The sequence below is a fragment of the Carassius gibelio genome, chromosome A20 (genome assembly GCF_023724105.1).
Source record: "Carassius gibelio isolate Cgi1373 ecotype wild population from Czech Republic chromosome A20, carGib1.2-hapl.c, whole genome shotgun sequence".
Classification (NCBI taxonomy): domain Eukaryota; kingdom Metazoa; phylum Chordata; class Actinopteri; order Cypriniformes; family Cyprinidae; genus Carassius; species Carassius gibelio.
Window position 1 is genome coordinate 11,178,077 of NC_068390.1, and position 248,297 is coordinate 11,426,373.

The 248,297-nt window shown below is 37.2% G+C and overlaps 4 protein-coding genes across 10 annotated transcripts; 3 read left to right on the top strand and 1 right to left on the bottom strand.

Moving 5' to 3' along the window:
• Positions 1-20,649: 20,649 nt before the first annotated feature.
• Positions 20,650-173,130, top strand: LOC127938722 (disabled homolog 1-like). Of its 4 annotated transcripts, XM_052535543.1 has the most exons (16): positions 20,650-20,859; positions 77,515-77,715; positions 114,986-115,125; positions 121,994-122,092; positions 139,634-139,765; positions 141,414-141,533; positions 142,319-142,357; positions 144,363-144,425; positions 147,180-147,233; positions 152,002-152,064; positions 154,071-154,133; positions 154,575-154,671; positions 158,153-158,755; positions 163,094-163,218; positions 164,903-165,008; positions 170,876-173,130. In XM_052535543.1, exons 2-15 carry the CDS (start codon positions 77,649-77,651, stop codon positions 164,990-164,992), a joined length of 1,755 nt encoding a protein of 584 aa, XP_052391503.1. In that variant the 5' UTR covers positions 20,650-20,859; positions 77,515-77,648; the 3' UTR covers positions 164,993-165,008; positions 170,876-173,130. The 4 variants fall into 4 exon arrangements, with proteins under 4 accessions (XP_052391503.1, XP_052391504.1, XP_052391505.1 ...); XM_052535544.1 differs by lacking the exon at positions 152,002-152,064; XM_052535545.1 differs by lacking the exons at positions 144,363-144,425; positions 147,180-147,233.
• Positions 173,131-174,560: 1,430 nt separating this feature from the next.
• On the top strand, positions 174,561-186,470 carry LOC127938720 (uncharacterized). Its single transcript, XM_052535541.1, has 19 exons — positions 174,561-174,760; positions 175,357-177,403; positions 178,586-178,747; positions 178,831-179,140; positions 179,244-179,338; positions 180,638-180,663; positions 180,869-180,903; positions 181,000-181,147; positions 181,293-181,452; positions 181,777-181,909; positions 182,029-182,063; positions 182,508-182,583; positions 182,679-182,713; positions 183,358-183,382; positions 183,519-183,608; positions 183,974-183,993; positions 184,101-184,116; positions 184,333-184,437; positions 185,698-186,470. The coding sequence occupies exons 1-19, from the start codon at positions 174,749-174,751 to the stop codon at positions 185,720-185,722; spliced, it is 3,555 nt and encodes a 1,184-aa protein (XP_052391501.1). The 5' UTR covers positions 174,561-174,748; the 3' UTR covers positions 185,723-186,470.
• Positions 186,471-186,967: 497 nt separating this feature from the next.
• On the bottom strand, positions 186,968-211,177 carry LOC127938724 (5'-AMP-activated protein kinase catalytic subunit alpha-2). Of its 3 annotated transcripts, none has more exons than XM_052535548.1 (9): positions 210,263-211,177; positions 200,731-200,872; positions 197,756-197,849; positions 196,688-196,832; positions 196,122-196,209; positions 193,562-193,786; positions 192,949-193,450; positions 192,738-192,864; positions 186,968-190,974 (listed from the first exon to the last, which is right to left on the bottom strand). In XM_052535548.1, the coding sequence occupies exons 3-9, from the start codon at positions 197,813-197,815 to the stop codon at positions 190,733-190,735; spliced, it is 1,389 nt and encodes a 462-aa protein (XP_052391508.1). In that variant the 5' UTR covers positions 197,816-197,849; positions 200,731-200,872; positions 210,263-211,177; the 3' UTR covers positions 186,968-190,732. The 3 variants fall into 3 exon arrangements, with proteins under 3 accessions (XP_052391508.1, XP_052391507.1, XP_052391509.1); XM_052535547.1 differs by lacking the exon at positions 210,263-211,177 and adding an exon at positions 205,252-205,386; XM_052535549.1 differs by lacking the exons at positions 197,756-197,849; positions 200,731-200,872; positions 210,263-211,177 and having other exon boundaries at positions 196,595-196,723.
• Positions 208,600-242,393, top strand: LOC127938725 (phospholipid phosphatase 3). 2 transcript variants are annotated; one of them, XM_052535552.1, is made up of 6 exons: positions 208,600-209,160; positions 224,138-224,292; positions 227,159-227,439; positions 228,974-229,031; positions 234,022-234,198; positions 240,488-242,393. In XM_052535552.1, exons 1-6 carry the CDS (start codon positions 209,025-209,027, stop codon positions 240,614-240,616), a joined length of 936 nt encoding a protein of 311 aa, XP_052391512.1. In that variant the 5' UTR covers positions 208,600-209,024; the 3' UTR covers positions 240,617-242,393. The 2 variants fall into 2 exon arrangements, with proteins under 2 accessions (XP_052391512.1, XP_052391511.1); XM_052535551.1 differs by lacking the exon at positions 224,138-224,292 and adding an exon at positions 224,661-224,818 and having other exon boundaries at positions 208,670-209,160.
• The last annotated feature ends 5,904 nt before the right edge of the window (positions 242,394-248,297 follow it).

The following is a 248,297-nucleotide window of genomic DNA, read 5'->3' on the forward strand; positions in this document are numbered from 1 at the left end:
AGTCTGTGTGCACCTGAATTTATTTAATACATGAGTTTCACAATTTGAAGTGAACTACTGAAATAAATGAACTTTTCCATTACATTCTAATTTATTGAGATGCACCTGAATGTGTGTGTGTGTGTAAATATATATATATATATATATATATATATATATATATATATATATATATATATATATATATAAATATAAATACACACACACAAACACGCGCGCGCGCACACACCCACACACACTTTATTTTAATTAAATGATTTTTTTTTGAGTGTTTTTTTTTTTTTAATCTCTATTTCCATTGGACCACATAGACCTCCAACTCTCAGTCCAGCTGTTTTTTTAGCATAGTTTGGTGTCTAATTTCCTCTCTGCACCAAACATCTCTTTATTTGTCTAAGGCACATCTGTTCATTCCTTGCTTGCAAGCTCTGGTAGAGCCGGTCTGGCAAGTATCCTTATATCTCTCTTCTTTTCATCACAATCTTTCTCACTCTGGCTCCCACAGAAACATGGACACACATACACTCACACACTGTGGTCATGAGGGCACCCTCTCTACGCTGGCATGGCTCAGCTCAATTAGCCTGTAGTGAAATAGAGGGAGAGAGGGGTCGCTTGAGAAAAAAGTGGGAGAGAGAGCTTCCTCATCTGCCAAATCTCCCTCAAGCCTCCGCAGGATCTCTGGAGCCTTCCGTGGGCTGTCTTTGTGCGTCGTCTGCCCAGCCGCTTTGTTTGTAAATAAGCCGTCTGGAAAATTAGCTGGGGCAGCCAGTCATTCATGTTTAGACATCTCAACAGGCCTGTAACCACCACACAATAGTGGAGAGATTAATATAAGAGAAAGAGAAGAACAGGGGATGGAAGCCTTAGACAAGGGTGCTACAATTGATGCTCAAATGAGTAATGATTGACATGCAAGTGATAAGAACAAGATATATATGAAATGTACTGTATTAACAGTACTTCACGTCTTCTTGTGAAACTACCTCTAGCAGTCCTTCTAATCATCACACAGCCTGTTTTATTTAGTTATGAGTTGTTTAGGAAGCTGAATATTAAATTTTTACTGCACTGAAACAAGTTGTTGTGATGATGCCACTCATGCACATTGAATTTTGCTCTTTTTATTAGTAAGAAAAAAAACTATGACAAGCAGTATTAAGTTAGAATCTTTGCAAAGAAAGACGAAGGGAATGGACATTTTTAATAAATATTTTTTTGGAACCAATAATTATATTTGCATTTCCATTTCATGTCACTACTGGAGCAAAAAATATAAAAGTAAAAAAAAAAAAAAACATTTTTACTCAGAAATTGCTAGTAAATTTTACCATTATTTACACTGAATTTGCAACACAATAAATGCTACATTTTGAAGTAGAAAGACTGAAATGCTCCATTAATCTTTGTTTTATTTACTTTTACAATTTTTATAGTGCACATTACCTTTAAAAATGCCATTCCATGACAAAAAGTTTGCCTAATATTGATAATCACAGAATGACGAAAGACGTCATAAAAACTACAGCAAAATAAAATGAAAATACACAAGTTCCAATCCCAAAATCATTGTGAGCTAAAGAACTAGGGATTTAAATTTGTGATTTAGACAGAGAATCAGTTTTATTCTATTTATTGGCATTTATGTATTTTATAATAATGAATTTTGGCAGATACATTTATCCTATAAGTGGTTTACAAGCATTCTCAGGGAATCAAACACATGATTGTGTTGTTAATGCCATTCATATTTTGGGTTACTTTTTTGGCCGAGAACAGAGAGCGAGACATGTGGCGGCCTGCCTTACCCACATTGCAAATGTCTTCTGGCCCAGATCTGGGCCACACAATGACTTTTCCCTCGGCCGAAGTACCACAAAGAATGACGGCCCTGAAGTGGCCCAGAACTGGATTAAAGACCCTGGCCACACATGGGCCATAACCGGCCCGAATATGAGCCAGTATCTGCTCAGATCCAGCCCGAATGGATTTCACGCGGGCCAGATCTGGGCTGGATCTGGGCCAACACTACATTGATGTCTGGGAATGTTAATAATATATTCATATTATTACCTTGTATATTACTATGATCACAATTATTCATTTTGAGACATGCTTTAATGTAGACACAAACTATGCCAATAAAGTAAATTAAACTGAATAGAAAATCAGACTTAAAACCCACAACATGTAACTGTGCAATAAAAAACTTAAATATTCTGGCAGAATATAATAGTAGTGTGAGGAGCAGGGCATAATTTAAGTTGTTAAACGCTGAAAATACTATCCCGATCCACTCCCTCAAGGCGCGCATTTCTCATTCAAAACACGCATCACCGGAAACACGGCATGTCGCAATTTCTGACGAAACTGGTGAGAGCCAGTGAGCATTTGATATCGCTGCCATAAAACTTATTGTAAAACTTCTTAACAGCATATTTTTAAATAGTTACTATAGCTACAGAGGAAGGAGATACATATTGCCAATGAATGCGGTTTGAATTTGGATCTGTTCCACACACCAAGCATCACATGGATACAGGATTTAAATAAAAATAAAATACTTTCATGATCATTTTATTTAATGCTTGTGCATGACAGCATACTAATAAAATAATAATATAAAATGCAATAAAATCATAATGAAGTAGTTTAATGCACTTGACTGATTTGCTTAATTTTGAAATGATAATGTTTTGACTTGCCAGTTCAAAGACTACATTTTAACAATGCTACACTTCATTAAATTGTATGTGATCATTTAACTATCATCATGCAATATTGTATTTATCTTGTTTATCATGGGTCACATAATATACTGCCAGATCTTAGCCTGATTTGGGCAACATATCACCTGACTGATCTGGGCCACAATCCTCCCACCAACTATCGGCCCTCATGTTGTTTGCCGGATCCCAGCCGTGCCGTCATTGCCACACGTGGCCCAGCTCTGGTTGAAAGGGTACATGCCATTGCCGACAGGAGGCCAGCAGTGTCACCTTGAGGCCACATGTGGGCCAAGTCCGTTTGCTATGTGGGTACTTGATGTGTGGGGTTGAGCTGATTTCAGAGGTCCTGTGGGAAGAAGCGTGTGTCTTGTGGCGGTGGGCCAGGAAGCCTGAAGAGCGGGAGCCGGAGGAAGCAATGCCTAAAGACCTCATAAATTACAGCCCTGCCTGCCTGGCTTTACATTAATGGATCCACAACCCTGTGCTTCTTACTGAGACTCTTCTCACTTGCTCTCGTGCTGTGCATGGACAAGGGTAGGATGGATTGATTGCAGGCAAACAACAGTTTAGCTGCTTACCTATGGGATCATCCTCATATACTATATTCGATAACTTGTTCATTCATTCATAGGCTATAATGATGTTGACCGCCAGTGATTAACTAATTTTTAAAGGCGGAATGTAATTTTTACAATGTTAAAGGAACACGCCACAAGCTTATTTACAGTTGAGTTTTACCATTTTCTTATCCAGTCAGCCGATCTCCGGGTCTGGTGGTAGCACTTTTAGTTGCAGCTTAGCATAGATCATTGAATCTGATTAGACCATTAACATGTCACTCAAAAATGTGCAGCAGTACCATGGGTGCAGCAGGCACAATGATATTAATATCTTAAGGCACTGCCCCTGCTTCACCCATGGTATGGCAGCAAAGTTCCTTGATTATTACGCCGAAATGAGAGTATAGTTCCTAGTTTTAGTACACGATGTAACTACAGAAGAGTCCAATTTTAAATAGGGTGTGTTCCTTTAAAGGTATAGTTCACCTACCTATGAAACGCGGCCATTAATTACTTTTTAGAAGAATCTTCATGTTTTTCTTGAAGTTGAATGTGAACAGAAGCACACACACACACACACACACACACACACAAAATATGTTTGTACATACAATATATGGAATCAAGAACCATAGTGCTATACAGTATTTTTCTGGAGATTTTAAGACATATTGTGTTTGGGTCCATACGGGTTTTGAATGACATGAGAGTGATTAAATAACCTAAATTCTTATCAAAGTATTGTTTCATATCTAAGTTTAATGTGCAGAAACAGCTGCAAGTCTTTCAAATGCTAAGTATTACAAGTTACTAGTTTTCTAGTTATTAATTGAGACCTCACTTGTTTCCATGTTGAGAGAAATTGTGATTAATGTGCAGAGGCGTTGTGTGCCCTATGCAAACATGTTTGTTACTGTAGTTTTAGACTAAATGTGGATATGCATTTCTCATTTACAGAGTCAATATTCTTTGAAATGAATAATCGTTACGCAAATAATTTTGTTATTTATTTGTTTGTAAAATAATAGTGTAATTATCATAAAAAAATAAGTAATATAACAATTACTTTCCATGAAAAGTAAGTAATGCAGTTGTTTAGGAAGTAACGCAATATTGTAATGAATTCCTTTTAAACATAACTTTCCTCAACACTGGTGCAACTAAAACATTGCTTTTTGCTTGATCATCCCAATATGTAAACTTATCAGCCAATAGTGTGGATTTGGTGATATGCTTTTGATATCACATTATCCATAAGTAAAATAATTTGATCAATATAATGCTCCATGTTTACCAAACACCCCCATTGCTGAATCTACAGTGTCGCTACTGAATCTACGTCACCACAGTAAAATAAGTCATATTTTACCTGATCCAAGGTAAGAAAATCAATCTGGTTTAGTTTTCTTCATAGGCTACATACAATAATATTAAGCGTGTCCAATCAGATGACTCTATCTGACTGGTTCTTTTCAGTTATTTAAAAATCCACAGCACAATCCCTGTAGTCCAATTCATGAAGAAATTACTCTTATTAACTGATTCTCCCAGTCAAAAGTGTAAATTTGGGGCAAGTCGGTGTATAATATGCTGTTTTGCAAGGAAACTGAGTAGTTTTGGGCAAAGGTTGGGGCTGTAGGAATTGGGAAACCATCGTTATTTTTTGCAGTTCTGTTTGCTGAAGCTAGTGGAGCAGAAGTGACACACTGCAGCTTTAATGCCCAATATATGCAGTACCTGCTGCAGATGAACATTAATTCTTGATGAAGTGTAACTCTCAGCTGTGGGAAGTTTTAGCCAGTCTATCTTGAGTATTTGAATCGCTCGCTGAGCGGTGTTGAGTCTCAAAGAAGGCCTTGATTATGCAGTTAGCCTATGCTAATAGTGCTCTGGTGGGCTTCTCTGAAGGCCTCTGACTTTAAATACGTAACCATGGACAGGTCACACATACTGTAGGTCATTGTGCTTTCTTCTGCTTAACTAATTAAAGGGAAAGTTGGTAAATTCAGGTGCCCTCTTTTTGAATATGCAAATTGAGAGGCAATTAATAGACAATAGTTAAAATCTTCTGAAATAATAATAAAAAAGCAATTTGTCTGCACCTACTTACCCTCCTGAAACAAAATTGTTGGCTGTGTTAAATGCTATTAAATGGAGCTTGCTCACAGAGCTATAACCAATTTAACACAATAACACAAAAAAAATCTCTTCTTAAAAAGTGCAACACAGCTGGCTGTAGACGTGATAATTCACTACAGCAGGGAAATGGCAAATTCGTTTTTGTGTTTTATGAATCATGGAGGTGTTTTGAGATGGTTTTATTCAGAGATGTGTCTACATCTTTAAAAAGATTTTCTTCGAATTCTGCCACAACGCCACAAGCCCATGTGTCACCAGTCTCCTGCTAGTGTTTTGAGCTAATTAGCCGCAATTATTTCAATTAGACATCAAAGACGAGCACAGACAAATAATCATTACTCTGTAATCAGTTTGTGCAGTAACAGTGCTTGAAACTGCCTCACACTGTCAGGCATCATGAAAGTTTTAGTGCATTTTCTCTCTCTCTCTCTCCATCCCTGGCTCTTTCCCTTTGGCCGGCATCCAGTGTCAAAGCAATCCTGAGAGTTGCTGTTCTCCAAAGCATTCTGAGTAATCCCTTTAACAAACTGTATTCACATATGTGAATGTTTCTGGCTCTGAGCAGATTTTTCAAGAGATAAGAACTCGGATAAAATCCATCCCTGGCAAAAACCCAGAATATATGGGATTTCAAGTTTGAGGGAAATATGGATAATAAAATTTCCTCTCATCTCTGGAGATGTGTTAGCGGTGGCTGCAGTGCTTAGAACTGCTCTGACTTTACGGGTTGCTGTGGCTTCAGAGATTAAAAATGCTTTTACTGGATCAGTTAGCATTTTTTGTAGTTCTCGAATTGGGTTGGAGAAAAATTTTGATTTTCCAATAAATGGCAATATGTTAAAGATTATTAAAATCAATTGATCAATACAATATGCAAGTGTTTCCAGTATACCCCCTCTGCTGAATCTATGCAACAGAATCTACCCCACAGAAACCACCCCACAGTAAAAAAAGTTGTATTTTTATTTTGCAGAGTAATTGACTATTAAGATATACAAATGGCATGTAAATCTTTCCTTTGGGTCTTCATTACAGGCAGCACAGAACAGTTGACTTGCGAACAAACATTGAACTCTATTGAACTTGTTCTGTACAGTTAATCAAAAAAGTGACTGACAGATTAAAGTCTCTATTGAACTGGAGACTGAACTGGAGCAATAACTAGGTCAGCATCAATTTACTTCCAATGAGGGTATATTTGAATAAATTGGATGGATGGATAGATAGATACATATTTTGGCTGATGTTTACACTCTGTTACTAATCTGTCACTAATTGAAACCTTTTGACCCATCCCACCTTCAGTGTTGTGTTTGGGTGGCCTTTTTTTGTCTGTATGTGAGAAATGCCTGTGTGCACACTGTATCTCATTGCGTGTGAAATGGGGACAGGTGAAGGTGAGATGAGACACAGATTGAGGTGTGAGTGTGGGCAAACACCCCAGACTAGCCTCCATGCGTGTGTATGTGTGTGTGAGAGGCCCCTGGCATGGGCCTTGTCAGCAGGAGTCTGATGTCTGTCTACTCATGTGTGGAGCACTCATCATGGGCAATTAGGGCCAAGCAGGGGGCATGGCCTTCCCTCTCATGTCCTTGAAGAAAGAAAGTAAAAGGGGGTAGGGAGAGTGATGGGGTGGAGGATCGCAGAGGGAGGGGTCGGATTTCTCCCAGTAGTTTCTTGAGCCCTTTTCACACTGCACGTCGGACCCGGCAAATTGCCGAACATTGCCGGGGGCACCTTCTGTGTGAAAGCAACCACGTCCCGGGATTGATTCCAGCATTGAACCCGGGTCGGGGACCTAGTAAAATTGCCGGGTTCAACCCGGGATGAGCGCTGTGTGAACAAAAGGCAGATCTAATGCCGTGTCGAAGTGATGACGCGCGTTATCGCATGACTCTTTTACCGGCTGTTTTGAAAGAAGATCAATGTTTGCGACCAAAAAAAGATGTGCGAACTGTAAAGAAGCAGAGATCAGTTAGTTCCTCACTTTCCGCGCTGATGCCGAGATCATTTGCTTGCTTCAGTGAAAGTATAACGTGCCTAATGTTTTCGACTCGTACATTACACGTCACGCTCTGATGTTACGTGTCATTACGGGATCTTTACGGGTTGTGTGTGAAAGCACGTACATATCCCGGACAGTGTAAAAGTGCAAAATCTAGCGACCCAGGAACAATCGCCGGAACACTTTACCTGTGTATTTCCCGGAATGGCAGTGTGAAAGGGGCTTTGGAGAATAGAAAGTTGAGTGATATGGCTCCAACCTGACTGTAGAACCCCTTTCACACTGCACGTTGGACCTTGAAAATTGCCAGAACATTGCCGGGTCGCCTTCTGTGTGAACGCAAACATGTCCCCGGACAACGTGATGCCGGGATAGATCCCGGGTCCGGGCCTAGTAAAATTGCCGGGTTTAGTCCTGGAACAAGTGCTGTGTGAACAAAAGGCAGATCTAATGGCGTCTCGTAGCGATGATGCACGTTATCGCGTGACTCTTTTACCAGGTGTTTTGAAGGCATATCAGTGTTCACAATTGAAAAATATGTGCAAACTGTAATGAAGCAGAGATCAGTTAGTTACCAATTTTCAAGGCTGAAGCTGAGATCGTTCGCTAGCTTCAGTGAAAGTTAAAGTGCCTACCGTTTTCGACTTGTACATTACATGTCACAACCTGATGTTACTACGGGACCTTTACGGGTTGTGTGTGAACGCACGCACATATTCCAGGTAATCACTGGCAGTGTGAAAGCAGCCAAATCTAGTGACCTGGCAACAATTGCCAGGACACATTACCCGTGTATTTTCCGGAATTGCAGTGTGAAAAGGGCTTAGGAAGACAAAAGCCTCTCCAGGATTGGTAATGTCTTTGTTTTTCTCCCCTCTTGTGCTTAAATAGATTCACTCCACAGGGTGATAATCACCATTCATTATTCACACTTCAAATGGCCATTAAAAGTCAATCTTGAAAGCCTTGGAAAATGACCCCAACTATGGGATCACTTGGTGCTGTCTTTGATATTGTGTTCTTATTTTGCACAAATTGATACTTCATTTCAGCGCTACTCGTGTAAGACGAGGGTTTCATGAAATCACAATCCCATTGGCTTGTAATTGATGATTTATTAATTTCATGTTCTGTCGGAGCTGGAATGAAGATCCTCTTAATATTTAATTTGTCATGCATGTGCACATGCCAGAAACATGGAGGAGTGCCATGGATATGTATAAGATGGAGTCTGCAGTAGGAAAGATGATCATGACCCTTCTCTGGAGAATTTGTTAATAATAATACTAATAAGTGTCCTGCAGGTTTTTAAATGATGATTAGTTGGTGTTTTGCTAGTTCCTTTTCTGTCTTCATTGGATGATAACAAGACTTGCTTTTTGGATTAAATTTAATGCACTGTGCTGTACAGATTAAGAATAGAGGATGTTTTTGTTATTTTCTATTTACATGCGAGAAAGTGAGATAGCAGACTCGAGACGGTGCACACTCCGCCTGGAAATAAGCGGAGACTGCTTAGTAGAACCAAAACACTACAAAAAATTTGAACAACACATGAAAGCAAAAAAAGTAATGTTCAAAATAAAGCTTGGGGCAATTCTCTCATGCCTAACTGAAAAACATAGTTTATGACTGTTCAGATCTTTTAACCAGCATTAAAACTTAAATAATGCATGATACTTTGTTTGTGATTGTGTATTTTTATACGCTACTGTTCAAAAGTCTTTTTTAAAATTATTATTTTTTATTTTTTTTTGCAAGGATACTTTAAATTGATTACAATTCAAATGCATTTAATGCTACAAATAAGCTATTTCAAATAAGTGCTTTTCTTTTGAACAAAGAATCAGCGATTATCAAAGAATTTCAAAGAATCCTGATAGTTTCTTCAAAATATTAAGCAACAGACACTGTTTTTAACATTGATAATAAGAATAAATGTTTCTTCATCAGCAAAAATCAGCATATTAGTATGATTTCTGAAAGATCGTTGTGACACTGGAGGCTGATATTCTCATTCATTCATTCATTCATTAGACTTTATCGTCAACCTTAGTCTAAATTTGTCTTCGACTTCTCCGAACAGAAATACATCAATGACACCATATTTAAACTTACATTAAAATACACACAGTTAAGAGTACAAGACTACTACCATCAACATACCACAACAGAAAATGGGAAGCAGCGCAGCTGATTAAAATAAGATAGGTTTCAGTCTGCAATAAACACATTTTTAAAACAATTTCAGTTTAGATTAAGTTCCTGTATGGCAGTGTTAATTTTGACACGAAATTTTAATTTAGTTTTAGTCTTAGTCTTTTGACTATAATTCTTTTTAGTTTTAGTCAAGTTTTAGTCATCTGATTTGTTTTAATTTTAGTCTTATTTTAGTCGACTAAAATTGCTTGGTATTTTAGTCGACTAAAATTGCTTGGTATTTTAGTCGACTAAAATAAGACTAAAATCAATAACAGATTTACTAGACAATTTTTTACAGCTGGTATAGGAAACAAACTCAACCAAAATATATAAAACACAAATTCAACTTTATTTCAACACAACTGTGTCTTTATTTCGATTCAAAAGCTTTTATGCAGCAACAAACACTGTCATGATAATGTAAACAATAACTAGCTGCCAATTGACCATCAATAAAAGAAAAATTTAGATGTTAGGTCCAGGACCTTAAAGCTTACAGCTGAGCTGAACAATAAGTGCATACATTTAAAGTAAATATTTAATAAGTTGGCAGCTAGGTGGATAAAAAAGTAACAAGATTTTATAAGGTATTCATTTGTCTAGCAATATTGTATGTTTTAAATACTACAATATTGCTAGATTTGTATGTATAATGATAGGATGTGAACATTCATGTTTCACATGACTAATATAGAAATATTTGTGATATTGTCAACAAGTAGAACATTATAAAATATACTAAACATTAGTATTAATCAAATGTATTTATCATGATATTACGTATTAGTATTGTGCTCGCATCTAATTGGAAGAAGGGGCTATTTTACAGTACTTTTCAGTTCGTAATATTTAATGCTACAACATCTACGCACTGCACTATTCCAATTTTGCTTAGCTCAATAAACAAAAGAACATCGTTGTGAAATTACATTTGAGAAAATGTCCGGGTGGCTCGTCTGTAAATGTCTTTTCAAATTGGTTGTGTTCTTGCCACGAATGAGCGCTCTGCGTGCTTTACACTTTGTTTTGTTTTGTTCGTCGTTAAACGTGAAGTGAGCTGTGGACATTTTGTCGCTCTTTTAGACAGTAGGGACTTTAAGCAACAGCTGCGAATGGAACGGCTACAGCGACCGGAAGTTTGCCGTCACACCGCTGTAGCCAAGAACGTAAAAGTCACTAAACAACGGTAAAACAGAACAGCGCAACGCAGCATTAATTCATTTATTGAGATCCAAAAAAATATATAATTTAAAAAAGCAAGAGAAGGATTGCTTTTGGCGTTAAATGACAATCTTTTGTCAGAAGAGGAGTTTTTAATATTGTATGATGTAAATAAGTCTAAAAACATAACATTTATTTACCTAACCTCTCACGTTGTAGCGACTCTGGCAAATCAGCTATTCTCCCGTAGTAGACCGTTAAATTAGAACGTCAGAAAGTAGCAGTTAAATTCGCGCAGGCGCCGTTCCACCCAGAGGCTGTTGCTTAAAGTCCCTATCACCTCTTCGAATGCCGACTTCCCGGAAGCTCATAAAAACTGAAAACCTTCGCTTCAATAAGTCAGGCTCTGATTGGTTCTCTTCTCTCATGCAGTCTGTTCTGTTTTGCCGGTTCTTTTGCTCATTCCTCGCATCTCTCCCGTCTGCTGATTTGATTTTCGTCACAGTCTATTTTCGTCTCGTCCTTTATTCGTTGACGATAATGTCAATCAATTTAGTCATAGTTTTAGTCTCCATCAGTGCCTTCTATTTTAGTTTTCGTTTCGTTTTCGTCGGCAAAAATATATTCGTGACGAAAATAATGACGAAAATATTTAGTCAACGAAATTAACACTGCTGTATGGCATGGGGAATAAAAGATCTCTAATAGATGTTCCGGCTCGCCCTTGGGACCCTGAATCTACGGCCAGATGGAAGCAATTCAATCTCTGAGTTTAGTGGGTGTAGGGTGTCTGTTGATATCTGTCGGGCCTTCCTGAGTACCGCCTTATCAAATACATCCCCAAGCTGCCTTTGTGATTTGCCAATCACCTTCCCTGCCATATTAACAATTTTAGAAAGCTTGTTTTTATCTTTCACATTCAGGTTACCATACCAAGCTGTTATATTAAACTGTAAAATACTTGCTACAAGGCCCTTATATGCCATCTCAAGAATATGCTGACTGACCCTGAAAGTTTTCTAATTAAAAACAATAGCTGATTAGCTCTCTTAAAAATACTCTCTGAGTTAACATTAAAACTTAAAGTACGATCAATGATTGTTAGCCTGACTACGTCAGACTTCCTACTTCCGCTCAATTTCATTTCGCTTCTGTACTCAGTCTGATACAGCGTCAGAGCAATTCTGTTTGCCACCGGTCCGGAAACAGCCGGGCCAATCAACGAACAGAGGGTGGGCTGAGAGCCGTGACGTAGATGCTAAGCGCCGAGTTTTACATTGTAGGTTAGAGAAATCGAAAACCGAAACGACCGCGGAAATGGGAAACGAGACACGGGATGCAATTCGCTCTGTTATGGAGAACATTCAACTCTTTTTCAAACTGAAGCCAGAACAAGAAGAGTGTTTAACAACAGGTTTACAGTGGAAGTTCAATCATAGATTTGAGTTCGATGCATGATGTCTGTGCTTCGATGCGGCTGTACAGGCGCATAGCATACGTCATAACTAAACGTATCTGATTGGCTTACGGATAGCCAATGATTCTTTTTCGTGAGCCGGCTCGTTTGACTCAGCTCACTGAAAAGAGCCGGCTCTTTTGGCTCAAAAACGGCTCTTTAAAAAAACAATAATGTTTTGACTATGATTGGTGTGAAAACTATTCTAATTAAATTATTAAATGAAATCATACTCACAATTTCTTTAAAAATGCATTGATTTGTTATGAAAAAAGAATACTATTAAACATTTGCATTTAAATTTCAACTTTTGAATATATAGAAACAACATTACAAAACAAATACAATCTGAATCTGAACAACATAATAGAACCCATATTAAAGACAAATAACAAGAGCTGGCTCTTAGAGTCGGCTCATTCGCGAACGACCCATCACTACTGTCTACGAAGCAAAGTGAAGTAGCAGAGTCTGGTATTACCACGCTAAATGATTGTACCCAGGTACTTACAATTTTCAACTACTTCCACAGGCCGGCTGTTAAGTACAACAGGGTTGATGTTACTGTTATTCTTCTTTGCCATCACACATATAAATGACATTTTAAAATGTATTAACATAGAAAACAGTTACTTTAAATAGCAACAACATTCCAAAGTATTTTTAAAGAGAAAATCTTTCTGACCCCAAACTTTTGTAGATGTCAAATATTGCCTAAATTATTTAGAATTGTATTTATTTATATATATACATTTATGAACAAATACATTTAATTTTCTAATTTTCTACGGAGCAGCTGTAGGTTTCACCCAGCTGATGGATGTGGCCCGGGGAGATTAACCTATATCTGTTAGCACTAACCCTCATCCGCCTCATTGCTGCAATTGTATTTACTCATTAGACGTCATAGAAACAACACTGAAGAGTTAATTAGAGAGCCAGCAGCTTGCATTCTGCCTTCTCTGACCCAGTTCTTTTCTGTTCTCTCTCCGCCTCCCTCCCTCCTTTTCTTCCTCTTCCTCCTCTCTCTCTCTTCACTCTGATGGTTAAAGAGCGTACTTCATGCTATGAAATGGTTGCATTATTATTTTCACATGATTCATTTGTGATGAAAAGGTAATATCTTCCTTTTGTGTGCTCATTCTTTCTTTAAACGTCACAACTCAGGTTTGATTTCTCTGCTTTTCATCCAGAGCTATGTGAAAATGTGTTTATAATAAGGCTTTGCTGCAACCAATGAAGCTCATAATGTAGTGAGAACAATAGCAGTAGTCAACCTAGGTCATAACATTCTCCTTAGATTGCTATACAACTCTATGTGATCTGTCGCAAAGACTTTGGCAGACCAATGAGGTGATGTCCACACCTGCCTCTTCATCCTTAATGACTCCTCTACCAAGCCATACCTCCCTTCTGTCCCATGACTCATGGCTTTGGCTTTATAATGATCTCACAGCAGCAAATGGATGTGATCAGGGCTGATATCACATCCTAATGAAAGGCCAGAAGAATTTCTCAAAGGCTGGAGTAATAGGTGACTTGACAGGCTCTTTATACAGCTCATAGTTGGAGTGTGTAAGGCTAGGGGAAGCTTATTCTTTATATGATGTGATTTGAATATAGGTTCATATGGAGTATGAAATGATAGGGAATTCTGATCACAGCTGTAGATTGTGGGGACATTGTACAGTAAACCTAACCTTTATGAAGTGCTTTGATATGGGTTATGTGTGCCAACCTGTTTGTTAATTTTACAACAATTTATTTTGTCATTTTTTCTTGCAGGTGTTTAACTACCACTGTTGAGCTGTATTATGGAAACCAGATGTGGAGAAGCAGTGGTGAGTTTCAAACCCTTTAAATTCCCTCCTCAGCTCAGTAACCAATCACCATAGGCCCATACTAGCTCTGAAAATCAGTTTTATTATTTTCTTCTTGCATCTCTGAATAGAAACTCAAAAATGCAATCTTTCTTTGAGAGTATGCCTACATTTTGATACTGTCGCCTGCTGTGTCATTTTGTTTGCACTTGCTCAGACTGTATTTGTTCTGTATTACACATGCCAAATAAAACTGAATCTAATTCAGAGCTGGTTGACACCTCAAACCTCTGTGTGTTTGAGATCTCAGATAAAATGTTGGCTCAGTGGTGTGTGCTTTGTCTTAGAGGTTATTTCTGTTTGTGGCCTCTAGAATACAGAAGGTCATGTGAGCTAAATGTTTGTTTCCTCACACAGAGAACGTTTTTTTTTTTTTTTTGGACTCGTTTGAGACAATTTTGGTGGTACTGCAAATCATACCTCAAATATACAGTGGAGTCCACAAGTCTGAGACTTCCAAAGAAGATTGTTCTGATGCCCATTTGTTTTAAATAAAAGAGATTCATTATTTTATTTTATTTTATTTCAGCATGACTGTTTAAGATGTAATGTTTCTTGCCATTATTATATTTTTATTTATTTCATTATTTTTCAATTCTTAACCTTTGTCTATTCCTAATTTTAAATGAAAATAAGTTGACCCAACACTAAATTTAAAATTTTGAGCAAAATGGGCTCTTAAAATGTCTTTGCTGTTTTTTTCTCTTCATCTTTCATTCTATTATTTACAAAAATTGAGGTAAAGATCTAATAAAAATAACTTAATAATAATTAATGATATTATTATTATTATTATTATTATTATTATTATTATTATTATTATTATTATTATTATTATTATTATTATTATTATTATTATTATTATTATGTTGCCCCATGGGTAACACTTTATAATAAGGTTTATTAATCTTAGTTAATGTTAATTTCAACATTTATTAATGGATTAAAATCAAAAGTTGTGCTTGTTAACTTTAGTTAATGCACTATGAATTAACATGAACTAGCAATGAACAACTGTATTGTCATTAACTTACATTAACAAAGATGAATAAATACTGTAATAAATGTATTCCTATTTATTTATTTTTTATTAAATGTATTTATTTTTGAATGGAAAAAGTTTTTTCTGGTGGAACCTTTTTATCAGTTAGATTTTAGTCATGCATTTGTATTCCAGTAGCTTTTGTCTTCATACTTCATACTTTGACTGAAGGAAGGAGGGAATTTAGATTTGGTTCATTTCTCTGATACTTGACTCCTCCAGCATGATCTTTCTCCTGCAGTATACAGTAGTTTTTTTCACCCACACACACCTGTGGCAAGTGACATGCTTGTTATGGCACTTTTCCACTGTGTGGTAGGACTCTGCTCAGTATGGTACAGCACGGCTCGGATCGACATGGTTTGGGTTTCCACTGCAGTTCGGTAGCACTTTAGAGTGGGAGGGATTATTCAAATGCCGTTATAGTTGCCTTGCCTCTACTGCCACGACTCCTAAAAAAACGTTTTCATTCTGCATAGCCCCATCAAGCCCTTGCTTTGGTTGTTAAAAAAAGGTGCGCTTGTTTAAAACAGCTGCATTCAAACCTTCGCTGGATGTGCTGATTTAAAAGCTAGCAGTTATTTTGTGTTCGTGTCGCAAGTTCAGTGACGAAGGTAGTGACGATACTCTCCGGCCAATCCATGATCAGCAGTGTTTTCACGTCACGTTTTGGTAACTGTACGGTTCACTTGGAACCTCAACTGAGGTGGTTCTACAAAAAGTACCAGGTACTGTAGCCAGTGGAAAACCCCCCAAAAGTGAACCGTACCATGCTGTACCAGGACGTGGAAAAGTGGGTCTCAGTGGGTGTTGTGGGACCATAAGACCAAACCTGAGCTCAGCTGTTTATGTTGAGCTGTTTTTACTCTAGATACATATGGAAAAGTTGTTTCCAATTATGGTACATAACTCGATTCTTGAAAAATAAGGTTGTTTATTCAGTGCTATCCCTTGACTTGATCTAAGACATTTTAATAGAGACCCCTGAAATTTAAGAAGATTATGAAAAAAGTATGTCTCAGTCCATTTATCATACTGACACAGAATGTAGACAAGGAAATTTAGAACTAGTTGACAGCATAATGAAAGAGGTGAACTCTTGTGAACCAGTGAGATTAGGTGTGCTTTCTAGATGAGACAATACAACATCTCTGTCTGCTGTAGGAGATGCCTATATTGAAGATGAATATGAAGATGAAAAGTCCCCAAGGTCTTAAAGTTAAATAATAATAATAATTCTAATAAATTAAATAACCTATCAGTGTAGAAAGGTGCTGTTAAACCAGATTCTTCTCCTCCTTCAACACGTAGAAAAGCCTGTCTGCTGCCATGTAATGCTGAGAAGCTTTACTGCACTTTTTCTAGTTGCTGAAGTGATTAAATTTTATGCTGGAAGGAATGAGAATTTATTGCCCACATGTAATGATTCTATTCTGTGGATGTATAGTTGTGTATATTCATGTGGGAGGCATATTTCATATGTGTGTCAGATTGTTTGTGCACATTTTTGTGTACAGCAAACATTGCATAACTTTTTCTTTCTGTACAGATTACTTGTTGGTAAATAAAAAATAAAAAAATATATATACTGAATAACATATTGAAAAATATGTTCACTTGTGTATATTCAAGATGCAAGGGAAATGTTATTTTTCACTAGATGGTTACACGACAATTTAATTGAGTAAAATTGTTAACTGAGAAATTGAGTTTAAACTAGTCTTGAATAGTGGAATAAAAGTTATTAAAGCCCTTATGAAACCAACATGAATAAAAACTTGGCATATGTTGTAGGCTAGATTTTAAAAAGTGCCTTTTCCTTTTCTTTAGCTACCACATAGACAGTTTTATGCCATTGACCCATGTATCACTGACACTTTCTCTCTGTGTGTGTGCGCACACAGCATTGTTCTCCTGTGCTAGAAGTTGCTGATAGGTTTGTCCTCTCTTTCATCTCTATTCAGTAAGGCAGAGAGCCCCTTAGCTGTCAACCGCCTCTCCATTATATCATCCCCTGCACACATACAGCCTGGAAACAAGTGAAAAGTAGTCCAGAAATCATAACTGATCAATGCATAACACATGTAACCTTCAGCATCCCAAGCAGAGCTGAAAACAGAACAAGAGTGGCATAAAAAGTGAAGTGTAGGTGTGGAGAACTATGTGGCATCCTGCATCCTATCGTTCAATTCATCCATCCATCATAGAGAAGCCTCAAAACTCCTCCTTGACCACTGTTCAAAGCTCTCCACGCCTTCACAGACTGATTTACTATGACAAATGAGCTTTCCACCACAGGAAGGTTAGCTCGTACACACATACACACACTTTTAAACAAGCTACTTGCTGGTCAGGGGTAAAATAATCCAACTTGCTTAGAAAATAATGGGTGTATTGGAAAAAATTTACCTCCAGATGCCGGATCGATACGTGTCCTTTGGTGCATTGTACTATAATAAAGCGCAGGGGAGGGGAGCTGGAGGTTCAGACGTGTTTGGCTTCAATCGTCCTTCTCATATCACGTCTGACAGGAACATGCTTCTAAAGATGCATGCATCAGAATGTGCTCATTGACATGCCATCCAACCAAAACTGGATTTTTTTCAAGAGAACGCCATTAAACTAAGAGCTCGCGTTGAGTCTTTTGGAGCAACAATCATATTTTTCTTGAAATGTTCAGTGTGAGGGTGCCAAATAAGATCATTAACCTTGAAAACAAATCCGGTTTGTTTTAAACATGCCAAGTTGTTAAGCAGAAGGAGAGTTGACAGCCCAGTATCGCATGAATTGATATGTATTGCCCGGGTGATCGAATTTTAGGATTGTGCTCATATTGATTCTTTTATTGCCTTTCTGAGCTTAAGCTGTTTTCTTGAAGATGGTCCGGCATATGTATATCTATCACAGCCTCTAGGCACTTCTCTGGTGCTTTTAATCCGATGCCTGATTTTATACTATATCTTTTATAAATTTAGGGAGGGATGGAGGGAAGAAAGTGGGAGGATGGGCTTCTATGTGCTTGGATGGTGGAGAGGGGGAGGGGTGCAGTGGATTAAAATTTTGGATGAAAACATCCGCATTAAAAAAAACGGCAATGAAATAAACATCCCACCAGCAAATGGGAAGAACTGTGGAGATAGCGGAGAAAGAATGCTGTAAATGCTGTAGAAGACATGAATGAAATGGGAAAATGAGAAAAGTGAGTGAGAGTGAAGTGAAATGAACTGAAAACAGGACATGGTGAGAAAACTGGTGATGAGATTCTAGAACAGAATGAGTTCAATACTACAAAAACCTCCACCAAACAACAAAGAAAGATAAAGAGAAAAGGGGTAATAGTAATTATAGTAAATACTGTAGTATGTGACTTATATTAAGACTTCTGAGGGGGATTTTGTTTCCCTTTTTGCAGGTACAGTAGGGAACGTCTGGGTGCTCGTCCAGGATTTGAACCCGGGACCTCTCGCACCCATATGAGAATCATACTCCTAGATAATAAAAAGAAAGATAAAGAGAAAAGTGATAGTAATTATATATATATATATATATATATATATATATATATATATATATATTATATATATAGCGTAGCATGTTAAATATATTGACACTTTAAAAGGGGGTTTGGTTCAACTTATGAAAAGAAACATATCCACAAAAAAAAAAAATTAATAATATATATATATATATATATATATATATATATATATATATATATATATATATATATATATATACATTTTATAGAGATTATGCTCGCAAATGCAGTCTTGTCCATTTTTAAAGCGTAGCATAATGAGAAACATTATGGAAATGCCCATGGTTTATCTATGACTTTTTAAAGATTGTATTCCTTTCTATGACTTTTCTAGGTTTGGAAATCAGAATTTTAAAGTTCACTGATATTTCCATGTTTACTACACTAGAAATATATATATGTATTTGCATATATATATATATATATATATATATATATATATATATATATATATATATATATATATATATATATATATATATATTTGTATTTATTATTATTATTTTTGATAAGTCTATTTTTCTCTATTTCGTTTTTACTCTCACAAATCATTTTGTTTCAAACTCATGTTGTGTACTCACACAACTCATTTTGTTTCTTCTGTTTAACAAAGTAGATTGCTGACAAGACAAAGAGTTCCCATAGACTTCCATGGTGTTTTTCCATATTATGAAGGTGTCTATTAACTGTTTGTTTACCCACATTCTTCACAATGTATTTTTTTTATGTTCAACAGAAGAAAGAAACTCAAACAGGTTTGGATTGACTTCAGGGTGAGTAAATGATGACAGAATTTTTATGTTTGAGTGAACTCTCCTTATAAAATCATGAAAAAATCATTATATTTCAAATTATAATATTTCTATTTCTATATCTAGTATATAAAATCCAATAATTTTACAGATTTAATAAATAAATGAACAAAGATTATAAAATAGTGCAATCAACAATAAAATGCTTCAACTTCCTGAATGGATGGAGGCAAAAGATAGAAAGAACAAGAAAGAGGGGGACAAGACTTAGGAGAGAGAATGAAATTTAACACCATTTTTTTATTGCACTTTCATCTTAACTGTGGACAGTACAGAAGGAATAACCAACATCAGTGGGTGGGACAGTAGAGTAAAAATTCTTCCACTGAGCTTAATTCAGCTTAAACAAAGTGCATGGCATGATTCTAACATTTCCAGCATTCCGAATTCTATTTATACAAGCTACCTGCTACCATGACATGCAATGACCTGCAGTCCTTGGTGATGTAATGGTATGGAGGTTGCAGTAAACATTTCTTCTGAAACAGTGCTGTGAACATTTATAGAGTTTTTTTTTTAATGTCTTGGAATGATCATGGTGGCAATTTGGAGTTTTGTAGTCCACATATGGTAGTTTTGAGTCAGTATGAAGCCGGATGCTGCCTGGTTCCGTTTACAGTGATTAAGAGTGAAAAGGGTGTAGTGCACTTGGCAGCCCCTAACTGGGAAGAGGATGAAATTAAAATCAATACTCTGCATGATGAGGTGACTCAGAAGGTTACAATAGAACTCACAACTCTCTAATGGCCACTGCATAGCTGCTTTAAGATTATTAGCTGTCATAAACCCAACGTCACTGGATCTAGTTCAGTTTCAGTTTTTTTTTTCTTGCCCCCCGTGCACCTGTTCCACACGCATAAATGAAGCGCTCAATATGTTAAGTCTCAGCAAATCAGATGCATCATTCGCATCCATTTCTGTCTTTGTATTCTTTTGCACATCTTAGCTTTTTGGCATAGGAAACTCTTGCTCACCCCTCCCACTTCTTGCGTTCTCCCCTGAAACCGAGAAACCAGGACAGCTCGGCGCGCGACGGGTTAACGCGCACTCGCGCTCGTGATTGGCTGCGGGAGCGGCGCTTTTAGAGAGAGGTAACCAGGCAACTTCAGCTGGAGCAGCGGAGAGAAAGAACAGGGGAAAGCGGAAAAGAAGCGCAGAAATCCCATCAGTTTTGGTGTGCGATAGAAAGGATGTAGCCCAGGTCTGTGGCTGCCTGTCCCCGGAATGGGAAAGTGGATTACGGCTCTTCTACAAGACGGTAGAGACTGGATACGGAGTGATTGCGCGTGGATTTTTATCACGAGAAGTATGGGATCGGAACGCACCAGTTTAAAGGTAAGAGGGTTTGTCTCAAAGATGTGGTTTGTGATGATATATGGAAAGTAAAACGGCGTCGGTGCTGTTGAAATTAAACTTGTCCATGTGGAACGCGAGGATATATCCTTGCGCTTCGGTGATGGAGTTGTGTCGGTTGATTGAATTCCCGCATCTAAAGCAATATGAGAGATATTATTAAACAGTTATCACACATTTGATTTGCGAGGAGATGAGACGAGACAACTGCCACCAGTTGACGGTGATCACGCGTCCACGCGCGTATGGAGAGGAGCGGCGTTTGCTGCATTGACATCCATGTTCTGCCCTGCGCGAGAGCAATTGATCAACTGAGGTTTACTACAACCTTTCGCATTTAACATCTTTTCCATTCACCACCGAGCACAGGTCTAATACACGCTCAATATAAGTACTGTATGCGCGCACTCATTAGAAGCCGCAGTGGAAAGAGGTTTTCGGTATTCCCGCGAGTGTTAAAACCCATGAGTACTGATTCAGGACACGGTACCGTAAGGTTTCCATTTATTGCAACGTGGAGAAACGTGTAGATTTTGTTTGTGTGGTTCAGGCAGGTTGATCGGTCCGCAGGGGCTCGGAAGCCCGCATTAATCGCACTGCCCGTATGTGTGCGCGCGCGCGCGTGCGTTACTGAGTGTGTGACAGGGAACCACCGGGCGGCGAGAATTCCGTTACTCGCACTCTAAGAATCTGACAACTGACTTGGGTCACCGGCGACCGCGTTAAACTTATCTCTACGTGGCGTTTTCTGAACGGTTGCAGTGCAGGAGTATGTTCCCGCAGCGTTTGAAGCGGTAGAGCACGCGATGATGCGGTGCTTTTTACACAGAACATCCTCTTCAGACTACATGTGGACTGAGGAGTAGTTTTGAAACGGGAAACGGACAACTCGGCGTTTCCTAAGGAATAAAAGGCTCGAAAAGACAGCGACTTTCGGTTACCTTCCCGTGCGGTTCCACTGAGAAAAGTGTACCGCGCGCTCCGTCTGAAGGACAAAAGCGCCAGTGACTGGAGTGTCCGGTGAGGAAGACTCTAGTTAAACCTAAAATAACCTACATTATGGTGACCAGCCAACGTCTGTGTGAGGAAGAAAGCTTGGTAAACATGCAATCATGTTTTAATGTGCACGCGGAAAGGTTTGTGTGAGGCTACGCTCTAGGGTTAAAGGGTTGCAAACACCATTGCATTTATATAAAAACAACAGAAGTCATTTGAAAGTACCTAGTATGATAAAAAACAAGTGTTCATGTGACTGTTTCATCATTTATTAAAGACGCATGACAGTGTTTTGTGTGAAAATATAGGAAAACTCACAAATGCAGCTTCTTTGTTGTGTCTGAACTGATCCAGGTGTCAGGTGTTCAATGGTAGCCCCTTGTTTTTAGGTCAGTGGCTAATATGTCACACATCTTTTGTGTGGTTCAGCCATCAGTTCACGATTGTTTTCTAGATGAATGCTATTACAAATTATTTTTTGTGTTTTTAGCCAGCACTTCTGTTGTGAATTATTTTTTTTGGTCAAGCTTTTCATCATTTTAGGTAGGTAGATGATAGATAGATAGATTGATCAAATGAGGATACATAAAAAGGAGCAATTTGTTTTTTGTGCCTTAATCAGGTCAGACTTGTTATGCCAACCTGTGCAAGATGGCACACTCTTCCATCACCTCATATTATGTCACCGTTCTATAGTTACTATAGCTGTGGTAAAGGTGGTCTATTCTGGTCTGTTCTGGACTTTTCTTTGTGTAGTTCGGCCTTCCCCGTCTGTCTGAATGGGCCCAACAGGCAACAGCGCATGAGTGTGGGAACCCTCAAAGCCAAAATTGTTTTGCTCCCTCCACTGTGTTCATTTATTCCTTCTACAAGCTGGGTTTGTTTTGAGGTAATGTAGAGGTAGGGTTCGTATTGAGACCCCTGGGGTGGAAGCATGTTCGAGCGAAATAAATAGTATTGCCTGTTGATTTGACTTGTATGAACTCAATGGCTAGCCAAGCTGTTCTAGATACTTTTCTGTTTGAAACCAGTTCCAGGTATTTGTGAAGGAAAGAATGGCCTGAATTGATTGATATATTTATTTTTATTTTGAGAGCAACTACATTTCAAGTGTTAGTTGCACTTTGCATTGTGAGGTGGTTGTTATAGGAATGTATTGAGATGAGAACCAAGGTCCCCAGAGCAGCATGTCACCCCTAGGGTCTTTCTTTAGAGAAGAAGGTGCTGGGAATTCCTGAAGTAGAGCTGTTCCACGGGGGATGTCGCTTTCCGGAAATCTGTCCGGGATAGAGAGGAGGCATCCACTGCCATTCCTTGTTCTCTGTATTGATCTGTCTGTTCTGTGTGACATTATCTCCTCCTGCTAATTAGAGCTCAGGATTGGCCTCATCCGTTGGATGGCGTCCGGCTGAGGACATGACACCGAGCCTGAGGGCACAGCTGCCACGTTTTGGCCCATCAGAAGCTTTCGATTTAAATCCACTAGTAAAAGTGATAATTTAATTCAAAGAATGGCACTTCTGCTGAATGCTTTGCATATTGGTGTTTTGTGTTGTCATGCTGTGCTATGATAAATGTCTGTAGGGCCCTGTGTCATGTGTGACACTGTTGTTCTATTCCAAAATCCACGCTCTTGAAATAAAAACGATATTATTGGTATTTATGGTTCAATGAACAACCTTTAACATTTCTAATTAACAAAAGGTTTTTAAAAAGTGGAAAAATGTTCTTTAGATTATTCAAACGCTCTTCACACTATGAAACAAATGTTTAAGAACTGTTCACGTAAAGGTACTTTCAGAAACCAAAAATGGTTGTTCTGTGATATTTCTTTGGGAACCTTTATTTGTAAGAGTGTAGTGAGCTGCCTATTCTGATGGTCTTGGAACTTCATAACTGACTGCAGACTAATTGATTTCAAAAGAGTTTGGCACATTGCTCAGCCAGCATCATAAAACAATGAATAAAATTGCATAAATGCGTAAATATTGGGTAAAATAGTTCATTTTTAGGTTATTAGATCAGCACTTTTTGTTATTAAATATATTTGCTTATTGACTTGTATTGATTATTCTAGGTTTGTTTATATATATATATATGTGTATAATATGGATTTTTTTTTTAATCATTACTCATTTTCTTAAAAAAAAAATTAGAGCGAATGGGCACATTTTTGTAGGATTTAAAAGCAGAAATATGAAGCCTATCATTTTGTTAAAGCAACTTACATTAATTCTTCAGTTACAACTTTATTGTAACTTTACTATGGATTTTTTTCAGCTGTATGGTTGTTCTTGGTCATCTTAGGAATGATGTTGCTGATTATTTTAACAGATTGGCTTATTTTATAGAAATTAGGACCAGGTGGAAATACTTTTTTATACTAATCAACATTATGTTGCAAATGCTCTCGATTACTCTTAACATGTACTGAACCCACAATATTCCTTGCAAATGCTGCCTCCATAGGCAGCTCACTAGATTTTAGTCCAGAGCACACGCAGAAAGGTTGTACAAGGTGGAAGCAGTGGTTCTCTTTGTGCCACATGCTGCAATGCCACGCTGACATCTGTTCCATAATCTCCTTATAATTGCCATAAACTGGCTGCAAGTCTATTTGGGTCAAGAAATGGCACTGAATAATCAGTCCACACACAAGCAAGCTCAGCATAGTTTCACAGGTAGACTCATATATTGGTCACACTTTATTTTAAGGTCCAATTCTCACTATTAACTAACCATTAACTATGACTTTTGCCTTAATTAACTCCTAATTTGCTGCTTATTAATAGTTCATAAGGCAGTTGTTAGGTTTAGGGTATTGGGGACGATTATGGATGTCATGCATTATATGTACTTTATAAGCACTAATAAACAGCCAATATGTTAATATTAGGCATGCTAATAAGCAACTAGTTATTAGTTAGAATTGTACCCTATACTAAAGTGTTACCCATATATTTACTTTGTTCTCATATTTTCACATTTTCATTTTCTGGCCTTCTGTTCTAATTGAACCTGCCTTCAAGTGCATAACTAACAATTTGCATAACAGTTGCACAATGACTGCAGAGGACTGCGGTTTCAGGGTCTGAAGTCTTGACCCTATATCTGCTTTTCATTTAGCGCATAGTTTCTGGTTCCTCCTGTGACTATTGCTCCTTGAGCTATGAATAAAGAACCGTGCTTTTTTATTTATTATATTCAAACTGAATCCACCAAATGAACTCGCTTTCAATGGGCATACAGTCCTATCTCTCACTGCGGTATAGAGGTGCGCAACGCTCCACTGACTCCAGCTTACCCGTAGAAACAAAAGGGAGTAAAAAGGCAGACAAAAAGTCGGTGGTTGATAATTTAGTCCCACGGGAGCCACGCTCTAGAGCAATTTGATGTGCTGCATTGCAAACAAAGACTGGGAGAAACTCAGAAATACAGGCCATGCGACAGTCTCAGTACATTAACACTTCAATTAAATCTATTCTTTCAACACTCTCATTTACTTGCCCTCACATTTCGAGGACTACTCACCTGGGACTGATTCTTTATTTGAGGCACTACTTATTTGCCATGTTTTATGCTGTGCATCACCAGAGCCTGGTGGTTTTGCACCTCTTCTCTCCTCTGACATTTAAAGACAGTGAAAGAAACCGATAGATGAGAAGAAAAGAAAGGAAATGAATGATATTTTCAGCCCTGAGTAAGATTTTGTAAATGTTTTTAAAGAAGTCTCTTATGCTCACCATGTCTGCATTTATTTGATCAAAAATATAGGAAAAACAAGTAAAATGGTGAATTATTATTAGTTTTAAAATAACTGTTTTCTATTTCAGCTTCTATTTTAGTTTATTTAATTTGTCTGTTTTAATATATTTTATAGTATATTTATTCCTTTGATGGCAAAGCTGAATTTTTAGCATCATTCATCAAGTCTTCAGTGTCACATGATCCTTCTAATATGCTGAATTGATGCTCAATAATCATCTATTAGCTTAACATTAACATTTATTACCCCCAGAATTCTTAGATGAATTAAACAAAAAATACAGAATTTATTTTAAATAGGAAATTACATATTACAAATGTCTTTACAGTCACTTTTAATTCATTTAATCCATTCTTGATAAATTCAAGTATTACTTTTTCAAAAAAAATCTTACTGACCCCAAATGTTTAAACTAAATAAGGAATGCTACTGATTTTCAGCCGTTTCTTTTCTGTCGACTTAGATGAACAGTTGTTGTCCACATGGCATCAGGAAGACCTTATTTGATCCCTGCTGAGTGCCACTTCTGCTTCCAGAACAAAGAAAAACCATCTCTCTAGTGTTTCTTAAAGGGATAGTTCAACCAAAAATGGTAGTTTTGCCATCGTTTATTCAACCTACATGTTCCAAACTGTCTTTCTTCTGTCAAACACAAAATTAAAATAATGAAATGCGAATCCACTAACTTACATTATATAGACAAAACCAGCTGAACAATGATTTGTATTCTGCAAAATTTTGAACCACGGTAATGTGAGTAATGTTATTATATTTATTTATTTATTAATTTTTTTTTTTTGATAACTGTCCCTTTAAGAGTTAGCTGGAAAATCAAAGGGAACAAAATGGTTCCCTAAGGTCCCTAGACCTAAGGACCCGAATTACTTTTTTCTAGCAACAAATTGTATTTGATTAAATCTGTTCTTACTGTCTTTTCATCTGGTTTAATCTGTTGTCTCTCATCCACTAGAGAGAGGGAGGCAAAGAAAAGATTCAGCGTGACCTGCACAGTGGGGCCCCGGTCTGCTTGTATATTAGAGTGGGCTTCAGCTCTTTAGTATGCGCAGGCCTCCCCGTGCACCATTATCAAGCTGAAATGAAAAGCCTGTATTTCTCCATGGTGAGCTGCACAGAGCTGGAGCGTTGCAGCTGTAATGCGCTCTTGGAGAAAGAGAGTGCAGTTGAATGTTAGGACAGAGGCACACTCAGAATCAAAGACGTGAGGTTTGCTCTACTAATGTCAGTGTAGATTTGTCTGTAATATGACGGTGTGCATATGCTGCCAGCTGGTGGTATTCTCTGTCAGATGTTAGCCCGAGGGCAAGACAAGGCAGGTCTGTAGTCAAACACTAAGGAATAATGACACTTCGCCTGTCTAATAAGACACAAAATGGCTAACTCGGTTTTCTCTCAGTGAACAAATGAATTGCTGAAATCTGTTGTTTAATTTAATCCATGTCATACTTTATCAATATGATGTCAATTAATAGCGAGTCAAGGCCGGGCGTTAATGGAATCTGCACATAGAATTCTGCAGAAACCTCTGAATATTTAGTATTGTAGTTTCACGACACTCAAGGTTGACAAAGTTCTTCACATTCCTGAACTCTGTGTGTTCTTTCATTTAAAACAACCCTTGAAATGGTTTGACAAATTGCATGTTGATGTATTTCCCGTCAAAAGATTAATTCACTGTTGGTTTTACATTTTTTCATTTTTTTTATTAATATTTTCATACTGTTCAGAGTTAGAAGGTTCACTGCATTGTTCTTTAGTTCTCTTTCGCTGTTCAATCTGTAGCGGCACATCAAAATAAGTAATTTGTTAGAATGTAAGTTTGTGATTGGTTTTGAATGTGATGCAGTAAAAACACTGCGTTCCACAAAATAATGGCAATAAATGTCATTCTATTGAGTTGCAGGAGGCACAGAAAACAAACATATGAAATTTGACTAGTGTTGTCCGATTCACAAATTACTCTATGAACCGGTTCCTATGTGAACGAAGTAGCCCAATCCCTGAGACAATTGACTCCATCAATGAATAGTTAAAAAAAGATGTGTTAGAACTTAGAATCAGTCTGAAATCAAACTGCAGTGATTTTTTCAAAGCATTAGCAGAGGGAATATTTAAAAATGGATTATAAAACTAAAATAATGTATAACCAACTGAATATTTTTTTTAATGGATATCAAATTGATTCTGATTTGGAATCAGTCAGACTTAAGTGTGAAAACCTTAAATGGACAGTTGCTTTTGATTGACTTCACAGCCCAACAAAACCAGTTTGCTATTGCTAAACGATGGCAGGTGATCTAACAGGGAGTCTAGAGAACATGTTATTGGACTAAAATTGACACGCTTCTGAAAACAAGATGAGTCAGCAATATTTTTGGACCTTTATTGTCAATATGTATATAATAGTGCACTCTCAGTGGCCTCAACAATAACAGACCCGATGTGCATCCAAAATTTTAGCGCATATCATATCTTAAAAGTAAATATTTTTTTAAACCTGTACTTAGAGATATTATCATATTAATAAAATAAAAGGCTTTTTGACTTTCATGTCTGTCAGTACACCTTGCACTTTGTAATGTAAGCTTAAAAGCACATACTGTACATATAAAATACTTGAGTAGGCTATTTGTTATTATATTTTTCATCATTACATTTTTTTTTTCAGAAAACATTAGATTCAGTTCAAATTTAAGCATAGGCTAGTCTTTTAAAATATATTATTTCTGTAATAAATACTCTTTTTAGACGCATTATAAAGTGTACTACTTTTTTATAATGGGTTGTGCAGTATGTTGTCACAGCGTGATTTTCAGGGGTGTGCAGTATTCATTTCTTTGAGCGACATGGCCACATCTGTGGCGTGAGAGTTTGTCCAAGGTGTGTCAGCTGGATCGCAGCTCATTTGGACCAGAAATATCACACTGGCGCCAGATCCAGATGCGCCAACCATAAGCATCCAACACCTACTATTACAACCTGCCGCCATCTTTCTCTCTCCATGTCTTTGTCAGTATTTCTCACTCTATTCTCCATCCAGGAATGTGTGTAGATGTGTGTATTCAGGAGAATCAACATAAATGCATCTGGACAGACAGAAGACCAGCGTTGAGCTCTGGAGACTGGGTGTTTCCGTAATGATTACATGTCAAAGAGCTATGGCACAACATCTCAGGCGGTCTCCTGGCTTTATTGCCCAGGCCGGGAGAGATTTCGCTCTCATGTTGCTTGCAAAATCTTCTGCCCTTGTACTGCAGGAAACTGATTCTGTTTTTTGAACAGTTGCCTGGGAAATCTACTCACTGGCTTTGCTCGAAATGAACATACATCTCTCAAGAGCGATTGCTTTTCTCTTCTCCTCTGCTGCATGTTCTGCTAGAAATAACTGCACTCCACGTCTCTCCTTTTCAGTCTCTTGCTTGTATGGGGAATTCCTTTTGCAAATCTGTTTTTCCCTTCTCTTATCTCTGTGTGCAGGGAAGGATTCAGAGTTGCATGTACATATCTTTGCCGAAAAAGAGATGAAAAAAGTAGTTTTTCCCTTTTTTGTGTTTGATATAAAAGCAAGGGCTCTTTTGCTTGTGATAACACTCAGCCTCTCCGTCTCTGGAGCGCAGTCAGGGTCTAATGCACAGACACTCTATTGCACCCGTGCGTGTCATTTTAGAGCGCTTGTGTGCATGTGTGCGTGTTTGAGCGGGGCCATATTAAACTGCCATCCTGGCATTGCAGCATGCACCAGAGAAAAGGTGGAGGGATATGTGGAGAAAGAAAGAGGGAGGGATTAGATGGATGAATGTAGAGATTGCAGAATGGCATGAGAGAGAGTTAATTTTAAAATTAAATGAAATTCTTAGTTTACTCAGCCATATGTTTCTCCAAAAATTGCTTAGAAAAAATACATATGGAAACAACGTGCAATTTTTGACATACAGAAACAGTTTAGAACTACTGTGTGTATAATCTAAATCAGCTCATATGATCGTGGAACAATTTGAGGAGAAAAGAGATAATTAACCCCAAAATTTAAAATTCTTTCATTTACTAACACTCTTGCTGTTCCAAACCTGTATGAATTCCTTTATTTTGTGGAAGATGTATTGAACACTGTTGATAACCAGACAATTTTGGTTACTGTTGACTTGAGATATTTCTTAAAATATCTTCTTTTAGGTTCCACCAAAGAAAGAAAGCATGAGAAAGAGAGTAAATTATGACAGAATTTTCATATTTAGGTGGACAATTTCTCACTATTATTTTCTTAAGTCCATACTGAAATCACTGTGATTTGATAGAGATCACATACTCATCACGACCTCGTTATTTCAGTCATTACTGTGTTTAGTTTGTAAAATGTTTCCCTTGTAAACCTGTAGAGTCATTTATTTTTCCCCATTGTTTTCATCAAATCAGTTGCTCTCTTGCTCTCCTTTCCTCTAAAATCTTGAACCCCAAGGTCATTTGTCTCATTGTGGTGTTTCACACTTCACTGATCTCTCTCTAGAACCATTTGATTCTTTTTACTCTAGACTCAGGCAGCATGGTCAGCAGACCGTTGTGTGTGAGTATGTCTCCCAACACCACAAGATCTCCAGCTTTTTCTTTCACAGATCTCCCAAGATTGAAAAACAAAGATTAGACACTCCCTATCCACATTATGTGTGTGTGAAACCATTAAGATAGTAAGTCTTCAATTAACTTGACGTGTTAATGACATTAGACTGTGGCAGATAAGAGCCAGGCAAGATGGCCTTCTCGGAATTGATGGGGTCTTATTAGAAGGTGGTGTCTGATAATCCAGTGTCTTTAAATGAGATACCCTCACACGGAGAAGACTTAGATTTAACTTGTGGACACACACACACACACACACACAGAATCACTTGACAGTGAGATACTTGGATGAGCCCTGGCAGATTTAGCTAAGTCCCTCCCCAGTTTAATGACAGCCACTGAATCGGCACGCTGCTGATAGCAAAGTGGCACAAAGTGGGTTTAATGGAACAAGGCAATTCCAAAGACCATCAGGATTAAATTGGAGTGAAATGATTTGGGGGAATAGAGAGAGAGGAATAAAACACCCTCGCTTTGTTGCATGATGAACAGAAATGGCAGCCCAGGGTGGTGTGATCAGCTAGAGACTAGAAGTGTGTTTGTGTGTGTGTGGCTAGATGAGAAATGGAGTGGAATGGCAAGTGGGGGAGGGAGAGACCAGAATCATGTAAGGTTAACTGTGGCGATAACCCAAATTTTTTATGTGTTGATGTCTGTCTGCTTCAGCGTGTTTGAGTGGAAGAGATGCGCATCAGAATGCAGCTGTAATTATAGTGCGTGTGGGTAGAGTGATTTGCCCTGGCATGGATGCCCAGTGTGGGTATAAGTGGGCTATTTGGCAGACAGCTGCGCCCTCCATGGAGGGAATGTACAGTAGGGGGTCTTTACCCTTCACACGGACTCTGCCCTTCCTGTCTTTTTCCTGTTTCGACACCTCAGCAAACCATCACGGTTTGTAGGAATATTCATGTGACTTTGGCGCTGCATTATTTAAAAATGGTTCAGCCTCAAGGCCCCACAATAATTTTATTAATCTAAAAGGCTATATCTGTTGTGAAGAAGTCTATAACAATAGGGCCTTTCGAACCACTTTAATTCCAGAATTAAATGTAAATTACTAAAGTACTGGTATGATTTTGTGCAAACTTTTCCCCAGTACAATTTAAAGGGTTGCATTCACTAGGATGTGACGTAAGCCGTTCGACAGCGATGTAATTTGTGTGTGGCTGTGTTTTTGTTGTGTCTGATGGGTTTCACAATAATGGACATGGAATGTCGACGTAGATGTAAATCGATTGAAAGAACGGAAGGAGATTAAGAATCTCCAACTATTAACGGCAGTGATATAGAAGGTATGGAGATGTTGGGTGGCCATTGTAGTTGCATTGTTTGTATGTACAGTATGTCCATGATTGTAATTTCTTTGTTGCCATATTGTTCAACAGCAGGTTGAGAAAGTCTTGTGAAGTTGTGAAGTTTGAGAAAGAAGTTGTGAAGAAAAAAACTCTGTTTTTATAATAAACTGCTTCACTGTAAAAACAAGAAATTAACAGTGATAATGTTGCAAAACTGATAAATTATAAAATGGAAGACAATGGTGGCTTTTTTTCAGCTCAAGTCAGTTCATTGTTGATTCAGATCAGTTCAGTGAGATTGCCAGTGTTGCAAACCTCATAAACTAGAAGTCATTAAGTCAATTGTGTAGACACTATTTTGATTGTCACATTCTTATGTGATCAACTTGTAGCAACCCCCCCAAATAAATCATTGTTTTAAATAAATCTGCTAGGATTTTGACGTGAACATCTGAAGTGTTTTAAATTAATTGGTTTAGTGAATGAATTAATGATTTATTGATAATGTCACCTGGTTTAACAAACCAGTTGAGTGAATCATTCAACGATTCATTCATTAACACAGTCACTTGTTTTGTTTATGAATGAATCAGTGTTAAGATTGAATCTGTTTAGTCAATGATTTAGTGACTTACTCATGAAAACAGATTTGTTCCTGGGTGAATCAGTGTTTTAAATGAATCAGTCAATGATTTCATTTATCACTTAAAGACAGTGACACTCAAAGACTAGTTTCATTGCTGAATGATTAAATGCTTTCATTATCAAACAGTCACCAGCTCTGCATTGTGAAGATTAGAATAATTTTACATAATACTTCAGCTTTTACATAATTTGTCAGTTTTTGATATCAGAAGATCAAGATATATCATGATCTGACCTCTTTGAGGGTTTCCAGAGCACCAATTACAACACAAGTTTCAGATATAGAAAAGTGTTTATTTCACAGACAGAGTTCATCTACGTTCTAACTGAGACAATCCAGAGAGAGAGAGAGAAATGAAGTGAAAAATCCATCAACTGCCACATTAGATTCAGCTGAATTACTAGTCAAGCTTACCATGAATGAGGCATTGAATTATTTGACCCTTTGCCCCAGATTCTCATATAAGCTTTATAATTTTCCAGTGATGGAAACAGTTCGGGGTCCATTGCTCCAATATTGCAGAAAGTTTAAGGGAGTTACTGGTTAAGTCACTGCTCTGCTGTTTATCCACTGCTAAATTCAATGCTGTTTCCTCTTTGAAGCTCATTTTACACCCTGTATTTTTTACATTTACTGCATATGTTCATATATGCACTGAAAAAACTTTCTTATTGTGATAAAAAGAACTAGAGGGTCATTCATTCCAGATTTTTGCCAACAGGTACACAGAGAATCTGTATTTAATGAAATTGAAAGAAAATGTTTTCATTATCAAATTCATAACAAATGTGTTGTTGTTTTCTTACCTTATCTTTTAAAGTGCCCCATTATACCGTTTTGAATATGCAGTGTGTTATGTAGCTGTAAGTAAATGATCTGCAAAGTTGTGAAACCGAAAGTGCACAACGAATTAAGTTATTGTCTCCTTAATGAAATAATTGACTCTGAACAGCCTAAACGAGTCCTCGGTAATTCCAATCCCACTTCCGTGACAGCTCACGGGGTAACACGTTTGCATATTGCCTGTCTATGGTCTATGTTGGCAGACTGTGTACAACTTGACCCGCCCACAAAACCACTGTAGCTTGTTCGTGGGGTAATCATCATGTTGGGAAAGCGCTGTGTCCTATGCTGTGAAACATCAATTTTCACTTCTGAAAGATGAGGCTGAAAAAACAATGGTTAAAATAATTTACCAATTAACTGTACCAATGCCAATTTTATTTATTTATTTTCACAATTTTACTGGCAACTACTTCTCTAATCTCAGGGAGTTCAATGGTGGATTCACAAAATGCTTGCTGTTGTCATGAAAGATGGTAACTACTCAGTTATTTTGACCAACTGCCTCCACTGAATCACAGTCTGCTAGTATGATAAATAATAGATGTTTATATTTTCTGTCGAGCATTCAGATTCCTTATATTCATTGTCCCTACATGTTTTAAATATAAACAAACATAAACAAGCACAATTTTAATTGAGTAAAACATTTTATGCCAGTGCAATAACACAAAGCATAACTATATTCAGGAAATAGTCTGTGAAAACAAGCCTTAAATCTTAAGCAGTGTTGCTTCCCAGGTACATTTATTTAGTTTAAATGATACTTCAGTATTTGTACTAGAAAATAAATAAATACGATTTTTTCTCTTAGTGTACAGAGAAAGAACAGAACCGCTGGCACGTAGGCCACCAGGAGCAATAACAGAAGCCACAAAGTGATTTGAGCCTGAAGCAGGTGGCTGGTCAGGGGGTCACCGCTGAGCTTCAGAGAAATCAATAGACACTACAGGCTGAGTGTGGATGGGGAGGGGGAGGGAGCAGGTGATTGTATGTGATCAGGTTTGAGCCCTGCAGGTAGGAATGCTCTTTAAATGAATCTGATTTACCTGACACCATGGAGATGGTGATACATGACACATCTGAGAAAGAAAGAGGTCTGCCCTGCCATTATACAATCCCCTTTCTCTATGGCTCTAAGGGAAATGTATTTTAATGTGGTGATATATTAAAATAACAGTGTGTGGAATACTAATAGTACTGTCCCTGCTGCAGCCGCAGGAGGAATACCATCGCTGTACGGCTGTGTGCATGTTGTTTTTGAAGTGTGTGCTAATCTGTTACAGAAGCATCTGTAATAGATGCCTGTCTTACATTATTTCTGCATTTCTGCACCTGTATTTTTGCTGGTGCTTTACGGCTAGGTTGTTCTTTTGGCATTATTAAGGAAAAACAATGCATTTTTTACATTTTTGTTACTATTATTTATAAGGATGATAAAGAGAGGACAAGAACAGGTCCTAGAAATGACAAAAGCATGATTCAAACTCCTTTTAGCCAGATAAGGACCATCTGCTGAAGGTGAAGTGTAATTTCAGGTGAGGGGGAGTGTTCAAGAAACCTTGTTCGGAAACTGTCATTATTTTAAAAGTTGGATTTGCCCACATTATATACACATATATATATATATTCTAATAACATTTAATTCAGTTTAATTCAATGTGTTATTTGTTGTATCTGTGTAATTATTTGTGAAAATACAGTGCAATCGGTTCGGACATTGCACAGTGCTCATTCAATAAATGCACAGCTAAACAGATGGGATTTTAATCTAGATTTAAATGTGACTAGTGTTTTAGCACATCTGATCTCTTCTGGAAGCTGATTCCAGCTGCAGGCAGCATAACTAAAGGAGGACTCCCCTTGTTTTGTGTGAACCCTTGGTATTTCTAACTGACTCAATCCTAATGATCTGAGTGCTCTGTTAGGTTTATATTCAGTAAAAATAGCTGCAATATATTTCGGTCCTGGGTCATTTAGTGATTTATAGATGAGTAAAAGTACTTTAAAATCAATCCTAAATGTAACTGGAAGCCAGTGTAAGGACCTGAGGACTGGTGTGATATGCTCAGATTTTCTGGTTCTAGTCAGAATCCTGGCAGCAGCATTCTGGATGAGCTGCAGCTGTCTAATGGTCTTTTTGGGAAGGCCGTGAGGAGCCCATTACAATAGTCCTCCCTGCTGGTGATAAAGGCATGAATAAGTTTCTCCTAGTCTTGACTGTTTTTTAGATGATAGTATGCTGATTTAGTCTCCAGAATCACACCAAGATTACTGACTTGATTTTTAGTTGTTGACCCGAAGTCAGTTTTAGTTGTTGACTCAAAGTTTGCATTCACCTTGAAAACATCTTTGTTTCCAAATGCAATAACTTCACTTTTTTCCTTGTTTAACTGAAGAAAGTTCTGGCACATCCAAATATTAATTTCATCAATACATTGGCAGAGGGAGTCAATGAGGCTGTAGTCATTTGGAGATAAGGCTAGGTAAAATCTGGTTATCATCAGCATAGCTGTGATAGGCAATTTGGTTATTTCTCATTATTTGACTTAGTGGGAGCATATACAGGCTAAACAGGAGCGGTGCAAGAATTGACCCTTGTGGGGTCTCCTAGACTCACATAATAGCCTCTCCCTTCTAAGTATGACTCTTTTGTAGTTTTGTTTTCTGCATTATCTATGTGATTAAAATCCCCTGCAATAGCAAAGCAGTCAAAGTCTGAGATAATCATTGATAACATTTCTGTGACCTCTTCAACAAAGGCTGGAGAGCATTTTGGAGGCCTGTAAATAATAATAAACAGAATGCATGGAGCACCTTTCAGCACAATCCCTAGATATTCGAAAGACAAGTACTGACCAAATGACACTTGCTTGCATTGAGAGACATCTTTAAATAGAGGAGCTACACCTCCACCTCTCCTAACAGTCCTGCAGACACTCATGAAAGTAAAGTTAGGAAGGGCTGCCTCATTGAGGACTGTTGCATTTCAGCTGTCTTCTAGCCATGTTTCGTTTAGAAACATAAAATCCAGATTGTGGTTATAAAGTCATTGATTAGAAATGATTTATTTTTTAGTGAGCGAATGTTTAAAAATGCTAACTTGATGGCAGTGCTTTGTGTCTTTACATCGATCTTAGTTTGATGCATAATAGGCCACAGATTAGATGAGTTTGCCCTTGGCTTGAAAAGGCCTTAGACTTTCTATCACGTGATAAAACTGAAATAGAGAAAGCTACAGGCACACTGGGTTCCCGCTTGTTCTGTAAACATTTGTGAATGTTGCTGCTATTATAGCGGGGACCCGACACATATTACTGAGAGCTGCTATCAGTTGTTTTTGGTTCACCTTCAGCAGATAGAGGGTTTGGGCCCTGGCGTTTTACGGTTGTACTGTACGTTTGCTGTGAAAGAATACTGTACTCAATTTTAGGCAGCACAGACCACATTAACTTTTTCATTCCATATGAAGGTATTGTTTTTCTGGAGGTGTTTTGAAAGCATCTGTTAGGGATGTGAAGAGGCCCAGGAGTTTGTGGTTTAGATTGCCTCAAGCTCCTTTGTGCAGCTTTGCTAAACTTTCCTGAATAGAACGGCAGTCAAAGCCATTAATATGAATGAGGATTAATGACTCGCAGCTCCAGTCGAATCACGATTCAGATGTGTCTCAGACTGAAACAAGCAACAACCTCTGTTGACACCACTTAAAATCAACATAGCAAACTAAACAAATAAAATTATAAATAATAAATTAATTCTCTTTCCCCCCCCTGCATTTTCATGTATTTACACTTGAGCTCAAAGGTTAATATACAATTTTTTAAACTGTAAATTTATATTGCTCAGGACTGATGCACAACTGTCACAAAAAACACTGGGTCTTTTTTATTATTATTATTATTATTATTATTATTATTATTATTATTATTATTATTATTATTATTATTCTGGAACACGATAGCCTTAATACCCTTTTCTTTGTGGAAAATTACAGCCTGGGATATTCATAAATTTATTTTCTGTGCGTCAAGAAAGATGAAAGCAATATGGGTTTCACTATAAGCAAAACATTTTGTTTTCTGAGTTAAGTCCCGCTCAACTCCCCGTCTCACAGTCTACATACAGTGAAAAGGAGAGATATCAGTGGAAAGATGGGGCTCAGAAAGAAATGACCATGGAGACAGAACCACTGTTCACACTGAGAGAACAGAGCACAATATATGGAAGTAAGAGGATAAATTACAGAGAAACTGTGAGGGTCCTGTGGAGAGAGAGATGAAAAGAAGAGCAGAGCTTGCCCATTTCATAAAAAGCTAAAGCTGGAGAGACAAAGATTGGATTCATTCTGACTGTTAAATGAGCTCTTGAAGGGCTGGAGTGACAGGACACATCCTCAGAAAATCAGCAAGCGAGGACCTCATCATCACATTTCTCTCGCTTTCACTTTTAAATACATTTGTGAAGAGGATACCACTGCCATGTGTTGTTCTTGCAGGGGTCACTTTTGAGTGTTAAAAAGCTATTTGATTCTCAAGAGAAATGTCGTCCGACATCGGCTGACTGCTAAGTCAGTTTCAAGCTCCTGCCATGTGTCTCAAATGCATCTCCTGTGACCTCTTGTGAAGGGATTTTAGTTTTTGATTTTAAGATTACATAGGACTACATTACTATATCAGTGTGGAGCATTGCATGCTAAAGCTGGGGATAGTCATTTGGAAGGCCCGATTATAGGCATAGAGTGTAGGATAAGCCAGCTTGCTAATCGGCTTGATGTACATTATGCTAAGCTGGCATACTGAGGTACGCTGTAAGCTGGTTCGCTTGTGAAACATAAACTAACTACAAAAACAAAAACAAAAAAATATAATTTTTTTTATTTTAAGTGTTGGTTATATACAATTATGTCACATTAGCATTTAAAAACGTGACTGTGTGTAAGTGTGTGTGTATGTATACAGGCGCATCTCAATAAAATACAATGTCTCGGAAAAGTTCATTTATTTCAGTAATTCAAGTCAAATTGTGAAACTTGTGTATTAAATAAATTTGATGCACAGACGGAAGTTGTTTAAGTTATTTTAATTGTGAGGATTTGGGCTCAAATTTAACAAAAACCCACCAATCCACCAATCTCAACTAATTAGAATACTTCATAAGACCAATAAATAAATAAAAAATTAAAAAGTAAATTGTGGCCTTCAGATTACCTGCATTTTTGGTCTCTTGTTTCTCATTTTCCTCTTGACAATACCCCGTAGATTCTCTATGTATTTCAGGTCTCGTGAGTTTGCTGTCCAGTAAAAACATCAACACCATGGTCATTTAATCAACTTTTGTTGCTTTTGGTGGTGTGGGCAGGTGCTAAATCCTGCTGGAAAATGAAATCAGCATCTTCAAAAACCTGGTCAGCAGTGCTCCAAAATGTCTTGGTAAACAGGTGCAGTGACTTTGGTTTTCAAAAAACACAATGGAACAACACCAGCAGATGACATTGCACCCCAAATCATCACAGATTGTGTAAACTTAACACTGGACTTCAAGTAACTTGGGCTTTGAGCTTCTCCACCCTTCCTTCAGACTCTAGGACCTTGGTTTCCAAATGAAATACTAAACTTGCTCTCATCTGAAAGAGGACTTTGGACCACTGGGCAACAGTCCAGTTCTTCTTCTCCTTAGCCCAGGTAAGATGCCTCTGATGTTGTCTGTGGTTCAGGAGCGGCTTAACAAGAGGAATACGATAACTGTAGCCAAATTCCTTGACAAGTCTGTGTGTGGTGGCTCTTGATGCCTTGACCCCAGCCTCAGTCCATTCATTGGGAATTTCCCTCAAATACTTGAATCGATTTTGCTTGACAATCCTCATAAAGCTGTGGTTCTCTCTGTCAGTTGTGCATCCTTTTCTTCCACACTTTTTCCTTCCACTAAACTTTCTGTTAACATGCTTGGATACAGCACTCTGTGAACAGCCAGCTTCTTCGGCAATTAATGTTTGTGGCTTACCCTCCTTGTGAAGGGTGTCAATGATTGTCTTTCCCATGATTGTGTAGCCTATTGAACCAAACTGAGAGACCATTTTGAAGGCTCAGGAAACCTTTGCAGGTGATTTAAGTTGATCAGTTGATTGGCACGTCACCATATCTAATTAATATCTAAATAATCGGATCTAATTTGTTAAGATTTGATGAGTATTTGTTAAATGTGAGCCAAAATCATCACAATCAAAAGAACCAAAGACTTAAACTACTTCAGTATGTGTGCACTGAATTTATTTAATACATGATTTTCACAATCTGAGTTGAATTGCTGAAATGAACTTTTCCACAACATTCTAATTTATTCAGATGCCCCTGTGTGTGTGTGTGTGTGTACAAAAAAAAAAAAAAAATATATATATATATATATATATATATATATATAGATTTTCTCTCTGACTATATATACATAAAATCAGACTTTTTTTTCAGCAGCAATGCATTAACTGATCACAAGTGACAGTAAAAAAAAAATACTGTCTAATATTACAAATTATTTCTCTTTCAAATAAATGCATTCATGAGAAATGTATCATGGTTGGCAGTTATAACTGAATTTGAAATAATTGTGAGCTTGTTGAGCCTTCTTTCAAAAATACTTTTTCAAAAGCATAATATAGGATATTCAGATACATTTCCATTAAAAAGTTTAGTAAAAAAAAAAAAAAAAAAAAAAAAAAAATATATATATTTTTTTTTTTTTTTTGACTAAACTTTTTAATGGAAATTTATCTGAATATCCTTAAAAAAAAAATAAAAAAAAAATCTCTTAATTGTCTAGTAAACAGGTTATTTTTCTTGTCTTAAGCTTAAACTTGAATAAATAAATAAAAAATGAAACTAATGGAGTAAGAAAAATAATTCTAAATTCAAAATGTATTCTCAGATCAGTCCCAGCAATATTATCTAACACCATCTTGCTCCTAAAGTAAATGTCTTGTTTTAAAGATGCTTACGTATACATATTTTTTTAAGACCAAAAATACTAATTAAAAAAAGTGTTTTGCAGTATGTACAGCCCTCTAGATACACACTTATTTGCAAACTGCAGTGTTCTACAGCATTCTGCATTAGACTCTGCAGTGTTTTCACTCAAAGAGCTGCTGCCACACACACACACACACACATGCTCACACTTTAAACTTCGTCTGGGCCGTTGTACTGTAGTTGCTACAGAAACACAGAGATGCCATCAGGCAAGGATTGGTATAGGTGGAGGGTGAACCAACTCCAGAATAAGGCTAAAAGCAGCCAAATGTATTAAAACCGTCTTTTTAGGCAAGAACCAGACATGGGTGTCATGTAGGCTAATAAAACGTTTAATGTTACTGAATTTGTATTTAAGGAGATTACAATTTAATAAAACAATTAAAAGATAATTAGCCTATTTAACATTTCCTTTCCACGGTCATTGAAACAGTGAATACATTATATATAGAAAGTGACATTATCACTAACTTGATCTACTAACACTCTAAAAAAAAGCTATTTACACTGTTAAATTAATCTCTTGCTTGCAAAGTGTCCAGAATTCTGTCAGAGAACACACTCGCACTCAACAAAACTGAGGAGTTTCAGCAATGAAATGCTGACGAATGCCTCTGATTGGCCGCTACATTGTACAACACTGTCCCCAGCCATAAACACGCTCCACCTATATTTATAGTGTGTGGGTGTGTGTGTGTGTGTGTGTGTGTTTGCCTGCCTTCAGGTGTTACAGTGCATTTAATTACTCTCATGGCAGATTAACAAGACAAACCGATTCCTGCACTCACACACACAAACTTACTGTACACTCATACGGGACTAATTACCTTTCAGCACTGAGATTCTACTGCTAAGCTAGCGTAACGCACACACACACACACACACACACACATACATAGGTGTTGCATTGCGACCACTTGCAATTTATAGTATAAATTCAAATATAATCTGACTCACACTATCAAGTCAAAACAATTTAGAGCCTTATAAGGATAGATAAACAGTCATAATTAATAAAAAAGATGAAGATATTTTATTAACCATCTCTTGCACATCTACATCAGTACTAAAGTGCTACTTCATTACCAGGTAAAGCAGAACACCTGGTCTGCACTTTCATCCAACCAAAACGGTTGTCTTTTTTCAATTTCTTTTTTTTTTTTTCAACGTGGGCGCTCACACGCATGCTGATAGAGATACTCCACATCCCTAGAGCATCTGTCTGCGAGCACCACTACAGGTAACAGCAGCGACAACGTCAGTTTGAGTTCAAAACTCAAATGATTTCATCCATATGGCAGAGTAGGGACTTGGGAATGAGGAGGAGATCTCAGATTCTCGGTGTGTGTTTGAAAAGCCTACGGTAAAGAGTAAAGTGATTCATAAGGTGCAAAGAAAGGCCTCATTAAGTCAAGTATTCTGGCACCTTGCAGGCTTTCTCACGCTGGTCTGAAGCTGGTCTTCCTCTCAACTTCCTCTGGGCTGAGGGCAGCTTACTACTTGACACAGTGGACTGAGAGAAATAAATATTTGTTCCAAAGGCCTCCAGACCTGACCACTGCTCTCCTGTGCCCGAGAGCCAGGAAAACTTCTCCAAAATTCTTACTGTGAAAAAAAAAAAAGTCTTATTCAGTATGTGTCTTTTTTTTCTTAAAGGGGGGGTGAAATGCTTTTTCATGCATACTGAGTTTTTTACACTGTTAAAGAGTTGGGTTCCCATGCTAAACATGGACAAAGTTTCAAAAATTAAGTTGTACGTTTGAAGGAGTATTTCTGTTCCAAAAATACTCCTTCCGGTTTGTCACAAGTTTTGGAAAGTTTTTTTCGAGTATGGCTCTGTGTGACGTTAGATGGAGCGGAATTTCCTTATATGGGTCCTGAGGGCACGTTTGTCGGAAGAGCACGCGCTCCCGTATAGCAGAGCACTGAGAGGCTGAGCACAGACAATCACTGATCAGAGCGAGAGCGTCGCCAAATGTCACAAAAGGAGTGTGTTTTTGGTTGCCAGGGCAAGACAACCCTGCACAGATTACCAAAGAAAAAACAGCATTAAGGGACCAGTGGATGGAGTTTATTTTTACAGAGCATCAACGGAGTTGTGCAAGTGTTTTTGTTTGTTCCCTGCATTTTGAAGATACTTGTTTTACAAACAAGGCCCAGTTTGACGCCAGATTTGCGTATCGTTTATTTCTTAAGGATGATGCAATCCCAACGAAAAAGGGTCACGATTGTTTGTTGGAACCACAGGCGGTGAGTAAAACTGCTTAAAATATCTCTGCCTCCTTGTTAGTGCGTCCGCCTCCCATCGGAGACCCGGGTTCGAGCCCCGCTCGGAGCGAGTCGTTGCTGCTGCTGCTCTCGTTCAGTTTCAGCCTTCACAGCTGTCACAGCTTCCTCATGCTCTCAACGCAACTGGCGCTCGTGATTCTTTAGCTCCGCCCACACGTCACGCCTCCAGGCGCTCGTGTTATTCCGGGAAAAATCGGTACAGACTATCTTTCTCTTATGAATATAATAAAACTAAATACTTTTTGGAGTTATGAAGGATGCAGTACTACTCTATAGGTACTCAAGATTAACATGATATTGAGTGAAAACGAGCATTTCACCCCCCCTTTAAATCAAGGTTGTTTGAAAAGCAAATCTACATAAGGTATAATTATTTTTTATTTATTTAATTATGTTATCTTTATTCATATTGTTCTTTATTGTCTTGTTTTTTTACTGGAAGCAACAACATTTTTTTTAAGTTCTTTATTATTTTCTTTTAAATAAAACTTTTAAATAATTATTATTTTATATTAAAAAAAATCCTTAAAACAAAAATTATTTGAGAAGCAAAATTGCATATGGTAATAGGACTTCAGACTACAATTTATTTATTTAATATTTTTATATTTAAAAACTTGAGATGCATCAGGTAATAAGATTATTCATTTTATTGAAAAAATAAATAAAAGATTTTTCCTTTGTGTTTGTATTTTTTAAACACTATTTATTTGTTTCTTTGTTTATTTAGTTAGTTAGTTGAACCTGCACATGATATTTTAGACCAAAGAGGGAAAGACTGAAAGATGGACATTGGAACTGAGACACAAAAACACACATATCTCTCTCTCTCTCACACACACACACACACACACACACTCTACCATGTTTGAAGTGGGCCATTTTGGTTTGTTAGTGTGGGGAATGAATGGGCTTTTTCAGGGTACTCCCACAAAGCTCTCTGCCATCTCAACAACAGGAAATGTGAACAAAGAGACAGAGCAAAATGAAAAGATAGGTAGTTCAGAACATTTGCTGTCTGTTAAAATGTTTTCTGAATGAGTAAACTACTGAATGGATATCTCACTTTACTAATCGACTTTAATGCTCTGCCATGATGCTTTCAGCTTGATGTCGACTAGTCGCTGGTCCTATAGAGGGTGCAAAAGGATAAGAAATCTTTGAAGTCCACATTTTCGCTCCATTTCCAAACAGTTAAAATTACAAATAAATGCACACTATGACTGCACTGTGTTATATGCTAAAGTTTTGCACAAGATGTTCGAGTCTCAGCTCAAGGTTCAGGCTTATTTGTTCATTAATGACGTCATTAGCGATTAGTCGATGTCGACTCAACTTTCATCACATAAATGTCGATTTTAAAGAAAATCTGAATACGTTCAACCCATACTTTACAGTACTTTCTAGCTTTTGCACCTAAAACCATCTCATAGAATTACAAATCTATTTCAGTTAAAGATTGAAGTGAGCAATCTTGTATATTAAATTAACTTCCTGCATTCTCTAATTTGACTGTAGAACAGCAATAAAGCTTGCCAGAAAACACTTATTTAGTTTGGTCACACAAGTCTTCTTATAAACAAAACTACATTTCCCATCATTCTGTCAGTGTGAGAGTGATAAAATACATTGTTACACACCTAATGTGCATCCTTTGCCATTTATTTAGTTGCATTTGTGCTAAAATGGTTCCTGTGTTAATGCTTCCAGCAAGTCCAATTTATTCGGACTAAAATCCCTTGAAGGCACATAATGTCAAATTGTAATTACGATTTCTAAACTCTAACGTGGAATCTTCCCATGAGGACTTGAACGCAGCATTGGGTTCATTAAATTTCCATTCTCCCACAAAATGCAATTATCATCTTATTGCCTCAAATTGTTCTTATACATTTTTAATTTGTTCTCCATACCAAGGTACCAGAACTAGCATGGTAATTGTGATATGTAGCCAACTCTACTCTATAAGCAGTGTTCCTGTTCAGTGTCTAAACCATTAAAATGTGGGCCTCACTGTCCTCACCCCTACATCTCTTCACTAAACTCCCTTTATTTCTCAAGCCTTGTGACTCTTGGCAGTTTCTGTGTGTACATCTGACACTTAATCAAGCAGCGAGAACAAACAGAAGCACATAGCATGGCAGATGTCAGTGTCTGTGGACAGCATGTGGTGTGAAACTTCATATGCAAAAAAAAAAAAAAAAATAAAATAAAAGAAAAAAACCTATGTGCTGTATATATAAGGGTTACTACTTTAGTCTATTTCATATAGAAATGTTCAAACCATCTTCTCCAGCTGTAGACTCAAAATAGGTCACTTTGGTTAAAAAAACAAAACAAAAAAAAAAAACACACAAAAAAAAAAAAAAACTTAAATTAATGGCTGATACTGTGTTAGAATCTTGAATTTTTTTGGAGAAAAGAAAAGAAAATAATGGTATGGTATGGTATGGTATGGTATGGTATGGAAAGCCAAATGGGCCAAAATAATCTTACTTGATACCTCTACCTTTTTTTTTTTTTTTTTTGCCCCCACTATGGCGTTCCACAAAATAATACCATATTCCATGAAAGAATGTCCCCAGATGCATCAACGGCTCAGATATTCAATCTAGAACCACCCTTAAAAAATTACTTCCTAAGAATGAGAACTTATATCTGAATAAAAGGCAAAAACTGCAGTCAAACTTTAACCTGAGGGTAACACAATGTCTCTACAATCTCTCTCACCAGAAAGAAACCCCTCTGGAGGAGGAGGAGGAGGCAGGGACTGGAATACATTTAACTCTTTAATTAGTCTTAATGCACATGAAGCACCTTATCAGCACATGCCTCCGAGGGCTTCATCTCAAGCTCTCTCTAAAGTTTTACAATCATATCAGAACAAAACGTAATATGGCTGAAAACTTTGATCTGCTATCGAAGCATTTCATTGGACCCTGGGGTCTTTTCTTTTTAGGGTTTACTCTCTAGAAACACTCTCACAGACACATTTGAGGGTAACATTTCATGAGACACTGATGTGATCCCCGTTTTTTTTTTTTTTTTTTATTATTATTCCGGCTCCTAGTGGATCTACTGTAGGATTTTATATTATGGTAATACTTGAGTTATGACTTGGGGTTTCCTTTTTTATTTTTCCTCTGTTTTTTTTTTCTGTTGGCCATAATCAGATGTATTTTACTGTATGATGACTGGAATGGGTAGGATACAGGTGCTTCTCACTAAATTAGTGAATTGTTTAATATTTGATAAATGTGAGCCAAAATCATCAAAATTAAAAGAACCAAAGACTTAAACTACTTCAGTCTGAGTGCACTGAATTTATTTATACTACGGGGCCATTGAATGCTTGAGTCTGATTGGCTGACGAACGTTCTGAGCAGGAACAGCTCTCTTGACCGAATTACAGTTCGATATCACTTTGCATAGTTAACTGTAATAATGGTCACGCAGTTTACACGAATCTGTTGTCAGCTCTGCCCTGACAATTTTATTAGTGTAGCAACTTTAAGGCTACATATGACATTTCTCACTAGCGAGAACCAGGGCTGTTTAGAGATGCACAGAGGTAACGTTAGCCTAATTCACACAAGCTTTCTCTCTCTCTCTTTCTCTCTCTCTGTGTGTGTGTGTGGCTCTGTCTCTCACTCTCTTTCTAATAACTTCATTAACAACTGCATTAAAATGCTATCAATGGCTGAAGCTTTTAAAATTACGTTTTGGAACTAGCAAAACAGGCATTGGATGAGATGTGGAAGAAATAATCCTACTCACAATAGTCAGTGATTTAAGTATATATATAAAAAAAAAACGGACAAATCCCTTTAAATATATCTTCTGTATATTATAAGGAAATAAGGAAACTTACTTTAATCATATACATAAAGTTTGGAGCCATGAGAACCACCTTTTTCTAAGTGTGAATAAATCTTCAGTATTTTTTTTTTCTCCACTATAAAGGTTCCATGGATGTTAAAGGAACCATCAATGTCCATAAAGAACACCTTATTTTTATCTTCATATACTTGGTTCTCTCTATTGAGATCCTACATATAATTACAATATTTAAACAAGTCTGCCTTTCTTCAGTGAGCTGTTACCTTATGGTAAATTATAAAGCAAATCAATATGTGTTTGAATGTGAAAAGCAATCAAAACTTACAGAGAGGGCAGAAACCCCAAAACACTGCAACAGTGCTAAATTTCACCTAGAGAGGCTGTTCCATCAAACCTCATGCACTGGGCTTTCAAAAAAGCACCGGTCGGCTTCTAATCAAACATACTCTCACTCTCACATCCCTGTTTGGCCTTCTGACAACACCGTGTGCGACCTGTTATGTCTTATCCGATATTAACAGGATCTGTGGGTGTGAGCGCCGCATTCCTCTCTGCAGGAAACCACGGCTTTGCTTTCTCCTCGGGCCTTGGTTACTGGTTGCATGAGAGAGGAAATCATGCTGGTCTTTTTGTACCACAGCAGTGAACGACTTATGACCCACGCATTAAATAAGAAATGCGTGGCTTTAATTAAACCTGCATGAAGAGAGATATAAGCCGAATCCTGTTGCTGGCTGGAAATTGGCCACACTTTTATTTGTGGATTCTCATAAGCGCCTGGGTGGCACTGGTGCATGCAGGGAAACGTGGGCGCTGTGCACATCGGTGACAAAAATAACAGGTACAGCTGTGCCACAAAGGGTTGTGCTCTAGTTTATAATATGGAGGAAGAGGTTTGAAAACAACTTGACTCATGTTCAGTGTTTTCTAGAATCATTTATATTTATTATATAATTATTTAATATATTTTGAATTAGTTTTCATTAGTATATTTTCATTTTACTTCAGTTTAAATGCATGTGCTCTTGTCATTTTATTAGTTTTATAAATCAGATTCAGACTGGCCCTCTTCCAGAATCAAATCATTGACCATGCTTTCAAAAATTAGTGAGGGTATTATATAGGGGTTGAAGGACCTCAGATTTTTTAAAGTCGCCTTTATGTGATGAAAGTCGCTGATGACATCATTAATAAACAAATAAGTCTGGAGCTGTGACAAACACTTTGTGCATTAGTGAGAGTGATTGCATTTGTGAATTAATTCTACATGGCAACATCTCTCTCGTAGTAGTGACACTGTGGGATTTAGTTATTAAGAAATATATGCTTGAACTTTTCAGTTTCCTAGCTATTTTATTGAGAAATCACAGAACAGTGTTGACAGTACATTTCCGCGCTGAATGATTCTGTGCATGCATGGTCTGCATGTGACTTACAAGCTACTGTTACGAGTCTTGCGGAGCTTTCGGAATATACATTTATTTGTCATTTTAACTGTTCATAAACGGAGCATAAATGTAGAAGTCATTTTTTCTTATCCTGTTGCTCCCTCTATAGGACCAGCCACTAGTCAAAATCTAATTGACTTTATTTACTTAACTAGCGCACATTGTTAGTCTTAATGTAAACAATAAATCAGTTAATCCGCTGAATTTTTTTTTTTTTTTTTGTCTTTGTAATCTTTAATTATAATCTGAAAATATACTTTTGCTCTGGAATGGCATTACTTTTCTGATGATGTCACCTTGGCCAATGCTGCAAAAACACATTGTAGATCATACCTCTATACAAACAGCTGATTAAATGCAAATAATTAAATATGTAATTACTATACCATTCATATTTTTAGGCATGAATGAATTATCAAGATATTTTAAGAAACTAGCTATATGATCATAAAAATGTATTTGTATATACAAACATTTAAGTATATCAAAAACAAGCTGCATATCCTTTTTTACGTTTTTTAATGAAATAAGAATTTCTGAATAATGAAAATGAGTTTGTGTCTGCTTATTCTATTAATCAGTGTTTTCTGTATTTCATTTCTAGGGTAAGAAGGAAAAATGAATGGATGCAAAAGTACACAGATCTATGATTTTTAGTAGTTTTAGTTTTAGTGAAAAATAACACTGGTTGTGTCCAATTTTATTTTTTAGACAGGTTTATTTTTTCTTTTTCTCCCAGTTTTTAATTTTTACAACAAAAATATCCATAATATTTCATATTTAGTGATTTTACACTGAAATGGGAAATCTAATTTCAGTTTTGATAATATTTTGACTGAAGAGAAAGCCCATCGTTAAATTAATATTTTAAGAGCATTTTATTTTTTAATTATACACTAAAGTGGAATCTAATTTCAGTCAATGAAAATGATATTTCAGTTAAGACTTGTTTTAGTCCATTGTTGCTGAAAGAGCACAAACATAATAATGTTTAAGATAAAGTAAAAAAAAAAAGACCAAAAAAAAAAAAGTTTTTGTTTATTTTGTGCAGATGCAAAATATAAAATTATGTTTATGGAATATATATATATATGTGATTGCCATACATAAAGGAAACATTTGTGTGACTTAATTAACCTGCTAGTAAGTTCCGCTCACTATTGTGTATTGGTGTCATTCCCTGAAATGATTAACTATGATTGTATTGTTTTATTGGATTATCTTTAAAAACACTGTAGTGCGTCTTTCAGTGTTAATTTTTCTTGTCATATTTTCAGTATGTTTGCATTAAAATCATTGAACTATCATCCCGATACTGCCATGTTCCTGTCTATATTGTCCTGTTAAAATGGTGGGAATAACATTTAGATTTACCTTGCACGGTTAAGCAGTAATCCCAAGGTTTTGATCCACTGAACCAAATGTTACATCTTTCAGAGAATGTGGTGTCGGATTCATGTAATGCAAATCTCAAACCTTCGGAGTGCGGCGAACAAACATGGGCCTGAGGGCACATCCCATGGGTGTGTGTGTGTGTGTGTGTGTTACCTGCAGTAAAACACTGTCGGTGTGCATTTACTTGCAGTGAAACTACAGCAGCAACTGTGCATGTACGTGTGTGTTTCTGCCGACAAAACGGGGCAGCTGTTTGTTTATTCCAGTCACATCTCAACCCTGCACCGTGCTGTGGCTGCCAGCGGTAGATTCTCTCCTTTTCATGCCTGCTGCCTCTCATTGCCTGTGCACTGGCTGCTATGTGCGGCACCATCATTAGCACACAAAGCAGGATTGATAACCTAGACTGCAGTGCCACTGGGCAAGAAAGAGAGAGAATGTTCACTCCCTAGCACTCTCATTACAGACCACAGAGGAATATTTTACCACATCTAATACAAGTTTGTGTAGACTGTGTTTACAGTCATGTTTAAAGGGACAATACATCAGAAAAAGGAAAGAAATTCTGTCTTAATTTATTTACCCTATGCAAATCTCCAAATGAATATTTGTTTTTCATACCATACTGTATATTAATGTTGAGAAGTCGTGAGTTGTTGTGTTTATCTGTTTTGTTTTTTTTATTCTTTTTTTTTTATATATTTTCCATTTTATCTGTCATTACATTGAATAACACTATTTTATAATGATGCAAAAACAAACAAACAAATCTAAAGCCATTCGTTTTAGGAAAATAACAAAATTTAAGGCAATAATACATGGAAATTTGTACCTTCGGCCCCTTCAAATTGTGATACAAGCACAATATAGGTTTCATATCTCCCACAATTCTAAGCTTTGTTTATTCAAATGTATTTTTTTTTTTTGCCAACTTATGACTCCATATGTACTATAAAATCTCATTCAATCATTCTTAAAGGCACAGTACACACAATAAGGGTACTTAGCCTCATGTCTTTCCAAAACCTTTTCCATCATCTAATGCTTAATATTTAAAGAAGTAATGTTTTAATAACACTGTTCAATGCAATCTTTGTGCAAAATATTAAGAAAATCTCCAAATTATTTTTTATTTTTTTTTCTACTATAATTTTTAAAAAACTAAATTTTTAATGTCATGTTGTGGTGCCCAACTATAGCTTTTTTATACTTATTTGTAAATAATTGTATATGGAATATTGGCATTATATTTATTATATTTTTATTTTGGTGCATCTCTGCAAAGTCAAACAAACATACAAACACGCAAACAGGCAAATAAATAATGTATTTATATTGATGTATTATTATTATTATTATTATTTAATTATTAAATGCGCATATAGTCTCCTTTTGTGTTCCTCAGAAGAACGAAAAAAAAAAAAAAAACATTCCACATGGTGTGACACTCAGTTGGTTTATTTTATAAATTCTTTCCGTGTTTTTTTTTTTTTTTTCTTTCTTTAAGCGTGTTTCCCCGCAGACAGTGATAATCTGTTTTGGACTTACTGTGAAAAAGAGATGAGGAGAGAGGATCTGACAGGAATCATGTCAGATGCTGCTAATAGGCTCTGCATTCTCTTTCACTACAAGGCAAATTGTGTCTTCATGAAGGAACACATTGTTTCTACCCTACGCCAACACGCATATCCATTTTCCTTGATCAATTCAAAATGTTAAAGCCTGAAAGGAAAACTTTGTGCGTCATGATCAACTTGCGTACGGGACACCCCCGCAGCCCCTAACACTGTTATGATATTATGACTGCATATGGGTCAATGACAAAAAAGAAAAATCCTATTAAAATTTATACGCACTGCAGACGGAGTGTGAACCTTGGCCGATAAATATATTGGGCAAAACATATAACACCTCAGGCACTGCTATAATGAGCTATATGACCGATGCAAGGCAAAAAAAAAATACAAAAAAATATTTTCTTTTTTATTTAAGTCTCCATGTGATTTGAAAGAGAGCAATTCCCAAATGTGGAGTGCATAATGATGCTTCTTTTTCTCTGTGCTGTCACGTTTCTCAGTTTCTCTGTCTGGCTTTGTCTCGGCATTGTGTGACGAGGTGTGTGGCTGTAAAAGTTAATGGAAACAGTGCCAATCACAAACACTTTTGACACTTCACCGGCTGTCTCTATATGTAAACTCTTTAACAGAAAACACTTTTCAAGAACTAAAACAAACAGCTTGTACTGAGTACAGCATGTGGTTTTGGTTCGCCAATCACATTGCACTGGGCCAGCTAACCAATCAGATTACATTTTGTGTTTTGGAAGGAGGGGTTTAATCAAAACAGGAACTAAATAAGCATGTTTGAGACAGACTAGGAAGAGAGGCGCTGCAATAATGTCAAATATATGAAAACATTTGAATAAGCATGAAAATCAAGATTTTGTAAAAGGACATAATAGGACCCATTTAAAACACTATGACTTGACTTGAGTAAATAATCCAACACAGAAGCTCACCCTTGAACAATTCTGGATCATAGTAGAACCATAAACTCTTTCTGCTGCATAGTGTCCAGAGATACCTGTTCACCGGCGATGCCTGTACCTCCAGCTGGCTTTGTTATTTTAGATTTTCTGTGAGATATTTCCAGGTTGAGTTTGGCTGTTGCTCAGATCCGCCTTTGGTTTAGATGCTGTTCCAGTAGTAGCTACTAGATGAAGAATGCTAATCATTTACCATGTTATCGAGAGTAATGTTAAGTGGTCCGAGTGGCTCTTGTGCGGCAAGTGTATTCCTGCGCACAAACACACAGCATCAGATGCCCAGCTGTGGTGATTTGGAGGGCGAAAAGAGGTTGAGATGCTCGGTGGAATATCCTCTTCAGTATAGCTACGACTGGATTTAACGGCGTTCACTCATACACACGTTCCTAATCAGCTCTCTGTTTGTACAAGTAGGATAAGGTCCCACCTTAATGCCTGGCAATCATAATATTTGGTCTAGGTTTTTTACAACTCCTAATAATTCTTTTGAAGAGATGAAAGGGTTATTAAAAGGGCTTTGAAGGTGCAGGATTGTGTGGAGGGGCTTCACTGAAGGTTCCAGGAGTGGAGTCTGGGCTACCTGTCATTACTCCACCCACGGCCGCTGTGCCCTTAAGGAAGATGATTTCTGAATGTGTTGCTCCATGCATGGTGCTGCAAATGCAGCCTTCTCTCCTCAATCACTTACTTGGCAGCTCTGCAAAAGTGTAAAGATGACAGAATATCCTTAATAGTAAACCATATTTTCTCTTATATAAAAAAAAACAAACAGAATTTTAAGTGGTACTGTTGTATTACATATCATGAAAGTAAGAGTTTGGTGACTGGTTTGTACAATTTCCATCTTTGCAGATTATTATTTTATTTTATTTTTTTATTAAGCATTTCTTTTGTTTTCATGATATATACAAGACAAGACAGGCTGAAGTGAAGGATGTGACCTGTTTGCTGCCATCTTTGCTCAAGAGCAGTCCGTTGAAGAAAAAAAGTAATGTATTTTTAATTGACTTGAAATTATACATTAAGATTTTTTTTATTATTATTATTATTTTGAAATTATTTATTTATATGATTATAACATTTTTATACATCTTTAGGTTTATTTTGGAATAATTCTAAAATAATTGTAATACTTTTTTTATTTATTTGAACTTTTATACATTACACATTGATGTTTTTATACAAACTGCATTTAAAATTTATTTCAATATTTTAAATTATTGTAATATTTTTTAAAGAAATTTTGTATTTTTTATTTATTTTTACATTTGTTAAATAAATGTAAATACATTTTTCTATTGATTAGAAATATATACATTGAAATACATATAATTTTAATTTCTTTAAATTTGTAATTTACTTATAATTATTATATAAATGTTTTGTTTTTGAATTTATTTGAATGATTTAATTACTTTTAAAATATTTTTGAAATACAGATTTTTTAAAAACATTTTTGGATTAAGTTTTTTTTTAAATATTATGATAATTTTTACATTTTAGAATTTATTTATAGTTCAAATAATTTTGAAATAAATTTTTTAAATCATTATCAGGAAAGTTGCAATTTTTTTCCTTTCTTTTTTTATCTATTTTTTCAAATACATTTGAAAGTTAAATCACATAAATTTGACTTATGTATCTATATATGTTGACTTAGACTTTGGCTTAATTGGCTTTTCTTTTTTCTTTTTTTTCTTTTTCTTTTTTTACATTATATATAGGTAAAACAAAAACTGATCACAGGTAAGTAATAGACCAAAAATAATTTACTAAATTTGTATGTACAAATACAGATACATTGCATGGATGACTGTTGAAGTGCTTAATATGTTTTGGAGCATTCCTTCACTTGGTTGAGTTTAAATTAAAATTATAAGCCACTCACATATTCAAATACAGCTTGTCTTGATCTTTGAGAGATGCTATGCTTTTAAGTAATTAATTTTAGTAATTGTGTGTCGTTCTCCTCAGCATTACAAATATTCATCAGGCAGCATAATAGAGCTGACCATGTAACAAAACATTTCTCAAAATAATTTTGTCATGCTCTTGCTCATTTTTATATATTCAGCCTATTTCTTGCACTTTATGCTTCACATGGACAGTTTCTCTCTCTGTCTCCGAGTATCGCCTCAAGGTGGGTTAGAGAAGTGTTTGGGAACCTAAATTCAAATTTGACTCTCCATGTAAAGTGTATCTGTCAAAATGGATATGTATTGCATAGAATACCAAGTGCATATATATAAAAAAAGTTTAAATTATTGTTTTCAGGTAACACACAATTTTTTTCTAATCTCTGAAAATGGTAATCTTTGATTTTTTTTTTTTTAAACCTTGAGTGTTGTTTTGCATAACCTCCCTCTGTATCACTTTTCACATAGTTCCTCTACTCCTTTTGTCTTTCTTTCCCTCTAACTCAAGCGAAATCTCTTTGTGAGGGTGAGCATGAAATTTGGAAATGAATGTGAAAGTGGCAGTCAGAGCCGTGTGACTGATCCCAGTCAAAAGTGGATCTTTAATGATTAGCAGCTTGCTCTGAGGCAAAGGTTAAACACTCCACAACTAAGAGTGATAAAGTGCTCTTTAAGCTAACCAATTATCTGCACTCGGCACCCCATAAAATATTCAACCATCTGTTATCGACTTCAGATTAGAGGGCAATGACAGCTTCCTCAGAAGGACACATTTGTCACAGATGCACTTTTTACTCATTTAATGCTTCTTTTTTGATCTGATAGACTGAAGTTTGTCACAGCCCTCTGATTTTGGGCTTTTTCTTTTCTTTTTTTGCTCTTCCACTAGTGTTGGTTTTTCTCTTTTTTTATGGTTTGCTCTGACATTAGGACAAAAAAAAAAATGAATTTATCAAACTGAGGTAAAACTTCCCATGCAATTAAATTACATGTAAAAAAAAAGAAAAAGAAAGAAAGAGAAAAAAAACAAGTTTGAATGCATTTGTTGTAGTCTTACAACACATGTACAAAATTAAATGAATTTATTTTGTAATGCCTTCTAGAAATAACATAAAGAATATTATATTAAAATATTACTACATTATATAATACTATATTATGCTATATTACATTTTTTATAATTAAAGTTTTTTATTTTCTTTTACATATTTTAATACTTTACCATTTTTAATTGTAATACTTTTTTATTAATACTTAACAAGCACTTATTGTGATACAATATATGAGTATTATTAAAATAGAATTAGATATTCATATTGAATAATTCATTTATCATACAACAAGCAATGCAATAACCAAAGAACAGTTTTTGTGAAGTACTATTTAAAATTAAATTATATTGCACAGTAATGGGAATGTTGTATAGTACATGGAGCACATTTCCCGATATCTGTTTTTACTATTATTGTTCACGTAGTTCCATGTCATTGGATCATGCCAACTCCCATTTAACAAATTTGAATGATCTGCAATTAAATCACAGTATACCATCTTAAGTGATAAAACTGAAAGCATTTGCTGATTTTAACTAACTAGATTGAACAGCCAGCATTAAAAATAAACATATAAATGCATCTGAATTTAGTAGATATTTGTTGACATTTGTGGTTGGACATATTATAATTGCTATATAGTGCTAGATAATGCGTTAGAGATCTTCTGAAATTCCACAGGGAGTGAGTGTTTTTGGATTTATTGTCACGGTTGGGTTTAGGAAAACACAAAGAGAGGGTAGATCCAAATGCAGGTAAGGGTTTTTATTTAAACAGAGGGGTAACTACAAAAATAAACAGTCATGAGAGACAAACGTAACCAAAAGAGGGAACCGGATGAAACGGGGAACTCGGAAGAATGAGAAGGTAGAGGAAGTCTCGGGGGAACGAGAGCATGAGACACATAGGGTAAGGACTCCATGAAGACAACAGAGAAAGACAGCTCTATATAGGGAAACTAATGACAGAGTATTGTCAACACCTGTGCGATTCTAATTGGAGTGCAATTACTGTGAAGACACAACCAGACTAGCGGAATTAAAGTGCCTATGGTGAAGTGCCTAAGGGGAAGTGAGCTCATTAGGGAACACCCAGGAAAACAAAGACTGGCAGCGTGACATTACCCCCTCCCTACGGAGCAGCTACCAGATGCTCCACCTAAACCCAGGAAAACCCCAACAGAAAAAGAGGCAGGAGGGAGGTGGAACGGCGGCGGACCAGGGGGAGGGACGGAGGGACAGAAAACAGGGACAGGAGCAACCAGGAGGAATGGAAAGGTGCAACACAAAACAAGGAGTCCAGGAGGGAGGCGGACAGGTGGAGGCTCAGGGGGAGGGAAGGAGGGCCAGACTAAACTAAAAGGAACAGACAGAAACAGAACTCAAAAAACACAAAACATAAGTCCATGAAGGGCATGTTGAGGCGTCCACCAGGACGGAGCAGATGACCACCACATCTTTGTGGTCGAGGCCGGAGCCCACCAGGGCGGAGCGGAAGACCACCACGGCCTTGTGGTCAAAGTCAAAGCCCTCCAGGGCGGAGCGGAAGACCACCACGTCTTTGTGGTCGAGGCCGGAGTCCACCAGGGCGGAGCAGAAGACCACCACGTCCTCATGGTCACCGCCGGAGTCCCCCAGAGCGGAGCGGACGACCACCACGTCCTCGTGGTCACCGCCCGAGTCCCCCAGGGTGGAGCGGACGACCACCACGTCCTCGTGGTCACCGCCAGAGTCCCCCAGGGCGGAGTAGAAGACCACCACGGCCTTGTGGTCACCGCCTCGGGAACTGTATCAGGCACCGCCTCTGGAACAGCCTCGGGCACCGCCTCGGGAACTGTATCGGGCACCGCCTCGGGAACAGCATCGGGCACCGCCTCGGGAACGGCCTCGGCCACCGCCTCGGTCTCCGGAACAGCAGCGGGCACCGCATCGGGAACAGCCTCGGCCACCGCCTCCGGAACAGCAGCGGGCATCGCATCGGGAACGGCTTCGGTCACCGCCTCGGCCTCCGGAACAGCAGCGGGCACCGCCTCGGCCTCCAGAACAGCAACGGGAACCGCATCGGGAACGGCCTCGGCCACCGCCTCGGCCTCCGGAACAGCAGCGGGTACCGCCTCGGCCTCGAGAACCGCAGCGGGCACCACATCGGGAACAGCATCGGGCATTGCCTCGGCCTCTCGAACAGCATCGAGCACCTTCTCGGGAACAGCCTCGGCCTCGGAAACAGCATCGGGCACCGCCTCGGGAACAGCATCGGGCACCGCCTCGGGAACTGCATCGGGCACCGCCTCGGGAACAGCCTCGGGCACCGCCTCGGGAACAGCATCGGGCACCGCCTCGGGAACTGCATCGGGCACCGCCTCGGGAACTGCATCGGGCACCGCCTCGGGAACTGCATCGGGCACCGCCTCGGGAACTGCATCGGGCACCGCCTCGGGAACAGCATCGGGCACCGCCTCGGGAACTGTATCGGGCACCGCCTCGGGAACAGCATCGGGCACCGCCTCGGGAACTGCATCGGGCACCGCCTCGGGAACTGCATCGGGCACCGCCTCGGGAACAGCATCGAGCACCGCCTCGGGAACTGCATCGGGCACCGCCTCGGGAACAGCATCGGGCACCGCCTCGGGAACTGCATCGGGCACCGCCTCGGGAACTGCATCGGGCACCGCCTCGGGAACAACATCGAGCACCGCCTCGGGAACAACATCGGCCACCGCCTCGGGAACTGCATCGGGCACCGCCTCGGGAACTGCATCGGGCACCGCCTCGGGAACAGCATCGGGCACCGCCTCGGGAACTGCATCGGTCACCGCCTCGGGAACAGCATCGGGCACCGCCTCGGGAACTGCATCGGGCACCGCCTCGGGAACTGCATCGGGCACCGCCTCGGGAACTGCATCGGGCACCGCCTCGGAAACAGCATCGGGCACCGCCTCGGGAACAGCATCGGGCACCGCCTCGGGAACTGCATCGGGCACCGCCTCGGGAACTGCCTCGGGCACCGCCTCGGGAACTGCCTCGGGCACCGCCTCGGAAACTGCATCGGGCACCGCCTCGGGAACAGCATCGGGCACCGCCTCGGCCTCCTGAACAGCAACGGGAACCGCATCGGGAACGGCTTCGGTCACCGCCTCGGCCTCCGGAACAGCAGCGGGCACCGCCTCGGCCTCCAGAACAGCAACGGGAACCGCATCGGGAACGGCCTCGGCCACCGCCTCGGCCTCCGGAACAGCAGCGGGTACCGCCTCGGCCTCCAGAACCGCAGCGGGCACCACATCGGGAACAGCATCGGGCATTGCCTCGGCCTCTCGAACAGCATCGAGCACCTTCTCGGGAACAGCCTCGGCCTCGGAAACAGCATCGGGCACCGCCTCGGGAACTGCATCGGGCACCGCCTCGGAGACTGCATCGGGCACCGCCTCGGCCTCCGGAACATTAGCGGGCACCGCCTCGGGAACGGCCTCGGCCACCGCCTCGGTCTCCGGAACAGCAGCGGGCACCGCATCGGGAACAGCCTCGGCCACCGCCTCCGGAACAGCAGCGGGCACCACATCGGGAATGGCCTCATGGACGGCAGCCGCCCGCTCGGGAACGTTCTCCAGGTCCTGAGGAACAGTAGCTGCCTGTCTCCTCCTCCGCCCTCTACGATGGAGAGTCGGTGGCGTTGAGTCGGCCATCTTGTGCTGTGGTGCTGGGCTGGCGGCCATCTTGAGCTGTGGCGCTAGGCTGGCGGCCATCTTGGGCTGTGGGGCTGGGCTGGTGGCCATCTTGGGTTGTGGAGCTGAGCTGGCAGCCTTGTCTGGAAACTCTGGTGTGGTTGTTGCATTCCACTGAGCACGATGGTGCAGGTAATTGGTAAACCCCCAAAAGTCCAGGATCTCTAACCCCTTCATCTCCCATTGAGGTAAAGGATCATCCAGGCAATTATTAAACCAATCCTTTAGTGCTGCATCATTGTAACCTAACCCGACTGCCAAAGTCCAAAACAATTGCGCCAGGCCACCCACCTCCCTTCCCTCTTGATGAAGGGTGGTTAAGTTCTGGACTCTCCCCCTCCGTTCCTCCATGGTGGCTGGGGAACCGATTCGAAATCTCACACCGCTGGATCTAGGCATGATGGAGTCCTTCTGTCACGGTTGGGTTTAGGAAAACACAAAGAGAGGGTAGATCCAAATGCAGGTAAGGGTTTTTATTTAAACAGAGGGGTAACTACAAAAATAAACAGTCATGAGAGACAAACGTAACCAAAAGAGGGAACCGGATGAAACGGGGAACTCGGAAGAATGAGAAGGTAGAGGAAGTCTCGGGGGAACGAGAGCATGAGACACATAGGGTAAGGACTCCATGAAGACAACAGAGAAAGACAGCTCTATATAGGGAAACTAATGACAGAGTATTGTCAACACCTGTGCGATTCTAATTGGAGTGCAATTACTGTGAAGACACAACCAGACTAGCGGAATTAAAGTGCCTATGGTGAAGTGCCTAAGGGGAAGTGAGCTCATTAGGGAACACCCAGGAAAACAAAGACTGGCAGCGTGACATTTATAGAATAATTTGTTGGGCTAACTTCCAAATAGCACTTCATGCTAATGCCATAATCTCTATAAGTGACTGGTGCAGCTGGCTTCCCCCCCCCCCCCCTGCTTTAGACGATTAGCACGTTCTTAACACCTCAAATGATCAGTCGAGTCCCCTCGTGTAGTTTCTTAAGATGTCTTATTTTCCAGAGACTGGTAGACAGTCTGTTGCAGATGTCTCTATTATTTAACGGATTCTCTGATGCAGACGAGATGCAGCCTGACAGAGACGGGCAGCTGTTGTGTTAGTGCACTGCTTCAGTTAGAGCCCAATGTTTAGGAAATGGTGTGGAAACCTGAGGCGCAAAGGACATTGCCTGTGAAGCCACTTGGGACCCGAGCCCTGAAGAACATACTCTGTGAGAGATTTTGTTTATTGGATTTCAGTATGTGACAACAAGATTAAGTGACTGATGAAGCCATCCTCCATTAAATCCACAATTGTTCAGCTTGGAAGGATACAGATGATGGAATCAGGATTCAGTCGTCCATCGCACTGCATTACAAAACATATGTTGGGTGTTGTTGTTTTTTTTCTTGACTCTGTTCTATCCTTCTCTCATTGGTTGTTTTTCTCCTTTCTCAATTGACGTTGACTTGCAGTTCATTTTGGTGGACTGCTAACTCTACAGCCCTTTAGATTTTTATGACCCCATATAACAGGACCCTGTTTATCTCAAGCTCGAGTGTCCTCCTAAGATGACAACTCCACTACCTTGCTGAAAAAGGACAAAGAGGGCTGTCATTTATTGTGTCTTCATTCTGTAGCTCATGTCTTTGCATTAGATTGTATTAGATCATAGATTGTTTCATTTAATGTTGAGTCAGACTTGCGCTTTCAGTTGAGAGACATTAACAATATTTCAGTTTTAAAAGGGTTTCTACTTTAGATGAATTTGGATGAATATAATGTTAAAAAGTATTACATTTATTTGAAATACAAGTCTTTGTAACATCGTAAATGTATTTATTGTCACTTTTGACCAAATTCAATGCAAAGCAATTGCTTTTTTTTTTTAAGTACTAACCCCAACCTTTTTAATTAATACATAAGTATTTATAAATGACATTAACCTAAAATAATAAATTTTTGCTGTAATTATACATTAATTAATTAATTATACAATCTCAAAACCATTTTTTAAATAAAGCCTAAAGAGGTTTTTGTTTGAAATTAAAATCAAATCTTTATTTAGTAACCTTTTAAGACATCTAGCAAATGTATGCACAATTGTGTAATTCATCTGCAGTAGGAAATGTAAATTTAGTCATCAAAAAACATAAATATATAAACATATATAAACACTTGATAAACCAGGCTTAAAGCTGCAGTAGTTAACTTTTGTAAATATATATTTGTTACATATTTGTAAAACCTGTCATTATGTCCTGACAGTAGAATATGAGACAGATAATCTGTGAAGAAAATCCAGCTCCTCTGGCTCCTCCCAGTGGTCCTATTGCCATTTGCAGTTACAGACCGCTCCCAGTAAGAAAACAACCAATCAGAGCTGCGGTCCGTAACTTTGTTTGTGTTCAAAATATAGAAAAATGTATATAATAAGCGAGTACACCATGAAATCCATTTTCCAAACCGTGTTTTTAGCTTGTCCTGAATCACTAGGGTGCACCTATAATAAGTGTTAATATTCTATTAACTATTTTAGATTGCTTCGGGGGTACCGCGGCGGAGTAACCCAGTACCTCTGTGATTCTTCATAGACATAAACAGAGAGAAGTAGTTCCAGCTACGATGTTCTTCCGCAAGACGCAATCAGTTCTGTTTATTAACCGCTAGAGCGTCAAAAGTTCCCTACTGCAGCTTTAATGATCCACCTACACTTCATCACAAAACACCTTTCATTAATTGAGGTGCATGACATGTTTCAGGCATTCTAAACAAAGTAATGAAATATTGAAATACATTTAGTTACCAGCAGTTTATATATCAATAAATTATATTTTTGGACTCTCAAATGTCTCTATTGAATTCACAATACTCATAGTTGACTGTAAAGTGAAACAGGAAAATCTAAAAAAACGAAGGTAATGATAAAATGTGTACAGTGGGACAATAAAAATGTTGTGCCCAAATGACTGATAAAAGTGTTTAAAGTAGGTATCAATATAATATACTGTGATGATACTGAGAGATACTGTACTTCAGGGAAGTGACGAGTGAGAATGATAAAGTCGTACTACTCCAAGATTTGTTAGCAATATCTGATTTGTAAACAAAACATTCTCGTGAGGTAGAAATTCACTAAAACATGCAAAAGCTCAGTTGAGAGATGTACATTTATTTGAATAGCCTATTGAGAACATTAATCTCAATTAGTGTGAACAAGAAACAGAACCAGGACACGGAACCATTACAATAAACACGCTAATTAAGGCACTTTAATTAGGAAAACTGCAGTTTGTGCCTATATATGACTTTATCAGAACATGCCAGAGCATGTTATATGCCACGCTGTGAGCAACACAAGCAACACAAAATTATGAGATTTAGATAGTTGATTCAGTGTTTAAATCAATCCAGTGAAAAGATTCTTAGAAATAAGTCAGACTTCCAATCGATATAAAAAATAAATCACTTAAAGACATTCAAAGAATGAGCTTAATTTGGTGTCAAGTGTTTCTGTTTTCTTACATGAAGGGTTTGTTGGCAGTGCACAAAACCCGCGAGCGAGTGAATGTAATGGAGAACTGAATAAAAGAGAGCAGATAACGCTAATTAAAGCTGGTTGGCTTCCAAAAATGGCCTGTTCGCTGTTTTCCCATTACATGCCAGGGACACGTTTGTGTGAGGAGTGAGAAACTCTGATTTACATCTGAGGAGGCAGCCAAGGCCATCTGACCAGAGAGAGAGAGAGATCCCTCGCTTTCCCTCTTCCCTCATTCCCGTCTTAAACATGAAACGTATGGAATACCCATGAGTCGGATCGGGTAACGTTTGATATCTGCCGCGGCTGTGTCTCTGTAAATAAATCCAGAATGGGGATGAGTGTTATGGTGGGATGTGAAGCTGTATTTCAGGATCGTTTCTCTGCAGATTCGGAATAATGATTTAAGTTTGTTTATTCTGCTTGTTTAATGAACACGCTGTTTATAAGCTGATTTCATCTCTCGTTCACACGCTCTATGTATGTATTCAGCTATTCTGACAGTTCATTGTCAGGTCTAACATTAATTTTGATGCCTTATTTCTTTTGAAACGTTCTAGTGAGAATCCCAGAATAATTACAGGAGAATAAAGTAAAATACAAAACAAGCCCCCTGCTGACTGCACAGAATATGTAATCCCACCCAGGTTCAGTCTGAAAGGACTGGCTCATTGTGGAGATCATTGGAGATTCAAATAAAATGTAAACTTTCATCCCTCATTAGTTTCATTAATATTCATAATTTAACTGCTCTGTAGGCTTTTTACACCATGTTTCTTCAGGATAGGTTAGTCTTTCACACAAACAGACATACTGACACACACACACACACCGCCACACACAGTGCTGTTTCAGACTGCAAAACCGACTGGTGATTAAGAGTTGTTTTTTTCATAAGCTGTGTTATGACATGTTGGCTGTTCTGAATAAGCAGAAGCTTTGCTGTAATCCACGTTACTAGCTGCAGTCTGAGAACCAGACAACAGCAGCAGACAGGAAGAACATCACACTGTCTAGTGTCTACACTCACTCACTCACTCACTCACTCTGATTGATCAGCCAGTGGACCAGTAAATAAATCATTTAGCCAGCCCAGTTACTTAATTACTAATTTTTATTTATTTATGAATTCCTCCAGTCTGATGGATCCAGTGACCGTTTACAATAATTGGAAAGACAGATTTTTCCACCACTGTAGTTACTGCATGCTTCAGTAAGATGACCAGCCTCCTAGCTAGTTTAAATGTAAGTTTACTGAAAAATGGACAGAGAATTTTACTTGCCCAATCAGACGAATTGCCTGATTAAAACTTAAGTGACAAAAAAATTATCAGTGAAGCATCGAAACACGAGAATGATTCTGCTGATTTTAGAACATAATAAACAGCAATTGATAATGGATAGTGTATTTCTGGTATCAATGTCGCGCTGTTTAGGATCTCACTGCTGTCCGTTTATGGGGAAATCAAATCAAATGAGTGCATGGAATGAGCAAAAGAGCTGAACGGGACATATAAAGAAACTCACAGATAAAACAGACTCAGGTACAAATAAAAATGTTGGGATTTTAATTTATAACATGATGTAGTTAAGCAACAAACCATGACAAGGGAGCTAATTTTTGAATATTCTCACAATTGCAAATGTTAAATTGATTTCAGTTAAATAAACAAGTAGTTAAGTAGTCAAATAATTAAAATATTACATTTTAGACACAGTATTGACTGTTTAGTTTCGTTTCAACTAAAAAAGTTCCAACTTCCAAAGAAGGATCACAGCAGACGAATTGCGTATGTATTTCCCACCCAACATTTCTTATTTGTATATTTAAAAAAAATATATTTAAAACCTTAATCTCATAACATCATTTATTGCAGTTGTAATTATGCAAAGTAAATTATTTAATAGAGCCCGACCGATATGGATTTTTGGGGGCCGATGCCGATGCCGATATTAACTTGAAAAGAGCCGATTTATAAGCCAATATTTTGATTTTGAAAATAAACTGGATATTAGACCCATTTCCTATAAGCTGCACTTACATAACATTCAATGGCAAAATATCTGCCTGTTCTATGTATGTGGGCTGTATAAACCATTTTCCAGAAGGGATTTATGTAAAAAAAAGCCTTAGATTACGGTCTCAATCACTAAACAATTGCACATCAAAAGTATATATTTTTTAACGATCAAAAAACAGTCTGATTTTAAACATTTAACACTTTTACTTTCTTCCAGTTGAAGCTGATTTTAACAGTCTGTGTGTGTACTGTAAATAAATTATAATACTAAAGTTAAAGTATTTGCAGAAGTAGTCCCACACTTTTGCTGCTACATCATTCACCTTTTTCAGCCATCTGTAGGGCAGAAAGAGAGACATAGAAAGAATAAGCATGTGTATTAATAATATCACCATGTATCATTACTCATGTCATCATTAGAATTATAATAATAATAAACAGGGATCTCCTACATAGGCAAAAATGAGAAATATATATATTTTTTTTTTATTTGTCAAGCAATAGGTATTAACCTCCTTATATTTAACAATATTATTTCAACATTTTCCTGTTATGTCTGTAAAGCTGCTTTGAAACAATATGTAAGAAAAAAAAAGAAAAGAAAAAAGCGCTTGTTCAGCTCACATTTATTTACATGTCCCCTCTGATTTAATCATTTCTGACGCACCTACTGTAGTTACTGTAACTACACTATATTTGCTCTCACAGACACATTCACAACGGACCCGTATATCTTCTCCTCTTCTCTTTGTGCAGTCTGAATCAAAATGGTTAACGTTAGTGCCATGAACACACCGCTGTCAATTTTGAGAAGAACCACCTTCAAACAAGTTAATAGCAAGCATTTAAGGGGCCTGCTAAAAAGGAAGTTATATTAGCGTTAGAGTAACGTAACCAGCCTGAATTCACCAAATTGTTCCCTGGGCCTGAGGGTAGCCTCTTCTTCCTTGCTTCTCTCTTAATTCTCATCAGCAGGACTAGCGCTATCGCTCGCTTCTTACAACGGGACAGATACATGTTTGCTGCTGACCGAAAAGAGGAACAACAGACTATGAAAGAGCTCCCGCTAAAAGTTTTTAAAACTCCGCCTACGCCATAGCGCAGCGCAGCGCAAATCGCGTTGTATCTGAAGGGCAACGCTAAACCCAGCGGCCAAGCGCTGTGCATACCGCGTCCTGTGTGAAAGGCCCATTACGCGGTCATTATGTGGGAAACGCACCGCAATAGAATAAGAATAAGTTAAATGCTAACGTTATAGTTCGACCTCTTATTAACGTTCGCGCTCTTCCACTGATAAACATGGTATTAGCTTTGTGGCTAATCTAATATAGCAATGCATTAGCTGCTGTAAGTGATGTTACAGAATATTTAGAAGTGATAATGATAGGACCGTTAACTAGAACTACCACACCGTTTTTATATACAGTGTATGAACTAAATCTACAATCATTTCACATGACGAACGACAGACTCCCCTGGGTGGCTTGGCTGATCGCTTTCTTCTTTGTGGATTTCTGGCGCTGTTGCAACTCTGGAGCTGCAGACCGCCCTCTGGTGGGCAAACTATGCAACACTCATAACATGAGTGAAGAATATGAGACTGTTTCTCATGTTTCATCGGCCGTTATAAACGCCGATGCCGATTTAAATGCAATTAGCTAATATCGGCCGATAATATCGGCCGGCCGATATATCGGTCGGGCTCTATTATTTAATTTGTTTTTTATAAAGCCTTAGTGTAAATTGAATCTATTAATCAACTATAAGAATTTGACATGAAATGTGATGCATACGTTTAATAATAATAAAAAATGTTTATGGCATTTATAAAGGTAAATAATAATTATATATATATATATATATATATATATATATATATATATATATATATATATATATATATATATATATATATATAAACAAATTAAATATTACATTATACGTAAAATAATTTGTGTTTTCTATCAGAGGTTTGGTCTTAAATTTCATATCAGGTGGTATTAAATGTCTTAAATTTAACTTATATCTGTAGACACCCTGTTGAAGAGTTTGTCAAATAGCGTGTATATAGTAATATTCAAATAACTTTGACTGGACTTAGATTGGTGCTAACACAGCTCTAAATCAAGATGCCTGACATCTCATTTCCTCAACATGTCCACTTGAGTTGTGTGCTCATGTTTTTAAAGGTTTCTATCCGATAGGGATTTAATTTCCCTTTGCTTTGGATTCACAGTTGAGTTTGATAGCTTGGCACCGGATCTCTCCCACTGGGGAGTGATCCACGAGTGCTTGAGGTAGCCCAGACATCAAAGTCACTTAAGCAGCCTCTTTCTTGTGGCTAATGAAAACGGCCCAGCAACACACACTGACTGGCTTTACTCATCTGGAATATGTTCAGCCAAACACAGATCAATAAGAGCTCCAATGAGGATCGCTCAGGGCACGCCAAGCGCTCTGAACATCATGCTCTGAAATGGAACACATCCACCAGGCCTGGAACAATTAAAGCCAAATGGAAAGCAATAGAGGAAACGAAAGGGCAAGAGAAGCAGGGGAAAACAAAATAGCAGAGGAGGAGTGGGGGGGAAGGTTAAATGGTCTTATCAGTTACTACCCATGATGCCACAGTGATGGGCAGCTCATGATGAGACAGCTGGGATGTGTTTCTGATATCTAAAAGGGCAACCTGAGAGATGATTGGCAGGCCGCGGCATAAGAAAGGAGTGCGTATGTTAAGTGGATTGTCACTCCGGTGGGAAATAATGAGCCTAGAATGATACTTTAGCAGGATGCCTCGGATCAGACAGTGGGAAAACCTGCACATTCCTCAAAAATGAAACAAAAAAGATCTCATGCATTATTCAGGGCAAGGATACCTCTTTTTTTTCTTGCCTCTTCCTTTTCTACTATAAAAGAACGAGTGCTTGTGCCTTGCTGATAAGTGTACAGTGCTAAATACTACCTACTCTGTGCATCCCAAACTTCCCAAATGTTTTCAGATATGTAGCACTTACACAATTTGTGAGTGTTGTGAGGAAATATGGGCAGTCCCCTGCAGTCAGATGCATAATTAAGTGAACCCACTGTAGCCTAATGAAACGCTATATATCTCCTTATCTGTACTCTATTTTTATGAAGAGATTGTGAGATACAAGTGGGTGTGTTAAAGAATGGAAGTGGCTGGAGGACAGGGATGAGATTCCCTGATTCCAAAATACCACTGAGAAAAAAAACAAAAAAGTCTCTAGTAATAGTTTTTATAGTTCACCCAAATTCTGTCATAATTCTGTCAAACATGTTTGCAATTTGTGTTCTTTAGAATGTAATGAAATTACTGACTTATGTTTAGAAAGTGACTTCTAAACAGAAAACTTCTCCAACTGATTAATTAGTGAGATTTACTAACAAGTACTGGCGCATTGGCTCCTGAATTGGACAAAATTGCATTGGTTGCTCTGTATGTAATTCCTTCACTAAAAATAACTTGCTTATAAAAGTCACTCAGACTTCCTGATCACAGTGTTTTTTTGTTTTGTTTTTACCAATAAGAATCATTTTATCAGAGACTTCAGCTTGTGTATCATGCTTCGGTGTTTGTATGTCTTTGATTTACTGTAAAAGAACAATCTTATTAGAGTCATTAGCTCTGGATTCATTCTTCAGTGTTCACATTGTACATTTTTGATTCACTACAAAGAACTGGATCATACACGTCATTAGCTTGGGTATTGTACTTCAGTGTTCACATTGTACATTGTTGATTCACTAAAAAGATGCTTACTTGAAACACTAGCTCTGGTATCAGACTTCAGTGTTTGTGCTGTATGTTTCTGATTCATTAAAAAGAACCAGATCATAAGAGTCATTTGCTTTAGAGTAAGACTAACTGCAGGGAGCACTTTAAGAGTATTTTAGAAAGGTCCCTCATTCACATTGTTTACACATGTGGGAACTGTAAATGGAACCAAACATTTAGCACTTTTATAAAAATGGATGCAGTTCTGGACTGATGTATTTAAACAAAGCATTTTAGACAGCATTGTCGTTTGACAGTACATCTGATTACTTTCTGTATGTGTGTGTGTGAGTGTGTGTGTGTGTGTGTGTGTGTGGGCGCAAACGTCTCTGTTCTTGGCTTGTACCTGTGCTGAGGTGTGTCCCGATGGCAGATGCTCTCATTGGGCTTTAAGACGCCATGTGATCTGACAGTGCCATCTGTGCAATGGGTGCCAGATGCCAACCTGTCCCGATCATGTCATGCCAAGGCCTGTACATACCCTATACAATCATGAATCTAGTGCCCTGTCACTCATTAAACACTCAAACTCTTTGGACACGCAGGGGAACAAAGGATGGTGTTTATTCTGCATTGTGTCACACAGTGGGCCACTGGCATCCTGTGGATGTGGGTCACTTTAGGGTGATTCAGCTATCATTCAAAGGAATAGAAGGATAACTGATATCAGCACCATAAAACAGAGCCAGGTAGATCACATAAGGCCACACAAAACAACATAATATGACTGAGTTCAGTCCAGACCGAACCTTTTAGGCCACTGCAGACACAGCCCAGTGAGTCAAACAGTGTGTGTGTGTGTGTAGAAAGGAGATTTATCAGATGACTTGTTATTCAGGATCTTCAGAGTCATAGTGGAAAATCAGATGTGCTGGAGAACTACTGGAGAATCTACTGTCTGTGAGAAATACAGTGACAGCTAGAAGAATACAACCATCTCTTATAACAGTGTTTCACAAAATGTTGCTGACATCAGGCATAAAACAGTGCTATTTCTTTCCATTTAATCATGCATGTTTGGATAGCAAAAAAGCTCCCATACTGCATCCCATACTGTTATGATATGGGATATACACATATATCATTTAAATGTATTTGTCTGTTTATTGGAAAAGTGAATAATTTTTATTCAGCAAGGATGCATTTAAGAAATCAAAGTGACAGTAAATACATTTATATTGTAACAAAAGATTTATATTTGAATTTATATTGAATTCTCCATTCATCAATAAATACTGATAATAATAAGAAATATTGCATGATTAATGAAGGATCATGATTTCTGAATGATTTCTGAAAGCTTCAGCTTTGCCATCACAGGAACTCTTTGCATTTTAAGTTAACTATTAATTGTATAAAAACAACACTAATATGTATACTGTATTTTTAATCAAACAAATCCAGCATTGGTGAACATAAGAAACTTATATTTAAAAAAAATAAATAAATATAAAAAACTCTTATTGACCCCAAACATTTGAACATTTGAATAGTTTAAATTGCTAATATGCCAGCTTAACATGACCGGTCATGTGCTAATTTGGCTAAAATAATATTTGCCTCAGATCCATGCGCTAAATTATGTTTATGCTGATTTTTAAACTTTTACAAAGTTGTCTATTTTCCTATTGACCCTCTCAGTGGCATACTAATAATTCTGCGTATTGATGGATTTCTGCAGTTCATGAAAACTTTAATGCATTTCAATGATAGATTTTTACATATATGTTGGCTTACTTTTATACAATGAGCAACTTAGTATTGTGTCAAAACTTTGTTTAATGTAAAATCTAAAGTAAATCCAGTTTAGCACTGTTATAATATTTTCTGTCATCATCAGCTTTTCACTGTCTGTTAACATATCATAGCCCTCTTTCACACTCTCAGTCTCTCAGTCCCTCTCTCTCTCTCTCTCTCTCTCTCTCTCTCTCTCTCTCTCTCTCTCTCTCTCTCTCTCTGTCCAGAATGACAGGAACAGACTGAGAGCTACCATGACCCAGATTTTGGTCATTTTTGTGTGCAAGACTTTCATTTTTCACAGCACACACCCCTGTGTGTTTTTGATTGGCAGGTCTGATTCACTGTGATGCGCTTGCTGTTTTGTCAGGTGTTCTGTTGAGTAACATCACATTTAATAGTGTTATCTGCTATATTCAAGTATTCAGAATAGAACTCGTGACAGTTCAGCTTTTTATCTCATTCATTGCAATACAATGAATAAAAAACTAAATATATAAGTGGTAAATGTGCATGCAGTGTGCTGATATAAGTTTTTATTTAGATAGCAGAGAGGGATTTGAATAGTCTTTACATATTCAGGGCACATCCCGAAGTCAGGAAGGTGAACTGGGACTCAGTACAGATGGCAAGGGAAAAGAGAGCAGAGCCTGACATGTCCTGTCATTTAGCCAGACGGTACGTACGCCTGTGTAAGTGAGTGTGGTTATCTGCATTTTATGTCGGAGAATAGCTGTCACATGCTGTCAGCTGTGGAGAGGCTAGTAATGACACACATTTATCTACTCATATGTGTGTGTGAATGGGGGTAACATTGCATTTAAACACTTAGGATTCCATCAAAAGAGAGAGTGGTTGGAAGTGTGGCATACTGGTTAGAACATATTCTCCTGATACAATGAGCCATGGTGCTCGTATGGGTGATACAGGTTCGATTACAGCATATTCTGTTGCATTTGTCCTCACCTATTCACTCCCATTTTGAATAAAGCTAAGGTGTTCTGGTTGCTTTTTTATTTTCAATTTGTCTTTTCAGTTTATTTATTTTAGGGCCGGGACTCGATTAAAAAAAATTAATCTAATTAATTAGAGGCTTTGTAATTAATTAATCGAAATTAATCGCATTTTAATCGCATATAAATATTTGACCTGAGAACAGTGAGAAATAATTTTTTTCACATGGATTTATAGTATACCATTGAATAATGACTGAATACATAAGCTTAAGCAACAAAATATTGTTTATTTTTGTTCAACCAAGTCTAGCAGACCAGTGCAATTTTTGCCATGAAGTGTAGCAATAGAATATTTAGAAACAATTTAGAAATAGTACATTTCAGACATTCAGGAAGCTTATAGGTGCTGGAACCTTCTGTAAAGTGTTTTTTTTTTTTTTTTAAGTAAAACACAATACTGTCAAGTACATTCAGAACATTGGACACACTGACTATTAGAAAACATCTCTGTTGCTTCAGAGGCCATAACATACTCAAGTCCAACTCTCAATAACCTTGGCCAAAACAATAAAGAGTTCAACATAAACTGTTGCACCAACAAAATAATACATAGTTCAACATAATGTGTAAAGTCCACGCTAGCTGCTATATGTTTTGCGTTGAGGTGATACTTGAGGCTCGATGTGCTGCGGTGGTATGCGAACTATGATGCGAACGCTAGTTGGTGCTCCAGTATAATCGGTCCGCCGAAACGCATCCAGTGAGAAACGTTCCGCGGTGCAAAAATAAGTTATAAAAAATGCGGGATTTTTTTTTCTGTAATTAATTAATCTTAGTTAACGCGTTATTTTTTGTGTAATTAATTAATCTCAATTAACGCGTTAAAGTCCCGGCCCTAATTTATTTATTTATTTATTTTGTCATCTTATTCTAGCATTGTTTTAGTTTAGTTTAGTTGTTTAGCTTAGTTTACTTTTCCAGAGTTTTAGTATTTTAGAGCTGCCACAATTAACTATTTAACCACCTAACTTAAAAAATTGTTAAGAATATATTTATTATTTTTCAACACTGTCTGGTGCTATTCTTAATTTATAGCATTTTAATGTTTGAAGCAGGTGGCTTGTAATGTTGTGATTAGGGATGCACCGAATCCAGGATTCGGATTCGGCCGAATAATGTACCACATTTTAAAACCTAAAACTATATTTGGCACATGTAAATATTCTTTACTTGGCCTATATTTCATACTTCTATGTTATATGTTTGGTCTGTGGGATTCTGTATTTGGCACATTTAAACATTGTCACAATCCTTACTTGCAGAAAAAAAAAAAAAAAAATTGTACTATTTATATTTAATTTGTTGCCAGTTGAATGATATTCTAAATAGTTTTTTGAGACATTGAAATATATTAAAATAATTGTCTTTATTAATTTACAGTAGGTAAGCCTCAGTGTTTGTGCTGGCTGTTTGACCCTGGCTGATCTGTAAACTACAGTGTTTGCAGGGTTCCTGTTAGACCGGCCGAGTGTGCACCAGTCCTGACGCCCGCTGCCGGCCGCAGCGCCTGCCACCGCGTGCCTGTTAGTGGTGGGTGATTTATGAGGATTAAGTGGGCTTGTTGGCAGCGTGCTACTTATGGGCATCCAATTGACTGCCTGTTTCGTCCTCCTCCTCTTGCCCTCCTTACTCTTCCATAGCTCCGTGGGTGCTGTAGTCCCTGGCATGGTGGATGATCCTTTAGACGTAGCGGGATACACAGTTCTTTCAGGAGCATTTTATAGAGCATCAATTAGTCTTGGGAAGCATGAAGGAATTTTCCGTATGGTTTTGTATTAGCATCAGTTGTCCCAGTAGAAGTGGGAGGCATGGAATAGTGTTCTGCCAAGTTGATATGCTCTACTAAGCTCAACTCGTTCATCTAGAACCTGAAGTGCTAGATTTGCCATTATTTGCCTTCGATTCAATGAAGTAATGTCCAGCCGAAGTAATGTCAAGAGGACATAGGAGGTTGAATAGTATGACCTTGGTGAAGGAAATCAGTCTTTCCATTTGTGTTATCATTTGGCTATGCGTACCACCGACCTGACTTTGTTTCAATGAAATGCTCCTTGTTCTTCAACCCCCATGAACTTCATCTGTTTTCACATTGGATTTCATTGACTGGTCCAAATCTGAATTTGAGTCCACCCTCTTCCCTCAGCGGGGCTCCTACTCCTTGTAGTATTTAACCAAGATATGGCTGCAGTAAATGCACAGTAACATTGTGAAATATTATAATAAGCAAAATGAATGTATTCAATAGTGATTCACTTTAGCAAATGAGGTTGGATTCATACCAGATGGAATCCATACCGGACAAGTGCAGAATAGATATGACCGAAATGAGGATATGAGTCTAATTCTTGCATCCTTAAAATAGTGAGCTTTGGTTTATTAAGCACATCTACTGTGTGGAGCCCTATAGAGCTGTGTTTTATCTTGCCAAATGTTTCACTACATCTGTGGTCATTTCAGAAATAAACCGATTTAAAAAAAAAAAAAAAAAAAAAAAAAAAAAAAAAAACGAAACATGAAATGCATCCACAAATGATATTCTCCTATGTCTACTGGCTTAGTCAACACATTTCATGTGCAGTGAACTTCTCCAGCTCACCCACTTTCCTTTCATGCTCTGAATGTGTGGCATGTCCCAGAGGAGACCTTAGCCTAGATATTAGAAATATCTCTCACGCCCCAGGAGAAAGATGCGCCAAACCTCGCCTTATGTCTCGTGGAGGAAGAGAGGATAGCAAATAACAGACAAAAAGACTTAGTTTCCACGAGAAGGCTAATGTGTTTCTGAAATAATTTTTTGTTACATGTTTTTTTTTTTTTTTTTTTTGCTTCATCACAATGGTAACTGAGAGAAATGATTAGGGAAAGAACAGTACAAAAATGAGATGTTGCAAGTCAGACTTGAACCTGCTTAGTCCATATGAGCATCATAGCCATGAGTTGACTGCCGTGCCACAATGTTCATTCTATTTTCTCAGTTTTCTTTTTTTTTTCATGTTGGATACAAAAGGTGACACAAACAATGGTATTTTTACCCGAAAGTGACATTATGACATTTAGAGATTTTCATTGCAGGACAGTGAGCCAGCTGGGCTGAATAGTATCAAGGATTACGTGATTCCAGATGTACAGAACGAAGGTAAAGAGAAAGGCTAATGAAAATGGAAAGAAAAAAGGCTGGAATGGGAAAATGCTTAGCAGGGAACTGGCTCTCCCTCTGTCTGTGAGATAATGGCAGTAATTGGACTGACTCACGGCTCCTCTCTGTGTGTTTCTCTCAGATAAAGAGCGCCGTGTGACTCTCCGCTGCTCTGCGACAGGCTCTCTCCATTTGGAATTAAATGTTCTGCATACAATATGTGGCACGTGGCCAGGCAGTGGCTGAAGCTCAGGGCTGGAGCTCAAAATGAAATGGCTGTTTAAATCCCCTTACAGTGGCCCCTACCCCGGCCTGCTGAGCAGAGCCCAGGACTTTAGGGGCTTTTTGCAGACGAGCCTCTCAAAGCGACTGCACTCAGACCTGATGTGTTTGGGCTTTAACTTTGCAATACATTTTGTGTTGTTTTTTGTGGGGCAGACAGATTCTACTGATTTACTGGTTTTAAGGCTTTACATTTTGGATGTGGGCTTGGAACTGACCATCTAAGTCTTAACTAAAATACTCCATATCAGTGCTGCAAGTAAATCTGATACTACCAAATAGGGATAGTTCCCCTTAAAATAGCAATTGTGTCATCAATCTCAACCTTATGACTTCCTAATCATGTATGACCTTTTTTCTACTTTTCACAAAAAAGCAAAAAAAAAAAAAAAAAACAGAAAGAAAAGAAATGTTTTTGTGTATAAAATGAAAGTTAATTCCAGTGTTATTTTAGCAGTATTAATATTGTCACGTTAAGGTGAACTCAGACATGAGGAAGAGAGCAGTAGCTATTTAAATGTTGTAGTTTTAAATAATTAAATTACAAAAGTACCAGAAAGTGAAAAAAAAAAACTAAACAAAAAACAGACAAGACCCGACCATGAACACAGGAAACACAAGGGTTTATATACAAGGGGGTTAATGAGATTAAAAAGATACATACAGTATCACAGAACAATCAGGCGACAGGAACAGGAACTAGACAAAACTACAAAGTACACACACACACACACTCACACACAAAACAAAAGCAAGAGCGACACAGAATACATTTCATATGGTCAATGTGTGGTGCGGGAGAGAAGCACATCAACAAGGCAGAGAATGATACAAAGTCTTTAATAATCCACATAGGGGTAATCCATAAGGCGAAGACAGAAACACATGTACACATCGATGAGACCGGACAAACACTGAACTGAATGCAACTTATAAGGAGAACTGAAAAGAGGGTAATTGACAAGACACACCTGAACATAATGACACAATTAACACGAGACAAAAACTAGGTCACACAGAGAACATGAGGAATGAAAACGCAACATAATGAGTCCAGGGGCGTTACATATACATAATATACTTTTTTTTCCTTATTTTAGTGTATTTTTGGAATTTATATATATATATATATATATATATATATATATATATATATAAATAAATTTAGATATTTAAATATTTAGAATTATTGTACATATTATTATAACATTATTTACATTTAAATATTTATGCATTTTTTTCTTTGTCTTTTTTGTTTTGTTATTTTAGTACTTTTTTATTTTATATATTGTCTTCTCAACTAGATGTTATTTTTTTAAATAAGTTTATTTCAGTATAATATTTATATTGTATTATATTGTTTTATAATAGAATATGTATGTAGTTTTATTTTTCATTTATTTTATTTTTATGATTACCATTATTTCATTTTAGTTTTAATAATTTTAGTACGTCACTTTAAACTCAAATATTTAACCATTGCCTTGACAACTAGCTGAAATAAAATAATATTATTTAAGTTATGGATTTTAATAATCCCGCTCTATATGGACAAAACACACAGAGATCAAATCATACAGGTTCGGAACAACATGAGGGTGATTAAATAATGAAGGAATTTAAATTGTAGATTTGTTGGTTGTTTGTAGATTGTGTCGTGTCAGTCCATAGTCTCATGTCCTACATTTAGGTTGTTCTGCTCCGTTATGTCTTAGAGTCATCGACTCATCCCAGTCGATACATCTCGTGGTGTATCGATTTCTAAGTGATGCCATGTTGTTCGGTCGGCCTGCCTGAGCAGTGAGCGACGGTCCCTGTGGTCTCCTCTCGGTCTGATTGCTGTTGTAGGGCAGAGCGTGCTGAGGTTGAGCAGGTCTGATCTTCTGATGGCTCTGGCACCTGCAGTGATGCTACAATGCCACTGAGGCCAATTAACACATGAAAGGTGCTTGCCACCATCCGACTGGCACTGCCAGAGAAAGAATGCAAAGGAGGGAATAGTGGAGGTGCACAGGAAATGAAGCTTGCACTGTTTCCTCATGCGATGACAAGGTGAGAGGCGAAAGAGAAGCAAGAGAGAGATGATGAAACAATTTAATGCTTCCTCTTGCCTCTTCCCGCTGCGGGGAGAAGAAACACTGCGAGAAAACAAGCCAAAACCTCCTTCAGGAAGAGTGATGTCACACTTTCCAACATTATTAACATCAACAGTATTACATTACATTGCCCTTCTGAAGTTTTGTATTTTAGTTTAATCCAGGCTTTAAAGCTGCAGTAGGTAACTTTTGTAAAAATATATTTTTTACATATTTGTTAAACCTGTCATTATGTCCTGACAGTAGAATATGAGACAGATAATCTGTGAAGAAAATCAAGCTCCTCTGGCTCCTCCCAGTGGTCCTATTGCCATTTGCAGTTACAGACCGCTCCCGGTAAGAAATCAACCAATCAGAGCTGCGGTCCGTAACTTTGTTTGTGTTCAAATTGTAGAAAAATTTATATAATAAGGGTGCATCTATAATAAGTGTTTATATTGGGACTATTTTAGATTGCTTCGGGGGTACCGCGGCGGAGTAACCCAGTACCTTTGTGATTCTTCATAGACATAAACAGAGAGAAGTAGTTCCGGCTACGATGTTCTTCCGCAAGACGCAAGCAGTTCTGTTTATTAACCGCTAGAGCGTCAAAAGTTACCTACCGCAGCTTTAATATGTTCAAGATAAAGAAAGTGAAAAATCTTAAATGAAAGAAAAAATAATATATTTCATTTAATAGAAATAAATGTTTAAATTTTTAGACAAAAACAAAAAAAACATTTAAACATTTTTTAAACATGTTTACATTTTTTTTAAATAGTTATTTTACAGGAATATAAATATAAAATATATAGTTTTATTTTATTGTTTGAATATTTATGTTCTTTTTGTTGTTGTTGTTTAGTTTAGTTTAGTTTGTTGTTTAGTTTCAGTTAGTTTGTTGTTTTAGTATGTCAAATTAAACCAAACAAGAATGAATAATATTTCCTTAGCTGAAGTATTTCATTTTATTGCGTATAATATGTATAGTTTTCATTTTTTATTATAATGGAATATTTATCATTTTTAAAGTTATTATTATTAGTATATTATTATTATTATTATTTTAATATTCCCCCATTCAATATATTGTGCTAGTTTTTCAGAGAGAGAAAAAAAGAGCTTTTTGTTTGTGGTGTAGATTTGTAGCAGTGTTGTTTACAAGTTTTATTAATAACTACATATATGCTTAAAGGTGATGTGTGTGATATTAAAATGCTTTGTTTTAGTAGTCCAGTATAATATACAGAGGAGAAAATGATAATAGAAAGTACTGTGAGTCAAAGATAAAAAAAAGGAAAATCATTTAAAAATGAACAATATTTTCACAATACTAAAAAGTCACAAATTAATTAATCAATTTACTTTTATTATTAATAATAAATATCACTTTTACAACCAGAAATTTTGACCTTGACACAGTCTCGAGTCTCTGCGGGGGTCTTCACTATAATGTCATTTTCTGTTATTTTTTTGTTTGTTTGTTTTATCTATCAGTCTATAGAAATAAAAACAATGCTTATAGAATTGGCATATTCAAGTCATTGTGTATATATTATAAATTATAAAAGACTTACCAATGCTGTGGCTCCTTAATTTGGCTAAACATATTCAAAATGCCTTCTATCTGTTCACTTGCAGCCCTTGCTGGGAGTGAATGAGATGCCGTGTCGAGGCTAGAGGCAGCGGTGGACTGTTCCCGAGTCAGTGGAAAGCCCCTCTAGATGAGCCAGTCACAGCCCCCCAGCTGCACGGTAAAGGAATAAGGATTTAATATGTCAACAGAGGCCGAGCTCCAGCCTGCTGCCAGACCCAGCGTCAGAAAGGACTCCAAGAAGAGAGGTACGAGCCCTCATACAGACAAACACACTCACACCCGGGGGGTTTGTTCAGTCTGCGGGGGTCAGCTTTAAAATCACAGGCATACTGTGCAGATACTACACACACAAATATAAATCCACAGTGCTAGAGCTGAAGTCTTGTTATTTGTAATTTTATTTGTGTGTGTGTTTTCATTTTCATTATAATTTTAGTTAGTATTTTTGGCATTTTAATTAATGTCTTTTTACTTAAATTGATCTATTTCAGTTTCAGTTAAAGGTGCAGTAGGGAACTTTTGTAAAAAAAATATTTTTTACATATTTATTAAACCTGTCATTATGTCCTGACAGTAGAATATGAGACAGATAATCTGTGAAAAAAATCAAGCTCCTCTGGCTCCTCCCAGTGTCCTATTGCCATTTGCAGTTACGGACCGCTCCCGGTAAGAAAACAACCAATCAGAGGTCCGGTCCGTAACTTTGTTTGTGTTCAAAATATAGAAAAATGTATATAATAAGCGAGTACACCATGAATCCATTTTCCAAACCGTGTTTTTAGCTTGTCCTGAATCACTAGGGTGCACCTATAATAAGTGTTTATATTCAGACTATTTTAGATTGCTTCGGGGTACCGCGGCGGAGTAACCCAGTACCTTTGTGATTCTTCATAGACATAAACAGATAGAAGTAGTTCCGGCTACGATGTTCTTCCACAAGACGCAAGCAGTTCTGTTTATTAACCGCTAGAGCGTCAAAAGTTCCCTACCGCAGCTTTAAGTACATCAACTTAAATACAAATGAGAAATGTTGCAACTCAGTGAAATAAATCTAAATACATTTAATATAAATAAATATTTATAGATTTTTCACATGTATATGTCTTTACATGCCCGCTACTTTTGTATTTTTATGCTCATTTACCATATTTTTCCTGTCGGCACCCTCATCTTAGCTGTGGTTCACACTCCTAATGGGGTACTCAGACAGATGTTTGGTGTGGGACCAGTGCCAAGGGTCCGGTCGGTCATTGTATGGCACTGCATAGAGGAGACAGACTGTTGCCTCTCTTGTTATAATGAGTGTTGTTGCACTGCCCTCTCGTGATGCACCACCTGTTCCTTAGTGGCCACACAATGGTGTTTTGTGCCAGGCTATGAGCCCATGAGACCGTAGCAGCACAGATGAGGGGCATAGTGACACCAGATGTCCCACAGCGTTGAGAAATGGAGATCATACAGCGAGAGCGGGTGTCTGCAGGACACAGGAGGATCATCTGATTCCACCCAACCTTTTCGTTGCTTCAAACTGTCTTCAGTTTTTCAAGAACTGTCATGTTTTATGGTCAGAGTCGATCTACAAAGCAACGGTGAAGCCTAGATTGTTAACCTTTCTATTTTAACCGACAGTGTAAAAAAACAAAAACAGGGACACTTATGCCCCTGAGGAGGCACCTACACACAAATATGCTTCTGTCAAAGGTATTGCCTTGAATATTTAAGCGCTAAATGCTTATTCTCAACCGGTCAACAGTAACAAACAACATCCACCTGTCTCTTCAACGTCTTCACAACAAGCCTGACCCGCATCTCTGTTCCCTGTGGATTGGATGTAATTGCATCTGCTGTCTTTTACCCTAGAAACCATTTGAGAGCGACAAACTATCACGATTCCGTCTGTTTATGACCAAAAAAACACCACTAATCTGTTGCTAATGGCAATGACCTTTCACCCCTGTGGGAACCAGTTTATTATGACATACAGCATCAGGTTAATGACAGCTTTCTCCTCGTTCAAAGAAATGATCTGATCCTCCTATGAGCTGCTCTCTCCATACTGTACATGCCTTACCCAGAATGCAGCAGTGGCCAACAGTGGAGAACGTAAAACCATACATGTTTGAAATGACATGAGGATGAATAAATGTTGACCAATTTTCTTTGTTCCTTTTGGGGTAATTGTTCATTATTTTACCTGAAATTCATCTCAAACAGTCAAATCAGGCAAAAACAGTCATAGTCTGGTTGTTTGACATGCTCTAGTCCTCAGAAAAGTACTATGACTATCAAAAATCATTTTCGTACAACTTTTTTTTTTTTTTTACTACACTGTGTTGGGTCTGTCCAGTGTAAAATGTTGTTCATGAAGAAGAACAATCATTTGTAGACCGTAAAGACCACCCACCATCATAATTATTAGAACACTGAAGACAAAGTCTCAGCATAACATCGGCGTAATGATATTGGTACACACACACTGAGGTTTTAAACATGCCGATAAATTAATTTAGGAATAATGAACCAGGGTTTAATGTGCAGCTGGATCCCACAGGTCCAATAAGGGAGAGCATAATAAGAAGGAGTGAAAACACACACACACATCCACAAGCTCACACCCTAATAACTCTCTCTCTCTCTCTCTCTCTCTCTCTCTCTCTCTCTCTCACACACACACATACACACTCACACACACGTAAGAATAAGTGCTCTTGGGGCAAGACATAATTAATATGAATATCATTAGGGCACATTATAACACTGCAACTAATAAATAACGCGTTCAATGCGGTGTTGATGAGCTCATCTCAGCTGCATTAACCCCCTTTCACTACCAGTCTCTCACCCTCTTATTTGTTTTCCTAATTAATAATGAAAATTGGAATTAATAAACCCTTTATTTAACCTCAGCTACTGAGGAAGTGAAAATAGTGAAGTTTTTGTGTGTTTCATGTAGCTGGAAAGTGTATAGTAAAAATCACTATATAAAATACTCTGTTCAGAATTATAATGTGAAATCGAAACAGGCTTGGTCATGTACTGGTTTAACACAACAGACTACTAACCAAAATAATAATAACTATTGACTACTAACAACAACAAAAAATCAGCGAAAACAAAATATATATGTGTGTGCACGCGATATATATAGCATATTTTTTAAAGTTACATAATGCAATATATATTTTTTTGTATTATTTATTTTATTATTATTTATATTTGTATATATTTTTGTTTATTTAATTTAAAATATATTGGATAATCCACACAATAATGACTACCTTACATACTTAAATTTTATATTTAAATGTAATATAAATCTAATTTAACATCAAGATACATTTATGAGCAAGTGAATGGAACATTTAACATTTAATGTGGAAACTACTGTAAAATACAGCATCCAAATATTTGAAAAAATCTGTAAATAGTCACATTCTTCATGAGATCAGCTTTAGTTTATTCACGGTGCAATACATGCTGGAAAATTAGCATGGGTGTGTTACTGTGGACATCACACTATTACAGTTAATCTGTAGATTTACAATAGATTACTGTAATACAGTCAAATAATCAGTTTAATTTCCCAGCACATGGAGCTACATCAGTTTATTTTCTTCTCTTGAAGTCACAGTATACCGTTAATACAAATACATATAAAGTGGAACAAAAAGAAGGGGAAGAAAAGAGGAGGCCGCTTCCCTAACATTATGATTTCTGCTAATGTATTCATGATAGTGTTGTCAAAAAACCCGGTACTTCGGTACCAAGTCAGTACTAAATTTTACATTTAATGTGACGGTACTAGTTTTCTTTAAGTACCGGTACTACCGACGTCCCGTTCAAACCCGGTTCAGCGCAATGATTTCCGCGAAGCAGAAAACGAGGACGGAATCTCAAAATCCAGTCATGAAAATTAAACTTACATTTTGATATGGAAAGTCATGGAATTTGTCAAAGTTAGCATAAATTAATCAAATCAAATCTCCATATGGACCATAAATTGGTACAGAGAACCGTGGATTTTCACTGGTATTGGTACCGAATACTGAAATTTTGGTACCATGACAACACTAATTCATGATCTTGTCGTGATCAAAGCTATATGATTGTATTTAAGCAAACTGCAATTTCTCGCCTGTGTGGACCCTGCCTCCTTAATAAGATGCAACATTGTTATCGAGAACAGGGGGTGGTATGTTGTCAGATTCACACTGCACCTCCTGTCAAACAAACGCTTTAGTGGAAGACATAGACATAAGAGCAGGGATATTAAATATATAGTGTATTGAGTGTTTCATTGAGTGCTGTGGTTTTGTTCGATAGAGATACTGTAATCACCAGAACTGAGTGCTTAATTGATTTGATTCTGAATGGTGCTGTGTTTTCTTGCACTGGTCTTTTGTAGAAGATATGGCTCACTGTCAGAGTTGACGTGCAGGGGATTATTAAGCTCTGATACTGATCATTAAGCTGTCCAGATCTCTGTCTTTCTTCCATATTAACTTCCTTCATTCCATCTTTCCATCTAGACTTCCTTTTTTGCCACAAATCAGTGACTGGCAGCTTTAGAGGGAGGCTCATTGCCAGTGGGAGGGCTATGGCAACACCATTTCATCAAACATATGGAATAAGAATAAACATGGAAAGGATTTTTAAATTAACAGGAACAGAACTGGAAGGAAACCAAAGCATTCTCTGTGCCAAAGCATTCTCTGTGCTCATTGGCTCAATGCATGTGACTGTTCTGTAATCTCCATTGATGTGCATCATTTAGAACTTCATTTGAAAATGCCTTTTAAATTCCGATTTAAATCCTGAATTTGAGTTGAGGTAGGAAACAAGATGCAGTGGAATTTGAATATTAGAAAAGAAAATTAGAAGTCTATTATACTATCCAGGGCTACATTTATTTAATCAAAATATGGTAAAAACATTACATTGTTAAATATCATTATAAAATTGTCTAGTTTTTATTTGAATGTTTTCAAATGTATTCCTTTGATTGCCAGCTGAATTTTCAGCATCATTACTCCAGTCTTTCCTTCAGAAATCATTCTATTATGCTGATTTGCTGCTCAAGAAACATTTATTATTATTATCAAAATATATATGAATATAAAATATAAAATATGAATATATATATATATATATATATATATATAATTTATATATATATATATATATATATTTTTTTTTTTTGTGGAAACGAAAGATTCCAAAAAAAATAGTTGAAAGAAATTGTTTTATTTGAAATAGAAATATTCTTTGAAGTTTAATTTAATATAATTTAAGGGCGCTTTAAAACAATTTAATGAATCATTTCTGAATAAACTATATATATGAAGAGTTTGGCTCTAAAACGCAACAAAAAATTTTTACATTGAGTTTCCAACAAAATCGGTATTGTTTTTGGTCCATATTGAAATGTCAAGTTTTAATTGACACAAATTGCGATATTCGTCGAGTTATTAGGTAATTTCTACCTTTTTTCCAAACCATGACAAATGCCACTCTCCATTTTCTGCAGAATGCGATATATCCGCTCAACCAATCAAAGCGCACCATTCCACACACTCCAGAGTCTAGACAATATTGGTGGCGCTTTGAATACACTCCGCATCTTAGTTTTACTCATCTACTTTGTACTTTGTGATCAACAAACAAGGGCTGTGTGATGAGTGGGGTGGGGCCGAGAGCCGTGCCTCTCACCGGTCTCGAGTCTCACGGAGGAGCTCCAGAAGGATAAAAAGGAGGAGTTACAACAGTGAAGGACGAGAGAGGACCAGGCCTGGATTTTATTTTATTTTATTTTACTTTACTTTACTTTACTTTATTATTTTTTTAACATTCATATCAAACTTAATAAAAACAAAACAGCAAAACAGCCCCTCGCGGATGACTGCTGCGCACAAACAAAAACAAAACCAAAACACAAAATAAAATCCAGGCCTGGTCTTGTCTCATCCTTTTCTGTCATAACTTGTCTGGCATCACCGTTTCTGTTTAAAAAAACGTTGTGCAACGTTTTGTCGGGGCTGAACGCAGCCCTGTTCTTACGGCTCTCGGCCCCGCCCCACTCGTCACAGGCTGCACGATAAATCACATGTGATTGTCATCTGCATATCATCAGTAAAGCTGGTTCTGTGATTAATAGTACAGTAAATCTCCATCACGTGCTTTTAGATGGAGTGACATTTAATACACAGAGCCATAGACCACTGACAAGCTGCACTATATTGCGTTCATTAAATGAATCGCAATCGATTATGAGCATGATATTGCTTAGCTTGCCATTGTCAGGATCTTTATTAATGCCATTTATGTTTTTGTTAATACAGCACATAGTCAACTAAATGAATTTAACATGGCAAAAATGAATGCACTTTTTTTGAAGCTGAAAATAAGCGAAATGTCATTTTGGAATTTCTGTGTTCTAATGTTATATTGTTGTTCATGTTCTTGTTCATAATGAAATGTTAATTTATGGCTGTAATTAATTCATAGCATTAAACAGATGACCCGCTGAATTCATTTTGAAAGTGATGAGTGATGGATGTATTTTTAGTCCAGTGCCCATATATAAGTATTGATTATGATGTAATATAATTAGTATTGACCAAGTTCAGATTCTGATAAATAAATTAAGGATAATTGCATGTTGCTTATATTTGAAATGCCAACTGCTGCATTTGTATTTATGTTTTGGTTCATATTTTATTTTATTAAAAAAAGAAAGAAAGAAAGAAAGAAAGAAAGAAAGAAAGAAAGAAAGAAAAAGAAAGAAAGAAAGAAAGAAGCGTATTTTATGAACCAAAGTGGAAAAAAATTGCTTTAAAGGTTGCTATGGTGTGTGGGTTGGTTGCTTTTCTGGCCTGAATGATCTCACCCACAGTCTCTGATATTCTGCTTTTTTGGTTAGATTCCAATCCCTCCTTTAGTTTAAACTTTGTCACCAATGTCATTATCCACCATTTCAGCATCCATCATGTTTAGCATCCATCAAAAAAAACAAACAAACAAAAAAAAAAAACGTCTGATTAGTGATTTGAAGTTGGGGTATGTTTCATTTTTGAAAGTCAAAAGTGATGGTTTCCCCTTTAAAAAGTTGATTGTCATTTTAAGATTCATCCTTCCTTTTCCCAACTTTAAAATAATCAGATATGCTTGGAAATATTATATTTGTAAAGCAGAAAGGCTGAGGAGAGACGTGAAGTTCTGACAGGTCTCAGTAGGGAGCATATGGTGTGTGGTGATTAACACGATGAGGAGAGATTTTGGGCCTTTTGTCACGGTGACACAGATGAAGATCTAGACCCAAATAAAGATCTTATATTAGTAATTCATACAGATACTCTGTGATATGCTTCAGAGACCGACATCCCTTAGCCTTAGGGCAAAGAGAAAGACACCCGGCTGATGAAACACTAACGAAATAATATATCAAGCCGTCTGTGACCCAGGTGAAGTTTTAAGTCCTTCACGAATTTAGGACGTTTTCAGTTTTAATTTGTGAATTACCATAGCGGTCCTCCATAGGCCTCACACAGAGTGACAGGGGCACAAAAAGTGGGTGTAATTAACTGGGATCATGCTGGGATTTCATCCAACTAGTCTCATGAATTCACATGAATTTGAACTTAGCAAAACATGATTGGAAAAGGTTGATAGGAGACGATGTGTTTTGATTATTTGCTCAGGTGTTTACACTCAGTGTGGGCTATGGATGAACAAGGAGATGACAGGTTTTTTTTTAATTATTATTATTATTTTTTTACAGTTAATAATAGTAATATTAATGCTATGTTAATGCTACAGTATTTTAGATAGAAAACAACCACCAGGTGATGGCAATGCAATAGCCTGCCATCACCTCCAAGGGCAAATGGCTTTTAGCTCACATTAGAGTTATTGTAGTTATTCTGCTGCATCTCCTGGTGGCATTTAGTAACAATATGTATAGTTGCTACTGTACAGTATATTATCAAATTAAACATTTGTTCAGGGCTGTATTAAGACAGTGTGGCACTACCTCTAACTTTAACTTCAATGGTAAACAGGGAGAGTACAGTCAATCACTTCTGTGTCATTGTTGTCCTGAGCTCATTCTTTACTCGTTTAAAAAAAAAAAAACTTTCGATCCCTGGAACATTTTGAATTTTAGCTAAACGTCTTGCGTCCTTGTCTGTCTTTAACTTTCTTTTTGCAAAACCACCCAGTTGACGTCTGTCCATTTTGATTCATTTTCTGTAGCCGTAAAAAAAAAAATTACACATTTGCGCGTACTTGTTGTGGACCAACTGAACTCTGACAGATTGGAGACGGAAGGGGGGGACTGTTAGTGGTCATGAAATCTTTATTTATTTATAATTTATTATTATTATTATTATTGTTGTTAAGTTAGTGTTCATAAACGAGTTATGTATGGTCTTTCCAGAATTTCTAGTTAATAATAAAACAATTTACAAAACAATTAAGAAAAATATTTTTTATGTTTGTGTCATGTGGTGCCCCCATAGTTGTTGTGAATGGTTGGTGCCCCTGGGCACTGGGCCAAGTGCCCTTATGGATAATCCGGCTCTGCATTTGTTTGAAACCTAGCTATAGATCATTTATTTATGTGCTTGTCTGTTTGTTTGTATGTTTATTTTATTGTACAAAAAAAGAGCTTTTCTTTCTTTCTTCTTTTTTTTTTAAGCATCTGATTTATATCAAAATTTTCCACCACTACATGGCCCCTGCTAAGGCCCCTTTTTACCCTGTTGTGTAAGTACAATTATGTGCATTATTGCAGTTATTCTGCTGTGTCTTCTTGCAGCATGTAATATGTATAATTGCTACAGTACTCAAAGCAAGAAGGTCATTTAACTGGAATAACATGGAATATAAGATACCATGGGATATTTCACATTCTTTTCAGTCATTTTTTAGTATGTTTGTGCTTAAAAAAGTGAAAAATTTGTATAAAATTGATATGAAACCCAGCTACAATTATATATATATTTCTTTTAATCGCTTATGAAGGTTGGATTTCTTGCTAACTCACTGTATTTAATGTTCTTTAATTATCCTTCAGAAAGCCTTTTCCCCCTTAAAGCCTCTGATATGTTTTCCCTCTATAAACGGCCGCTGCCGAGGTCACTTTTTGCCCTGTTTTATGTCTCTCTAATCAAAATGCCACTGCATTTATGTTTTTTAATGTTTTATTTCACCCTGATATTTGTTTTGATTGCCTTGATTGTCTTGAACGACCCCTCTGGAGTCAATATACATGGAATGATGTGATTAGAATTTAAAAGTACAGCCAAAATTTCCAGAATGCTTAAAATACGACAACGGCGCTACATTTGCTAAGAGTGATTACCTGATTCTCTCCTCCTGCCTTTGTACAACCTTTGTGCACTAATGTGTAACCATTCGCCACATTTAAATGAAGACCTTTGACACTATGGTTGCATAACTGATATGATGACACAGAAACATGCTTGAATTTTAAGTGACAATATTTCCCTCAGAGGCAGGGAACGAGACAGCGTGCATTTTCTTGTGGGGATCCTCACGCCCCATTTGCTTTCGCCCTCAGGTTTCTCTCTCTCTCGCTGCCTCTCTTTCACCGCTGTAATTAAATGAAAATTTATGTGCGATTTTTCCATCTGATGATCAGGGATAATCACAGCATATTACAACACAGCCTGCTGAGATGGGTAAGCAAACAGCGCGCGGCAGAAAGACTGTGTTTGTGTGTCTTTTAATATGAGCAATTGTTGCATTAGACTGCAGTTATGTGTTTAGGATTTACTTTAAATATTTGTTTTATTTATTTGGATGTGTATATGTATTTATTATTGATTGTGCAAAGCAAAAAGCATTTTATACTCATTACATGCTCAATTTGCCATCTCTCAGACTACAGACCCCAATGATGAGCAGTTTACTTTCCTGTTGATGCATTTCCTGTTGAAACAGCAAGAAGAAGGGCTTGTGATTGGAAAAAAAGGGCTTTACAGGGCATGTGATTGGACAAAAAAAAAAAAAAAAATCGATGTGGTTCAGTATGACTCATCAGTATTTTTGGTCTGTTTACCTGGAAGAGAAATGTAATGCAATTCCTATATAGTTTGGATGGGCTGTTTCCCTTTGTGATTTACTGTACCTCATGGTTCATCCTCACAGAGAAGCTGCTGTGGATGGGTTTTACTGATAGGATCTTTATCAATTGACCAGTGAGCTGCTTTTAGTGTGTGGGGTTTGTAAGATACAGAATGAATGTTGAAGGAGACATTGTGGTTGTTTGTAGAGCAGTGATTACTAGATGAAAACATGGCTTGTGTTAAGTTGGTTTGGATGAGTTCTATAACACTAATCTGGCTGAAGTTGTCCTGGAACAGTCTTGAATACCTTCAAAATCTAGGTCACTCAGACTCTCACATGCAAACACACACACACACACACACACTATAAACCCTGGAGCTGTCCATGACTAGAGGCGAGATGTCCTCTGGGCATTTGTTCATGACACATAATCACACTTAGAAAGAGAGCCAGAAAACAAGAAGATAGTATGCTCACTACCTAGAAAGCATGTTTAAGCATCACACATGCTCCCAACATAACACCCTTCCAAAAAGAAGGTTTCTTCTAAAAACATTTGTCCAAATTCTGAGGCAGCAATGCATGTGCAACATGCTTAGAATTTATTTATTTATTTAAATAAATAAATGGCAGTTTATAATTCAACCCAGACTCATTGGAAAAACACACCTGGAGCGACATTTCTGCAAAATTATATTATGTTATATTTTGCAAAAGTGAATCTTAAAATTGGAACCGATGTGGTGAATCTATCAGCGTTATATGTTGGCTGTTAGGGTTGGGCTGAGAGACGATGGCATCGTGATACCCCCTGCACCCCCATCCCCCCCCCCCCCCCATGGAGCGGAAGTACTTACCACATATTTTACAAGAATATGTGTTTGTCAGTAGTACTGAGGATCTGCAAATCATTCGCCATCATCCTCAGTCCTCTCTCCTTACACAGTGTCTAAACCAGACACAAAAGTTGTCATGTGGTGCCGCATCAGCTAAAGACTTCTACACTGGACGCGACATAGAGACCGTTGAAAATCATTTGAAATTTGTGTCAGTATGTCATAAATATATCAGGGAAGCAGTTTACTGGCAGGAATTTTGGGTGTCATGCTGCGCCGCATTCATGTAGAGAGCATCACTGATTATAATAAGTTCTATTGACTGATCTATATATAATTAATCTCTATACATTACCCCACCCCTCGTCTCGTCCCCGCCAATGCCATCGTCCATTGTGATGTTTCACTGTAGATTTGAAGACATTGTCCAATCTTACTGGCTGTTGTATGTATCATGGCATATCAGAAGTGAAATGTCCAATGAGTGGCACGAAAAGTCAATCTTCTGCCATGTTTTGAAAATAACTTACAACCTAAACCTAACTGATAGTGTTAACCTAAGCTAAAGTGACGCATTTGCTGAAGTAGCAGTACCATTTTAACTTGCATCAATTCTACGTGGACCACAAGCACTGTGATTGGTCTACTAGAATCCCTCTCTCCATCTGTACTTGAGTTTTGTGAGTGTTTATGTGCACTTTAATATATTTTAACATTACACCTTCTTATATAAAATAAAGCAAAGCAAATAAGTCTTATCAAATTAATTATACTACAACAGTATACAGTATGCCATATTTTCCTTTTCCGTCGTTTTTTCTTTTTTTGTAGTTTTAAAGGGGCCATATGATGCTGCTATAAAAAGAACATTATTTTGTGTATTTGGTGTAATAAACCATATGCAGTTTGAGGTTCAAAAAATGTGTTATTTTTCTGTACATTATTGTTTTTCCTCTATGACCCCTGCCTTCTGAAACACATCAGTGACCAGACATAAACATTTAACCCCATCATAAACATGATATAAATATGATTTCTAGTCTTGTCCTCTTTTGGAAGGCCAAACAAAGTAGTTTTGCTTTCTAAATGAAACAGCATCACACACCGCGGCCTTGAATCAGCGGAGTCCTAGAGTGATCCACGGCCTAACTTTTATTAAGAATATCTCTTTGGATTTTAGACTTTAGTCTTTGAAACTTTACAGATCTTCTTCATGCACCAAAAACTTGTATCACTCCGAAGTGAAAGGAAAAATTGAAATCGCATCATATGACCCCTTTAAATAATGATTTAATAATTTGATATATATTTGGTCAATGCGAACAACGGGGCAGAAGTATAAATTAAAACTAATGCATAGCCTACAGTGTGGAGGCTACGGCGTAGGTCTGATGCATAAGTGTAAATCAACCTTAAAAAGGAATAAATGTTGTTGTTGTTTCTTTACCTCCACTAGTGGTAACTTCATCAAGTTGTATGTACTTTATAGGTATATTTTTGGAGTTTTGCTAAAATGTAGATGCATTTTTAATTGAGCTGATGTTCTTAGGCATTTTCTTGTTTAAACTATTTCAGTTTAAATTCAAAATCTTAATCAAATGTGTTATCTTACAATATTTCTGGTTATTAAGAAATACTTTTTAAGCATCAAGCTTAGCGGCATGATAATGTCATGCCTCAACAGGCAGCTGCTTATGTAGACAGTAGAAGGCAAATGCAATTAGGTTTTTCAACAGTTTGTTATAGGCATATAATTTCTGATTCGTGGTACAGACAGTAGCTTCACCCCAGAGAAACTGTTATTCCAACCCTTTTAAAATTCAGCTCATACTGCTTTTATACACTGGTGTGTTGATTCTTTTATAAGGCAAGATGGAAAGGCCAAGGGAGGACACAGAGTTGAAGAACGAGTGTGTGCAAGTTAGATCAAAATTGCATATACTGTATATTCCTCAGAAAGAGCTTGACATACTGCTGCTACATACATCTGAACACAGAACATAAAGAATATCTAATAGCAATATCCATTCATAACCACCCGCCACCTCACAGAGAACAGGAGGTGAATGTGTCATATAAACAGAAGAAAAAAAAAAGAAAAACCTTTGGCTTTCTTCATAATTGTATCCTTCAACCTGCAGCTACAATTGTTTATTTATTCTGATTCTGACTTGGTAACTTCATGTTGCCATGGATACATTGACTGGCCGATAAGAACACGCATTCAGTCAGGAGCTCAGCTTACTTTAGAAGCAAAACATTATTTTTATATTCTCTCTTTTGTGTTTAATTTTAGTGTAGGTTTTATTTATTTTATGTTATTTTGTCTTTTTTTTTTTTTTTTTTTTTTCATTTATTAGTTTTTGTTTTAAAAATTCAATGTAGTCAATTACATGACATGGTTAGTCATGTGATCTCACTACATGAGATAAATGTAGTACATTTGTATTAATCAAATTATTTCAGTATTAATTTAATGTTAGTGTACCTAATTTCAGTGACATTTCTCAGAATAACCCCTGTTAATTTCTGTTTTAATTAACTAACATATTGCATTGTGTACCTTTGACTGTGAGATTCCGAGGTCAACGTAAATGAGAATGAATTTTGATTAATGCTAGTCAAAGATAGTTTTAGTTGTTTTTTTGGCAGTCATTCTCTGACAGGTATGAAAGGCATTTAGAAATCAGCGTTGAAAAGACACATTGAGTTGCCTGTTGCCATCTCTGATTGTACATCTTTCAGATCAGACATTATTCAGTGTCTCTGACTGCTGTCATTTTCTAAACTATTCAGCTCTCTGACAGATTAAACAAAACTGCTGCTGTTCATGATGAAATGATTCTGATTTCTGCTCTGTATTCTCTCATTGGCCCTATTCTCTGATATGTTTTAATAAACTTCGCTGTCATTACAAACCTGTCTGGCTGATATGTTCACATCTATGTGCTTGTGTGTGTATGTATGCCCCTGTGGACATGTTTAATGCAGCTGTGTGTGTGTGTGTGTGTGATGCATTTATTTGGTGGCAGTCTAATCAGATAGCAGTAATTGTGTTTACCCTGCTAAGAGAACATGTGCGCAGTAATTGGTGCCTTGATTAGATCCGCTGTGGCTGCTAGTCTGCTATGCAATCTCCTATTAAAAATGCATTTGAAATAGGACGAGCTGGCTGTGGCTTCACACTATTTGGTGTTCACTAATTCTGCCTTAGTGACGTAGATCTAAGTCAGGTGAGATGGCATATTCAATTGAACGCACTGTACTTCTATCCTTCACAGCCTAGTTTTCATTCCTGTCACAAATTAAATAAGGTGCAAACCTGACTAAGGTCTGTATAGAGCGGGTCGGATGGATACAACATGTCCTAAATGTCACAAAATGATGTGTAAAATGATGAAATGTCCTCAAACATTGTATGTGTAGCACCTTCTACTCTGCACAGTGCGGTCAGATAGACATGTAGACCATTCCAAACTCATGGCATACTTTAAAACAATAAGCATGCTAATTTAATTAGCTAGTTATATGGAAGTATGGAACTACCGTATAATTACAGTACCATTCAAAAGTTTGGATTAAGGTCAAATTTTTTAAGTGTTTTTGAAAGAAAACATTTTAATGCTCACCAAGGCTGCATTTATTTGTCCAAAAAACTAAAACAAACAAAAAAAAAACAGTAAAAACAGTAATACTGTGAAATATTATTACAAATTAAAATAACTGTTTTATTTGAATGTGTTTTAAAATGTCATTTATTCCTATGTTGGCAAATCATTACTCCAGTCTTCAGTGTCACATGCTTCCTCAGAAATCATTCCAATATACTGATTCGCTGCTCAAGAAACATTTATTATTATCATCAATGTTGAAAACAGTTGTTCTGCTTAAAGGGGACTATGGATGCAAAATTCAATTTTACATAGTTTTTACATATAAATGTGTCTAGCAGTGGTTGGACACATCCACCCTACAATGATCTATTCACTTTTCACCTATTCATCTATTCACTACATCCCTCCAAAGCCTAAACAGTCTCAATTATCAAGTCATTTTGACTTTCTGAGCGATATGACAACATACTGATCAAGCCCTGCCCACAGCCGCTGATATATTATGTCACACTTCACTCTAGCAAGTCTCTAGTAAGTTTCTTCTGTGTGTAAAGACGCTGCAGGCCATGATGTTACACGAATCCATGAATTAATGTTCTGAAGTATAGTCAACTTGAACAGATTTCCCATCCCTTTTATAGAGGATGAATAAAGAGGAGACTTGTACGAACTTGAGGAAGAATGCATTTCGTAACAACCAGTGATGGAGGAGAAAACCTGCATAATTTGTGAAATACTACTGTTATTATGTCATTAAATATAGTTTTTAGGTGAATACCAACTTGTGTGTGTGTGTGTATATGTGCATTTTGATCAATTTTATGCACCCTTGCTGAATAAAAGTATTGATTTTCTTTCTTTCTTTCTTTCTTTCTTTCTTTCTTTCTTTCTTTCTTTCTTTCTTTCTTTCTTTCTTTCTTTCTTTCTTTCTTTCTTTTAAATGACTGATTCCAAACACTTGAATAGTGCATATGCATTTGTGATCTATGCTAATGCTAGTAGTAAAATGTGTTTCCATGTGTTACTAAATTACATTTATTTGTGTTACGCATCATATGCGTGGTGTCAAGGAGATTTGGAGGAAGTCTGTGCAGAATGTGAGGAATCTTTCCGCCTCACGGTATGGGTTCTGCTCCACTCTATTTGTGAAACTAATTGCCTTGTAATTAAAATGATGCTAAGATGTGAAGAATAAATCTGCTCATGTTTATCTCTTCTCCCCTCTTTCCTGCTCCTGGCTCTTTCTCGCTCTCGTTCTCCCGTTTGTCTTTCTCCTTCTGGGTTCTGAGGGACAGTTGATGTAGAAGGCTAAAGATATCGGCCCAGTGTGTGTGTGTGTGTGAGAGAGACTGCAGCAGCAGTTGGCTGTAAGTGTAATTAAATGTGAAGGTGGAAGAGAGAGGAGTGAATTGCAGATTCATTTATCTTCTGCCAGTCAGATAGATACGGTGAGTGCATATGAGGATGGCTGGCAGTTATTCGTACAGCGCTGAACTGGAATTTGAGTAATGCTGTTTGCTGATTGAACTTCAGAGTGGGGTAAGAGAAGAGCAGCATGGGTATAGTGTCATGTAGCAGTGTTGAAATCTCTCTCTTTCTCTCTGGTTTCTGCACATGTTGGACACAGTTGGCAGCAGATACATTATTTTCTTTCTCACTCCTCTGGGAAACCATGTGTTTTTGCCAATTCAGAGCCAACAAGACCAGCGTGAGTTAGTAGTGGTTTGGTGCCGGTCTAGTTGACATTTTACTTGCTCTGACAAATTTTTTACTGGTACCACCACAAACTAATTTTTAGCAATGTAATTTCGAGACATTCGAAAACACTGCAAAACCTGGTTTAGTTTGAAAACCTCTGGGTTGCGTTTTAGTGTAAATGGACCAAAATTGCGACTTTTGAAAACGATCTAAACAACATTCACTCTGCATATCCTTGACTACTGTGTAAACAGTAACATCATGCTCATTGTTGTACCTGCATGAATGGTCATGTGGCATGTGTTTTCGGTTGTGTAGTGTAGATGGGGGAACGTTTCTCCAACGCAATGAAAACGGAAGTGTAGACGTGGATTTTTTCATTTTAAAACACCATTTTAAAATAAAAACGCACTAGTGTAAACTGGACCTGAGACTGTAATAGTGGACTAGCGATGAGTTTACCTGTTCGGTGTGATGACGTTTAATGGCCATGTCAACCTCTGGAGTCCCATTTAGCAAGACAAGTAAAAGTAAAGTGTTTTTTTTTTATGTCATTAAGTATTTTATGTTATAGAATAAAACATGAAAATATATTAAACTTGTGTGAAGCATAGACATCCAAAAAATCCAATCAGAATTCCATTGGCTTCAAGACAATGGAATCACATGTGCTAAAGTGCTAACTTGTTTCTAGGTTTTGGCCTGTTTTATGCACTTCCCTCAACAGTCTTGGGGAGAAAAAATAAATAAATTAACAAAATATAAATAAATCAAGAAACCATCTGGTCTGCCACCCAGTGAAACCAGCTAAACACCAGCTTGTCCACTTAAAGACTAACTTCATTAATATCAGAAAACCAGCTTAGGCTTGTTTAAAAAACAATACACACCCTCAATATAAAAACCAACACACTATGGCATACTGTATGTGCTCTGTATTGGTGCATTGTGGGAAATTAGCGTTTTACCTTCTGTCCACTTCTCAGTGAGTCAAACCCAATACACCCACATCTCTGTGTTCTCTTGAGAGCCATGTTTATGAGTGGACCTCAGGACATGCCACACTCCGGTCAAAATGTCAGATCACTGGTGTGATTCAGTGGCTCGCTGCATGGGGAATGACGTTAGAGGACACAAGAAGGCATAAGGAGAGTGAGCGGGGGATAAATACTCCTGACACACACACATACACCCCACGGATGCACAAACTTTGAAAGTTCTGCTCGGCTGACTCATAAGTAGTGGCCATTCTTCACCCCATCTGCTGCTATCTGTCCTTCTCAAGACAGGAAAGGTGGGCACTTCTTTCTCCTTTCTTTCCACTCACCTGTTTTCATCTGTTCACTTCTCTTATTTTTATTTATTTATTTTGGTCATTTCAAACAGGTTCTGGTGGATGAGTGTGATTTTGGCAAGCAGGACAACCTGGATCAGCATCTTTTTGAGCATTTTTTCTTGAAAAGTCTGTTTCGTGTGTCCTAACCAGACTTGACACAATGACCCTTAAAACCATAAATCATGCATTTTCCCTGTTAATCTTCCAAGATTTTCTCCTAAACAGCCACAACAAGTGATGCATTTCACACTGGCCCCAACATTAACGATTTGATAATAATAATTATTATAATTTTCAAATAATGTAAAATGTTTTTTTTTACACTTTTTTTTTCATTTAAACTTTACATACATAAAATATTGTTTATATTGTTTTATATTTTAAAATAGTAATAAAAAGTGTTTTTGAATAGCAAATCAGAATATTAGGCTGATTTCTGATCATTTCACTATATAACTATTTTACAGCATTTTACCAAATAAATGTACTGTAGCGTAGCTGTGCTTAAGAGTCGTCTTTAAAAAACATTAAAGAAATAGTTCAGCCTAAAATGAAAAATCTGTTGTTGTTGTTGTTTTTTCTACTGTGAAAATCAATGGCAACCACCAACTGTTTGATTACTAGCATTCTTCAAAAAATATTATTTTATGTTCCAAATAAGAAAGCAACTGATACAGGTTTGGAATCGACATGTGGGTGAGTAAATGATGACAGAATCTTCATTTCTGGGTGAACTATCCCTTTAATGTTTAAAGACGACTCTTAAGCACACCTAAGCTACAGTACATTTATTTGGTAAAATGCAGTGTTGATGTATTGAATCAATCACAGTAAACCGAATGTTTTAAGTTTGCCAAGGCACAAAAATATATGTCCAAGTTGTACAACACATGTAACTTCACATGCCTAACTGTCTGCAGTTTGTAACATCAAGGCAATATTTAACATTCATTGAGGACATATAATTCACTGATGATTTAAACTCTCTTGTATCAATTAAATAATCTAGCCCTTTTCTCTCCAGTCCTGTTAATCAGCCCATAACCACTTTCCTCATGGTAGCACTGATCTTTCTAATCGACATCCCCAGAGTCACCTCAACTTGTCCCTGTTTCATGGCTCCAGCCTGGAGCTATAGCAGTGTCTCCTTGTTAGGCACCTCATATTGATTGCCTACACTTCCCACAAAGCAATTTGTTCAGTGGCATCTCTTAGGGCACTGTCTGTCTGTAAAGAGTGTTATCTGAAGGCTGTTATCAGAGGTGGTCAGAGCTCCATTCGGTGTCATATGGAGACGTTGAATGTTAATTGTGGGGTCAGGAGTTAATTGGCTAGTGTTGGACTGTGCGTAGACTGTGTCCGCCTGCAGATATAGTCAAGTGTGTGTATACCTGAAAGAAACTAGCTATTAGCATTCCTATTCATTTCAAAGGGTCTAACAGACCAAAAATAGCGGTGTTGAAACTCAGAAACTGATTTGAGCTCTAAAGCTCTCATCGTGCCACACAACGACGGAGTAATTACGTACTGTCAAAGGAATGGCTGAAATCCATTCCATTGTGAAAAGGCATGCAGGCAGACAGGACAGAGGTCAGGTCACGGCCTGTCTAATATCACAGGAAAACACACTCAGATGCAGACAAGGTCAAGACGGGTTATTCATGGTCTGGACAGATGCACGTATTGAACTTAAACCACCACTTGGGTGCAAAATCATTACTGTATTTTCAGAAAATTACCTAAGTCAGATTAAAATATGTATTGGATGTATTGGATTGAGGTATTAAAATCAATTCCCAAAATGTGAATCTGAATTTGGTCTGTGAAACCAAAAATTGAACACAAAAGAACCTTAAAATGCACTTTATTATTGGTTACATGTCCTTTATTGGGTAATAAGTTTATTGAGTGACATTTTAATTTATTTAATTAATTGATGTTTTATATATTATCCGTGCTCATTTCTTACATACATACTATTTATCAAATCTTTCATATTTAAAATACTAACAATTTAATAACACTGTTAATCTTTAGCTAATCTCAAAATGAATATGCATTTTTGTACTGTATAGGTATCTATATTACAACATCTATTACAGAGCCCAGCGTAGGTTCTGATTCTGCCTAACATCTTATTCTGTGTTCCACTGAAGGAAGAAAGTCACATGGGTTATGGGTCATTACAACATAATGTTGAATTTGGGTGAAGTGTTCCTTTAACAGAAGTCTGTCGGTGATGTGAGGTTGTGTGACTCTTGGCAAAGGTTAATGTGCTAACACACCGGCCATGTGGTTTGAGAGATGAGTTGGCAGCAAGTACAAGTAGTAGCCTACAACAGGGAAGACTATGACAATACAGCATGAAGACAGAAATGAAGAATTCTCTTTGACCTGAGCATCTGCTGCTTTCATTGGGAGAGACTGGCATGTTGACAATAGAGTTCACTGTAAAGGTAGTTGTGTAGAAATGACTTAAAAGTTCTTACTACCTCAAAATTAACCATTTGATGGTGAAAACATGACATATCAATAACTGGCACATTTTGGCAAAATTTTGGAGGATGTGTGTAATCATAATGACTACAGCATTTTTTCCAGGAACTTTTCCAAACATTGTTTTGCAAAATAAAAGTGGGTTTTGGAAACATTTATAGTTATAGATCCTTTGTCACTGTGGGATGTAATATAAAAGTTGAATATGTTATTTTAGATGTTACTCTCTGTTTACTTAGTGTTTTTGGCCTGTTTGACACATATTTTTAAACAGTTACAGAGATAAAGAGAAAGGACATTTTAAAAAATAATTTTACCCTATGAGCACCACAGCTATACTGTAACTTTAAGTAGTGTTTTTTTTTTTTCATATTTACAGTGCAGACCAAAAGTTTGGACACACCTTCTCATTTAAAGAGTTTTCTTTATTTTCATGACTATGAAAATTGTAGAGTCACACTGAAAGCCATCAAAACTCTGAATTAACACATGTGGAATTATATATGGAATTATATACATAACAAAAAAGTGTGAAACAACTGAAAATATGTCATATTGTAGGTTCTTCAAAGTAGCCACCTTCTGCTTTATTTACTGCTTTGCACACTCTTGGCATTCTCTTGATGAGCTTCAAGAGGTAGTCACCTGAAATGGTCTTCCAACAGTCTTGAAGGAGTTCCCCGAGAGATGCTTAGCACTTGTTGGCCTTTTTGCCTTCTGTCTGTGGTCCAGCTCACCCCTAAACCATCTGGATTGGGTTCAGGTCCGGTGACTGTGGAGGCCAGGTCATCTGGCGCAGCACCACATCACTCTCCTTCTTGGTCAAATAGCCCTAGATTCCTTCAGTGTGACTCTACAATTTTCATGAAAATAAAGAAAACTCTTTGAATGAGAAGGTGTGTCCAAACTTTTGGTCTGTACTGTACAACAAACATGAACAAAACTGTTTCTCAAAATGATTGCCACCTCTTAGTATGGAAGATTTATTAGCTATAGCTCTGATTAGGCTGTACGTTCATATTTACGAGGAACATGAACAAAATAGTTACTTAAAACTTGAGTGCTGCAGCTTAATGTGGCACATTTGCTAACCGCTGAACTATAGCTCTGACTAGCATGTATTTCAATTTAAAGGAACACAACCGAGTGATGAATTAAATGAATCCCTGAATATTCATTTGAACCAGTTCATTAAAATGAAGTATCTGCTTGGTCCAGCTTTGAACTACATTCAAAGCAGATTGAATAAAAATGAATAATTATTTTCTCTAGTGCTATTTGAGAGAAAGAGCCAGAAAGGTGTTGTTTATTGCCTCGGTTTGCTTAGTTGCACAATATAATGAGACTTAAAATCAGAGATGTAACATTCTGTCATGCTACACCGCTAATCGCTAGAAAAAAAAAATAGCTTGTTACCGGACAAGCTGCACTGTTTTCAAAACAGCTTAGCTACTGAAAAATGTAGTTGTGATAGCATCACTGCTAAGTTGCTTCCCAACATTGCAATCATCCACATCCATGGTATCTGATACTGTCTTTTTTACTACCATTTCTTTTTATGTTAGCAGTGACTAGGAGCTTGTCTTTAGCTTTATGCTCTGCCCCTTTCTGTCTACTGGACATGAGTGCGTCCCTCATTAACAACTCGCCCTTAACCCTCTGTCCTGCACAGTCACATCAGAATGGATAAAAAGTCCTGCCCGTCCTTATCTAAGTTGCTCCAGCTGTCATCATTGTTATTCTAACTTCATGCTTAGTGCTGACCAGAAAAGGTCATTCTCACTCTAATGGGAGTCATTGAGTGTTGTCAAGGGAGTTAGCCTTTATAGACCTTAAAGACCTTTATAGACCTCTATTTTATTTTAATTTTTTTCATTCAGGAAGGTTATGCAATAATTGTTTGGCTTCTTTTAGGATTTACTAAAGCCACGCAGTGTTTACTTTGGTTAATGTAAAAGTTTTTTTTTTTTTTTTTTAACCATTGACAAAATTGTTAAGTATATTATGCCCAGTGTCTTAAAATCTGTTCAGATTTTAAAAGCTGTGTTGAGTTCCAACAGTATTAGTGTATCAAATAACCTCCAACTTGAACAACTATTTGCTTGGGTTTTATGCTTTAAAAACTCTACAACCCACTTCAACTTTCCACCGCAATGAATTTCAGACTAGCCCACTGATTCGGCCCATCAGGTAACATTTAAGTCGCTGTGTTGTCAATAAAAGCTGGGAGCTCTTATTTTTCCAGGCTGAATGCACAGTGAACATCTATTTAGGCCCGGGACAAAAGGCCATTGACTTGTAGACAGCTCGAGCACTGTGGGAAAAGGTCAGTGAGTGGGTGCTAGTCATACCTGGTACACCTGAATAACCTGCCATTGATTTTGCTGCACACTGGATGACAAGCAAATCAAAGGCCCCCTAAAGTGCATTTCTGAGCTGTCTAATACCCGCTGTCACTGTAGCAGGGTAGACCCCCTGCTATGTGAGTCACATGTGCGTTAGCTTTATCCATGTTATTCTTGAGTCGTGTAGTTTGGGATGTCATTATGTGGGAGAAGAAACTATTCTTTAAAGGATTTGCTTATACAGACTTTCTGTCATCATCGTTTACTTTATTTCATATGTGGAACACACCAGAAGATATTTTAAAGAATGTACCGAACATTCTTTTCCATCCAATTACAGTGGATTTCAAATTGGCGCAAAATGTCCATTTTAAGCTTGAACTGTATTGCATGGAACATAGTGACTAGTACAATTCTTCTGTGCAGGAATAAAGTCAATATGGTTTGGAACAACATGATTATGCAGTTTTTATTTTGGAGTTTACTATGCCTTTAAAGAACTCTTTCTTCTTTCCGTCTTTTGACAGAGAGGGAATCAGAATAAAGAGTCTCAGAGTGTGTGAGCGAGTAAAAGAGACAGACAGAGAGAGATTGATGGCTATGTCTTGTGAGAGTTTTACGGACGTGTACAGGGTCAGGAATTGAGCAGACGAGCAGAAGCTACATCGAAACATGGCTGCCGAAGGCTGAGGGAGTTCATGGAAGCGAAGAAGCTTCACGCACATTTCAATATCACTCTACGAAATGTGATGTGAGACGGTGAACTCGCTTAACCTACACAAGGTTCATAGCAAAGCATACACGAGGTTAAAAATAGGCTACCCATTTGCAAATAACATTTTTAATCACATCATAACATATATCTATCGTTCGTCTGTCTTTTTGCTTTTTGTCTGGCTACTTTGTGAATTTTTAAATATGGGTATTATACAGTATAGTTATTGTAGCTTGTTGATTTCTAGCTGTGTGATATATGTGGGGTTTCTTTAAGGTTTTATTTTTGCATTTTATGTTTATTTTTATTAATTTTGTTTATTTTTGAAAGTTTATTTCTTTATTTCTTCATTAATTATTATTTTATTTATTCTGTCTGGTTACTTTGCCCTGTGAATTTCTAGCTGTGTGAAATATGCATTTTCTTTTTACTTGCACAGTTAGTCACAGTTAGTACCTGCATGTGCTGCAGCTTGTGTGTGTGACAAAATGCTTTTGAAAGTGACGAACAAGGACAAGAAATGCAAATAAAGCAGAACGATCCTAAAAGTTTCCCACAAACCACCCAGTTGGCTGCATCTTTACGAATCGCCTATTCCCTGTGGAACTTGACTAAGAAGACACACTCCTGCAGAAGCATGCATGTAATGTGCCTTTTTTTCTCTGGTCAAATTTTAGCTCCTTGCCTCAATATAGTCACATCTCCCCTTTTGGACTTTCTCTGACAGACAGCAAAACTTTTTAAACGGCAGCTCTCTGGTAACTCTGCAGACTGACCTTGACGGTGAGAAAGTGTTTCCTCTTAGCCCCTTCAGTGCTTAAACACACTAATTTGCTGTGTAGTCTGTCAGGACTAAATGACCTCAGCTCAGCCTCAGGTTAGACCTGCACCACGCTGATAGTCAGGAGGTCATGATGGCAGGAGATCTCTGAATCAGCACCGCTTACATTACTGCAGCACTGCCCCCCGGTGACTTGGTTCTCAGATGGTAAGGCAACGTGAAACAGCATTCGTGATACAATTCACTTCCATAATGGTATACTAAATTTCAAAATAAAATAATATATTCAGTGGGAAATAATATAGAGTGAGATCAGCTGGATTTTTATTTGATTCTGAAAGGAATACTTTGAAATCTGCAATCCAAAAACTATTTTTTGCTGAATCCTACTATAGTTTAAGTTTTGCAGCCTGTATCTCCTGCTGGTTCTTTTAATTGTCTTGCTTTAACTTGAAGCTTCTGAGCTTCTAGTCATCTAACAAAAGATGTATGCTCACCATAAAATATTACAATTTAAAATTAAAATAGCCATGGAAATATCCAAGGACAACAGATAAATTCTGTAATTATGAGAAAATATTTGATGTCTTAAAGCAGAGATAAAATATAGTGGAGTTGCACAGTAGGTTAATATTATTTTTCACAACAAATAAAAAAAAATTTGGTCAAATGCCTCACAATTCAACATTCAACTAAAATTATAATAAATTACATAAAATTATCACATTTTCATTATCACAAATCATTACACTTTTACAACTCATTTTTTAGCTTTATACATTACAGATTGTTTCAAAACAGCTTTGCATTAATAAACAAGAAAATAGCAGAATTAATGATGCAGTCTCCTTCAAATATGAGACAAATCTGAATATTTCCTTGAAGAAGCTCTAAAAGACAATAGTGTCATTATTCAGTTCAGATTTGATTCAGTTCAAGTTCACAATCCAGTCAGTTACAAAAAAATCAAGCCCTGTCCAACATATTTGTGGGAGGTGAAATATTTTTTTTCACTTTATCGCACTGACTTGTGTCATATTATGGACATAAAATGGGTGGTAAACAATATTACTTTTACTTTAATAGAGACTGCTTTTTAGGTGGTATATTGAGCGTCCTTGCATCCTACTAAGTGATTTTTTTATTTTATATATATATATATATATATATATATATATATATATATATATATATATATATATATATATATATATATATATATATATATATATATATATATATATATATATATATATATATATATTTATTTATTTATTTATTTTTCTCAAAACTTGCTTTTCGATTGATCTTGTCAAAAACTATAAATGACTCCTGAAATTCATTTTTCTGATGCATGAACAAAACTGTCTAGACTGAACTGAGAAGTGCAAGTTAAAGTGGGTCCAATGCTACAGTAAAGTCATGTCTGATTCAGTAAGTCTACAATCAGAGAGATGGAGAGAGATAAAAGCAAAGTTCCTCAGCGGAGAAGAGGGGCTCCTCTCCACATTTAGAGCAGAATTGATCCCCCATGTACTGGTGACAGGCCTCTCTGACAGCATGCTATTAAAGAGATTTAGTTTAGCGATACATATGCTAGCAACAAGAAGACAAAACATGTTATTACCCAAACAACCCGCTGCTGGTGTTTCTCAACCCACAGCATGCGGCTGTGTTCTCTAAACTGGAATGAGATTTTATAATATGGAAAAAGACACTTTGGTCTGATTTTCATGTGTGTGTTCGTGTAATGATGTAGAACCCTGTTGTGCTTTCACCTGTGGTAACGAAGCACTTTTCCTAGAACAAAAATAAAAACAGTTGCCACTGGAATCTTAAAGCAGATTGTGAAATTTTTCAGTAGTAATAAATCACAAAGGCAGTCAAGCAATACACTAGCTGGTCTTTGCAGGGCCAGAATGATGCTAATAATTTGTACAGTAGTGAATGTTTTAATTTAAATGAACATTAATGTGAAAGGAAGCCCTTTAAAGCAAACTAAACCCACTTTCAATAGTATTTGAGACTTCAGTTGTTATTAGTATTATGGTCAGGCTATTCATTTTTGTTTTAATAATGACTGGGTAATATTATTTGGCTAGAAATGCTAAAATAGCTTAGCATAGTTTAGCATGACATCTTTAAGGGTAATGTCCCTGCTAAAACCACTCTTAAACCGGTCTAAACTAGTTTGCTGGTTACCTAGTCTCCAAGCTTGTCACAACGAACTGGCTTGATGATTTTAGAGGAGTTGAAGCCAGGTAGCCGACTGCTTGACAAGGCTGGAAAATCAGCAATACTAGTAGCTTAAACTAGGACCAGCAAACTTATTTAGTAGAAAAGATTGTGCTTCGCTAAATCCGTATTGCTAGCTGAACAGGAGCATTAGAGCTAATATGAATAATTTGAAATATTTGTAGGCCAAGTTTGCAAGACTCATGTAAACAAATGAGTTTAGAATCAGTTTAGGTTGTTTAAAATGAAACTAAACTCTAAACGCAAAAGCATTTTCATCAAATGACTATTTTATACTAATGAAAGTGTGACCTAATGTTTATACTGTAGAAACTAGGCTTCATTTGTGCTAGCAATGCTTAACAAATCAAATGTGAAAGATGAAGATGGAATTGTTACACTCTTTGTTCTTTTCGATGTGCGAGTAAAACATGCACAGCAGCATTTTCCATCTGATAAATTGGCCTTTTTCTCAGATATGGCAGACAATTGAATGAAGGTGCTGGTTGTGTTGAGGCACATCTAATCTTCTTGCTATATGTGCTGCGTCTCCCTCAGGCCTTGTTGGCTGTTATTAAAATGTGCTTTTCCATCAAGACAGGACCCAAACGTACTTACAGTCTCAGCTTGTTCCAGTCTCACTCAAATAGCCATTTCCAAAGCAGCAGACTATTTCCCTTCACTGCACATCGGCAATCATCTTGTCTCCAAATGTGCATATGAAGCCAGAAGAGAGGAGAAGAAGAGGGAAGGAATATTCTAGATTTATTACTTTATTGTGACGGCATTATTGCCACTCGGCTCTCTCTGTGTTTACCCAATGTTATTGTTTTGCTTTGATAAAGTAGCTTTTATTTTCCTGTGGTTCAGTGTTTCATATAGTACTGTATATGATGAGTACTGGGAGTTCACAGGCAAACCAGTGGGAGGTTGTTTAGTGCTGAGTTATAGGCCCTGTAACTCAACTATGGAACCATTTTGTTTAGAGAAATTGATATATGGTCTTGTGCAAAGTGTCCAATTTTTCTCAAATAACAGACGAGTGCTGCTACAGAACCAGTAAAGGCATACTGCTTTCTTTGTAAGTCGAGAGGATTTAAAAACAAAGTATCAGCCTCAAATGGCATGGCCATGAGTTGCCTGTGGAATTCTGTGCATATTTATGAATATAATGCATGTCTTCTGCAAAATGCACGTTACATGTTGAAAAATGTGAAATCTCTCCAAAATAGCAATAATGAAATGTTATAACTGTGTTGTTTTTTTTTGTACATTTTATATTGTATTTTTGTCATTGTAAATTTCACCACAAGTCACCACAAAACATTTAATTATGCTTCTAAATTATTAATTCATTTTATTTATATACAGTGCTTTTTACCTTGATATTTTTTTTAACAACTTCCTTTCTCTTTGGAGTGTTACAGGCTGTTTGTGAATAGATAAGATTCCTGAAGTTTCAAAGATTAAAGTCTCAAAATACATATTGCCACTGAAGTTTCAAACATGAGTTTTGAGCAGTGTAGAGTAGAGCTTGTTGTTCTTCATTTCTCCGATCACAAATGCAGACATGGTTTTATGTTTACGCGGCACGAAGCAATACAACGTGTAAAAAGTCATTATAATCAGTAATTATATCCCAGATGGATGCAACAAATGCCTAATTTTTAATGGGATTTATTGGTTTTGTCTTGTTGCACCGGCACACACGACATCACAGTATGGCAAGGGGCGTAACATTTCCGTCACACGCTTGAGGAATTCAGCCAATCACAATGCACTGGATAGCTGGCCAATCAGAGCACACCTCGCTTTTCCGAACGATCATCTTTGTACAAATCGATATGTTTCAGAAAGGCGGGGCATAGAGGAGAAACAATAATTTGCAGTATGTGGAAAATAATGTGTATTTTTAAATGTAAAACCGCATAAATACATTTAATTACACCAAATACACAAAATAATGTTATTTTTAACAACATCATATGAACCCTTTAAAAAAAAAAAGCTAAATGTCTATTTGATATCTGAGAGGAAACGTCCTATCAAAGTACCGCAGATGAGCATACACAGATGTAATTGCAGATGTTAAATAGACATTTCCATGATGTAGGTCTTCTATCAGATCTGTAGGAGCAACAGCAGAATCAGGTAGCCTGAGAGATTAAGGTATAGAGCATGACGTTTTACTGAATAACTGCTTAAATTGAAAGTGACAGCAGGGAGGGAGGTAAAGGGGATTTAGAGGGAACAGAGGAACAAGGCATTGTGGGAGCACAAGGGTCATGACTGCCACAGGCGATGCCTCAGGCTTGCCACAGTCATTGACAATCACCTGTTACTCATGTGTCTTAGTCAACTCCACGAACAGACACAGAGAAATGCTTATGTGTACATTACAGTTTGATTCTTTTGTGCCAAAAAGCTATTTAGTCATGCTGGTGTGCACTCTAACAACCACTTTTCACCATCCAATTAATATTTGATGATAGAATCAAGTCCTGCCACACATTTCTTTTATTAGATATCATTTTCTCTCCGAAATACATTAAATTAGTAAAGTAGAATGTGTTGCAAATAGTGGTTCAATTTGACTGCAAATATAAAGTGTGTGCATGTGTGTGTGTGTGAGAGAGAGTGCAAGGTTATGGTGGCAGCAGGGTTTTAATTACTGAAGGATGAATGTTTAACTCTCTCACACTTTTCAAATAATTTTTTTCCTGAGGCAGAGGAGCCAACTGAGGCATATGAACGTGAACTTTATCCCAAACAGAGAAGTTACATTAAACACTCAGTGGGAATTTGCCTTCCCACCCTCGGCTGAACACTGAACTGTGAATGTGTGTGAAAATGACACATATAAAGTGCAGTATCTAGCACAGCTTGCACAATAGTTGTTTAATTCCTTCAGGCTCACAGCATTTACACTATCAACTTAAGGTTTAATGTGCTTTATTGACATGACAAATGATTTGTGTAATTGTAGTTGAGGAGAAGGAAACTAGATGATAATGTTCATAGAATTTTCTTTGTTTTCTTACCAAACCCATTTGTTGGTTAATTTCCCTCAACCTGTTGCATGAGTTTAGGGGCAGGGCTACTGATTTATTGGCCAATAGCAGATTAGGGGAGTGTTCAGGAAACCTGTTTGAAAACAGTATTTTGCAGTTCTGCTAGTTTTTTTTTTTTAGGAAACTGGCTCTGTCATACAGTTTATTTCAATGAAACGATTTAACAATTTATGTAATTATGTAATGATGTCACATATAATAATATTAAAGCATCCAATAATGATGTGCAACATTGATGTTTTACATGTCTAAAGCATATGAAGTGAATAAACTAGTGTTAATCAACTCACCTTCTTGCCTTAGCCATGAGAAACCATGAAAAAATATAAATAATAACAAAACACCCCCTCATTCAAGTCAGCTGCTTTGTTCAGCTCAACGGTTGTCTGTGGACGAGTCTAAACAATTTCCTTAGATGGTGACTCAAGAAGAGTTGTAACCATTAATCAACTCTCGAATTGAGAGTAAACCAGTAATAGTGTTTTGCTTATGACTAGGAAACGTATCGCTGGTATTTGTAATATGTTTTATTTAACTTTTTCTTCTTTTTTTTCAAAGTTCACGAGAAACATACATTTTGGCCCCTTCATGAAACCCTTGTCAGACAGTTCATGCATAAAAAGTTCATACTGTTCTTAGTTCAGTGTAATCTTGGAGTAACTGGAGCACAGAATGAGTTGGCAAAAACCAGAATCATAGAATTATAGACTCCTAGATAATAGAACTAGAGTTGGAGTGACTGCCAGGCACTCGTGTGTGCAGTGAACTTCTACAGTATCTCTGTGCTTCTAATGTGTGTATTGAGAATTGAGCTCAGATCAAGGACTTATATTTGCTGTTACTTGTCTGCTAGAGATGTGTGATGAAACGTATATCATCCACAACTGATGACAGTTTTCAGTGGTTATGATCTGCCAGTCTGGGTTTCATGGGACCTCTCTATCTCTCCTATCTGTCCTGAATTGATTTGTGTGAAGTCTCTTCACAGGACTCTGGGACACTGCAGAGAAACATATGGTACTGTATGAAATGACAAATGACCCATAGACTGCCAAATAATCACAAACACACACACAAACTTGTGCACCTGGCAAAATTGAAATCAATTGTATTTACATTAACATAAAAATTATGTTGCGTTAACATTAACATAATAAACAAAACAACCCAATATAAAGACTACTTTGTGTTTCCTGCTAAATTAAATCTTTGGCATGTCAAGGAATATTTGGAGAATGTGGCTCAATTGTAATATAGATTGTGCGTCAAGCTTACTTCCTTTTGACATTATGTGCGTGTATATATATATATATATATATATATATATATATATATATATATATATATATATATATATATATATATATATATATAATTTTTTTTTTTTTCTGTATCAGTTACCGTTCAAAGCTAAAGGTTAGAAATGTGGGCCTTTTATAAAATAAATTCTTCCATAAAGAGCTGTTTTTTTTGTTGTTGTTGTTGTTGTTGTTGTTGTTGTTTTATAAAAACCTATAAATAAAATATGTCTTTTTTTATTTATTTAAATTTAACAAATACAATAAGTTCACCAAAACATGCACAGATGTGGAGTAAAAGCATTAATGAACAGAGCAAAATTGAGACCCCAATTTTTTACAGTTTCATCCTAAGGCTATGTTCATGGTTTCATTATAATACCATGTTATTCTCATGGTAAGTTCCTTTGAGTAGCTTGTAAGTATCAAGGTAAATGAAGAGATAGAATTGCAGCATGGTACCTTTACAGTACATGGATTGTTTATTTGTATATAACTTTTAATTAGGAAATGATGTAACATTTCTTTATCTCTTTATTTTAGTCTTTTAACAACTTGACAACAACTAGTAGAATAGTTAATATTTTGGAGACATTTTCAGAAATAAGGCCGTTAAATGTATAGCACAAACAAGCACATACTTGCACACTTCTCATCTAAACTTGGTGCTTGTCTGAATACAGTGTGCCTCGTGGAGAACTGGACCATTTTGTCCATTCTACAGAAGGCTGAATAGATGCACTCACATGCTCCCCAATGGATATTTCACACACTTTGATGTTTTCTCACCCATCAGTCTAATAAGATTAGCAGAAGCTTATTTTTTTCTGCTTTTCTTCTCACTCTTAAAAAGATAGTGAATGAACAAGGTTTTCAGAGTGGATCGATAGATGAAGCTGCAGTCAGTTTTATGTTCAGTGAAGTCAGTTTCATGTCATGTGTGTTGAGAGAACAGTAAATGAACCCTGTAAACTTAAAGTGTCTGATTAATGCTGTTGTCAGCAGTGGCCTACATGAACAACATTTTGAGACACGTGCTAAGTGCACGTGTGTATTCGCACACGGCTGCTCGTGTTGTCTCCTGACTACATCTCACTTGAGGGGATTTAAGATCTATCAGATTTAAATTCGACCGAGGCTTGAAACTGTGCAATTCTTTGAAGTATAACGAACTTAACATTTTTAAGCAACTTCAAACGACAACACAAATAATTCTTCTGGTCTCAGAAGGAACATTAATTAATTTCCATTTTCTTCTTGAAGGATAAATAAATAAATCACACAAAAAGAGGTTTACAACACCAAACAGACTGAATCCTATTAGCGCCATAGCATTTAGCGCAATCTGATTTGACAAAAGCTAGCAGTTTAATTATAGTTCATTAAAAATAAATGAATTCATTAATTAATACATAACTAAATAATAGAAAAAAAAAACGTATTTAAAATATAGAAATAAAAACAATAAAATGTAGCTTTCAATTTAAATCGAGAAAATAGGCTTGTTCAAAAATTTTGTTCCTTCATTAATGTTCATGAATATATTAATTTAATACAAACCCGATTTCAAAAAAGTTTGGACATTGTACAAATAGTCAATAAAAACAGAATGTAATGATGTGGAAGTTTCACATTTCAATATTTTATTCAGAATACAACATAGATGACATCAAATGTTTAAACTAAAGAAAATTTATAATTTCAAGGGGAAAATTCATTTTAAATTTCATGGCATCAACACATCTAAAAAAGATGGGACAAGGCCATGTTTACCACTGTGTGGCATCCCCTCTTCTTTTTATAACAGTCTGCAAACGTCTTGGGACTGAGGAGACAAGTTGCTCAAGTTAAGGAATAGGAATTCTTGTCTAATACAAGCTTCTGTTTTCCAGTTTGCCGCAGTCCATCTTAAATGAGCCTTGGCCCAGAGAAAACACCTGCGCTTCTGGATCATGTTTAGATATGGCTTCTTTTTTGACCTGTAGAGTTTTGACCTGTAGAGTTATAGCCCCACTATTTTTCAGCGCAGCATTGTGGCAATTGGTGATCCTCTGCCCATCTTGACTTCTGAGACACATTGCCACTCTGAGAGGCTCTTTTTATACCCAATATTTCCAATAGACCTAATAAGTTGCAAATTGGTCCTCCAGCTGTTCCTTATATGAACATTTAAAATTGAACGGCCTCTTATTGCTACCTGTCCAAACTTTTTTGGAATGTGTAGCTCTCATGAAACCCAAAATAAACCAATATTTGGCATGACATTTCAAAATGTCTCACTTTCAACATTTGATATGTTATCTACATTTCATTGTGAATAAAATATAAGTTTATGAGATTTGTAAATTATTCCTTTTATTTTTTTACTTACAATTTGTACAGTGTCCCAACTTTTTTTGAAATCAGTTTGTACATTTTTTATTCGTCTAGTCCTTTGCCAAGGTGCAATTATTAAAGCTGTTAAAGCATTTTTTTTCTTTATCAATTTACTCACTTATTCTTATCAACATATTTAAAAATAATAGTTTGGTTAATTTGGCATATTTAATTTATTTATTTTTTATTTTATTTTAGTATCGACTTAGTACTGAAGAACCAGGGCTTTGTATGAATTTATATTGATCTCTGTTTGATGCAGAAGATAAGAAACAGAGAAAGAAAACAGATAAAAGGCTAGAAAACCAGAGAGCAAGGACAAAATAATGGGAAGATTCAGAGAGAGAGAGAGAGAGATGGGCTTTAAAGTCAGCAACAGAAGCTTTAATTCAATAAAGACTGGAGCTCTGTTGTAAGAAAATGAAAAGTCTTGTAGGGAGTCATTAGGCAATGTGTGGTTTCTGGCATTGACACAATGTCACAGGGAGATGCCAGCCCAGCAGTAATAAAGTGAGTCTGTTTGTTTGTGAGAGAAAGTGTGATAGGTAAGCATGTTCTTTCTATCTCTTTCTAAGAATAAACCATTTTTTTCTTTGTATAATTTCAGATTTGTTTGGTAATATTTGTTTTGCAGTAGTTCAAGGTTATAGCAATACAGAAGACACATGCTTATTCATTATTTATTAGCTTGTTTATTAGATTAGTTTAGTTCTTTTAATAGATAGTGTGAGTTCAACAGAAATGATCCTCCTCCACTTTTTGCTGGCACTGTACATAATATACATTTCACTGATTATACTGTATATTAGGTTTCCTCTGTTTTGGTCTATACCACATTATATTTTATTCTTTTTGATTACTAATTCACATAATTGTTCTTGCGATTCATTTGCTACTTCATTAGTTCATTCTCGATGGATCACTGCTTCATTCCCTAGATCTTTTACAGTTTTGTGCTGAGAAAATTGTCACGCTTTGTCGGTGTATAGACAATTTAATAAAATAAATACTAATCTTCATCATAATTGTTTTTAACAAGCTCATATATAATAATTATCTGTGACATATATAATTTAATAATTTGTTGTAAATAACATTGACAGTTTGTTGGTTATATGTAATTCCAAGTGAAATAAGTCCCACATATTCATTTAATCAATTAATATCAGTGTTATTAATGTTCTAGTATCAATTTGCAGTTATACTAGTTCCCATCTATATTCACATTTCAAACTTGTATTTATAATCTTAGATGTTTCTTTCCTAGTTTGATGTACTTCAAGAAATGTTTCTCTTTAAAATGGTTGTTTCTGGGATTCCTAGCTGTGGGGATAATGCAGGTGCAGTGCATTGAATTAGACCTAATGTCAACAGCTCACTATAGCTGGCTGCCAGAGTTCCCTCATTTTGAAGAGCCATGGGAGTGGGTGATATCCAGACTGCTTACCAGGAACCCCCAAGCTGTCCTCAGTCTGAATGAGGACTTTAGAATCATGCAGGTTAGAAAGCTGGATCTCGTTTCAAGACATCTCTACTCGGACAGTATAGTTGGCAGCTTTTTGACACAGATATACCCACCCACACACTCATACGGTCAGGTATTTACCGCCAAAGTTCAGTCCCTGAGGCAGGCAGTGATAATAAGGGGTATTGCAGGTGCAGCAGTTTGAACTAGTGTTTATCCTGCCCATTACTGCTGCTGAGGGACAGCTGAAAGTTATCAGCTTCCCAGAGCTCTCCACAAACTGTCAGAGCATGGGTTAAAGTACAAGTTCACCTAAAAATGAAAATTCTGCCTTAATTTTCTCATCTTCATGTTGCTCCAAAGCCATATAGCATTCTTTATTTTGTAGAACACAAAATACAATACTTTTGAAGAATGTTTCATCAGTTTTTTTTCCATATAATGAAAGTCAGTGGGGTTCAGAACAACTTTGGAGGCCATTCATTGGATTCCTTCCATCATGTGTGCGGTGACCTTAGAGGAGTTGTAAATACATCATCTTTCATGGATCACACGCTCTTCTTCATCAGCTGTTATGCATGTGAAGAAAGTACACTGCTATTCATTATGTCTCAACTCTTACTTTAGCATGTCACAATGTGTCAGTGTTATTGATAAATGTTGCAATAGAAGCCAAGAGCAATTTTCCTCAGCAATCCTATAGATTAATGATTGTGCAGTTGCTTGGTGGCTAGCAGGATAGCCCATAATATACCACAGATTGTCATTGTATTTCATTGGAGGGATGCAGGGCATTTTATACTGTTGGTGCATATATGGTTTGCTATACACACAAAGTGTTGAGTGTCTCTGAACATGCTTTGCTTGAGTAAATTACCTCAGGTTTTGGCCAGAATTGTCATGTAGAATCACAAATTTCTAATTTGCTATAAGCCTTGTGGAAGAGACCTTTATACCTTTATTTGTATAGAGCTTTATACAATAATGGTCGTGTCAAAGCAGCTTTACAGTGTCAAACAGGAAAATAGTTGGTTAATAATGTAAGAAGACAATGACAAAGTCATTTTCCCAGCTATATTCAGTTCACTGATGATCCAGATAAGCTCTCTTTCAATAATTTCTGTGCAATCAGTCAAGAGTCCTCAACTGAACAAGCCAAAGGTGACAGTGGCTAGGAACCCAAATTCCATCTGTGACAGAAATGGTGTAAAACCTTCGTAGAAACTAGGCTCAGTCAGGGGGCCAGTTCTCCTCTGGCCTGACAAAACCAGCATGGCTTGGTTTAATTCCAGGCTGCAACACAGGTGAAGAGGGTCTTGTCTGGTTCCAGTGGTCTTATGCCGATGGTCATCGAGGTGATGAGGTCTTCGCAGGGGATCTGTCTCTGTACCCAGCGTAAGTTTCTAGTGTGAGAGTAAGGTTTACCTGCACAGGTCTTATCTGGCCTCCATGACACTCATCCACCTAAACCTTTCCCCCTTCTGGGTCATGGCACCAATGGAACTTGTCCTAATCTCGCCACTCCAAGGGGTGCACTAACATAGAAGTTAAAAACTACTGCATCAGGATCTAGTGCTTCTCTTTAGGCCCCAAGTGTGAGGTTTACTTGGACAGGACTTGTCTGGCCTCAATTACACTCACCTTCTTAAAACGCATTCTCATATCGGTCACAGCACCAGCGTAATTGGACCAACTCTTACCCCTCCAAGCGGAATTTAAACCAGTGTCAACTGGCATTGGAGGTGGATGCACTAACAAGGATGATAAAGTCCACAGCATCATTTTCTAGTGTGCCTCTTGAGCTCCCAAGAGTAAGGTTTGCCTGCAAAGGTCTCATTTGGCCTCCATTACCTCACCCCTACTAATCCTGACTCCCATTCTGGTCACGGCACCATTGTAACGCTGGATGCTGAAAACCACATCCAGTAGTGCTAATTTAGTGTACATTGATTTGTTAAATGTTGTTGAATGCTGCCATCCAAATTGAGATCCTTTAAATTATATCTAGCTTTGAAATCAGTTTCAAAGTAGCTTCCCCAACACTGGTATGTCCCCTGCTTGCGTGATAGTTAAATTATTGGTCCCTTCTTCTCAGAGGACAGCGCAACCATTGATATGCAACAATGGAGAACATAGAGGGGTATGTAGAAACAAGATCAACATAAGATACTACTGAAACCACAACAAAAACAAGAGCTAAGAGTGACCTTAAATGCAAGAAATAGAAATGTCAATCTAGTAAAGGGAGACAGATATAAAAAGGGGGTGGATATGGAGATCAGTGGGTTGACCAAATTATGGTGTTGCTGTCAGTAAGGTCTGCCAGCACATATTCCCCTTTTACCCTTCCTCTTGTACATGCTATAAATTAAGTTTATGTGTGTCCTGGTAAGTGTCTATTTGCCTTCGTCCACTGCAGGCTCAGACCAAATTGGGTCTGTTTGTCTGTTCCTCACTGAGCGTGAGCTAGTTAATTGGTCTAAATCCTTGGAGGCTCATCGATTGGCCAGTCCAGTTATCCAGTTATAGGCTTTGTGATGAAGGTGTGGGAGGAACCACTTGATCTTTCTAAGCCATGACTGGCTGATAGATGTCCACTTTGATGTGAGAGCTCAAAAAAAAAAAAAAAAACAGCTTTCATCCCTCCTATCACCTCACACCAGACCAGGATACAGCATTGTTACTTAGAAACCAACCTTTCCCCATCATGCCTCGAGCCTGGCATACTTGTAATTATAGCCACACATATGCAGCAGTCTTGACCTTCTTTCTTAGCTGTGAATATTGTGCCAAACACAGGGCATCTGGGGGTTAGGGAGAGTTTTCAAAATTCTGGGTTAATTTTAAACCCCCTGGCTTTGAATAAACCCACGGGCCCATGCAGACAAAACTCCAGCTGGACCTTGACAACTAGACTGAGATTAAAGAGCTAACTCCTCAAACAGAACACAGTGTTAGAAATATGAGGATGTGGGATATTAGAATATCGCTTGGTATTTTTGTCAGCTGCAACGTCCAGATTGTGCTGATTGTGGGAAAAGTAATGGCATTTTGAGATGATAGTAGATGGAGGGAGGAGGAGATGTGCTGCAGATATGCAAAATTCATCAAATGATTGTATGCTTCATTTATCTTCTCTATTTTTTTTTTCTTTCTCCAGGGCAGGACCGCAGTGAAGCAGCTCTGATAAAGCGTTTTAAGGGGGATGGAGTTCGCTACAAGGCCAAGCTCATTGGGATAGATGAGGTCACTGCTGCAAGAGGAGACAAACTCTGTCAGGACTCAATGATGAAACTCAAGGTGTGTGGTATAGTGTCAAAGTGGTTAGTGGTATAGTAGTTCCTTACTATACTATACCTGTATGTTACAATAAGATGTATGTACTGTGTATTATATATATATAATTGCATATATAATTGCATATAATTACAAATATTTCTGGCCCTCGAATCTGATTGACTGAGAGGAGTGCAATATTCTAGTGATATCAGAACGCCAAACATTTCACTGTTTGTATCCCTCCACTTGGTGTATTTCTCACAGCAAATGTCATGGCGGACACCCAAAAGCACTATAATTGTATGAATAATACGGTTTTTGTATTTAAATTGCAGTTTGTTAATAAAGATATTGTCTATTTACATTTACATTTACATTTAATAATTTAGCAGATGATTTTATCCAACGCGACTTACAAATGAGTAGTGTTCCGCTAATTAATCAAAGAATGTAATATATTACTCATTACTAGTCTGTTTTATTTTACATATTAGTTTCTGGCAATTAGTGATTAGAAATTAGTTACACTACTAGTTACAATACTTCTACATTACTACTAGTTATATTACACCTTCTAGAACGTTACTAACAACATATTTCTGCCTCATCATTTGACCAAAATCTACATTGGATTGCAGTCAGAAGTTATTACAAACACTCAATAGTGATTAATAATGATATTTAAGTAGAAGTGTTGTATTAATCTCATTAATTGCCATGTGTAGCTTGAAGCTTATTGTAATTTCTCCATTACCCAATTATATTTCATTATGTATTTTATCAAATCACATAAGTTTGTAAGAAAGAAGTTTAATTTTCAAAAAAGATTTTTAATTATAGTGAAAATGGTAAAATGGTAAATGGACTGCATTTATATAGCACTTTCAGCAGACCCCATGGCCATCCAAAGCACTTTACAAGTTGCCTCACATTCACCCATTCACTCACACATTCACACACCGACTGCGGTGTCAGCCATTCAAGGCGCCATCCAGCTCGTCGGGAGCAGCTGGGGTTAGGTGTCTTGCTCAAGGACACCTCGACACTTGGTCAGGTGGAGCCGGGGATTGAACCATGCACCAACCTTCCGGTTTGTAGACAACCTAGAGTTGTTCTACAATATTATCTTATCACGACACTAAAATAGGACAGTCAATCAGTACAAAATGTGTTTTACACCCGGTCAAAAATAAATACCGTCATATACCGTGAAACCGGTGTAATTTAGAAAAATACTTGATATAAATTTTTGGTCATACCGCCCACCACTAGTCTTAATTGTTTATCATTGTAGACAGCATTACCTTCTTGTTGATCCACAGGTTCACATTTAAAGCTCTATGTGTATGCTGCTTAAAATCATGGGTGGATTTTTACATTGGTCTGAACAAAAACAGCAGACAGGCTTCTTGAGAATGAAAATTAATTCTCTGCCTGCAGGGGGCACTTTTGGAATGGCAGAAATAAAGTGGTTTCCCCGGTAAGAAAAATTAGGTGCTGCGCTCATAAATGCTAAATGAAAGTGCCATTAAAAGTTTTAAGACCTCTTGAAATTATGATTGAAACTTTTCTTATACCATTTCAGGTATTTAATATTTTGTATGGCTTTAAATTTAATTGTTATTTAAAAGAATATGTGATATCGGTGATTGGCTACATTGCTCAACTCTTCAAGAGCACAATGTAAATAGTAACTTTTTATGCTGTCAGGAGTGCAAATGCAAATACACACTGTATATTTTTGCCAGATCTTCAATGGGCTAGTTACATATCTCTGCCATCATGTATTTCCGGTCTAGCGAGTTTGGTCATGGGCACTTCTAGTTTTGCTAAACAAATGTCTACCCTACAGTCAAAGTGACATAATGTCATGAAAGTGTGGACTCAGAGGAAGACCGCAAGGGTTTAGGGTGAGATTTGGGACAGGGACTATAAAGGAGATGTGTACAGTATTTTTTAATATCACTTAAAACGCAACTAAGGTCTACATTGTTATTATTATTACTATACTATGAATGTTAATTGAGCCAGTGGCATTTTAAATGTATGTATGTTTGTGTCAGGCAGAGTTGAATGAATGAAATACTCTAATCTGTACTGTTCACAAAATGAAAGACTTGAACTCATGGTGTGTACATATAGCTACACAATGTCTTTTCCCCTTACCAATCATGTAAATGTACAAATTACTTATTTATCCAAAATGTTTGTATTGCATTGACTTTTTATTAACTGAAATACCTTTGTCTTGTGAGACATCAGTTGATCTTCATAAATATCCATTTCTAAATTCTGCACATGCATCAGTTTATTTCATCAACATATTTTACATTTACACATAGCGATCTCAGAATCAAACATATTTTTAGATGAAAACACATGCTGTAAAAAGAGCTAATTTAAAGATTTGTTTTATTTGTTAATTAATACAAAATTTTTTTAAAAATATACCGTATACGCTGCTTATAGACACCAGAAAGATAATGATTAATGCAACCAGTGTTGGGTATAGTTACTTTGGAAAGTAGTTAGTTAGGTTACAACGTTACCATCAATTAAAAGTAATCAGTTATGATACAGCGTTACCTATTCATAAAAGTAACGCGTTAGAGTACTCATGCGTTACCAAAAATTAAAAGCCGTCTGCAGCGGCTCACACATGACAGACACAGCCCCCGGCCCCTTTAAATGCACCTAGAAGTCGTGACTCCCGACAATGAATAACGTCAGTCATCCGACTAAATTAACACTGCAGGATAACAATAACAGGAAAGACAGTCAGCAATAGGCTATTCCACATGGCGTTTTATTTATTTATTATCACAGAACATATTATTAATCAAAATTTGCACCTACCCAGCCCGGGTATCCTAGGCTACTGTATATTATGAGCACCACAAGAAAACTGATTTTTCTTTAACTTTACATAATGCATTTATCAAAGTACAATTATGCTTACTTGTAAACACAACCTTAAACAGGCTTGCAGATTTAAATCCATTTAGAAATGATGAACAATCAGCCAGCCAACGATCTAACAGAAATTAACAGCTGCCTGTCAAACAAAAATGATAACAAACCGAATTAAATCCTTCACTGCCACACAGGCAAATGACAAATCGCTTAATAGCCGAACTAATTATTATTAAAGTGTCACTCACAGTCACAAGCCTAAATTCGCTGTAACACAGTCCTCTTACATTTACTCTTCAAAGTAGTGATTAAAACGTAGCGTTAAATTTGAGGTAGAATTTTTGGCGGTCGACAGAAGCTTTTCACCAAAGCAGAGTGTGCATTTTACCGTTCAGTTCTTTTCTTTTTCGTTGACAAATTGAAAATAATGTGCGTACTTCCATAAACCAAACGCTGTCCTATCTGCCATCTTGCCGGGAGTTCGAAAAAAAAACCCACACACACACAGGGTCAGGCGCAGGGCACAGACGCATCACAGCCATTGACTTTACGATCACAGAGCTTCGGCTCCGCTGATACATCCGCAGGTGGCACAGTAGACCTAGGCATACTGTCTGACAAAAAGCAGGCTGCAGTCGGGATTTTCCTTTCCTTAAAATAACGGATTACTTTTTTTTTTAAAAATAACGAAGTTACTGATTACTTACGCACGAAACTAACGCGTTAAGTTACACATTTCAGGAAAAAAGTAATTAGAGTACTCTACTTTGTAACGCGTTACCCACAACACTGAATGCAACAAATGCTCATTTTCACAAAATAGATAAATATTAATACAAATACATGGAAATACAAACACCGATATTTTAATAAAAACATAACTACTATAATTAATGTTAATTTGTGCAGATACAGTTATAAATAGATTACCCCCCCCCCCCCAAAAAAAAAAAAAAACATATATTGAGTTCATAATGCAGAAATCTTGCAAACCTTATGATCTTATAAATAGCAGTCAGAACAAAATCAACTTTCCAAAAATACAGTATACAGTTTTGTACAGTGAATTTTGTCCAACCACTGATGCTGAACCATGTAATCGACAGTAGAAAGAATGAAGCAATCTCCTAAGCATGCGCACAGTCGTGTCGGCAAAGCTCGCCAACATCATCTTGTGCACCTAGCCAATTGCTTTTGGTTTAATTTGAGGGTGTTTAGCACCCTCTGATACCTTTGTTCGGGCATTGGATTCCATTCCAGGATTCCATGACTAGTTTTTGCAAAGTTTTCTTTTAAGTGTAGTTTTATGGTTTAAATACCAGTAGTATTTATAATTACCTTTATTTGAAAACAGTATGATAAATGTTTTTTAGCAATCCTCATTTAACTAGCTACATAAAAGTTGTCATTTCAGTCTGTTGAATTAATAAGCAACATCCATCAGACTGGGTAATGAGCCATATGAACACCAGGGCTCACACTACCTTGTGTATGTGGGATGCTTTATCTGTGCATGCATGTATGCCCCTGATACACATAAGTAGACATTGATACACATTGTCTTGATGCCTCCAATACTCAGTGTCTTATTGTATGTTCGCCATAAATTTTATCCTTTTCACCAAAGTTTAGATTGGTTTCTTAGTGTGTTTGAGAGAGTGGGTGATTTCGCCGTCTGATTTGCATGTTGGTCTGATTGGAATGTCCAGACTGTTATTGATCCAAGCTGTTTACCTCTCACTCATCCAGACACATAATCTATACTCATATTCCCACAGTCCTCCACTCCTTAGCAAACAAATGAGTCCCATAGCGTCATTTTTAATCTCTTATTCCTCTCGCTCACTTTTTATGTCTCTCTGTTCATCACACTGTGGGGAAGAAGAGTTTAAACAACAGTTTGACTTGAGCCTTTTCATATAATCCCCATCCTCCCTTTAATAATCATCCCACGTAGTGCTCTAAATACTTCGTTAAGCATCTGTCCAGCTTCTCCTACAGATAAAGCTCTGCCCAGGCACTCTGGATTGCACATTTACATCTTATATTCTTACATCTGCATCTTTTCGTCACCACAGAAACACTGATACACAAACTGTCTGTGTTTGAAATGTCAGTGCTTGTGCCTCTTTTGCCATGATCTCCCAGCAACGGCTCATTCATCATCTCGCCAGCACATATGGATAGGCATAATGGTGTGCAAACATACATTATCTGACTGAAGGATTCTGCTCCCTGCACACTTGGAAGGAAGATCAAGAAACAGCATCATCTGACTGGCAAGAATATGGTCCTGGAAGACTTGAGGGCTCCAGCTGTTTGGAGACACCTTTGAATGTTTTGGATATACAAAGCAAGATTGATTTTAGAGCAAGATTCGGCTTTTGGTTTATTGCAACTTTATATTTAGCAAATCTGACTTGACAAGTGGTTTATGAAAACGTACAAAACAAATGGTTTGGATTCTGGCATAGGCAGTGCACAACCATCTGGGGTAGCACTTTTTTCTTCATACTGCTCTCAGCTTCTCTATCGCTCATTTGCAGGAGTTTTAGCGAAGGATGGCGCTTTCTGTTCCTTCTACACCTCTTGTTGAAAATTAATTGTGTCCAGTGTGAACTGTGTGTGGGTGAACAATACAGATTAAGCATTTCTGTGGACTACAAAATACAATTTGTTGCTATTTGGTTTATGCAAAATGTACTAATAAAAAAAAAATGTGTGAATATTTTAATTGATCTGAAGTTTAATAATGGTACTTCTTTGTATTTTATTCAATTGCTGTTGATTATAAATATTACATTTGCAAGTGCCTTGTCCTGGATCATTATAAGCCTTTCAAAATGCTCCCTCTGGTACATTGTAAGAAATTATCAAAATTTTATTGGCAAAACTATAAAAATGCTACTTTAAAAGCCTGTTAATTAGTTAATGATTATGTCCCTTGCTATATGCACTGTCTTTCAGTGTTTTTTTATTTTTTTTGTCTGGAGCGAGGAGAATTTTTTTTTTGAAAGTTGGAGCGTCGTGGTTTTCACTCGCACTGAGAGCGTTGCATTACCGCTCCATCACAAGAACATTTAATGCCAACAGTTCATAATATAACTACATTTTATCAAGAATTCACACTTTAAACATCATTAGATAGCTTGACAGATACATAGATCACTCAAATCAGAAAGAAGGTGAAGGTTGACAGCGATGGACGAGTGTGGGAGGTTATAGCTCAAGCATGTTTGTTTGTAGCAACTGGGTGCTCAATATTAATTGGGTGAATTCACATTTTAAATAGTTTATTGTACAGGTAATTCATCTCTGCCCTACACTAATGTGCACAACACACAAGCTTGCACATAGAAACATTCAGGCTTTTTCCTCTGATATCTGGTATAATTTATATATATAATATTATATATAAATATCATTTTATTATGTTCATTATGGAGGTGCATTAGGTGAGGAGGGTATATAGGAGACACCTAGAGGCAACTACTGATGTAAAATGAGTAAAGTCAGCCATTTTTTCCTCAGTTTCATCCAAACTGTCGAGATGCATGGTGGTGTTGTGAACGGATGAACAGCATTTTGTATGTTTGGTGTTTTCCCCTGTACAGTATTTTCTGTAAACACTTCAATCTATCATCTGTATGTGGTTCTTTGGGGAAGAGTTGTTTGAAAGAACCAAGGAAGTATTAAATACATTTCCAGGTGGGGATGGTTTGATATGTCTAATCAGATCAGCAGAATAGTGTAATTACAGCTTCTACCTGTATAGTGTCGGTTTTCCCCAGTTTCTCCAAACCAGCAAATACTGTATCAGAACCTCTGACAACAGAGAGAAAATGAATCCATTTCTTTACATAATAGCGAAGCTAATTCTCCCCAAGGATTGCTGCAAGTAGCGAATGCTGTCGTTCCGTTCTGCTCTGTTTTATCTTCATTTCTTCTCTTCTTGTGTTTCTGTTTTCGTCTGCAGGGAATCGCAGCCTCTGCGCGGTCTAAAGGAGAACACAAACAGAAAGTTTTTCTCACCGTGTCCTTCGGAGGGATCAAGATCTTCGATGAGAAGTCAGGGGTGAGTCGGGGTAGTGCTTGAGAGTCGGGGGTGGGCGGGGGGAATTGTGTCCTGTCACTACCCATGATCCTTTGAAGCAAGTGTCTGAGCTACAAATACAAGTCTTCAGATGCCTAACCTGGTTTCTGTTTGTTTTATCTACAAAAAGGACATTTTGTTTTTTTCATTACTTTGGAGATATGTTGTAGCTAATATCTAGTTGACTTTTTTTTTTCATTTTCCTTTTATCAATAAATTGATGAACGCCAATGTGCTATAAAGCAGTCAGCATTAGTGAAAACCTCAGTGGGAGAGGTAATTGCAACAACAAACACAGGGGGAGCTGAGATGTCCAATTCAAAGATGATTCTTAAGAAATTGTTTTTATTTTTATGAGTCATCAAAATGATTATTAAAACTTTAAAGTTATCGAACGCAAAATTCTCAGTGAATTACTTTAGTTTATTAACCTGTTAATTGTCACCCCGTCCCGTATACGGGACGCCTACGTTGACTATAGGCTACTATATTACAATCAAGTCTAATCTAATCTTGACAAACTATATATCGTTGGAAAGGTCTAAGACTCCCAAATATATATTTTACCAATATTTTTTGTTAAAAATTATGTAGGAAAAGTAATAGATTAATTTATGACAAGAGTGCACCCTCAGAAATCTACATTACAAAAAGGAGTTTTGAACTTTGTTTAAAAAAAAGACTTCCTCGTTGCCTTTTTCTCTATCACATTTTAGAAATCATCAGAAGTTATATATCACTTGAAAACATAAAATCTCAAAATTCATCCTTTAAAACCCATTTTAAAATCAGACATTGCATTACCATGTAAATGGCACATCAAAATCATGCTACAAAATGTTTTCAGTCATGAATTATAAAAATGTAGGTTTGTATCAAGCACATTCAAGTCTATCTTCAAAAACGTGAGTGACAGTTAACAGGTTAAACTTTTATTAGGCAGTTTACTGACTGATTTTTCATATCACAATGTGTAATTAAAAATGCATATTCATAATAAGACATGGTATACTCAAATGTATAAAAAATATATATTTGTTGGTTATTGTTTAGGGTAAGAGGTACAATTTGAAGTTTGAATCTGTTTTAAAGGAAAGTTTGTTTGGGAGTAAACTGGGAGTAATGCTGAAATATGTTTTTATATATATATATATATATATATATATATATATATATATATATATATATATATATGGCAAAAAATGCATGTAGGATTACTAGAGTGACAGCATCAGTCTGAAATATAGTAATTTATACTACAATAAACCAGTGTTGAAAAATGTATTTCTTTATTGCACCACAGCATCTGTCTGTGAGCAGATGAAATGTGTGCAGGCCTTCACATTTCTGTTTTCACAGAAATAATTGCCAATTATTTCACAGACATAACAAAGTGGAATTTACGATTTTGTTTGTGGACAGTTAGTGTATAGGCTAGAGCTGATGGCTCTTCAAAACGTCCTCATCTTCTAGGCCTCAAAAGTTTGGGTCGATGGCAAAAGATGGTTTCTGTGTGTTAGTGTGCGGTTGCTGTAAGCTGGCTCTAGTCTGCTCTGCGTCGGGCGGGGGTGAGGCCATCCTTTGGGAGAGGTAAGCCTGTGTTAATGATGCGTTTTAAAGAGAGGCGCGCTCTCCGGGGAAATCAGAGAAGCCTAATTGAACAGACTTCTTAGAATAGAATGACCGTAGCTTTACAAGACCCATCTGCAGTGCCTCACGCCATCTTGATGGAGAGTAAATGGCAATAACAGCTAGTGAATCACACCTGAGCTAGTTGTAAACGGAGAGAATAATGCTTATTTAGGAAGTATCGCACAGGATCACGTACAACAAAGTGCTGGAAAGTTTGAAAGAGGAGCTCACTTTGTGGCAGTTATTGAAATCTCTTTCTTGTTGTGATATGCCACTGAGCACTTTAGGTTTGAAACCAGTTTGGACATTATAAAAAATACAAATAAAAAGATGAAGCATATCAACAGGGTACTTTTTGTCAGTGGCATCATTAGTTCCACACTGATTTAAAGTGTTTTTATTCACAGTAATTCACAGAGGTGTGAATAGGATAATTTATCATTTAAATTCAGCTTTAATTATTTGTGATTGATGATGTTGTCATGTAATTTATTTATTTATTTATTTATTTTTATTCAACATTTTTCATTTCAGTTGGTATAAACGCCATTTCATATGGTATGATGTTTTATTCTACTTGAGACATTTGGCACTTCAAGGATGAGTTTTGCATCATGCTGCATCCACACCAATAGGTGTCAGTATGAAGTTCACTGTTGTACCAGTTAGTGAAAGAGACAAAAAAAAGAGCACTTTACATTTTTCTTTACATCAAAGGAAATCAGAAGTGCATTTAACATATATATTTATCAAGGTGTAGAATCATATGAGAATTAAGCTTAGAAAAAGTGATTTTATTCTACGTAAGGTGGGTTACCCCTTCATGATGGCCTCCATATTGCGGCAGCCAGGTTGAGATCACATGATAGAATTACACAAGTCTCTACACAAACAGATTAACTTACCTCAAACTCTTGAATTTATATTGTTGTACGCCGGTCAACTGCATTAACATTGTATGAACTGTTTGGCCAACAGAGAGGTCCAGTGTTGTCATACTGTTTGCGAAAGACAATGGATCTAAATAAATATAAAAGCTAAAAATATGTTTTGGTTTCAAGATCTATATCCATAGCCAGTGTGGCTGATGAATCTGTGTTCAGGGTTCGGTGTTGTACTGATGAGTGCAGGTGATAAATGAGAGGTTACTACAGTATGTGAGCACAGTGTTCTTTGTTGTCATGGTTTCAGGAGATGACTTACTGTCCATGACATGGTTTTAATCTGACATTGATGCGCTGATCTATTAGCACCATGACCTTTTGCTCTCTTTTCTGAGTGTGTATCTGTCTGTGTGTATATGTGCACTACACTCACTGTCACCACAATATTTAAATTATACTGCTGTTGGTCTAGCTCTGAAACTAGTGCAGCAATGTGTATCAGATTATCATTTCAATTGTGAAATGTTACAAATATACAGTATATACATTTGTTACCAGCCACTAAACTGAATTTCATTTTGGTAGCTTAAATGTGCTCTTAGATAGTCAAGTAATTTTGCTGATTTTCAGCATTTTACTAATGGACTTGAACAACATTAACCCGCCCTCTACAAACACTAAAAATAAATGAATAAATTGTCATCATTTATTCATCCTCTTGTCGTTCCAAACACATACGCATTTCATTTTTCTGCAGAACAAAAAGGATATTTTGAATAATGTTTGTAACTAGGTTCGCTGTGATAGTCTGTGTTGATGGTGTTAATTTGTGCCATGTTTGCATCACTTGCCCACCACACACCATCATAGTAATAAAAAATAATTTTGTTTAGTTAAAGAACAGACACTACTATTAAAAACTGATCGCCGTTGCTCAATGCAGCATTACGAATGACAGTCGCATCAACAGATTCTGACAATTTAAATTTTTGAGTGAGCTATCCCTCATTTTTACTTCTTACTCTTGTGTTTCATTTGAACCCTGAGTCTGAGCCATTGCAATGAGCCGGATTGATGCTCTGTCCACGCTATTACTGAGTCCTATAGAGTTTGCAGTGGTTCTCATAGGGTTTAGAGATGTTATAGAGTAAAAGAGAGTGGTGTGTGTGTGTGTGAGAGAGAGAGAGAGAGAGAGAGAGAGAGAGAGAGAGAGTACTGCACACTGGGTTGTTGATCATGTTGATGGCTTATAAGGTAAGATGACTGGACCATGTCACAGTGGCTGTGCTGGAAGTCATTAGACTTTAGATGTGCTGTCTGCTGCTTCAGACAAAGCTATATTTCATATCCTTACCTCTTTCATTTTCTCTCTTTCTTTCTTTAGCTCATTTCATTCCACTAACAGAGAACATAAGTTACCTTTCATGTCTTCTTTTTTTTCCCTGGCAAAGCTGAATTTTCAGCATTGTGCGAATAAAAGTTTGGATGCCATTAGAGCAATTTAACAAGTCAACCTAACCTCGAAATAAAACAACAACAAAATCATGGATAATTGAAGTGTGATGGGGTGTGAAAGACTTCAAAAATACAAATTTAGTTCAGTGTTTATTTTTTTTTATTTTTTTATCACTCTAGATGTATCTCATTTAAAGAAGGCATATAATAGGGTCCAAATGTCTGAGACTACCAGTGGACAATGCTTCTGTTTCGCATTTTTCTCAAATAATGTTTTATTCAAGTTTTCATTCACTTATCTATGGAGCAACACACCAATGTTAATTTTGACAAGGATTTTTGATTTAGTCTTATTCTTTATCTTGAGACGAAATTGCTTAATAGTCTTAGCCACATTTATAGTCATATGAGTCTCATATAGTTTTAGTCAACGAAAAAGTCGTTTTTGTCATTTTTGTCAACTTTTTGTCATTACTTTTAGCCATTACTTGAATCATGTAAATTTGAATCAAGGATTGAATTTGGAAAAACTTGAATAAATGATGACAATTTTATTTTTTGTATATATATAACTATATTTATTATAAGTTGTTCTATTTTTACTACTTTTAAAGGGATAGTTCACCCAAAAAATAAAAAAAAATGTATATATAATTTATTTTTGAAAAAGAAGCAGAATAAGACAAATACGAAAGAGATACAAATTAAACCATATTTTCAGATACAGTAGGTTTGCTTAAAATATTTAACATCTTTTGTTGGTTAATATTATAATGACACGGATAGGTAGGAATATTTTCCCTTTAAGACGGAAGGCATGCAATACTGAAACACGATCAGTTTTCACCCACCTGTTCACGTTCACTGAATCCATAAACTTTATTTCCGTGAGATATTGTACATGAAAGACATTTTTACTTCTGTGTCTCTATTTTAGCACTAAGAACAGATCACGCGCTGTATATGATAACTGAAGAAGTGGAGCGTGCGCAAGCGAGAGGACTTCTATCAGCATGATTCTGCCTATCCCGCCTTCACTAATTCTAAACTAATCGACAATGAATTGTGACTCCCGGGAAAAACGGGACGTCTGGTCACCTCATCCCTACCCCTTCAGGTGCTAAGGCTGTTGTTTCAGATCGCTAGTTCGCGTTTTGGTGTCTATCCATCCACTGCAATCCAATGATAGGGACGCACATTTTTAAGAACAAGATCGTAGCCTATAGGATGTATTTTGAATGTCCGGTAGTCCTAAAATAACATTACAGTCCCATCTTGTCTTGTTAACGAAGATGCGGCGTATATTTCATCATAGTTTTTAATCATCAGATACAGTGGTGTAACTTTGCTTTGGCCAGTTTTTTATTTATTAACCTAATTTACTTGGGAACTCGGTTTAGAGTTGGAAAAACGTAATTTTCATGTTTTCAAAATTGCATTGATGTACCGTACCAGGGGCTGCACCAGAGAATTTTGTGCGGAGATGCTAGATCGTTGACCGGGGTAGCTGGGCAATTGAGGGCACCAGACTCATTCTTCACACTGGTCGCTCTTTTGCTAACAACTTTCTCAGGTTTTTTTTTGCTCAGCATGCTATTAATCCAGCGATTCTCAATTCCAGTCCTCGCACCCCCAAGCTCTGAATATTTTGTATGTCTCTCTTTGTTAACACACCTGATTCAGTTGATCAGCTTGTTAGATGTGAGCTCCATGCATGAATCGTGTTCCCATTGACATGGTCCCTACACAGTGTTCATTTCTCCCTACTCACTGAGCAGTTGAAATCTGTTGAAGTTTACCTCACTCTGGAACATTCTTTCACAGATTTGTGCTGTGCAACATCTTCACACATGGACAAGTGTGACATCATATAGCTCTGTAAATAAATACAATTTAAATCCACGTCTCGCACACTTCAGTGCACCTTCAATGGATCATATATATTCGCTTCGAACTGGAATCATGGCGGAATATCATGTGATGTCCATTCGCTGGGCATTTACATTCGAATAGAACACACGTCTGAAGCCATAAAAGAAACATACACTGAACAAAATGATAAATGCAACACATTTGTTTTTGCCCCCATTTTTCATGAGCTGAACTCAAAGATCTAAGTCTCTTTCTATGTACACAAAAAGTCTATTTCTCTCAAATATTGTTCACAAATCTGTCTATATCTGTGTTGGTGAGCACTTCTCCTTTGCTGAGATAATCCATCTTCACAGGTGTGGCGTATCAAAATGCGGATTAGACAGCATGATTATTGCACAGGTGTGCCTTAGGCTGGCCACAATAAAAGGCCACTCTAAAATGTGCAGTTTTACTGTATTGGGGGTCCGGGGTGGGGTCCGAAACTAGTCAGTATCTGGTGTGACCACCATTTGCCTCATGCAGTGCAACACATCTCCTTTGCATAGAGTTGATCAGGTTGTTGGTTGTGGCATGTGGAATGTTGGTCTACTCCTCTTAAATGGCTGTGTGAAGTTGCTGGATATTGGCAGGAACTGGAACATGCTGCCGTACACGCATCCCAAACATGCTCAATGAGTGACATGTCTGGTGAGTATGCTGACGATGCAAGGACTGTGATGTTTTCAGCTTCCAGGAATTGTGAACAGATCTTTGCAACATGAGACATGCATCATCATCCTGCAACATGAGGTGATGGTATGATATAATATACCTAATTAATGTGTCCTCCCTCGTGTCTTCTCTTTTTGTCTTTTTATCTTTTAGTCTTACCTCAGTTATCAGTTTTGTCCATCTATTACTTGTTGCCATTTACTATTCCAGATGGTATTTGGTGCACCTTAGAACTGAAGTCTGAGACTGTACTGTGCAACAGAATATTTTACTTTAAAGACAAAGGATGACAAGCAAACAAGAGAAAGAAAAATGGAGATGGTTAAAGAAAGTGAGACAGAAAGCACCGGACAGCCTCATTAAGATTCAGCAGCTTTCCTCACTGTCCTCTTTGTGTGGTTGTTCCAGCTTCATCTAACCCCCCCTCACTCTTTTCCTCTTTGGCATTGGCTCTCCCCTCCAGGCTCTCCTCTGATGAAGAGGAGCTGCTTCCTGATTTCATTATGGTGACTCAGTGGACGGCCGTGTGTGGTATTGTGACTCAGCTAATCGTATTGTTGTCCTGCTGTCTGAAGGCCTGCCAAGACCCGCCACTTGTATTATTAACTCTCCCACAAAGAGGGAGACCAGAGCGGAAGCAGAAAACTGGGAGGCCTCCAGCCCACTGCCATCTCCAAACTACCCCTTAGTTAGGACTACGGGCCTCTTTACATCAGGAAAGCCTATAATACCTAAAGAAAGCTATTCATTAGCATTCCCATTCATCTCAGTGACAGTTGCTCGGCTCAGTTTCAAAACCAAGTGAGCTATATTGCTATCTTTTGCCTACATGAGCAGCCACCTTCAGAGGAAGTGTCCTGACTGAAATGGAAATTCATAAGTGATTGATTTGGTATGCTCTACTTAGCACACGACTCCATACATTGGATTTTATTGGCTACATTCAAAACATACTATAGTAGGTGAAAATCAGCTGAAAAGAGTTGAATGTTGAAATACACAGTATTCATAAAACAGTAAGCAAAACAAAACTGAATGATTTAATACTTCCGACAAGATTCTTAAGTAAGTGGACACTTTACTACCCCATGAGGCCAAGAGAGAGAATTTGTGAATGGCTGTAAAGCAACAAAACTGATGCTGATAGGTCACGTGACAAAGACATGATGAATGTGGAATTTCCGGATTACATTCATATTATATTGAACATACTTTTTTTTTTAATGGCGAATAGACAGAAAAGTGATTTTCAAGAGCGACTCCAGCCTCTCGTATCTAATGTGCCTAAGATATCCTATTTAATTTCCAGATTCAGTGTTCATATATAGTTTCACAAGTCACAAATAGTATTCAGGGAGAGTCATCTTTGATTCTGTGCCACTCATTTGCATGGAAATGAGGTCTGACCCATCCAATAGAGTAGTCTAATGCATGCAAAAAGCATCTGTTGATGTAAATGACTATATCTGTTCCACTTACTCTAATGTCATTAGACGGAATGAGTGAACTTGTGTGTTTGGTCTAAAGGAGAAAGGAGGAGTGGAGTGAGGGCTAATAAAATGAGCTAGAGTAAGTGTTCCCTATAAAAAAAATAATAAAAAGTAGGGCCGTGAATTGAATGCATTCATTTGGTGTGAAAATAAATTTAAAAAGTTATCTTATTCTGTAATGTATGAGTATATCCCAGCAATGTTGATATATGTAATTAAATGTGTTCAGTTCAAGTGGCATGTAAACTGACCCTCTCTTCCTCTTTACTAGTAATAGCACGAAATAAAAAAAGAATCAACATCAAAAGATATATTTCACTAAGAGGAGTCCCATATCTCCTGCTGGTACAGTGCAGTTTGTTGGCACTAATAGCATGAGATAAAATTATTAATTTGCATGGCATTTCAAGTCCGTTTTGAGCTGTCAAGAGTTATTAGTCTCTGCACCCTGTGTCTCGCTCTCCCTTTTTCCTGCCCATATACTTTTTTCTTTTTCCCAGAGGCACATACGGGCGGCTCATCTCTGAAGCCCCTTTCCAATCCTGCTCTCTGAGGAGTCATTTTGGCTGCCCACCCGCTAGCTCGTCCACCCTTGATCGAGTGTGTGTAGGTGTGTGTGTGTTGGCACCGGTGGCATTTTTGATTCAACTCAGTTCTTTCCTTACTAATTACCCCTCCCTCAGGCAGTTGCTGTATAGTTGTGTACTTTCTCTCTCTCGTTCTCTCTAATCAAAGACCTGGAACACTCATCATTGCTATAGCAGCTGCTAATTAGTGGATACCTGGCACTGTGGCAACAGCAGGTTGGGGGGGGGGGGGGGCAAGACAGGGCTGGTTGATGGGAATAATGACACCGTGTCTCCTTGTCTACCTCCCACACTGAGATGATTAAATACGGACACACACTCCACCGCCAAGTGTGTGTTTTATTATAATGATTGGAGTCCTACGCGGTGATATGGAACATGTAGGATACATTTAATCACACCCTTTCGTGATGTGCTTGAGGCAGGTCCATTTATCTGCTATAGGAAGGTCGAGTCAATACTAAAATAAGAGCAATATAATTGTCTCTATAGTACTAGTGTAAAGTACTAACTCAATTGATACCCACCTGCTGTGCCTTGTACTTGTGCCTTTTCAGTAGTGTTTTCAGTGGTACTGTTATCGAGTACTGATTTCTTGTATCCAGACAACTCTAGTCTGCAGTTATGTGTGAGTACTATATAGCAGCATGGAGTGTGAAACTACAGTATCTGAAGGTTTTTAGGCATGCTGTGACTAGAAAGTACCACAGTGCTGTTTGCGTACTGTGATGAGTGTTTGCGTAGATGAAAATCAAGCAATACATACTTGATGGTGGATTGTTATATATAATCACTTGTTACAGTATATATATGCTGATATAAAAAAAATAATAATAATAATTCTAAATATACATTTTATTTTAGCATGTTTGTTTTTAGCATTTGTGGGGATATATATATATATATATATATATATATATATATATATATATATATATATATATATATATATTCAGTATATTTTTTTTCTTATACTTTTTTTCAGCCTTGGTGAGCACTTAAATCTTCTTTCTTAAATAATAAATAAATTTTTTTTTAATAATATTGAATATTGAGCACAGAACAAATACACACACATATAAAATATATTCATTAATTTATATCTATATAATATATTTTTATTTAAATATGTTTTATTTCAGCAGCTCTTATTTATTCATTTATGTTTTTGCCAGTTGTGTCACAAATCTCCTTGTTTTTTTTATAATTTATGTTGTACTTTTAAGACATCCTATAATTTGACTGATCATTCGGTCAGTTAGACAACCCATCAAGTATTTTATTTCAAAATGTAGCTCTACTTCCTCAGTTCTGTAGAGTGCTATTCTGAGTGTTTAACTGAGAAAATCTAAATGTGAGTCTGAAGAAGCTCGGAACGAATGGGAATCACAAAGATCAAATGAGAGATTGTGGCTCAGAAAAGCTAGAAAGAGAGAACATGATAGCATAGTTGAGAGGAGGACCGGATGCATGAGATGAGAGTATTGAAAGGAGAAGGAGAGAGAAAGAGAGATGTGGAGGAAGGGTGATAAATCATGCTAAACTCATTAATGAGATAACGGTGGCTGAGGAATACGAAGGTTAAAGGGTTGAGAGTTATTTCCTGCCACGGTCACTGCAGTCAGTCTCACACACACACACACACACACATATACGCATGCATATAAATGCCTGTATGTATGGCACAACAGACATTGCAAAAGGAAGATTTGTTAATCAGAATTAACAAGATTGATGCAGGATAAGTTCAGACTTCATTTATGATTTACTCTGTGTGTGTCTGATGTTGAGGTCGGCTGGTCCTCTGCTCTTTACACATCAATCCACCTCGCGGTGACACACCACAAATAGAGCTCTCTGTGATTTACAACAAAACACACATACACATTAACCAACAAATTCATCGGCATGTCACACTCTCTCACGGTTCAGGTTCATCCGGCCGAGTATTGACTTCAGACATTGTAAAGGATGTGCTCTGGCTGGTTTGACAGCACAGATCTGTAGACTTCAAAAGCGGTGGGGCTTTTTTCTGCAGCAAAGCTCTAAGCTGATCTCTGCTGAGCTGACTGCTTTGAATTTACACTCAATTCAGCCTCCATTGAGTGACGGTGTTGGTTGGGCAGTTTTTCTCCTTGTTTTCTAGCCTCCTTTATTGTTTTGTGCTCTGCTGAGCTTTCATCTTTCTGGATTTCTCACATTTAGCTTGTTTAAGGGTGTTTCCTCTATTTATTTTGCCATGTAAACTGTAAAGTTTAAATGCACTTTTTAAACTCTCATTAGTATTTTTTTTGTTATATTAAAAATATTTATTAATTTATTAATTTGTTTTTTATTTTATTTATTTTTTGATAAATTTCCAGGTGGATTGATAAATGATCAATTAGCGTCGCACACCTGTAGGTCATAGATAGGTGCCTTGGAAAAAAGACTAATATAGTCAAAATATGAGAAAACAAGAAAATCCCGCACACTATCAACTTGCAAAACAACAATAATAATAAAAAAAAAATACTAAATACCCGCGACATTAAAGTATTTTTTATTGTTTTACAAGTTGATAGTGTGCGGGATTTTCTTGTTTTCTCAGGTGGATTGATAAAACAGCTGTGTGCCCTTATTCCCGGAGGTTGTGTAAAGTCAGCCAGTCAGATTAGAGTTTGCCAGGTCCAGAAAGGACCCGTCTTTAAATGAGTGGTCCGTCTGGAGGCTGGAGATGTTGCACCAAGCTATAAGGTCCAAGGAGGTCCATTATGAAAATGTATTATATAACAGCAGTTTAGATTGCAAAGGCTGCTTACAAATACTCCTGAATTGACAAATCCAAGCAGAACTTTATTGGATTGTGGGCTGAGGATTGATCAAACATTCCTTTATGGCATATTCTATGATCTCTGTCTCTGAAAAATGACCTTCACAAGTGACTCTTTGAATGATACCTTGAGATGTTGGTTATTCAATCTGTATTTCTTGTCCTCTTGACTTATCTGTCTGTTTTCACCTCTAAACTAGAAAACGAGACGGAAAAAAATGTGTTTTCCCTCCTCCTTCCCTCCCCTCGCTTATGATAAATGGATGGTGAGACGCTTTTCTCAGATTTGACTTTTTGGACAGGCTTCAAGGCAACAGTTGCGAGTGTGTTTAGAGAATGAAGTATTGAACAATTAGTGTGTCGCTAAATGCCGAATTTAACGCTGTCACTTTGGATGTGTTCAGCTTCTTTCTCACCTTTCTCTCTCTCTCTCTCTCTCTCTCTCTCTATTGCACGCGTTTTACTTTCTTGTGTGTTGACTTCTTTACAAACATAAAAACATTTTAAAATTAAAAACATTTAAAAGTTCAGGCCCTAAAGTTTTGAATGGTAGAATACATAGCCAACTGATATTTTTATTTCTTTTTTTTATTAGTATTTTTAAAACACGACTTGTCGATGTTACTGTTTTTATTATGTTTTTAATTTTATTCAGCATATTTTCTGGAGGTCAGGGACAATCCGGTGTCACAGCGTAGTATAAAACTCCAGAAAACCATTCGAAAGGCTGCGTTTTGCTCAGACGTGTGCTTCGATGTGGATCTGAAGTGGCGTATCAGTTTGAAGCGATGTCATTAAGAGGCTCTTATCATCGTCAAACAGAGTCTGCTCCTCACGGCGGAGGATTGTTAAAGTTGCACCGGCTGGCCTCCCTCTGGGCAGGATGGTGTATCGATAATCCCGCCTGTTAATACCTGCACACACACACACACACTAACACACAGTCATGATCTTCTGCGCTCAGGGAGGAGATACTATTGAATAGAAAGGGCCTCCATTTGAAAAGCTCGACCAAGAAGATAAAGTCATTCGCTGTATAGCATGTCGAACAAGACCGGGAGAGGAAATTGAAAGAATTGTTCTACTAGGCAGACTCATTTACAAAAACCAGATAGTCCTTGTATAATCCTCCCTTGCTCTATGGCAAATAATGGGCAGCACCAAGCTCTGAAGGGGATTCTGGGCCTGCTGTCCCTCATCTGCACTATTTTTTTTTTAATTTGTCACATTTTGGGACACGTTGTCCCTTTTTTCCCTTTTCTTTCCATCGGCCAGCGGAAGCCAATGGCAAAGCTTACACGTAGTGGCTTCGAAATGACATGAAATGAGGGCTAAAACGTGTTCTTTATCTCTAACTATTGGCCCGTAGCTACACAAGGACCTAATAAAGCCGTGGCTAATGTGTGTATGCACGTGTGTGCGAATGTGTACGGGAGTCAAGCGGATGGTTAATTAGCTGTGAATGTGTGGTTTTGAAGAGCTTAGCGTTGGACTCCAGATCCTCATTATCTCTGTAACACCAGCGTTCCCTTTCCGCTGTCTCCCCTCTCCTCATACTAGTGTTATTCAGCAGCACCCAGAGATAAGCACACATTCACACACACACACTCATCACCAGTGTTGGACACATCCCCAGTCACTAAAACCTTAATATGAGCTCTATTTGTGTATTGTCATTAGGTTGTATGTGTGTTCCCTCAGGGAGCGATTAAACAGGGCAGGGCTTTTGTTTTAAGCCTTTGTGTTTTCATAATTCTTTGACAGCCGTGAATAACCTGAACTTCCCGCTTTAAATTGTACTGGTCATAGGATGGGTCTGTTCCAGAACCGATATTGTAACCGCAATGGAACCTTCAGTTTGAAACATTCTACATAGACAGCAACTCATTTAGGCCACACAGATTGTGCTCTTCATGTGGAAGGTTCGACTGGGCTGATTACAGTAAATGTCTTTAGCATGTTGCTAAGCTAACAGTTTCTGATCTCTGAGTATCACTGGTATATGCTATTGGTATAAGCCATATTTTCACAGTAATTCAATTTATTATTAAAATATATGTTTAAAAGCAAAATTCTTGGAGAAAACCTACATTACACATGATGCTGTACAGAAAATTCCACCAGACTCGCAAAGTGCGCCAAACAAGCTCTTAGCTCCGCTCACTTAAATAAAGCAAAGCAAAAGACATAATTGTCTCCCTATGCTCTCAAAATTTTGTGTGGGATGCGGGAGAATAATTAGGTTGTGCTCACACTAGGCAATTTGAACCTTGCTGGAGCGCGTTTGAACACCAAACATCTAGCAGTCCCTGGCTCGGTTGGAAAAGGTGGGCAAGAGCACGGTTCAGTTATATATAGATCATTGACTGTGAGTGCTAACCACGCTGGAGCGCAGATCTTCTGATACATGCTGCACGATTGCATAAATATTTCTGAGTGGCAAAAGTGATAGATCTGTAAAGAAATATATTGTGAGAGGGACATGTTACCATGTCCCATACAACTCAAAATAATAAAATACAAAGTTAACAAAACGATTCACTCCACTGTGTTGAGCAAGATGCTTCTCTGCTGTCTTCGAGTGCTATTGGAAACTTCCCATTTCTAAAGTCTAAGTCATGATTACGAGCTTGTTGCATTCTTTTCTGTTAAAAATAAGAGTGGACGGTGGTTTGTGAATGTTGATGCTTAGCCTAAATGATTTGATCGAGAGCATCCCTTCCTGTGACCCATGACTTGTCTGTATGTTTATTCAGAGCCAGTGAGCAAAGGACTTTCTTAAAAATAAAATACTGCGTTAACGTGTGATAAAATAATTGTCAGTGTTAATTAATTAATGCATTAATGTGAAATGCGTTAACTTGCACAGCCCTAATATATATTTATGTACTGAATGTGTATGTACTGAATGTGTGTGTGTGTGCATATTTTGCAAAAAAGTTAGTTTAGCTTCTATAGATACAAAAATGTATAACATATAATTGGTTGCACTTTATTTTACAGTACGTGTACTTACATGTACTTATAGTGTACTTACAGTGTATTTATCTAAGAAAGATCTGGTAATACAAGGTAACTACATGGGGTAGGGTTAGGTTTAGGGGTAGGTTCAGGGTTAGTACCTAGTTATTACATAGTTATTGTAATTACTATTATAAGTACATAGTATGTACATGGGGAACAGGACTGTAAAATAAAGTGCTACCCATATAATAGTTTGTTATTTACATTGTACCTAGTTGGCTGGGTTCATATGAAAAAATACATCCAGAACCATTGCCACTGAAAAAGTGGGTGGCCACAAATGTACATTAGAAGAGAATGCAGTGCATTCTGAGAGGCCTTCTCTGGAAAAAAAAATATATGAGTTAATGCTTTGTCCAAAATGTTGTACCTTGATAGGCAACATAATAATGAACAGCCTACACATAAAGAGCATGTATATGGTTCCTCTTGTAATGGGTCCTCATTCTGACCTCGGTAGCTCAAAGGTCTTATAAGTGTGGTGTTCAATATATCATCACCATGGTAACGGTGTCATTATCTGTGCAGTGGCATGACCTCAGAGGTCACAAGGCCGCTGTGATGATTTGAATGAAAGAAAAGGAATGAATGAAAGCAAGAAAGGGAAGCAATCTGAAACATGCTGCTCTGATGGAGCGTCGCCGTATGGTGGTGTGTGTATTATTGAGTTCTTACGTGTGCGAATGACCTGCAGATTATGGGTCATTATGATGGAAAGCGGCTCATGTAGTGTGATAACACAGGACTTGCTACGCCAGCTCGAGGCAAACATTCCATTCTGTGAACTAGTTAGAGGAAGGCTGGCATTGAATAGGCACACAAAGTAATTAATATTTCAAGGATTTTCTATGCTTCCAATTTTAAACTGCCCAGAAGGAATGGAAGCGCAGTTATGTGCCGAAGATTTTGCATCTAAAACCCAGAAAAGCACTTGAAAGATTAAAGTCTGCAGTTGGTGGACTGTTTCATTTTGTATTACAAGCAGCATTCTTGGAAAACAAGCCATTTATTCACTGGGAAGCCAGAAATTTTCTTTCTAGTCATATAATAAATTATATGGCATTTCTTTTTTGTGTTAGACAACCGTAATTTCGAAATTCAAAGAGCTAAAAAGTAAGAGCCAGCGATGATGAAACCAGAGAAGAAGAAAAAAAAAAAAGTGATGTGTAATCCAGCACAGGGAATTAAATCAATCAGTGAATCTTTTTTCTTTTTAACCAATTCATTCCAACGAGCAAACCAGTCTGCTAAAAATCGACTGAATGCCGTTAGAAAGATAAAAGCTACTGTATTTTAAAAAAGCTAAGCTACTCCCTTGTGAAAAAATTAGTACACTTAATTGTATTGAATGTTCACTTTCAGTCTACTTCAAATCAAGTTCACAGTTCAATTAGGACATTTAAGTATCTTTTATAAAAGTGCCTTGGAAAAAAAAACATTACTGGTGAGCATCCTGAGACGAATAAATAATACTGACATATTTTAAGATATGTCACCACAAGTTTATTTCATTTAAAACAAGCTAGACATGGATTTTAATCTGAGACTAGATGTAAATCTATGAAACCGTGGGCATACCTTTTGTTTTAAAATATATTTCAAATCATTTTAAAATATATTTGTTTTAATAATCTTTTCCCATGCTTTTAATGTAGAACACTTGATGTTTTGAGTAACATGTAAAGCACGTGTAAAGTACTCGATTATAATTTAAACTGCAGTGTTATGTGATATTTGAATTAAATATACTTTAAATCTGCTTAATCGCACAATGAATTATAACTGTGTAATTACAGATATATTCAAAACATACACATCTCAATGGAAATTACATTAAATATTGCACATTTAATTAATAAGTTCATACTTAGGTCTGGCTAATAATATTTATTATACATTTTAACGAAAATGCATTTTAATTTACAGTAATAACTTGCAATTAAGTGCCCGGAAACATTACATTCAGTTTGCAAAAGTATATTATTTCTGTTATAGTCCTCTTATTGAAAGTATGCTGAAGTGTACTTCATTTTCGTAAATGTAAAATCCACACGTTCAGGTTTAAATGTGAAATCATTACGTTTTGCGTTGGCACATGACATTAGTTTGATAATGAAAGCTGCCCATTAACCTCATTCAAAACTTTTTCTAACAAAGGAACCTCCTTCTCAAAGTTTGTTTAAAACGTCACTGACAACCCTTCATATTTCAGCAGGGAAAACAGAACCTCACAGTCAGATGGGTTGTCATAAGATGTCATCCACTGTTGCAACTCTCGAGTTAACTGCCGGGCCCATGGGGGTGCGTCTCTCCTTCCCCCTGTGCATGCGGCGTGTGGCGTGTGTATTGTGTTAGTGATGTTTTAATGATTCTAGATGAAGTGGGTGGTGAGGTGAAGATTGCCACTTGCAGTAGATTTCAGCAGATGATTGCTCTTCAGCAGCAGGAGGCTGACATTAGTGCCGAAACCCTGGTGTTTCAGCCATCAGCATGGAGGACGACTCGCTCCGAGCTTTTGACCTATTTTATGTCCTCCGATCCGCTCTCTGGTTTAATGTCACTCTTCATTTGGATGTCCATTCAGTGTTTGAAGGCAGTTCTCTGTAGCTGTCCTTGGATTTTTAAGTTTAAATTGGTGTTTGGATATAACTATGTTGCTTTCAAACTATAGGTTTTGGTGGACAGCTGGGTTCAGTTGACCATAAATCTTGGTTTGTTTGATTAGTGGTAGCTGCAAAACTCAGGGAGGCACCAAAAAATCATGCTTAAGTCCTTTTTAAAAGGGAGGCATGAAGTTTGAACTCAGAAAAAAAAATAATAATACAAAATGTCTAAGTATAACCTTGTTGCTGTAATGCTAGAGGTTTTGGTGCACACCTGGGTTCACTTGACCATAAAAGTCAATTCATTTGATTTGATTTATGTTAGTCGCAGAAATCAGGTAGGCACCAGAAAATCATGCTTAAAAAAAGGAGCCTGTGGAAATGAAATTGTTTGCATCAGGCAGTTCAAATGTCTCAATGTCCTTTTTTGTTGTTGTTTTTTGTCCGAAGGTTCTTCAGCACCACCATGCAGTTCATGAGATTTCCTACATTGCAAAAGATATTACGGACCACCGAGCCTTTGGTTATGTGTGTGGGAAAGAGGGAAACCATCGATTTGTGGCCATCAAAACGGCTCAGTCTGTAAGTACTTATATGAAAAGGGTCAGAAATTGGACTGTGTATATGTGTGTTGTTGTACAAACGCTATATTTCCAAGAGTATATTTCAAAAACTGTGAGTGTATTTGCTGCTATGACATCTTCCACTCCTCTGGAAAGACTTGATCTCTGTGCCTCTGTCTTGCATCTTGTCTCTGCTGTTGTTTGTTTCTGCTGCTGTTCTTTGTTGTTGCATTGCTCTAGTCTGCAGTGCTGCAGTTCTATGGCTGTTGCTCAGTTGATTTCCATACCAGGTCGATGAGTATCTGCTGTCCTCTCTCTTCCCCCATCCATTGCTCTCTTGCTCTGAAATACAAGTGACTCAGCAAACACATGAAGATAAAAAAAAATGGCAGCATGTTCCTGCATGCATGCTATATCCCACCAGAAAACAATTTTTACTCACTCTTGACACGGTTATGGTTCTCATACAGCATATTAATTATCACAATCCCATGTTGTCATGTCCTGCTGTTTCTCCACATTCTCTTTTTTTCTCTCTCTTTTTCTTCTCCTCTTTTTGCACTTATCCTCTTTTTACTATGGCAATATATCCCTCAATTGTTCGGTCATATATGCATTGTGCTTAATTTCCAATCAAGCCGTTATTTTGTCGAATTTGCATAAAGTGTGAAAATATTATTTAACGGCGTATATCTAGTATACATTAATGCCAGTTATGAAATAAGCTTAAGCCTTTGAGACATTTTATTCCAATAATTACAATGTCATATGTAATTTCCAACATAAAATGCTATTAAATACTAGGGGGTCGGCCGATAATTTATGCGCATCTCGTCAGTAAAGCGTGTTCTCTAATCAGCAGTAAATTCCATCAGGTGCGTGATTTCACATAGAAATGTTAACTGAGAAAATACGCAAATAAACGCTGAAAATGAACGTGGATTTGCGCAGCTTCTCCGTTAGCAACGGCTCTGTGTAGTAACAGCTGCTCTATGTGAAATCACACACCTGATAGAATTTACCGCTGATTAGAGAACCGGCTTTACTGGCGAGATGCGCATTAACGATCGGCTGATCGAATAAAACTGTGAAAATCAAATAGTTGAAGAAACACCCATATACCATACTACTAAAAGATGAAATGATACTGTATCATATACTACAGTAGTCTTTCTTCATGTCTTTACCTGTGAACACTCTTTCTTCTCATATTGCTTTTCATTGATGAGAGTTTTCTGGAATAGGCAGCAGAAAAATTCCCAAGGTGGATTTAAGGACAAACGCATGCTTCAGAATTTCATTCATGTATTTATTGAGATATTAGTGACATTTAGGCTGTGCTGGGCAGGAGATGCATGTTTAATGCTAACATGAAGCTTTGATGCTAACTACAAAGAGTGAAGTTTGACCTGACCCAGCCCTTTTAAATGGAAATCACTTTCTTCTGTCACCTCTCATCTGACAGACTTAAGAGCAGCTGAAGCAGAGGTTAAGAGGTCTTTATGTCTTTTCCAAGATACTCTGATACTCTGTTATGTCTTTTGCTCTGAATTGCTTGAAGAGATGTGCAGAAAATACAGCGGATCTTCAATGTGGACCCTTCTTAAGAAGATCATGTCACTTCTTCCTCTTTGTCTCTATAAATCTGTCTCTGCATGTGTTCCCAGGCTGAGCCCGTGATCCTTGACCTCCGTGACCTTTTCCAGTTGATTTATGAGATTAAACAGAGGGAGGAAATCGAGAAGAAAGCTCAGAAGGACAAGCAGTGCGAACAAGCTGTTTATCAGGTAACACACTCACACTAAATCTTCACACTCACATAAACTCAAAACCCCAAAGAGAATTTACAGTTTTGCATGCTTGGTCATAAACTGCATATACGTCTGCCAGCGAATGAGAGCGCTGTAAAAGAGAAACAATAACAAACTCCAAAGGGAATAATGAAATATGCAATAGAAAAGGATGAAAATACAGAAAACAACACATTTCCAAGAGGGCTTATTTATTATTTATCTCAGAGAATAGCGTAATTAGATTTACATGAGGCCGGGTGCACACTGATGTCACAAACAGTTTATAATAGTTAATAGCATAGTAATATTTATTACATTTCTAAACTGATAAATATATTTAGCAAAATGATTTATTATATTTTATAGCATTTCAATTATATTATTACTATTTATTTATATTTGTTTATATACAGTAAATGTATCAATCAATAAATGAATGTATATTACAATATACATACACCATACCACATTTATAGTGTATCATACTATATGTGTATTAAATATTAAATATAATATTAATTATTACATCAATATTAACATTACATTAGTAGGCAAAATTATATAGTGAGCACCTGGCAGCTCTTTCCCCTTTCTCTGTCTGTTGAATCTGCATTTGTGTTCCTGTTCTCACTGCCTGATGTCAAAAATGCTTTTGCTCTGTTTTGACATGAATGACCAAAGATTGGCCTCTTTTTCTTGTCGTCATCTTCTTTCCCGTTTCCCTCTTTCTCTACTCTCCTTCCTCCAATCACCCCCTCTCTGTGCGATCACTCCTGCAGACCATTTTGGAGGACGATGTGGAGGATCCTGTGTATCAGGTAACGCTTTGAAATACAAAGTTAATCATTATGCCTGCCTGAACGTCAGCTGTCAAATTAGTGTGCCTCTCACTGTCACTTTAAACAGGGCTCCCTGTTCAATAATATGTGTTTAATCTCATTTACAGAAAGAAATAATTTCTCTCCATTTTCTCTCTTCTCATTCCTCCTGAATTAATAAGACCTTGTATTTCATAATTTCGTACATAGAAATGAATGGTGAATCCTCGCTGTAATGTGTAGTCAACTTTTCCTTTTCATAATTTGGGTGTAAGACTTTGATGCAATAGTGATTGTGGGAGCCTCCTTAATTTTGTACTGAAAACAGACAGCTTTAACACATCTCATCTGGGCTGCGTGTGTGTGTATGTCTGTGTGTGTTTACATGCATTACATTGTCTTTCCGTATTGTCCGTTGTGCATCATGAATGAATATGGAATGTAATGTATATGATTGGAGTATATCTTTAAATAGCAAACTTGGATATCCTTTAGCCATTAGTAACAAAGTAGCAGAGAAATTAGAAACATTGCTTCTAGCACTTCGCTTATATTCAGTCATTATTAAAAGTAGCGCAGACCTGGTAAGCATTAACAATTTGCTGTTAAGAGGGCTGCAGAGGAAAAAGAATTAGCCAATGGCTAACTGTGTAATAAAATAAATCAGCCAATGGCGACAGTGCTTCATAAATGGGAACGGCTAAGCCATTAGATCTAATGCCACAGAAAATGGAGACGATTCTGCTATTAGTGCAAATGTGGTCTTGAAAAGACAGGAGTTAGAGATTAGCTTGAATGCTGCTTGCCAAAAATCGCTTTCTTCTCTGTGTGGTCCATGTGTGTTATTGAGGAATATTTCACAGATATGGGTTTTAACGGCTCTGCCATTTAACAAAATAGTCTTAAAGCTGCAGTTTGCTAGCTTCTCAAATGCAGACAAACACTGGGAAAGTTGCGTTACCCCTGCTAAGCTAACATTAGCATACCTCATTAAAGAAACATGCAGCATTGTGTTTTACACTGTGATTTATTTCTCTATAATGTTGTAAAATTCATTCCATTGCCCTGTTTGCAGGTACAGAAACAGGGGTATGGATACACAGAAGAAAAAAAATTGGGATGATAAAAAATACAAATATATGCATGAGGCATAGGTTAGAACGAACACCTCATAATTCTTCCCTCTGAAAGGTTTCTTATTATTCTCTGTACGGAAGTTGTAGTTGCAGTGAAAGATGAACTTAAGTGACCATAATGCTTTGCAGAGGCCAGTGCATGTTGCTAAAGGTCAAGATGGTAACCATAGGGCCTTTCGCACAGGGGGAACCTTTTCATAGTACTAGAACTAATTGTGGAACTACCCACTTTTGGGCGTTTTCGCAGTGCCATGATTTAAAACGCTGTGTAAACATACTATAAGAATTGTGTCAACTTATTTCGCAAGTATAGAGAACAGCGATAGATGGATGGATGCTGAAGTGCAGGCACTTGTAGCACATGTAGTACTGCCAGTTTTCATTGGAGATTCTTAGTCCTCTTTTCCGTTCTTTCAATGCATCAACATTCCATGTCCATTATTGTGAAACCCGCGAGACACAACAAAAACACACCTCCAATCACAGCGTTCTCCATCCTCCTGTTGTTTACATTGTTGAACGGCATGCAAATGACATCGCTGTTGACCAGCTTACGTTACTTCCTAGTACAGACTGTCAGTGCGAATGCAACCCTTTTAATGTTACTGGGAAATAGTTCGCGCAAAATCGCTCCAGTACTTTAGTACTGTACCTTTAGTTCTGGACCTAAAGCGGTGCGAAAGGCCCTCATGTCACAGCTTCAGCTTTTAGTCCTTCATTGTTCCGAGGGTCACTGCGCTGCTCCTGGGGCCACTGTTGATTCTGTGTGATCAATCAGTCTTCTTCCTTTTCTCTTTTCATTTTCTTTTCACACTCACCTTTTTCCTGTCCCTTTACCTTTTTATCTTTCTCTGCTGCCGATGTTGTAGTACATTGTATTTGAGGCGGGACACGAGCCCATCCGTGACCAATCAGAGGAGAGCATATATCAGGTACACTACCAAATGTTCTTAATAATGATACCTTTTAAATTGATCATCACTTAATCAGACATGTCAATATAATGTGCAATGAAAACTATAATAGACATTCACCAGTAGTAATAATTTAGTTTTTATTAATATAGTACAGAACATAATAAACAATTCAGAGTAACTAGATGTCTAGATAAAATTGTTTGTGACAGCATTTTAGTTCAGAGAATTTGAATTTGTTTTAAGCTATAAAAGAGGGTAAGAGTTAAAATATTCATAAAAATTTTTGAAAAGTTTTTCTTAAATGTATTACAATAGATTAATTAAATAAAAAGGTTAACAATGAATTCATAAAATGTTTTTCATAAATTATGTTATATTATAATGTTTTAATAATATTTAAACATAATGCATGCTAGTATAATATATTAATATTGCCAAATACTTATTTTACAAGTTCTGTCCAAAATGCTTAAATAAATGAATGAATAATAAATGAAATAAAAGTCTTTCATTAAAAAAAAAAATAATAATGTTTGTAATTACAAAAGGTCAAAATATTTTGAGTGATTACTTCATCTGATTAATATTTCAGATTATTTCCTTGCTTGAAAACTTGGTGCAGGATTTTTTTTAAAACAATTATCACAGAAATTGTTAGTACATTTCACACGAAAAAAGCAAGTAACACATTAAATCAAACTTTACATTTTGAATTTAATTGTAACTTTGAAAAATCATTTACACTGTATTGCAGTCTTTAGGGAGTGTTGAAATTGGTTGTTGTCCACCACACAATACGATTTGTCAGTTTGATAAATTATATACATCCAACATAAACCTATCATTAAAAGCTATCAAGGACCGGTTTTGATAACAAACAGCAAATAGGGACCCTCTAAATAAACCACCATTCTTCTTTAGATAAGACTTTAGAAGAATCCCAGGTTTTGAGCTTTGTTTTCCACTGTGTAGCTGCCAAAGACCCACCTGTGAATTAGAACAGAGTGCTACACCAAGCCACACTAATTCAGCATGACGGCCCTTTCAAAGATTTACACCCAGCAATGTTTCGTGCTCCGGGCTCCATGACCATGACAACAGCAGGTGTCTTATCCTCAGGTGCTGCTTTGTTTGGTCACCTGTGGCTTGAATTAAAAAGTGACACTGCCCAGCAAAACAATAAACACATCAGTGCCCCAACACTTTGACGGTCTGTCTCCTCCACAGCTTCATCCATGTCCGACTTAACATCACAGTCAGTTAAGTAGATATTTTAAGGCTTGAAACACCATTATGGACCAAATTATGCCTTCTAACTACTCAAATGTCTGCACAGCTCTCAAGCGCTAAACTGACACTTCACAAACTCCTTCACTTGTTGCTGACATCAGGACAGATATCAGAAACTTGGAAGCATGAAAGAGGCATCTGCTTGCTGTCACATCTTTAAAACCAGGATCAGCTAACACCTGATCGCATCTCATATAAAACAAAAAGCCAGATTGGCCCAGTCAAATTGAATCTGTGTAAACATCACTTTTGATATTTGATAACAGCGATGAAATAGGGGAACCTAAATGAACAAAACAATAAATTTGTGTTCTCTGATGTCCACAGTCAAGACTGAAGATATATATATATATATAAATTATCTAATTAAATATGCATAACTGTCAATACATTTTAAAGAACAGAAATATATACATTGGATAAAGCCAGGTTCGGCATTTTTATTTTATTTTGTTGTCATATAGTAAAGTTAAAGTGGGCATTTTTTGCATCTCTTTTTATCATTTCATAAAATACGGTCAACAGCCAGAAACTTTATTTTTCTTTAAAACATTGCCTGTAAAGATGTTGTAATTGAAGATTCAAAAACATAGTGTAATAATGAAGAATTTAAGCGAATTGAGTCCAAAATCTCAAAATTTACCTGTGCCTAAAAATACAAAAGTTTTTCCTGTCTTGAGAAAAACGAAGACACTACTATTTGTCTCTAAACTTAATAAAATAACACAAAACAGCATCTCAAAGCTAGATAAGTTCCTTAACCAAAGCTAATAGTATGCAGCAAAAGTAACCTTGACCTCCAGCGGGCCCCTTGGATCCCAAGTCATTTTGGCTCTGGCAAACTGTGGGACTGATGCTGAGTGTAGGGAGCTTTCCAAGGTCTGCACAGATAAATTACTCTGCTGTGAGTGGAAGCAGCAGGTCTCTCCTCTGCCCTTTCTCCAAATGAAAGAGTGAGAATGATTAATCATTGCTGTCACTATGTGATCTTTGAATAACAGAAATGGAAAGATCACTTCAAATATATGATCAAATAAAAACACAGCGGCAATCAGTCTCTCAGCAAGAGGGAAATTAAGAACAATGGCACATTATAGAGAGAGAGAGAGAGAGAAGACGTTGAAATAACAGAGAATGAAAGGATCTTCATCTTTAATACCGTGAATTGTGAAGATGAATTGAAAAATCCTCAGTACAGTAAAATATGAAAATATTTTTTTAGTTTTTTTACTTTTTATCAAAAATGCATTTTTGTTATAAATAAAACATTTATCATAAAGAAATTAGCGTTTCTAGCTAATTTAATTTCTTTCATTATTAATTCAAGCACATTATACACAGACAATGACTTATTTTGCTCTCCAGAAAGCATAAAATTAGCATTCTGCATTGACCTTGTAAAATCTCCTGCTGAAATCTGAATTAATGTTAACTTGTCATGTTAACTGTGCATTTGGCTGGGCTCCCTGTCCACACCAGGTCCCTACCAGCCAACAAAAGGAGGGAGTTTATGACGTCCCAAAGCGACATCCAGTGAGTGGACCTGTGTGTGTTTGTTTATGTGACTATCCTGTGCCTCTCTCTGGCAAACCTGTCAATAGAGTATGTAAACCACCAAGCACCAAGCATCAAGCATGTCCCTCTCCCTGTCTCGAGTCTTGTGAGGAGTTCAGCAGCACTCATTCCCCGGCTTACAGTAAATCGCATAGACTGTGCACTCTTAATTTCCCCCTGGTGTTTGTGTGTTTTTGGCTGGTTGTATATATGTTTGTGTTTGTTTCTTAACGGCTGATCATTTTCTTTGTGAAAATCTAATTGTTTGGGTTGTGGGTATTATGTGATCGGTCGGTTATGCATGATGTACGCTTGTCTTCACCCCATCATAAGGACAGCTGGTGTGTTCATGATGGCATCCCAGCCTTGGGAATCACTCTCATGAACTCTCATTCTTACCCTTATGTTATTCTAAACCTGTATGATTTTATTTCGTCCGTGGAATACTGAGGTTTTGAGGAATATACTCATCTTTTTTATGCAGTTAAATTGACAGTGAGTCAAGCTTTGAAAACAACAAAGCACCATAAAATGGTCCATATGATTCACAAATAATATATGATTATGATATGAGTTTTGTGTGAGAAACAGGCAGAAATATAAGTCATTATTCACAAGACCTTGAATGTACAACACAAGTCATACACTGAAACAAACATTTTTGGAGAAACAATTTTGTCTCAGAAATTGCTGTTTAGCAAATAATTGCAAATAAACTGCAAGTACCATTGAATTAAATGTTACATTTAGTGTTTTCTTTCAAAATGTACTTCAACAATCTTATTTTCTTAGAAAAATAAATAAATAAAATTAAATGTTTATGGTACTTTGAAGATAATGGTATTGAAAAGAGCAACTAGAACTTCCTCCAGACATATATATATATATATATATATATATATATATATATATATATATATATATATATATATATATATATATATATATATATATATATATAAAATAATTCCCATTTGTGTTCCACTGAAGAATTAGTCATCGAAATTTGAAACAACATGACAGAACTTTAATTTTGAGTGAACTTTCCCTTCATTGCCACACCATGAATGTCCATTAATCATGCATGATCTACAATAAAAGATGAAAAGTCTGTGTAGCTTATATGGGTTGGCTGATAAAGTCATTTAAATGAGAGAAAGCACATTTTAACATGAATGTTTGATTGTGCTGAGATTATTGCTCTCTCTCTCTTTAAATGGTGGCCGATTGCTTGCCATGCTATTTGGCTTCAACATTTATACTCTGATATGTAAAAATGGCTGATCTTTTCATGTTCTGGTCAGTGTTTCTGCTGTCTGTACCTCTTTTGTGTTATAGCTGCTCTGTTTTTTCAGTCGTAGCTCAGCTAAAAATCTAAACCCCCACCCCCATACAACACATACAACCCCAGCAAAGTCCCTAAAGTTGGTTGATCTGTCCAAATTATTCAGTTGTTTAGGTCCCTCCAGACCTGGAAAACAATGTTTCAGTTGGATTTTCCTCATCTCAACCCCACATATCACCTTGTGCCACTGTCTGGCATCTCTTCCTCTCGCCTCTTCCATCATGTTTTCAAACACCTACTCACTCTTTTCTCTCTTCCTCGCTCACATTTTCAGCCTTCTTCCTCTTTCCTATTTCAATCCAAGTCGTCTGGCCTCTTGATCCTGCTTTGGCCAGCTTTTTCATTCCTGTCTAAGCTAAATCTATACACCTTTAACACATAAAATAACTCCCTCGGCTCTACAGAATTGGCTTTTGAACCACTGTAAATCTGTTTTATACTGCACATGTGCACATACATTGTGGATCTGAACTTATTTTTCTGAATTATTTTTAAATGCATTTTTTAAATTTATTTTTAGCCACACATTAGGATGCAAATTCACTAAACAGTTGCTCTGCTATTGTCATTGCCATTCTTAGCTCAAGCATACTGTTTTTTTTTTTGTTTTTGTTTTTTTTAACAATTGTATATTGTGTAATGTATATTATAATTAAAAATTGAGCTTTATTGACAAAAAAAAGAAAGAAAAAAAGCAATATTTACTTATCATTGCCTGGGCTATGTTGCAAAATTTATTATTAAAATTCCAGACATCTTTTTTTGGTAAAAAAGATACTTGTTTACATTTACTACTAATGATGGAAATAATGATCAAATAATGAAGAAGAGTGGAAATTAGCCTTTCATTTATTTATTTTTGTGTGTGTTGTTGTTGTTTTTTTATTTTGTCTTGTCTTGTCTTGTTATTTGTTTTGTGTTGTTTTATTCTGTTGTTTTTTTCATGTTTTATTTTTATTATTCTGTTTGATTTCTTTGTTTTGTCTTGTTTTTTGATTTGTGTTGTTTTGTCATGTTTTTTTATTCTGCTTGGTTTCTTTGTTTTGTCTTGTTTTTTTTTTGTTGTTGTTTTTTTTGTCTCGTTTTAATCTTGCTTTTTATTTTGTTTGGTTTTGTTTCATTTTGTGTTGTGTTTTTTAATGTTTTGCTTTGTTTTATTTTGTTTAATTTCTTTTTTTTTTATTATTATTATTCTTATTTTATTCTTAGAGAATCCCCTCTATTATACAGTATTTCTGGCTGCTTATGAAGTGATTTGTTGATATAGTGTTGTTACAACACTCATTAGTGTTGTTCTTTTTTTATACTACCTTTCCATGTATTATTTAAATTCATAGCTGTGCTTCCCAGTTGGTCGCATGCCTCTGGCTATATGACATATAAGACATTAACACTCCAGCCGTAATGAAATGGGCAACACTAAAAGCACACAGGACACTGCAAAGATAATTATTATCTCTGAGGGGACGATTAATTGATAGTCGTTTGAAGTGATAATGATGATAGAAAAGTAGGCTGATGAATTGTGACAAAATTAGCCACATACCTGTGCATTTGCATAAAATACTAATGTTTACCCTCAGTACTGTTCTAAATGTTGCCATGGAGACAGTTTAGTGTAAATACTGGAATAACAATGCATCTTGTGAGTCATACTTCCACATGAGAGGCAGCTTGTTATGATAACAGATAAAAAGGTGGTTATCAGCACTCATGATATCCATCAGTAATAAGGTGTCAGCAGCATGCAGGGCGCTTTGACTGACACAGTTCATCACTAAGGGGCCCAGCTGTCATCTTTCCCATTATCCTCAATGGTGATCCCCAAGGGTGTGTAAAGAGATTGATTTGATGGCATCTCTTGGGTTGGTAATATTACAGCCGTTTAATTCAGCTACTGGCTGCAGTATAGAACGCCGGTTCCAGCTCAATGACCTTCAAAATAAAACTGAGTGAGATGAACACCATCACCCTACAAACATGACAGGAATAAATCAAAATGTAATTTTTTTTCTTCATGAAACACAGGCGGGAAAAATTTGAATCTAAATTGTTTGTAAACATAGATTGGTGCTTAATTCTGAGCACTGAAATTAGTTCTGCTCATGTTTTATTAATAAGGTGTTTAACAGTTTTGCTGCTTCAGTGTTAGACAACTGAACTGATTATCGTGGTCTTCAAGTGAAGAAAGCTACACAATCCAAAACAGGTTTCTCTCTTTCCGTATCTATCACATCTTCTCTGCTTTCCTTCATGATTGCCATTTCAGTCATTTCCACAAAATTAGTAGATATAAGATGTCACTAGCATTGGCTTATTTCTGCTTACCTTTCTCAGACGCTTCCTGTTAACATCCTTTCATTTTAAAAGATAAGCACTAACACTGAACAGCAAGCGCTAACTCAGAGAGGCTTTCAGACTTCACCATCTCAGGCATCACGTGCTTCTCCAAACCAAGCCAGTGACCTGGTGTCAGCTCTGACTTGATGTGATTGCATGTTTCACATCTATGAGTTTTTCTCTTTTTTTTTTCTGTTAGTCTAGATGTTATATGTGTATTATGTTGTCAGTGTTAATTGTGGTCTTACTTGGTTAGCCGGATAATTTTCGGCATAACACGAGAACTCTGGGTTATTTCTTTTGTGACAGAAATCAGTGTGTATGTCTGCCAATCGAGTAACACCTTTAGCAGATCATGCACTTTAAACGAGCTCCTTTGGTTCCCATTGTAATGACATTTATATATCGTATCATGTTTTACACCTACAAAAATTATGACACTTTACAATAAGGTCCCATTAGTTAATCTTAATGCATATATATATATATATATATATATATATATATATATATATATATATATATATATATATATATATATATATATATATATATGCACATGACACTTTATCTGGCTAACCGTGTAAACCATGTTCGAAGCAAGGGACTAAGGTTAGTTTTCTTTTAAATGTCATGGCCTACCCATCTTCTCCTTTCATATAAGATTCTCTCCTCAACTTTGTTGCTTTTTCGGGAGCACATAATGTAAGACAAGAGCAGCTTTTTTTCATGGTGTTTTGCTCTTCCCATGTTATTGGCATTTGAGCACATTATTTTCCCATTAAAGCCTGCTGACAGCTGGTTAAAATTAATTCTGCCTTCCACCAGTTACAGTTTAGGACTATGGGGTGGGATGTGAGTTACCGAAAATAAATACAGTTTTGAGTTTGGCTCAAACCTGTTGCACACTTGAGACATAATGTGCTAAAATGCTATAAAAAAAAAGGTAAGGTATCATACAACCCATCTACTCACATTCACCATTCCAAAACAGACTTAATTTTACATCATTTTCTGTGTGTCTCATCTCATCTTTCATCTAACACCATGTTATCATTGCAGAACAAACATTACGAACAAGTCAATCTCTTGGATCTAGACACTGACCTGTTGCTGGTCAACCAGGTAAGGTGGACAGTGATTGGCTGAAGTTTCTTCACACCCACCTTTGGCCTTCCCATGATCCTCCAAGCTGTCATTTTGATTGTAAATGTACTAGAAAATTCCTCTAGCTGTAATCTAGCTATAAAGTAATAAGTAATGCACTATGGCCCATTCTAGACTCCATAGAGTCTCTGTACGGGAAAATAAATGTCACACTACCCATTATGAACAGTTTTAGCTCTGCTAATCCCTAGTCTCATGTGTTGTACTTTTTCCACTAGTCTGCTGGAAGTAGTGTACTTACTCATACCTGACCTTTTTTTTCATAGTCAAATGACAGAGCTCTTATAGATGACCCCAGTCTGACCCTGTTGAACAGGTTGGATTTTGTGTTCCCATGCTAACTGTGTGGTTCATAAATAAACTGGAGAAATGTCCTCTTGCCCTTCTCCCCATGTGACCATGTGCTCGAAATGTAACAGTGCTTTCAAAGGTCATGCATATAGTCATGTTCTTGTGTTTTTTTTTTTGTTTGTTTTTTAGATTAGAGACATATGAATGGAGACAGTAAATTCCAGCATAACGTCAGAGAAGAGACCGCAATTATTCTTTCATAAAGAATGTGTTTTAGCCCTTTTCTAGATGTGGGTGTGAAAAAAGAGAGCTTTTTAGGAAAGAACCCTGTGGTCTGGCCTTAAGCAAATGGATGTACAAAACGTTTTTTAGAAGCAGTGTAGAAAAGCTTTTCTGTCATGTGCCAGTCACTTTAAAAAGCTCAAAAATGCTCAGCTGCTCCCCACTAGCAGCACACTGTCTGTCCCAGGTTGTGATAAACATACTCAACAAGGACACGGTAACCACAAATGAAAACAGGTGTAGCAACCATTGTTACTGTTCTATTTGTCTTTAAGACATTTGCCTTCCAACCACTTGTGAAATAATCTTATTTTTTTACTTAGGTGTAAAAAGAAGCTTGAAATACCTGATCAGCAATATACTATTAGCGAACATCCCAACATGCCCACGCCGTCGGGAGCAGCATTCAGTTGAATATGTAAACATGTGCTGCACACTTTCCTCTCAATGACAAAGTAAATACACTACAAAATTGACAGCAGTGAGAAAACAGCAGTTAAGAAAGCATCTGATCATGAAGCGACGTGAAAATGTTTGCACCAGCACTGCAATTCGAACTACAAACGGAAGCGAACTACAAACAAACCTAATTCAGTTTGAAATGACATATATTGGGGCCTTTAACAGCAAGAAGAAAGCCTCTGCCCACTGGTTACATCAGCACAATCTGATAAATACATCATGATTTATGGTGGTTTTCACTGCAAATAAATATATAAATTATTAAAAGGTGCAAACATTGCCACAGTCTTGGGGAAAAGCAGCAAACTGAGTAATTTTTGGCAAAAAATAAATTTCAGAAAAATGTCCTTTGAAATCCTGGTGGGATTGGTATGCCCCTGTTCAGAAATAACCCTGAATACAAAATATATCCCAAGGAAATTAACTCATTATCTTCCTAGAAATTAGCTCATGATGTGATTTTATGGTAATCCATGGTCTTGTATGGAAAGACCTGAAATGGTTTGTGGAACTGAGGAGCAAAAAAGATCAGTCTTAGAACAGACAGATAGACAGACAGATAGATAGATAGATAGATAGATAGATAGATAGATAGATAGATAGATAGATAGATAGATAGATAGATAGATAGATAGATAGATAGATAGATAGATGTGTGCTGTACGTGGCTAGTAGGTACAGAAATCATCATCATAATCATCATCCTTGTGTTTTTACATAATTTTATAGCAAACCTCTATCATTTATGTAACTGTTATCATTTATTACTTATCTCACTTTCATTTATTATTCAAGTCACTTCATTCAATCCACTGTTTGACCAAGGTAGGTTCAGTATTCTGTGGCAAAGATTAGACTGACATGGTAGTGACTGCTGAGGTGAGACACGTCTGATTTTATGCTGGTAAATGTTCTTCTCTCATCTGCAGAATATCAACCAGTTAGAGCTCTTTGGAGACATGTCCACCCCTCCTGATATCACGTCCCCCTCGGTGAGTGACTCTAGATGCTACCTTATTATAGTAAGAGCATCATCAGAATGGAATTGTATCATATTGCATATTGCAGAGTGTATACTGCATTCAAATTAAAGCATAGTTCGCCATCATTTATTCACCCTTCCAGTTGCTTCAAACCCGTATGAATTTATTTATTTTGCTGAAACCAAAAGAAAATACATTTTGAAGAATGTATGAAATGAAAAGATAAAAGGTCTTCAATCAACCATCAACTGTTTGATTACCTTTATTATTAAAAATATCTTATTTTATGTTCAGCAGACACTTCTACATGTTTGGAACAAGTTGAGGGTGAATAAATTATTTTTGAATGTTATCAATATGTTATGTTGAATACATATGAGCAAGCTGTTGAGCAAATGTAGTTTATTATAAAGCTTCTGTTTAGACATCTATTGTGTTTCTCTTCCACAGACCCCAGCATCTCCAGCTAATACTCTGGACCCCTCGCTGGCCCACCAGACTCCATCCGAACTGTTCACCCCCTTCAACCCAGCCTCTGTACCCTCAGGTATGAGAGATTTCTCTTTCAGACATTGTGTGTGTACAGGAGAAAATAATACCAAGAAAACAGATAAAGGAGACATGGAACGGGGCGGATGCAAATTAAATAATGTGTCTGTCTAGTTCTAGCTAAAAAAGGTGTCCTGTCTCCTGCTGAAGAATATGAATGCTCTCATTACGGGCTTCTGTACTGATCTGCATGATAAATACCTCGTAGAGGACACAGTGTTACTCCTACCAGCTCTGGTGGCAATCTATGTGTGTGTGTGTGTGTGTGTGAGAGAGAGAGAGAGAGAGAGAGAGAGAGAGAGAGCACATGAAGTCTTTTTAACATGCACGTCTGTTTTGGAGGCATATCATACATTTTTATTATGCTATTTTTTTTCTCTTATGTCCGCTTATGCAAGGTTTTTTGCACCACAAATTGACAGAATTTCGTTTTCATCACCATTTTCGCTTTTTAATTAAATTAAACAAATTAATGCAAGTCACCTTTAATTCTACAGTGCTTTATACAGTACAGATTGTGGAGCGTCACCATTATAAACATCAGTTCAGTTCAGATAGGGCTACATGATAAATAATATTTTAATATTGATTTATTTCTGCTTCTATCGATTTATTAAGTATAATTTTAAAATAGTGTATGTATTAAATATTTACTCATGTCTTTTTAAAGTTGTATGAACTTTTTTTGTCTCAGTGATTTTGTTAATTGGTGCCAAATGTTGTTTTGAGCCCCACTGAATTTGTAATGGACAAAACAGCGGAAACATTCTTCAAAAAACATCATCTTTTAACCATATGTTTTGCAGAAGAAAGAAAGTCATACAGATTTCTAACAACATGATGGTGAGTTACCTAAAATTAACTGAAATAATTAAATATACTAAATAAAATCTTTTTTAACACCATCGTGGTAACTAACATGATGCTAAAATACTGCAAATAAATATCAATTTAATAACATAAAATGTAAGATAAAACTCTAATGTACATAACTGATAAAAAAAAAAAAAAAAAACGAGTACGAAACATAATTATTTAAATGAAAAACCATCAAATGTCAAGTGTCACACATTTAATTTCTGGCAATGTCAATTTAAAGCTTTTCTTTTCACTTCCAAAAATTGCGGATTTAATGGTGTCTTCCAGTAAAATTACAGTAAATCCAAATTTAATTAAATCAATGACAATTTTATACGTTAATGTATAGTGGAACCCACTATTAAATGATTAGCAGTTGGTTTTTTTACCGGAGTATTTTTACAGTCATTTACTGGTATTCTTCTGATAGTTTTGTACACATTGGACTCTGTATTGTAAAATGCTACCACTTTAAATTCTACAGGAACACTCACGTCATGATATTTGATCCAGTTATTTAAAAACAAATAGCCCTTGTGCAGTGATTTTGCTCTCCCTGGGACATCTGCTCCAGCCAGATTGACTTCCTCTGAAACAGTAAACACTACAACATTGATATGTGTGGAATCAAGTAGTGTATCATCTGTCCCATCTGTCTTCAATTCTTCCCCTCAGTCAAACTCCCCTCTGTGTTATAAATTCATAAACACCAGGCTTGACTCCACCACACCTGTCCTGATGGGATTCTCGCAGTTCAGTTATGATGGAATGAGCACATTTTGCACCATTGTAAAAACATTCTGGCTCTTTTCAAGCTAGAGTTTTTTTTTTTTTTTTTTTTTTTTTCCAGAGTGCTTTGGATGGTCTGGCCCTGTTGGTAGTATATTTTAAGTCACTTTGGATGAAACTTGTGTGTTAAGTGGTATGTCTAATGAAACATAAATAATCTGAATAAGTGCACACTGCTTAATTATGATATCATTTAAGAAACCTATCAGAAGCTGTGCTGTATGTGAACATAATCACTATATAGTCACTATCTGCTTTCTACAAAATAGCATGAATTTGATCTTATATTAAACAGTTACAAATTTAAAATAAAATAAAAAATAAAAAATTTATTAAAACATTATTTTTATTAATTAAATTAATTTAGTGTAGTCCAGTCCTCAACATATACACGGGATACCAAAGATGTGCTCTGGGTTTTTCTGTCCATGCATCGTGAATGGCAACCCATAATTCCATCCCATTTGAAAATGGTGGATCCATAGCACACAATGATTGCCAGGGGCCATTATGGACCAGTGCAAGGGTGCGTTGCTATGATTAGATGGCCTATTGCTACCTTACTGAATGATGGACATGTGCAGATTTCAAAATTCACATATAGAGCTTCTCCAGGCACGTCCCCAGTCACTGGTCCTTGAGAAAACCACAAACCGTTATTACAATTCCATGGGAACACTTCACAGCTGACAGGATGGATCCAGTGCTGTGTTGTCTTTTCCAACCAGAAGCCATCAGGTCCACCATGCTACCTTTTGTCAAATGTTCCACATGTGGTGCACAGCTGTTAGTATCCTAGGTTGAATAGTAACAAGCTAAAATTAAAACATGCTGCTAACATTAGTTTTTCAATAGTGTGACAATAGCTTTTCCAATAACAAGCTACTCTATTAGTGTAGTAGCGAGAAACTGCTAAATTGCTATTTTGGCGAAATTGTACACCATGTTTCACATATTAAATGTTAATTGCCTTGTATAAATCACTTTTGAATTGAAGTAATAGCACATTTCAGATAATTAAAACTGTGATCTACAGTATATTCTGGAAAATGCAACAGATTCTTCTATTAACTTGCCAATGGCTACACAGACACCGAAAGACCAAGTCTTTTTTTAAAGATAAAGCAGCATCACAACATCCCATTGTGTGAACAACCCAGCTGCAGGTGATCTCACACCTCTCTGCTGCACAGCGGAATATTCTGGACACGCTCCCACAGTGTGTGTGGCATGTCAAAGAGATAAGATACAATTTGGGGTTTTATTATTTGAATCAGTTACTTATTGGAGAGAAAGAGCAAGATGTGTAATGAAATAAGCCTCAATGTGAAATGAGTGAGATTGTTGTAATGGTCTCTTTTAAAGGGCGTTGCTATTCATTAAGCCCGAGCCTATTGTGAGCAGTAATTACAATAGTTCATCTGAGCCATAAAGACCTTTTTCATTATGAAAATCTAGGTCATCTTACCCCAGTCATCAAGAGGATCTATGGCTGCAGCCTGAAAGTCCTTGAGCGAATGCTAAAGGTTACAGCACAAGCTCGTCATGAGGTGTACATGATTTTTCTAGAGCATTTTGGCTGGAAAATATCATTTGATAAAGCTTTATGAATTGAGGGTGTGTTAACATAACATTTTCAACTAACAATTTGTATGTGTTTTGGCAATTCATTTACACAGCAATGGCCTGAAAATGGAAACTTTTGAAAAAGGGGTTTCATAGTCGTTGTTTATAAATGGGCTTCTGTTTTAAAACTTTTAAAACTTTTCTGTTTTAGTACAATTGCTGTTGTGTAAATGTACCATAAAAATCTCATTGTCTCTGTCCTTTAGGTTATGTGACAATGGGAGCCGTGCCACCTGCATGGGCGCAGCAACAGTTCGCCGCTCAGGCTCCATTAGCGTTTGGCGTCCAGTCCCCAGTGCAAGTCACACAGGTCTTACCAGGTGCTCAGCCTCTGATCTGGGGACAAGCTAACCTTTTCCCTGCCACCCAGCAACAGTGGGCCGCAATGGCAGGGGCTCACTTTTCGCCTGCCGCTTTCATGCCTGCCCAGACAGTAGGGCCACTTCCTGCTGCCATGTTTCAGACACTGGCTCCCATGGCGGTGTCCTGTGAGACCCCCATGGCAGCTATGGGTGGAGCCGTGGCAGGAACCTCGGCCTCCACTGTCTCTAGTCCGCAGCATGGAGAACGCACACTGCAGAGACAGGCAAAAATGAGCAAGGAGATGTTTAAGGACTTCCAGATGGCAAAGCCGCCCACCATGCCTGCCAGGAAAAGCGAGCAGCCTAGCCTGTCTTGCACCACAGACGCATTCTCCAGCTACTTCAGCAAAGTGGGAATGGCACAAGACACGGACGACTGCGACGACTTCGACATCTCGCAGATGAACCTCACGCCTGTCACTTCCACCACGCCCTCCACCAACTCACGTGAGTAGGATGTTTCAGACTTATGCCATGTTTTGTGTGTTTTTAAATTGGAAATTATTTTAGAAAAGTTTGATGTTCTTATAAATAAAATCTTCATATTCATTTTGGTTTCATTTGGTTTAGAAAAAAAACATGTATACCAATTTTAGGAAGAGTTTCAGGTCAGTTCAAATTTGCATGTGGTTTAACCATCAAATAATTCACAAGTTATATCACACACTTACATATAATCAGATTGAGCAAATAGTAAGCATATTTGGCATGCTGAGGAGAGGACTCAGACCTGTTAGAATATAGCCCCGAACCCAGAGAACTCCCCATACCCCAAGCTGGGATAACAATGGTTAGCAGTGATGAGTAGGGATTGGAGGAGGGGTGTCAGAAAAACTTTTGTTTGATAGAGTTAAAGGGATAGTTCAATTTGATGTTTATCTGCTTAGCCCCGGGGCATCCAAAATGCAGGTGACTGTTTCTTCAGTAGAACACAAACAAGAGATTTTTTACTTAAACTGTTGCAGTCTGTCAGTCGTGTAATGTAAGTGGATGGGAATCATGGCTTTGAGAGTAATAAAACATACACAAACAAAACCAAATTAAACCCTGCAGCTTGTGACGACACATTGATGTGTAAAGAAACTGAACAGAAAACACGATCAAGAAACAGTATTTAGTTTTATTATATTTATAATGCGCTCAGGCAAGTTCAGACATTGCACTGAAAATCAGAGGTAAAAAACAATATAAATACAGTTTTTTTCTTGCACAGATCGGTCGTTTTGTGTGTTTACACATCAGTGTATCAGTGCAGCAGGGTTTCATTTGGTTTTGTTTGTGTATGATTTTTGGACTCTCAAAGCCGTGATTCCCATTTACTTACATTATACAACTGACTGTCTGCAAAGGTTTGAGTTAAAAATCTTTGTTTGTGTTCTACTGAAGAAACAAAGTAACCTACATCTTGGATGCACTAGGGGGTAATCAGATAAACATCAAATTTTCATCTTTGGGTGAACTATCCCTTTAGGTTGGCTGTCTATATTTGCTGTCATGCTAATTAAGTTTATTCTCTGAATGTGCTCCACCTGTGCTAAATTAATAGATTTTCTGAATGTGCTCCTCCTATATGTAATCTGCTGTACATATATACTTACAAACAATAAATTTAGTTTACAGATAAACAAGGGGAAAAATGTAGCCTATATATGCAAATTTTTCAAGTAATTTTTGTGACAGGCTTAATTTGTTCACACAAAGAAAACTCAATGGCAGGAAGCGACATCCTATTTGTTTTCTTTATTTTACAAAAGCACAATGTTTTGTTTTCATTGTGAGTGTACACAAATAATAGCAGACCTTTATACGGTGATGCATTATTAAAAAGACAAAAAGTATTTAAAGTTGATTTTGCTGGTATAAGGAAACAGTTGAAGGAAACCTTTGCAGGTATTTTGAGTTGATGAGCTGATTGGCATGTCACCATATTCTAATTTGTTGAGATAGTGAATTGGTAGGTTTTTGTTAAATGTGAGCCAAAAGCATCACAATTAAAAGAAACCAAAGACTTAAACTACTTCAGTCTGTGTGCACTTAATTTATTTAATACACGTGTTTCACAATAAATATACTTTTCCACAACATTCTAATTTTTTTTTAGAAGCACCTGTACTTTAAGCAATTACATTTAGTTAATTTGTGCATTCCTTAAACCATGACTTTTAGCATTGTAACAGGAATGCCTCAGCAATGGCTTGGAAACATAACAGTAATCTTAAGAAGGCTGCCATTTTCCATGTTACTTGACTGCAAAAAATTTAAAATGCGTTTCTGGGTCAAGTGATGCAATATGAGCAGGTCAGGTATACACACGTTAGACTTTGCAAGTTGACGAGAATACATGTTTTTAAGATGATGTGAACTGTTTTTATCTGATTTTAAAGATCGGTAATGGCAAAGTTAGGCTTAGGGATCGGTTTAGGGGATTTGGTTTTATATCAGAAATGTTATTTTAGGACAAACAGAATCACATTATCCTGAAGCTCCATTGACCCTAAATACGGTACATCAACAAAGAAGACAAATCCCACATAGAAGAACTTACTATCTTTCTCTCTTTCGCCTCTCTCATTGCAAGCCTTTAAGATTGCTGACACAGCTAGACAGGCTTTATCCGTTTTTTCCTACAGAACCTCAAACTCGCAGCTCACCCCGTCTTTCATCAACGCATCCGTTTTCACTCAGAGGTTGAAAGGTGGGCTTTGATGCTGTTGCCCAGAAGGCATTGTCTTTAGTCAGCGTGAAAATGACAATTAGTACTGCGGGGGGAACGATGGCAGGGGAAAGAGAGAGTCAGTCACAGGCCCAGCTGTGCTTCTGGTGAGGTGTGTAATTATCACTGATCTCTAGGGAGTTCTGCACTGTGTGTTGAGCCTGTTTGGATCCTCTCGCTCCTGTAGTGCTAATTATTGCTGCAATGGAACTTCGCACGTTTGCACACAAGCAGTCCCTCCATGAGAGACATACTCATTTATTAGGTGTCAATAAGGGATTTTGGTCCACACTTTCTCACAGGTTTTGGGCTTAAATGCATATGTTTATTTACACTGATCTTGATTAGTATGTGCAAATGCCAAAATACATTCCCCTAGGTACAACTCACTCCATTTTTGCGGCAAATATATCACTGAATGCTGCTAAAAGTAAGAGTTTTATTTGAAGAGTCTTAAAGTCGGCATGAAACAGGGATGTGACAGTCTTTTCTTCCCTCTTGTGATGTTTCCCTGAGTAAAATGGCTTCTTGAATGAGAAAATAAATGTTGGACGGGAAATTTCCATCAGGTATTGACTGGATCGTTGGATCACTGGTTCATTGCGCACACATAAATCATATAAAATAAACAATTCAATATTCCATTATAGAAAAAAATAAATGATTGCATGGTGACTTAAACATAATAACTTTAAGTCTAAAGCCTGGAATGCACTTAAATTAATTTTACTGATTTGCATTTTGGATGAGTTATGTTATTTTCTTAAAGTCTGCAGATTCCAAGCTGTCCGAATTGACAAATTTCATATAAATTGTCCAATCTATGTATGGTTCAAACCAATTTTTTATTTTTGTTTTTAGCTTCAGACTCCGATTCTATCAAATCAGAGAATATCAAACATGTTTACGTGTGTTTCTGTGTGTCTGGAATGACTTGAGTCGCTTAGAGCGTGATGCCCAGTTTTTCCCTGTAACCATTTACAAGATCAGCAAGACTGTTTGATGCCAGGTGTTTCAAATTCAGATCCAGCCTTTCACCTTAGATGAGATCACAATATTATTTTTGTTTTAGTTTTTTTAAGCACTTACAGCATATTGAGGATACATTCAGTCAGTTTATGGATTCCCTGGGAGACAAGTTAATAACTTTAGCGTTGTTAGCCTCATGTTAGAGCTAAAATAGGCCTGCAACAAAAAACTTGTAGTTGGAAATTTCACAAAAATTGAAAAATCTGCTCTGCACAGCTATATCTTCAGGCTATTTGGTGGCTTTGTGTGAAAAAAAAAATAAAATAAAAAACCTTTAGTCATCATTAACCTGTACCCCCCTTGTTGTTTTGATTTGTTTCGATGGAAGTAAAAGTCATATCACTTTTAGCGCCACCCTGTAGAAACTGCAGCAAGCTATGTATCGATGGTGCAAACCAGTATTTTTTAATGTTATTTCAATTTCAGTTTGTATCATATTATTTCAGTTTATTATAATCATAAACACACTTTTTAGTAGCACAAAATCTTACAGTTTACAGCACTCTTTTATTCTATTCATCTAATTATGTACAGCACCTATAGCGGATAATGAGTTTGAAGTCTTCTAACTTCTGTGTTGAAAAATAATGTAGATACATATTCATGTTTTTTGCTTTTGCGACCAATTTGAAAAAGACTCATTGTAAACCTTGCATGAAAACAAACATATTAGATATTTCAAGTACAAAGACTATTGACTAAATGCAGCTACTATTAAGCATTCACTACGCTCTGCTGTGACAGCATACGGTTTCCTGAAGCAGTGAAAAGTTGCACGAGCCCAAAAACCAACATTGTTTTCATGTATAATTGATCAAAAAATGAGCCTTGTCTTTGATGTAAGTGTTAAAATTTCAGTGCCCTTCCTATCAGACAGCAACAGATATTTAGTTATTTACCCAGGGGATGAAAAGCATTTTGTACCTTCTTTGTGTCACCCAACAACACATCAAATGCTTTGAATCAGTTAATGCAATAAACAAGTGTAAGACTGACTCGGTTTGGCCCATTACTAACCATAATTCTGGCCTTTTCATCCACAGCACCCACCCCGGCCCCCCGGCAGAGTTCTCCATCAAAGTCCTCATCCCACGCCAGTGACCCACCCACCGATGACTCTTTTGGTGAGGCAGAGGGCAGCCCTAGTCGGAGCGGAGAGGAGGATGCTGTAAGTGCTTTTGAACGGGATTGTGGGAAATCTAATTTTAAAGTGTTCGACATCTAACTTGGTTATTTGACATATTAAACTGTATGTACATGGATATTTTAAAATCAAGATTTTAGATTAGGATTTATATTCTGAGTACCGTATTTTCCTGGCTATAAGTCACACTTTTTTTCATAGTTTGGTTGGTCCTGCGACTTATAGTAAGGTGGGACTTATTTATCAAAATTAATTTGACATGAACCAAGAGAAATGAATTAAGAGAAAACATTACCGTCTACAGTTGCGAGAGGGCGCTCTATGCTGTTCAGTGCTCTTGTAGTCTACACTGAAGACACAGAGCGCCCTCTGGCGGCTGTAGACGGAAATGTTTTCTCTTGGTTCTTGGTTCTAAATAAATGCGACTAATAGTCCAGTGCAACTTGTATATGTTTTTTTTCCTCATCATGACGTATTTTTGGACTGATGCGACTTATACTCAGGTGCGACTTATACTCAGAAAAATACGGTATTCGAAAACCATTTGTTAGATTTGTGATTTGAGCTGACCAAAATGTTCATTAGAGTTCATGAGGGAAGTACTGATGTTCGGTTCATGAATGAATCATTCTGTTGAGTCATTTGATTCAGTTCACAAAACCGTTTTCAGTCATTTATTCATGGATTGGACTAATCTTGTTCTCAGGTCGCTGACATGCTGATTCATTCACACCATTTAACCTTAGAAATAACATTAAATATTATTATCTTGATCAGTTAGTCCACCCCAAAAAATGCTAACTGTCATCATTTACTCATCTCATGTCAGTCCAATGTAAGATGTCCCTCACAAGAGAATATGCTTGGTTGTGCACTTTTGTGTTCGGCAGATATGAGTGTGAGCAAATGATCCTTTTTGGGTGGACTCTCTGTTTAAAGCTACTACGTGGTTTTAGAAGACCTACTGATATAGCGAACCAGTCATAAGTCCTATGTTATAAGCATGTATAACGGCAAGAGAGTGAGTAAATGACGACAAAAATGTAATTTGGGGTGAATTATGCTTTTAAGTCTTGCTTGAGGTGCAGTGTAACCAGATCAGTGGTGACGTCCACTGTATTTCATACACACACACTTTCTGTCTGCTGATTTCTATCAGATATGACTCATCAGAAAATGCCATGGAAACCCGACCAGTGCTCCTTCTACTTTCTTTTATATTTCAGCTGAGTTTAATTAGTCCTTGTGTGTGTGTGTGTACGTGTGCGTGTGTGTGTGTGTCTCCCCACTCTAGCTGAAATGGCATTGGGCTCCACACTCACTCAGTCAGTCAGTCACACTGCACACCCACACACACTGTGATGAGGTGTTAAGAGTGCAGCTCCAGAGGGAATATTCATAAAAATCCTAAATGCTTTAGTCCAAAACCTTTCATGCAGGAGCACAATACAGGAGCCTTTATAACTGAGGGGTGCGGGAAGTTATGAATACATCAGAGTGCGGGTGGACGAAGGTGAATTAATAAATGTATGAATTAATAGATGGATGGATAGACGAATGCACATTTACAGCACTTTCTATGCTTCTGTATATAAAAGCTTATTTTCTTGTCGCTTATGTCCTTTTCCTCTCTTTCTCTCACTATGTTTTCCTCTAATCTTTTTTTCCTTTCCCTTTCCATTCTTCTCCTCTCTCTTTCTTTGTCCAGGCTGGAGACTCCCAGCAGTCTCCGGGTGCGAGTGAGCCTCAAGCAGAGCCTGAGAGCTCAGAGACGGACAGTCCTCAGGTCGGTAGCTAGATAGCGGCAGGTCAGGGTAGGTATCTGTCCTCTTTTTCCTCTCTTCTGCGTGTCGGCCTGCTCCAACAGCCATGACGTCACGTCAGCACGCCTTCACCCGTCCTCACCACCATTACATAGACCCACACATCGTGGCCGTGTGTCGTGGTGCTCTTTCTCTCCTCTCTCTTCTATCTTTACACCTGTTCTACTCTCTAACTCTCTTAGGCTGGGTTCACACAGTCAGTGTACTAACAGGAGTGACTCTTGATTTGTCCTTTTTTTGTGTATTGTAGTGTTTAGTAGTCTGCATTGTGTTTTGTAGTGTTGATTTTGATTCTAAACTAGATGATTTCCGTCATTTTATGATGATGATGATGGTTCTTTTGTAAAATCAAATTATTAAAACATTATCTTTTTATGTGAACAGTAAACACTTTTAATCAGAAATATTGTTACAAAGCAGCTTTACAGTCAATATTGCCTTTTTTGAGTGTCTCAAAACTTATTCTGCCAGAATGCATTGAAATGATCTAAAGTGACAGTGAAGACTTAAAAAAACTACTTCAAATAAATTATAATCACAATTAAACATCACAGCCATTTTCAAAAATTTCTAAAGAAAAAATGTACAATGTTACTAGAATATTAGAATATTAGCATATTAGAATGATTTCTGAAGGATCATGTGACACTGAAAATTCAGCATTGCCATCACTATAATTAATTACATTTTAAAATATATTCAAATAGAAAACAGTATTTTAAATTGCAATAATGTTTCATAATATTGCTGTTTTTGTGTTTTTGATAAAATAAATACAGCTTTGGTGAGCATAAAATATTATTTTTACAAAATACAAAAGTTTGAAAAACTCCAAATATATAAGATAATTTATAAATATGGAATATATTTTTATCATCATTCATAACACTTTTTATTACTATTTAGATTTTTTTTATTATTATTACGTCTTAAAGTGAAAAAATATGACTGTCTGTAGAAAAAAAAAAATTCATTGAATAAATATTTGGATTTGTGACAAAAAACTAAATTACAAAAATAACAATTGCCATTAAATTTAACTTTGACAGCCCTAAAAAAAACTAAACTTTTCTGTCACTTCTTTTTCATATAAGAATAACTGTTTAGCACTCGCAAAAAAGGACTGACAACCAAATTCTTCTTCTGTGTGAACATGGCCTTATTCTCTGCTTTCATTCTCTCTCTCTCTCTCTCTCTCTCTCTCTCTCTTCTTATCTCACCTCGCCGTCCCTGCCTGCTGCTGCAATCACTCTTACGCTGGTATGCATCTCATGGGAATATGCCTTTATGGTGTAATTTTGTTTTGTTTATGATAGAGTATGAGTGAGTGTGTGTGCATGTGTCCCTTTAATCCCATAAAGCATCCTGATGTGTGTGGGTATCAATGCTTTTGAACTAAGTTTTTAAACAGAAGTGTAACCTGGTATACCCATGAACAGCATGAATGCACCACATCTAAGTATCTGTGTCGTGTGATTTTCTGATATACAAAATGAGGTCATGAATGTTTTTATATTGTCACTCATCACAGCAAAGCACAACAAACTGAACCGATCTGAACTGAAGTAAATCTCAAGGACTGACATGCAAACTGCTACCTATAGATTCTTTTTCATCTTTGACATCTGTTATAGTGAGTAAAAGCATAGAATAATGCTGGTGCTTTAAACTCGGAGGAACAAATATAATTACATAAAAGCCTCTGTTCTTTCCTTAAGTGACTTTTTTATTAAACAAACAAGCAACAGTGCAAAATGACAAATCCTTCCCTAAATGTGTTCGTCTAAAAATTATACAATCCTAAATTAACATTAAGTAATATAACATTATTAGCAAATGCAACATAATGCATTACTTAAAAATTACTCTGGAGCCCTCTCATCCGAGTTACCCCATCTTTAAACTTTTGCCATCTGGCCAGCACTTCAGAGCCTCAAATACCAGGACAGTCAGGCACAAGAACAGTTTCTTCCCCCAGGCAGTCTACCTCATGAACAGTTACATTTTCCCCACTTACGCAATAAAAATTTGCAATATCCTTATATTTATTTTATTAATTTAAATGCATTTATATAAATATAAGACAAGAAAAGATGTCCACTAAAAAACATGGAGGTACATAGGGGTATTGAGAAAAAAAAAAGTGAAATTAAAAATAATATATATTTTTTTTACTATTGTATACAAAATCAATACAAAGGCATTTTGTATTTGAATACAAAGTTTGAGGTCGGTAAGATTGCTTAATGTTTTTGAAAATCATATCTTATTTTCAACAAGGCTGCATTTATTTGATCAAAGTACAAAAAAGTAATATATTGAAAAATATTTTAACTATAATTTAATTTAAAAAACAGTGTTATCATTGATTATGTTTAAAAATGTAATTTATTCCTTTGATGGAATAATAACATTTTCAGCATCATTACTCCAGTCTTCAGTGTGACATGATCCTTCAGAAATCATTATAATATGCTGATTTTCTGTTCAAGAATCATTTATTCTTCTTCTTATTATTATTATTATTATCAATGTTAAACAGTTGTGCTGCTAAATTTTTTGTGGAAACTATAATAGTTTTTTTTTTTTTTTTTTTTCAGGTTTTTTGATGAATAGAATGTTCAAAAGAACAGCATTATTTGAAGTAGCAATGAAGTTTGCTCAATTTAATGCATCCTTGCTGAATAAATGTATAAATATATAAAAAAATCCCCCTAAGTGTTTTTTTTATTACAGAACAGTGTCTTTGTAGATTTTAAGGGCACAATGGAATGAAACATTGCCTCTGTGCAGTTGAGGGAAAGTGAGCGATGGCTCTATGGTACCTGTCTGAAGGAGACATGAGCTCATCAGGATGAATCATTAATGAAGGGCTCTGGGAGCCAGAGGCTTGTTTCTCTGACTGAGAGAAGACTGATGTTGCAGCCTCATCTGTACCTGCCTAATGATGAATGAAGCTCTGATCCCCACTGAAATATTAACACACCTACATACAGCCCTACAAACACACAGCCTGTACAGCAGGTGGCTGTCCATTACTACAATAAAGAAAGACAAAAAAAGAGTACTGGCTTTGTGGAGGAAAATCTTAGCAACATTTCAGTTTGGAGGTGATTTTAAGAGGTCTTGACAAGTTTAAAGGAAAGTTTTAGTAAATTGTGTTTAACATGCTCTAGAGTATTCTAATGTTAATCATACTCCGATGGTGTAAGCCTCATGTAAACTAATTCACTTGATTGTTATAACATATTCCTGTATTAATCATAATTTTAGGTCATTTCAACACCTTATTCAGAATATTCACCATCACTGAACATCTATATACTATATAATCACCTTTACATGCATACGAATATTCTGAGGTCAGTCATATTCCAGTTGTGTGAGTGTAATACACACATTAACCTGATTGTTATAACACTATTGAGCCAGTATTCTGGTTTTAAGAATTTGAAAAAGGCAGCTAGAATATTCCTGTATTAATCATCATTTATATTCAGAATATCCACCACAACTGAACATGTATTTATAGCTGCCTGTCCAAACAAAGCTAACATTAGACAAACAATGAAATAAATGTCACAGCTTACATTACAAGAGTCTAATTTCCAATGTTTTGCAAATCAACATGATTTTGACAAGACATGAATGAGAGCTGATGAGTTGATTAAATGATTGTCCGGAAATTCTAAAATGCAGCATAATAAATTGCAAGAGCTTCTCCATTATTTTCAGAAAAAGAGTTTGGATTACATGTAAATAGGAATATTATACAGAGTAGTACTGTGTTTACTGTGCTTGAAGCAGTATGACTGTGTGTGTACTGTGTGGTTGGCAGTCATTGCTGTTGTGGGGTTATAGTACAGTACAGGTTGACTGAGCATGATGTTGTTCAGGAATGGTACGCATGCTCACTGACAGTGACCTTCTGTTGGCATTTGAGCCAATGAAAGTGTTCCCAGATCTAAAAAACAAAAAAAATAAAAAAATAAAATGCAACCTGAATATAATGCCTTAAGATATACAGTAGACAAGGTTCAGATGCATTTTCTAGTGTTTTAGAAAAGTGTTTTCAATAATTCTTCCTTCCTACAAAGCTACAGTACTGTGAAAAGTTTTAGATACTGCTGTAAAGTGAGGATGCTTTCAAAGATAATGTCATAAATAGATTTTATCAATTAATTTCTATTAACTAAATCAAATCAACATTTGGTGTGATCACTCTTTTTGTTTGAAACAGCTTTTGTCCTATGTGCACTTATTGTTTTTCAGGTAGTTTTGCAGGCAGGATTCTTTAAGTGTTTTGGAGATGTTGCCACAGTTCTTCTGGATTTAGTCTGTCTCAGTTGTTTCTGTTTCTTCATGTAATATGAAAAATATGAGTTATTAAGCAATACCAATTGATAATAGTAAGAAATGTTTATTGAGCAGCAAATCAAAGTAGTAAATAACATTTGCAGCTGTACAGACTTAGTTTATGAAAGTGTTTTTTTAACTCCCTGATATGTAACCAAAATGGCAGCCAAGTGAAATGACTTACAGGGTCTTTGCTTGTAAAAAGTGGACATGGCAACACTCTCTTCCATTTCTTTAATTTTCTCTCCCACTTTCACCCAGCAGGGTTGACTAATCTATTTAATTTCCTCTACCTCTCACCTGCTTAGTCATCCATTCGTTCCTTCCCCTCTTTATACCTCCTCCCACTTCTCCTTTTCACTCTGCTTTCCTCTTTTTTTCCCCTGTTCCATTCATTTTATCCTCTGACTTGTTCTCTCAATCTTATTCCTGCTCTCTAAAACACTTATCCTGTCATCTCTCACCCTGTGTGACCGTTGGTGCGTCCGCGGTGGGCAGAAAGGTCTGTAAGTGAGTGGTAATTGCTGTGCATTCTGAGTCAGAGCGTCTGATTTGAGACTGTAGGGTTCTTCAGGCCGCAGGCCGGACACACACTGACTGGCAGCTCTATTGAACCTATCTAAGCCTTCCTTTGCTTCATGCAGAGCTTGTTTTTTAGACATGTTATTGAGGCCTGTGAAGTGGGTAGTTCTGATGCAGCTAGTCTGCTATTATTGAATATAAAGATTACAAATAGTGGAGGCAGAAGAAGAGGTTTCTTTAGTCACTCATTTGGCCACTCTTTCCAGCTGCAGTGCTGAGGTGTAGCTTTTGCAGTAGCGTAGACCTCTGTTGCCACCTGGTGTTGATTAGGAAGAACAGCATAATTGATATCGCAATATGTGGCCCAAATCTGATCTCATTTTTTCTCCCACGTGACACAGATTTTAGTTCACAATACAAATCACATTTTAAATCTGATCTGGGTTACTTCAATGTGTTAATAATAATAATAATAATAATAAAACACACACACACACAATAAAATGATTGTCACACACGAGTCTCTACTAGAGTCTCTTTTAGTACAGTGAACTTATGTTCAAGAAACCAATTTGAAATGATTCGAGCTTTGTGACATGGTATATATATATATATATATATATATATATATATATTTGTTTGTGTGTGTTATTAGAAAACATAAAAAAGAATACAATAAAAAATAGACTTTTAAAACCCCTCAACAGGCCCTCTGATAAGTATCCAATTTGCAAATATAGAGGATATACAGTGGGTACGGAAAGTATTCAGACCCCCTTAAATTTTTCACTCTTTGTTACATTATTATTATAATACACATCAATGGAGAGAGATGCTTTTTGTGTCCAGATGGTGTAGTTACAACTTCTACCATTAGAACGGCAAACGGGCCAAACCTTGACCCATCAGGATTTTCCATCTGAGACTGTCTTAAAGTTTTGTTATTTCTATCTAAATGACTTTCCTCTGTTTGTGTTCAGGGGAAGGATCCTCTTTATGCCCAGATCAACAAGGGGAAGAAGTGAAGGATCATGGGAACTCTGCACAGACGTGATCAGCGCTGGGAGAAGCAGGAGATCAACCATTTGCCCTGTGTGTGTGTGTGTGTGTGTGTGTGTGCATCCATCCGTGTGTATGCGTATCAGACAGAGAGCGCGTGTGCGCCTGTATGTGTCTGTGTGATAGTGGTCGCTCCAGCCTCAACGGTCCACTTCTCCAAGCAGCCATCTCACTAGAGTCCGTCCCGTCCCCCTCACAACTTCCTCCGTCACTCCCCTCTGCAAGGAACAAGAGGGACAGACTCTCTCCACACCACTTTGTTTCTTTCTCACTGTTTTCTGCACATGACCTCGGGGCATTGTGGGTGATTTCAAGCCTTATGAACCCAGCTCTGCAGCTTCATTCATTCTCTTCGTCCTGCTTCCAGCTTCGGACTCTCTATAGAGAACGCATTACGTCAAACTCTTTGGAGAGGTGCCTGTCAGACCCCCGATCACACATCCGACCGAGCGCCTGAGCGCCATCAGACCACCGGATCCATCTGTGACTTATGAGATTCATCCATTTGGGTTGGTTTGGTTTTCCTGTCCCACATATTTGAGATTCTGCTGCTAGCAAGCTATGCAGAGCTAAAAAAAACAACAACAAAATGACACATTTTCTTTCTCCATGGACCCTTTGGACGGAGAACAGAAGAGTGACTTTTGCCAAATCTAAGAGTTTGGAGCAGCTGAATCGAATTGGGGAACTCGAGGGTACGAACATTGCAAACACATGCGATCAAACTGTTCCTTCTCTATAGCTTTTGTACTATACTAATGAGAAAAAAAAAAACTAAAACATGGATTGAAATGGAATTTTTATTTTCTAAGTCAAGTGGAGCCCCTTGAAGTCAACTTTAGAAGTGTTTTAGGGGTAAACATGGCTTTAAAAATCTTATCCTTGGTTTGCCAAACTGATTTTGTAAATACTAATCATTATTATTATTGATAATAATAATGACAGTGCCGATGATGACCACAAATAATGATGATAATACTAATGGTTCCAATTATAACGGTGTTAATTCCATCCTGTGGACTTCCGTGCCATAAAATAGGCTGGCCTTAGTGATGCAAACTCCTCATGAAACCCAAGCAATATTAACGTGTGTCCCAAACTCCCTTTCTCGCGATCAAAGCGTGTCGTCTGTCTTTTGATTTCAGCAGGATGTGTGTTTTTAAGTGGCCTGAAACAAACCCGAGAGACTGTTATTATGTTTTTAACGTCATATCTGTGTGATATCTTTTGGTTTGTTGTCAAGACGAAGCTGGTTACAGCGATAGAGGAAGACCTGAGCTTCTCATCGTGTATGTTAATGCAGCAATCACGAGTATGGATGTACATGATCGCACAGACATACATCTTCATGCAGACACACATTCACAGAGACTTTAAAGTCAATATGACATCAAAATGGGCCGTTTACTTTTTTAATACACTTTTCTGCACATTTATAAGTGCATGTTAGTCCAAAGAGAAAAATAAAAAAAGTGTTAAATTTCCATTTTGATTGACATAATTAAGCTCAAACATGCAGCTTTTTAATAATCCTGACATTAAAACCGGTTGACTAGATTTGAAAAACATCACAAATGGCTCCAATCTGACATGTAATGCGTCACAATTCACTCAATTCCCAATGTGAAGTCCTGCCTTGTTGCATCATGTTGAATATCCTGTTTTACTGAGAAAAATGTCACAACCCGAAATGGGTTGCGAAGGCCATTTCATGTCGACTTTGGGCCGTCTGATCGCATTAAAACACACCAGAATAACTGTCTGTAATCCAACCTCCAATCAGAGAAAATCACCATGAATGACATCTGTTTTCATTGCATCTGAAAAGCTCAGAGCATTCCATTACTGTGACGACATCTTCCTCCTATTTTATGGCCAGAGTCCCATTTTAATTTCAAATAAAAGCAGTTTGGGATCTTCAGGATTAAAATTTTGAGGATTAAGATGATGAGGGTGAAAGTCAAGGTGAATGGGGGTCCTTACAATTTCAGTACATTTCTATTTTGCCTTTACCTCAGCTAATGGTTTGGTAATGTAAAAGGACACGTTATTTTTTATCTTAATGATAATGACATTCTACAGTGGATTTTTAGAGCTTTTTTTTGTTTCTTCTTTTCTCTTGATTTATGTAACCCACCATGTAATACTGTTACCAATAAACACATCCCAAAATGTTGCTCTGCCTCTTTGCCTTAGCAAAAAATCTCTTATATTTAAAGGTAGAAAAGCTGTTTTACTCTACATAAGGGTGGTGCATTACTGTTTTTGAGATCAGATGACCGCCTGAGTACTATTCTTCGTAACCCATGTTATTAGGCACTTCAGGTTAAAGGAATAAAATAAATAGCCATTGTTGTGAACAGGATGTTTCTGGAATGGCATTAACTTTTGCTTTTATGCAATATTGAATCCACACCATTAGGTGGCAGGACAAATTTCAGTACTACAATTTGTATCTTCTAGTGAAACACAAACTAATTTACTGAGTGTCCTTTTAGGCTAGTAGACACATTTTGCCAACCTTAACCATTCTTATTAGTAGGCCTACATTTTATATTACAGAAAGCAAACAAATTACAACTGTTGTTTCTTCTACTTTCAATCAAAGGCCTGCTAGATTTGGAAGAGAAAGAAGAACAATATCCAGTAGTTGAAGTGTTGTTTCAGAGGTTTAAATATCTAGCCACACAATCTAAATTAGATTCGGTAGGTGAATTAAATCGCTGAACTGAAACGTTGCCAGATAAATATGCACATTTCATTTAACACAACACATTTAAATTCACTCTCACTTGCTTATAGGGAAACTCTGCATTAGGCCTGCTTTTTTCCACAAAAAATTGTTTCAAGAGCAGTTTTATGATCACATTTTTAATGTTTGAATTTTTAACCTTCATGTCAGTCGTCAATGCAAATGTTGTGATCAAGTGTAGTTATCATTATAATTTGTGGTTCAGAGGTTTTATTGATAGCATTAAGCTATGCATTAAGCAGAAACATTAAGATTCCCCTGTTGGGGAGTAAGTTTACTAGCTGTGTGAGTAACTGGTTTCTTCTTAGTGTAAATTACTTCCTGAGCTGTGATCGTTTTGGCTATCTATAAGGAAGCTGAAAACTAGATGTCATGTAGGGACGTTTTCACATGAACTTAAGTCAAAAGTGCTTTGATTCTAAATGCTGTTGGCCAAAATGAGGGTTTCATGACTTGCTTTTTCTGTCATTGATTTTATTGGATTTTTAACAAATAAGTGTTCATAATCCCAGACCGAAAATCTAGCCCTAATAGTGTGATAATATGCTCAATGAAGGGTCAGTGAGTGCTAAATTAAAAATAGCACAAGAAGTGGGAACAATGTTGAACAATATTTTTACATTACTTCTTGGCCACCTGCAGTAAAGACGTAATGAGAGTTTGATTTCATCTGTTTGACAACAGAGGCTTTGGATTTATGGATTTATGTGGTTCTTGACTGACTGCATTCTTAGAGAACTAAAACAGTCCTTTCCTGGTGTTCAGTGACTTGTTTGACAAGACATTCCTTTATCTCGTCATTAGCACATGAGCATGCTCATCCATCCTCATTCCAGTTACAGGGCCATTGGGTGAGTTCTCACTCTACGTGCTATTTATCTTCTAACAACTGCGACACAACACCATTCTAGTTGTACATGCTGCATCATTTTGAATCATAAAGGAATAACTCAATGGATTATTAAGTATGAGGGGCTGAGGAGAGCGAAGTAGAACTTTTTTTATTTTATTTTTACAAACTCCTGTACGCCTTTGAGTCGGAATGATGGAACAGGTAAGAAAATGAGACATGAATTTTGTTTTATCATGAACTTTTGAGTGTGATCCAGGTTTTTTTTTTACCATATGGATTCCTCAAACAGAGATTAATGCATAAATTAAAATGTAATATTGGACAATTTTTATTTTTTTATTTTTTGGAAATACCTCAATTTGGTAGGACTATGCTATTTTTTTTAAATATCATGTAAATACATTTAATATGGCAGTTGTTCAGTACCATGGTATTACAATTAATTTTGTAAGAGTTTTGTATACCAAAAATAAGTTTATTGATTTATTAACACTGGCTTATTGTCAATCCATATGTCATACTATTGTATGAAAAACCACAATTTCCTTAACCAGGCTCTTTTACTGCAACTTACTGATTTCCATTAAATATCATTGTATGTTTTGAAATTAACCAGTGTGGTTTTAATCATTAAAATGTATTAAATCTGATCAGACACTGACAGTGTGTCATTACATGGCCTTCTGATTCCTGAGTGTAAACATACATTTTGTTGCTTTGTTTGTTAAGATCTGAGACATGCATTCCATAGTGCAATGTAAATCAATGTTTAACATTTACTATATTTTATACATCAGGATGAATCAATAGACTTTAAAACCCTGAAGGCACGGTTCCAGGGTGGAGATGGTCTGAAGATTCAGACTAAACCTGCTGTCCCAGAGAAACCCAAAACCATCCCTCCATCGACAAAAATCAGCAATCCCTTCATCTCATCCATCAATGCTGCCGTGCAAAAAAGGATGTTTCAAGAACCACGTGTAGTCTTCAAACAAGACAAAAATCTAAATTGCCAGCTCTCTCCACCTATAGGATTAAAGACCAAAGAGGACCAACCCATCAATAATGGTGAACTGCTAGATAATAAACAGAAGAAGGAGGTCAACACTGTTAAGCAGAATCTAAAAGACAAGAATCTTCCGCTGGTTCTGCCTGTAGCTCCAGAGCCTGATTCCAGCCCACGTACGCCTATATCCACTTCACCATTCAAAGTGACACCCCCAAAAAAATTATTTACCCATCCAAAAACTAGCAAAGATGAATATGAGAAAACAGACTCTGTCAAAGAGTCTCTGAAGGACAGGAATTTTCCAATGGTTCTGCCAGTGGCTCAGAAAAAAGCTGAAAGCCCAGAACCTGAACCCAGCCCACTTACAACCGTGTCCATTCCACTAGCCAAAGGGTTCACAACCAAGAGTTCTGTATTTACTCCTCAAAAAAGTCACCAAGATGAGAATGAGAAGGCAGACACAGTAAAAGAGGTCATCATTGCCGAAAAGTCTCTGAAAGATAGCAATATTCCACTGGTTCTGCCAGTGGCTCCAATAAAAGATGATACCCCAGAGCCTGTGCCCAGCCCATATACACCTCAGAATTCCACACCCAAGAATGCTGTGTTTACAACTCAAATAACTAGCAAAGATGAGATTGAGGAGGCAGAAACAGTGGAAAGACCAACAGTGGCTAGTCATACCCCTGCTCCAAGTCACCCAGCTCCTGCTGGGCCATCTCTAATAGCTAATCCCGCTACTCAAAGTGTTCCTGTTGACCCCAAGGCTGTTGTAACTACTCAGACTTCAACTGGAACACCCACTGTCTCCAACATTCCTGTCCCAAGTATTCCAGCCTCAATCTGTTCAACCTCTGCAAACCCTGAGCCAAAGATTCCCGAGCCAAAGATTCTTGAACCAGCCATACCAACACCAATCATTCCCTCTCAAGCTGTTCCTAAATCAAAACCAGAAAGCTCTATTTCATCTCTTCCTGACACTGAACCTCTTAAACCAAATATACAGATCCTCAGTTTATCAGAAGTATTTCCTCCCCCTGAAGAAAGTCCACCTCCAGAATTCACTGATATACCGCCCCCTGTTTTTGATGAAGACTTCCCAGATGGAGACTTTTCTGAGGAAGCTATACCCATTCCAGCAATAGGTACATTTCCCCCCCCAGTTCCCGCGAGTCCAGTTATCTCCAGGTCCCCTGCCCCATCCACCCCTCCATTAGTATCTCCAGAGCCCTTGGTGAATCCTTTAGAATATACACCTGGTCCAGTCTCAAGCCCCCCTCCAGAAGTTCATACTCCTACTGCACCTATAGAGGTGTTACTGGAGAATGCGAAACCTCTGACTGAAGAGGCAGACCTAGAGAGGTCTAAGGAAGACCAGTCCTCAACCAAGCCACTTTCGGCCCTCTCAGCCTTGGTGAGAGCAGAGGAGATGGCCTCTGTAAAAAGATCACCACCTGATAGCTCTGTATTTGACCTTCTGGAAAGGGCCAAGAGAAAGTCCACAGTGAGTCCACTGGCTACCACACCTGAATATACATCTATACCTGAAAATACAAGCCTAGTTGATACAGCTACACCTGAGATACATCTGCCTGAAACACTCACACCCCTGCCTGAGACTACCATAACTGAGGTGACCCAACTTGACCTAGATCCACCTGAAAAAGCCTCACCACAGCTTGCCCCAACTTCAGAAGCATTGCCTGAGGAAGTCCCACCTATATCAGAAGTGTCTGATATCCCTAAACTCCCTCCAGTTGACTATGTGGATCTTACTCTGTTACCACCTAACACCCACCTACCTGAAACTGCCGAGGTTAATGACTTTGATCAAAGTAAGTATCGATTTAAAGCAGGGTTCACACTGTATAATCTTAGCCGTGGTTTTTCTGTCTGAGATACATTTTGTCCAAGGTAGGAGGTTTCCCTTGTTGTAGGGCAGCCATGTACGAATAAGTATGACATTTGCACAGATGGCTACTTAATTGACTTTTCAAAAAAGTCTCAGATGAAGTTCTTGCAGTTTCAGAAATTCTAAGCATCATTGCTGTTCATAAGAGCACAACATTTAATCAACACAAATCACTTTTTTTAATTGTTCACAAATATACATATCTTTGAGCTGTGGAAAACAGTGTTTAAATACCTTTTTTTTTTTTGACCTTGAGGAGTTGAGGTGGATTCCATACTTCAGGGTTGGTATGCAAGAAATGTAAGGCTGTTGTAGCTATCTTTGGCAACATATCTTTCATAATCAGAATGACAAACAGTATTCTGTCTCAAGGAAATATCTGTGAAACTGGGCCGTTTTAGTTTTCATTTAAACTAAATGCTAATTAGGCTTACATACAGTTTATTCTCACAAGCAATTATTGTAATTAGACCATATTTATTATTGTCTAGAAACATCTTTACAGAGAAAATAATTTTCATTACAGAAATTAAAATGACCTATACTGTCAATTATGTGGTATTAAATATGATTACATTACATAAAATTCTTAAAAGACAGAATTCATGAGTTTGAGTAGGCTTGCAAGTATAAACATCATGCTTGCTCCATTTTCATTCGATAGTCCTGTGCTACCTACTATGTTTCCTTGACCTCGCCATTTTCATTGGCTTTGCAGACATATCTTTCTCAGTTTCTTCTTAAGGCTTATTATTTTAGCCTTTTTTCTTGCTAGTTTCAGAATGCAAAAAATGCATGCGAAATGTACGCATTCCTTTACATATATACATATATATATATAACATCAACAAGATTAATTTACTTGAGCGAAATTACATTAGAAAGCAATACTAGTTTTCATAAAATATATTGAATTCTTTTTCCTTTTTTTAACCCTTAACCCAAATTTTTCTTGTTTTAAGTAAACAACTTTCTTAATTTTGATCAATTCTTAAAACATTTGAGTCATTTCATACATGCAGTTGTAGAGGTTCTGTTTATTTATGTCTTGGTGGTGATGGTCCGTTGGTTGCCCATGCTAGTATTTATTGTCTTGTTTCTGCAGATGTAGTTACAGTGGTCAAACCAGTGAATCCTCCTCCCCCACCGCCCAGAAGGGCTCTCCCAGACACTCCCATTGTGGATCCCCCACTTGAGCAACCAATGTTGTCTCCTGCCAGAGACTTCCAGATGCCCTCAACACCTTCTGAACCTCTAAAAACACATGGTAAACTAATTATTCCAAAAATCTGAAACTCTATGCAAAGTGTTTGTCCACTAAATTAGAAAATTAACATTTTTCTTCTACAGAAGTGTCACCATATGACAACTCATTTGAGAATTATGAAGATGTTGAGGAACCTAGGGCTGCAGCACTTCCATCCTTTAGGCCTCCATCAGTACCATCATCAGCTTCTAGCACCAAAAGGGCGGTTTCAGTTCAGGAGGAAGCCTTCCTGAATCAGTTGAGCCTAAGAAAACAGTCAAAAGAGGATGTGTTTCCGAACCAGGATAGAGATGTGGATTATGGGTCAATGAACTCTGGCTCTCCATATCCAGAAACTCAAGCTGCAGTGCATCAGGACTCAGTGGGAAGCTCCCCTCCCTTGACTCCATCAGGGTAAGCCATTAAATTCATGAGAATTGAATTAAAAAATAATAATAATAATTATGTTATCGGTATTGAACACTGAGTGACATTTTTTATTCTGACTTTCCTCCAGGACCCTTGAAAGAGGTGACAATGTCTTTGAAGATCAATCAGACAGTAAAAAAGGCAAAAAGGCAAAGACTAAGAAACAGAAAGGGCCTCCAAAGAGTAAGTGGAAGAAGTCTTGTCTTTTTTTTTTTTTTGACTTTTTTTTTTCTCCGGTACTTAAAAAAAAATAAAGTGTGAGTGAGTGTATATATTACGGTGGCCAAGATAGCTCAACCTGCTGCGATTTAAGAAAACACATGCAAATTGAAAAAACACCAGCAAATAAAAAAAAACATCTTCATCAGTTTGACAACACAAGTGCTGCAAATCCTCACAACACATGCATATAACGAAATGCGCTGCAAATCCTCACAACACATGCATATAACGAAATGCGCTGCAAATCCTCACAACACATGCATATAACGAAATGCGCTGCAAATCCTCACAACACATGCATATAACGAAATGCGCTGCAAATCCTCACAACACTTGCATATAACGAAACGTGCTGCAAATCATCACAACACATTCATATAAGAAAACGCGTTGCAAATCCTCACAACACATGCATGTAAAGAAAGCAAATCATCACAACACATGCAAATAAAGAAACGTGCTGCAAATCATCACAACACATGCAAATAAAGAAATGCGCTGCAAATCATCACAACACATGCATATAACGAAACGCGCTGCAAATCATCACAACACATGCATATAGCGAAACGCGCTGCAAAATCATCACAACACATGCATATAGTGAAACGAGCTGCAAATCCTTCACAACACATGCATATAACGAAACGCGCTGCAAATCCTCACAACACATGCATATAACGAAACGCGCTACAAATCATCACAACACATGCATATAGCGAAACGTGCTGCAAAATCATCACAACACATGCATATAGCGAAACGCGCTGCAAATCCTCACAGTGTTTTCTTAAGTCGGCCACCATATTATATAATCATCATTAACACATTCATTAAAAATCTAATTTCCTTGAAACTAAATTTGGAAGAAATTAAGATTTAAAAAAAAAAAATGTATAACAATTATTTTGACATTAATACAATTTACGATATGATTTATGCTTAAAACTAGAAAAATAATTTGCTATTTGATATTTCATTCTTACAGGACTTTTATTCTGAAGTACACAATCGTATTTGTTTTATGTTATTTAATGTTTAGATATTTAACTGGAATCCAGGATAGTGTTTTGTTTTTGTTTATTTTATTTTTCCGGTGTAGTTATTCATCTTCATAGTAATCTCATCTCTGATGACCTTCTGATCCACAGAAATGATAAACACACAGGAAATTGTCATGTCGTTAGTTTATTTTAGATTCTCTTTTATCTTCAAAGTATTCTACTCACTGACGTATGTTTCCTATTGTTTGAAACCTAGACCCGTATGCTGATACACCGGCCGTGGTAAGTTTTACTGTTGATGTTTAAAATAGTTTTAGAATAGTGGTTTATGGTCTTACGCTTGATGTCAGGAGCTTCTGATTATAGCATTTGTAGTATCATCACCTATTTCTCATGCCTTCTTATTGCATGTTCTGTATTTTCAATGATCTGTTCAAACACGTTGTCTATTTTTTTTTTTATCTATTAATCACCCTAATCTTTTCAGGTGGAAGGGGCTCCCAAGAGGAGCTTGTTCTCCAGGTTTGTAGCAGCAATTTCTTTTCAACTTGCAAATTCACAATATTAAAGTGTCTACATTCCCAAAACATCTTAATGATGAAAGTCTTAAATCCACAGGAAGAGCTCAAAAAAAGTGGCAGATGACAAAGAACTAAAGAAAAAAGAGAAACAGCTAGAAAAGGAAAAAGAGAAAGAGAAGGAAAGACAAAAGAAGGAGCAGAAAGAAAAAGAAAAGAAAGAAAATGAAATGAGGAAAAAATTTAAGGTAATTATTATTATTATTTGCATTTGCCGTACATTTCAATTTCTCGCTAACAGTCCTTTTTGAATGCACATGGCAAAGTCGGTTAAGGGATGAGCACAAACTAATGTAACTGTACTCTATGTGTGTGTGTTTATGTTTAATGCAGATCACAGGCCAGGAAGAGCCCATTTATCATGTTAAAGTCATCGAAGAATGTAAGGGCCGTAAAAACGACCTGCCGGTGAAGGTTGGAGACACCGTGAGCATTATCCGCACCATCAACTGCCCTAAAGGAAAATGGCTGGCAAAGGACAGCAGCAACAAATGTGAGCCAAACACACACAACAAATACACAGCTGACAAACACAGGAGTTAATTAAGCTTATATTATGTGCATATCTTTGCTCTTGCGCAAGTTGTAAATAATTAGCATCACGCTAAATGAGTTTAACAGATAAGTGAGGTGCGGGAAATAAGCATTGTTATGAATTTACCCTGATAAGGACTAAATGCATAAATATATCTGTCACTGAGCACTGAGTCCTTGAGCTTGGACTTATCTGTTAGACTGTGTATGTAAGCGCTTATCTCAGTTTTCTGATGCTTCTGCTGGAATGCAGATTGGAAATGTGCTGTGTGTTGTTTTTCAGACGGCTATGTTCCGGTGGAGAGTGTGGATTTGAACATCAATGGCATTATGGAGCTGGGGAAGATGACAACTGCATCTAACAGATCCAATGGCAGTGGACACAAAGACCGAGAGGTCATCAGTACGGGCAGCAGGTAGTCATAGAAAAACTAGGCTTGCAAAAACCCGCTAAGCTAACGCCGAGCGCTAAAAATTAGCGTAATCTGCAGTTTACAAATTGAAGAGTCATTTTTTTTTCATCTGTGTTTTTTAGGACCTCGGAGCATCATTGCATGAACCACGCGAGCTGTAAGCACCTTCTTTTGCTTTATTTTATTTATACTATTTATTTATAAAATGCGTTTTAACCAGCCATGACCACAATAACCAACGGGATATTTTATTGATTACTTTCTTCTGCCCCACCCACTGTGAAATTTCATTGGCCTAAAATCTCACCCCCACACTATGCATCAAATATTATCTGATTGGCTTTGATTGTACCATAGTAACACTATGTTTTTTTGGACACTACTTTAATAGTTATACCATATATTAGAGTACTATGGTATTTTTGTTTGATAGATTTGATACAGGACCATAAATAGATCATGGTATTAGTACAACACATTTTTATAAGGGTAAAGTCTTTGGTATTTGCTGTTTTGTATGTATATTTTTATTATGTTTTATAATACAGAATAAAAATCCTACTCAGGACATAAATTGCAATTTGTAATTTTATTTTATCAGTCTCAGAAGACAGTGATGAGTGGACCTATGATGAAGATGACCCTGTGTTTGACTCTGCTAATGAAACGGCACACATGTAAATCTTACCTTGCACTTTTTAGTACTTCGTAACAAAGCTTGATTGTTCAGCTATTGTATTGTTTACAATGGGGTGTATGTTCTATATTTCAGGGAGCTGAATCAATCACACGCCACACCAGCTCAAGGTGAGTCACTGATGAAGTATGATTGAAAAATGTTCACAGGAACACTACCAACCGGAAACATAACTTTAACTTTATTAGTCATTATAGCTAAGTATATCATTTACTTTTTCATTGTCACATTTATAGAAGCCAGTTTCCACCACATAAGCAAAAAAGTCACACTTTGGTAAACGATAATTATGTTAAATATTAGTTATGACATGTTAAAATCATGAAATAAAAAGTCATTATCATGACAAAAAACAAAGACAATTATGACGTACAAAAAGACTGATATAAAAAGTTGAAATCATGATATAAACAATCATAATTATGACATAAACTGTAAAAAAATTGAAATGATGACAAAAAAAAATATTATGTCGTTAAGTTGGAATTATGACCAGAGAAACATTTATGACATTAAATGTCAAAATTGACATAAGTCATAATCACGACATAAAAGGTCAAAATTATAGAAGAAATTTTAAATTTTACACTAAAAAAACTCTTGATTATGACATCACAAGTCAAAATTATGTGATTCTATGTCATGATTATGAAATAAAAAGCCATACTTTTGTTCATAATAACAATAATGATAATAAATTATAAGAACAATTATTTTATTATTCATTTTCATCTGTTATTTATTTTTTTCTCAGAACAATGCGATTCAACTAATATGTTGTAAGTTCTATTCCATTCTGTTCCATTCAATTCTATTCTATTCACTAAAATGACACTTCTGTACTACCTTTGATCTGTAATAATCCGTTTCACATTAAGAACACGAGAATAAACATTTGTGTATTGTGTGTTGCAGAGAAAAGCAGGAAGCGATTCAAAAACTCTCCAGATTCTTTATGCAACCCGAGACGCTCTCTCAGCCTCTACCACTCAACGACAGCCCAGTGTAGGCCATTACTTTACTTATTGTCTACTTCCTTTGAATTCACTAAAGAACATTTACGGTAGCACTTTATTTTACAGTCCTGTTCCCCATGTACATACTATGTACTTATTATAGTAATTACAATAACTATGTAATAACTAGGTACTAACCCTGAACCTAACCCTAAACCTAACCCTACCCCATGTTACCTTGTATTACCAGAACTTTCTTAAATAAATACACTGTAAGTACACTATAAGTACATGTAAGTACACGTACTGTAAAATAAAGTGCAACCACACTTACTGTAACCGATAAGATTGCACGATAGCAACTAATCTTCTTAACTACTTCCTGTTTCCTCATTTGGCTGTTTGTGCATCAAGAATGCCAGAGGCCACACCAGGTATGTTTTAAAACTCTAAACCTGAATTACATAAACAGTCACATCTACCCACTCACTTTTTTTTCTTCTTCTTCTCCACTTCCGGTTTCATGTGTTACCACTTGAAGAGGATCCTGACAGCTCGTAAGTGTTCTCAAATGACTCTACACATTCTTCTCACACGTAACACAGTCAGTAATTCATGAGATGTCTTTTCTCCACAGGAGCATGTGGTCAGACTGGTTTCGCATGAATATTTGAGATGCTTTTTTTTCAGAAACCATGTCTCATTCCATCTTTCTGTGCAGCCGCTGTGTTAACTGCTAACTAGATTTTGTTGATATGGTCTGTTTCCTTCAGGAATAAAGAAGAAGAAGATTTAAATGTGTCAGAGCTCCAGATTCTTCCTCCTCCGGACCTGTATGCCGACATCATAGCCGGAGACTCCATGCCTATTAACAGCGAGTACGTACAATGATCGTCTTTATCTTTTGTGACAACATGCCCCAATAGCAGAACATGTTGTTGCACTATATGGGGCAAGTCGTCACAATGGATCCAGACATTAAACAGCTTGTTACTGAAGTATAGACAAATAAAGACAAAAAATACTACTGTCTTGGAGTGGAAATATCTATAAGATTGTTTTTTGAATTAGTTTCATATGCTCACCAGGGCATTTATTTGTTCAAAAATACAGTAAAAAAAAAAAAAAAAAAAAAAAAAAAAAATCTATTCTATTTTAATATATTTTACAATTTAATTTATTCCTGTGCTTACTCCAGTCTCCAGAGTTACATGATCCTTCATAAATCATAAATCATTCTAATATGCTTATTTTCATTTTACGAACATTTCACATTGTCTGAAAACAGTTTGGTTGCTGATATAATTATTATTATCATTATTATTATGTAATTTTTATTTTTTTGTGGAATACATTATACTTTAATGAATAGAAAGTTCAAAAGAACAGCACTGATTTGAAATAGAAATGTTTGTAAAATGATGTCTTTACTGTGGATTTTGATCAATTTATTGCATCCTAACTAAAAAGAAAAAAAAAACTCTAACCAAAAACAATACTATAATAATAATTAAATATATATATATATATATATATATATATATATATATATATATATATATATATATATATACACACACTATACTACTACTATAATGTACTATATATATATATATATATATATATATATATATATATATATATATATATATATATATATATATGCATGAATTTAATATTTAGAACATGCTAAAATTGTCTTTACTATCGATTCAGATCAATTTATTGCATCCTAACTAAAAAAAAAAAAAAACTCTAACCAAAAACAATAGTATAATAATAATTTAATTTATAATAGTATTCATAGTTAAAAAAACGATATGATCGTGCTCATCTAATCAGTAAAGCTATATATATATATATATATATATATATATATACATACTTTTAACATTTAGAACATGCTAAAACTGCCTCAGATAAAATGTGACAACTAGCCCCGTCTAGCTTGTATATTCACATGGAAAAATATTCTCATACCTGTTTTTACTTCACTTCTTGACTTTTAACATGCAGTGCTGGTTTAAATTTGACCCTTCTCATTCCTAACCTCTGACATTTTTAAACTCCAATGATGTTTACTGACATTTTAGAGTCAGTTTAGATTTTAGAGTCATTTTCGATTTTGTCTATTCTAGGCCAATCAAACCCATCTCGAAATAGCCGAATAACTCTGGCTGCAAGAGGGGAAGATGGACTGCTCTGGATCTTCACTGTTTCTGAGTTCATAACCCTGCTGTGGGCTGCGTTTTGATGAGCAGCACGGTAAATGTCCCCCACACAGGCTCAAGAGGAGACGCGTCTGTCAAGTGGGAAGAATTATGTTTGTGATTGTGCATCAGTCTGTAAGTGGCTGCAGGCGCGTTCTTCTATATTCATGTGTGTTATGTTCAATCTGTGAAAAAAAGGCACTTGTATGATGTGGTGAGAAGCTCTTCGGATTATTTAAAGCATTCCATTGAAGTGTTAGTTCTGTGGCAAGACAGTCAACCTAGTCTGAGGTTGTCTGATTATTTTAAGAGATTAAATAATTGACAGATCAAAATGACAGCTTATGCATGTTAAAACATCTTCACATTTGAGTTTGATTTTAACAGTACATTGCAACGTCAAATTAAAATGCAGTCCCTAAGTCAGCATTATTTTTGTGGTATAATTTGCTTCGAAGTTTAGGATTGCAACTTAAAGGTTTAATATAATCAAACCATGCATTTGTATTAGAGTACCTAGTATTATATTATTTGTTTTATATTTTACATGCAGTTCTATATGTTTAAGTATTCCAAGTCTTCAGGGCTACTCTGCATTAGGGAAGATATGCTAATGCTTGTAGTGCACGTTTAAGTGTTGTTGTTTTTTGTAATTCTACTGCATGTACTACGTTTTCTGGAAAATACAATAAATGTTACAGTTGTGTATCTCAAGTCTTTGCTCATTAAAATTGTTGCTCTGTGTATGCTGAAAAGTTCACAAGTTTTCCACGATTTTTCCAGTAGCTAACAATTCATGTTTGGCTGGTTAGTTAGATAGTTAAATAAATATTTGAAGATTTAAGATGAATTTTACTATTGAAATTACTATTGACTATATGAAAAAATTTACATAATTATAAAATCGAACAATTCACGCTACCTTAAGACTATGTCTCAATATGATCTTAATAATATCATATTTTGCTTGAAAACAGCTGTGGTGCCTACTATTTTCATGGATATATATATATATATATATAATATCCAGAATTCTGATAAACCGAAACTTCTTTCCAGGCATGCAAATCACAATATTCCATGCAGGTTTTCCATCACCATCTACTCAAAGTTGTTGATTTGCTATTGTTTGACAATATAATATTACATCATCAAAAACTTTTTTATGTAAAGAAAAATAATTACAAAAACTACAAAATGCATATACCTCTTTATTTCCCTTTTTCTCTTTTTAACAAAAAATAAAGTGCAAATAAGAACAGGAACACCATGCAGTGCATAACTTTTAAAATACAAACCGCACACAGACAGGAAGTGACACGCGCACCTGTACGTTACAGACATGTAGACACTGATAGGCAGGGGTCGTCTCCCAGCAGGGCTCGGGAACAGGCAGAAAACACATTATTTTCATGTTTCACACATATGACACTACACTGGAGAGACAGGGAGGGAATAATATCCAGCACAAATGCATCTACATAGAGAAAAAAACAACACTCAACATGAACTGAAGCCATGGCTGTTGCACTAATGGCCCTGTCAAACTAATGGGGGACTTAAGTTTTTTACCAGATTCAACAAAACACAGCTATAAAGCTGATATAACATATATTAAACTGTCATAAAAAGACTTTTGCTGTCTGGTCTCTAAATATGACAAATATTAACCACAACTGCATAAAGCTTGCACACATTTCTGCTATTCCCATACAAATCTGTCACTGATACTAAAGGGATAATTCACCTAAAAATACAAATTCTGTCATCATTTATTCACCCTACATTTGTTCCAAACTTGTATCTTCTGTTGAACATACACACACAGAAATATATTTTGATGATGCTGGTTACCAAACAGTTGCCGGTAGCCATTGGCTTTCATAGAATGAAAGACAGTGGCTACCATGAAATGTTTGGTAACCAGCATCTTCAAAATATCTTATTTTGTGTTCAACAGAAGAAAGAAACTCATACAGGTTTGGAACAATATGAAGGTGAGTTATTTATAAGAAATCATTTTGGGGTGATCTGTCCCTTTAATGTTGTAGCAAAATCCAGCAGCAGGAGGCGATAAACTCTCTAAACTTTCTTTCTCCAAACACATAACACTGATGCTCAGTGTGACCAGGAGTGAACTCCGGGATTTGTGGGGAAAATGTTAAGAATACATAAAGGCTTTACATTCTGGAAGGAATTTCAGACTGTGCAATATTTTCCCACCACAACAACACCATAATCCAGTCAAATCTTCGGACAAAAAAAAATACATTAAAAAAAGAATGTCCCGCAGCAGTGTAGTTTCATCTTAACTGATCAACTTTTTTCGAGGTATCATATCTATTGCATTTCATACAAATTATATGAAGTGATCTGTGTGAGAACTCTCCATCTTTCTGTTTTACATTCAGTCACAATGGTAGAACTGCAGCCGTGTATCATACAAAAAATACAGCATACTTATACAAAACACACAGACGCTCTGCTCATGCACACAACGCTAGCCATTCAACCATTCCTTACAATACAAGACAAGATTCAGGAAGACCATCACATTTATACAAACACAATTTGTGATAAGCTTCGTCTTTATGGATTACGAACCAGCGGGACCGAAGATGAAAATGACTATGAGATCTAGCTTGTTTTTAATTACATTTATATAGCGCTATTCTGGGTACTCAAAGCGCTTATTACTAGTTCAGATGATTCAGATATATTGATTTTTCATTGCATATAATCTGGATATAGTATTCACTCCTCTCGTTTTCAGTCATGCACTGTTATTTCCCAGCTGGCTGTGTTGTAGTTGTCCATTCATACACGTTGGCACGAAGACAACTACAACAAATCCACTTTCTGAATCCCCACCTTCTTATGTAGTTTGTTCACAAGCAACACTTAAGAGGCAAGCTTAAATAAATAATAAATATGTGTAACTAATAAATAAATTGGATTTACTCCATACAAACAACCCCACGCATAAACAAATATGTTGATTCGAAACAATAAAGTTCATAATCTATTTAAGGCATCCCAGGGAAGGGGTCACGTGGCGCACTCTTGGCTCGGGTCACTTTATGTGTTCTCATCAGATACACACCATCTATATCATGTTTAAAACAAGTCTACTTCAGTATGCTACCAGTCAAACATTTCTGAACGTCTCTTCTGTTCACCAAAGCTGCATTTATTTGGTCAAAAATACAGTAAGAAATTGTCAAATGCTATTACAAATTAAAATAACTGTTTGCTATGTGGATATATTATCAAATTTCTTTCTAGGATGCAAAGATGAATTTTCAGCATCATTACTCCAGTTTTTAGTGTCACATGATCCTAAAAAGCAAAAAAAAAAAAAAACATTGAACACAGTTGTTCTGCTTCATAATTTGTGGAAACTGTGATATATTTAATTTTGGGGGGATTTTTGGATTTTGAATCAAATAAATCAGTCTTGGTTAGCATAAGAGACATTCATCAGCTATAGAAATGACATTGATAGCTATATAATGTATATATTCTTAAAATATTGAGCTAATTGTGTTATTTAGAAAGAATGCTTTAACAGTGCATAACAGTGTGTACACACACACATGCATAAACATTGTAAGTTATTAATATACTTAAATTTTGTCAAATTCTTTGTAAAATAATTTTAATATAGAGTTAAAACCTAGGTTCTAAAACAAATAATAAACTCAATAAAGCTGATTGTGTCACAGGACAAATGCTTTAATAAGGTCTTCATGGCTCTCTATTCCCAAGCATTGGGAACATTTTAAGGCCGTCTAATGAAAGGCTCACTCGTATCAACAAAACGACTGGCACATTGTCTACTTCACCCGTCTCTATTCTTTGTGTGCATTTAAGCCATATCAAGGCACAACATTGAAGCTCTTTGGCTGCTCTCATCCAGCATACTTGTCTTTCTATGACAGGAGCACAGCCCATGATGCAGGCAAGGCCTCTGAGAAAGACACAAATAGGTCACGGTCAGACTTTTCCACTGCAGATGGTGTGTATTATCAGAGATTCACTGTGACATTCTCAGATAAACGCTTTCTGAAGACTGCAAGCCAAACCCAGAGCACTCAATACAACTTCTTCACTCCATAAATTAACACTTAAATAATGTGAATACTTTGTAAAATAAGCAAGAATCTCTAATATAATTAAATTATAGTCTTTTCTCTATATGTATATATACTATATTTTTTGTATATGTCATTGCAATCAATAGCCATTAAACTAAACTATACAACTCAAGTGATCGATATGAGAATATAAATATACTGTATAATACTTGTTGCAAAAAAAAGTGTGTATATAAAATCAGAAGTATGTTTATAGTTTTTCAGTTATTTAAACTTATGACGATGAGTTGAACCTCTGACTCAAGTGGCCCTAAAACAATTCTGGACCGAATGAATATCATTGCATTAGATAAGACGAAAAAGTAGGGGGGAAAAAAGTCGGTTTAAAACAATAAAACAATGCACTGTTAAAAATAACAACTTAAGTAAAACTAAAATAAATAAATAAAAAATAAACACTGATTTGAACATCAGAATTGAGCCTTTATAACAAAAATAATTACAATAAAAAAAAAAAAAAAATTATATTTAGAATTTATGTCAGTGAAAAACCTAAGCAATGTTTGCAATTATAAATATATAAAATTGAATTTTTTTATTTTTATAAAATGAGGCATGATAAAGTGATGAAAAAAAGATTTTAGGCTTGTGATACGATTACTGGTTAAATAATGCAATGACTTTCGTACATTTGTAGGTGTTTCTTTTGTGTTTAAAACTCTTTAGGTCACCATATGTCTGTACCGCTACTGTGGGACTGACATAAAAGCACCCCGAATCCAGAAATCACATCCCATAACCCTTCACCTTTTGTCTGTAAAGAGGAAAAGACCATCAGATGGTGGTGTGTTTTGATGCTTTGGGTCTCAGCGAGCCAGGGTAGTGATGAGGCTGGCACACATTTCGAAAAAGTCCATGGTGTTGCTGCCCTGCCGCGGTGCCAGGAGAGGTGAGCTCCCGGTCAGAGAGCCCGGCAGAGAGCTGCTGAGCTGGGGCATCTCAACAGCCACGCTCGCAGAGTCGATGCTGAGACGCGGCCGATGGAGGCCGGCCGTAGAGCCAGAGCGCTGGGGAGTCGACGACCCTGACTTGTGCTCGACTGCATCGTCTGAAATTGACCAAAATACTTTTTTATTAGAGAGATACTTTGAAGAATAACATGAGCTTAATGCATCTGGAGCAGAGCAATACCTAGGATTTTTATACAGGTCTGTGACAAAAAGTAGATCTTCTACTGAAATTGAATAAGTGAAGAAAATATTGCAAATAACTAAATGCAATCTTGCTAATATTAGGTGTATAAGAAACTGCCTAACAACTGCAGCAGCAAAATTATATAGAATTCCACACTTCACATACTGTATGAAGACTTGGTCTCAAGTTAAAGGTACAACAAAGGTACAACACTGAAGCCCATTCTTTCCATAGACAGTAAAAGAAATGGACACAGCGACCCCATTGGAACTCAACTGAGACAACTGAAGCCCATTTTTATCATTTTTTAGCACTTCCGTTTCTGACGCGCAGACTCAAACGAAGCTTGACGACGTCAGCAACCTGTCTGACTGATGTAAATCTTCTAGTAGCTGTGCGTGCAAACTGGCATCGTTAATCTTGCAGAGACGGCGAGCTTGAGCGGGGAGTTCTTTGTCGTGAGTGAGCAGGAGTAAGTATTCTGATTAATTATTTTGTATAGTATTTTAAAATGTAACGCCAGTACCCCATATTAAGTTAATTGCCTGCGAGCTTCTCCTCCTGTCTGTACGGTAATGCGACAGAGAGCCGAGTGGTTATGACGCAATCGTTAGCCTATTTTTTACAAAAACAGTTTCTACGGGGCCATAATGTAACATAGAAGGTAATGGAGCCCTTTATACATTGTCGTGTATCTTTAGAAATAAATAATGGACAAACGGAGTCTTTAAACGCCTCAGATGTAAAGTTATTCACTGTCAAAGTGACGCCAAAATGAATGGGAGTCAATGGGAATGCTAACGCAAGTGAAGTTCTGCTACAAGATGGCAGCACGCGTCCGACTTCAACTTCCGGTCGACTTCCTTGCAGCCTGATTCTTTCCCTGAAAGTAGTGCCATTTTCCAAGTATGGTAACCCATGGGTATTGAGGGTGGAAGTGAGCACTGTTCATTCAGTCCCTCCACCTACCGATCCTGCCGGCACTAAGACGCGAACCTGTAACCTTCGGGTTACAAGTTCGATTCTCTAAGCATTAGGCCACAGCTGCTCCAAAGTGTTAGAGGTGGAAGTTTTCTGTCTGTGATATTTAGTGCAACTACTTGTCCTTAAAACATTTTTTTTTTTTTTTTTTTTTTACAAAATGGTAGTATTATTTCAGTTTCTGTCTGGAAATATACTATATTTCTAAAGTTTGGACTCAGTAAGATGTTGTTTATTGAAAGAAATCAGTACTTCATATTCAGCAAGGACACATTCCATTGGTATTAAGTACCTGCAAAGACATTTATAATGTTACAAAAATAATAAATAAATCCATACATACATACATAAGTACATACATAAAATGTATAAATGCTATTATTTTCTTTATATATATATATATATATATATATATATATATATATATATATATATATATATATATATATATATATATATATATATATATATATATATATATATATATACCAAAAGTCACAAAAAGCCAACTTAAATTAAAAGTATATTATTTAGTTTTGGAGTATAACTTAAAATTAATAATATAATTTAATTATAATTTTATAATATCATACTGCTTTTCCCTTTCAATAAATGTCGATCTTTGTAATAAATAGCTGCTATTTTATTTCAGAAAGGAGATCAACATTTTTAGGGTTCTGACTGATCGATGCTCACCATCAGTGCTCTTGAAGTCGAGCAGGTAGCTCCGATTGTCCACCTGGTAGAGCTGCAGACTCATCTTCACAAAATTCCCAGTGACCTGATTCCTCCGGCGAACTCTCAGGTGATAGGGGTTCACCACCTAAATCCCACGACACATTGACACATCTAGATTCTTTCTCACTAATCAAACGTGCATACCTGTGTTTGTTTCTGAACCACTCACCTTCCACTCGTACTCCAGCTGCTTCATGGCACGATAGACCTCAGCCATGATGTCGTAGGGTTTGCTCTGGCTCCGAATGCCTAGGTGCCACTTTGCTTTCTTTACCGTTAGCGGTTTGGGTCGGGTAGTGTTGAGGGCGTCCAGAGGGCATCGTGCCTTAGGGCTGTCGGCCAGCAGCGGGGGCATCCGTTCGGGGTGAGCTTTGACCCCAGGTGGCAGATGCATGCCCTCCTCCATGAAGGAGCTGGTTGGGGGACTGGAGGCCAGGTAGAACTCGCTGGCCTGGTTCATGATTCGGCGATTGTCGATGATGAGGTGGTACGCCACGGCCAGCTGGTCTTGAGGGTCTCCGCTGTAGAGGCTGCTCATTACATCGGCTTCAATGCACTCAAACTTCTCACACACCTCGCGCACGGCCTCCTCATCCAGCACTGAGGTGTCGTACGAGGGGTCCTCGGGGAAGAGGTAGCAAGGAAGGTCCTGCTTAAACCACTCATGCTCTCTGTTATATAGAAAGGAAGAAAATAAAAGTTCTGCACTACTAAAAATGTATTTGTTGAAATAATAGTATATTTATTTACTCAAGTTGAATAAGCGTACGATAACTAATAACCTGATGTCTTTGATAGTAGCTCTCTTCAGTGGGTCCACTTGCAACATGAGCATTAGTATACTGGCCACTGAATGATTGAGGTATTCTGGGATGTAGAAGACCCCTCCACGGATCTTTTTGAAGAGGGTGGGCACGTGATCGTCATCAAACGGCAGAGTCCCACAAAGCAGTGCATAGAGAATGACGCCACAGCTCCAGATGTCCACCTCTGGACCAGCATACAGCCTGAAACATGACACATGTCACTGAGTGTGTGTGCTTCTACATTGTCTCTACGTGTCTATTATGTCTAAATGGAGCGAAAGTTTTCAGCGATGTAAAGATCAACATGGCAAACAGTATAACGTTAAAAAATGTATGATATGTGCAGTGTTTTCAAGCAGTCCATAGCGAAGACCTTTGAGTCGCAAAATAAAAGATCGCCTAAAAATGAAATTGACTTAAAATGTACTTAGACCCAGGCCATCTAATATGTAGATGAATTTGTTTCTTCATCTGAAAAGGCAATTCAGACTCCACTTTGGTTTACAAACCTCTTCTATTTCTGCACCTATAGCAGCAAATTTTGCTTTCTTACCATCATTAATGGATAGGACTTTTTCTCAGTGGTCGGCATTAGGTATTATAACATTTAAGGATTTTTATATAGATAATGTATTTGCGTCTTTCCAGCAATTACGGGAAAACTGTGCAATGCCCAAACACAATTGTTTTAGATATTTGCAAGTTCGTAGTTTTGTTCGAGACACGCACCCTCAGTTTCCTAGTCTCCCTAGTGTTACTCCCATTGACTCCTTCCTCAAACCTATTCATGTTATGAAGGGTATGATCTCACATTTTTATGAAGAAATCTGCTCCTTACGTGAAAGCTCACTTGCATCTATTAAATCTCAGTGGGAGGAAGACATAGGAGAAAATATTCCAGAAGAACAATGGGAAAAGATTCTAAGTCGTGTGCACTCCTCATCATTCTGTGCCAGACAGGGTCTGATGCAGTGTAAAATCCTTCATCGCAGCCACTGGACCAAAGTTAGACTTTCTAAAATATATCCTGAGGTAGATCCCATGTGTGATCGCTGTCATCAAGCCCCTGCATCTACTGCGCATATGTTTTGGTCTTGTACATCTCTACACAAATATTGGTCTTTGATCTTTAAAACATTATCTGAAGTTCTTGGAATTTATGTCCAACCTTTGCCTGTCACAGCTCTATTTGGTACTCTTTCTCTTTCACTTGACATGCCCAAATATATGACTGATTTTGTAGCTTTTGTTACTCTTCTGGCGAGACGCCTAATTTTAATAATTTGGAAATCACCTACACCTCCCACTCATTCTTCATGGATTAATGATATCTTTCATTTTATCAAACTAGAAAAAATTAGGCATACAATAAAGGGGTCTTCTGACAACTTTTATAAAATTTGGGGCCCTTTTCTAGATTGTGTAGGGAAGTGAAATGGTTTTAAACACCTGTCTATATCCCCTCTGGCAGTAAAGAATCTTCTTACACGCAAGATTAACCTGAATATGTCTTTGGATGACCAAGCTTTATATGGCTTCTCATTTTTTTATTTATTTCATCATCTCTCCTTTTTTTTTTTTTTTTTTTTTTTTTTACTTTTTACTTTTTGGTTTATGTTGCTGTTCTTGCTTATTGTTTATACTTATGTCATTGTTTTATTCTCTCATGCTGAATGCTGTTTGGACGTAAGTTGCATCATATGACGGATCCATAATTGTATATTTCCTTTTTATTATTCCTTTTTTTATAACTTAGAATTAACTTTATTCTGTCTCTATTTGCTATTTGGTTGTTTCTATGAACAAAAGAGACGGAATTGATTGCATTTATGTGATGTTACAATGGTATCTGTGGTTGTGTGATGTACTCTGTTTATGTGAAAAAAAAAAAAATCAAAATAAAGTGGGGAAAACAAATTTTTGTGTGAAACAAATCCATTATCACTGTGTTTTAACTTTAAACCGTCGCTGCGGGCCAAAATACAAATCCATAATCCATACTAACACTTCCTCCGGTGAAAACCTCCATCCCCTGTAGTCCTCTCACATCAAAATACACAACTGTTTTTGCTTCTGAACAGTGCTTGATCTGTCCATATTTCTCTCCTGATTCAGACAAGAAAGCAATATTATGGACAGAGGATATGTAGCTCAGTCGTAAGTAATGGTTTGAAGTTATTTACAAACGCACAGCTTTTCACTTCACAAGACATGAACTGATGGACAGGAATCACGTGGATTACTTGTGAATTATTGTGATGTTTTTATAAGCTGTTTGGACTTTCATTCTGATGGCACCCATTCACTGTAGAGACATTTTGTGAGCAAGTGATGCAAGTAATTATGGTCCAGATCTGTTTCAATGAAGAAACAAACTCATCTACATCTTGGATGGCCTGAAGGTGAGTAAATTATCAGCAAATGTACATTTTTGGGTAAACTAATGCTTTCAGTGTGGCAAATATTGATGCTTTTTCTGGCAAAGAACTGCTCGTGTTGTACATGATCTGTTTGACTATAATACAATTGACCTCACCTTCCTGAGATGACCTCTGGTGCGGCGTAGTTTGGTGATCCGCAGCTCGTTCTCAGGAACTCTCCATCTGACATCATGTTTGACAGACCTGACAAGCAGCGCCACATAACATTTGATTGGTCAAGACCAGCTCAAGTAAAAAAGAAAAAATATTTCAGAGTGGGTATAAATGCAGTGGGATCCAAGCTATATCTGACAAATGGTGAATTTTAATCCAAATAAATAATGAAATAATAAACAGTAATAAATAATAGTTGTAGGTTGTAAAAAAAATAATAATATATATATATAAAATTAGATGGAAATTAAAAAATAGAAGCATTTTCCCTAGTGGTCTCAAATTTTTGGACACCACTGTAAATGTGGTGTAGCTCAACACATCTAGCTGCAAGGTAGATTCATGTATTTTTCTCTTTGCTTCTCTTCTGTCTGTGCTCTTCTGTGGATAATCAAACACCATGCCTCATACAAACCACATGAGTGGACGTGCAGCAAAACCGCAGCCGGTTGCCTGGTAACTATCCCTCACTGTCTGCACAACATTAGCTTTCCATGTGTGTGTGTACCAAAGTCAGCGATCTTGGCATTCATGTTGCCGTCCAGCAGGACATTTTCAGGCTTGAGGTCTCTGTGCACCACCATGTGTCTGTGGCAGTAATCTACTGCTGAGATGATTTGCTGGAAAAGACGTCTCGCCTCTGTGTCCTCCACCTGCACACGAGACACAAAAGAGAGATTACTATGTAAAACATTATCTTAAAAACAATCATTTGCTCTCTGTGGGTTTAAGCTCTGTGTATTGTATTTGATACAGGACTACCCTGATACTTTCCTGAAGTGATAGCAAGAATAACTTTTATCTTGTTAATATTATTTCAAAATTAAAATGTACTGTAATGTTTAATTGACTACTGTTTACATTAAAAAAAAATGGAAAAATCATATTCTTAAGTCACATTTAGGTAAAAAGATTGACTCAATTTACATGAATTATTCCTATATCCAACAATGTCATGTCATCAAAACATTAAAAACAATTTGTCAAGTGTTGATGAATTAAGAACTCTAAAAATTAAAAAGCTTCCGATCAAATTTCATTATAGTCAGCTGTGTGTTTGTGCATGTGAACTAAACATGTCCTGCAACATGAACCAATCAGGCAGTGCCAAATTGTAGGCAACCCAGACAACACAAAGACTGAGCCCGATGGATGAACCCCCTGACCCTTCCCATGAACACTTCACTGGATCAGCTGCTGTTTGGATAAACTGGATCCCTGTAACCCTAACAGGTTCGGAAGACTCAAAGCTTAATTCATGCTCAGATCCAGACCAGAGCCACAGAAGTACGTAGTTAAGTGTCCCGAGGCTTATAAAGCAGATTTGGGCTATTAGGTGACTTACACAAAAATAATATGCCATATTTCTTAGTTAGGGAAAGTCATGTTTCCATAATCAAATATATCAGAATGCTAGTTTAAGAATGAATTGTGATATTTAGTCATTTTCCAAAGCTGGTATGATATGTGACTTTGAACACAATGTGAGTCGCTGTCGCTGGCCTTTCCCATGAATCTAAGAGCCTGGTAGCCTGCAGCTGACCTTATTAGCAAACGTTTAACGGTTGATTCTTACCCTTCCATTTTTACAAATATAGTCAAAGAGTTCCCCTCCAGACACATATTCCATCACCATGAAGAAGTCTGTGGGAGTGCTGATCACCTGATACCTGAAACACAGCAGAGAAAAGAACCACAGAAACTCAACAAGAGGCTTTAATGTTGATGCTTTTAACATACAGCAATACAGAGCTCAACAATAAGGACGACTTATGGCCTGAAGGACACATGCGTTTTTATACCTTGCAAACTGAGAAGATTCCTGTGGTATGCAACACAGTTTTTTTTGCAAATTCATTTGATTAAAATGTTATAAAAGTTATCTTGATTTGTGATGGTCTTAGATCAACGAGATGAAGACTCTATGTCTTTGTTTTCCAGCAAAAGTGAATTAATACACTTTATAGCAGTCATGGAGTTAAATATTATAGTCATATAATTTAGAGCTATTATTTAAAAACCCAATAAATTAATTTAAATTATTTAAGAGTCAAATTTGTGGCACATAATATATTTATAATTTTAAGTAAGAATTATTTAACTTTTAAGTTAGAATTTATACATATATTTTGTTTATGGAACTAAATTGAATTAAACTTAAATTGAATTCTTCACTACTACATAACAAATATGTTGCTATAAAAAATGTTTTGCAAAGGAGAGCTTCAGTCAAGGCTGTCATAGAATGTATGAAAACATCTCCTTATAACTCAAATGTACTGGATAACAAGACAAGGCCATCAGCACGTTGAGGAGTATTACACTACAGGTCTTAGAAACAGAAGTGTTATGAAGGTTAGAAATGTTGATCATAATTCCTGCAGGGACACCTACTGGCAGTCTGTTTCATTGTTGTCCCTCTTTATATTCAACAGAAGAGCCCTTATAATGGAAAACAGCCTTTCAAACAGCAGTAGAGAAGGACAAGGCCTGTATTCCTCAGAGGGGTTTAATATTGAGAATGCTCAAAGAGTCTGGGATACCTGATGTGATTTTAAATAAACATAATGTAATTTTACAGAATCGAATCACCAAAAAAGAATGATAAAAGAAGAAAACGGAACATCTGCATTAAAACAGAGCAAATACAAAGAGACACACAGTACAGAAGCACATCAGGGTCTTAACATGGAATGTGTCCAGAAATGCATTATGATTAGAAACAAGGTTATTAAGAGAGAGTGGAGAAGAAAGAGAGTGAGCGATTGAGACATGAGCAGATAAAAAGATTATGCTGTAACATAATCCACATACTGTAAAAGCCACATACTGTAGAAACCGGTTCACTGAGATTGTGCCCTAGTGGCGACCCGTTGAAATGTACTATTACTATAACTATCTCCTTAACTTCTGATCACATCAATTCTGAAATGAGCCAATGTGCTGTGTGGCTGAGCAAGAAATGCAACGCATAAAATGAAAAGTCATAAAAGCTGAAAATCATTCTACTAGAACTTTTCCTCCAAATTAAAATGTGTAATGTATCTGGTTGTCTTTATACTTTTGTTATGAGACTTTTAGTTTGTAGATTGTCTTGTTCCTGTTTTCCTATGTGTTCACCTGTGCCCTATAATCCAATTATCCCTTGTGTTTGTTTAGTTTCATTCCAGTTTTATCAAAAAAAAAAAATTTTGCTTCACTGAGATTGTGCCCTAGTGGCGACCCGTTGAAATTTCAAGAGCCTGAAAAAGCCCGAAATAATGTGCCTTTTGCAGTTTGACATGCGCTCTGAGCTATTTTTTCAAAATTCGTAAAACTTTCAAAGATTCAGAAAGCAGTGTTTTTCTAGTGGTCATCCCTAATTTAAAGAAGCTTTACATTTTTATGCGATTTTGTGCGGAAAAGCAGTAATATTAGTAACACTAGTGGATGGAGAACATATTACTTTTTATAAAGCCATTTTCCACCTTCTCTCTAAGAGTGACATTTGTGTACTTTTATTTGTATAGATTCATAATAAAACTTTGTGCTTTTGTAAATTAAAGAAAACTAACAGGGTGTGCTGTCTCCGTGATCTTCATTTAGAAACACACAGACATGAGAGATATATCTATATAAAGCTTGACATGACTACTTTTAAACTAAACAAGTCTTATCGAAAACAAATATTCTGTGATAAAGAAATCCATATGAGCTAAAGTGATCCCTGAGCTACTTTTTCAAAATTTCAGGTTTTAAAGCTTCAAAAAGCAGTGTTTTTCCAGTGCTCATCACTACTTTAAAGAGGTTATTATTTTGTGCTGAGATGCTCCAAAATAAGCAACACTATTGGATGAAAAAACATATTATTTTTATAAAGCCATTTTCCATCCACTTTCTGAGAGTGACATTTTCACAGACCATATTGTCTAATTATATATATATTCCTGTAATGGCAAAGCTGAATCATTACTTCAGTTTTCATTACTCCTTCAGAACAATTTCAGAAAAAGCCATTTTTGCAGTTCAGTTTCTCAATAAATTGTTGTTTTGAATTGGAGAGCTAGGTTTTGCTAGAGAACATAATTGCCCTACCAGTTTCCAGCACACACCAGACTGGACCAGCATGGAAATGTAAGCAGGTCAAAGCTGGTCTTTTCAGTACGAATCATTAAAACCAATTATTTGCACTTGCCTAACCACATAGGGGAAGTAAATCTGTTCTGACATCTTCAATCAATTGGCTTTTGAAGTATTTGCCAAGAAAAAAAAAAAAAGATTTAAACCATTATTCCAATCAAATATTTGTCATTAGTGATGTTGAAGCTAATGAAAGTAGCACACATCAAGTACATTCTGTCAGCACGTGTAATAATCTGTGTAATACTCCTAAAGTTTTAAGAGCACCATATTAAAGTCTCTTGAAATTGCAGTCTTTTGAAATCTTTATGAAACTTTAAGTCATAAAACAAGGTTGACAATCTGCTCTGCACAAACCTACTCATCATGATTTTCACCTGATTTCTTTTCTATTGATTGTGTTTTTCATGTTTTTATGTGTGAGTGACTCACAGCTTGATGATGTGTGGATGTCTGAAGAGCTTAAGGTTTTGAATCTCTCGTTTAATTTTCCCCACAACATCGAGACTGCGGATCTTCTGTCTGTTGAGGATCTTCACGGCAACTTTATGTCCTGTTAGCTGGTGCTCTCCAACTGTTGGCCAAACATACACACATCAATGAAGCCTCCATCACCAGCGGTTTGGTATTGTAAACATAGCTGATGAAAGATAAGTTGTATTCCAAAGAAAGCAAGCATCAGCGCTTTCGGCCAGCAACCTCCAACATAAACCTTCTAAGAAAACAAAGAAAGAGAGGAGACTTTCCTTTCAGGTCTGAGCCCTCCATTCAAACAAACAAAACCAGATCTACTCTGAGTTTGGACTTTCACATACTAGCCTCTAGATAATTGCTTATATAGCATTAGATACTGCTCAGCGGAAATTATGAAAACAAATACCTAAATTAGTTTGACTTGTTATGTTATCAGTCCTGCATATTATTGTAGCAAGCATAAGATATTTCTACAAAAAAGCAAAGGTGGGGATCCACACACGCTTGTTCACATATTTGAGAAGACCTCCCATGAATTGACGTTGTTCTTTAGTTATAATAACTACACTCTGACCTACCCTTAAAGTGGGTATTTTCTTGTGTTTTTTGACTTTTATGCTAACAAAGCTGCATTTATTTGTTAAAAATAATTGCTGGTTAAATAAATATATTTAATAATGAACTAAAAAAAAATACTACAAAAAATGACAAAGTTTGGGATTGGCAAGATTTTATGAAATCTTTTTTAAATATGTATTTAATTCTTATAAAGGCTGCATTTATTTGATAAAAAAATATATATAATACAGTAAAAACTTTAATATTGTGAAAAGAATGCTATAGTTTAAAACAACTGTTTCTTATATCTAACATAAATATCTAATATGGTTTAAAATGCAATTTGTTCTGATTTATTAAAGCTGAATTTTCAGCACCCAAAAGTGCATTCAGTGTCATGTGAGCCTGAGATGAAAAAGAAATCTATGCATGTCCTTAATGTCGGACATATATGAATATGCATGAGTATGCATTTTTTTAATTATTATATATAGTCATTTCTATGTGTGTGTGTGTGTGTGTGTGTGTGTGTGTGTGTGTGTGTGTGTGTGTAGGTCACATTACATTTTAACATTGAGATTTTTGTTGATCTTGTTAACAGCCTTATTTGGTAAAAAAGTACAAATGCTGATTTGTTGGAGCTATTTCTCTATATTCTGACCCTTAATTTGACTTTGATTGGTATAACCTACTGTAATGGTAAATGGTAAATGGACTGCATTTATATAGCGCTTTCAACAGACCACATGGCCATCCAAAGCGCTTTACAATTTGCCTCACATTCACCCATTCACACACACATTCACACACCGACGGCGGTGTCTGCCATACAAGGCGCCATCCAGCTCGTCGGGAGCAGCTGGGGTTAGGTGTCTTGCTCAAGGACACCTCGACACTTGGTCAGGTGGAGCCGGGGATTGAACCACCAACCTTCCAGTTTGTAGACAACCTACATGAACCACTGAGCCACTGCCGCCCCATAATGTAGTAATGTAGTCAGGTCGATTCCATCAAATTAAGTAATATTTCAGACCTTAATAGGTTGATTTTTACAGTGTCAAAACAGGATACTTCATTCAATGCCAGAGCTACATGTACGAAATAATGAATAGTCAGCTGATAGAGCAGCACCCATGTCTACTAACAGTTGAAGGGTCACTTGCGAGCGAATGTGCTTCCCTTGTGGATATTTAAGTCCAGTGACACCCTAAGTATGCAGTATGGAGGGCATTTAAGTGACTATATTCATATAACAGCCAGCACTGCTCTAATGCAGGACCAGCAATCTTTACAGGCAAGGAATAAGCAGTTTTTAAACTGTTAATAAACTGTTTTCAGTATTACGGTGGATTATTTGTTAGCTTGTGTGGGTTTCTCTGAAAAGTTACATCACTTGAATTCACTTACTGTAAACCCCAGTCATGGGATCTCATGTGGAGCCTAATAAGGCTATTAGACTTGATAAAATCCCTTAGCCTCTCCTCAAGGATGTTTGCTCTACTGGTGATTGATAAAGTGTTCAACCTGATTTTGGATTTGTCTCAAAATTCAAAAAGCAACCTGTCTACCTAGACAGCAATAACCCCTGTATGTAGTCCCTTCATTATCTAAAGGAAAAGATTTTCTAGCTGTTCATTATATCTGCTCAAAAATGCATTGCATTTTTGTGGTAGCCTATATTTTTTGTCTTAATCAAAACAACCAGGTACCTTTACATATATAGTGGTAGTGTAAAAACTTGCGCATATAGCTTGGGAGGGCTAATCAGTTAGCAGTGTGCTTAGCTAGCTTAATCAGCTAGAAGCAATCGTGTCCAATGGGATGCACTTTTTTTCCAGGTGTTTCAGAACAGCGTAATCGAAACCGGGTCATCGGGCAGGCATGGCTTATTTGAGGACCTGCATAGGTCAACGATCTGCGCAGTTGGGGAAAAGTCATTTACTTTAAATACCTGTCCTGATCACAGGGGTTTCGTGTTAAATACCTTTTTTACACAGTAACAACAGATACCTGTCCTGATCACAGGTGTTTCATGATATATGTATATATGTTTAATTGTATAGCAGGACATGTTATGCCTTCTCAGCGTGAGAAATACAAGGTGCGGTGTGTGAGCGTGTGAACTGGTTGAAATGTGTGTGTCTCACGGAGAATGCATGAGACTTCATACAAAATTTACACAACACTATACTTTGTGTTACCTTGGCATTTACATAAAACTAGTTAAAGCTGCTACATTCGTTTATATATATATATATATATATATATACATATATATATATATATATATATATATATATATATATATATATATATATATATATACACAACAGATGGGGGAATGACAACAAATTTCCCATCTTTCCCTCTTCTGAACAATTTCTTGATATTTTTTCCTATTTTGGTAAGTCAACGCTATCATGTTTTTTTTTTTTTTTTTTTTTTGCCATATCATGCCAAGAGAACAGTTAAGTGCCTGGCCACTCTTTATGAAGCACTGCGAATGACATAAGAGTCAGTTTCCCTGACTGTTTCTTTTCTCAACTATGGCCCTCGAGGTCCAGTCTTGTTCCTTTGTCTTTTTTTCTGATTTCTGAATGCTTTTTTTGCTTAAAATAAAAAAAAAATATCATTGTGATCTACCTTGTAGCTGGCTGTTTTGGTTTATGGCTTATAACTCTTGAACAGACTTTTTAAAAGTCCCAATGGGAAAAATACGTAAGGAACCAAGGGCGCTGAAAAAGTGGATGAGCTCCGTTGCACTCTATAGAATGGCGGTGGGGTAACATGAGAACATGATTCCTCAGTGGGCCCGCTTGTCAGACCCCTGGGTTCCTGTAACAGCTGAGAAAGAACCATTGAGATGAATGGGAATGCTTTACAGTCTAAAAATTCTGCACACGCAAACATGCTTTCTACACAGGCATCTCCGTAGGTTTGAAAGCACAGCATTTGTTGTTCTTGAGGTGAAATAATGCACACAGGGCAACAAGAAAATTAACCATGGTTTTATTATAGTAAAAGTGTGGTAAGCATTTTTTTTTTTGACTTATTGATAACCATTTGTATAACCACAGTTTTACTACAAATACCATGGTTAAACTATGGTTTGTGTAGCAAGACCATGGTTAATTTGTGGTTACCATGGTTTAACTAGTAACTATTTTACTATTTTATTTTTATTTTTTTTTATTTGTAGTAGTAAACCCATGGCTAGTTTTCCTAAGTTGTATGTGCACAGACTATAAGGCATTATTAATGAGAGCATATATTTTAATGCGACACATAAAATTTAATATACACGTGCGAAACGTCATTTGCAAAATGAGCGGCATTGTCGCGCTTAGAATAGAAAATGATTGCAAGGTCAAGAAGCGCTGCAGGTAAAATAATATACTAAATAGAATTTGTTCCGGTGCTGCTTTTATAATAATCAGAAGAATATACGTTTGAGATAAACGTTTTAAAGATTCAACAATGTGGGTGATGGACATTTATGAGAGAGAGAAAAAATATGTTAAAAGAGCAAAGCCCAATGAATGATCGCGCTTCAGGGAGCATGACAATGCATTAAAATGAGTAGAACACCAAATATTGTGTCGGCGTAAGTTCTGTGAGACATATATTTTCCCGAAATGCCAGACAGTTTCCCAAATGTTGTGATCCTAAACATTTACACAAACACGATTCCAAGTGTAGCGTCTACTGTGGTGCTGAAAGAATTTCCAGCTCTACGTCGTATTCACTAAGAGCATACGCACTCTATGCGCCTGGGGGTCATTAGCGGAGGCCCTTCCTACGCAATCTCCACTACGTAAATTGCGCAGAACGTCCGCCGGCAAGTTCAGCACTAGCCACCGAAAACATACGTTCGCACTTCCATCCCATGCAACATTCAAGCACGAAATGAATAGACTTAACTCTTCACTTTTCCAAATGTCCCGACTCCCAGCGTGTCTCCGAGGATGTAGTGTCCTATCTTTACCCTGCCTTCGTGTTTCTGCTTTTCAGCCATTTTACTATGCGAGATCCTCGGGCAGGCGGGATTGAGCTTTACTAAACCCTTCTAAGTGCTGATCTGAAATCAGCTTCACGGGAGCTCTGTAAGCTCTACACATACAGACAGCTCTCGGATCAGCTGATAAGGCGTTAACTGGTGGGAAAGGGGGCGGTTTAGGTAAACAATTAGCCTAGTCTGTTCCCCTCACTGGTTCCCTCACATAGCCTACACGTCACCTTTACCTACTATTAAATATAGTAACATTTCCACTTTATCACTGATTGTTTAGTATAGTATTTTTGTTAGTTTTTAGATACCATTATAGTTTTATTCATATTTTGAATTGCTTTTTATTTTTATGTTTCTAATTTATATATGGTTTTCATTCATTTTATTTCAATTTTAGTTATTTTAGTTCATCATGTTAAATGAAATGAAAATGAATAATGTTGCTTTGGCGACTAGCTGTAATATATATTAATTCCTTCATTTATTGTAGTTTTAGTTAACTATATACCCTAACTATAATAACCATTTTATAATAACATAATTACAATATACAATTTTATTAGATTTTTGTCTTTATTTTATAAACATTGTGACATTATGTGACATTTGGTGGACATTTAAGACTATTTCTAACCATATAACACATTACTTCATGGAGTAAAATTATATAATAAAACTAGAAAAAACATAAAGAGATGTGTGTCGTTTAAAGAAACAAGACTAATGGTGACAAGAAATTGTTATTTAAAATAAAAATAAAAAAATCATACAATTTCACATCAGATTTTGTTGTCATATAGTTACAAAAACCTTTATAATATCAGGCAAAATCAAAGTCAGTCTTCTTTCTAGATGCATGTAAGTAATACTAATAGTATTAATTCTAACTGTATTTTAATAGTTATTAGTAGGCCTAAGTGAACGTGTTGAATTTAAATGTGTTGAGCAGATAAAATTATTCTTATAAGCTATATAAACATTAAACTTATTTGAGTCTATTTGTACAAGTAAACCAGTGCCCTCCAACATATATTTTAAGTTGTACATTGCCACAATTTTATTTTTTACTTGCACAGTCATGGATTGTCAGAGGTTGACTTATGTGTAAAGGCTATATGGGCTGTACACAACTAATTATATATATATATATATATATATATATATATATATATTAAACAACACTGCACATTTTGCCCGTCTCCTTGTCTGACCACACTTATTTCAAGTCTTGGAGTCTGGGAACCAATGGTCTGGTATTATTACATTTGTATTAGTGTATTACATGCTTTTCACCTCTAGATGGAAGCGCTTCATCAGTGCTGAGGTGGAGGGATGTTACGGGGCATCCAATTTATCTGCATCCTTACTCAAGCCAAGATTAATTTTATATTTGGGGGTGGGGGTTATATAAGAAAATACATTGGGATATATCCATAAAAAGAAAGAAAGAAAGAAAGAAAGACACCTTTGCTGCGATAGCATAATTATTTCTTTCTTTCTTTCTTTCTTTTAGGTCTCCTGCAAGTTAAATTGATTCTTGAACACCACAGTTATCTTATATAGTGCCTAGATCCTCTATTGGAATTGGATCTTTGACACAACCATTGTAGGACATTCTCCTCATTGTGCTGTTGCTAGTCAAATGTTAATTGAATCTCTATGGGAGGGATAATGATGCCAAAAGATGAACTTCTACCAGGCTTACATTTTTAATGAACACTTCTTTTGCAGCATTTCCCTGTCCTTTAGATTTTCCCATCCTTTAAAGGTCCCGTTCTTCGTGATCCCATGTTTTAAGCTTTAGTTAGTGTGTAATGTTGTTGTTAGGGTATAAATAATATCTGTTAAATTCTAAAGCTCAAAGTTCAATGCCAAGCGAGATATTTGATTTAACAGTATTCGCCTACAACGAACGACCCGTTTGGAATACATCCCTCTAGTTCCTACAGTAATGACGTCACTAAAACAGTTTTTTGACTAACCTCCACCAACATGAATACACAAAAAAGGAGGCGTGGTCTTGTTGCGCTCCGACGGAGAAGAGGAAGAGTTGCGTTTGTGTTTGTCGCTGAAACGCTGTTATTTTCATCACCGAGTCCAATCATCTTTGTTTGGCCTTCCCAGGGACACTGTACTTAGAGATCGATGGTTACAATTTATGTTTAACCCGGTTCCCGAAAATTATAATCCACATGTAAAACTATGTGCAGCACATTTTGCTAAGGAAAGCTTCCTCAATCTCAATAACTTTAATGCCGGATTCACACAAAGATTATTCTTGAAAGATGGAGCAGTTCCCTCTTTGTCTGGAGAAGGCGTTGTTTATGGACCACGACCGGTAAGTGTATTTTATTATTTAAGTTGGTGCGTTTAACAGTTTCTGTAACTTATTACACAAAGGGCAACGCTGTTTAGCTTTGTTAACTAGATGTTAGGGATGTGCAAAAAAATCGAATGTGATTTTCATGTGCATCTCATCAGTAAAGGCGTTCTGTGATTAGAAGTACATCTCCAGCACGTGCGTTCAGATCAGGATTGCCAGGTTTTCAAAACAAATCCTGCCCACTTGCTTCTCAAAACTAGTCCAAAACTAGCCCAATTGCGTTTCCAGGAGGGAAGCGCGCACTAAGCTGGTGTCGAATCACAACACAGGAACCGCTGGCACAATCAGAACTCGTTACGTATTTCTGAAGGAGAGACTTTATAGAACAAGGAAAACATCAGCCCGTTTTTATGACAGTGAAAACAGCGGAATACAGATAAGTGAATTGTGTGAAAAATACTGTTTTTTACACGCGAAACATGAACACGTGTGATATTGCACACTGTAAACACAATCAAAGCTTAAAAAAGCATGAAAAATGGGACCTTTAAATTGAATGTGTTTTTCGATCATTCACCAAATAAATAAATAATAACAGGCAAATGGTTTAATAAACTAAAAACTCATACATTTAGGACAGCACTGTGGACAATCTGAAAATTTGCCACAAAAGCACATTTATTTGTATTTACAAATTTTAAAGAAAATGCATTTTATGAATACTTGTGATATTTTTTCATTACTTAAACTATTTATGAATAAACCATAGAATATCAAGGGATTAAATTATTTACCAGAGGAAATCAAAACCCACATCCTTTCTGTTGCCTGTAACCCTCTTTACGTGTCTTTCAGGTAAATGATTCTCTCGGTGTAGTTGCGGTTAAGAGCCACGGCTGCTGGGGGCAGTGCAGTGCAGCTCGCTCTGTCCTGGAGGAGGGCTGAGGACTTCATTCATTCAGGACAGGAGAAGGGGCTGAGCGCTTACTGAAGGGAAGGAGGTGGAGACCAGTCCAGAGAGTATTCATAAACCGGAGTTCATCTCCTAGTTTTAAAACTCCGCTCCCAGTTCAACCTTCAAGTAGCCTAGAACTAGATCAAAACTAACCGAGCCAACGCGACTCGTCATTCAGAAAGACTGCTCCGGAACACTGCGGCTTCACTGGGCAAAGTTGAATGAACTTGATTGCGAGGACAACTCATTGTTTTCATTAACTTTTCAGGACGTGTTCCCACTTTAAAGCCTGGACTTTAACTCCCTCAAACTCTATACGACACGTTCGTGCTGACAAGACCACTGAAACGAACCGCTGTAGTCAGTCTCTGGGATTTTAGGAGAAAGACTTCAGGAGGAACTCTCAAATGCAAAACTATATGTATGAGAAGGCGATGGCATCCGAAGCAAGAAACGGAGGAACATCCACGTTAAATAACAACGGCGTAGACAACAGCAAGAGGAAACTCTTAATAGCATTAGACATCTTCTGCCTTCTTCTGGGTGAGTTTCCAACACACACAAATTTGCAACAGTAAAAAAAAAAAAAAATTCACTAATGTGAAAGTGATGATTTTTTTATGGTATTTATAAAGTTGTTTATGTATTATTTTAAATATAGATAATAATAAAATAACATTAAAATAAATCACTTTTATTATAATTGTTATTGTTATTCTTATATATATATATATATATATATATATATATATATATATACAGCAGTACAGAATGTTGAGGTGATGAAAATGTCAAATTGCAGAGAAAAAAGTTAAAAAAATTGTACATGTTTTGTGCGAGAAAATGAACCTGGTGGAATAAATGTTCCCGACTAAAGTTAAACTGGTTGAACTGTTAATCCAAAGGAGAGCATGAAAGCTGAAGTAAATAAACTGCCATTTATTGAGATGACAATGCAAAAAAAAAAGTCTTCATTGTTATCTTAGTGAAACAGAGGAATAACCGTTAAGTGCTCTTATCACAGCCAGTAGGATGGGATACTTTTTTTTTTTTTTTGCAAAGTTGGCACTGTTGTTGATGTAAACCACTTGTTTGTTTTTTGTAAGAAACATAATTTGGATTGTTTTAAAGAAAGCCTTCTCACTCATCAGAAGAAGGAGGGGGTTATTGTGGCCCCTTTGCGCCCTATTGACATCTTTTGAAGTGGCAGATGAATGCTTATTATGGTTAACCCATCACATAAATGTAACAGAATCATCTGTAGTCAAAACAAGCTTTGTAAACATGGCTTTGTTCACAGCTTTTTATAGTTGCGACCCAACAGATTTTGAGGCACACCATCATGACCATATGAAATTAATTAGCATATAGTTTGTTATGAGCGCGTTTATTTGTCTATGACATACATGTCTACAGAGGATACACTGTAATATCTGTAAATTGCTCTTAGGTGCGTGCATTTTTCTTTATTTTTTGCTTGTGAGTTTTTCACATGCTTTCACCAGCTTAGCGTGACATTGATGAAAGTGTTGCCTAGTAGTTAAAGAAGTGCACTTGTTAACCTAAAGGTTGTAGGTTCAGACCAGCAATAGATGAACACAGTTGTGCTTTTGAGCAAGACATGATAACTCCAGAAAGACTGTACCTGAGATCCGTATACGGCAAGGCAGAATTGAATCACTAGGTGAATCTGCTTCGTATCGTTTGGTTCAGATGTCTGGAAACCATCACAGCGTCGGGTTCTCATCTTTTCGAACCCTCCTCCTTCAGAATGAAAGGATTAACAAACTTCAGCCCTCATCTTTACACATTATTTTAGGAGAGACCTTCCAACCCCCCGCCAGCTGGCATATGCCTCATTTAACTCCAGCCACGGCATCATATCAACTTTCTCTTCGCTTTCAGGGGCAGAATGAATCCCGCTGCTTTTGTTCCCAGGAATGCGGAGTAGAACGGCTTAGACGTGTCGCTTTAGAGAAGCAGGGCAAGGCTTTTGTAAGCAATTAGAGTCCACCGTTTTAAAATGCCTGTGAACCTTCTGCAGCATCCAAAACGGTTGTCAGGCTTTCAAAAGAGATGAAATGTTAGAGCAGTTGTAGCCGAGAGAGGAAGAACATTGCTGATCCAAGGCTGTTTGATAGCTTCGCTTGAAATGGTGGTCCTAAATTAGAAATTTACAGCGAATCTGGTGACTAATAACTTCCTTTTTCCGCCGTATCATAAATGGAAACAAACACCCAGATCTTCCGGTGCATTTTTTATGGTCTCTTTCAAATGCAACCAATTTGAGACATGTTCTCATATGTGGTTTACAGTTATATAGATGCACGTTGTCCATATGTGACAAGTTCACTACACTTTTACAAATAAAGTTTCTTTACTAGCATCAGTGGTTCCATGAAGAACCTTTTAACTTACATTGAAACTTTCCATTGCACACTGGTTCTTTTTTGATGGGAAAAAGGTTCTTTAGAATATTGAAGCGTTCGAAAAATGGTTCTTTTTGGAACCTTTAATCTTAAGAGTGCAGGGACGTTCAAGTTATTTGCTTTATAAGGAAGGCATATACAAACATGTTCTTTGTCATGTTTAATATGATACATTTTTGGTGGTCTGGGGGGGGGGGGGTGCAAAAGAGAGGAGACTCATTTGGAGGGGGATTTGAAAAGGATGCCTGAAGAATGTCTCTTCATGAATAGGCTTTGTTAGCGCTGAAGCTGCGGCCCATTCACTTCAGACACTTGAAGTTCCATCTGTTGTGAAGATCTGTAGATTAGTGCGTTATCACCATCTTTCCCTCTCCTTGGATTTCTCTCTCGCACTCTCACCGTCTCCCGTATCAGATACGGAGCTGATAACCTCTTCTATTCACACTTGTCTCTTTTATTAAAGTGAAATCCGCTTCAATCATTAGTGTTTACACATGCAGTCCATCCACACTGAGACGGGTGATGCTTTTGTTCCTGCTCATTAGTAGTTTATCACTGTTGCCATTGTTTACGCAGTGCGTCTCATGCATTATGAATGTTAATGAAGACTAAGAAAGCAGCCAGACAGCCTGTAGTATGTTTAGCGTTACCTCCTGTTGAGATGAAGCTGAGAGGCTGCAGCTCAGCTCATTAGCATACAGTAGTTATAGCAACGCAAAGGGGGCGTGTCTCTGTGAGTCCCTCCCCCCAAAGGGTGTCTTGGGTGGTGGGTCGCACACATTCCTGCCCATGCCACTGATAGCTGAAATAGTTTACATACAGACAAAAACAGCCACCCAGACTCTTCCTCTCATCCACACTGACTGTTCCAGATGTCAGTGGTTTGCTTGTATAAATGGTTGTGATTGAAGTTAACATTCTCTTAATGAGTGAGCGTAAAGAACATATTCAGGTTTTCTTTCACCCCAAATCCAAAAATGTTATATATATATATATATATATATATATATATATATATATATATATATATATATATATATATATATATATATATATATATATATATATGTATAATATTTTTTATACATTATTGCATATATGTATATATATTTTTTTATTAATAGTAATTAATTGAAAATTGTATTTTATTTACATTTTATAATATATAATTTAACAAATAATACTATATGTATTATTATTATTATTATTATGATTATTATTATTACAATTTAATATAGAACATTAAGTATATTAAATTGTAAAAATACAATTATTACAAATATATGTATAATATGCAACACGTGGCATGGATGCTTTCTGCTAGGTTAGCGATTGGTGGAAATGCTTGTTGGTGTGCTCTTTGTTCATATCCCACAGATGTCAAGCATACTTGACTTACCAGAGACATTCAATCCAGTTTGCCGGTCTGAAAGGTTTGGCCAAGCTGCTTCCTGGTACCTCTCATGGGAGACATCAATTCTAAAAGAGTTTTCTTGTTTACTTGCTGGAATGGAAACGAGAACTTATGGAAATGGAAACAAGAACTTAAATGCTGCAAGATATCACTACCTTCGACACTGCGTGAACAACTTTGGCCCTCAGTCGTTCAGAATTAGTCGTGTAACCTTTTGAGAGATCAAAGTGAAGGAAAAGGTTTCGGTCTCGTGATTTATGGTCGTTTTAGGTGCTTTTAACTTCTCCTTTATCCGTGACATTCCAAGAGGGCGATTTTAGAGTTATGGAGTGCTAGAGAACCCTTTGGGAGTCTCTCTCATTTAGATCGGACTACATTAACCTCCACCTCTGAAGCTGAGAAGGTCTGGCCCACCTCTATAAATATTTTTCAGAATTTCTCAAATTCTTCATCGCAGACCGAGGGCGGCTTTCACTCTTGAAGTGACATCTGGTATAATTTTCGGTCGGTCTGTATGCAGGGGCAAATGCAGGAAAGGGAGGGAAGAGGAAAAGGTAGTCTCGCTAGGCCACTCTCCTGTTTTCCCTCCCTCGCTACGACTCTTTGCCCTAGGTGTGGCCAGCTGTGCAATGAAATGTAATCCCCCCCTCTCCAAACCTTCCATCTTTCTCTCATTCACAGGGTGTAATTGCAGGAGACCATCTAAAGCTGCCACATGGTGTACAGGAAAGCTATCAGTCAGAGGGACAGATGAAGTCCTCTTGTAGTAATGCTCCATTAACTTCTGCTGTTGCAACATTTCCAGAACCAGGGTTTTGTGGACAGATATAAAATAAAGTAATATATTATGTAGCAATTTTACTGTAATGTTTATAATATAGTTTAAACCACGGTTTAACTGATTTGAGCTTGTGCTTTAACCACCAGGCCTCTGTTACAATGGAAGCTTGTAGCATTAAGATGCAAGATTAGAGCTGGATAGAAAGTTGACATTTTAGTGAAACTTATTGCAGTCAACCTTTCTGCAGATCAGTCCTCTATGGCTTTTTCCTGCACCTTTATATCAAAGAATGACAATAGAAATTCAAAATTTTAAATCTAGCTGGGTTCCATGAAACATAACACAGGATTTCAGAAGTCCTTCCTCTGAATCCGAAGCTGCCCCAGATGTTTGGAAAGTGACGTTAAGAGCCTCAGATAGTCACTGCTGGTAATGACGCTGTCAAAACGTAATGCCCACGCTCGGTATTTGTGTATGTCTAAGTGCACATGTGCAAAATAACGTGCTTGACAGTTTGTGAAGGGACCTGCAAGGGTGTTTGTGCACCTCTAAGTTTGTGCATGTAAGAGAGGCTGGTTTCTGAGGTCGCTGCCATTTGGTTTAATTATATGCTTATAGAGTTTATACGACGAAGTGGCCTGCCGAAGGTAGCAATTAGACAGGCAGACATGAGCACGAGTGACCATCAACTGGCTGTTTAGACTGTTTGCGTGTGGTTAGAGTGTTGGGTACAACTTTTATCACATCCAGAAGGTCTCTTGGAGTACATACTCATGATAACACACTCTTTGGGTTTGTTACGGTCTCTAAATTCCTCCCAGTTTGGATGCTGCTTTCTGTGATCTGCGGCTGCATATCTCTGGAGGGTTTACGGCTCTCTGTTTGTGCTCGGAACAATAGCGTAAGATCTTCAAGAGAGTGGAAGCAAGTATGAGGCGCCCCTGCTGTTTTCTACGAGGTAAATACACAAATGATTAGTTTAGTTATTTTTATTGTAATTGTAGTCTATTTCCTCTCGCTAGTCTATATTGTATCCTGTCAGCTATTGTTTCAGCAAATGAGACAGTCTGTGGGATGCATCAGCTGCAACGCTCACTAAGGAACAATCTTCCTCAGTTCACTCAGCTTGATTATAATTCCAGGGTGTTGGAATTTTTCTAGAGTATGTGCATGTGTTTTTTGTTCAATGGGATTTCTTCAAATCCAATGCGGGCATCTGTTGAAGTCTCTTCTAGCACCGAAGGGCCAAGGGTGACCTCTGCAGCCTTCACACGACAAGCACTCTTTCACTTTTTCTAGGTCATGTGGATTAAGTCCAGGGTGCTCAGGATTCCTGAGTGCAAGCCTAGCTGGCCCCTAAAGGGCAGTCACCCTCGGGCATTCATTTGCTAATAACGCTTGTGTGACCAAGGGTAATATTCTAATATGATGGATATTGCTCAAATAAATTATGTAGTTCAAATGTAGTGGTTGGTTTCACTTTGTCACCCCTTTAGAGTAGAAATTGTCTTGTGAATTACAGATTTGGTTGATTTATCAAAAATAGAATGCTTCAAAACTCAATTTATGTATGTACTGTAGGCCTGTCACTTTTACTTCGAAAATCGATTGCACAGTCGATCGGACCAACCAAAAAAAGTTTCGAAAATGAAAATAGGGAATCGAGTTTAACCAAATTTGTACACTATTCATTTTAAAATAATTAACAATTAAAAAATATAGATGTAACAAAAGTCACAAACAAGCAGATAAAGAAAATAGAAAATTCCGAAAGTGCAGTATTCCTTTCGAAAGTCAGACAGAAAATACCAGCAATTTTACGCGTCTATAAGACCCAATGACGTCGAAAGCGACCAGTTATGCTGCTGGGTTCACACCAAACGCTAATAGAGCTTCTGGCATCTGGCGCAAATGATTTCAATGTTAAGTCAATGTAAAGACGCGTTTACGCGCGTCTGGAGGTCTTGCAGTGCGGTAGACGCGAATTCGCCTACTGTATTTAAATTTTTACCCTCAGCAATAGGTACTTGTTCCATTTTTAAGATTTGAGTAATTCCATTTATTTGTGAACCATTTATATTTTCTTTGTTTGTTTGTTTGAAATTGCAGTTTGGTTAAATGTTGTTAAAATGAAGTTCATTTAGTTAATTATTCTGACAATGATGGCGGGGCTGTGGCATAGTGGTTATAACATTCAGCTGTGGAACTCTGATATGGGAAATGTAAGCTTGAGTCTGGCTCGCAACATTTCCCTGTCCCCCCCCCCCCCCCCCCCCTTCTCCCCATATATAATAATTTCCATAATTCCAACATGATTTCCTTTCTCTGTGAGTTAAACTCTTTGTGTATATGCAGACAACTTGAAATGTAGCTTATACAAACATGACAATACACATACACTCATAGACTACACCATAATAAACACATTTAGACAGTGACATTTCCATGATCTCATTCCTTCACACACCACACCAAAAAAATAAATGCAGCTCTCACCCTCTGGTATAGTTGTAGATTGCTATTTTCAGATGCTTTGGTTGAAGTGTTAAGTGTGTAGCAGGTCTTTCTCTTGAGCTCCAGGGCAGGGTGGGAGATGGGAGCAGTTCCTGGGCTTTACCCCAATGAAGATGCTCACAGCACGCTGTGGTGGCCTAGGTTAACCCATAAATGCACACACCTCCAGAATCACGACACACCACTTACTCTAGGGTCTGTGAAGTGGGCCGAGGGGATGAAAGGATTGATGAAGAGAAAAGGGATAGGCCAGTCCAAAGAAGCCACTCCCCCTGTGCTTCAAGTGTTTATTATGTTTTATTGGCCTTGTTAAAGAAATAGAAAAAAAGAGATAGAGAGATAGTCAGTGTTCGTTAGTTTTATCACACTTTACTGTGAGAAGAAAAAGGCTGGGTTTGACCTTTAACCTAGGGAAACTGGCAAGCAGTTGTGCAGTTGTACATTTCCTCACCAAAGGCAAAGTAAATCTAAAGACCAAAGAATGTGACACACTTGGCAAAGTTACTTTTTGGTACCTTTGCTGCCTTTTCAGTGGGATCTTTACTTTTATTTTGACATGTTAGGCCTATTTTTTGCATTTTAAACACACATGGGAACACTTATTTATGTGTCCTCTAGTCCCCTGTTACCAGTAGTTACATTTATTGTTTGCTGGTCTCCTCTAGTTTGTGGGGGACAAAGAGATCAAAAAGGTTAAATAACAGAGGAGCTTCGACACATTTCCATTATGCCCTCTCCGCTGTGATTTTACTCTTGATGGGTGATCTGTTTATATATTTATGATTTTAATAAACGTCTCATTTGGGAATGTTTGCTAAACAGACAGCTTGACGCAATGCTCTGTTAATGATTCTACTCTAGTAAACACTTTTGACATGTGTGGGACTTGGAGGGCTTTTGTATTGTTGCTGTTCATCTTAAATTGCATACAAGATAAGTATTACTGTGTCAGTATGTTGATGCAAGTAAGCTAAAGTGGCCTGGATGATGTACTTTTCTTTTTTAAGTGCATTTTCTCTTTCCGGCTGTACTACCCTCAAACCCTTGCACAATACAAGTAGACTTTTCTTAATGACAAGTGCAGAGAAATGCAAGGTTGAAGCTGCCCCATATTTTTTTTTTATTTTTTTATATGTGTTCACCTGAAAGTAAAGAAACGTATGTATACCTATTGAAACACAGCCCTGGGCTGTACCCAGAATCATCACCTATTAATTCTCTATGTCCTACATTAAATCACTAATATAGTTCACTTGAAAGAGTAAAGGAAAAGAAGTGAGCAAATTCAGAAACTGAGTGGCCCAGAAGGGCTGCGGATAGCTCCAGGAATTAATTTGGCATGACCCTCACATTGGTTTACCTAGCTGTTGAGTGTACTTCATTTGTACACTCATTATTGTGGTGTATTATGGGATTGAGTGAGTGCACTCAACAGTATCCATTATGGACACCACTACAAATGGGTATCTCTTGAAATTGTGTACTATGCATAAGCACATGTTTTGAGCTGGGCCCCAGCCCCAGAGCCTATCTAATGCATTGAGAGAGTGAGAAAAGTAGGATTGCCAATGTGCACAGCTTTGCTGACCTCAGCAGCTTGCATAGACAAAGCTAATGGAGCAACACTGGTGTGTGAGAGAGCAGAGAACAGGGACAGCAGGGGTCCCTCTCACGTACAGTACTTAAAAACACAATGAAGTTTCGGTCACAAACCAAACAAACATTCACAAGACTGTTTCTTCCACATTGCACACTGTGTCCTGTCCAGGCAAGATACTACAAGTGATAAGTGCTCCAGCGACAAGTGGAGAATAATTTACCAGTTTCTAAATTTTTCAGGTTGCGCTTGGTGCCTCTGACCAAGGTTCGGACCAATTTCTTTGGTCCAAAATCCTGCTCCATAAATCTAAATGTTAAACAACAAATATATTTTAATCAGCTGCAGTTTTGTTACTTTTGCAATTTGTCACTTTGCTGCAGCATTATGCTTTTGGAGAACAAAATACATGAAGCGCAAAAAAGTGGCCTGGTGGAGAGTGCATGGACTGTGGTGGTACTTCCATTTAATCAAACTGAGAGACACAAATATAATTAGTATTGGTTAGTTAACTGGGTAGGTCAGAGAGAAATAGAGTTAGTAGATCTAGGTTGACCCACATTGATCTGTGTTGGACTGTGTTGTTTCTGTATTGGACTGTGTTATCTCTGAAATAGACTCTTTCTGACATTGATATCTGTAAGTGATGGGTCATGGGTATGGCTTTAGTGTGTGGGTCAGTGCTTTACAGCAATGGCAGCAGAAGTAAGGAAACATGCAGGGTGCTACTGAGACCACACGTTCCAGAGGTCATGGTGCATAGGTCAGAGGTGACATAGAACGGTAATCTCTCTGTGTGTACTTTTGTGTGCGGTTTAATGTTTTGTCTAGGTGTTTGTTTGTTGTTTTGGATTATTTATATGGGAGCCAGTATGGTTGTTTGTGTTTCGGAAATGTCAATCAAGTTTGAAATGCACCTCTAACTTCTGAAGAATCCAACACTAGGCATTCTCATTCCAGTGTGCAAGTGCAGAACCTTTTATAGATGGCATGTCGTCACCAAGGGGTCAAGGTCTGACTGGTTAGCAAGGATCAGGATATGCTAGGACTTGCATTTCTTGGAATGCATGTGAAGTCCACAAGGCCGTAAGTGTCCCATTTCTTGCTTTGCACCTTAGTGCACACTTTTTGAAAACATAGATTTGGAAGATTACCACAACGGCATAACTTAGAATAATCACTAGCGAAGGTTTTGGGCCTGTGCATGGTCTTGTGGTGACATCAGCCAATCAGGATTGTCATGACATCATTTTTGGACACTACAAAGTGATTAGTCACATGGTGATTGGGTCATAAACAATTACATCCAGAGCTGAGTGCCAGTGAGCAAATTTCAAATCAAGGACTTCTTACGGGTCCTGTGCCAGCTGAGCAATTGGTGTTGAGATTAATGGGAATGCTGGGATGGCTTTCTCTAGTTATTATAGACATTGGTCCACACACACTTTGTTCTAAATATACAGTATGCTTCCTGTTGTGGTGTTACATTAGATTTCAATGGCCACCCTCACCTCATCTCTGCCTGTTTCCCTCCCTCCATTAACCTTCCTCCCAGTAATTAATGAAGCCCTCCTCTTACATTTCCCTTGTTCCCAACAGGGGTGGCTTTCTCTTTTGTGTTCGGCTTCAGTCTTTCAGCCAGTGAGAGTCCCATGAGAGCTGGCAGTGAGCCACTCATTATCAACAGATTCCCACAGGGGTTACCATGCCCCGTTGTTTCTCACTCTGCATCCTCCACAGTCTCTTGCATTGTGTGAAGGCTCTGGCCACAAGCCCTTTGCAGATCACAGATGATAGAGCCATCAGTGGAGCTCAGAACTAAGCAACAAACTCTCACAACACGTCTTAGTTGCCTCAGAGGACATGCTTGTGTCTAAAAGGGTTCTATTTTTGCACGCTGTCATGTGCGTGCATTGTTTCCACAAGGTGTAGTCCTGATTGCTGCCATTGTGGATTGAAAATGGTTGGAAAGGTCTTTCCTCTTATCAGATTTATGAATCGAGTTCACCCCCGACTCATTGTTTCCAACTGGGACTCAGGTTGCAGGAAATGCATGCCCATGTGTGCGTGACCAACATATTCACCAGTACCTTAGACTTTACCTTGGCACCTTAGACTTTAATTTGTAGATGTGTGTTTCATGGTGTTTATGCTTATGCACAATGTGCTGTCATTGTTCTGGGGCAGACAGCCCCTGCCAGGAGAAGGTCATTCCTGCATATGTATCTCTTCACAAAGACTTCTTCCTTATTCATTCCATTCAGCAATTCATCTTTGTCCCAACAATGACAGATCGGACTTTAATAGTCATTCAGAGCTTCTGCTTCACAATGCAGTTTGCTTTCACCCAAGCACACAGTCAATACCACTACTTCCTTTAGCGCAAGAAGCTTTTAGAAGCTTTGAAGGAAAGGTCAGATATTTTTGACTGCAGTTTTGCTTAAGTCCTAATGGTTTAGGAGTTCAAACAGATACCTAACAAGTAGGAGTCAACGTATACCAAATAGCCTTTTAAGGTTTTGTGCTATTAGAAAATAGTTTGAACGTCCCAACCAGCCCGACCCAGCAACACTGTGATTTTGTAAGACTGCATTAGTGGCTTTTTCTAGTGAATGCGACCCAGTGGGATAACATGAGAAGTCAAAGTCAATCAAAGTTGTCATAATTATGCCACAATCTCTCACACATTTACTCAACTGAACATAAGATCTGTCAATGTAATCTTGCAGCAGACACACAAACATGTTTTTCCTCCAGGCTTCATGCCTGCATAACCAGCCACCAATAGTTGATAGTGTCCGACAAGATTCGTCCCACTTCTTATATAAACATTGATTTATACAACTGATTTCCGTTCTGGTCTATCATCAACTGTGGCCGTGAAGTGCCGGCTCATTGGTTGCCCGTAGTGACTGCCTGGCGTCTAGCCGTTCCCCTTCCAAGCTGAAAGGCTGCATGCCCACATCTGATAACGCAAATAGAAAAATCTCCCCCACAATGCACCACTCTGCCACCAACAAAACTAATTGTTTTGTGAGTGTGTCTGATGAGTGTGTGGCGCTTGAGGTCCCAATAGATTTTGGCTCCATTATTTTTCATTGAGCTTATATTGAGTGTTAAGTCAGAGCCTGAATTGCGAGTTCATACGCAGTGAACCCAGTGCCAGAGCCACTTTGAACTGATTTTCTTTACCCTTTATATGACAAACTATTGACAAGGACAATGGTCTGTTTGACATCAGTTAAGCTTTTAATAGTTTTCACATGGCTCTCTTGACACAAGGATCAAATAAAAGCTGTTGGACAGCTCCTCTTTGTGTCTGTAGGTCACTACTCACCACTGTTTAGCTGTGGCCATGGGTTCAGTGTGAATCAGCCGGACTTTATTTCTATTTAATTAACTTTGCACAGACATCAGCCTAGTGTTTCCTCCTTCCTTCTTTCTTTCTTTTAGTCTTTAATAGTTACTGAGACACATAGTTACTATTGTACCAGGAAGTAGAGAGTTATAGTAGATATAAAACAACAAATTACATCTGATCTTGTTCCAGCCTAGTTTGTTAGTGGTGTTAATAATCCTTTTAAAGATTTTCAGATTTTAGCCTGAAGCACTGCAGAAACAAGTTCACTAGATGAGAAGAATTCTATATTATATTATTTCTAAAACTGTCTATATTTTGTAACTTTTCATCAGAAATTTCTGATTACAGAGCATTTTCCAGAATTGAGATCTGGACTACATTTAAACCTGTGCCTCCCACATAAGCATCATGGCTCAACACTAACTGCTAGGCTATTTTTAAATAGTTTTTAAGCTACTTTTTAAATTGTGTCTTGAATATTGTCCTTTTTGCTGAAGAGTGAGAAACAGGGCTAGAGAAGACTTGAAGAGAGTCTCAGCATATCAATCGTCTCTCATGGTGGCAGAACAATGGTAGCTGGCATGACATAACTCATTTAAGAACTACTTAGGTTTTGTGACTTTCAGTTGTGCTACGTTTATACTATGGTGACCTCAAAGGTATGCCCCATAAAACACATTTAACCCCCTTACTACAAAAAACATTTTATAAATAAGTATTTGTGTCTTCTTTTCCACTAAAGATGCATGGTACTCAAGCTTTGAGGATCAGTAGGGGGTCATTTTCCCCTTACTTGTCAAACAAACTTGTTCACCATTTGACTTTATACTTGTGCAGATATATACACACCCTAACACAAATGTATATGGTCTGTGTTGTACTTGACCATATAATGAAATATGATTGCTAGGACTTGGCTTTTTCCAGACACTGTAAGTGTGTTTGACCTTGTGGTCAAAGCAGATCTGAAAACATCACTAGCAGTGCCAAAGAGGAATGTGCGTCCATGTCTGCATGTGTTTCCACATATGTACCCTAGGTTCATGTATTCCCTCCACCCAGTCTCATACTCTGTGGTTGAATTAGCTAAGTCAAGTTTCTTTGAGCCTCTCCAACTCAAGCACCCGGGAGAAAACTTTACACAAACTCCTTTGGCCCAAAGTCCTATATTTTTGCAGGTGTAGAAAGTGTCTACTTCCTAAATTCCAGTAATGCCACTCTGTCTAATGGGAGAGAGAAGAAAGACAGTGGTGTTTGGAAGCATTTAGATGAAGTAGCTTATGTTGTACAAGACCTTATGTCTAAAAAATTACAATATGATATCCCTTTGAATGTTTGAATATTATTTCTCTCTGAGCTTAAGAAAGTCTTCATGAGGTTTTTGGTGGTTGAGAAATAAGTAGATTTCACTGACGAAAAGTAACAAAGAGGGCTGAGGTTAGTTGTTTTTCACAATGTTCAGGTTCCCAGTGCTGGTATGATCTTACATCTTAAAGGCTTGGTTTATTGTATGTATATATTTGTGTGTTAGAAAGGATCAATCACCACGGCTGCAGTCTCCGTTCTCTCCAACCACAGAAAGCCCGAACGGGCCCTTCTGTCTTTCGCTCCAAACAGCGTTCCAGACATTTGGGTGGTCGGCGTAAGCTAAGCTTTGTTTTTCTTGCTATTCACACATTTTACAATCCTTCAGGGGGAACTTTTCAAAGCTCCCACCACAACTTTGAGTCTGATGTTTAGTTTGCTTTGATTTGAAAATATGTGTTTGTTTTTCCCGCCGTTGGCTTGATGATGACAGCTGACGTGTGTTTTGCAGGACGTGTGATATTTTAATGAGTCAGCCATTTTGGGCCGAGGTCCCAGCCTGGCATCTATCCCTTTCCTTACTGAACAAATACACCGGTTTAGACCCATGCCAAATAGTGTGCATGTATTTTGTTGTCCATTTCTGTACCAAGGGAAACCCTCCACAACATAAGTCATAGAGGCTTTGCTTTTAGCCACAAAAAGTGTCTCCATCATTATTCTCTCATGAAGCAGAAAGACATGAACCAAGCTGCTATGAAAATGTTTGAGCAAAACCACAAATGAACCTGAAAACTCTACATATTCTGTCTCCGAAATGTCCGCATACCTACTCTGTTCCAAACCTTAGTGAGCTGCCTACAGAGACAGCATCATAGACTTGATTCTAATATAGGCAACAACATAAGAGGCTTCCAGCATCTTTTGGCCATTATTTGGCCATTCTTTTTTTTAAACAATGCAAAATAAATCAAAATGGTGAACGAATCTAAAGAAATGGTGATTATAAATATATCTAATTCATGTTAAATGGGTTAATTCTAACCCATTATTTGCATGTTTTGTATGTTTACGTGTATTGTATTGCAGTTAGCTTAGTAATATGCTTACATATTCTCTATTGGAACAAGAGGTTTTGGAACAGGACTTCAATAAATCACAATCAATCATAAAGATCCAGAATTTCCAAAAGTGTCACTGAAAAGGCACGTATCACGCTTGTTTTTATTAAAACTTAACAATAACTTTTTACAAATGAGTTTGAATTACTCAGTATAACTATAGTATAAAACAATTAATAAAGGACGTTGAAGAGTTTATTGTTGATTGTGAAGTCTTATATGCATTGAATTAGTTCTCTGAAGCTCTCCATACAGTATCGTTTGCCGAAAAGCTTTGCTTAATGCCATTAAGCTGCATTGTCTTTAGCTCTAAGCTACTTTTGCATTGACAATAGCCCTGAACACATGCAAAAGGGAAGAGAAGCTTCTCTTGTTATTGTGCCGCTTTGCGCTAATGACTTAATTTGCAAACGTGCAAACTGTTACTTTGTGTATTGGATACACAGCACATTATGTGCACTCCTTGAGGTTTTGTGGACACAGCTACTTGTAGTAGCAGCACTTTGAGCTAGAGCTTAGTTTGGAAGATTAGAAAACTTTTTTAAATTAATTAATTTCCTATAAATTCATATTAATTAATTAATTGCTTCAATATTTAATGCCAATTGCTCAGCTTTGCACTTCGTTCCTGGCTTTTTACACTGCATTGTTTTTTTAGTATGTTTTTTTTTTTTTGAATAAAATGTTTAAAATAAGGAAAAAATCCTTAAAACAAGATTAGTTTACTATTTTGTATAGTATATTCATAGTGTATATAACTTGTATTCAAAGAATATATCTTGAATGAAGTTTATTTTTCCCACTCCACTGGGATTTCTTTTCAAGCATCTTATTATTATTATTGCTTTAAATAAGGAGAAAAAAATGCTGATTTTGCAGTGTATTTTTTACTATATAATACGCTTTTTAAACAGAAGCCATGTGAATCATCCCTGTCATCTCAGGTAAGTGTGTATCATGACACACCCTACGGGGTCTGTGTTTGTGTTTTTGCGTAGTTATGCTGCCCTCGATGGTGTTGCATAAATCGACAGTGCAGCCGTACCAGCGTGGGTTCTACTGTGCAGACGACAGTATCCGCTACGCCTATAAAAACAGCACTGTGCCTTCTTCTGTGCTCACAGCCGTGGGCCTCCTCCTGCCCATTGCCAGCGTAAGTGCCCCACAGAGGGGCCTCAGAAAGGGGACATGGGGCCAGGCGAGTGGGGTAACTGCATGGAGAATCAAGTCTTTTGAGAGAGTTATTTTAGTTTAAGGCTTTGTACAGTATAACTGCTAGTGCATTGTGCCAAATAAACATTAGCAATGTGTAGCCGTTCACTTCTCTCAGAAGCCGAGCTACCATGTCAGACCCCCCCTCCCCTGCCTGGTATTTCCCATAATCCTCGGCTGCCGTGTGCTGTGCTGTGCCGTGCCGCTACCTGTGTGTGTCTTTCTGTGACCTGAAATCTCTCTCTTTCAAACCCAGCCCTCACCCCCAACTCTCTCTCTTTGTGTGTGTGTGTGTGTGTTTCGATGTAGCTGGCCTGCCTTTCCTGATAATTGAAACTAGCACAATCAAGGCGTACCATCGCGGGTTTTACTGCAGTGACCAGTCCATCCAGTACCCGTATAAAAACGGGGACACCATAAGTGATGCCGTGCTCTGTGCCGCTGGCATTCTAATTGCCATCCTCTCTGTAAGTTCATCTCTTATATATATGTATATATTCCAATAAATATAGCACTAATACATATAAACATCCCATCATCATCCCTCACCCCCTATTAGCCCATTAGTAGAATAACTGATTAGTAAAATAACTGTAGAAATAAATGGGGACTTGTAGAATAGAATTCTACCCATAATCCTTTTTAAATCTATTAACCAGTCTCTCCATCCCATCTTTTTATTTAAAATATTTGAACAACTCAACATAAAGAGATTTATCATGGTCAGGGCTATCGCTGTCTCTCTTCTTCTTTCTCTCTCGATCTTCTTCTGTCTTCTTTGGTCTGTAATGTATTCTGTTGATATATTGCTATTTTTGTGTTTTTACTTTAAGTAATTCTCAAAAACAGCAATGACGAGTTACTGTGTAAAATTTTATAAATCCGTAATATAATGATAAAAACCTTGTGAAAGAGAAATACACTTTAGGAGACTTTTAAAAAGAGTGCTTATGGAAAAATATATTTTTATAGAATAAAATGTCATGTCATGTATTTAAATATATTTGTAAGTAGAAATTAAAAGTGAAGTTGTCATGTGGTATATTTAAAATATGTTTACTTTAAATGTAAAATTAATTAACATGGAAAAGTTCAAATTAAAATCAAATCCTTCACGTGATATGTTATTAAGTGTTGTTCTTTAAAGAAAAATATTCTTAATTGTCATGAAAAGATCAAAATTTTAAATAAATAAATAAAATCCTTATGGACCCAAATATGATTTTCATAAATCTACATATTTATCTTATTTAATATTTATAGTTTCTTATATTTTACCCCTAAGTATTTTTTTTTTTTCAAATAAATATATGAAAGAAAGAAAGAAATTTGCAGGATATATTGACAGTGTTTGTGAAATATATACCTTTTTTTTTTTTTTTTTTTTTTTTTAAGGGCAAAGTCTCACAAAATTCAATTTGAATGCAGATAAATCTGGATAAGAGATTGAACCGCCCCACAGCTGCTGAGGTGTTAAATTAGTCAACATTCACAGCTTTTGTGACAGCTGCCAAAGGGTTAACCTCTTACAAATGAACCAAGTCACCTGGAGGACACATGTTCAATGAAGAAGAAGAAAGAATGCAACATTAAAACTTCTTTTAGCTCCAAAACAATATCTCAAAACAAAAATTCAACATGCAAGGCAAACCCCTTGTGGAATAAAGTGGTGGAGACAAGGGAAGTGGTCATGCAAGTAAAAGCCCCTGTAGGCTGGTATGACACCAAGCCATGACTCCATGGAGATCCCATATGGACACATTCATGCCTGGAGTAGATTCAGCAATTCTCCTGATTAAAACAGGGACTGCTTGTGCATTTATATTAGTTAATTAACAGTGTCTCCAGTCCTAGTTTGGTTAGGCCTCTGGGAAAAGGAGACCCACTCTTCACTACCACCATGACAGCGTTCCTCTACAGTGTAAAGACAGAGTGAAAAAAGAGAACGAGAGATAGTAAATATCTCATTAAGGCATGGTTTATGTACTTCATAACCCATGCCTCTTTGCTCAAATTTACGTCCTACTGGTTGCAAATGGCGCAGAGGGCCTTTTTAAAATCCCATGCTCTAGCTGCTCATATGAAAGCCATAACCATTAGAAACATAATATGTTCCATATCATTAAAATATCACCAGCAATGGGCAGGCCATGCTCAGTCATAACTCAAGTTACTCATTTTCTCATTCCCTCATTTCTTACACTCATTTCTTTTTGCTTTTTTAGATTAATGCGCTTTTCTAACTTATACTTAATTTGCATGTTCGTCTGTCTAACTCCACCCTGCATGCCCATGACCTGACCACTGAAATCTTGTGATATTACACACGACACGTTAATGTTTGTGGTATGACTTTATGAATTCACCATCACTTTATGATCTTAATGACATTCAGCTCTGTTCCAAAGCCTAGTGAGCTGTCTTGCTTTTTGTATTACCTATATAGGCAGCTGCCTACACATGTGCCCTAACCATTACTGAATAAGCGATTTGGACCACTGTGTAGGCAGCAGCTCTGAGCATCACACAAAATGGTTCAAATTGATTTCAGAAGTGTTTGTTAGCATTTTGCTAAGCTAACAGCATGAAAAACAAATATTGTGTGAGACTATTTTTAATTACACTGAACAAATGTATTGATACTTTTCAGTACTGATGACATTTTTATTTATAATCAACATCTAGGCTCATTTACCATCTTATTTTTTTGCGTGATTTTCGCTAGGTTTTGGAACTGAAGCCTGTATGTATTATTTATCTCAGCTATCAGTAATTTTTGTTTTCATTGTAAATTAACCGTTCTCTAGATTGTGATTGGTGAATGCTACAGGATCCATTACCTGAACCAGGGCTCCAAGTCATTTGTGGGAAATCCATACGTCTCCGCCCTTTACAGACAAGTGGGCATGTTTATCTTCGGCTGTGCTGTCAGCCAATCATTCACAGACATTGCCAAGGTCTCAGTTGGGCGGATGAGGCCGCACTTCCTACATGTTTGTGATCCTGACTACTCTACTATCAACTGTTCACTGGGATATATTACGCAATACACATGTCGTGGAGATCCCAGCAAAGTACAAGAAGCCAGGTGAGATATTCAACACAACCTGAGGAGCAAATCAGCACATTACAATGATTTCTGAAGGATCATGTGACACTGAAGTAGGAGTAATGATGCTGAAAATTCAGCTTTGCCATCATAGGAATAAATCACATTTAAAAACATGTATTTACACACACACACACACACACACACACACACACTTTGTGTATACAGGTGCTGTTCATATAATTAGAATATCATCAAAAATGTTATTTATTTTACTAATTCCATTCAAAAAGTGAAACTTGTATATTATGTTCATTCATTACACACAGACTGATATTTCAAATATTTCTTTTAATTTTGATGTTTATAACTGACAACTAAGGAAAATCCCAAATTAAGCATCTTAAAAAATTTGAATATTGTGAAAAGGTTCAATATTGAAGACACCTGGTGTCACACTCTAATCAGCTAATTAACTTCAAACACCTGCAATGCCTTTACATAGTCTCTCAGTCTAGTTCTGTAGGCTACACAATCATAGGGAAGACTGCTGACTTGACAGTTGTCCAAAAGATGACCATTGACACCTTGCACAAGGACGGCAAGACAAAAAAGGTCATTGTAAAAGAGGCTGGACATTCACAGAGCTCTGTGTCCAAGCACATTAATAGAGAAGCGAAGGGAAGGAAAAGATTTGGTAGAAAAAAAAAGTGTACAAGCAATAGGGGTAACCGCACCCTGGAGAGGATTGTGAAACAAAACCCATTCAAAAATGTGGGGGAGATTCACAAAGAGTGGACTGCAGCTGGAGTAAGTGCTTCAAGAACCACTACACACAGACGTATGGGTTTCAGCTGTCGCATTCCTTGTGTTAATCCACTATTGAACAACAGACAGTGTCAGAAGCGTCTCGACTGGACTGCTGCCGAGTGGTCCAAAGTTATGTTCTCTCATGAAGGTAAATTTTGCATTTCCTTTGGATATCAGGGTCCCAGAGTCTTAAGGAAGAGAGGAGAGGCACACAATCCACTTTACAAGTTTCCACAGTCGGTGATGGTTTGCGGTGCCATGTCATCTGCTGGTTTTGGTCCACTGTGTTTTCTGAGGTCCAAGGTCAACACAGCCGTATACCAGCAAGTTTTAGAGCACTTCATGCTTCCTGCTGCTGACCAACTTTATGGAGATGCAGATTTCAGTCTTAAGTTATATTCAATTTTTCTGAGATACTGAATTTGGGATTTTCCTTAGTTGTCAGTTATAAACATCAAAATTAAAAGAAATAAACTTTTCAAATGTATCAGTCTGTGTATAATGAATGAATATAATATACAAGTTTCACTTTTTGAATGGAATAAGTGAAATAAATCGACCTTTTGATGATATTCTAATTATATGACCATCACCTATATATATATCATCATTTTTCACAATATTACTGTTTTTACTAATAAATAAAAAAGAAAATCATAGAAACTTAACAAATCAATAAATTGAATGTTTTTATATATTAATAATATATAAATATATAGATTAAATGTTACACAAAAATGTTTTTCTTTTTTTCTCCCTACAGGAAATCCTTCTTTTCTGGACATGCTTCATTTTCGATGTACACCATGCTGTATCTGGCTGTAAGTACATACTCCGTGTGGTGCTCTCACACTGCCACAGTTCTGTTATTTTAATAAACAGCTATTATGTTTAGTATGAAACAGGGACCTTCTAACACCCTTTCACCCTCATCTGTGGGTCTCTGAAATGTGGGTCACTCTTATTTCCCTTGTTCATCTCTGGACTTCTGTTTGAAGTTGTCTTTCATTCTACTTTAATTCCTTATGCTTTATTTCTATTCACTTTTGAATGGGTCACACACTTTTTCTTACACCAATTATGCAGAATCCCCAATATACAATAGCTTTATATAGACACTAAGACCGATTTCGCTTAGCCTCCCGGAGTCTCTCACTGTATATGTAAAGCCTCTTTCAAAGGCTTCAAACTTTTTCCCCTTTCATACGCAAGGCCCTCCACTCCTCCCTTCTCTTATTCTAATATTCTAATCCTTTCTTTCTGCTTCTAAATCACCAGCATCTCTATGGGCTCCTCCACCTTTCACTCTTTCAGATGGCAGGAGGTTGAGCCGCTCTGCTAATGGAGAAGGCCAGATGTTCATTCTCAGTGTTTTGAGATATTATTTGAGAAAATTAGGAGGGTGGTAGAGAATATGCAGGTTTGTGTGTGTTCAAGGCCACAAACCTGTTCAAACTCATGCAGATTTGGTTCTAATGCTCTCAAAACTTTGACAGCTGGGCCTGACCTGAACACTTCCTAGACAAGAGGAAACCGTACATTAAGAACAAGACCCCTGGCAGTTTCTGTTGAGTGTTTTGTGACTAAAACAATCCGTTTTTACACACAGACCCACATTATTTTAAACCATAGTGATTAGCCACAAAGCAAGATGTCAGACAATATTACACATCATTATTCACGTAGAACAGCCAGCAAGCATACAGAAAAACAGGATCCCAAAAAGCTGAACTCTTCATGAAAACCATCTATATATCTTTAAAACAGATTTTCAGCATGCAATCACTTTGCGATTTTGAGTCTGAATTATCATCTTGATTTGAAAGCCTGGATTTGCCTCTGAGTGTCTCTGGGGGGCAAATTGTTCAGATGTTATCAGAAACCCTGGCCAGATTTGTCAGAGCCGAAGCCAAAGTGTAGTCAAATGTGAACATGTGAATAGACTATAATGTTAAGATACTGGGTGATTCGCTAAAATTATTTTACCATCTGCTTTTGACCTTCAGAGTTAAAAATGCCAAGAGAGAACGCTCTGAGATATCAAAACACAAAGCATGAATAACAGACCTGAAAAAAATCTGAAGAACAGTAAAAACAAGTGGAGTAAAGTGCTCTTTGAATAGACAATCAAGTTATACAGTCTTATTGACTGGAGTGTTACCCTTCCCAGACTTGCTCCCTATAATTATCTCAGTCTAGCCGCCATGCTTCATAAGTCAGACACTGAAGTCATAATAAGAGCTCAAACCAATCTTCTGATCACCTTTTATTTGCACAAATGTAACCCTAGGTCAAAACTAGACCAGTCTTGTTTCTCGCCAATAATCATTCTGGCACAGAAACTCAAAACAGAACCCACAATTGTTCTGACATGCATTAATAAATTCATTTAGCTTTTTTTTTTCGCTCTGTATTCCTTGTTAAACTCTAGAGCAGCTGGTCAACCTCATGTGCTCACTGAGTTGGAACACCATATCAATTTGTTCTGGATAGCAAGTTCATGTGAGTATTTTGTGGGCAGCAAATTGAGTATCTCCTAGCCTCTCTGTGACCTCCACCCTCCTTAGTCCAGTGAGTTCTGGTTTTGGCTGCGGCATCACTGCACCTCTCAGACCGCATGGTGACGCATTATGCTCTAGTTAGTTGTAGTGACCAGAGATATGATATGAGACCATGAGCAGAGCAGAAACAAGCACAAACCACTCACAGGCAAATCTTCTACCTACTGTTTTCAAGCTTATTTCTCTGTACATTGTGGTCATTGACATGTGGTGAGGCTGCATTGGCTTTACAGTAATATTTTTGGACCTGAGGTCAGAATAGAAAAGGTTCTAGTTGTGAGGTTTGACTGTTTTCTGGCAGAAATGGCAAGATTCAAGTGCAAATACACTTCAGGATGACAAACAAAACCATGCACAGCGCCATTAAAAACCTGTCTTTTCTCAAGTTTTCCTCACACTTACCTATTTGGTTAAGCTCATATGATTTATTATACCACATCTCTCTTGCTTTTTCCGTTTCCCACCCCAAGTTGGACTGAACATGCCATTTTGTGGCTGCTTATATGACCCGAAGAAGTCAGTTTTTGGGCTTAAAGGAACGGTTTATTCATATTGTTCCAAACCCTTATGACTTTCGTTTACAGAACCCAAGGATAAAGCTTGATGACGGCACTGATCACTCTTTTTTTTAATGCAATTACAATGAACTTTCCTTACAATAGGGCTGAATCTTTCAATCTTAAAAAGGATGCAAAAGCAGGTAAAAAGTATCAAATGGAGTCTGTATGAGTTAGATACTATGTTCCGAGTCTTCTGAAGTAATTCAATAGATTTGTGTGAGAAACAGATTGAAATACAATTTGTTTTATTTGACTTCTATGCTTTATTTGATGGACACTTTCAATTTATATGATGCCTATCATTTATATTACATGCATCATAAAACTTCAGAAGACTAGAAAAATAATGCACAAGGCATACAAACCACTTTCAGGACTCCATTGTGGTGCATTTAAATCCTTTTTTGAAACTTTTGAAAAGAATGACTAGTATGACTAGAATAACTAGTACAGTTTTTGAGAATTAATCCTTTAATAGCCCGCCAGGATCTTTTCCATTGTCCCATTTGAGACCTCAATATCAGTTCTAAAGGTGCCACCCAGATCGCCTGCAAGGAGGGACTGGATGGAGACTGTCAGCAGGATGGAGCATGTTATCTGCACAAGAGTGTGTGACTTCTCATGTGGGCACAGAGCGTGTGTATGTGTTTTGAGTTCGGTTTTTCGCTGGAGAATCTTAAGACCACACCATCTGCCATTCCTTCCACAACCAACTCACAAAAACACAGAGATGAGAGAGCCATATACAACCCACAACGTCTGCGTCGGCTTATCTGAGCTCTGATAGCAAGAAGCTAAGAGGCAGATTTGATGGACGGTATCTGAGCCCTGAGGGTCCTCTGGCTGATACTGTTCTTATCAGCTCTTGGTTGCCTACGTGTGGAGAGGACCCCGCTCTCACCCTGAGGAACAGAGCCACTTCTAGAGTTTGGAGAAGTCACAGAGCTCATCTCTACATCTCCAGACTCAGACATACGGGCTAACTCCCTGTGTGTCGGACATCACCCTTCCATGACCTCTTACAGTCCAACATATACGTTTGCAAATGAGTTTATGCCAGATGTTATCCAGAGGCCCTGGTTGTCTTGTTTGTGTTGTGTCCACTTGTTGATTTTTAAAGTCAAGTGACAATAACATTCCTCTCATTGTGCTTCATTGCACAACATTCGCTGTTGGAGAGAAAGCGAGCATGAGAATTTAGCTGTTGGCTCTAAGGCTCAGTCCTTTAATTTAAAGAGTAAAATTTTAATTTAAAAAGATATTATTGACACGTTTGTTTGTAAGTTCTCCTCAGGAACGTTTTTAGGCATAGGAATGCCAGTGTGGTTGAAATAGCTACAGATGCTTGGTTAGAAAATCTCTCTTCACTGCCAACACTGTGGCTGAGCTGGACCGATATTAACACAAGTATGAATTTATGTATTTATCTGTTGCCTCAGATGAACTTCAGCTGTATAATCAAGCAAGTATCTCCATTTCAGTCAGTCATCTGAGACATCTGGCTCTTCCCTTTAGCCAGCTGTAAACCCAAATACCTTGCGTGAGAGGAATAAATGATTGCTGATTCAGGCAAAATTGGCTGAAAGATTAGTTTCAGTGTATTTTTAAGGACTTCCTGCTTTGGGCCACAATTTAAATTGAAACGAGACAGCCACATGTTGATTCCAATCGGTTTGAGGCACAAATGCACAGCCGCACACAAACACCTATAGATGCTTATCCCTCTACCATCCTCCCATTCTGAGGGGATGTTTTTATGAGGTAGGATCAGTTGAAAATGATTGAGGAGGCCTCTATTTGTCTTCAGCCTGGTGTGGACATATTTGCCGCATGTAGCAGTAATGCTGATCTTCTGCCTCGTTAAATGCTCTGGAAATCCAAATGGCGTCACCTGACCACAGAGAACTCCAGTCATTTATCAGAATTGAATTTCTCAAAAAGATGTCAAGTCTACTTGTGCTGGCACACCCATCCTCGCATCATCTGAGAACTTCATCCAGCAAGGAAACTCCAACTCCCAAACATCCTCAGGGAGGGATTCCTTCCTCTCTACACACACAATGCCCTCGGCGTGAGGAGAGAGCTGTTCAGGAAAGCAGATATGACCTTGTACACACCTTCACTTAGGAGCTCAAAGCCCAAAAAGGCTTTTGTTTGTTTTGTCTAACAAATCATCTTGAGTGTGTGGATCAGTGTTCATCAGTTAATGTCTGTGTGTATTAGGGTGTGTTCAGAGTTTTTTCTGTTGTCTGCTGTGGTTTTGAACGTAATGGAAGTTTTCCTTCTCGTTTGGTGATGGTTGATTAAGGGAGGGTGATGAGTACAGGCTCCTTGAATGAACCCAGTTTGAAGGGTTTCAGGACTGATGGGCCGCCGGTGCGTCATCAAGAGTTTGTCCTCCTGACCCCCATCCTCCACTAGACTTTGTAACCCTCATTCATTTGTTTTCTTATCCTAATGAGTCTTCCTGTTCCCAGAAAGCTAACTCTACAAGGGGTCTTTGGATTTAGGTGTTCAGTGCTTCTTTAGGATCTCAGTTTTTCACTCTGCTCCACCTCCCACGTTTTTTTTCTCCACTTTCCTTCATTTGGTGTTTTCTCTAACTTATTATATCAGCTGTTATGTAATAAAACCATAATTTGTATACATTTTCTGATTGTTTAAATTGCTTTCCATCTCTGTTTCTTTAGTTCTACCTGCAGTCTCGGTTCACGTGGCGAGGAGCCCGTCTGCTGAGGCCACTCCTACAGTTCACCTTGCTAATGATGGCCTTCTACACCGGGTTATCACGCGTTTCTGATCACAAGCACCACCCGACTGATGTTTTAGCTGGCTTTGTCCAAGGAGCCCTGGTGGCCTACTGCATAGTGAGTACATCTTTGTATTTCAATCCATTTCTGGCTCAAATCTGTTTTGTTTGTTGGAATGTAAACCAATCTGGAAATTTTGTACTTTACAAACACTTACCAATAACCATTGGCCTTGATCTGGTTGTCATCACAACATCTGGATTTTATTTTATTTTTTAATATTGGTTAACAAACATTTTTACACAGTGTAAACACCAGAACTAATTAAACATTCCTTTCGTAAATATGCTGGCAATTACCAACCCAACAAGTTTGACCATATAGCATATGTTTTCCCATTTCCCACCCTTCACTTATAAACATGAAAAGCTTTCTTTTTCTGTCTGTATAGTTAGTAATACTCCAGATAAGGCAGATTTTTTCTGTTAACTTGTCAAAAGAACCATTAAGAACAGACTTTATCTGGTGTCTTTTGAATGAGGTGAAGACAGAAGACCATCCAGAATTTAAGATCGGAAAGGGATCTGAATATCTTGAACTAGACCACAATGTTCTCCAAAGCCCACCCTCTCTTTTTCACTCCTGTCCACAAAATTGCTCATCCATCAGAGTGAAGCATCATAAGCTTTTTCCTGTTAATGCAGAGCATATTACTTCATGTGCACCACTACCAACTCTCAAATGAAAATAAGAGGGGGAGGGTTGTGGAAATGGAATTTTACACTTCATAATTGTGGCACATGTCACTTTTGTTGGTGCCAGACTTTCCCTGCTGTAAGAAAGCTTACTGAGTTGGATTGCGTTTGGGAAAATTGAGTCGAGGGGAGCAGAGCATACAAAGAGGGAAAGCATTTTCTCTTTGGGAGAAATGACAGGAAAACAAAACAGAGATGTATCTGTTGCATTGTAAGGAGACGGTGCAACGGTTTGAGGCCCATATGGTGGGGGAAGCAAGAGACCAAGACCTCTTCCCCCAGATATTACCCCATTTTAATTCCAACAGCATCTGAAAGACAAAAATCTAAATTGTTAGTGTTGAAATTGAGATATTGAGTTGTTTCTCGTCATTACAGTTCCCAGAATGTCCTGGCAGTATCTTTCTTCAGTCTAATTAGCTGTGACAGTGCCACACTTTTTATGGTTCGCCCAACATCTCTCTACTGGTATCATGAACCTTTAAAATATTTAATCTTCAGCCCTTGAATTTGAAAAAAGAGAGAGCAGAAATGATATTGTTTTCACTACAGATCAAGGCACCCATGTACTTGTTTTTAACGAGCCTACATTTGGAATCTGATCCACTCCCCATCTGTGAATGCTTTAGAGGTCCAATCAAAGTATCTCTAATGACCAAAGCTCAGATGGAACGTATTGAGTTAATGCAAGGTACACGTCTTTTAAAAGAAAAGTTATGTCGCCATGTTCATGGTTTGGAGGTTCAGCAATTCGTCTAAACTTGGCTGTAGGTGCTGATTTCTGCTTAAGGGGGTTGTGTTTAAAGATGTTTAAAGGATGTAAGTGTTCTGGGTTGGTGTCCAACTGGCTGGCTTCAAAGAAACCGTGGAAAGTTACAGGTCTTGGTGAGTTTTGGCCATATTGCAAAAGCCGATTGCAGGCTTACTGCATGTTCCATATTAAAGAAGATCAGTTCACATGGCGCAGTTAGACTGCGATGCACACAGAGAACTGATCTCAGAACAGCAATTAATGTTAGTCTGCTTATGCAACATGCAAGGAAAACTTAAAACGTCGAGCAGCACAATGTTAACTAGGCCTTCAGTTTCGTTCAATCTCAAAAGGAGGCTCCTGAAGTCTTACGTTCAATTCCTTATACACAGGCCTGGTTTGTATCAGAAATTTTGGCAAGATTCACTACAACGTAATGATTGCTGAAGTCAGGCAGCCTGGCATATGTTTAAATTCTGATGTCCAAAAGAACCCCTGAGATTCAGGCTTCAGAAACCGCATTTTCCTTTTTTGTCTTTTCTGGACTGTTGACTGTGGCCACATCCTCCGGTCCTTCCTGTTGGAGAGTGGTGTTCATCTCATCAAACACAGCCCGCTTTCTAAGGTGCTGACATAGATAGAGTGTGAGAGGTTGGCTGCTTGTAAGGCTCGGTTGCAGAGGTGTTTCCTGCAGGACTAGACAAGGTGGAAAACAGCTGGATGCCTGCTCTCGAACAGCTTTTTCCTCTTCCCACTCTCTCTTTCTCTGTCAATTCCTGGTTAACAGTATCCCACCGTTCCTCAAGAGCACAAAGAGTCATGTTCAATATCCAGGACTCCAGTTCCTCCTGCGATAACGCCACGCAGCTAAGTGCTTCTGATCTGGCTTGGGTGGCAAGATGGTTGTCCCGATATCCTATCACTCCTTCCCATATGTCAGGCCAGAGCTTGACTCTTTTTTTTTTTTCCATTGGCTGCCACAGCACTCTCCATGTAGCCATGGTAATGGAGGCCATCTAAAAACTGAAAATAGTGTGGTTGTGTGTAAGAAGAATGGAAATTTTAATGGTGTTATTAAACTTTACTAATGTTACGCTGGAGAGCGAAGCAGCCAAAACACAACTTGGTCTCCACAATTATCATGCAGATGTGGCTCAGGGCCTGAAACTACAATTGAAGTCACTCGCATAACATAAGCAAGACACTCTCACACATAATCATGTGCTGTGTTTGGCACTTTTAGGATCAGGCACACCCAAACCAATGGAAGACCACACATGTGCACACTCCCAGACATGTCGTCTATGAACCTGCTCACAGTTCAGATGAATCCCAAGTCTCTAAAGCCGTCATTAAAAAGCTGTGTCAGTGGCAGAAGTGAGGTTCATCTCAGATTAGTTTAGATGGAGATAATGTGCCCTTCCAGCTTTGGAATACAAAAATATTTACACATTATGATTATCTTTTGAGTCTTGTCATTTTTTGTCTGATTAAGGGAATGTGTATGAGACAGTGCTGGGTGGAGCAGTTAGTGAAGCAGTGTGTTTGCCATGAGATGATGTCAAACCACTTTAATAAAGTATAATACAGAGATGGAGGCTAAAATAGCAAATTAGGCAACTTGACACCTTGGTATTTTCACATATGTTACAGTTTAAAGAGAATGTGTCCTAGAAAACACATTTTGATCAAGTTTAATTTTGATCAAAAACACAGTCTCTCTCCAGTCTAACAATGGGTGTCCCATCACATCCATAAGCACTTTAACATGGCCAATCTTAAGTGAGTCATTTACATATAGTAGATTTCTTAAAGGTACAGTAACAAAAAAACAATAAATGCTCATTTAAATGTAACTGTCTGAGAAATGGTGTACAATGATCATGCAAAATTATTATTATTATTTTTTTGAATCAATAATTGTACATGAGAATAGAAAATGCAGCAGTAACAGACCCTAAAGGTGCATCTTAATTCTTCTGCCAGTTAGTGGAACCACAATAAGGTCAACACGCACACACACAGGCTTAGACAAACACGCAAAACTTCCTGGTGCTGACTGAGCATTCGTACACAATGGAGTGGGTTTGCTGTGGAAGAACACTTTCAGACAGAGGGCCGTAGCACAGGAAACACTCACCCCGTGACACGGGTTCATTGGCAGCCTGTGATTACAGGTCAGAGGCTGTAGTGCATCAAAAAGCCTATTGTACAAGATGATTCTTGAGTCATGCTGGACAATATGGCTGAATGCATGCCTGCAGTTGATGGCATATGTGATGGCACATAATTGCACACAAATTGCAAATATCAAGACGTTTGCCCATTATCTTGTCTTACAATCAAATATTGAGTTAATTTTCTGAAAATATAGCATTGAATGTTGAATGTTTATATTCTATAAATAAATTGGATTAGTTTAAGTCACATATAATGGATTAAAAATATCTAGACACTTATGTACACATAGTAACATAACTTGCATTTTTTTTCTCTTAAAAAGTTACACTTTTTTTGGAAGCATTAAATATACAAATATGCATTATTTGTTTAAAAAATACCAAACCAAGTGACATTTATTTAAAAAAAAGAAAAAATAAAGTACAATAGCATTTTGTAAGCAAATTTTTAAAACAAAAAGTATTTGAATTATAAACCAATAAATCGTTTGGCCTTGTCAAGTGGCAAACTTGGTCTTATAATGAAATCCTTCATAATTGAAGGTTCTAGATCCAGTTTCCTGATGTCATTGCAGCGCAATGTAAAGGTCACTCTGGAAATGTCATGATCTTTCTGGCATACTTTCACTCATATGGCCAGAAGACGGTCGCAGGAGGCCCTATAAGATGAACTCATCCACTGTAACCTTTGGATAAAGCTCTCTTTGTATGCGAGCACAACGTCCTTCACTGAAAGGATATGCAAGAGACAGCTGCTGGAAAGATGATTCCAAAACTCTGATGACCTCTCCAAGGATTTGTGTTCAATTTCTATCTCTTTCCACACACACGAAACCGTTGATAGTCACATCTTAATTGCTCAAGCCTGTCACTCGCATAATCAAATAGGAAAACCCTCTTTTTTTTTTACTCTGTGTGTAAGCCTGTGTGTGCTTTTTCTTCTCCCTTGGCATTGCCCAAGGGCAGTATGCCGTTCCGGCTGACAGCAGCTCCTGAAACATGTCAGGACAATTTAGCTGTTAGCTACCCCAAACACTGACCTCTTTTCCTGTCACACACTAGCCCCATACTCTTCACACACTCATAAATAGTGTGTGTTTAAACATTGGCAGGCTTTCTGGAATCGGTGATTCCATGCCGCTGTCCAGCTCAGCTGTTCTACATGCTTCAGTAACATTCATGGTGTGTAGACGGCTAAATATCCCATAGGCCTCTCTTCTTCCCACATTACAGTGAAAGCATCCCTTCTTTAGCATGAAATGCCTGTGAATTAAACTTGTATATTTTCAGCTTTTTTTTTATAAATATGTTGGGTGCAAGGCTTGTCTAATGCCAAGGGCACACTTCCTCTCTTCTCCTCCCTCAGTTTCCTGTTTTGACCGTGATGTCATTAGGATGTAAAGAGAGGGTTGACTGGCATCTTTCCTTGATTAAAAAAAGTTCTTCCCACGCCAAATGAGAACATTAATAATGACTTTAGTCCCTCAGTCAAGACAGAAACAAAAGAACTGAGGGGTTTCCTCTTTATCTTAACTTCTGACTCAATGCTTTTTTTAAGGCATGTGTGTTGTAAGTTGGCCACTCTTATCAGTGTGTGACCTCATACACATCCGTATGTCACCGGCGATGGATTACCAGCCTTTATATCATCTGACATTTAACATGCAACAATGCTTCTGAATATGTATCTGAATAACCATAATAGGGGCAAGTAAAAAAAAAAAAATATTGTTTTTTATTAATGATGCTTTTCAGACTTTCGCAGTTGTTCATACCCTGTTGGTGCGTTTTAAGGAAGTTTTTACAGTTTTCATTACAGGATCATACAGGATTTCCACTACTGAATTGAAATGAATTAATTATTTTTTAAAAATTCCAATTCAATTCTTGAATTTTAATTCAGTCTGAATTGAGGTAGCAAATGGGGTCTAGGTTTCAATTAGAAATCGAGTTAAATAAATTAAAATTAATTTAAAAATAATAATAATAACAATATGTGTGTATGTGTGTGTGTATAGGTGGAGATAGATAGATAGATAGATAGATAGATAGATAGATAGATAGATAGATAGATAGATAGATAGATAGATAGATAGATAGATAGATAGATAGATAGATAGATAGATAGATAATAAAAATAGTTTGTTTAAAGCTCTTATAGAGCATTAATATTATCGATTAAAATGTTGATTTCTAAATAAAATAATTGATATAAATAATATATTTCTTAGTGTTTTAATATACACTTTTTTTTTTTTGCCAAAGTCATTAAATTAATCAAAAGTGACAGTAAAAACTTTTACATTTGTTTTAAAATATGCTTTCCTTAAAATTTTAAGTAATATATAAATAAGAAAATTTATTGAATTTATGTTTTTAATATTACTGTTTTATTCATTACTTTTCCCCCCTGTATTTTTTTAATCAAATAAATACAGCCTTGGTGACTTCTTTCAAAAAGATTAAGAAATCTTACCAACCACAATCTTTTGAATAGTGATATTAATATGCATTTAATACATTCTTTCTTATTAAAACTTATGAATAAATAAAATTTTATAGACAAGAATAGAAGAAAAACTTCATTTCCTAGAATGCCATTAGCTCTTGAATTTCTCTGAAGTATGAATCAGTCAATCCTATCCTTGATTTACATCCTGGAAAGAGTTTGGTTGTGAAATAATCTAATGATTTTTTGTTTTTTTTGTTTTTTCTTGTAGGCCTTTTATGTATCGGATCTCTTCAAACCTAAAGCCAAGACTGCCACTCCACCTCCCTCGCCAATCAAGAAAGAGCTTCTCCCCTCTTCTGACATCATAGAGAGGAACAACCATCACAACATGGTGTAGGAGGGGGGAACGGTAGGATCCGTTTGCAATCTCCCCATCCTTCACAATCCCCTGAAGAAACCAGAACAGCCACCTGTGACAGAGGAGCTACGGCCTAGCTGACGTCTCCTCTCTCTCATCTGACAGTAGAATGTAGGGACAGGACAGAGACAATCCTATTGACTCTCATTATAATGACCTCACTATCCTAGAGCCTGATTCGAAAGGCCAATCAGACAAACAGCTAACAAAAAAGCTATTTCTCCCTTAGAATTTTGTTGAGAATGAATTCCGCTCCATTGACGAAAGTAATGAACACCAACGAAAGGAAGAAGAAAGTGAATGTGAGGCTGGTCACGTGACCAGCGCTTTTCTCCTTCCGGCCATCTCTTTCTCTTGTCTCTATGGCCTTTTATAGAACAACAAATTCCTTATTAATAGGAATGATTAGTTTTACCTGCGATGTAATCAGCACAGATATATAAACGTTATACAGAAGAATAACTTATAGCACTATATCAAAGTTCATTAAACGTCACCACTCGCTATCTGAAAAGAGTAGCTTTGAGAAGCTTGAAGAAGGTCTGTGGACAAGATTATATTTACCCAGAAGAGCCATCAAAGCTGATCTTAGCTACCTGAACAGTAGCCTAACTTTTGGAGAACGCATTTTAAAGGGTTTTAAATAGCGGGTGGGTGGGTTTACACAACTTTTTTTCTTTGATAAATAGATTTTTATTTTAGATAATGATTTCACGATGGCCAACGCCCATCCCTGCCTGAATTATGGGGGCGTGGCTGAGCCGTGCCACCTGGCTATCTTCTGATTGGTCAGAGCGAATGCAGGGGCGTGGTTAGACGTCGAGGAGTGTTTGTGTGTCTCGTCACCATGGTTACCGGGATTGACTCCCACTGACCGCACTGGCCTATCTTTTATTTTTTTTGGGAACCGGGAACGAGCTTCTTCCGCTGGCTGGTTTGACCTCTTTCCCGTCCAACTGCATAATCACTCAACTCTAGTTGTGTGTTTTTACCCAGAATGCCACCTGTGCCCAATGTCTGTCCTGGCACCAGTCAAACTGCCCCGAAAAGGGATGTGGGGTCCCTCGGCAGGAAGCTGTGTCCCATTTGTGTGTGTTTGTAAGTGTCGCGTGTGTTTCCGCACTCGGTCCTGATGCAGTGGACCGATAACATGTGAAGAAATTTAAGAAAACTGTGGACTTTTTTTTGTTTTTTATTTTTTCCAATTGCCTTTTCCTACCGTGATGATGTCTACTGTCCCCACTAATAACTGTACAGTATGCCTGACCTTTACAGAAAACACATCCATACAACACAACTCAAGCTCCAAATGTGTTGCACATCCCTCCCATTGTATAGTCCGTCCTATCATTTCAACAAACCGTTTTATTTCTCTCTCAGAAGTATATAAATAATGTATAGATCACTAAAATTAACTATGTAAGATATTATTTCTAAACATGTTTAGATATATCCACTATGAATCTAAAAAGCAATGTGTCATGACCTGTGTCATTTACAAAGTGCTGCTTTTATGAGCATTGATTGACAGATTTTTGTATTTAGGTAACTAAAGTATTTTAGATTTGTGTTTTTAATAAGCGTTGAATAAAACACGTACAATTGTATCAAATTCACTATTAGTATTTTTGTATGGTCTCGTTTTGTACAAAAGAAATAATAGCAAAATGTTTTTGTTTTGTCTTTTTTCTGCTAAATGTACTTTGATCTAATACATGTGCTTTTAAATAAAAGCTCATTATAAACAACAAAAAAAGTGTTTGGTTTCTTAATAAAGGTTTGTTATTATTGATTGAAATTGAAATTGTGTTCAATGAGTAAATATGTGTTAAATTTCAAACATATTAATTGCATGTGCCGTTTTGCATGTTATGTAGGATTTCTATTTTAAAATGCAAATTAAACCTGAATTTTCAGCACCAATACTCCAGTCTTCAGTGTCACATGATCCTTCAGAAATCATGCTAATACGATGATTTACTGCTTAAGAAACATATATTATTATCAATGTTAAAAGTTGTGCTGAATTTATTTAAACTATACATTTTTGTAAAATTTCAAATTTCAAAACTATTGAAATCTTCAAAACTATCCAATCTTGTGTGTTTGGTTTTTTAATGTATCTTTGTTATTATGGGTACACTGTGTTACCGTAAATGTGAAATCGTCCTAGTGTTCGATGAGTAAACTGCAAAAAAAAAAAAAACTTTGTCGCATTTTACGTGTTACTTAAGTACCCGTCATTAAAAAGTTTGAAGAAGCTGCTAAATTAGTTGTCTCGAATGGAATAATACATTTTTAATACCATTATAATTTTTCAATGAGGCCTAGGTGCTCTTGTTTTCCTAGGAGTAAAACTGTGACTTCATATTTTGGCTGTGTGTGGGTCACAATTTCAACTGTTAACGGTGGCGTAGTGTCATATTCTCCGCCATTAAGCCTTGAAACATCAGCGTATGGCTGAAACATCTCTACAAATTACTGTGAAATGCAACTAACCAGTCAAATTGAACAGTTTAATAAAGGAAAAGGCTGGTGCATTGAAGTTTGGGTACGTTGCATCAGTGGGTTGGGTTCAGGCCAGGTTTATGAGGTCTGATGGATCGTGGCGAAGGCATTTAGAAAGCAGTTTTGGTTCTGTGGTCATGTTTGGCTGTGGGATGAGAGCTGGGGAGGCCTGTAGACAGGACTGATGTCAGTACTGAAGAAAATCAGTGAAGTTACTCTTACTGCCGTGAGCCTCGGCATGGCTGTGGTTTTGGACTGACATCTAGAGTAAGCCACCAAAACTAGTCCTGCCTCTTAAACGATCATCAGGTTGGATCTTTTCACCTACATTAACCTTAATTTGTATGTGCATTCGTTTGTTTAATGCAGATTACACTAAATGCTGAAAGCAATCAACTGCCACAATACAATTCTCCTGAAGATGACTACCATGCTCGTAATGCACACCGCAGCTAATCTGAACATTCTTCATATTGCATTGACATTTAGTCATTTAGCAGACGCTTTTATCCAAAGCGACTTACAAATGAGGACAGTAAGTCTTCAAATGCATGAATAGGTCATGTTTTTTGTTAACTGAGCTTAAAACGGTGCAAATAATCAATACTAATTCTTTAGTCAAAGGCAGCAATTCATTATTTTATTATGTAAACATTAATATATTGTATTTGATTATCCAAAAGATAAATAGATATACTACTTTACACTAAGTGAATGGGTTTCTCCTGGGGATTTTCAAGCTGTACACTTGCAAGCCATCAGTGTATGATCACCTATGACCTTGAAATCATCCTGTTTTTACATTTAGCCTGCAATTCAACATCCCCAACATTCAGACATAGACAAACACTCATGCAGACGTCATAAAATCAGCCACAATGCTGAGCAGATAAAGTCCGGAATGGCATCCGCTTTCTCTGCTTGAGTTCATGACTTTATTGGTTTGTTCAGGGAGGTTTATGAGTCCTCGGGCATACGGCCACATGTACTGTATACTTCAATATTTACTCCAGGTACAAGGAGACCACTGTGACCCACGGAGGAGCTGTGGATGGGAATCGGGCCGTGTCGAGGGTGGGCACAGCAGGAAGGACGTCCAGGGGCTTAGAGGGTCTTTTCACTCTTTGGCCCACTGTGAGGAGGGGTGACAGGGCTGGGCTCCGCTCTCCACTTCCTTTAGGGAAATGAAGCACATTCCTGAATCCAACCTAGAAATGCAAAGAAATAGTCACAAAGAGGAAAGGAAGAGAGAAAGGGAGGTGGACAACATATGCTCAACCAATCAAAATTCTCAAAGTTGAATGCAAGTGCCAAAAGTGATGGTATATATATATATATATATATATATATATATATATATATATATATATATATATACTAACTGTCAGAAATAAACCTACCCTGTAAAACATTCAAAAAGTGAAAAAAAAAAATCAAAAGTAAAAAATTTAAAGTGTGTCAAGCCTCAGTCTCTGCAAAAGAGATGAAAGGGTTATTTATGGTGAAAGAAATGAGTTATCAGTGTTTGACACATCACAATTTTAATGGTAAATGCATTATGAATGGTATGGTGGCAATATAACCAGACACTAATCCAGACACAACAGCATTTATGGTGGAAGGTGTTTTTTTTTCTTTTCTTGTTTTTTTTTTCTGCTTTCTCTATTCTTCTGAAGGCACATGTGTGGGTGGATCTCACAGGAATTAATCAAACTCTGATTTCTGAGGGATTATCCCACAAACCAATTGAATTTTCTCAGATTAACAATATTAAAACAATATCCCAGAATTTCCGGTTGACTTTAAGCATAATAAGAAATCAATCCAAAGAACAACGTCTTAATTTTCAAAGACAGGATTGGCCCACTTTAGGCTGCTCCCATTTTTTTCATACAGGGCTATGCCGAGTCTTATTAGGAATTTTGCTGGGAAATGTTGTTTTGGTATCAGATTTACTTTTAAAAATAAACATCTGCAGATAATGAGGATCACGTTGCTCATTTACTGTATTCACAGAGAGTTATTTTTTTATTAAAGTTAGCATGTTTTGTTTTGATTTAATTAGAGTTGGTTTATGTAGTTTATCAGTTGACCTGAAAACACTCGATGGTTTTCTGACTGACTGATTAATGCAAATATGGCCTGTTTGAACAGAGAAATGAGAAACTAGGTTAATATGTCAAATGTAATGGTTTGTATCCTCAAAGATGTGCTATGTAAAAATAAACTGGACAAATGTTCAAGCTTTAAGTGGAAATCAATATGAAAGGTATAGGTTTAATTGCAATTTGCCATTCACACTGAATGTGTTTGGAATGTTTATTTTTTTTCTCTTTGTGCTTTTGTCTTGTTTTAGACTTTTCATTTGAACTCTGTTCCTGTTTTCTGTTCCCCTTGTTATCTCTTGAACTTACAAGTATGTCAGACACTGTAATATGCTCTGGTCCCTTCCCTGCTTACCGTGGTGATGAGATACATACATCAATGGCTGGATGTCTTAGTGATGCCCGCAGAAAAACATAGGTTTCATAGACAATTGGACAAGTTTTTGGCAGAAACCTGGCAAAATATCAAACAATTTGATAATACCTAGAATATCAAAAATCAACTGTGGGCAGCAGATCCTTTTCCTATTTAATGCCTAAACTCTGTGAATAGCCTACCTACCATTGTTCGGGAGGCAGACACAGTTAAAATCTAGATTAAAGACCCATCTCTTTAACCTGGTTTACACATAACACACTAACACATTTCTAATATTAAAATCCGTTAAAGGATTTTTAGGCTGCATTAATTAGGTAAACCGGGAACACTTCCCATAACACCCAATGTACTTACTACATTGTTAGAAGAATGGCATCTACGCTAATATTAGTCTGTTTCTCTCTTATTCCAGGGTCACAGTAGCCACCAGATCCAGTCTGTATCAGATCAGATGGTCACTGCAGTCATCCAGATCCAGTATGTATCCAGCCCAGATGTTGGATCAGCACCTAGTAAGGACCTCTACAGCCCAGAAAGACAGCCGAGACCAGTAAAGCTAGAGCCCCAGATACAGATCCCTTGTAAAGACCTTGTCTCAGATGACCACCGGGACAAGACCACAGGAACCAGATGAGTCCTCTGCACAATGTGATTTTGCTGCAGCCTGCAATTGAACTGCTTGTTTCGTCTCGCTAGGTGAGAACTGGACCCTGACTGAGCCAGTATTTTTTTTTTTTTTTGCAAGATTTTTTCCCCCCATTCTGTCACCAATGGACCAATGGAGTTTTGGTTCCTTGCTGCTGTGGCCTCTGCCTTGCTTAGTAGGGGACACAAAATGATTGCACGGATTCTATTTAAACTGAACTGAGCTGCATGATGACATCACTGAATTCAATGATGAACTGCCTTTAACTGTCATTTTGCATTATTGACACTCTTTTCCTATTTTATGTTCTTCAGTTGCTTTGACACAATCTGTTTTGTTTAAAGCGCTATATAAATTAAGGTGACTTGACTTGTTTTCACCCGTTTCTTAGTCTTGTACTTAAGCCTTAGGCTGCTTAAGAAATTGCATGTTTTGTAAAAAGTTACTTATTTTTAATAAATAATTTCGTAGAGAATGTAAGAAAGTATATTCTATATATAGTATGAATGTACAACCTCCGTCATGTGACCTACCAGTGTCAGTTGCGTTGCTTCACTGCCATTCACATATCCTCTCCTGTGGCCTCATGGGATAGTAAAGTATCCAGTGGATGTGCACTTTAGAATCACCAGAAAAATCACACCAGCCCATTGTGTGATGTATCGTTGACATGCTTAGTTTTGTTTTTTATGTTTTGTATGTTTTTCTATGTAATACCCACTAGATGGATTTGTTTATCTGTTGCACTGGCATCTTGAGTCTTTTGTAGTATCTTACACAGCATGGCATTATAAAAACTACATTTAAAATAAGTTTAGTGTTCAAAAAACGCTGCTCTGGACCTTTCGTTTTTCATTCCACTTCCCTCTGTCTAATGTTTTTAAATGCCTTATGCCCTATTGCTAGGCAATCATGTCAATAGGAATCCACACATTCGGAAGTTTTGTCAAGTTGGTCAAAATTATTTGCAGCGCTGACCGACAGAAAGCCGACTTCTGTGTAATTAGAGATTCATACATTGCTACACAAATTTCCCTGCAATATTTGTTGATGTGACTGCACGTTTAGGCTGTATTTTGACTACTGTTTCTGAAGAACAGATGTGTGGTGGTTGGACTTGGGGGTGGGTAGGGGGTGTTCAGTAGAACATATTGCATATTGCTGTAGAACATCTGCAAATGGGTCATTATTGTGCAAGAGCAGACACTGGAGGTCTTAATGCTGGAGTCTGAACCAAAAACCACACAGAAATATGGGAGAGCTGGGATCATATTTTCCTTCTCAAAAAACAGACGTATCCTTAAATTCTGAAAGACAGGCTTTATTAGTGACAAGTATGGCAAATCAATGATACATATTTAAACCCAAAACCAACTTCAGTTTGATGACAGTCTTCGATCGACTGGCTTTTAGTGGTCTCACTGTTTACACCACACCATTAGAGATGACAAGATTGACTATAACTTTCTGCATGTTTTTTTTTTTTTTTCTTTTTTTTTCAATGGCATAACAGTGACGTTAGTTCTCCTCCAATAAATGTAAACTGAGTTCAATTAGTTGCAGTTGTTGTGTGTTCATGTCTCCCATGGTTCTGTCTCCACCAGAGGAGAACAGTCGGAGGCTTTGAAGGCAGGTTTTCCTGTTCTGTCTGATCTATTTGGGTCTGGGGTTTATCTGATCATCAGATGGATGTAGCAAGCTGAAAGACGCTCTCACATACCCGAGGCCGATATAGGGAAAGAACCTCTCAGCTGAAGTCCTTCTCTGTTTGATTAAAGCCAGAAAAGTGAAAACACAATGAAATTATAAATAAGAATGGATAGGAATGTTCATCTGATTTAAATGTTCATCAGAGTACCCGGAATATCTTATGACACGGGAAGGCAGCTCTGCTCCTGGAGAGCTACCAATCAGCTATAACCCTAATCAAACACAACATCTACATACCCAAACAGATCATCTGTCTCTTTTGACATTAAAATATGCTGTTTCAGGCAAAACACGAACGAGACGGGAGAGAAA

What these genes read in the sequence shown, in the direction of transcription:
- LOC127938722 (XM_052535543.1), top strand. Translation starts at nt 77,649, where the DNA reads ATGTCAACAGAGGCCGAGCTCCAGCCTGCTGCCAGACCCAGCGTCAGA. An exon ending in CCATCAAAACGGCTCAGTCT is followed by an intron (nt 139,766 to 141,413) that starts GTAAGTACTTAT and finishes ATGTGTTCCCAG; the next exon opens with GCTGAGCCCGTGATCCTTGA. An exon ending in GGAGCGGAGAGGAGGATGCT is followed by an intron (nt 163,219 to 164,902) that starts GTAAGTGCTTTT and finishes TTCTTTGTCCAG; the next exon opens with GCTGGAGACTCCCAGCAGTC.
- LOC127938720 (XM_052535541.1), top strand. An exon ending in CCTCCCTTGACTCCATCAGG is followed by an intron (nt 179,141 to 179,243) that starts GTAAGCCATTAA and finishes ACTTTCCTCCAG; the next exon opens with GACCCTTGAAAGAGGTGACA. An exon ending in AAGAGGAGCTTGTTCTCCAG is followed by an intron (nt 180,904 to 180,999) that starts GTTTGTAGCAGC and finishes TTAAATCCACAG; the next exon opens with GAAGAGCTCAAAAAAAGTGG.
- LOC127938724 (XM_052535547.1), bottom strand. Translation starts at nt 205,345, where the DNA reads ATGGCTGAAAAGCAGAAACACGAAGGCAGGGTAAAGATAGGACACTAC. An exon ending in GACATTTGGAAAAGTGAAGA is followed by an intron (nt 200,873 to 205,251) that starts GTTAAGTCTATT and finishes TTTGGCCAACAG; the next exon opens with TTGGAGAGCACCAGCTAACA. An exon ending in GCTACTATCAAAGACATCAG is followed by an intron (nt 193,451 to 193,561) that starts GTTATTAGTTAT and finishes TCTATATAACAG; the next exon opens with AGAGCATGAGTGGTTTAAGC.
- LOC127938725 (XM_052535551.1), top strand. Translation starts at nt 209,025, where the DNA reads ATGCAAAACTATATGTATGAGAAGGCGATGGCATCCGAAGCAAGAAAC. An exon ending in TTCTAATTGCCATCCTCTCT is followed by an intron (nt 224,819 to 227,158) that starts GTAAGTTCATCT and finishes ACCGTTCTCTAG; the next exon opens with ATTGTGATTGGTGAATGCTA. An exon ending in ACACCATGCTGTATCTGGCT is followed by an intron (nt 229,032 to 234,021) that starts GTAAGTACATAC and finishes CTGTTTCTTTAG; the next exon opens with TTCTACCTGCAGTCTCGGTT.